Source organism: Entelurus aequoreus, linkage group LG21 (assembly GCF_033978785.1).
Source record: "Entelurus aequoreus isolate RoL-2023_Sb linkage group LG21, RoL_Eaeq_v1.1, whole genome shotgun sequence".
Taxonomy (NCBI): Eukaryota; Metazoa; Chordata; class Actinopteri; order Syngnathiformes; family Syngnathidae; genus Entelurus; species Entelurus aequoreus.
In genome coordinates, this window is record NC_084751.1 from 33,814,782 (window position 1) to 34,067,281 (window position 252,500).

A 252,500-nucleotide genomic window follows, 5' to 3' on the forward strand; every position below is an offset into this window, starting at 1 on the left:
CACAGGCAGAGCTACAAAACTGCGGTCTCTTGTGACGATGAAGATGAAGACATCCAGATGACGCCTGGAGGCCATCTTGGCTCCATCACAATAAAGCCTGTGGCCGCCTCATCACCAGAGAGACTCGTCCCAAAGATTAACGTTGAGAATGTGGAGCAGGGAAAGATGCTCCCGTCCCATCCGGGGAAGGAGCTAAGAGGTCACTTTGCGGGTCTCCCAGGGGAGGCCATGCCCAGCCGACGTAGTCTACCTGCGGAGTTGGTGGTGGAGGAAGGAAGGTTCTCGGAGCCTGGAGGTGCTCAGGTGGAACACCAACAAGAATGGAACCAACAGGAGCGGGCGTGGATGTCGAGCAGCCACAACAGCATCTTCTCCCCTTCGTCTGATACTGGCCTCTCCTGCAGTGATTGGTCGCTCTCTGGTCCTAGAGGATCGGATTGGAACTGCAGCTCTGAGAAACGGGAGGTCGCAACAGGTAAAGTAGCACTTTGAATTCAGTGTGTCTCGATCGGATATTTGTCCAATATCAACAAAAATACTAGTATCAGATTATATCGGCTTGCCACTAAACCAGTGGTCTTCAACAGGGTGTCCGTGATCCTTAGGGGTCCGCACAAGTGCTACAGTTCTTATTTCCATCCATCTATCCATCTTCAAGTGATGGGATCGGCAGTTCTTTTGACTGTACTGAATCACTAGAATCAGTTCCTTAAAATGATTCGTTCAAAAAATTCGTTCACCAAATCCCCCCCCCAAAAAATAAAAAATAGGAGGGGGGGGCGTGCGTAGTACAGTACAGTGCAGACATTCGCGGGAGAAGCAGCAAATAGGGTGAACTCGAGTCCCCACGCACTGCGTAGGGACTCGCGTTAATCTAACAACAACAACAGTTGCAGTAGAAGGGATAATAATAATAATAATATTAATCAGAATTGATCCCCAAGGAGAAATTTATTTTTGTTACAATAACTGTGTAAATAATAGCCTATGTATGTGTACATACATTAGTTATTATTTTTATTTTAAATCTTCTCAAAACAGCCTGCCCTACACTTTACCCCCCGCCAGTAGACTGCTAGTAGACTAGTAGTCTACTCTCATAACTTTGTGTGTTGAGATAATGGGGACGTGTGTTTGTTTTCATGTGGCTTGTTTTCATGGGATCGGCAGTTCTTTTGACCGTACTGAATCACTAGAATCAGTGACTGACACAGCACCACACTGTGGCCGCAGTTCAGTACGTGAACCGAATCACTTCTGCAGTTCTTTTGACTGTACTGAATCACTAGAGTCAGTGACTGACACAGCACCACACTGTGGCCGCAGTTCAGTACGTGAACCAAATCACTTCTGCAGTTGTTTTGACTGTACTGAATCACTAGAATCAGTGACTGACACAGCGCCACACTGTGGCCGCAGTTCAGTATGTGAACCAAATCACTTCTGCAGCAGCAGTACAGTTTAATTGCAAATCAGCATTATTATAATGATGATGATAGCTACTAAACAACATCAACAACAACAGTTGCAGTAGAATGTATAATAATAATAATATGAATCAGAATTGATCCCCAAGGAGAAATTTATTTTTGTTACAATAACTGTGTAAATAATAGCCTATGTATGTGTACATACATTAGTTATTATTTTTATTTTAAATCTTCTCAAAACAGCCTGCCCTACACTTTACCCCCCGCAGAGCAGAGAGCGAGAGCGTTGTCGTTCACTGAGTGATTCATGTCGTTAATCCGCGGTGAACGAATCGTTCGCTCAATCCCTCCCCCCACCCTCTCATTGGCTGCGTCGTTCGCCGACGTCGAGGGTTCAGTGAGTCACAGAATGCGCCAGTTCCACTCATACCGGCATGGTCGCGGCGGAGCTCAACTGAACTGAGAAAGGAACGAATCAGTTCATGAAGTGATTCGGTTCTGTACGTTCACTCAAAAGATTCGTTCTTTCGAACGAATCGTTCGCGAACGACACAACACTACCATCTTCCGCTTATCCGAGGTCGGGTCGCGGGGGCAGCAGCTTAAGCAGGGAAGCCCAAACTTCCCTCTCCCCAGCCACTTCGTCCAGCTCCTCCCGGGGGATCCAGAGGCACTCCCAGGCCAGCCGGGAGACATAGTCCTCCCAATGTGTCCTGGGTCTTCCCCGTGGCCTCCTGCCGGTCGGACGTGCCCTAAACACCTTCGTAGGGAGGCGTCTGGGTTGCATCCTGACCAGATGCCCGAACCACCTCATCTGGCTCCTCTCGGTGTGGAGGAGCAGCGGCTTTACTTTGAGCTCCTCCCGAATGACAGAGCTTCTCACCCTATCTCTAAGGGAGAGACCCGCCACCTGGCGGAGGAAACTAATTTCAGCCGCTTGTACCCGTGATCTTGTCCTTTCGGTCATAACCCAAAGCTCGTGACCATAGGTGAGGATGGGAACGTAGATAGTAGGGGTGTGGGAAGAAATCGATTGAAATTCAAATCGCGATTCTCACGTTGTTCGATTCAGTATCGATTCTCATTTTTCAAAAATCGATTTTTATTTTTATTTTATTTTTTTTAATTAATCAATCCAACAAAATAATACAAAGCAATACCATAACAATGCAATCCAATTCCAAAACCAAACCCGACCCAGCAACACTCAGAACTGCAATTGAGAGGAGACACAAACACGACACAGAACAAACCAAAAGTAGTGAAACAAAAATGAATATTATCAACAACAGTATCAATATTAGTTACAATTTCAACATAGCAGTGTTTAAAAATCCCTCATTGACATTATCATTAGACATTTATAAAAAAAGAACAATAGTGTCACAGTGGCTTACACTTGCATCCCATCTCATAAGCTTGACAACACACTGTGTCCAATATTTTCACAAAGATAAAATAAGTCATACTTTTAGTTCATTTAATAGTTAAAACACATTTACATTATTGCAATCAGTTGATTAAACATTGTCCTTTACAATTATAAAAGCTTTTTACAAAAATCTACTACTCTACTTGCATGTCAGCAGACTGGGGTAGATCCTGCTGAAATCCTATGTATTGAATGAATAGAGAATTGTTTTGAATCGGAAAATATCGTTTTTGAATCGAGAATCGCGTTGAATCGAAAAAATCAATTTATAATCGAATCGTGACCCCAAGAATCGATATTGAATCGAATCGTGGGACACCATAAGATTTGCAGCCCTAGTAGATAGACCGGTAAATTGAGTGCTTTGCCTTCCGGCTCAGCTCCTTCTTCACCACAACAGATCAATACAGCGTCCGCATTACTGAAGATGCCGCACCGATCCGCCTGTCGATCTCACGATCCACTCTTCCCTCACTCGTGAACAAAACTCAGAGGTACTTGAACTCCTCCACTTTCCCGCAACAATTTTTCCACAAAAATGAAATGTCTTTGAATACACAATGAATTATCTATGGCCTCCCAGGATATTTGATTAGTATTAGAAACGGCCCGCAGGCCACAGCCGCCTGCTGCTGTTTTGCATGCACCAATACTCCGTCGGTGTTGGCGCTAGGAATTTTCAAAATGGGGTCCCAGGGACCCCATCAAGTCATTAAAAATGGGGTTCCCCAGTATATTTTTGGGGTCCCACTTTTTTGTAACCGTTTTGAAAACAAATGATAGATGTATGCATTATCCTGTTATATCTCACATTCTATATTGTGTTTTGGAAAAAGGTTTATGTAAACGTTACTTAATTCATTTAAAAAAATAATACAAAAGTAAACATTTTTATGCATATGTAAATGTATTCAGTTATAAACATTCATTCACTTTCTTCTTTCCTTCATGTTTTTTTTTTTGGTATTTTTTTTCTATATTTTTATTGTAATATTTTCAGAATGTGTTTGTTCTATTTTTGGCCAAAGTAAGACAAAGAAAACAATCTGAAGTTGTCTTTACTTTTTAGTTTTAATGCCATGATTTTAATAGTCCGGCCCGCGTGTGCTCAGATTTTCCTGCATGCGGCTCCTGAGTTAAAATGAATTTGACACCCCTGACCTAGTGTATAAAGCGTTATGTAGCGATTAGTAGTGCTGTACTTGAGTATTTCAATATTTTAGTAATGACAAGCTACTAGAGGTGGTTTAAAAAATTGATTCAAAAGCCGAATCATGATTTTTTTATTTGTTACGATTCTGAATCGTCAGCAGCCAGGAAGAGCTGCTCTAACCTGTTTAGAGAATATTTTATTTTAATTTGTATATACCAAACAGTATTTTGCGAAAATTGGTTTTAATTGAGAATCATGTTGAATTAAATTAAGAATAAGAGTTAAATTGAATCATTTATTGTAATAATCAAATTTCTGCGAGTGGCCAATAGGACCAGTTTACACAATGTTATATTCATACAGTTAAGGGTGTAATGGTACGTGTATTTGTATTGAACCGTTTCGGTACGGGGGATTCGGTTCAGAGGTGTACCGAACGAGTTTCCACACGGACATATTAAGTAGCGCACCGCACGTTGTGTAAACAATGCACACTGAGGCACAACACACGGCATGCTAGCAACAACCGGGCTACTACAACATGCAAAAGCCAGAGCTGGAAGACCCTCTTTCCTCGTTAAGATCTCCCGTTTGGGAACATTTGGGCTTCGCGGTGCGATACAACAATAGATAACATCGCTTCAACGAAGAGAAAGGCGAACAAACACAGCTCCCACCGCATTCAAGCAGCTTCTCCTCGGCGAGTCAGGCAGGGCTAAAGCAGTAACAAATATCGTTGGTGTTTTTATAGCAGCAGATTTAAGACCATATTGCATTAAAAACTAGATTTTGACCCACTTCTATGGTGGAAGAACAATAAACCCATATATCCTCTTACTGCCAAATTAGCCAGGCCCTACCTCGCCATACCTGCTAGCTCCGTGCCCAGCGAAAGGGTATTTTCCACAGCTGGAGACATTTTAACTGCAAGCAGGTCTGCTCTTTCTGCAGACAATGTGGATAAACTGATTTTTCTGGCAAAAAACATGAAAATTGAGTGAAAGTCACCAGGGTTAAAGGCCTACTGAAACCCACTACTACCGACCACGCAGTCTGATAGTTTATATATCAATGATGAAATCTTAACATTATAACACATGCCAATACGGCCGGGTTAACTTATAAAGTGACATTTTAAATTTGCCGCTAAACTTCCGGTTCGAAACGCCTCTGAGGATGACGTATGCGCGTGACGTAGACCGGCGAACACGGGTATGCCTTCCACATTGAAGCCAATACGAAAAAGCTCTGTTTTCATTTCATAATTCCACAGTATTCTGGGCATCTGTGTTCGTGAATCTGTTTCAATCATGTTCATTGCATTATGAAGAAGGAAGCTGAGCAAGCAAAGAAGAAAGTTGTCGGTGCGAAATGGACGTATTTTTCGAACGTAGTCAGCCACAACAGTACACAGCCGGCGCTTCTTTGTTTACATTCCCGAAAGATGCAGTCAAGATGGAAGAACTCGGATAACAGAGACTCTAACCAGGAGGACATTTGACTTGGATACACAGACGCCTGTAGAGAACTGGGACAACACAGACTCTTACCAGGATTACTTTGATTTGGATGACAAAGACGCAGACGTGCTACTGTGAGTATGCAGCTTTGGCTTTTTTTTGCGTATGTACGTAACTTTTTTTAAATATATAAGCTTTATGAACCTTGGGTTAGGTGAACGGTCTTTTGGGCTGAGTGATTGTGTGTGTTGATCATGTGTTTGAATTGTATTGGCGTGTTCTATGGAGCTAGGAGCTAGCAGAGGAGCTAGGAGCGAGCATAACACGTACCGTACCGTACGTGCGCGTCACGTACGTAACTTTTTAAAAATATATAAGCTTTATGAACCTTGGGTTAGGTGAACGGTCTTTTGGGCTGAGTGATTGTGTGTGTTGATCAGGTGTTTGAATTGTATTGGCGTGTTCTATGGAGCTAGGAGCTAGCAGAGGAGCTAGGAGCTAGCATAACAAACACGCAGGTGTTATTATGCAGGATTAATTTGTGGCATATTAAATATAAGCCTGGTTGTGTTGTGGCTAATAGAGTATATATATGTCTTGTGTTTATTTACTGTTGTAGTCATTCCCAGCTGAATATCAGGTACCGTGAGTATGCAGCCTTGGCTGCTAAACATTCGATAACTTGACCGTATGTCCGCGTCACGTACGTAACTTTTTAAAAATATATAAGCTTTATGAACCTTGGGTTAGGTAAACGGTCTTTTGGGCTGAGTGATTGTGTGTGTTGATCAGGTGTTTGAATTGTATTGGCGTGTTCTATGGAGCTAGGAGCTAGCAGAGGAGCTAGGAGCTAGCATAACAAACACGCAGGTGTTTTTATGCAGGATTAATTTGTGGCATATTAAATATAAGCCTGGTTGTGTTGTGGCTAATAGAGTATATATATGTCTTGTGTTTATTTACTGTTGTAGTCATTCCCAGCTGAATATCAGGTCACTAAGGCTGCAGCTAACGATTATTTTTCTATCGATTAATCTATAGATTATTTTTTTCGATTAATCGGTTAATCTATAGATTATTTTTTCGATTAATCTATAGATTATTTTTCCTTTTACCGATTATTTTTTTTATTCAAAATGAAGATGAAAAAATAAATGTAGGCCCGTTTTTTCAAAAGGCATGGCTTTTATTTACAAAAAAAAAGAAGTATGGCCACTCAGTCAACATTGACAACAACATGACTAAATATTCTGTAACAATGTAAACATTTAAAACCTTTAACATTTAACAAAATTAAAAGTAGCTTATTTGCTTTTTAATGTGCAAATATAAAAGTTAACATCCAGTGCAAATCTTAATATTCTGCAATAGTATAAGCATTTCAAAAGTAAAAGTATTGCTTATTTTGCTTTAAAATGTGCAAAAATAAAGATAAACATCCAATACAAAAAAGTGCAAAACGAAATATTCTGTAACAGTGTAAACATTTCAACAAAAGTGAAAGTATTGCTTATTTGCTAAAATGTGCAAAAATAAAGATAAACATCCAATACAAAAAAGTGCCAATCTAAATATTCTGGAGCACTGTAAACATTAAATATTGCTTTTAAAATGTGCAAAATAAACATCCAGTCCAACACAGTACACAATAACCAATTCTACTCATTCCAGTGAGTGACTAACAGTTGTAATGAAGAAAGGTTAGCATGTGTACATGCTTTGGTTTTCTTGTTTATAATATTCCCAGCAGCTGAAAATAGGCGCTCAGAAGGGGTCGATGTGGCTGGAACTGAGAGCTAATTAGCCTTCACCTCAAGCCAGGATTGCGAGCGAGCTGAGCTGCAGTTTAAGTTTCTAGAAGGTCAACGGGCTCATAGTGATGTTACTAGTAGTTGACTGGGAGGTGTTTATTATCATTTGGGGAGAGTCCGCTGCCTGATGCTCACCTGCTAAACACCTATCTGCTCGACGCTGAAGCGCTGACTACATGCGCTATGAATACGCACTGCTGATTGGCTGATAATGCTTCGTGTGTACCAATCAGATGGTTGTGTGGGTGGGACAATGCTGCGTGTGTACCAATCAGATGGTTGTGTGGGTGGGACAATGCTGCGTGTGTACCAATCAGATGGTTGTGTGGGTGGGACAATGCTGCGTGCTGAGACAGAGGCAGACGGAGCAAAGCAGCTTGTTAAGACTTTAGCTTTAGCTTAGAAACTCGTTCGGTACACCCCCGTACCGAACCGAAAGCCCCGTACCGAAACGGTTCAATACAAAACACGTACCGTTACACCCCTAGCAGATACAAATGACACATTCATGTTTTTGTGTAATGATAACGTATGCTCGCGCGGACGATTGACTAGTTGATGGTTTTCTTTTCAAATGTTCGTTCATAGCCGTTGTGCTGCTATGATAGGCCATTTCCGCTCGACACAGTGTGCATACAACAACATTATTAGGCCGTTTATTGAAATACTCCCACACTTTTGGCATGCTTTTCCCCCCTCGCTCGCACCGCTCGCATCGTCTTCTTTGATCGTCTGCTTTGCGCTTCGCCATGACGGTAGTGTGACGTCATTATGCGACGCGTCGACGCACAAAAACGGCGTCGACGTATTTACGTAACCGATGACGTCGACTACGTCGACGCGTCGTTTCAGCCTTACAGGTCACCCCCGGCTCTCACAGCATCTTCCCTATCTGAATAGCTTCAACTCCCCACTAGTCCTTCACTTGCACTTTACTCATCCACAAATCTTTCATCCTCGCTCAAATTAATGGGGAAATTGTCGCTTTCTCGGTACGAATCTCTCTCACTTCATGCGGCCATCATTGTAAACAATAGGGAACTTTGCGTATATGTTCAACTGACTACGTCACGCTACTTCCGGTAGGGGCAAGCCTTTTTTTCATCAGATACCAAAAGTTGCAATCTTTATCGTCGTTGTTCTATACTAAATCCTTTCAGCAAAAATATGGCAATATCGCGAAATGATCAAGTATGACACATAGAATAGATCTGCTATCCCCGTTTAAATAAAAAAAATTCATTTCAGTAGGCCTTTAAAGGCTGGGGAGTTAATCTGAGGCTGAGTTGACTTGAAACTGTTTAATGTTGCACTTTTTATATGTAGAAGTTTTGTCATTTTATTTCATCTGACCAACAACTTGAATCAGTTTAATGTTGCACTTTATATGTGGAATTATTGCACTTTATATGTAGAAAGGTTTTGTTAAGAAACCAATTCTGAGCCTTATATTATTTTGTTTTTATTTTATATATGTTGACTGCATTAACCCTGGCAATGGACCCTGTGTGTATATGTACAGTGTGTTATTGTTATGCTTAGCATTCATGACTGCGTGCTGTTGCACTGATCAGCCTAGTGGTGGCTCACATCCATCACACACAGAGCTATTTTAAAGCAACGTTAAAAGGATAAAGCCATTGTTTACAAATTTGGTAAATAAATAACCATAAAATGTATATTTTGTTGTTTTCTTACTGTACCTAAAATGAACCGAACCGTGACCTCTAAACCGAGGTACGTCCCGAACCGAAATTTTTGTGTACCGTTACACCCTTACATACAGTATAAGTAGAGGGTCACCGCTCCATTTCACCATCAGTTCAGAGGTCTTTGACCTAGAAAAAATGATAAAGACCCCTCCCTCTATCCACCTGCTATACCGGCGCTAATCCTTGGAGCCAAGCCCTACTTCTATATGGAGTCTACTGACATATAAGTTAGAACTATACACTGCTTTTTATTAGAAAAGGCAACAGCAGAGGATACATGTAAATGTGTGCGAGCAAGTCCGCCCCACAACCTACAATGGCGGACTCGCACAAAGCACTTAAGGTAAAACTTTAAATAAATAAAAAACTACCAATGATTGACACACACACACACACACTAGGTGTGGTGAAATTATTCTCTTCATTTGACCCATCACCCTTGATTTACCATTTTATGGAGTGATCCACTGATGTCAAAATTGGAAAAATTTGGTGCAAATGGTGCAAAAACGGCTCATTTGGAGGAAGTATGAAGGAAGGCTAGATTGTTTTATATATATTGTAGCCATACCTCCATGGTTTGATTTCAAATTTTCGGGACTTGTCCAGATGCCAAATACACAAAAACAGGTACCAAAAGGTAAAACAAAGATAGTTTTGCATAATAGGGCCCCTTTAAAGACATCATATATAATAGAATACAATAGAAAGTACTTTATTAATCCCTGGGGGAAATTCAGCACCACAGTTCGCTCACAATAGACTATAATAATAATAAATAATATAATATATATATTATATAAATAATATATGAATAACATAAATATATTCTACATATATTCTACATTTAAAGGCCTACTGAAACCCACTACTACCGACCACGCAGTCTGATAGTTTATATATCAATGATGAAATCTTAACATTGCAACACATACCAATACGGCCGGGTTAACTTATAAAGTGCAATTTTAAATTTCCCGCTAAACTTCCGGTTTAAAACGTCTTTGGATGATGACGTATGCGCGTGACGTAGCCAGTGAAACAGAAGTATCGGTACCCCATTGAAAACAATACAAAATAGCTCTGTTTTCATCTCATAATTCCACAGTATTCTGGACATCTGCGTTGGTGAATCTTTTGCAATTTGTTTAATGAACAATGGAGACTGCAAAGAAGAAAGTTGTAGGTGGGATCAGTGTATTAGCGGCTGGCTGTAGCAACACAACAGGAGGACTTACTTGGATAGCAGACGCGCTAGCCGACGCTAGCCGCCAACCGCACGGATGATCGGGTGAACTCCTTCGTCGCGCCGTCGATCGCTGGAACGCAGGTGAGCACAGGTGTTGATGAGCAGATGAGGGCTGGCTGGCGTAGGTGGAGCGCTAATGTTTTTATCATAGCTCTGTGAGGTCCGGTTGCTAAGTTAGCTTCAGCGTCGTTAGCAACAGCATTGTTAAGGTCTGCCAGGCTGAGAATTATTAACTGTGTAGTTACATGTACATGGTTTAATAGTATTGTTGATCTTCTGTCTATCCTTCCAGTCAGGGATTTATTTATTTTGTTTATCTGCATTTGAGCCAGATGCTATCACGTTAGCTCAGTAGCTAAAGAGCTTCGCCGATGTATTGTCGTGGAGATAAAAGTCACTGTGAATGTCCATTTCGCGTTCTCGACTCTCATTTTCAAGAGGATATAGTATCCGAGGTGGTTTAAAATACAAATCCGTGATCCACAATAGAAAAAGGAGAGAGTGTGGAATCCAATGAGCCAGCTTGTACCTAAGTTACGGTCAGAGCGAAAAAAGATATGTCTTGCACTGCATTCTAGTCCGTCACTCTAACGTTCCTCATCCACAAATCTTTCATCCTCGCTCAAATTAATGGGGTAATCGTCGCTTTCTCTGTCCGAATCGCTCTAACTGCATTGAAAACAATAGGAAAATATGAGGAGGCGAACAACCTACTACGTCACGCTACTTCCGGTAGGGGCAAGGCTTTTTTTTTTTATCAGAGACCAAAAGTTGCAAACTTTATCGTCGTTGTTCTATACTAAATCCTTTCAGCAAAAATATGGCAAAATCGCGAAATGTCCAAGTATGACACATAGAATGGATCTGCTATCCCCGTTTAAATTTAAAAAAGTCATTTCAGTAGGCCTTTAAGTGCAGTCAAGAAGGAACATATGCATTATACAGTCTGATGGCTGTCGGTATGAAGGACCTCCTGTGTCGTTCCGTGTTGCATTTTAGGAGTCTGAGCCTTCCACTGAACGTGCTCATTCTCTCCGCAAGGTCCGAGTGTAGTGGGTGGGAGGTGTTGTTCATAATGGCTAGGAGTTTTGCTAGACTTCTCCTCTCTGACACCACCGCCAGAGAGTCTAGCTCCACTCCCACCACGTTACTGGCCTTCTTTACCAGCGTCCCCCGCTCTCAGCCCGCTGCCCCAGCAGGCCACGGCGTACAACCATCTGCGTTTGTTCACTGCAGATGTTTGTTAATTAATAGGTTAGTGTTTATCATACTGACCATTGTTCCGTTAGAGTCATTTCACTTGATCAAAACTTTTATAACATTCCACAATACAAAATAATAAAAGCATGTTTGATTTAGACCCATATTTATATCGAAAGTGAAAAAGTTGTATCAAGGCGATTTTTTTATGTTAAGATCCAACTATGTTTAGATTGTTTGTTTTCTTTTTACATTTTAACCCCCAAAAAACTACTTTACACTTAATGCCCCAGAATGTGTCCATTGCAGATTTGTGCTTGACTTTAACTCATTATGTCCCTCAAGTGACTTACAAAATAGTGATTTGGATTAAAGTCAATGGTGCACTCTAGCTTCCTAGAGGGTGAGAGTGCGTAAAAACATTATTATTTTTTTTGCTAACATTCTTTCCTCACGGCCACATCTTTGATCCCAGTGTCATGTGTTTTGGTGAAAACATAGACACACTTGTCCTCGGTCAGAAAATTACACTTTTGTAGATGTTGTGTCCCATTTCGCTTCTGTTGGCCCATTGACTCCAATGTTAAATGTCAGATCTCAAAAGCCCAAAAACACAAAAATTCACATTTTCTAACTCTCTTCAACTCGGTCATTTGTCCACTTATTGGAAATCTAAGAACATTGGAATGTCCCCAAAGCCTTGAGGCCCTCACGGTGTGTTCGAAAAGTCGATATCTCGAAGCGTTTGGACACAATCTGACTTCATTCGGCATGAAGTTTTTCAACAAATCATACAAAAAAATTCTGTGTCATTGTGTAATGGTCGCAGCTGCATTTAATTACATGAAGTATTTTGCAGTCACGTGACAACCCCTCCCCCAGGTGTCTGAGTCTGGTATTTGTACTGTGGCATACTTTAAATTCTTCAACAGCTTCAGAGCTATCCATAGATACAGTCGTGGTCAAAAGTTTACATACAGTTGTAAAGAACATAATGTCAAAAATGTGTTGAATTGGGAATCAATGGTGGCCAAAATGGGAAAAGGGGCTAAGTTTGTATTAAGTGTTTATCTCCTATTTGGAATGATAAATGATAAATGGGTTATACTTGTATAGCGCTTTTCTACCTTCAAGGTACTCAAAGCGCTATGACAGTATTTCCACATTCACCCATTCACACACACATCATTCACACACTGATGGCGGGAGCTGCCATGCAAGGCGCTAACCAGCAGCCATCAGGAGCAAGGGTGAAGTGTCTTGCCCAAGGACACAACGGACGTGACTAGGATGGTAGAAGGTGGGGATTGAACCCCAGTAACTAGCAACCCTCCGATTGCTGGCACGGCCACTCTACCAACTTCGCCACACCGTCCCTAATAACTTTGCAAAAAGTGGCATGATGCCATTATAAAGAAAAACTAGTTAAAAACTATGTGGCTAAATTTCAGCCCTCTAACCTTTGATATTTAACGGATCATTTAACGGTCCGTTTAACAATGTCCCTTTTTGCTAAAGACAGACTCAGGGGTTAAGAGTGGACTCAATCGAACAACACATCAGTGATATAAAATATTTTGAATAAAATAATTAAATCTATACAAATAATTTAAGCAAGAGTGATTAAAATTTTCGTTAGTAATAAGTAGTAGTAAGTAAGCTATAGTATTCTACCGATCCTGATACTTTTTCCTTGAGAATGTTCAAATTCTCCAAAGGGACAAATTGTTTTCATATTTTAAGGTTGCAGGCAACAAGCCAATCTAAACAATCAAAGTTTATTCATATTGCTCTTAATCACAGGTTTCTCAAAGTCCAGCTTTAAAATAAAATCACTAAAGTGCGAGATGTCTATCTCCAGTAAAGTCTTCTGTCTGATCTGTTTTGCGTGGTCAGGTGACCTGTTGAGAACCGTCAAAAGAGAAGTCCCCCAGCGAGCCAATGAAACAACAAAACTTGGATCCATTGTGCATCATGCTGACAGCTGGCACCGCTCTACAGGTAAGGATGGCTATTGTTTACAAATGACTTAATACTTGGGCCAAATCGCTACTTTTGAAAAGGCACCGGTGCTTAAACGGTGCCTGAATTGCTACTTAAATGGGTCATATTATGATTTTTTTTTGTTGCTACATTTAAAACACTTATTTTGACCTACAAGTAATGGTGGTGCATTGGTCAAAATGTTGCATAAATTATGTTTTACAGACTATCTTCAAGCTGCTTTTTAACCGTCTACTTATTTACGTTCCAAAGTTGTAGTTTTTAGCGCTTACACATCAGTCTACTGATGGATAAGATATTCACCAATATGAAACAAAAAATTTATAAAATGAAATTAACATTTACAATATCTACTAAGGTTTTTAGTTTAATTACTAGTGTACTATTGTCACTGTTGTCATAATACCGAGTTTCTGTACACATACCATTCTCTAGCTGCGCTTTTGGTGGGTATGGGTGAGCAAATCAAGTGCTCCTTTTCACTGTCTTGCTGTGAATCGCTTGTCGTAAACTTCCCCTGAGCTAATTGTAAATAAACATGGTGTCGATCGTGTGAGATTCCTTCACTGTTTCATAGGAGAAAAGGGGAGCCATTTTTTTTAGCGTTTTCTGTCAGGCATTGTTGCTTTGTTTGTATGGAACATTGCAACATTACCTCGAGGCAAGCACTGAGTGCTTGACGTCACGTGCAACAAAGGTATCGAAATATGTTAGATTTTACATTAATTGATTGTCCAGGGTGTACCCCGCCTACCGGCCGAATGCAGCTGAATTAGGCTCCAGCAACCCCCCACCCCCCGCAACCCCAAAAGGGACAAGCGGTAGAAAATTCCAGGGTGTCCCGTCTATCCTATAAAAGTACGGAATTCCATACCCATCCCTAGTTAAAGTAAAAAAAAAAATTTTTTTTAAAGTCACAAAAACTTTCAGATTCTTTGCGGTTGTGGCATGTAAGAATAGGACTTGACGATTATTGTAAACGAGATAATCACGATTAATTTGATTGATGTTAATATTACGATTTATAACATCTATCCATCCATTTTCTACCGCTTTCCCTTTCGGGGTTGCAGTGGGCATGGAGCCTATCCCAGCTGCACTCGGGTTGCACCTTATCGCAGGGTCAACATAGAAATGATTTTTTGTATCACCAAAGCTCAATTTTAAATATAATTTCAAAGAACAATGAAATATATATTAGTAACAAATAAACAGGTAAAATTATAGTCGTAACGACAATAAATTAAAATAACAATAGCAGTATGAATAAACAATAGTTTTGTTTTTCTGTAAAAAAAGGTTTTGAATGCCGCTTTTTACCTCTTAAAGTTATTTAAAAGTGTGTGCTCTTTGTGTCATACATAACATTTTATAAAATGTTTGTTGATTAATTGCAGAAATCCTCACATTTATTGGTATAATACATCTTTGGACAATTTTGACCAGTATTTTAAGTCAACACATAATCCTTTTGTAAATGTACTGTATCAGTAAGTGCTTTAAGTACTATATGCTTGTTTAAGGTACTTGCGTACTTAAAACCTTTATGTTGTTGGTACCGTCAGACTGGATGTTGCTCACAGCATTATGTTGAAGGCTGAGTGAAGAGTGCTGCTGTTCTGACATTTACGGGATTACTTGTGCTTGTTTTAAAAAAAAACAAAAAAACAGAGAGCTTCTTAAAGGCCTACTGAAACCCACTACTACCGACCACGCAGTCTGATAGTTTATATATCAATGATGAAATCTTAACATTGCAACACATGCCAATACGGCCGGGTTAACTTATAAAGTACAATTTTAAAATTCCCGCCACACTTCCGGTTGAAAAACTCCTTTGGATATGATTTATGCGCGTGACGTCACAAAAGCAACGGAAGTGGTTGGACCCCATCGGACCCGATAGAAAAGCCTCTTGTTTTCTTCGACAAAATTCCACAGTATTCTGGACATCTGTGTTGGTGAATCTTTTGCAATTTGTTTAATGAACAATGGAGACTGCAAAGAAGAACGTTGTAGGTGGGATCGATCGGTGTCTTAGCGGCTAAGTACAATACTGTAATATCTGTGATATTTGCATTAGTGTACTGTGTCTTTAAGGGTTTGGGGAACGTGCATGCGCATGAGTTGGCGGAGAACTTGAGTGTGTGTGAGCGTGAGTTGTGCCTAACAGCAGCTCGTGTATGTGTGTGCGTTACTTTTTGAACTACAACCAGTTACCGCTTGTTAATAAAGCGATTGAGCAGCGCATTCTCGTCTGTGTGACTCCTTCTCCACTCCGGGGCATTACAATACTTACAGCAACACAACAAGGACTACTTACCCTGAAAGCAGACGCCTAGCCGATGCTTGCCGCCAAACCCACGGATGAAGTCCTTCGTCGCGCCGTTGATCGCTGGAACGCAGGTGAGCACGGCTGTTGATGGGAAGATGAGGGCTGGCTGGCGTAGGTGGAGCGCTAATGTTTTATCATAGTTCTGTGAGGTCCGGTTGCTAAGTTGCTAAATTAGCCTTAGCGTCGTTAGCAACAGCATTTTTAAGCCTTACCAGGCTGAGAATTTTTAACCGTGTAGTTACATGTACATGGTTTAATAGCATTGTTGGTCTTCTGTCTATCCTTCCAGTCAGGGGTTTATTTATTTTGTTTCTATCTTCATTTGAGAACGATGCTATCACGCTAGCTCAGTAGCTAAGTGTGTCACCGATGTATTGTCTTGGAGATAAAAGTCACTTTAAATGTCCATTTCGCGTGCTCGACTCTCATTTTCAAGAGGATATAGTATCCGAGGTGGTTTAAAATACAAATCCGTGATCCACAATAGAAAAAGGAGAGAATACATAGTTCTGTGAGGTCCGATTGCTAAGTTGCTAAATTAGCCTTAGCGTCGTTAGCAACAGCATAGTTAAGCCTTACCAGGCTGAGAATTTTTAACCGTGTAGTTACATGTACATGGTTTAATAGTATTGTTGGTCTTCTGTCTATCCTTCCAGTCAGGAGTTTATTTATTTTGTTTCTATCTTCATTTGAGAACGATGCTATCACGTTAGCTCAGTAGCTAAGTGTGTCACCGATGTATTGTCTTGGAGATAAAAGTCACTTTAAATGTCCATTTCGCGTGCTCGACTCTCATTTTCAAGAGGATATAGTATCCGAGGTGGTTTAAAATACAAATCCGTGATCCACAATAGAAAAAGGAGAGTGTGGAATCCAATGAGCCAGCTTGTACCTAAGTTACGGTCAGAGCGAAAAAAGATACGTCCATCACTGCCTCTCAAGTCCTTCACTGTAACGTTCCTCATCTACGAATCTTTCATCCTCGCTCAAATTAATGGGGTAATCGTCACTTTCTCGGTCCGAATCTCTCTCGCTCCATTGTAAACAATGGGGAATTGTGAGGAATACTAGCTCCTGTGACGTCACGCTACTTCCGGTACAGGCAAGGCTTTTTGTTATCAGCGAGCAAAAGTTGCGAACTTTATCGTCGATTTTCTCTACTAAATCCTTTCAGCAAAAATATGGCAATATCGCGAAATGATCAAGTATGACACATAGAATGGATCTACTATTCCCGTTTAAATAAAAAAAAATAATTTCAGTAGGCCTTTAAGTTGCGTCTGCTATCCTGTTTGTACTTACATTGACGATGTCATTCACAACACCAACAGGTGAGATGTGTTGTGGGTGTATGGATTGTTCTTGCTAGCTTTAACTTTGTTGTTTGGTCGTTCTTTCAAGTGGCGTTGTTTAGTTCATTTAAGCGGTCCCGGACACGTTATTCACAATAAAAGCATTTCAGTCACATTTATGTCAATTTCCATTCCATGATATTCTGCGTTTAACAGCAGTTCATTTTTTATTGGCCAATTCCATGAATGCGTCCGTGATTACCTTTTTAAAGCGGAAATCGAATCGCCTTACTTTTTTTGTTGAGTTTGATGATTATTGTTAGGCATAGGAGTACTGTGTCAAAAAAGTACCAACCATTGTGATCCCAAACTTGTAGTAGATGTGCTCTTTTTTTTCACTCATTCATTTAAACATCCATTTCACGTGCATTTTAATTATAATATTTTTATGATCGTGAGAAGCCAAAATTGAAATCGAGATCAAAATTTTATTAATTATCCTGCCCTCGGCAGAACGATAAAATGTCGTAATGTTTAAAATATGAATCATAACCTGTTGCTCGAAAACATAACCTTTACTCTGGTATTTGGTTTTCACTGGTGGTACTTACATCATACTTTTCTTTGGATTAGGCTTTCCACGAAAATGTTTCCCAAAAGTTGTTCCTGGTTTAGGTATTCAGTCTGTTATTGTATGTCCAAACGTTCCACATCATTGCACTAGTCAACAGCACGACAACAATAGTGTTCAATAAAGATTAAAGTGTTAATTTATTCATATCATTTCATTCATCGTTCATTCTTTTCAGCATGTCAAACTTAATATTCACTAAAAAATGTGGCTTGTGTCCATGATTTTGGGTCTCTGGAACAGATTCATTGGATATGCTACTTACTTTATAATTTTTAATGGGAACAATTTCTTTGGTTTTCGGTCAGACAGCGCAAGACCAAAAGACCACTGGTTGAATTAAAAAAATTACCATTGTAACAATATGAACAACACAGATATTTGTGAAAATAAAACTTGGAAAGAACCGAAAGATTTACATCTTATGATGTTAGTATCGATCCAATACTAATCACGCTGGCATTTGTATTTTTTGTATTTACTTACTTATGGTATATTTATTTATTTATTATTTATTTATTCACTGTTCTGTTACAGAGAACAAGGAAATGGGACGAAATTGCTATATGAAAAGGGGTAGGATTAAATAAACTCTGCTTCTTCATACTCCTTTTCGGCCGTGTTGTAATGGAACAACTGGAAATATGTGATGCGTTACATTGTATCGTATGTATGTTCAAAATAAACCATTGACCTATAGGTTTGTTGTGATCATCATCAATCTGCTTCAGCTTTCAATGAGGTTTGAGAGATGAACCATAGAATTGAGGGAACTATACAGCTAGAAACTACTGAAATAACCCAAGTAAATATTGCTTATTGCTCCTTCCATGAGCTAATGCAACACAATTTTGTTCTTATCTGTACTGTAAAGTTCAAATTTGAATGACAATAAAAGTAAGTCTAAGTCTAATGTGTGTAGAATTAGAATAGAATAAAAAGTACTTTATTGATCACTGGGGAAAATTCAGCACCACAGTTCGCTTACAATAGACAATAAACTTTTAGGTATTTTTACATGTGAATAATATAAATAGTCTATTATACAGCATTATTCACATGTGAATAACATAAATACAGTCTATTATACATCATTATTCACCTGTGAATAATATAAATACAGTCTATTATACATTTAAGTACAGTCAAAAAGGAACATATGCATTATACCAGTGGTCCCCAACCTTTCTGTAGCTGCGAACCGGTCAACGCTTGAAAATTTGTCCCACGGACCGGGGGGGTGGTTTTTTTATTTTATTTTTTTTGTCATAACGAAATACAATCATGTGTGCCTATGGAGTGTATCCCTGCAGACTGTATTGATATATAATGTATATATTGTGTATTTTATGTTGATTTAATTAAAAAAAAAAAATTTATTTATTTTTTATTTCTTGTGCGGCCCGGTACCAATCGGTCCACGGACCTGTGCCGGGTAGCGGCCCCGTGGTTGGGGACCACTGCATTATACAGTCTAATGGCTGTCGGTATGAAGGACTTCCTGTGTCGTTCCGTGTTGCATTTTGGGAGTCTGAGCCTTCCACTGAACATGCTCATTCTCTCCGCCAGGTCCGAGTGTAGGGGGTGGAAGGTGTTGTCCATAATGGCTAGGAGCTTTGCTAGACTTCTCCTCTCTGACACTACCGCCAGAGAGTCTAGCTCCACTCCCACCACGTTACTGGCCTTCCTTACCAGCTTGTCGAACCTGTTTGCGTCCCGCGCTCTCAGTCCACGGCGTTCAAGAAGGCGCCCGCCGCTACCGACTCGTAGAACATCTATCATCGTAAAACAATGATATATTGTCTTTTTCACAGGGGATCTTTATGATGACGCAGAGTCAAGTGATGGTTCAGTCTCTTCACCAACATCCCGTCAACGGCCGACACTCTCCAAGCGTGTCCGTAAGAACCTGCAAGGCAGGATGTGCCGCAGCATGGGCGCCGACTTGGACCAGCTGATCCAGGAAGAGGCCGCTCGAGGCAGAGCGGGAGGAAATGAAGCGGCGCGACTCAACCGCCTCCATCGCATCTCGTCCTCGTTGAGCCTTCACTACAACCTGTCAACCTCGTCGCTGTCATCCTGCTCGATGCATTCTCGCTGCAACAGTCTCTCTGACTTGGCGGAGGGTGCAGAAGCGGTAATAACCAGTCCTTCAACAGCATCCAGCACTCATCGTTACAGCCCCAGCAAAAAGGTGAGTCCTCATCTGCAATTTGAACTCTTTGGTGTGTGTTGTTGTTGCAAAGGTTGTTGTTGTTGGACAAAAAGAAAAAAAGTACATTTCGGGCATATGTTTAGTATTCCACAGGCATTCAAAGGCCTACTGAAATGATTTTTTTAAATTTAAACGGGAATAGCCGATCCATTCTATGTGTCATACTTGATCATTTCGCGATATTGCCATATTTTTGCTGAAAGGATTTAGTAGAGAAAATCGACGATAAAGTTCGCTTTTGCTCGCTGATAAAAAAAAAGCCGTGCCCCTACCGGAAGTAGCGTGACGTCACAAGCGGTAGTGCTGCTCACAATTCCCCGTTGTTTACAATGGAGCGAGAGATATTTGGAGCGAGAAAGCGACGATTACCCCATTAATTTGAGCGAGGATGAAAGATTTGTGGATGCGGAACGTTAGAGTGACGGACTAGAATGCAGTTCAATAGATATCTTTTTTCGCTCTTACCGTAACTTAGGTACAAGCTGGCTCGTTGGATTCCACACTCTCTCCTTTTTCTATTGTGGATCACGAATTTGTAATTTAAACCACCTCGGATACTATATCCTCTTGAAGATGAGCGTCGAGAAGGCGAAATGGACATTCCGTGACTTTTATCTCCACGACAATACATCAACGAAGCTCTTTAGCATGAGCTAACGTGATAGCATCTGTCTCAAATGCCGATAGACACTAAATAAATAAATACCTGACTGGAAGGATAGACAGAAGTTCAACAATACTACTATCAGGAGACACCGAACCAAACACTGGACATGTAAATACACGGTTAATGTGTATTCAACGCCTGTCGAAGCCTAGCAATGCTGTTGCTAACGACGCTAACTTTGCAACGGGAGCTCGTCAGAGCTATGATAAAAACATTAGCGCTCCACCTACGCCAGCCATCCCTCCTCTGCTCATCAACACCCGTGCTCACCTGCGTTCCAGCGATCGACGATGCGGTCGGCGGCCCGGAGACGTAGGAAGTCAAGGTGAGGTCGCCGGCGCTAGTGTCTGCTATCCAACAAAGTCCTCCTTGTTGTGTTGCTACAGCCAGCCGCTAATGCACCGATCCCACCTACAACGTTCTTCTTTGCAGCCCCCATTGTTCATTAAACAAATTGCAAAAGATTCACCAACACAGATGTCCAGAATACTGTGGAATTATGGAATGAAATCAGAGCTTTGTGTATAGGATTTTTCGGGTTCCGAATACTTCCCTTGTCCTCGTGACGTCACACGCATACGTCAGCATAATAAAACGTTTTCAAGCGGAAGTGTGGCGGGAAATTTAAAATTGCACTTTATAAGTTAACCCATCCATATTGGCATGTGTTGCAATGTTAAGATTTCATCATTGATATATAAACTATCAGACTGCGTGGTCGGTAGTAGTGGGTTTCAGTAGGCCTTTAAGGGGTCAGGTTATGATTTTTTTTTTCTTAATCCATCCATCCATCTTCCTCCGCTTATCCGAGGTCGGGTCGCGGGGGCAGCAGCCTAAGCAGGGAAGCCCAGACTTCCCTCTCCCCAGCCTCTTCGTCCAGCTCTTCCCGGGGGATCCCGAGGCGTTCCCAGGCCAACCGGGAGACATAGTCTTCCCAACGTGTCCTGGGTCTTCCCCGTGGCCTCTTCCCGGTCGGATGTGCCCTAAACACCTCCCTAGGGAGGCGTTCGGGTGGCATCCTGACCAGATGCCCGAACCACCTCATCTGGCTCCTCTCGATGTGGAGGAGCAGTGGCTTTACTTTGAGCTCCTCCCGGATGACAGAGCTTCTCACCCTATCTCTAAGGGAGAGACCCGCCACCCGGCGGAAGAAACTCATTTCGGCCGCTTGTACCCGTGATCTTGTCCTTTCGGTCATAACCCAAAGCTCATGGCCATAGGTGAGGATGGGAACGTAGATCGACCGGTAGATTGAGAGCTTTGCCTTGCGGCTCAGCTCCTTCTTCACCACAACGGATCGATTTTTTCTTAATTGAATTTGCAATTTAACCGCCATTTAATCAAATGTGGGGTTTTTTAACCGCAAAGGCTGCGGTATGATTGGTAATGCAAAAAGTGAGCCGGGCAGCCAGAAAGAGCCAGAGATGTCACAGGGGATCAGTCAACGAAGCAATGTTTTGTGGTTAAATATGGGAGTTTTTCAATCAACCCTGGGAAAGGTGTCGTCAATGTGTTAAGGTTGCGTTTGACACGGCGTTAAAGATAAACCATAAAAAGTTTCAGCGGCTAGCTCTCTCTGCCACTGAGGCGCGCACAGCAGCTAGCAGGTGTGTTAATGTAAGCAAGGGTCTTATAAAGATGATTGCTGATGTTGCGAAAGCTTAAAATAAAGGAAGGAAGACAGCCATGATTTCACTTTAAAGGTGAACTGCACTATTTTTGCGATTTTGCCTATCGTTCACAATCATTATGAAAGAAATGACGCCAGATTGATTTTTTTTAATGCATTCTAAATATTAAATAAACGTAAATACAAATCTGATAACCATTCAAAAAGCACCAACAATACTCAATTTACATTTTGTGTCTTGAATATTAATTTTTAAAGGTATGTTGTAGGTCAATCGGGGAAAAATATTAATATGGCAATACTTAATCAAAATAACATCGATTTTTAATGGCCAAAATAATTTGTTCCAAATACATTTTTAATGTACTTTTTTTTTTTTTGTCAAGTTTTTGTCTGATTGCAACTGGACGACTTCCGCGCCTCTGCTCCACAGCTACCTCTCTGTGTGGGTTAGCAAGGCAAAACATGAAGTGGACGGTTAAGAGGTGCATTTTTTTTTTTTTACATTTAAGCGTCAAGGTTGTTTCACTTTCTGTATAATTACAATACATGGAATTGCATTATTTCATATATGTTAAAAAAATACAATACACAGAACAAGAAAAACATTTTCTTAACATAATATTCAAAATACAGGAAAAACACGCACTCTCCAAAAAACGTAATAAAGTAAAGAGGTGCACAACAAAAAGTGTATTTAAAGGCCTACTGAAACCCACTACTACCGACCACGCAGTCTGATAGTTTATATATCAATGATGAAATCTTAACATTGCAACACATGCCAATACGGCCGGGTTAACTTATAAAGTTCAATTTTAAATTTCCCGCTAAACTTTCGGTTCGTCAATATATGATGACGTATGCACGTGACGTCACGACGGCAACGGAAGTATTCGTACCCAATGTGTCACCATACAAACTGCTCTGTTTTCATCGAACAATTCCACAGTATTCTGGACATCTGTGTTGGTGAATCTTTTGCAGTTTGTTTAAAGGCCTACTGAAACCCACTACTACCGACCACGCAGTCTGATAGTTTATATATCAATGATGAAATCTTAACATTATAACACATGCCAATACGGCCGGGTTAACTTATAAAGTGACATTTTAAATTTGCCGCTAAACTTCCGGTTCGAAACGCCTCTGAGGATGACGTATGCGCGTGACGTAGCCCGGCGAACACGGGTATGCCTTCCACATTGAAGCCAATACGAAAAAGCTCTGTTTTCATTTCATAATTCCGCAGTATTCTGGACATCTGTGTTCGTGAATCTGTTGCAATCATGTTCATTGCATTATGGAGAAGGAAGCTGAGCAAGCAAAGAAGAAAGTTGTCGGTGCGAAATGGACGTATTTTTCGAACGTAGTCAGCAACAACAGTACACAGCCGGCGCTTCTTTGTTTACATTCCCGAAAGATGCAGTCAAGATGGAAGAACTCGGATAACAGAGACTCTAACCAGGAGGACTTTTGACTTCGATACACAGACGCCTGTAGAGAACTGGGACAACACAGACTCTTACCAGGATTACTTTGATTTGGATGACAAAGACGCAGACGTGCTACTGTGAGTATGCAGCTTTGGCTTCTAAACATTTGATCGCTTGACCGTATGTGCGCAACTTTTTTTTGCGTATGTACGTAACTTTTTTAAAATATATAAGCTTTATGAACCTTGGGTTAGGTGAACGGTCTTTTGGGCTGAGTGATTGTGTGTGTTGATCAGGTGTTTGAATTGTATTGGCGTGTTCTATGGAGCTAGGAGCTAGCATAGGAGCTAGGAGCTAGCATAACAAACACGCAGGTGTTTTTATGCAGGATTAATTTGTGGCATATTAAATATAAGCCTGGTTGTGTTGTGGCTAATAGAGTATATATATGTCTTGTGTTTATTTACTGTTGTAGTCATTCCCAGCTGAATATCAGGTACCGTGAGTATGCAGCCTTGGCTGCTAAACATTTGATAGCTTGACCGTATGTGCGCGTCACGTATGTAACTTTTTAAAAATATATAAGCTTTATGAACCTTGGGTTAGGTGAACGGTCTTTTGGGCTGAGTGATTGTGTGTGTTGATCAGGTGTTTGAATTGTATTGGCGTGTTCTATGGAGCTAGGAGCTAGCAGAGGAGCTAGGAGCTAGCGTAACAAACACGCAGGTGTTTTTATGCAGGATTAATTTGTGGCATATTAAATATAAGCCTGGTTGTGTTGTGGCTAATAGAGTATATATATGTCTTGTGTTTATTTACTGTTGTAGTCATTCCCAGCTGAATATCAGGTACCGTGAGTATGCAGCCTTGGCTGCTAAACATTTGATAGCTTGACCGTATGTGCGCGTCACGTACGTAACTTTTTAAAAATATATAAGCTTTATGAACCTTGGGTTAGGTGAACGGTCTTTTGGGCTGAGTGATTGTGTGTGTTGATCAGGTGTTTGAATTGTATTGGCGTGTTCTATGGAGCTAGGAGCTAGCAGAGGAGCTAGGAGCTAGCGTAACAAACACGCAGGTGTTTTTATGCAGGATTAATTTGTGGCATATTAAATATAAGCCTGGTTGTGTTGTGGCTAATAGAGTATATATATGTCTTGTGTTTATTTACTGTTGTAGTCATTCCCAGCTGAATATCAGGTACCGTGAGTATGCAGCCTTGGCTGCTAAACATTTGATAGCTTGACCGTATGTGCGCGTCACGTACGTAACTTTTTAAAAATATATAAGCTTTATGAACCTTGGGTTAGGTGAACGGTCTTTTGGGCTGAGTGATTGTGTGTGTTGATCAGGTGTTTGAATTGTATTGGCGTGTTCTATGGAGCTAGGAGCTAGCAGAGGAGCTAGGAGCTAGCGTAACAAACACACAGGTGTTTTTATGCAGGATTAATTTGTGGCATATTAAATATAAGCCTGGTTGTGTTGTGGCTAATAGAGTATATATATGTCTTGTGTTTATTTACTGTTGTAGTCATTCCCAGCTGAATATCAGGTCACCCCCGGCTCTCACAGCATCTTCCCTATCTGAATAGCTTCAACTCCCCACTAGTCCTTCACTTGCACTTTACTCATCCACAAATCTTTCATCCTCGCTCAAATTAATGGGGAAATTGTCGCTTTCTCGGTCCGAATCTCTCTCACTTCATGCGGCCATCATTGTAAACAATAGGGAACTTTGCGTATATGTTCAACTGACTACGTCACGCTACTTCCGGTAGGGGCAAGCCTTTTTTTTATCAGATACCAAAAGTTGCAATCTCTATCGTCGTTGTTCTATACTAAATCCTTTCAGCAAAAATATGGCAATATCGCGAAATGATCAAGTATGACACATAGAATAGATCTGCTATCCCCGTTTAAATAAAAAAAATTCATTTCAGTAGGCCTTTAATGAACAATGGAGATTGCAAAGAAGAAAGTTGTAGGTGGGATCGGTGTATTAGCGGCTGGCTGTAGCAACACAACAAAGAGGACTTACTTGGATAGCAGACATCTGTGATCGGGTGAAGTCCTTCGTCGCGCCGTCGATCGCTGGAACGCAGGTGAGCACGGGTGTTGATGAGCAGATGAGGGCTGGCTGGCGTAGGTGGAGCGCTAATGTTTTTATCATAGCTCTGTGAGGTCCGGTTGCTAAGTTAGCTTCAGCGTCGTTAGCAACAGCATTGTTAAGCTTTGCCAGGCTGAGAATTATTAACCGTGTAGTTACATGTCCATGGTTTAATAGTATTGTTGATCTTCTGTCTATCCTTCCAGTCAGGGATTTATTTATTTTGTTTCTATCTGCATTTGAGCCAGATGCTATCACGTTAGCTCAGTAGCTAAAGAGCTTCGCTGATGTATTGTCGTGGAGATAAGTCACTGTGAATGTCCATTTCGCGTTCTCGACTCTCATTTTCAAGAGGGTATAGTATCCGAGGTGGTTTAAAATACAAATCCGTGATCCACAATAGAAAAAGGAGAGTGTGTGGAATCCAATGAGACCTTGTACCTAAGTTACGGTCAGAGCGAAAAAAGATACACCCTGCACTGCCTCTCTAGTCCTTCACTCTAACGTTCCTCATCCACGAATCTTTCATCCTCGCTCAAATTAATGGGGTAATCGTCGCTTTCTCTGTCCGAATCTCTCTCGCTCCATTGTAAACAACGGGGAATTGTGGGGAATTCTTCCTCCTGTGACGTCACGCTACTTCCGGTATAGGCAAGGCTTTTTTTTTTTATCAGCGACCAAAAGTTGCGAACTTTATCGTCGTTGTTCTATACTAAATCCTTTCAGCAAAAATATGGCAATATCGCGAAATGATCAAGTATGACACATAGAATGGATCTGCTATCCCCGTTTAAATTAAAAAAAAATTCATTTCAGTAGGCCTTTAAAGAAAAAGCAAGGCCAGCAACACTCGTGTCCTTCTAATAATTTTAATACAAACTGCGGAGGCGCTAGCAAACACAGACCGGTTTCGAAAATGTCTTCAAACATTTCTGGCGAAATAATGTCATCTATTGTACATATTCTGTATATAACTTGTATCTTAAGCTTCATTTTATATTTATCACTGAGCTTAACTGTGCAGAATATTGCAATACTGTTTCGTATCGTGAGTCATATCGTATCGTGGAGTCCTTGCCAATACCCAGCGCTACTACCCACGATTTGATATTATTGATGTTTGGGTGGATCCATCCACCCCAAGTAATAGGTATTTGGTGATATATCAGGGTTTTACCTAGATTGCCAAGATACCTGTGGCGGTGGGGGCGTGGTTAGGGATGTGGTCCCCTTGACTTCATCGTATAATGTGCATAATTTGCTATATGATGTTTTTTGGGGGCAAAAATAAAAAGCTAAAAAAAATGGATACCGTACATACATTTAAAAACAAATGTTATTATTGATAATTATTATTAATTATCAACATACATTTTTATATTATATCTTGTTGTCATAATTTAACTTGTTGCTGCCTATTGTATAATGTACTTTGCGAAATTTTCAATTGTCTCGACACTTATAGTGACTTTTTTTTATTTTATTTTTATTTATTTTTAAACGACTAGCAACAACTGTAGCATCTTTTTCTGGTGTTATTACATAATGTACTCATGTTGAGACTCTACTTCTGTCCTTTGATGTCTGCGACAAAAGAGGCGAGGACTTTCTCTCCTTAAAATCCTCCATTGTCCTGTAAATATTTGAACATTTTGTAGATGGCTGTCCGCGGGTATATCTCGGATATATTAAAGTTATGTCCACATCACAGACATGCTGACTACGCTCCAAACAATCGCGCGCGTCTTGTTTGCGTCACTCTGGTTTTGGCGGCACTGTTTATAGTGATCAAAGTCTTATTTGGGCAGCTGAATTTTTTTGTATCACTAGTCAATAGTGTGCAAATAATAGGTTATATATCAATTGATACTGTAACAACCTGCAGGTGGTAATGTTTTATGTTCGTGTGGCTTTAATTTGATGATAATTTTTCCCATGATCTCGAACACACCGTTTGTGTCGGATAGCAGATTGGTGGCGAATGAGAAGGGTTTGTGTGTCTGGGGAAGAATTGGGACAGTTTTTGGTATAAGCTTGGCAATAAAAGTCAAAATAGCGTTGGACTTTGGACTTCTTCTACATTATTCATCCATTCATTTTCTACCGTTTCTCCTAACCTTATTTTCAAAGTGTGGTGGCTACGATTTTTGTCATGGCGGTGCGCCACCATCAGTTACATTAAGAGGAAACCCTGTAGAGAGAAATTCCCTATCAATCCATTTTCTACCGCTTGTCCCTCTCTGGGTCGCGGGGGGTGCTGGAGCCTATTCCAGCTGATTTGATTGAATTAGATTTTACAGGTTGTAAACAATAATGGTTATCGTGGAGATGACAGTTTCATAAATACCCTATATAAATATATTTTCTAAAATAGAGCAAAACATTGCACTACCCTCACATTTTTAATCCAGTTGACCTCAAATGAATGAATGAATGAATGAATGAATGTCATGTCAGCTCTTCCTCTGCTTGGATTTTTGAAGTGAATTGAATTTGGACTTGTTGATTTTTGTTTCTTTCAACAGTCGCAGGTTCCACTGGAGCCCAGAGAGCATGACTGGCTGGTAAAAGGGGCATCAGGATCTTGGCCGGACGTCTACTCCCTGTTCAGAGAGGACAACAACCTTCTCAACAAACGTGACTTCATTTCTGGCTTGACTGTGCTGCACTGGATCGCCAAACACGGCGACCACCGAGTCCTCAACACTCTCTGGTATCGCTTTGATTAAATTTCTTCACAGCATGCCAAACCCCCCCCCCTTAAATTCAACTTTGACAAATGACAAACACGTCTAAAGACTTTACAGCTCAATTCTCTGATTATCATTGCCAACTTAGCCAAATTGGACTGAACAGCCAGGACAGAGACATGTACACCGCTTTTGTCATATTTCATTAGGGTCCATTTATGGTCATCGGCACATTTTTTTTAAACTTTTAAATATCAGGAAAAAAAGCGCTTTTAAAGTCCATTGTGGCCAATTGTCAGGCCCCCCGAGCCTAAATTAGGTCCATAAGTAGAAATATATTTCTCTTCTCTTCCATCTCCTCCTTCATAGACACCATAGCCTGTGTTTCCTCATGCTCTTTCGGCAATTCTACAAGCATCTTAAAGAAAACATCGTGGAAGAGGACACAAAATATTATAGTAGTGGCAAGGGTTGGGCAATGTACCGAGTTTGTAAGATATATCGATATATTTTTAAACAAGATATGAATTAAGAAAATATTGTAATATCGATATAAAATATATTTCACGTTAAAATAACCAAACATCGCTTATTTGTTGTTCCTTGATTCTCCCCCGCTCCTCACTCCCTCTCATGGGCTACTAAACCCCTCCCCTTCCTCCTTCCAAGACGTGCTTGCACGTATAAGAACATCCATGATTGGTTGGTTGTTTACTATGATGAGTTACAATTGGTTGAGATTAGGCCAATCAGAGGCAAGATGGGGCGGGTCATGGAATCAGGAAGGGAAATCACAGCAGACATCCCAAATGACGACGAGAAAGAGAAGAGGGAATTTTCAAGCGATTTATATATTAAAAAAACTAATGAAAGATGAGAGAGGGATTCTCTTTTTTTAGATTTTTCTTTTAGCGATGTAGACGACGTCCAGGGAACCCACAATGTGTCTACTTGGCCACATTTAGACAAATGTATGCGTCTGGATAAAACATTCATTTGAGTTGTTTACCATGTAAGCCCAAATCAAAACTGTTCTCGAGTTGCCAAACTAGGCATATTTCGCACGAGAAATGCTGCCAAAAATGTATGCCGAAGTGAGGAAGATCATAGATAGATCATTTTATTTATGTTATGTAATTCTGTGCTACTTAAACAGTTTATTTTCTGTGCTGTTAATACTAGGGGTGTGGGAAAAATCGATTTGAATTCAAATCTCGATTCTCACGTTGTACAATTCAGTATCGATTCTCATTTTTCAAAAATCGATTTTTATTTTTATTTTTTTCTTTATTTTTATTTTATTTTTTTTATTAATCAATCCAACAAAATAATACAAAGCAATACCATAACAATGCAATCCAATTCCAAAACCAAACCCGACCCAGCAACACTCAGAACAGCAATAAACAGAGCAATTGAGAGGAGACACAAACACGACACAGAACAATCCAAAAGTAGTGAAACAAAAATGAATATTATCAACAACAGTATCAATATTAGTAACGATTTCAACATAGCAGTGATTAAAAATCCCTCATTGACATTATCATTAGACATTTATAAAAAAAAAAAAATTAAAAAAAAGAACAATAGTGTCACAGTGGCTTACACTTGCATTCCATCTCATAAGCTTGACAACACACTGTGTCCAATATTTTCACAAAGATAAAATAAGCCATATTTTTGGTTCATTTAATAGTTAAAACAAATTTACATTATTGCAATCAATTGATAAAACATTATCCTTTACAATTATAAAAGCTTTTTACAAAAATCTACTACTCTGCTTGCATGTCAGCAGACTGGGGTAGATCCTGCTAAAATCCTATGTATTGAATGAATAGAGAATTGTTTTGAATCGGAAAAATATCGTTTTTGAATCGAGAATCGCGTTGAATCGAAAAAATCGATTTATAATCGAATCGTGACCCCAAGAATCGATATCGAATCGTGGGACACCCAAAGATTTGCAGCCCTAGTTAATACCCATCTGGACTAACTGGGTAAATTTAATAGAATTGAAGGGAATAAGCGGTAGAAAATGGATGGATGTTTACAGTACAGTTGTCATTCACTTCAATTTCAGTGAATCTCGCTCAAAAATGAATATCATAATATGTATACTTTCACCGGAAAATATATCGAGATATATATCTAATATCGAGTTTAAGTAAAAATATATAGAGATATACTTTTTCGTCCATATTGCCCAGCGCTATGAGTGGCTTACCTTTTGATTGATTGATTGAGACTTTTATTTGTAGGTTGCACAGTGAAGTACATATTCCGTACAATTGACCACTAAATGGTAACACCCGAATAAGTTTTTCAACTTGTTTAAGTCGGGGTCCACTTAAATTGATTCGTGATACAGATATATATATATTATGTCACAGAGGAAGCTCCTGATTTTTCGGGATCACATTTGGCTTGATTCGTAATTTATTTCCATCTAAACGCCCACCCAAAACCCTTCTTCCTCGAAGTCAGAATCATTAAAATGATCGCTGTAAATTATACTCCTCTTGCTTGGTCCGTCCCATCTTGCTTAAGTCAATTTGACTGGAGAGGTCCATACTTTCCTCTTATTCCCATCATTTGGAAATGTATGCAGGCTGACCCCTTCTTTACTTGTATTGCTACAACCTGCAACATATTGAATCATTCCTTCAACATCTGCGCCAAAATATTGTCACTTGGTAGGAAGATGCTACCAAAACACATACTACGCAATATGAAATTGCCTCTAGTCTTCCGTAGGTGACATTCGCAGGCCTGTCCACATTTTGAAGCTGAAGTGGGCGTTCCAAAATGTGCTGAAACACATTACAAAACAAGCCTAGAATCACAACTGTCTATTTTGGGGGGAATTTTACATGTACACATCATTTTAGGTCCAGAATTAAGAAATAAGTGCCAATGTTGTCAGCAATAAAAGGGGCCCTTTAAATATCATTATCATGTATTTTATCACTAGGGGACGAGGCGAAACTTGTTACACACCAAGAGCAAGCCAGGAGCAGGCTTGCTAATAGCTAAGCTAAACGCTTAGATCGCTTGAACTGAATAAATAAGTGCTTAGTAAAGTGTAGATGAAAGCATGTTACAGCAGAAAGTAAGCAGTTATTAACAAGTGGATTAATAAGAATTACAGTGAGAATAATATAACAAATGTTGATGTGTCAGCATTGTCGCAGTCAGTAAACGGCACATAAGAGGAGGGCGTATCGATACATAAATTGGTGGTGTTGACACCATAATCAGTATCTGTATATGATCAAACCAGAATAATTAGGTCAATATTTTTCTTCCCCTCAATCTTCTTTTTTTTTTTAGTTTGTTTTTGTTAATATTTACAAACTCCGAGAGTAAATCCCTGGACACAGGAGAACTTTGAGTGCAAAAAATCAAGTATTTAATCGAGTAGTGGTAGTTATTGTGTATTATTGACTTTGTTTTGATCAAACAATTGTATGTAATAAATGAATAGTTTAAATATTGTTGATATTGTTAAACTGTCAAGAGCACTCACAATGAATACATTGAAAATGTTTGAGTTGAAACATGTGATTGGTATAGGTTTTGATATCAACTGATAAATAATGAATCAGCAGCATAAAACCCTGATTAGAAAACCCCTCGTTGTCATATTTAGACGACAGAAGGCTGAGTTACTTTTACAGTTAAACTGTACTGTTATAAGCTGTACATTGACTACTCTCAGCAAGTTTCTACTCTGAAGTCCTTTAAGGCGGTGTTTTTCAACCTTTTTTAAATCAAGGCACTTTTTTTTTCATTGAAAAAATCATAAGGCACACCACAAGCAGAAATCATTAAAAAATGAAACTCAGTAGCCGATAATGACGATAAAAAGTAGTTCTCGCAATTGTTGCATATGAATTTAACCCATAACCAACCATGCATCACTATAGCTCTTGTCTCAAAGTAGGTCTACTGTCACGACATATCACATCACGCCGGGACTTATTTTGAGTTTTTTTGGTGTTTTCCTGTGTAGTGTTTTAGTTCCTGTCTTGCGCTCCTATTTTGGTGTTTTTTTCCTGTTTTGTTGGTATTTTCCTGTTGCGGTTTCATGTCTTCCTTAGCGCTTTTCGCAATCAAGACTATATAAGTTGTGCGGACGCTATTCTTCTTTCTGGGGACACTGTTAATTGTCGTGTCATAGACGGATGTACTTTGTGTACGCCGTCTCTGCTCCACACGCTGTAAGTCTTTGCTGTCGTCCAGCATTTTGTGTTTGGTTTACTTTGCAACCAGTTCAGTTTTAGTTTTGTTTTGCATAGCCCTGCCTTTTCTTAGCATCACTCGTCTTTTGTTTATTTTTGGTTTAAGAATTAGATACGGCGTGGCGAAGTTGGTAGAGTGGCTGTGCCAGCAATCAGAGTTACTGGGGTTACTGGGGTTCAATCCCCACCTTCTACCATCCTTGTCACGTCCGTTGTGTCCTTGGGCAAGACACTTCACCCTTGCTCCTGATGGCTACTGGTTAGCGCCTTGCATGGCTGCTCCCGCCATCAGTGTGTGAATGTGTGTGTGAATGGGTGAATGTGGAAATACTGTCAAAGCGCTTTGAGTACCTTGAAGGTAGAAAAGCGCTATACAAGTATAACCCATTTATCATTTATAATTTACCTGCACGCTGCCTCCCGCTGTCGTTTGGATATTCTGATCATGACACAATGTTTTCCTGACATCTACAAAGCAATTAGCTACCTGCTGCCACCTACTGTTATGGAAGAGTATAACATGGTTAGTGTGCCGAGCTCTAGACAGTGCAGACACTCAACAACGGCACATTATTTGCTGATTATATTTACTTGTGTGCAAAAAATATTTTTAACCCAATTAGGTGAAATGACATTCTCTCCCACTGCACACCAGACTGTATTTCACGGCACACAAGTTGAAAAACACTGCTTTAAGGACATCAAATGAAATGTGACCTTAGTGACGAGATGGAAAACTCCTCTCTCCCTGCGCTTTCAGGTACGGTGTTGAAAAGGAAGGTTTGACCTTTGACATCAACGCCCGTTCATCGTGCGGCCAAACGCCGCTTCACATCGCCGCCATCCACAGCCACAAGAACATTATTCGCTTGCTGGTGAGCAAGTTCCACGCCAACGTGCAGCTGAGGGACACCGCGGGGAAGAAGCCCTGGCAGTACCTGGGCCAAAATGTGCCGACAGACATCATGCTCATGCTGGGGGCGCCCGCCACCATGCGAGGAGAAGGCGAAGCCGCCAGCGCGGACCACAGCGGTGAGCGCAGGCCTCATCCCCGCCGCCATCGACCGCATCTCCTGTCCTCTGCGTCTCCAGGTGAAAGAACCAGGACCGTTAAGGTGAAAAGGTCGTCGTCAATCGCAGCGTTCCTCAAACATAAATCACTGGGTCGCTTTCACGGTTATAAGTCAGATGGCTGACAATAGTGCTTCTTGGCAGGAAGTACTCCACAACACAGTACTTACAGCTAATATAAATACACAAACTTGGGGGTGATATTTGGATGCTTTAAAAGAAATGCAATATAACTACTTGACTATTTAGATTCAATTTGATTCTGATTATTCGGTTTAGAATCAAGTGTCTATTCAACACGATTCTCGCGATATATTTTTTGTTATAATAAAAAAATGTTTTTAAAACCGGTTACAAAATCTTCTCTCGGCTTCTGACGTGAGACGTGTACGTCAGAAGTCTTTAGAAATCAATCGAGTCAGAATCGAAATGATGTGAATCGATTTTTGTCTTCTTCGTTATAGGTGGCAAATTATTCCAATTAAAGTATTCTCGCTAACAGATGTTCTTTTCTTATCATTTTTCCTTTTCTTCAAACTAACCTAAATAACAAGCTGCGCACCCGAGCCTCGTTGTAAACAAGTTTTTGTAGTGATTCTACTGAACAGTATTGTTATTTGTTGTTTATACTTTGACTGTTTATATAAAATCACAACCATATGTGTTGCTTTTCTTACATTGCAGTGTTTCCATATATTCATTTATTAGCGGCCGACCACAACAATTTATTCTGGACCGCAACAGAGATTTGGCGTCCATTTTTTAATAGTAAGACAATCTTAAACAGACGATGGTGTCGTAACACTGCCTCTCGACACACTCGCATCATTTTTTTATTAATATTTTATGTTTACTGCTTTTTACTTATAAAACGTGAAAACCTGTCCGAACCTCAGTCTAACACAGGCAACTGAAAACTACAGATTTTGTGCTTCAGTACAACCTGACATGTTATGTTTTTCATTTTGATATAGGGAATTACCGTATTTTTCGGATTATAAATCGCAGTTTTTTTTCATAGTTTTGCCGGGGGTGCGATTTATACTCTGGAGCGATTTATGTGTGAAATTATTAACACATTACCGTAAAATATCAAATATTATTTATCTCATTCACGTAAGAGACTAGGCGTATATCAGCAATCGTCACACACACACACGTCAACCAATAAAAATTTGGCGGGGGCGGGTCATGGCAGAAGTGCATTGTGGAAAAAAAAGATGCTACATGCTACTACTTCCGATTTCATCGGATTTAGCGATTAGGAGTGACAGATTGTTGGGTAAACGTATAGCATGTTCTATATGTTATAGTTATTTGAATGACTCTTACCATAATATGTTAACATACCAGGCACGTTCTCAGTTGGTTGTTTATGCGTCATATAACGTTCACTTATTCAGCCTGTTGTTCACTATTCTTTATTTTAAATTGCCTTTCAAATGTCTATTATTGGTGTTGGATTTTATCAAATAAATGTCCCCAAAAAATGTGATTTATACTCTAGTGCGACTTAGATATGTTTTTTTCCTTCTTTATTATACATTTCCGGCCGGTGCGACGTATACTCTGGAGCGATTTATAATCCGAAAAATACGGTAATATTTTATGTTTACTGCTTTTTACTTACAAAACCTGTCCGAACCTCAAAGTCTAACACGGGCAACTGAAAACTACAGATTTTGTGCTTCAGTACAACCTGACATGTTATGTTTTTCATTTTGATATAGGGAATTAACACTTTCAGTCTAAAATCCCAGAAAATCTATTGGTGTATAGAATAGAATGCCTTTTATTGTCACTATACACAGGTACAATGAGATTAAAAGCAACTCCAGTATCAGTGCGACAGTCTACAACTATGCAAAACATAGGAAGGAAAGAAAAAGAAAAATAGTGCAAAAGGAGGTATGAATGTCCTGAATGTGTTTAAATATTATACTAATAAAGTACTATCTATACACAGAAGCATTCAGACTGTGGGTGGAAAGTAAAAATTGCACACACAGAGGTGCAAAACTATAAAATCAGTGGCTCTGAGAATTCACCGTGGTTATGGCTTTAGGGAAAAAAACTGTTCTTGAGTCTGTTTGTCTTAGACCTGATGACCCTGTCAGGTTCAAACACTGATGACATCTATTAAACAGACAAAGAAGCAAGGAATTAAACAGAGACATAATTCAATTGAGGAGAAACATCTGGGCTGTACTCTTATAAAGTCTCCCACCACGCTCTGACGAAAAATTGTACGCCTCCTCTTTTATTTGGACTTTCCCTGATTACATGGCAACAGCTGTTTTCTAAAGGAAGGGGGTCGTAAACAGCCGCTGCCTTTGGTCACAAAACAGTTCAAAGAAAAGGTGCCTGGAGGGGGTTCAGGTCCTGCTTCCTCTCCGCTTTGTAGATATCGGGTCAAGACAAAATCTTCCTGTGGATTACAATACATCAAAGAAACCTTCATGTCGCTTCCCATCCTACACAGTGGAGTTTTACAAGCCTTTTGATTGGTAAGATCAAAGACAGCTTTTGTCCTCTCGCCGGGAACTCATGGCAACACAAAGTTTTGTGATAACTTAGATACAATTATTCTGACAACCTTGTAGTGCCTTCCTGAGGGCAGCAGATCAAACAGGTCAAAGCCAGGGTGGGAGCTGTCCTTGATAATGTTGGTAGCTCTGCTGAGGCAGCGAGAGGTGTAAATGTTTATCAGGGAGGGGAGAGGGCAGCCGATGATCCGCTGTGCTGCCTTTACCACTTTCTGGAGCCTTTCCCTGTCTGCAGCGGTGCAGCTGCCGTACCATGTTGTGATGCAGTATGTTAGCAGGCTCTCAACGGATGAGCGGTAGAAGGTCAGCAGCAGGTTGGAGTCCAGGCTGTACTTCTTGAGGACTCTCAGGAAGTGCAGCCGCTGCTGGGGGGCTAGGTCAGTGCTGCGTTTCCTGAAGTCGACGAAGATCTCCCTGGTTTTCTTGGTGTTCAGAGCAAGGTTGTTCTCTGAGCACCAGTCTGCCAACTTCCGGACCTCCTCTCTGTAGGCTGCCTCGTCCCCCTTCGAGATGAGTCCGACCACCGTAGTGTCGTCCGCAAACTTCACTATGAGGTTGTTGTTGTGGGTCGGACTGCAGTCGTAGGTGTAGAGGCAGTACTGTATAGAGGCAATGTATTGAACCCTTTAGATTAGTTTAGATTCAAATGTATTGTCATTGCACAGCACAAGTACAGAAGTTTGGCATCCAAACAGAGTGCAAATAAACGGTAAGGTGCAGCACTGATATACAATGTAATATACAGTGAATATACAATGTACATGTGGTTAAATAGGGTATGTCTACATGAATAGCAGTGAACTGAGTGGTATGCTAAACAAAACTTAAGCAGGTATAATTAGTAAGAATAGTAAGAATATTCTTACTATTGGCTCAACCTTTTTTGAGCCAAGGCACATTATTTGCGTTGAAAAAATCCGGAGGCACACCACTAGCAGAAATCATTAAAAAACAAAACTCAGTTGACAGTAAAAAGTCGTTGTCGCAATTGTTGGATATGACTTTAAACCATAACCAAGCATGCATCAATATAGCTCTTGTCTCAAAGTAGGTGTACTGTCACCACCTGTCACATCACCCCCTGACTTATTTTGAGTTTTTTGCTGTTTTCCTGTGTGTAGTGTTTTAGTTCTTGTCTTGCACTCCTATTTTGGTGGCTTTTTCTCTTTTTTTGGTATTTTCCTGTAGCAGTTTCATGTCTTCCTTTGAGCGATATTTCCCGCATCTGCTTTGTTTTAGCAATTTTTATCCTTCTTTGTGGGGACATTGTCGATTGTCATGTCATGTTCAGGTGTACATTGTGGACGCCGTCTTTGCTCCACAGTAAGTCTTTGCTGTCGTCCAGCATTCTTTTTTTGTTTACTTTTTAGCTGGTTCGGTTTTAGTTTCGTTCTGCATAGCCTTCCCTAAGCTTCAATGCCTTTTCTTAGGGGCACTCACCTTTTTGTTTATTTTTGGTTTAAGCATTAGACACCCTTTTACCTGCACGCTGCCTCCTGCTGTTTCTGACATCTACAAAGCAATTAGCTACCTGCTGCCACCTACTGATATGGAAGAGTATTACACGGTTACTCTGCCGCGCTCTAGACAGCACAGACACTCAACAACACAGAATTTGCAGACTGTAATTACTGATTGGCAAAAAATATTTTTTACCCCTAATAGGTGAAATTAGATAATCTCCCACAGCACACCAGACTGTATCTCACGGCACACTAGTGTGGTTGAAAAACACTGGTATGTAGTATATACAGGTAAGCAGGTATGCTCAGACGGACGTGGCATAGTAGAAATGTATATATAGATCTGAATATATACATATACAGTATTTGCAGCATACGGTTATAGGGTTACATGCAAATGTATAAATAGGTATATCACGGATTATTGCAAGTATGTTCAGATAGTGAATCAATATAGGGCTAGTAATAAATGTATAGGTTCACACAGCAAGTATACAATGAGGGTAGGGTTATAGAGGAAGATAATGAATACAGTGTAGAACAATTGTATACAATGAGGGTAGGGGGTAAAAAAGTTGAGTATATACAGCAGAGTTCAGAGTATTCGGAGTGGCGAGAGTTCAAAGTATTCTGGGTGGCGAGAGTTCAGGTCAGGGGGGTTGTCAGCGTGGTGCAGAGTTCAGAGACATGACAGCTGGGGGGTAGAAGCTGTTCCTCAGCCTGCTGGTCCTGGAGTGGAGATTTAACACCCAAGCTGTCAGGAGGCGACAGGGTTTTGCTCTGTTGACTCCAGAATTTTCAACCACCTGTGTGGAAAAGTTATATGTCTGAACCGTTCAAGTGTATAGCGCTTTCCAGTCATGTACATGTCATTACGTTAATCCACTGGACTGCGTCACGGCCAGTGTTGGGTTAGTTACTGAAAACCAGTAACTGGTTACAGTTACTAGTTACTTTATTTCAAAAGTAACTCAGTTACTAACTCAGTTACTTACACCAAAAAGTAATGTGTTACTGTGAAAAGTAACTATTGAGTTACTTTTTTTTTTTTTAAAGCTCCCATTAATGCCCTTTTAGCCTTCATTTCAGTACTGTTATTGCACTGGAGAATAATACAATGTGTTGATCAACTTGACATGCATTTGCATCACTGAACTCTGCTAAGCAATGTGGTCTACATACAACACACAAAGACAAAGATATGTTTCAAAGGGCCAACTTATTTCAGGCCAGAACAAATTGACAAAACTATTTTAAATAGCTGCAACATAACATACATAAGTAACAAACAGCATAATAACAACATAGTTGTAAACGAAATACGTACTTTAACTTTATTTTTACATACCAAAGCCTAACCAGGCGTTTTTTCTCTCAAGGAATTCTGAAATAAAATCATGTCTGAAGCCCAGAACACTCTACACATTTCCCCAGTTTTAGTTTAGAGATAAGGAAATATTGGCCTGGCCCACTAGGATCCCTCTTTATGTTTGTGAATTTTATTTTTTATACATTTAGAGCGATGTGATAATCAAACACTCTAGAAGTCTAGAAATAAAGAGTATATAAGAGACTTGACAGAGTGTGTGTACTATAATTCATAATAACATTGATTTTGATTCAATATTATGTTTTGAGCAATGGGTTTGAAAGAAAAAAAAAACAGCTTTGTTTTATTAGTCAACATTGCAACGTTTTCTAAATTACATTTCACCTATAAGCTTTTTTATTTCACTTTTGTTATGTTTTTGTTTATTTTAATAGTATTTTTAGAAAGTGCTGTGGGCCTTTAAAACATTAGCTGTGGGCTGCAAATGGCCTCCGGGGCACACTTTTGACACCCCTGCTATAGATAATAAAAAATTAAATCTGATAAATCTATCGATAAAAAGCTGAGCCTGGCGACGCATGCGTGTTAACAACTCTCTCGCTCTCTCTGTCTCCGCCCCTCCCTCACGAATGCTGCTGCGCGCACCCCTCCCCTCCCTCCCTCTTCTTCCCGCACTCAGACACACACACAGCGCGGCAGCTCCTCCGTGTGACACAAGAGATTCAGAAGAACGACACCGTAGTGCTGCCACAAAACTCACTCAGATCTTCTGTTTCAAGCCAATACTACATAAAAAGTAACGTAAAATAACGCAGTAACGCATCATGTAGTAACGGTAACTGAGTTACTGAATATAAAAAATAACGAGTTAGATTACTAGTTACCGCCGAAACTAACGGCGTTACAGTAACGTGTTACTTTGTAACGCGTTAGTCCCAACACTGGTCACGGCGACGCCATAGCAGAGTGGGGGTTTGACAATAGTGGAGGGAAACAATGATTGACATTTTTCACCCCTTCCGGTGACATAAATGATCTATAATGGTTTAACAGTCTAACATGCCAACAAATAAACATATACAATTATTTACATAAAAAATAAAGTGGCTATTTGCAACTTTAAGCGGATGCCGAGAGGACACTTTTGGCTTTTAGCACATAAACACAATCATTCGCATTCGTTAGTGTGGTCAGCCAATGATAGCAATGTAGCAAAGTTTAGCTACTAATAGAGATGTCCGATAATGGCTTTTTTGCCGATCAACCGATACCGATACATACAGTCGTGGAATTATAACGTTATTATGCCAAATTTTGTTGTGATGCCCCGCTGGATGCATTAAACAATGTAACAAGGTTTTCCAAAATAAATCAACTCAAGTTATGGAAAAAAAAATGCCAACATGGCACTGCCATATTTATTATTGAAGTCACAAAGTGCATTATTTTTTTTAACATGCCTCAAAACAGCAGCTTGGAATTTGGGACATGCTCTCCTTGAGAGAGCATGAGGAGGTGGAGATGAGGGTGGGGGGTGTATATTGTAGCGTCCAGGAAGAGTTTGTGCTGCAAGGGGTTCTGGGTTTTTGTTCTGTTGTGTTTATGTTGTGTTGCGGTGCGGATGTTCTCCCGAAACGTGTTTGTCACTCTTGTTTGGTGTGGGTTCACAGTGTGGCGCATATTTGTAACAGTGTTAAAGTTGTTTATACGGCTACCCTCAGTGTGACCTGTACGGCTGTTGACCAAGTATGCATTGCATTCACTTGTGTGTGTGAAAAGCCATAGATATATCATGTGATTGGGCCGGCACGCAAAGGCAGTACCTTTTTAAGACACGCCCCCAATATTGTTGTCTTGGTGGAAATCGGGAGAAATTCGGGAGAATGGTTGCCCCGGGAGATTTTCGGGAGGGGTACTGAAATTCGGGAGCCTCCCGGGAAAATCGTGAGGGTTGGCAAGTCTGACTGGGAGACGCAACTGCTCTGTACTTCTCCCTACGTCCGTGTACCACTCCGTACAGAGGTGTTTTAAAAAGTCATAAATTTTACTTTTTGAAACGGATACCGATAATTTCCGATATTATATTTTAAAGCATTTATCGGCCGATAATATCGGCAGTCTGATATTATCGGACATTTCTAGCTACTAATGTTGGCTACCATTGAATGTATAGTATATTCTGTTATGACATGACTGCATATTTTTCTTCCTCTGGAACTGTTTATGTGGCTGTGCACGTGTGTAGCAGACAGCATGAATGGCAGACTTTTTCTTTGAGCCGACGAGCAATTTCTATTTAACACATTAGTTGTGAAAAATTCAAACATTAAAAATGATGTGTATATACAGTATATACAGTACATGGAAAAAGTTTGGACACACCTTCTCACTTCAATGCGTTTTCTTTATTTTCATGACTATTTACATTGTAGATTGTCACTGAAGGCATCAAAACTATGACACCTGTGAAGTGAAAACACATTTCAGGTGACTACCTCTTGAAGCTCATCGAGAGAATGCCAAGAGTGTGCAAAACAGTAATCCGAGCAAAGGGGGGCTATTTTGAAAAAACTAGAATATAAAACATGTGTTCAGTTATTTCACCTTTTTTTTGTTAAGTACATAAATCCACATGTGTTTATTCATAGTTTTGATGCCTTCAATGACAATCTACAATGTAAATAGTCATGAAAACACATTGAATGAGAAGGTGTGTCCAAACTTTTGTGTATATATATTTTCAAACCACTATTGTTAACATAAGCTATTATTACCTCTGCCATTGTATTAGTTAGCAACATAACTCAAAAAAGTTATTGGCAGATTTTGATAAAACTTTCAGGAAATGTCAGAAATGTGATTTAAAGACCTGATTATATTTTGATACTGATCCGGATCATTTCCACTATGTTACTTTAAGTTGACATTTTTGTGCGTACTAGCATCTCACAGAGACAAAGATCGTATTGGCAGACAAGAGTGTTCACTCTTTCTTTCATTCTTTATAAATAGCTCAAATGTTAAGAGCAGATTTTCATCAAACGTTTAATAAATGTTGGAAAATGGGTAAGAAACAAGTGATTACTTTTTGGGGCTGATCCGGATCACCCCCTGGATTCAGTACTTTTTTTATTATTAGGAAAACGGGCCTGGCGGAGGTCTGCTTTTTCCAAGTGATTTTGTAGTTTGCAACATTCCTAAAGTAACATTTTCAACCAAACAGTTCTTTAAGTGACTGGTTAATTTAATTTGAATTTAATAAAACTTTTCATTTGTACTAATTGAGGGGAAACCCTTAATTGGTCTGTCCACCAACCAGCAAGCTTCTGACTGCCATATGTGCATGTCCCTCCATGAGGATGAAACAAGTGATAGAATAGAATGGACTTTATTGTCGTATTTGCATGTAACGAGATTAAGGACTCCAATTTAAGGTGCGGTAGTGGGAACAAATATGGGGTAAAAATAAATTACACAAGAGGTAATAAAGAAAAAAACTAACAATTGAAATAAACAGGCTACTATCCAATAAAAATAATATGCAATCCTGTACAATGTACAAAACACTGTAGAAATACAAAATACTGTACAATACACAGAACAAGACAAGAGTACCGGAGTAATAAATAACAATCAGTGTCGGACGTATTGCACTCGAATAATAATAATAATATTGCACAACAGGGTATTAGGGTAGGATATTGTATAGGGGTGAATTATTATTATAAGTTAGAGTTCAAGATGGTGACAGCTCTGGGAAAGAAGCTGTCTCTGAGCCTGTTTGTTCTGGCTCTGATGCACCTGTAGCACCTGCCCGATGGTAGCAGGTCGAACAGGTGGAAGCCAGGGTGTGTGCTGTCCTTGGTGATGCTTTTTGCTCAGTTGAGGCAACAGGAGTTGTGTAAACCCTTCAGGAAGGGGAGGGGGCAGCCGATGATTTTTTGTGCAGACTTTATGATCCTCTGAATCGCCTTTTTGTCTGCTTCAGTGCAGCTGGCGTACCACACTGTTATGCAGTACGTCAGCAGGCTCTCGACAGCCGAGCGATAGAAGGTATGATGTCTCTTTTGTAACGTTTGCGTGGTCAGCCAATGATAGCAATGTAGCAATTGAATGTATATTCTATCATAACAACATGACTGCAAATTTTTGTTTCTCTGGAATTGTTTTAGTGGCAGTGGCACCATTGGCGTGTCTAGGGGGTGGAACGTGTCACCCCTAAAATCTGATAGGTCAGCCCACTCAGAGGCGGAACGATTTGAAGCAGTGTTTTTCAAACTCTTGTACGCGTACAACTCCGGTTCCATCAAGTGGTACACCCAAGATATGCTTAATCCAGGGGTCCCCAAAGTACAGCGTACAGATTGTCCCAACTTCACTTTTAAAACATGAATTAAAATATTGGTTTACCGGCTGATCCACAGCGATTATTATGGACCACATGCGTTACAGCAGTTCAGGTTGCACAGTCTCATTATAGAGTTACTAATTTGGACAACCATTCTAACTCATGGTCCAATTAATCAAAAAACATTACAAAAACAATTTGCCCACTGAACTATGTGGACACTAAAAATGTCTAATAGTACCATACACAATTAAAAAATACACCCATTTAACTAATTTAGTAGGCCTGATAAGTAATATGCAAATCACATCCCACACTTAGACATGTTTGACACATTGTAGTTGCTGGAGGGACATCGTTAGAAAAAGGATGGATAAATGGATATTTCTGATTGATTACAAAACTTAAAGGAGGTTGTCAGGGAAATAAACAAGGTAGGAGTGGTTGACATACTCTTAATATTCAACGTTTTATCGTGTATACTTCATATTGTAGTGGCAGGCAATCTTAATCGGCGGATTTAGTCATTTATTTGTGGTGCAAATCCTCTTAAGGTGTGTAATATTTTGAATTATTCTGTTGTAAAGAGTGGATTTGAATGAGGATCTAATCTAAATTTTTAAAAAATGTTTATGTTACAATTTGACTTTATTAAAGAGGAAATTTGACATGCTGTATTTGTATTTTGTGCCAACTGTTGCAAGTTGTCAGAAGTACTGCAACAGCTCAACACTACAATATTGTTTAATGTTACCTTAGTTGAAACTAATTACTACTCCAATCTCACCCGCCTCAATAAAAACGATCCTAAATATTTGTTTAGTACAGTAGCATCACTAAACCAACAAGGGACTCCTCCCAGTAGCTCCACCCACTCGGCAGATGACTTTATGAATTTCTTTAATAAGAAAATAGAAGTCATTAGAAAGGAGATAAGACTACGCGTGCCAGCTCCAGCTGAGTTCTATTAAGACAGATACGAATGTATGTACGACGGATACTGCCCTCCAAAAGAATCTCTCTCCTTTTTGGAAGAAATAATGTTAGAGGAACTCCTGCGGCGTGTAAATTGGACAAAACAAACATGTTTACTTGACCCACTTCCTAGGAAACTTATCAAGGAGCTGTTAGTAATATTAGGACCATCAGTGCACTGCAAAAACTGAAATCTAAGTAAGATTAAATATCTCAAATAAGGGTGATATTTGCTTATTTTCTGTCTGATAAGATCATTCTTCTCACTAAGCAGATTTTATGTTAGTGTTTTACTTGTTTTAAGGGTTTTGGTCCTAAATGATCTCAGTAAGATATTACAGCTTGTTGCTGAGATTTTATGACCTATATTGAGTAAAACATGCTTGAAACTGGAATATCAACTGTTGCAAAGCTGTGTCATCAACACTCACAAGTATAAAACTACTTTTTTAAAGTAATAATTTCTTCAAGCATGAAAAAAATGTTGTTCTATTGGCAGATAATTTTGCTTAGTTCAAATAAAATACCCCTAATTTTCTTGTTTTTCAACACTGACTTTTTGCAGTGTGCTAAATATTATTAACTTATCACTTTCCTCTGGTACTGTTCCTCTGGCATTCAAAAAAGTGGTTATTCATCCTCTGCTTAAAAGACCTAACCTCGATCCTGACCTCATGGTAAACTACCTGCCAGTGTCCCACTTTCCCTTTATTTTGAAAATCCTCGAAAAAATTGTTGCACGGCAGCTAAATGAACACTTAGCGTCTAACAATCTCTGGGAACCTTTTCAGTCTGGTTTCAAAGCAAATCACTTTACGGAGACAGCCCTCGCAAAAATGACTAATGATCTTTTGCTAACTGTGGATGCTGATGTGTCATCAGTGTTGCTGCTTCTTGATCTTAGCGCTGCTTTCGATACCGTCCATCATAACATTTTATTAGCACGTGTTGGTATGTCAGACTTAGCCTTATCTTGGTTTAACTCTTATCTTACTGACAGGATGCAGTGCGTCTCCCATAACAATGTGACCTCAATGCCCAAGCTGTTTGTTTACATGCTTTTTTATTTCTCTTTGCTATTTGGGCTTATTGGACCCTAATTAGAATTAAAAACCATGAATCATCTTTTGAAATTATGTACTTAGTCCATAAGTAACAAACGTGTACTTCATGTGTAGTGACATGCGAATTCTTATTTTTACACTTTTTTTTTTTTCCAAATTCCATTGCATGTTATACTCTTCTGACACCACCAGATGGCAGTATAAGTCTCCACATAAGCGACCATAAGACCCCAATTCAGTAGTGTACACCATTTTGGAAATAAGAGCTAAAAGGTGCTGTCCACACATGTGGCCACTAAGCCTTTAGAGGATTTATGGTAATGTGCAGAGTTCCACAGGGTTCGGTTCTTGGCCCTGCACTCTTCAGCATCTACATGCTGCCGCTAGGTTATGCCGTCCCTTCCAAGGTTTCTGATCACACCCAATGGGGTCAGTTTTTTTCTTGCCCTGATGTGGGATCTGAGCCGATGTCGTCGTGGCTTGTGCAGCCCTTTGAGACATTTGTGATTAAGGGCTATATAAGTCAACTTTGATTGATTGATTGATGTGGTGAATTGTTGTAATTCCTACTTCTACACTGCAAAAAGTCAGTGTTCAAAAACAAGAAAAAAAAATACAAAAATGAGGGGTATTTTATTTGAACTAAGCAAAATGATCTGCCAATAGAACAGGAAAATTTGGCTTGTCAAGACTTTCCAAAACAAGTCAAATTAGCTAACTTCAATGAACTCAAAAATACCTTAAAATAAGTATATTCTCACTAATAACAACTGTACTACTATATGAGTACGTATTTTCTATTGTTTCATTGAAAATAAAACCGTAAAAGTCCATTTGGCTGTCATCTGTTTTAATTATGAGACACAATTGTGTCAAAGTCATGATTTTATTTTATTTTTTACATGCTTGAAATAAGAAATTACTTTTAAAAAGTAGTTTTATACTTGTGAGTGTTGATGACACAGCTTTGCAACAGTTGATATTCTAGTTTCAAGCATGTTTTACTCAATATCGAGCCTATCTCAGCTACAATCAGGCGGAAGGCGGGGTACGACCTGGACAAGTCGCCACCTCATCGCAGGGCCAACACAGATAGACAGACAACATTCACACTCACATTCACACACTAGGGCCAATTCAGTGTTTCCAATCAACCTATCCCCAGGTGCATGTTTTTGGAGGTGGGAGGAAGCCAGAGTACCCGGAGGGAACCCACGCAGTCACAGGGAGAACATGCAAACTCCACACAGAAAGATCCCGAGCCCGGGATTGAACCCAAGACTACTCAGGACCTTCGTATTGTGAGGCAGACGCACTAACCCCTCTGCCACCGTGCTGCCCTACTTGTAACTTGTTTCCTTTTAATTCAAAACCTCTATGACCATAAGCCGATATGTAAGCTGCCGTTGAACAATGGTACAGTTCTTGCTTATCATACGTCCCACTCTCTTTAGGATTCGGTTTTCGACTCCGTATTGTACGGCCAAACACTGTGCGTAACAAACTAGTCTGTTTGCCTGCTTGTGCCGGGGAAAAAAAAAAAGTATCTCACTTGCTAATTCAGTCTGTGCTTTTCTTTTATTTAGTACAACTGCAAAATAATCCACAATGGGGTCAAAAAAAAGTTGTGAGTGGCAGCACTTTGGTAAAGGGGAGAAACATTTTCAATGTACTGGTACTTCCATCATAAATCCCCTAACCATGATTGTTCTAATCAGAAAGGTCAAACAAAACCACTCCAACACATTTTTGTTTTTCATCTCTTTATTTGTTTGTGCCACATGGTGGATTCAGGGACCAGGAGCTGCATCCAGCAGGCCCCTCCAGAAAGTAAAACAAGAGCTTTTTGCAGGAATGAAAACATCTATATCAGGATTATTGTAAGAAGTGACTATTTATCACTCGTTGCTTCATATTGTGTTTAAAGCAGACAGAAGCACACACATTTCTGTTGTGTGGTGTTAAAATGCCCTTAAAGTCCCTCTAGTTCACCACATCCCAAAGAAATCTGATTCGCTTGCTCCAACATACGTTAAACATATGTTAGTAAATATAGTTGGTGGGATACATATTTGATACCCTACAGTTTTACTGGCTTACAAAGACATATTCTAACGAGAGAATACCAACAACAAAATCCCAACTAAACAGTTCTAGATTAATTTGTACATGAGTGAGGTAAATACGTGCATGCAAATTTGGAAGGGTTTTGGGGCTGTTGCTTGGCAATTTACTTTGTACCTCTATTGTCGACAAGAAACCCAAACTAACCTATGTGGGAAGATTCATCCACAACCAATCTGAGGCCAGGAGGTTTCATTTGGTCAAATACAAATATTTTTTTTTTAACTTTTTCTCTTTTGTTTTCTTTGATATTTTTAAACTGACCATAAAGGTGTTATTTTCCTTCACTAGGTGGCGCTCCAGTGCAGAATTGCTTACTGAACTCAAGTAGTTTGTGCTTAAAGGTGCACTTGGAGGGGTTTTGCAGTGGTTCGGATTAGGAACAAACTATTTTATTTGTCCACCCTAACAGAAAAGTTCAATGAACTAAGACAGACCACATCTTTGAAGGGGAAAAAAAGCAAAAATGCATTTAAATATCCAACTTGCTATTAAGGAAGAGGAAACAAACGACAATAAATTAAGTTAACAAATAAAGGTTGACAAACATGAATCTGGATGGATCTACTTTTTTTTTTGGAGATATTTTTTATGTTTATTTACTTTTTTTGTATTTGTGTCAACTGTAACGAAGAAAGAATAGAAGGTTTTAATTATTTTTGTTGCTCTTGTTTTCTGGCTGAAGGGTCTGATGGACGCTCAGGTCTAAACACAAAACAGATGTGTGCCGACCAAAACCATCCACGTCACATTTTCTATGTCAGAGGTTACATTTGTTGAGCATGTCAACGCCGAATGTCTGACAATGTCGACTAACGTGAGCGACGAGATGGTTGAGACGAGCACGGCCGCTTTAGGAGGCACAGACTGGCTGCAGCGGCGGGCAGGGGGAGGAGCGACCTCCCTCTCTTTCACCTGCTGGTGGTGGTGTGGTTGTTGTTGTTGTTGCCCCCCTCACAAATGGCGCCCCCTCCTGGGCAAGGGTGGTGGTGTTGTCTTCGTTGTACAAGCGCTTGATGCCATCATAGAAATCATCCACCTCCATCTCCTCCACCTCAACACACAACAGTAGAAAATATCACTCAATTATGCTTATTTTTGGGACTATAAGTCGCAGTTTTTTTCATAGTTTGGTGCGACTTATACTCAGGAGCGACTTATGTGTGAAATTATTAACACATTACCGTAAAATATAAAATAATATTATTTAGCTCATTCACGTAAGAGAATAGACGTATAAGATTTCATGGGATTTAGCAATTAGGAGTGACAGATTGTTTGGTAAACGTATAGCATGTTCTATATGTTATAGTTATTTGAATGACTCTTACCATAATATGTTACGTTAACATACCAGGCACGTTCTCAGTTGGTTATTTATGCGTCATATAACGTACACTTATTCAGCCTGTTGTTCACTATTCTTTATTTATTTTAAATTGCCTTTCAAATGTCTATTCTTGGTGTTGGGTTTTATCAAATAAATTTCCCCAAAAAGATGCGACTTATATATGTTTTTTCCCTTCTTTATTATGCATTTTCGGTCGGTGCGACTTATACCCCGAAAAATACCGTAATAGTAGTTAGTTACAATCTGGAAGAATTACCATTAAAAATGTAAAGATACAGGGGGAAAGGATACTGATTTATGCATTTTTGACATTATTTAAAGAAAGATTTACCGTATTTTCCACACTATAAGGCGCACCTAAAAACCTCCAATTTTCTCAAAAGCTGACAGTGCGCCTTATAATCCGGTGCGCCTTATATAGGGACCAATATTGAGCCACAACAGGTCTCGCAACTACGGGATGCATAACGTAACCCCAGCCTCTACTGTAGCGTCTATTCTATGCGCCTTATATATGAACAAAGTTTTAAAATAGGCCGTTCATTGAAGGTGTGCCTTATAATCCGGTGCGCCTTATAGTGCGGAAAATACAGTATTATTAGTATTTCAGCCTAAAGTAATGCCCTTTGCTCAATTTTGTTTTATTTTTGCATCTACTATGCTGCTGCAGACAACTTTCATAGCAACCACAACTCCTCCACTATTCGGCTTGTAAGCTTCCTGTTGCAACATGACAACCATCAAAAATAGCAAAAAAGTGTTGTATGTACAGTTTTTATTACAAAGTTGATCCGAAATCACAGGAAAAGGTGTATGGGAACAAAAGGGTGCCGAAATCAGCGGACAGTTAACTGTTATTTTATGTCTGAGTTACAGCACCATTTTGTTTCCATACATTCTCTGACTTTAGATCAACAATTGCAATAAAAACTATTGATACAACTTTTTCACCTTTGATACAATGCTGATATTAGTGCCTGGAGTATTGGCTAATACCAAATTGCACAAACCATACATTTATTTTCTAGTTTGGCATTGTAGGAAATGTTTGATAAAGTTAAATTAGTTAGAGAACAACGACAAGAATGAAGAACACGAACCTATTTATTATTCATTGTCTAGAATGGACTGCTGTCTTTGAGATTTTTTACACCTAGTGGCCACAATCATTTATGAAGTTCAGATCTCGACGCAGTAAGTTGAATTATGTGGACACGTTTGTTACTGGATAAGTAATATTTAACTACCATTATTTGATACTTGTTAATATTGACAAATGTGCCATTTTAGAGTCGAATGTTGTCTAGTATGGATGGGAATCTTTCAACAACTCGAGATTCAATTTGATTCTGATTCTTGGGGTGACTATTGGATTTAGAATTAATTATTGATTCTCGCAATGTATTTAGTATATGTATTTTTATCTATTTATCTATGTTCTTATGTGTTATTATGAATTTGCACTAAATTAGTTTTGCATACAATTTCGTTGTACAATGTACAATGACAATAAAGATATATTCTATTCTAGTATGAAAAAGATAAAACCTTTTCCAAACATGTTACAAAAGCTCGTTCTGTTTGCAGATGCACAGCAAATAAGCCTGAAAAAGGCCTAAAAATATATTTTTTAAAAACATTCTTAAAGATTTTTCTTCTCGCAATTCAGATGAGAATGGATTTTTTTAAAGTAACCTCAATGTCGACCTTTTGTGCCATTGTGTGCTCAGCTGTTGTGTGACTGCAAGCTCCTATAACCTATGTTTACCTTTTGTAAAAGACTTGACTAAAATAGAAGAAAAGATCAGCTTTGTGCGCTTATTGGAGGACATTAAACATGTAAACAGGACTGCTTGTATCAAAGATGATATCATTTACATTTTACATGCAAACCAGTATCATCTGATCGACAGGGGACACCCCTAATAAAAACTCTACATACAAAATGATGGTGACACAGAATTAAAATACCACTCTGTTTACAAGCTCACTGTGCCTTTTGTTTTTCTAAACGTGCAGATTTGGAGACTTGGCACTCTAGAACACAGGTGTCAAACTAAGGCCCAGGGGCCAGATATGGCCCGCCACTTCATTTTATTTGGCCCTCGAAATCCTGGAAATATGTATCAAAGTACTGTAACTTTTCTTACTAAATATTTTTTCTTTCTATTTTGGCAGAAAAAATACATGTACTCCCTTCACACATTTTAACTTAAATATTGTCTAATTATGCAAAATTACATTATCAAACATTCAAACCATTTTTTAAATATAAATAAATACTAATAATGATTTCAAAGCACGTTATCCATCAAATTGTGCAATGTAAAAGTAGCAATAGATTTCATGGTAAAATTGTGAAACTTACTGTGGTTTCTACAGCATATTTCTCTAAATGAAAAAAACAGTACTTTTTTTTACTGTAATAAACTATGGTGCCGTTTTGGCATTTACAGTAATACACCGAAAAATCTACAGTTGCTGATTTGCGGTAACAAAACAAACAAAAAAAACTGGCAGATCAGGTGCCAAAATTTTATTGTAAAAATGCAGTTTTTTTTATTTACAGCAAAAAAACTAATGCAAATTTCACAGTAAAATTCTGGCAACTAAGCTGCCTTTTTTTAACCATAAAAACAGCAGTACTGTTTTTCCATTTACAGTAATATACACTAAATTTTCAGGTGAAATGATTGCAATTTACATTTTAGTTTAAAAAAAAATCTACAAATAAAATGCATCAACAAATTGTGTAATAATAGTGTTCACTGTTAAAAGTAGAGATAAATGCTTTCAATTCTAATATCGGAAATTATCGATACCGTTTTATTTTTTATTTTTATTAAATCAACATAAAAAACACAAGATACACTTACAATTAGTGCACCAACCCAAAAAACCTCCCTCCCCATTTACACTCATTCACACAAAAGGGTTGTTTCTTTCTGTTATTAATATTCTGGTTCCTACATTATATATCAATATATATCAATACAGTCTGCAAGGGATACAGTCCGTAAGCACACATGATTGTGTGTGCTGCTGGTCCACTAATAGTACTAACCTTTAACAGTTAATTTTACTCATTTATATTAATTACTAGTTTCTATGTAACTGTTTTTATATTGTTTTACTTTCTTTTCTATTCAAGAAAATGTTTTTAATTTATTTATCTTATATTATTTTATTTTTTTTAAAAAGGACCTTATCTTCACCAGACCAGGTTGTCCATGAAATTAGATTGTTTAAAGGGTTCTTAAAAACCAGGTCCAGTCCAGATTATGTCCAGGTCGGACTCAGAAACACACACCTTAATTTATGTACACTCAATATTTGGGAACTTCAACAACAGATTGCATATAATCTGTAAACAAAATTACATTTTCAAAATAAGCATTTGTATACAGTCCAGACTATGTCCAGGTCTGTATATATCGGTATCGGTTGATATCGGTATCGGTAATTAAGAGTTGGACAATATCGGAATATCGAATATCGGCAAAAAAGCAATTATCGGACATCCCTAGTTAAAATCATAACAAAACTGCAATGTGGCCCTCAGTGAAAACGACTTTGACACCTCTGTTCTAGAGGCACATTTAAAAGACAGTCCACCAACTCCCTTCCTTTCTGACGGGTCACTAAACGTCTATATAATGCCTGCCCTAAGTCCAAAAAGGGAACTAGGAGTGCAGCACGCATAGAAACGAACAATGCGAGCGCAAACACTCACTGGGTGCAGTGACACCATACATATGTCATACCAAACATCAGGTTGTGGAGTACCAGAAGTGAGGATAATCCTCATTTCTTACCCGGTCAATGAGACCCGGCGTTACCTTTCGCTTTGTGGAGCTCTTGCAGCGCAGCGTGAGCCTTTGCAGGTGGTGAAGGTGATAGAAAGGTTTGGGAGGAGCGAGGAGAGCTGGGAGGCTGCTGTGGTTGGAGGAGAGGAGAGAGCCACAGGGCTGCTGGCATCCTCCCTCCTCTCCAGCTGGGGAGGAAGACTGTGTGGAGGTGGCCACGCGCCCTGAAGAGAAGAGAATGTTCCGTTACAGACTTGGTTGATCAGATTTCACATAGAAAACAAGGAAGTAATCTAAGCTGAGCACTTATTTGTGCTGTAAAAACTCCCACATCTACAAACAGTGACTTGGTATGATTAAAAAGGTGCATTTTCATGGAAATCAAGGAGGGTATTCAATTCCCTCTTGGAGTAGTTCATTGAAGTAAAAACACAACTTCCTCCTCTCCAAAAACATGTGAAACTACATCCTCATGTAACTAGAAGTGAGTTTAAATACCCAGAGGCTCCTGGCTGCGATAGGCTTGGTAGATGTAGACGGTGTTTGGAAGCAAGGGTGCTCTCAGTGCAGAAAGACTACAAGCAACAAGCTCTCGACTCCGGATCAACTCAGAAGTGTCGATCTAGGAGGAGGGAAGAAGGGAGAACAGGTGACATCTTGCCATTTATACTTATTTACTGTATGGCTACATTTATGGATCGGCCAATACCGTTCACATGTATTAACTGTATTTAAAAAAAGAATGTTTTCATGTATTTGCAATGTAACAATATCAGCAGAATATTTAAAGGAGCCATATGTAATAATTTAAGTTAAAAAGTTAAAGTACCAATGATTGTCACACACACACTAGGTGTGGTGAAATGATCCTCTGCATTTGACCCATCACCCTTGATCACCACCTGGGAGGTGAGGGGAGCAGTGAGCAGCAGCGGTGGCCACGCCCGGGAATCATTTTTGGTGATTTAACCCCCAATTCCAACCCTTGATGCAGAGTGTCAAGCAGGGAGGTAATGGGTCCCATTTGTATAGTCTTTGGTATGACTCGGCCGGGGTTTGATCTCACGACCTACCGATCTCAGGGCGGACACTCTAACCACAAGGCCACTGAGCAGGTGTGTGTGTAATAATTTCATGTCAAGTCATCTTTAAATGGCCCTGATATGTCAAAAGGCATTAATAAATCATGTTTTTTTCGAATACCTTTATAACTGATAACAGTAGATCACATCAGATAGACATTTACATACATCGTGTACACAGTGATAAATAGTATAAACATTTTTAAAATATGTTATAATCTACATCGATTAACTACTCTATATTCAACCAGTTGCCATATTTTAGTGCATTTTGACCAATTTAAGTGTTGATGCAATATTTGTATTAATATCCAAATCCGCCAGAACTTAGATACTTTCCTTCTTTTTATTTTGATTGACATTTATGAGTCTAATGGGTTTCTAGTTAAAGGTGCCATATGTAGAAATTTCATGTCAAGTCATCATTAAATGGCCCTGATATGTCAAAAGGCATAAATAAAGCATGTTCTTTTTGAATACCTCTATAACTGATAGCGGTATAACTGATTACATTCAGTTATGCTCATTTCAAAATTATATTTACAGCCCTGAAATCTTGTTATTGTGTTCATTTCGATGCCCCGCCCTCCACCGTTTGACCAGTTAGAAAGTCTGTGAGTGTGTCACATCCAGGTTTCCAGTTACACACCGCCCTCTTCGTCGAGCTACTGCCACTGGTAAAGTTACTAAACATGGCAGACCTTAGTAAATCTAAAAGGTGTCGTTACGCTTCTCAACTTATTCATGACAAAGCCAGGAACAAAACGAGGATTTGTATCGGGGATGCCTTTGAAAGATGGAGACGATTGAAGGCGGAGAAGATTTTTTTCATCTGACGGCAAACTTGCTAATTTCCTCCTTGATAGGTAAGTAAGGCATTTACGTTTTCTTATTACTTGTTATAAATGGAAATTGACATTTTGTATGTAAACTATATTGTCCAATATTAAAAACAGCAGAAGGAGGTCGATACACAGTCCCGGCGTCATGCCTGCCCACAGAGTCAGCCGTGCCTACCCTGGGCTGAATTTTGCGCTCACATTTTTTCATTGAATACTTACTACTCAAGTAATTATTTTAGAGACTACTCTATACTTTTACTTGAGTCGTATCATTCTGAAATAACAGTACTCAATAAACAATTTTATCTATTCTACCCCCTCTGAAATTAAGTAACCACAATATAGAAAGCTAAAATTTAGCAATACAAGTTTGTAAATGGATAACATTTGATGCCGTTATAATTATAATAATATTAAATGATTAGATTTATATACTGCTTTTTTCTAGTGATACATAGCCTAATTTTCCATTCACTCCAAATTCACACATTGGTGGTGATAATCTAAATGTGTAGTTACAGCTTCCCTCGGGTAGTTATGTGTGTATATATGCAAATCGGGTAAACACATCAGAGAGCACTTGAGAAGAGTACCTGTGCCTTCTTTAGCAGCTCGATGGTGAGAGCCAGCCAGTCACGACAGCACGTCTCCAGTTCCAAAGTGAGGATGGCCAAGGCCAGCATGGATCCTCTCAGCTATACAACAAGAGAGGACAAACTTATACAGTACATGCACAAGAAGAAACATATAAAATAAGAGAGAAATACATAAGAAAAATCAATCAGGCAGAATGCTGAAGCAAGTTGAGGGTCAGAGGGATACAATAATGGTGGTATCAGTATTGGATCAATATTTTTCAGTTGTCTTCCATGTTTATTTTTACAAAGATAGTGTTTAGTTCAAACTATTACAGTTGTGATAGTTGTATTACTATATTGCTTTCAAACGTATTGAACAAATACAACAATGCAAGACAATGTAATAATATCGACAAAATAATACAGTTTATTCCCTTTTATTACCACAACCGCAGACCTGCCAACATTGACAAAAATCTATGTGTGCTACAAACTTCCATCTTTCTTCCTAGCTATTGAGAACGGTTTGTTTTCCAAACCTTTTTTGAGGCGATTGTTCAGCCATAGCACGCAACACAAGCGTACCTTTGTTTCTGGATTGGATTCAGGGAACAGTTAGCCTACTCCATACTTAACATCCCACACATCAAAAAGATGAATGGGAACTTTAACAAGAGGCAAACAACATCACAGGTAAACTCAACGTCTAATTTGACCCTTTAAATACCGTTTGCAGGCGGATAGAAGACAAAGGAGCGCTCTGATTGGTCGACAGCTTGTCACTCCGCCTACACACAGATTGTCATAGCTCAGACTAGCGATGAAACGCTTAACCAGTTTTATTGTTAAAAGTGATTTAACAAAATCAATCCTGAGTGCCACACCATGTTTTGTTATTGACAAAAATGCTGGTAATGCTGTGTGTTTTCTTCTCCTCTTTTTTTGGTGTAAAACACTTTCTGTTGCCACTTGCCTGTGCATGAAAAGTGCTATATAAATAAAGTTTGATTGACAAAAAAAAAGTAAGTTATTTAATCGCAAAGGTTCCACTACACAATGTGTTTTAGTCCTCCTCACTCCGCACAAAATGAAAACAAAGTTACACCAGTAACATGCGCTTATATGCACCTATATATGCTAGTATGCTACATTAGCTAACCTAAAAAATGGCAGCATGAGAAAGCAGAGAACTGATCCCACCCAAAACAAGCTGAGCATGGGAACATTTTGGGTACTTATAAAATGACCACGGAGTCTTTGAAAACAATGGCTCAACTATTTGCAAAACCTGCCAAAAGACAGTTGGGCAAAAGGGTCTAATACGGTTAAGCTCTGGCTTTAAACACCAAAGTAAAGGTAAGACATAATACCTAAGTTAAATTGTGTTAGTGACAAGTAACAGTTACTTAATAAAGAATTGAGTTGGTAAAGAGTTAAATATAAATGTGTTAGTGTCAATTTGTGTCATGTGTTTTAGCGTTGAGTCAGTGCAGTGTAAAAAGCCACAGGTACTCCTTTCAAGGGCTTTATTCAGTGACTTTTTACTTTCTTCCTGTCGATATTGAATAAATTATAGGCATGCGTGCAGAATACCAGCACTCATGGGATCTAATTATGTGCAATCCAGTTATTATTAACACCACATGAAATCAATGATAAAAAATGAATAAATAGACAAGGATAACAGTTGATGACAATACTACTTGAGTTTATACCCACACGATTAATGTTTTCTCCTAGGGGATAAATAAAATGAATCTTTGTTAATAAAGTTAACAGTAGACAGTGTGCAGCTTCAGTGATTATGGATCTAGGAAAAGCGTTTGACACAATTGGTCATATCTTAATCAACAAATTAGAACGTTATGGCAACAGAGGGTTGGTTTGGAACTGGATAAGAAGCTACTTAACCAACATCTACAATGCTAAATATATTTTGCGGCATACCCCAGGGATCAATACTGAGACTAAAATTGTTCAATCTCTATATAAGTGACATTTGTAAAGTTACCAAGGAAGTAAAGTTAGTATTGTTTACAGACGATACAACTGTTCTGTTCAGGAGAAAACACACACAAGCTAATACAAAAAACAGAAAAAAATTAACAAATTAAAGAGATGGTCTGACAAAAACAGAGTCTGAATCTCAATAAAACTAAAATAATGCAATTCAGCAGCAGTAAGAGAAAAAGTCAAACACAAATACGAATAGACGGAGAAGACATTAGAAGAGTAAAATAAATCACATTTTTGGATGTGATAGACGATTAACTGAAAATGTCATAAAAATATACAACATATGGTGGCAAGAAAAACCTCAATAATGCCATCCATCCATCCATTTTCTACCGCTTGTCTCTTATGGGGTGAATAAAGCAAAATATGCTCTGGACGAAAAATCATTCAAAATTACCATAATCTGAGTTATTGTGAAGAAATATGGGGAAACAACTACAAAAATAAACACATTCGCTAACCATATTGCAAAAGACATCAGTTAGAATAATACATAATGTTAGCTATAGAGAACATACAAACCCTTTATTTATTGAATTAAAAATATTGAAACGCAATGATTTGGTGTATTTGCAAACAGCTAAAGTGTATTTGCAAACTAGACAGTGCAAAAATTCTTCTCAGCAAAAAAGGAGAAATATAACCTTAGAGAAAAAAGTTACTTAAAACATTTGCATGCACGTACAACACTTAAAACTTTTAGCATATCAGTATGTGCAATTAAATTATGGAATGGATTAAGCAAATAAATCAAACAATGTACTAAAATGATCCAATTTAAGAAACTGTTCAAAAACCAAACGTTTACGAGAATCCTAAAAAACATTTTTTAAACTTTATTTTTAAAAATTAGATAATCTTACTATGTGAATTACAACTTTTTTAAATATTTATTGATGACATTACTTTTATGGATTCAAATTGTTTACAAATTGAGAACAGAAAGGGAACATATGTGCTATGACATGGAAAAGGGGTATGAATAAATAAGATCTGCTTCTTCCTACTTGTTTTCGGACATGTAATTGAGAAACTGGAAAAATGTGCTGCAATATATTGTAACTGCATGCATGTTTGAAATTAACTTAAACTATAATCTTAGTATCATATCAATAATACAATTAAACTACCGGGTAATGTTTTTTTTTTTATTTAATTAATAATATGTTGTATTTATTATATTGTACTGTTATCATAATAGTATTTGATTACTATCATAAAAAATAAGCTTACATGTTGGCAGGTCTGCAATTTTTTTGAACATAATAAAGTCAATAGTGCAAAATAAGTAAAAAAAAAAAAATAATAAATCTACTATTGGCTCTTTTGCCCCAAAAACCCTCCTGCATCCAATAACTTATTCCCTGAGTTTGTCAGCCATTATTAACGAGGTATGAATGTGAACAAAAACAAATATTTGTACAAGCAAACATAGAAGAGGACTAAAAAATATCAGTTTTGTTATGAAGTTATTGATCCAATACTAGTACCACCCTTTGTATCAATAATATTGAGATGGATCCGCCCAACCTTAGGTAATACCTTTCAATATTTGTTTTAAAATCAAACAAGTGCAACATATTTCAACGCCTACCTTGATGAGTTTGTGATCCGCCAAGCAGTGGTAGAGTCGGCGCGTGAGGAGGGCGAGGTGCTGAGATCGCTTCAGTCCCATCAAGGTGTCCAAAAGCCCAGAAGAACATGACAACACCATTGCATGGAACTATGGAAGATAAAGAGGAGTGAATAGGAAAAATAAATTTTAAAAAATAATCCTAAAGTAAACTGACAACTAAAAATGAAAGTAAACATGGAACCATGGCTATTTTGATAGCAAACACAGCTGATCTCGTCTTTGCAAAACCAGATATTTTTCCTACAAGGTGTCAATATTTGTTTTTCTCAATTCTCGCTGCATAAGTATAATCAAGTCAAATCTACCAAGTTCAGGTTGCTACAGTCCTGTGAGCCTTATAATGACGCATGTGCATCTGTACAATTACATACTATGTGCAGAAAGTGCAACGACGTGGCATTGTGCAGATCCCAGTTCAGCTTGTCAAGAATAATTCTTTCCATCCTTAGGATCTCAGATGGGGAACAGCCACAGTTGCAGGAAGAAGCCAACTTGCTCAGAGAGGGCACACACTGGGAGGCAGACAGTACCTGATCAGCATCAGTTCTGGACAGTCACTGATCATGTTCCATACATTTTGGTTGTGTGGTGTGTTTACCTCATCCTCCTCACAGGTCTTGATAGCCAGAAAAAAGGAGGCAATGGCAATGCAGCGCAGATACTTTGGACGGGCCTGAAGACAAACAAGACATCCTCAGCTTTCACAGTAGAACCAGTCCTCGGAGTGGCTAACTCACGTCGACATAAACGGTTGTCTACATCAGTGTTTTTCAACCTTTTTCGAGCCAAGGCACATTTTTAGCGTTGAAAAAATCCGGAGGCACACCACCAGCAGAAATCATTAAAAAACGAAACTCAGTTGACAGTAAAAAGTCGTTGTCGCAATTGTTGGATATGAATTTAAACCATAACCAACAATGCATCACTATAACTCTTGTCTCAAAGTAGGTGTACTGTCACCACCGGTCACATCACACCCTGACTTATTTAGAGTTGTTGGCTGTTTTCCCTTGTGTAGTCTTTTAGTTCTTGTCTTGCGCTCCTACTTTGGTGGCTTTTTCTCTTTTTTTTGGTATTTCCCTGTAGCAGTTTCATGTCTTCCTTTGAGCGATATTTCCCGCATCTACTTTGTTTTAGCAATCAAGAATATTTCATTGTTTGTATCCGTCTTTGTGGGGACATTGTTGATTGTCATGTCGTGTTCGGATGTACATTGTCTTTGCTCCACAGTAAGTCTTTGCTGTCGTCCAGCATTCTGTTTTTGTTTAATTTGTGGCCGGTTCAGTTTTAATTTCGATCTGTATAGCCTTCCCTAAGCTTCAATGCCTTTTCTTAGGGGCGCTCACCTTTTGTTTATTTTTGGTTTAAGCATTAGACACCTTTTTACCTGCACGCTGCCTCCCGCTGTTTCCGACATCTACAAAGCAATTAGCTACCGGCTGCCACCTACTGATATGGAAGAGTATTACACGGTTACTCCGCCGAGCTCTAGACAGCACCGACACTCAACAACAACACATCATTTGCAGACTATAATTACTGGTTTGCAAAAAATATTTTTAACCCAAATAGGTGAAATTAGATCATCTCCCACAGCACACCAGACTGTATCCCACGGCACAGTGTGGTTGAAAAACACTGGTCTACATAACCAAACATAGCTTTGACCAAGCATGCACAAATCTTTCTTCTAGTGGCGAACAGTCTAAACAAAAAAAAAATGTGTGAATTTACTTAGTTGCGGTGATAGATTCTAAGATAACACTTCCATGCTTTTTTTTAAAGCTTACTTCCGATTAAAAACCACTAGCCAATGGGCTAAAAGCCCAAGGCTGTCAATTCATTGTCCATCAAAGGTCTTATAACAGACCTGGGCATTCTGCGGCCCGCGGGCCACATCCAGCCCTTTGTACGTCCCTGTCCGGCCCGCGTGAGGCCAATCATAAATTACAAAATAAATTCAAAAAAGTATTTATGTCGAGTGTGCAATACAACGGTGCTTCTTTTTTTTTGAAAAGCTTTATTTGTATTACTTCTGTGTGGACAAATGTGCGTGCGTGATTGTGAGTGAATGTGAACAGCTGCAATCACAAATTACAAAATAAAGTTGAAAAAACATCTATGTCGTGCGCGCAATACAACTGCTGCTTTTATTTTGAAAAGTGTTATTTATGGGCGTATGTCCGTGTGTAACCTGTGAGTGAAGGTGCACAGCGACAAGTGATGAGACGCTAAAAAGACAAAAGTTGATGACGAATGGCGTGTTTTCAACAAGACATGGACTGCCACGCAACGTTCCCTCTAAGGTGCGCGCCTGCGCAATTGCGCACTGCTCAAGCGTCCTCTGCGCACAGCAAATATATGCCGCGCACCTAATCAAATCCCATCTGAATTCTAAACAAAAATAAACACATTTATTCTGTGTAATTTTGCAATGCAACTCTGAGTGACAGTGACAACAAGCGGCCCTAACGGTGTTCGTCAACTCCCTTCAATTGAACACCGTTCAATTATTGTAACGTCTATCGAGATGCTTCGAGGCCAGGAACTATACCGATCACTTTATTGAGCAAAACTGTTTATATTCGGCCATAACCACACCAAAAACATGAGTAAAACACTTCTATCTCGAAAAACTAGTCATTTTCTGCCGTACAAACCAGGCCAAAACCAACTTGTCATCTGTCACCAACACGCATACCACTAAACCACTGGTGCGTTTATGGCCACACAAAAAGTCGGACAACTCAAACACCACACAAAGTTACACTATGACTCCTCAGTCATACGTGTGCTTATTTTACTGTCATTTATTATTAATGTTAATTTATTGATATTAGTCATGGAATGCTGTTACTAGAGAAAGTTACAGGAATGCACACTTCATCCTATGCTTACATTTCATTGTGCAACATGAGGATGTTTAAGGGGAACTAAATGTGATCTCTGAAAGGGGTACAAATGATTTCCAAAGCAGTGCTATTGGTATGAAGTTAAGTTAGGTTAAATGAAAGTATTATTATTATTATTAATTATTATTATTATTATTATTTATCTTACGGTATATATCAAAAAATAATATTGAGCAAAATTTAATTGAAATATTGTCGATGTGGCCCTCCAGCAGTGCTCGGGTTGCTCATGCGGCCCCCGGTAAAAATTAATTGCCCACCCCTGTCTTATAACGACAGTTTCATTTCACTGACAGTAAGTCAGTCACCTTATACAATATTTCATTACCTTGATGGAAGAAAGGAAACGGTCCAGTATGCTAACAGCTAACACCAATGTTTCTGGGTACAGCTGCAGCCTACTGTGGAGCTCCGTAAGCCAGCACACAGCCTCGTCCCGCTGAGTAGGAGAGATATCTGTATCCTGAAATAACACATTAACAACTGTCAGAACCTGCACAGGGTATGATTTATTTTTAGACAAAGAGATACTTTGAGGACGAAACACCTTGTCCTGTGTTCTGGGGAATAAGAATATGTTCACAAAGATAAAAATAGCTTTTTAATTTTGGCTAATCATTATCACCAATGATACTATTCCTAATTCTTACATGTTGTCGGTGTGTCTGAAAACCATCAACTATTGGTATACAATAACAAAATATTGAGACCAAAAACACGAATGCACAGGAAAACCATGTAAATTACCCAAACACACATTCCAACCTTCTGTCTTCTGAATGTGAGGACAACATGGTAACAACTAAGACAAAGTGAGCCCTCAAATGTGATATTTTCATAGACAAACTCAATGAATTTGTGGACTACACCCATTCAAAAAAGCTAGCAAAGCAATGTTCACGCAAGTCCTCTAATACATTTTTGCCAGGCATATGTCAGGCCTGCTACTGACAGTTTGGTCATGTTTGTTTTATTATTATTATAGTTTCAAGACACTAGATGGCAGTGGTGTATAAGCTATTGAACACAACACAGAGTAGTTTGGGAAGCTGCTCATTAAACCCACACATCGGAAGTGTCCGGATGTTGCCACACCAATAAAATTAAAGACAAGTTTCTGTTATTGTGTTGATGTGTCAAGGATGTCACAGTTTCTCTCCTCACTACATGCAGAGAATACACAGTGAGACAGAAAGACTGCGCAACCAAACTTCGTAGTTGATAATGTTACCTGATTGCCGTGTCACTCCCATTGCTCAGTGACACTTCCTGTTTCCTGTTTAGCTGGGTTCCCAGAGCGCGAGTGACTTCATGCAACAAATCGTGCTTCATAATTTCTTGTTTCTTCCAACCAAAAAATATAAATATATATTGAATGTTTTATCGAACGCATTTTATGTTGATATCAATTATGTGTCTATCGCGTACATATGGATATTGTTTTATTGGCCCAGGCCCAATTTATACACATACATATATATATACACATACATATATATACATATGCACACATATACATACATATATATATATATAATACAATATAAACAATACACTCATATATACACACATATATGCATATGCACATATATACACAGACGTATATGTGTATGTATATACATACATATAAACATGTACACAAATATACATACATATACACTACCGTTCAAAAGTTTGGGGTCACATTGAAATGTCCTTATTTTTGAAGGAAAAGCACTGTACTTTTCAATGAAGATAACTTTAAACTAGTCTTAACTTTAAAGAAAAACACTCTATACATTGCTAATGTGGTAAATGACTATTCGAGCTGCAAATGTCTGTTTTTTGGTGCAATATCTACATAGGTGTATAGAGGCCCATTTCCAGCAACTATCACTCCAGTGTTCTAATGGTACAATGTGTTTGCTCATTGGCTCAGAAGGCTAATTGATGATTAGAAAACCCTTGTGCAATCATGTTCACACATCTGAAAACAGTTTAGCTCGTTACAGAAGCTACAAAACTGACCTTCCTTTGAGCAGATTGAGTTTCTGGAGCATCACATTTGTGGGGTCAATTAAACGCTCAAAATGGCCAGAAAAAGAGAACTTTCAACTGAAACTCGACAGTCTATTCTTGTTCTTAGAAATGAAGGCTATTCCACAAAATTGTTTGGGTGACCCCAAACTTTTGAACGGTAGTGTATATGTACATTTACATACATATATACACATATACAAATGTATATATAAATATACACATGTATTACACATATATAAGCACACACACAAAGACAAACAAAGGCACACAGAGACACACAGATAGAGACACACACACATTTTAAGTGGAGAGTAAAACTCTAGATACACTTCATCTTCAACTCCTCCCATCACCCTTGTATTGCACTAGTTCCTTTTTAAACTGTAAATGCTATAATCCCTGCCTTGCCTGCCTTAAGCTGCTGTGATGTAGCCCCTTATGATTGCCATAATAACCCGTATGTCACTCAAAAACGCAGATTCCAACCATTGGAATATTTTCTCAAGTTCAAAATTGACGGTAATTTGAAAACAGCGCTGCACGTCATATTGGCGGCTACAGTTTCGAAAGGTTTAATAAGATAAATTGGAAACGTCCGGCGTGACGGCTTGAGAAGCCTAACACAGCAGACCTGGGCCGTGTTACACTTACTTGAAATGAGTGACAAGAGATATTATCACAATATTGTGATCTTTGGAATGTACCAGCCTGTACATCTGATTGGACAGGGTTCCTGTCTTTCCAGTCTAATGTAAACAAACTCTAACTATGTCAGAAATGCTGCAGTTGTTTACACGGCACTGAGGTGACTCACCTGTGTCCTTGACCTCCTACATCCGTTTACGAGGCCACTGTCAGAGAAGTGTTAGACGTGCGTCATTTACAGCCTTGCAGCCTTTTATTGGCCTGTTTTGTCAGCATTAAATAGCCGTAGCAACTTGAACTTTCTGAATTGTATAATATAAATTGAACTACAGTATAAGCAGCATGAGAGCTTACAATATTTTTTTTTTTTTTTACTGTTAAATGTATTGAACCTAGATTTTTAAAAAGGTCATATTTTAAACTCTGACCATATGGGTGGCTAATAACACAAACTATGCCATAAACTGCACACTCCAGAACATCAAATACACTTGATTTAAGAAGAATGTTAGTACCACTAGAAAAAGTTGATCAGGATAACGTAGCAGAAACATTGACTGCAGTGACTCAGCAGCAGCTGTGCTCAAAACAGATTAGTCACATGACATATGACAAAAGGAATAGACCAGGAGTGTCAAACTCATTTTATCTCAGGGGACGCATGGAGAAAAATATTTTCCCACGTGGGCCGAACTGGTAAAATCATGGCATAATATTTTTAAAAATAAAGACAACTTCAAAATTGTTTTCTTTGTCTTATTTTGGCCAAAAATAGAACATGCACATTCTGAAAATGTACACATTACAAATAATCCTTATGGCAAAACACTTCAAGCTAGTTGAAAATTCTGAGTAAACAATTGGTGCAGTCTCAAACTACCATGAAGAACACAAGGAACTTAGACTTTGTTCCATTATATTCACAAAGCCATTAATCTTTAAGCACTTCCTGTTTAGCATTCCCATGTTGGCAGTTCACTATTAAAGACGTGTTTGGAAAAGCAACCGAGTACTTCCTCAAACCGCTGCATTGGTGAAATCCACATGCTGCCACAACACATTCATTTGTCATCAAATATTCAAATATTACAATTATAATATAATCAAAACAATTGGCGAAATGACACCATAATAGCCAAGTTAAAGGTAACATAAATACAAACTTAACCAATGTGAACATGGTAGATTTACGCATTAAAATAAAATAGAACAAACAACAAATACAGAAAAATAAATTTTTACAATGGAGTTCAGAGTGCACATCGTGCCGTCAACAAATTTGCCAACGCTGCACGGAATTCTAACTATGCAGATGATGGACGTGTTGACTTAAGTCTTTGTACCTTACCGTTTCATTATTTTATTCATAGAGTGGATGATTTACAATAAAAATAGGTATTGGGCGTCGCTACAGCACTAGTCTGCCGCCAGCCACGACAGGAGCAGCTGATTGCTTGCACCTGCACTGATTGGAGTAGCGGCAGCCAATCGAGAGGGCGCTTAAAGTCAGCTGAGATGTCATCTTTAAACAGTGTGAAGTGGGTTAAACTGGAATTGGTATTGCGACATGCAGTTGACACATTTAGAACAGAAGTTTCTTTCATTAAAAAATCCCAGCTCATTTTTATACTTAGTAAACCCATTTTATGGGCCACGGTCCGGATTAAGCCAGATATGGCCCGCGGGCCGTATGTTTGACACCCCCGGAATACACAATCAACAGGATGGATGGTAGTTTGTCACTATTTTCGATCACAATCATGTAATCACCCAGCCCTAGTACAAACCCCGTTCAAGAGCCAATTAAGTTCGTAAATCAAAGTTTTACTGTACCGCCCTTCTCACTACTTGGTTTTGAATTGATACTCAAATTTGTAGCATCACTCATAACTAATAATGTAAAGCAGGGGTGTCAAACGTACGGCCCGCGAGCGAACAGGTTTTATCCTGCCCACGGGATGAGTTTGCTAAGTATAAAAACGAGCCGGAATTTTTGAATGAAAGAAACTGCTGTTCTAAATGTGTCCACTAGATGTCGCAATAGCAATTATTTTCATATTTGTAGATTATGCTACATACTAAAAAAAAATAAACCACATGTTAGTGCACCAGTCGAGGAAAATGAGCAAACTACATAAATAACATCCTGTAATTTGATTTTGATATCATTTTTTTATTTTGATGGATTGAAAATCAACACCAATGAGTTCTCTGATGAACATTATCACATAATTTATTCAGAAAGTATAAATAACGACAAATAACGATAGAATACTATTAACCGCAACATGTAAGTGTAAAAAAAAAAAAAACAACATTATGATTTGTACATTTTCAGAATGTGCTTGTTCCATTTTTAAACAGAGAAATCAATATGAAGTTGTCTTTATTTTTAAATTATTGTGCCGTGATTTTACCAGAGCGGCCCACTGGGAGTAAATTTTTCTCCATGTGGCCCCCGATCTAAAATGAGTTTGACACCCGTGGTGTAAAGTATCAAACAACAGAAGAAAATGTGCTTATTACATTTGAACAGAAATGTAGATAAAAGCATGTTACAGAAAGCAACCAGATACTAACCGGAAATTATCAAACCGAATAATAGTTTTTATAAAAATAATAGTACTGGAAATGACGCAATATGTTACTGCATACGTCAGCAGCCAAATTAGGCGCCTTTTAAACCAATTTTGAAATGTTTCTATCGTCATTTATATACCAAATAATATATTGTGATACATATCGTTACGAGGTACCACTGTATGGTTCCTTTGTTTTGAGAGTTTTGCAATGCACCCTCACCTGTGAGGAGGGCTTCTTTGGCAAGTCGCCCTTCCACATCTTGGCTTCCCTCGACATGGCCTTTTCCAGAAGAAAAGCCAGCCTGTGGACTCCCCAGGGTTCGGTGAACTTCATTCTTTCTCCCCCAGGTTAAGCCTTCCTCCCCACTGGATACAGATACCTGTCCACAGGCAGACAGGCAAGGCATTAAATTTAACTGGATTAGGGGAAAAATATCAATGAACATTGTGATATATCAAGCCATTGTGGGGTGGACCATACAATATATATCAATATTATTAAAGCATTTACTTTGAACAAAGAGTCTGGAGTTGACTGGGAATTTAGCAAGTGCTCCTGTCAGTTATTACAGATTGTATACATTTGTCTTGTGAATAGGGGTGTAACGGTACGTGTATTGGAATTGAACCGTTTCAGTACGGGGGTTTTGGTTCGGTTCGGAGGTGTACCGAACGAGTACACATGCTAGCAGTGACCGGGCTAGGACAACATGTAAAATCCAGGGCTGGAAGACTCTCCTGCCTCATTAAGGTCTCCCGTTTGGGAACACTTTGGCTGCGCGATACAACAAAGGAGGACGGAGGTTTGCCGACATTGTTCAGCAGCTGCTTCTGACAACATGTCAAACATGTGTTTCACCTTTCCTGCTTCCGGCTCCCAGACTGTAGTCGAGGAGCGCAGGGGAGACACTCCTCCAGGGCCGATGTATTCTCGGGGGCAACACCCTTCCCTCTACCCGGCAGTGGGTCTCCACAGCTCCGGACTCCAGGGTAAATGACGAGTCCGGTGATTAGTTGCAAATCGTGGCTTTATTGAGGTCTTGTCTTGCACACAGCCAATCCAACAAAACACTAGGCACTCCCCGCACTCACGCTACCGCTCCCTCACCTTGCTCGCCCACACACTCACCTCACATGCTGTCACATATTAAAGGGCCACACACCCACATACGCTACTCTCATAACACATGCTAACGCATTTGAAGCGTCACCACCGCATTCAAGCAGCCTCTCCTCGGCGAGTCAGGCAGGGCTAAAGCAATAACAAATGTTTTAATAGCAGCAGATATAAGTCCATATTGCATTAAAAAGTAGATTTTGACCCACTTCTATGGTGGAAGAACAATGAGCCCATATATCCTCTTACTGCCAAGTTAGCCAGGCTTGGGGGGGGGAAGAAAAGTTAATCTGAGGCTGAGTTGACTTGAAACTGTTTTATATTGCACTTTTTATATGTAGAAGAAAAGTTTTGTATTTTTATTTAATCTGGGCAACAACTTGAGGCAGTTTAATGTTGATTAACGTGGACCCCGACTTAAACAAGTTGAAAAAATTATTGGGGTGTTACCATTTAGTGGTCAATTGTACGGAATATGTACTGTACTGTGCAATCTACTAATAAAAGTCTCAATCAATCAATCAATCAAAAAAAGCACTTTATATGTAGAAAGGTTTTGTTAAGAAACCATTCTGAGCCTTATCTTATTAGTTTTTATGTTATATATGTTGACCACATTAACCCTGGCAATGGCAATGGACCCTGTGTGTATATGTATGTTATGCCATTGTTTACAAATTTGGTAAATAAATAACCAAAAAATGTATATTTTGTTGTTTTCTTACTGTACCGAAAATGAACCGAATCGTGACCTCTAAACCGAGGTACGTACTGAACCGAAATTTTTGTGAACCGTTACACCCCTAATTGTGAAGAAATCTCTTAGGGAAATCTCCAGCAAGGGAAACTAAATTACATTTGTATGCTTGTACAACACTTAAAACCTTTAACATATCCGTATGTGGAATTAAATTATGGAACGGATTAACCAGAGAAATCAAACAAAGCATCAAAATGATTCAGTTTAAGAGACGGTTCAAACTACAAGTGTTCACAAAGTACACAGAACAAGAATTATGATGAAAATCTTGAACCCTTTTCTTTTTTTATTGAGACAAAGGTTATTTATGTATTTAATAATTGTATGCTTACTATTGTATATTATGTATTTATTATTTATTTGTTCACTGTTCTGTTACAGAGAACAAGGACATTGGATAAAATGGCTATACTATGAAAAGGGGTAGGATTAAATAAGCTCTGCTTCTTCCTACTCCTTTTCGGACGTGATGTAATGAAACAACTGGAGTTGTGTGATGCATTACATTGTATCGTGTACATGTTCGAAATAAACTGAAACTGAACTGAACTGAACTAAATGAGTTTGTGTGAAATGTACTTTAGTACCTTGGAATAGACGACACCATCTCTAACGTTCATACAGCTAGCTTGTTGACCTGACGTCGCGGTTTAACTACAACATCCCTTTGAAATAAATTCATGTTTGAGGGGTGAATTCGATAGACAAAACCACATACACAGGTTGTATTTGATAAAAAATACAAAAACATAGTTGGCTGTAACAACTATGGCAAGCGAGTCTGAATGTAGCTTGAATACAGCACATAGACGGAGCCCTGAGCCTTACCTCCCCTGCAAAGCGGAGAAAACCCCAGCTGGATTTCATCCGGTCCTCTCAGTTCATTGACAAATGAAGGGTGAAATCAGGGGGACCGCGTTCGGCTTAATCGTCCATCTTGCCTTCCATTGGGGGGTTTCGCTGCGAAATATGAAAAATTAAATAAGGGGAATGTAGACAGCGAGTGTCCACTTCCGAGGAGGGGGCGAGGGCCGGACGAAGACTCCGCCCACCTCCAGGCTGACTGGGAGCAGCAGCGTTGCCAGACGTACCCATTTGTATGATAATTTCACCCTCTAATAAAATGATAAAAACACATTTTAAAAAACAATAGCGTACATTAATTTCGCCCTTCAATACATTGCTATACACTGCCCTGATGTTGTGCGGTATCCGACGTCGTTTCTCTTTACCGCCAGGTAGGGACTGTTCTGCCTGTAACAGCAGTTACTTAATTTTTATTTTTATTTTATTATTATTTTTATTTTTTTTATTATTAAATCAACATAAAAAACACAAAATACACTTAAAGTTTGTGCACCAACCAAAAGACCCTCCCTCCCCCATTTACACTAATTCTCACTCATTCACACAAAAGTTATCGGTCGATAAATGCTTTAAAATGTAGTATCGGAAATTATCGGTATCGGTTTCAAAAAGTAAAATGAATGACTTTTTAAAACGCCTCTGTACGGAGCGGTACATATCCGGTAAAACACGGACATAGTCTAGTATACTCTGGACTGAAGCTGTGTGCCTTCATTGTTTTTGTAGCTGTTGTTTTGAGGCAAAAAAAATAAAAAATAATGCACTTTGTGAAAGTCAAAGTTTAGTATTTCCCATAGTTGTAGTGGGTATTAGGATTATCTCAGGGAGAGCATGTCCCAAATTCCAAGCTGCTGTTTTGAGGCATGTTAAAAAAAAATAATGCACTTGTGACTTCAATAATAAGTATGGCAGTGCCATGTTGGCACTTTTTTCCATAACTGGAGTTGAAGTTGTTCTCTTATTTTGGAAAACATTGTTTTTGATTGATTGATTGAAACTTGTATTAGTAGATTGCACAGTACAGTACATATTCAGTACAATTGACCACTAAATGGCAACACCCGAATAAGTTTTTCAACTTTTTTAAGTCGGGGTCCACGTTAATCAATTTATGGTAAAGTTACATTGTTTAATGCATCAAGCGGGGCATCACAACAAAATTAGGCATAATAATGTGTTAATTCCATGACTGTATATATCGGTATCGGTTGATATCGGAACAGGTAATTAAGAGTTGAACAATATCGGATATTGGCAAAAAAGCCAATATCGGACATCTCTACACAAAAGAGTTGTTTCCTTCTGTTATTAATATTCTGGTTCCTACAATACAGTCTGCAAGGGATGCAGTCCGTGAAGCACACATGATTGTGTTTGCTGCTGGTCCACTAATAGTACTAACCTTTAACAGTTAATTTTACTAATTTTCATTACTAGTTTCCATGTAACTGTTTTTATTTTATTTCAGTTTCTTTTCTTTTTGTCAAGAACATTTTATTTATGTATTTATTTATTTATTTATTTTAAATAAAGGACATTATCTTCACCAGACCAGGTTGTCAATGAAATTAGATTGTTTAAAGCAGGGGTGTCCAAAGTGCGGCCCGAGGGCCATTTGCGGCCCGCAGCTAATTGTTTACCGGCCCGCCACACATTCTGCAAAAATTGCAAAATTGATAGTATTGCAAAAATAAAAATAAACATTTAAAAAAGTGGAATGAGGTGAAATCTAACGAGAAAAAGTTGCAATGTTTACACAAAGCTGCCATGCAGGCTGTTTTTTATTCTTTTGTCTTTCTTTATTTTTTATTTTTTTTGCCATTGAAAAAAAAAAAGACCAAAAAATCTATGTTATAATGAATTATTGACCTATTCATGGCTCCAATTACTTCAAAAATTTCACTTTAAAATGTTTTATGTGGAAAAAATATTGCATATGTTGTGTGGTTGCCATATAAAAACATCAAAGTTTTCTTTCACAAAAGAGCATAAAAACAAACAAAATAATAGTTCATACGTAAAATCGACAGATATATCTGAAGTTGATCTCGTAACTTAAGTGTTAAAAGTTTTTAAAAAAAACTAATACAAATTTATCACTTTATGAGTGGGGGACCTTTTGGATCCCAAATATATTTAGTGGGATTGTATTAATATTTTCACTGATTTCTCAAAAATATTAATGAATTAAAATCAATGGTCTCGTGCATTATTGATCTTTTAGAGCTCTAATTACTAAATACTGCATATTTCCAGTTTTGCTATAAAAAAACAAATTGTCTTTGACAGAAAAGGCATAAAACCTTTTTTCTTTTTACTTTTTATCAACCTGAAGTTGATATAGAGATTTACTGTAAGCGCTAAATAAAAAAAAATAATAATAATTTGACTTATTTTTTAACGTTTTAATGACTGAGACCCTTTATGGTCCCCGGGAGCCCTAAAGGTTAAAAAAAATTCCATATATTTTGTTATGGTTTGAAAATGAAAAATATCAAAATGGCCCCCGCATCCTTAAATTTTTCCGTGTGCGGCCGTCAGTGGAAAAAGTTTGGACACCCCTGGTTTAAAGGGTTCTTAGAACCAGGTCCAGTCCAGATTATGTCCAGGTCGGGCTCAGCAACACACACCTTAATTTATGTACACTCAAATTAGGGAACACAACAACAGATTGCATACAATCTATAAACAAAATTACATTTTCAAAATAAGCATTTGACGACTTCCCATCTATGTTCATGCTTTTTGGCATCATTATCGATTTCAACCATATAACTTTCTAAAGTTAAAAAATGCTGAATAAATGTTTCAAAGAAAGTAATAGTAAATGAATATCATTTTTTTTGCCTTAAAAATAAACCTTTTACCGAGTACTATAATTATAAGTACTGATGTTACTTTATTTCGTAAAATAAATCATACGCAGTATTTTTCCACTGTAGCAGATTTGGGTATGTCCCATCATTCCCTCAAAGTATATAATGTTAAGATGCCGTTACGACATTTTGCCTTTGCACATTTGGCCAGGCAACTGACAGGAAGCGTAAAGTAGCAATAATACCCTATGTAAAAGTGAGAAATGTTTTATTCTGTGTATCTTATTTTGTTTCGTTTAATGTTTGTTAACGGTGGAAAGATACATCCGCTTTTTAACGCTTAAAATACATGCGCATGCGCGCATGCTTGAGCGAAAAACAACGGAGTCATTACGCAAAAATGGGTGTGTGTTCTCAGCGTAAAATATACGTAAAAATGTTGTATTTTGTTATTATTTTCACGTATGTATCATTCCTATATATTCCATCAACCATCCCAATTATGAACTGAAAACGTAATTACAGCGTAGAGCAGCTTTTCATTTGTGATCAAACAACACTCCTTTACGTAATGCCATATTTGCGTAAGGGAATACGTCACCGGACAAGAGCCAATCAAATAAGCCCATTTTGGGCGGACAATTTGAACCGTGCAAAATCCCTCCCGCTGATTGGTTAACAGAAACGTCCATTGAAGGAGTCGTTTTTTTTATTCCCCCAAGGTCGGTTGAATTTCAAATCCCAATGGCAGATTTCGTTACGTTTCATAATATAATATTACCTTAAAGCAGTAATACACCAGATAGGTTTGTGTACATAAATAAAACGGTAGGCATTTGGCTTGTTGAGCAGAAGCGAATTCTATTCTTACACCATATTCGTCCTCCGGTGACGTCACTAAGTGGGCGTATGTGTTAGCAACATCAACAAAAGAGCAAAAGGAGAAAGGAGAGTAGAACCTTTGAAGGAATACAAGACAGATATGTGGATCTAATTTACCCTGACAGGTAAGAATCACTTCTAGAAATTTATAGGAATGCAATGCGCGGATTTTCCCTATAATTTGACGGAGAAGGGAAACAAAACAGACAATAATGGCATGATTTTGCAAAGATTTCACGTTGGGTTTCGTTCTTTTAGCATAATAATAGTCATTTTCCATCAGTTTGCATGAATTACTACCGTCTATATGTGTTTTCTTGTCTAGTTGTTGGCACCCTGCACCGATACTAGGTAAAACAACAAACAAACAAAAAACATATTTATATATACCAAAACAAATTGCATACGATATGGTGTGTAAATTCGTTTTTGTTTCGATATTAACCGTGCAGAATAGTCCAATGTTGTGTGTTTGGGGAATAAGGTACATAACAACCCATCCCCCGCTCCTAGGAGAGGATTTAAAAACGCCACTTCGCTGGCTAGCTGCAGTCGACGCTAGTTCGCTTGTTTACCGTCATTAAAATGAAACAAATGTATGACTGAAGTGTGTTAAATGTCTTTGTGTGGCCCAAAAAAACCTTAGTGGGTCATCAAAACAAGCAGTTGTTTTCGGCCAGGGGCCACCGAAGGCGTTAACCAGGGAAATATGACACCGGAGTGGAACTGAAGGGAAGTGGGCCGGGCTGTGAGACTCCCCTTTAAAAGGTGCTATCTTGTATTAAATTACACCGTATTGGTTTAATCTCTACTTCTAATGTACGATTATACCAGGCCTGGGCAATTCTTTTGACTCGGGGGCCACATTTAGAGAGAAAAAATGTGTCTGGGGGCCGGTATATCTATTTTTAGGAACACTAATACAAAACCTCACAATAATGTCTGATTGAATGCTAAAAACGTTATGACAGACCGCCTTAAACGTAATGGAATTTTAAATTGTTCTATAAACGATAAAACACTGAATATTGACAAAATATGAATGTCGATCGACATATTTTACAATCAAGTGAAATGCAACAAAACAGTGAAATATGAACGCGAAGGGTACAAAATAAACCCACCTACAATCTGATATATCTGATATTTGCTGAATTTCCCCCAGGGATCAATAAAGTACTTTCTATTCTATATATCACTAAGCTTTAGAACTTTGTTGTGAAAACCTCCTGTTTGTGGAAACCCTTCCCACCCACACTGCTTGGTGCCTCATCTGAGCTGCTGTGACGTAGATTACCATAGTAACTAATTAGATGACCATACCGTATTTTTCGGACTATAAGTCGCTGTTTTTTTCATAGTTTGGCCGGGGGTGCGACTTATGTGTGAAATTATTAACACATTACCGTAAAATATCAAATAATATTATTTAGCTCATTCACGTAAGAGACTAGACGTATAAGATTTCATGGGATTTAGCGATTAGGAGTGGCAGATTGTTTGGTAAACGTATAGCACGTTCTATATGTTATAGTTATTTGAATGATTCTTACCATAATATGTTACGTTAACATACCAGGCATGTTCTCAGTTGGTTATTCAGCCTGTTGTTCACTATTCTTCATTTATTTTAAATTGCCTTTCAAATGTCTATTCTTGGTGTTGGGTTTTATCAAATAAATTTCCCCCAAAAATGCGACTTATACTCCAGTGCGACTTATATGTTTGTTTCCTTCTTTATTATGCATTTTTGGCCGGTGCGACTTATACGCCGGAGCGATTTATACTCCGAAAAATACGGTAATTAGATTACCATAGTAACTGGTATATCAACCATAAACGCAGATTACAACCATTGAAAAACTTTGTATAGTGGAACACTTACGGTCATTAGAAAACATCACTGCACATCATAACGGCAGCTACACTTTCCATCTTAAAGATCTAAAAAAAAATATTTGGGAATGTCCGGCAGGCCAGATTGAAAAGCTCAACGGGCCGCATGTGACCTCCGGGCCTTAATTTGCCCAGGTCTGGATTATACCATATCTGAGTTATTATGCTGAAATATAGGGAAACAACTACAAAAGTACACTTCATTCATTAAATACAAATGTGCGCTACATTCGTTAACGGTGTTACAAAAAAGATCAATTAGACCAGTGGTTCTTAACCTTGTTGGAGATACCGAACCCCACCAGTTTCATATGCGCATTCACCGAACCCTTCTTTAGTGAAAAACAACATTTTAATTTTTTTTCAAATTCAAGAAAAAGTTATATGTTTTTTTACTGGAGCACAAAATGAACCGTGCATGAACATCACCTTGTTCAAAGAACAATCTACACACCTTACACACATTACCATGAATTGGTTAACGTGGACCCCGACTTAAACAAGTTGAAAAACTTATTCGAGTGTTACCATTTAGTGGTCAATTGTACGTTATATGTACTGTACTGTTTCATATAATGTATTCTCTTCCTTTGCAATCTGCTAGTAAAAGTTTCAATCGATCAATCAAACAACCTGCAAATCAGATGGAAAATTAGAGGGAACATTGTTTGGGGGTATCCATAATACGCCGATAGGGAGAAGTTTTTATTTACACGATAAGTCGGATGTGTCTTTACCTCCGTGGTGGAGGCTCTGCCGAACCCCTAGGGTTCGATCGAACCCAGGTTAAGAACCACTGAATTAGACTGATACATAATGTTGGATATAGAGAACATACAAACCCTTTATTTATTGAGTCAAAAATATTAAAGTTTGATGATTTGGTAAAATCGCAAACAGCTAAAATGATGTACAAAGCAAACTATAACCTGCTACCAAACCGCACTAAAACAACACCTCCAGGCAACTTCAACCCTAGACTAACACCCTCCCCCCTCCACATCCCACCTCCCCGGATTGTAAATAATTCAATGTATATACTCTGATGATTAACTTGTGTGACGACTGTATTATGCTGATAGTATATATATGTACCATGAATTGATTAACGTGGACCCCGACTTAAACAAGTTGAAAAACTTATTCGGGTGTTACCATTTAGTGGTCAATTGTACGGAATATGTACTGTACTGTACTGTGCAATCTACTAATAAAAGTTTCAATCAATCAATCAAAGAATGTACAATAATTATTCTCTACTACAGAGGAGAAATATAACCTTAGAGGAAAGTCTAATTTAAAACATTTGTATGCACGTACAACACTTAGAACCTTTAGCATATCAGTATGTGGAATTAAATTATGGAATGGATTAAGTAAAGAAGTTAAACATTGTACTGATATGATCCAGTTGAAGAGGTTGTTCAAATTAATAGTGCTTACAAAGTACAAAGAAGAAGAACTATGAGAAATACTTTCAACCTTATTAAAAAATAAGATATTCTTCATCTCAGTATGTTTATAATGACTGACTTAACTAATTACATATTACAAAACTGTTGTATTGCTCATTCACGGATGTAATTTTACTATATGAAAAGGTCAGTAAATGAATGTATATATTTGTAAACGCTCTGAGGTGGGAAAGGGGTAGGATTAAATAAGCTTTGCTTCTTCCTACTCCTTTTCGGACATGATGTAAACAGAAATGATATGAAATTGTGTGATTTATTATGCTGTAAGTGTGTTTATGTTCGAAATAAACTGAAAGAAAGAAAGAACCGTGTTACAAAAAAGATCAGTTAGAATAATACACAATGATGGATATAGAGAACGTACAGTCGCGGTCAAAAGTTTATATACACTTGTAAAGAACATAATGTCATGGCTGTCTTGAGTTTCCAATAATTTCTACAACTGTTATTTTTTTGTGATAGAGTGATTGGAGCACATACTTGTTGGTCACAAATAACATTCATGAAGTTTGGTTCTTTTATGAATTTATTATGGGTCTACTAAAAATGTGACCAAATCTGCTGGGTCAAAAGTATACATACAACAATGTTAATATTTGGTAACATGTCCCTTGGCAAGTTTCACTGCAATAAGGCACTTTTTGGAATCAAATAGCCCTGTTTTCTACATCATCTTTTCAACCAAAAATGGTTACTTCACTGGAAAAAAACCCCCAGGGAACCACTGACATACAGCATAATGATTTATCTCATCAATAATTTTCTTGTTTTTGTGGTAGTAAAAAGACGTGAGTGGCAGCGGAGACATGGATGCCTTCAAACTGATGAAGGAGCTGAGGGTGAATTATGACCAGGAGGTAGACTACCTCCCTAAGGAGACTGGCCTGAGTCTTATCGAGTCCACGAACCAGGTGAGTCACTCCACATAGTCACTCGTGGATTATTTTGTTCCAGACAAGTTACATCAGTTACACAATTCAACATGTCTCAAAATGTGTAGGAAGAAACAGGTAATTGTATCCTACCCCTTAGCGATTATTTGTTCTCTTTCTGTTGAAAATGTTCACACTTAACGTGTTTCATAAAAAAAGGTCGCTTCACATTCGGTTTGTAGCCATATTTTTAAATCGGGTGATAAGAATACATTATGGATAAGATATGCTGTGCTAAAACACCAATAGTCTCAGGTTTCGGAACCATAACTCAGTTTTGTAAAGTTGGTAGTAAAGTGTGTAAAAATGATAATTGCCAGCTCGGATGTCACCTGATTTACTGCAATGACAAGGAAACGGTCAAACTAATAGGAAGAAATCTTTTGAAACCGTACATTTACCTCACGTTACAGTAGAGAAACACAGTATAGAGCAGGGGTGTCAAACTCATTTTAGATCGGGGGCCACATTGAGAAAAATCTACTCCCAAGTAGGCCGGACTGGTAAAATCACGGCACGGTAACTTAAAAATAAAGACAACTTCAGATTGTTTTCTTTGTTTGAAAACAGAACAAGCACATTCTGAAAATGTACAAATCATAATGTTGTTTTTTTTTTTGTTTTTTTTAAACTAACATGTTGCGGTTAATAGTGTTCTATCTTTATTTGTCATAAATTATATTTTCTGAATAAATGATGTGATAATGTTCATCAGTCATTGGTGTTCATTTTCAATCTATCAACATAAGAAAAGTATATCAAAATCAAATTACAGGATGTTATTTATGTAGTTTGATAATTTTCCTCAACTGATGTGGTTTATATCGTACACATGTAGCATCATCTACAAAGATACAAAGAATTGCTATTGCGACATCCAGTGGACACATTTAGAACAGCAGTTTCTTTCATTCAAAAATTTCAGCTTAATTTTTATACTTAGCAAACTCATCCCTTGGGCCGGATAAAGCCTGATCCGGCCCTTGGGCCGTATGTTTGACACCCCTAGTATAGACGAAGGGGTGTGGAATATATTTAATTTATGGGATTATGTCCTCATTGTCATACGGTAGACACATCTTCATAACAGAGAATAGAGGAACAGGGGTGGTAGAGCACAGCATATGTACTAATAATACTAGCTGAATTATTCTGGAAAAAATATAATCACAATTGTCTTGCTTAGAATTGAAATAAGTGGACAATATTTTATGTAAGGCCGCTGAATGAGAACGATGGTGTGTGGATGCTGTGATCTGTAGCAGTGAACAGTGGAGAGTTTATTTTTAGTGTTGATGATGTGCATTTGATTAGGAAAAAAGGATGATAGTTATGACAAGCAGATTTTTTGTCTTCCAACTATTTTCCTGATTGTTGTTGTGGTATTTCTTGGTCAAAATCTGGGACCTCAGGACATGTCATATCATGTTCTAGCGTGACAAGGTTCCTTGAATCCTCAAAATACACATTGAGGCTTTAAAGTGTGTTTGATGCCAATAATCAATATTAGTCGATTACAAAAATAATCGTTAGCTGCAGCCTAAATGATCAAATATATGTCCTTAAAGAAACATCCAATGGCCTTTCTGCCATGCTTAATGGGAAGTCCTGGAAGGACTGTTGACTTTCTTGATAAGACAAATTAATCAGTTCGTTATTACAATTCGCGCCCCGTGTGAGTTGATAAATGACCAGCGAGTCTTGTCATGGCCATCAGTGGATAGAACTAGGGCATCAAGTGTCGGACGTCACGCCAACGCCAAACATCTTCAGTCCTTGAGTAAAATGGCAGCTCTTGTTTTTGATTCAGTTTGTTCAGCACAATCGAAAAAGCATGTTAGTGTGACCCAGATAACACATTTTTTTGTGCAGCCCTATAGTACTAGTAACCAGTCACAATATATTTTTTTCCAAAAAAGAGGGGTCATCTTATATTCATATAATTAAATACCGTATTTTTCGGAGTATAAGTCGCACCGGCCGAAAATGCATAATAAAGAAGGAAAAAAACATATATAAGTCGCACTGGAGTATAAGTCGCATTATTTGGGGAAATGTATTTGATAAAACCCAACACCAAGAATAGACATTTGAAAGGCAATTTAAAATAAATGAAGAATAGTGAACAATAGGCTGAATAAGTGTACGTTATATGACGCATAAATAACCAACTGAGAACGTGCCTGGTATGTTAACGTAACAAATTATGGTAAGAGTCATTCAAATAACTATAACATATAGAACATGCTATACGTTTACCAAACAATCTGTCACTCCTAATGGCTAAATCCCATGAAATCTTATACGTCTAGTCTCTTACGTGAATGAGCTAAATAATATTATTTGATATTTTCTGGTAATGTGTTAATAATTTCACACATAAGTCGTTCCTGAGTATAAGTCGCACCCCCGGCCAAACTATGAAAAAAACTGCGACTTATAGTCCGAAAAATACGGTAATTGGTAGAAATGTCCGATAATATCGGACTGCCGATATTATCGGCCGATAAATGTTTTAAAATGTAATATCGGAAATTATCGGTATCGGTTTCAAAAAGAAAAATTTATTACTTTTTAAAACAGCGCTGTACGGAGTGGTACACGGACGTAGTGAGAAGTACAGAGCGACAATAAACCTTAAAGGCACTGCCTTTGCGTGCCGGCCCAATCACATAATATCTACAGCTTTTCACACACACAAGTGAATGCAATGCATACTTGGTCAACAGCCATAGGGTGTCCGTATAAACAACTTAAACACTGTTAGAAATATGCGCCACACTGTGAACCCACACCAAACAAGAATGACAAACACATTTCGGGAGAACATCCGCACCGTAACACAACATAAACACAACAGAACAAAAACCCAGAACCCCTTGCAGCACGAACTCTTCCTGGACGCTACAATATACACCCCCCACTACCCCCACACCTCAACCTCCTCATGCTCTCTCAGGGAGAGCATGTCCCAAATTCCAAGCTGCTGTTTTGAGGCATGTTAAAAAAAATAATACACTTTGTGACTTCAATAATAAATATGGCAGTGCCATGTTGGCATTTTTTCCCCATAACTTGAGTTGATTTATTTTGGAAAACCTTGTTACATTGTTTAATGCATCCAGCGGGGCATCACAACAAAATCAGGCACAATAATGTGTTAATTCCATGACTGTATATATCGGTATCGGTTGATATCGGAATCGGTAATCAAGAGTTGGACGATATCGGATATCGGCAAAAAAGCCATTATCGAACATCTCTAATAATTGGTGTTTTTTTTTTCTTCCCTAGAACGATGGACGAATCTCAGCCAAGTGCAGAGATGCCAAAGTGGAAGACCTGTGGAGCCTGACCAGCTTCTTTGGCTACACCACACATACCTTCGTCCTGGCTGTAAACCTGCTGGACAGATTCTTAGCCATGATGAGGGTACGCTAAGCTTCAATTTATATTTCTGCTGTCAAAACCCCCCCACCTTGATGTTTAATAACTGAATAAAATGTCGTCCTATTCCAGATCCAACCAAAACACTTGTCCTGCGTCAGCCTCAGCTGCCTCCACATGGCGGCAAAAGTGACGGAGGAGGAGCGCAACCTCGCGCCCACGGGCGAGCTCATCCGCATCGGACAGTGCAGGTTCACCGTGTCCGACCTCGGACGCATGGAGAAGATCATCGCCGAGAAGCTGGACTTCAAGTCCAAATCCGTTACTGCCTTAACCTTCCTGCAGTTGTACCATCAGATCACCGTGTCCCACTCCACACACCGGTGAGAATGGCCGCCACTCCGCAACACATACATTTAGCTTGTTTTTCTTGGTTAGAGAAAGCTTGAAACGGTGACACATCTGAAATAAAAGAAGCAGACACACCTTGGGAGTCACTACACACACACAAGTCATGAGGAAATATATGAAAACAACAAGCACCACCCCACACTAACCACAATGAGCTAACCCTCAATTAGCCCTAAAACAAACAGAAAGTAAACACTCATTAATGTGATTTGTAAAAATGAAACAAGGAAGCATTTACATTTTTAACATACTTTTCGGGCTTAATTGTGGCAGACATGTCATCTGCAAACTCAAGTCAGTCAATGTTTTTTTTGCAGCCAGCTTGTACACAATCTCTTTGTTTTTGTGCTCGCTGGTGCTTTTCCACCGCACTCTGGGTTTGTTTGTGTACGCCGTTTTGGGCCGGCAGCCAAACTATCAGACAGCTGCGTCTGGCTGAAGTGGGCTGATAAGATTTGTTGCTTACGGCTGCTTGAACTTGCATAACCAGTTATGATCAATGTGGGCTTTGCTGAATATTTGCGTGGGCTACTGTGTGTCAACCGCTCAAAACTGTAACATTTTCAACTATGCGGCTATCTTATCGGCCACCAATCAGTATCAGCCGATTTCCGTGGAAAAAAACAATGCAGCCAGCAGCTAAATATGTCCATACAGTATGGAGCCGCTACCCTAAGTTAATAAACCAAGTAAACACAATCAACAGCATTCTGAATGGATTAAACATTTTTTTTAAATATATTTTTAGGCCAGTTCCGCGCTTACTCTCTGTTCATATGTTGTACAGCCAAAAGGAGCTTGTTTTGAAAATGTTTTATCATCATTTCTATACCAAATCATTTTTATTGCGAGAGTCTGTTTCAATTAAGAATTGTGTTGAATCGATTCTGAATAGAAATGTCATCCCAGGAATCGGACTCGAATTGAATAATGAGTTGTTGCAAAATTATTAACATTCCTAACAGATAGTAGTTTGAACTCTTTAGTTGTTGTGTAATATTGACTTTGTTTCAATCAAACACTTGTTTGTAATTAGAGATGTCAAATATGCGCCACACAGTGAACCCACACCAAAAAAGAATGACAAACACATTTCGGGAGAACATCCGCACCGTAACACAACATAAACACAACAGAACAAATACCCAGAACCCCTTGCAGCACTAACTCTTCCGGGACGCTACAATATACACCCCCGCTACCACCAAACCACGACTGTATATATCGGTATCGGTTGATATCGGAATCGGTAATTAAGAGTTGGACAATATCGGAATATGGGCAAAAAAGCCATTATTGGACATCTCTAGTAATCTGTATGTGTGTTTGGGTCCCTTTTTTTCAGGAACACTAATACCAAAAGTCACAATGTCCGATAGAGTTCTAAAAAAGTTATGACAAAAAAACGTAATGGTGTTATACAGTTTTTTACTTAATGGGAGACCCAAAATGTACATTAAAATAAAGTGGGATTTACAATATTAACTATGAACAATAAAACACTGAATATTAACAACATATGAACGCTGCTCCTCTTTTACTTCTCAGACCAGCTCCTCGATAGTTGTCTCTTTTACAATCAAGCAAAACACAACAAAAATGTGAAAAACAGCAAAATATGAATGCAATGTGTATAAAAAAAACACCTACAATATGATATATTGTCACTTTTATGTCGAAAGAGTTAGTGCTGCAAGGGGGTTCTGGGTATTTGTTCTGTTGTGTTACGGTGCGGATGTTCTCCCGAAATGTGTTTGTCATTCTTGTTTGGTGTGGGTTCACAGTGTGGCGCATATTTGTAACAGTGTTAAAGTTGTTTATACGACCACCCTCAGTGTGACCTGTATGGCTGTTGATGAAGTATGCCTGGCATTCACTTGTGTGTGTGTTTGTGTGTGTGTGTGTGTGTGTGTGTGTGTGTGTGTGTGTGTGTGTGTGTGTGTGTGTGTGTGTGTGTGTGTGTGTGTGTGTGTGTGTGTGTGTGTGTGTGTGTGTGTGTAAAAGCCGCATGTATTACGTGACTGGGCCGGCACGCTGTTTGTATGGAGGATAAGCGGATGTGACGACAGATTGTAGAGGACGCTAAAGGCAGTGCCTTTAAGGCATGCCCCCAATAATGTTGTCAGGGTGGAAATCGGAAGAATGGTTGCCCTGGGAGATTTACGGTAATTCTGAAATTCGGGAGTCTATCGGGAGGTTAAAACCGATATCGATAATTTCCGATATTACATTTTAAAGCATTTATCGGTCGATAATATTGGCAGGCCGATATTATCGGACATCTCTAATGTGTACATATAATTTATACACACATACACATTGGCAGACAAATGTGCCAATGTGTTATAAGCTAAACTTTGCCAAATCGCTATTATAAGGGACAACAAACATAACTAATACGTGTTAGCTACGTTGTTACCTCGTGACATTAAATACAATTTCCATCAGCAATTTCACGTGGTCTGCATATACATGTAGGAAACAAAATACATTTCCTGTTGTGATCATGGCTTCAGCTTGAAAAAACTGGACTGACATTTGTGTGTCCGTGTGAACAGGAAGGAGACTCTGAGCTTGGAGAAGCTAGAAGCTCAGCTTAAAGCCTGTCTGTGTCGCATATCCTTCTCCAAAGCCAAGGTAGGAATTCATGCCAGGGTTAAATTGTCATCGTGAATACAGCACTTTGAGGACATGTTATTTGTTTTGTCCATCCAGCCCTCCGTTCTAGCATTCGCTCTCTTGAGACTGGAGATCGAGGCCTTTCACTCGGAGGACATGATGGAAATAGCTCATCACATCCAGAGACACCTGAAGGTAAACCACAACAAAGAACAGCACAATTTAACGTCACAAGTCTTTAAAAATGGGGAAAATGTATCAAGTGTAGGGTTGCAATGGGGTGTAAATGTACCACAGGGAATAAAGCTTGGGAAGTTTGGAATTATTGACCATTTTTTGATTATTCAAAGTTGGACACCGTTCATGGGAATTAATGGGAATATATGGGAATTACAATAATGATATATTATTGGGCTATTGCCTATATGCTGCTGCATCTTTGTGGCATTTTTGACGTAGCTCTTTGCACAGTATTTGCAAATGTACACAGCTTTTCCGCCTACATTGGTTGGGGTGAAATGTCTCCACACATCAGATGGTGTACGTGGCATTAATCTGTTTGTATTTATTTATTCTTGTAAAACACTAATGCAATGCCACACACAGATATAAATAGTCAGCTAAACAATTGGAGTAGTCTTTAAAAATATTTTACTGATGGACAAATGAATATAAATAGGCTAGATGAACATGTATCATTATCACTGGAGAACTAGACAAGGAACAGTCAAACATGCTACACTAGTAGGTGGATAAAAGAAGCCATGTATACCGCTAAAATAGAGCTCTTAATGTAAACGGGGGTGGGTGGATCGATACAAATATCAACAGTAACGATGCCAATAATATGATTAAGATTGATATTTTTTCATCATCATAAAATCGTTTTTTGTTATTGTTTACAAAATCTGAAAATAATTCCCCGGACACAGGAGGACATTAAGATTAAAAGCCAAAGGATTTAAATTGGAGCCAATAGTAGTTTTTGCTTATGTTTTTACATAAAAAGGGTTAAGATCACAATCGCTTTACCAGTGAAGAGTAGGGATGTCCGACAATATCGGACTGCAGATATTATCGGCCGATAAATGCTTTAAAATGTAATATCAGAAATTATGGGTATCGGTTTCAAAATTATCGGTTTCAAAAAGCAGAAATACAGAGCGCCAATAAACCTTAAAAGGCACTGCCTTTGCGTGCCGACCCAATCACATACGGCTTTTTACACACACAAGTGAATGCAACGCATACTTGGTCAACAGCCCTCACACTGAGGGTAGCCGTATAAACAACTTTAACACTGTTACAAATATGCGCCACACTGTGAACCCACACCAAACAAGAATGACAACCACATTTCCGGAGAACATCCGCACCGTAACACAACAGAACAAATACCCAGAACCCCTTGCAGCACTAACTCTTCCGGGACGCTACAATATACACCCCCCGCTACCACCTACCCCAAACCCCACCCACCTCAACCTCCTCATGCTCTCTCAGGGAGAGCATGTCCCAAATTCCAAGCTGCTGTTTTGAGGCATGTTAAAAAAAATAAGGCACTTTGTGACTTCAATAATAAATATGGCAGTGCCATGTTGGCATTTTTTTCCATAACTTGAGTTGATTTATTTTGGAAAACCTTTTTACATTGTTTAATGCATCCAGCGGGGCATCACAACAAAAATTAGGCATAATAATGTGTTATTTCCACGACTGTATATATCGGAATCGGTAATTAAGAGTTGGACAATATCGGAATATCAGCAAAAAAGCCATTATCGGACATCTCTAGTGAAGAGTATGAAATGAGGTGAAAACATCATTTAGAGGTATTGAAATTATGAATGTATTATTGTCAAATGTAACATGCAATTTTGTCCTAAAGGTTAACACAATTATCATGTTGTTTACTGTTCAGTTGCATCATCACCACCTATATAGATCTATAAGGAATTACGCAGACATTCGATCAGGTTTCCAACCTAAACAAGTGGGTTTTTTTTGTGTATCCTGGTTCCTTTTTATCTTCCAAGCCTACAAAGAAACCAGTTTGTGCACACAGTTGCTCACACAAGACAGCAATATGCATGTTTTACTGACGTCAGAACGGCCAAAGAGCTCAACGATCCGGTGTCTTTGTTTGGTTTCAGATTGCGGATGCTGAACTCCTGCTGTGGCGCACTCAAGTCGCTCAGTGTTTGTCAGCCTACGCTTCGCCAGAGTGCAGCAAACCCAATCACAGGAAACTGCAGTGGGTCGTGTCTCGCCGTACCGCCCAGAACCTCCAGAGCAGCTACCGCAGCGTACCCGAACTGCCTACCATCCCCGAGGGCTGCTGGGACGAGAGCGAAAGGTGAGAATTTTGAGTTTTGACGCTTGATCCAAGTCTCTCGTTCACGCCATGAAAATATTAAGTTATTTTAAATCTGGACATTTACATGCAGTATGGGCCAAAAGTTTGGACACACCTTCTCATTCAATGGGTTTTCCTTATTTTCATGACTATTTACATTGTAGATTGTCACTGAAGGCATCACAACTATGAATGAACACATGTGGAGTTATGTACTTAACAAAAAAAAGGTGAAATAACTGAAAACATGTTTTATATTCTAGCCACCCTTTGCTCGGATTACTGCTTTGCACACTCTTGGCATTCTCTAGATGAACTTCAAGAGGTAGTCACCTGAAATGGTTTTCACTTCACAGGTGTGCCTTATCAGGGTTGATTAGTGGAATTTCTTGCTTTATCAATGGGGTTGGGACCATCACTTGTGTTGTGAATGAGAAGGCGTGTCCAAACTTTTGGCATGTACTGTATATTATCCCAAAAAAAAAAAAACTAAATATAAATATATGCATATTTTGAAAAAATTTATATTTTTGTTTTATATTATAACAAATATATTATTTTTATTTGAATATACTAAGCATATTTTCTTAATATTGTATAACATTTTCCAGGGTCCAGAATTTTAGGGACATTGACTTCGAGAAAAAAAATGGCTTCAAATAATTCTGCAATTTGTTATTGCAAATAGTAAAATCCAACTTATGTTTGTTTGTGTTGCGTTTGTGGCGTAAAAAATAGTTTTTGCTGTTACAGTTTTTAAGTAATTCTAAAATAAATTTTTTTGACCAATGACGTCACCCAGCCACCCTTACACACACCAATGTCTCCAAACTTGTCCCAAACGTTAAAACAAACATTTTTGCCATTGATATTTCAGTATCGATCTGCACATCACTACAAGTATGAATAATTATACAACTTTAACATTAGAGATGTCTATCGGCCAATAAATGCTTTAAAATGTAATATCGGAAATTATCTGTTTCAAAAAGTAAAATTTATGACTTTTTAAAACGCCGCTGTAGGACGTAGGGAGAAGTACAGAGCGCCAATAAACCTTAAAAGGTACTGCCTTTGCGTGCCGGCCCAATCACATAATATCTACAGCTTTTCACATATACAAGTGAATGCAAGGCATACTTGGTCAACAGCCATACAGGTCACACTGAGGGTGACCGTATAAACAACTTTAACCCTGTTACAAATATGCGCCACACTGTGAACCCACACCAAACAAGAATGACAAACACATTTCGGGAGAACATCCGCACCGTAACACAACAGAACAAATACCCAGAACCCCTTGCAGCACTAACTCTTCCGGGACGCTACAATATACACCCCCCCGCTACACCCTACCCCCGCCTCCCCAACCATCGCCCACCTCAACCTCCTCATACTCTCTCAGGGAGAGCATGTCTCAAATTCCAAGCTGCTGTTTTGAGGCAAGTTAAAAAAAACAATGCACTTTGTGACTTCAATAATAAATATGGCAGTGCCATGTTGGCATTTTTTTCCATAACTTGAGTTGGTTTATTTTGGAAAACCTTGTTACATTGTTTAATGCATCCAGCGGGGCATCACAACAAAATTAGGCATGATAATGTGTTAATTCCACGACTGTATATATCGGTATCGGTTGATATTGGAATCGGTAATTAAGAGTTGGACAATATCGGATATCGGCAAAAAAGCCATTAACTGACATCTCTAGTTAACATTAAAACCAAATGTTTCTTTTGATAAAAACAAACTTTTGGGACAAAATTGTAAACACTTGAACAAGGTTCGGTGGTTGTCTGTGAATAATAAAACCTAAATAACATTAAAACTACAATGGCACAAATGTTTTCAACAGCACAAACTGATGGGAAAAGTTTAGTGAGATTTGGAGTTTCGGGGGGCTGGGCGACATCACTGATCTAAAAATATAATCTACAAAGCTTTAAAACAACATTTTGTAGCACAAATTAACAGCAATGACAAGATGGGTCAGCTTCACACAGATCATTTGCGTGACAAGATATTTTACAATAGCTATTTATGGTCTCATAATAAGTCATTTTTTGGAATCCTCTATGAAGAATAACTCCGTCAGTGTAATACAAGTGGGTGCCAAAGTGTACAGACAACACAAGAGTAGTAAAGCTGAAGTATTTAAAAGTGTCTGGCACTCTGCTTGGGTCTCTGTGACGTGTCCTGGGCAACAAGGCGCTAAACAAACACTCGCATGATATCAGTAGTCATGTAACAACATGTATTGTCTGCAGGAAAGTACCCAAAAGTCCTCATGGAAAGCGAAAGAGAAGCAGACTCAAATTGGACTTTGAGGTGTGAACTCAAACTGAACTGAAGTTTAAAGGAATAATCGTTTTTTTCCCCGCACTGTTTCGTTTTGTGGTCGTTCTCCAAGGCAAAAGGGTACGACACACACACACCCGCGTCACACACACACGTCACAGAGGCGCGCCTCACGTATCTCGCAATGTTGCGTGACAGCAGTCACGTCTCACTCAGACCAGTTTCCATGACATCACACTTGTTTTGAAATATGTTGAAAGTCAGGAGAAAACAGGAAGTTATGGAAATAATGTACACTTTGAATGACTCATTTAAAAATGACATGACCAAACTCTTTGAAACACAATCATGATGTCTGATTTAACCGTGACACATGTGCATATAATCTTGATGGATGCTCGGAGAGAGGAACAATTCATTTTCTGGTGGAGTATTACCACACCGGGGAGGGACCCACAGCAGCACCCACTGCTTTCATGTATAAATCCCACCATTTGTTTGTATTTATGTTTCATTGATAATTAGAGTTGTCCGATAATGGCTTTTTTTAAATGACCGATTCCGATATCAACCGATACCGATATATACAGTCGTGGAATTAACACATTATTATGCCTAATTTTGTTGTGAAGCCCCGCTGGATGCATTAAACAATGTAACAAGGTTTTCCAAAATAAATTAACTCAAGTTATGGAAAAAAATGCCAACATGGCACTGCCATATTTATTATTGAAGTCACAAAGTGCATTATTTTTTTTAACATGCCTCAAAACAGCAGCTTGGAATTTGGGACATGCTCTCCCTCAGAGAGCATGAGGAGGTTGACATGGGGGGGGGGCATAAGGGGTAGCGGGGGGTGTATATTGTAGCGTCCGGGGAGAGTTAGTGCTGCAAGGGGTTCTGGGTATTTGTTCTGTTGTGTTACGGTGCAGATGTTCTCCCGAAATGTGTTTGTCATTCCTGTTTGGTGTGGGTTCACAGTGTGGCGCATATTTGTAACAGTGTTAAAGTTGTTTATACGGCTACCCTCAGTGTGACCTGTATGGCTGTTGACCAAGTGTGCCTTGCATTCACTTGTGTGTGTGAAAAGCCCTCGATATTATGTGATTGGGTCGGCACGCAAAGGCAGTGCCTTTAAGGCACGCCCCCAATATTGTTGTCCGGGTGGAAATCGGGAGAATGGTTGCCCCGGGAGATTTTCGGGAGGGGCACTGAAATTCGGGAGTCTCCCGGGAAAATCGTGAGGGTTGGCAAGTATGACTGGGAGACGCAACTGCTCTGTACTTCTCCCTACGTCCGTGGACCACTCCGTACAGAGGCGTTTTAAAAAGTCATACATTTTACTTTTTGTAACCGATACCGATCATTTTAAAGCATTCCGATATTATCGGACATCTCTATTGATAATGTTTTTCGTCAAGCATTAAGATTTTGTGCTTTGTTTGGCAGTCCACGAACGCACCACAGACACAAAAGTAAAACCGCCACTTAATTTTCTCAGACGCTGAATAAATCCAACATATAGAAGACACATTTGAAGACATCACTATACGTGTCGGACTACTCGCTAATTAGTTGGCAACACAGATTTCTCCTGCTACATCTTCTTATTCTCTGGCAGACCAGGTGAATATGAGCGGTGTTATAAGTAGTCAAGTTTCAGACAGTCCCATAAATAAGTACGGACTTCCAATCTGATATCAGTAAAAAAAAAAGTATTGAATTTTATCGACTTGTGTGTAAAATCTCTAATATAAGCGCGTTAAGACAGCCAGGTAACATCTAACACGCAAATGTTATCTTTTATTGAATTTACAAAAAGGTAAACATGGTATGCTATAAGTTACTAAGAGCTAACCGCCACACAACAGCTAAGCACTAAAGCTAAACACACAGTACAGGCTAAAAGTTTGGACACACCTTCTCATTTCAATGCGTTTTCTTTATTTTCAAGACTATTTGTAGATTGTCACTGAAGGCATCAAAACTATGACACCTGTGAAGTGAAAACCTCTTGAAGCTCATTGAGAGAATGCCAAGACTGTGCAAAGCAGTAATCACAGCAAAGGGTGGCTATTTTGAAGAAACTAGAATATAAAACATGTTTTCAGTTATTTTACCTTTTTTTTCTTAAGGACATAACTCCACATGTGTTCATTCATAGTTTTGATGCCTTCAGTGACAATCTACAATGTAAATAGTCATGAAAATAAAGATAACGCAGTGAATGAGAAGGTGTGTCCAAACGGAAAACATCCGAAATTGCGATTCTTATTGTCAAGGATTCTGAATAGAAGACACATTTTCAAGAATAATTTCTGCAAATATTTGCTGCACGGTTACGTCATTTTGTCAGTTTTTTTAAATATATAACCTGTTTTAACCTGCTCGGCCACATGATCAAATATTTGCCAACATTCCACACTACAAAACAATACGAGTATGTTTGTTTCCTGCTGATGTCGTATCGGATCAATATTGGTATCGGCCAACAGTGTTTCCCCCAGAATATTTGTTAGTTAAGGTGGTGTCTCTCCAGGGGGAAGGGGCTAGGCGGGTGTAAGAAACAGTGTAATTTGGCCTGTCGCCATCACGTCTCCATCTCATCGCTGCTTGGGGAGCAATGGACTACATATAGACTGTGGTGAAGTAGGCCGGCTTCGTCGCATGAAGAAGCCTACAATTTTTGGTTGTGTTTTCCGCTCCGTATGCTGAATGGCATATATATCTCGATATTTTTTCCGTGAAGTAAAAACAAAACACAAAACAGTCTTAGTTACCTGAGATACTAAGTATGTCATTATTTTGACTTAGTAAATATTGACTTACTAAAACAAAATAATGACTAAGTCAAATTAATGACTTACTGTAAATAAGCGTTTGAGAAAAAGACTTAAAAGTGGGGCCACATGCTGACATAGGCTTCAACTCATCATGCTTAGCCTGTAGTTGATTTTTATTATGTAAATCAATCATCAATCAATCAATGTTTATTTATATAGCCCTAAATCACAAGTGTCTCAAAGGGCTGTACAAGCCACAACGACATCCTCGGTGTCGAGTGGGTCTGACATAATATTGTGAAAGTCCAACACATCAGCGAAAGTCCAGTCCATGGTGGGGCCAGTGGGAACCATCCCGAGCGGAGACGGGTCAGCAGCGTAGAGATGTCCCCATCTGATGGACAGGCTAGCGGTCCACCCCGGAGCAGAGTAGAAAAGAAAAGAAAAGAAACGGCAGATCAACTGGTCTAAAAAGGGAGTCTATTTAAAGGCTAGAGTATACAAATGAGTGAGAGTAAATATTGTAAATGTTATATTTTTATCAACATGTGATAGCAGGGACCCTGCCATTCAAAACTAGGCTGCTACATTACTAATGATGAATGTAACTATAGCTGAAAAAAATAGTACAATAGCAATAGGAGAGACTATTCATCCCTGAACACCATATGGGCATCTACATCAACTATATGACTTGCCTGAGAAGCTGGACAGGACAAAAAAATAAATAACAAATTTAAAAAAAATGTAAGACTTTAGTTTAGGCGGTGGCTCTTTGTTGTTAAGGTGGTCGTGCTGCGGGAAACCCTGGGCCAATACCCGAGGCTCCAAAAAAAGGGAAAACAAGTAGCTGCAAATCTATTCGTGGCGACCTGAACATAAATATAAGGGAAACACGAGGATGTTTGTTGGTTTTCAAACAGAAAGTCAGCTGATTACCAGACTTTCCGATATGTCACCATCAGCTGGTGGATAAAGAGGATGTTTGTTTTTGTTGATGCAATGATAATGACGGTGTACTTTTTTTGTTTTTCTACAGTGAGGACTCGTGTGAGGACATAATGAGTTCAGGCGAGGAGTCCCTCAGCAGCTCCCTGGGCAGCGACGCCGAGGGACCCTTCTTCCCGAAACACCTCCTACGCCACCACAAACGCCGCCAATACCTCAACGCCTAGATGCCTCCGCCTTTTTTTTATTTATTGTCCACTAAGCTCCTGTGCTGGAAGTGAACTGCACAACAACTTGTTTTTGTTGAATATTTTAGTTTGTAGATGTGCCGTCGCTGCATGGTGAGATGTCACATTCCAAGACCAAGAACGTGCAAACAGACCAGAGCAAAAAAAAAAAAAAAAGTTTCAGTTGAGTTTGCCAAATATGTGGCATTTATTGAAAGTTGTGTTGACTGTTATTAATCAAATATGACATTAGTTTACTAATCCACAGAAGTTGAAGGCAGCTACAGACGCCGTGATCTGGATCGAGTCTACTTTTATGTTGTCGTGGTAACCGCTATGCCCGTACGAATACACACGTAACCGCAGTGAAACCAAATTAAGAAAAACCCGGAGACGATTCAAACCGCAAGCACTTCAACGAGGCAACTGCTAGAAACGAAAAAGTGCACGACGAATCATTTCATCAAATTGAGGAAGTGATATCCAGATGTGATTGAAACTGCAGCTGCTCTCATCTTCTGACTTTGTTTATTTGCACACTTCCGAATTCAAGTGTTGAAACTGAAAGCATGACTTTGTGACTGACGTGGGGGGAAAAGTGTTGTTGTTTTTTTATCTTCTTGCTGAACATTACTCAAAGCAGGGTTAAAAAAAAAAACGACGTGAAATCATCTGGTGAGCATGTTGTTTATGGTAGTGTGTGTGTGTGTGTGTGTGTGTGTTTGACCCTGAGTTTAAAGTTGCCAATGTTAGGATGTAGCTAAAGAAATGTTTTGACTTTGTCCAAAAAGAATGTAAAAAAAAAAAAAAGTTGAAAATATTTGACAAAATGCACACAAAAATGTAAATTATGTAAAAAAAAAAAAAAAATGTTAATAGTTCTTTGTAGATATTAAGTTATTATTTTGTCACATGTACTGAAAAAAAAACCTCTTATAAAAAGATTATTTTCAAACTGTTGTCTTTCTTTCTTTTTTAAATTTAGAACAGTAACTGCAGCAAACAACCTCCTTAGATCATTGTGTGATTCTGAATACATGGAATATAAAAAAATACTAGAGATATCCGATAATGGCTTTTTTGCAGATATTGTCCAACTCTTAATTACCGATTCCGATATCAACCGATACCGATATATACAGTCGTGGAATTAACACATTATTATGCCTAATTTTGTTGTGATGCCCCGCTGGATGCGTTAAAACAATGTAACAAGGTTTTCCAAAATAAATCAACTCAAGTTAAGGAAAAAAATGCCAACATGGCACTGCCATATTTATTATTGAAGTCACAAAGTGCATTATTTTTTTTTAACATGCCTCAAAACAGCTGCTTGGAATTTGGGACATGCTCTCTCTGAGAGAGTATGAGGAGGTTGAGGTGGGGTAGGGGGTTGCGGGGGTGTATATTGTAGCGTCCCGTAGAGTTAGTGCTGCAAGGGGTTCTGGGTATTTGTTTTGTTGTGTTACGGTGTGGATGTTCTCCCGAAATGTGTTTGTCATTCTTGTTTGGTGTGGGTTCACAGTGTGGCGCATATTTGTAACAGTGTTAAAGTTGTTTATACGGCTACCCTCAGTGTGACCTGTATGGCTGTTGACCAAGTATGCCTTGCATTCACTTGTGTGTGTGAAAAGCCGTAGATATTATGTGACTGGGCTGGCACGCAAAGGCAGTGCCTTTAAGGTTTATTGGCGCTCTGTACTTCTCCCTACGTCCGTGTACACAGCGGCGTTTTAAAAAGTCATACATTTTACTTTTCGAAACCGATACCGATAATTTCCGATATTACATTTTAAAGCATTTATCGGCCGATAATATCGGCAGTCCGATATTATCGGACATCTCTAAAAAATACAGCAGATTAATGTGCTTGCAGAATTTAACATTGAGACATGTATTAAGCCGTGGGTGTCTAAAATCAAACGGGTCCATTTGTAACAAGGGTGCATGATAATTATCGGACCGAGGGAAAAGGCGTGTCTGCCAATCAGATATACTAGCAGACCTCTCAGCAGCACACCTTCTGCTTGAAAACAGGAGACATTAACATCTTTCCCTATCAAAAAAACAACATACCCCAATCTAAACTTATATAAACACATTTCTGTCTGAGCAACTAAGCTATTCAATTGTTCACACTGAACATACCAGCTGTGCTTAATGTCTCCCACAGTGATCGTTCTTTACTCAGTGGAAAAAAGACTGAGGTGATTTTACAGAACCTTCAAGGACCGCTGAACAGAGTCTGGCACAACGCACGCCAGAAATAATAAATAATATCAATAATAGATTTGATTTGTGACACACTTTTCATTTAACCTATATTTAAGTTAAAGTTAAAGTACCAATGATTGTCACACACACACTAGGTGTGGTGAAATTTGTCCTCTGCATTTGACCCATCCCCTTGTTCACCCCCTGGGAGGTGAGGGAAGCAGTGAGCAGCAGCGGTGGCCGCGCCCAGGAATAATTTTGGGTGATTTAACCCCCAATTCCAACCCTTGATGCTGAGTGCCAAGCATAGAGGTAATGGGTCCCATTTTTATAGTCTTTAGTATGACTCGGCCGGGGTTTGAACTCACAACCTACCGATCTCAGGGCGGACACTCTAACCACTAGGCCACCACTGATAAAAGCTCATCCATTAAAACATAAAATACTAAGACTCAAACACGATCAGTGATGTACAACAAACAAAACATGCAAAATAGTGGGTTTTCTTGCAATGTGTCTATTTATTTTAGTTTGTTCTAAAAACAAAATGACTTAGTTAACTATATGTGTTAAACATGCTTGCATTATCTTTAAACACCTTTAACTTATTAACAATATTAACTATATGTGTTAAACATGCTTGTATTATCATTAAACACCTTAAACTTGTTAACAATATTAACTATATGTGTTAAACATGCTTGTATTATCTTTAAACACCTTTAACTTGTTAACAATATTAACTATATGTTAAACATGCTTGTATTATCTTTAACCACCTTTAAGTTGTTAACAATATTAACTATGTGTTAAACATGCTTGTATTATCTTTAACCACCTTTAAGTTGTTAACAATATTAACTATGTGTGTTAAACATGCTTGTATTATCTTTAAACACCTTTAACTTATTACCAATATTAACTATATGTGTTAAACATGCTTGTATTATCTTTAAACACCTTTAACTTGTTAACAATATTAACTATATGTATTAAACATTCTTGTATTATCATTAAACACCTTTAATTTATTAACAATAATAACTATATGTGTTAAACATGCTTGCATTATCATTAAACACCTTTAACTTGTTAACAATATTAACTATATGTGTTAAACATGCTTGCATTATCTTTAAACACCTTTAACTTGTTAACAATATTAACTACGGTATATGTGTTAAACATGCTTGCATTATCTTTAAACACCTTTAATTTGTTAACAATATTAACTATATGTATTAAACATTCTTGTATTATCATTAAACACCTTTAATTTATTAACAATATTAACTATATGTGTTAAACATGCTTGCATTATCATTAAACACATTTAACTTGTTAACAAAAACATATATTTCATAAATAAGTAAATATAAATTATATATATGAATGAGGTAGATCCCCACGACTTGATCAATTGAAAAGTAGCTCGCCTGCAGAAAAAGTGTGAGCACACCTGGTTTAAAGAGTTCTTAAAACCAGGTCCAGTCCAGATTATGTCCAGGTCGGGCTCAGCAACACACACCTTCACTTATGTACACTCAAAATTAGGGAACTCAACAACAGATTGCATATAATCTATAAACAAAATTAAAATGTCAAAATAAGCATTTGTAGACTTCGCATCTTTTTTAATGTTTTTTGGCATCATTATCGGTTTCAACCATATAACTTTCTAAAGTTAAAAAATGCTGAATAAATGTTTTAAAGAAAGTAATACTAAGTGAATATCTATGTTTGGCCTTAAAAATAAACCTTTTACCGAGTACTATAATTAAATTGACTAAATCATGACTGTCAGTGAACTCTCCTAAAATAACAGAAACCACATCAAGCTTCATAAACAAACCAATCCTTAAACACATTTTTTCAACTTCCACCCAAAACGAAGACACAATATGACAATACCAAAACAAATGCAGGGTGGATTCAGAATCCTGACAACAAAATCGGCAATCATCAGACTCTCTCACATTCCATAGTTTTAACATGTTTCCCGTGGGTAAGAAGTTATAAATAATTTTAATTTGAAAATAACAATTTTGCACATCGATAGTAGTTTTGTAGATTCATTTGAATATTGCATCCCACGGCAATGGCAGGGTCCCTGCTATCACATGTTGATACAAATATAACATTTACATAATAAAAATCAACTACAGGCTTCCCAAATGCTGTAATAAATGAAGCATGATGAGTTGAACATATGTCAGCATGTGGCCCCACCTTTAACTCTTTTTTTTTCTCAAACGCTTACTTACAGTAAGTCATTAATTTGACTTTGTAAGTCATTATTTTAGTATCTCTGGTAACTAGGTAACCAATCTAAGTCTATGAGCATGAACTGATGAAGCCTATTCGGACGAGAGGCGAAACGTCTTCTAAGAGAAACTTAACAGTCAAGTTGCGATCGAGTGAATGCCCTGAGATTACAACGACCTGGATGAATGAGAACATTCATTGACATGCATCTTGCAAGCGTTTATCATCTTTAAAATTAAAATAAAAAATAAAAAAAGACGCATGTTCTTGTCTCTCATGATGATTTTTGAACGACAGGCATAATTCCAAAAAAAGTGCAGTTCCCCTTTAATGTTAGCGCTAATAATAACAATATCACTAAGATTTGGGGAATATTCAGGTCACAAAATGTAAGTGAAGTATTCTTGGTGCTTTTTGGATGCTTATTAATTGGGTGTTATGGTCGAAATAGACACAATCCCATCATGACTCCCTGGCTCTTATTTACGCAGACTATTATTTACCGTATTTTTCGGATTATAAATAGGGATGATGTTTGATAAAAAATGATCGAGTTCGAGCCCATTATCGAGTCCTCTTATCGAACCGATTCCTTATCGATTCTCTTATCGAATCCAGATAGGTTGTTGTATATGGAAAAAAACACAATATTTGGTTTAACAAAAGATCACTTTTGTTTTATAAGAAAAAAATAAAATAAAATAAATAAATAAATATTGACTGTTACCCACCTAAAAAAAATAAATAAATACATATTGTCTGTTGTTACCCAAAGTATATTAAGTGGGATTTTTCACAAAAACAAATATATACAGTAACGCAAAAACAACCTGTCTCTGTGATCACTATAGGTGTATAAATAATAATATAGTGTTAAATAAAATCAGTCCCTTGGGCACAAAACTGAAAATAATACAGCTCTCCAAAAAGTGCACTTCTGCTGCTTTTGGAACATACTAACTACACACACAGGCAGACAGCTAACAAACAATCCAAGACGTCTAATAAAGTTCCAAAGCAGATTAATCCATTTAAATGATAATGATAAATGGGTTATACTTGTATAGCGCTTTTCTACCTTCAAGGTACTCAAAGCGCTTTGACAGTATTTCCACATTTACCCATTCACACACACATTCACACACTGATGGCGGGAGCTGCCATGCAAGGCGCTAACCAGCAGCCATCAGAGGCAAAGGGTGAAGTGTCTTGCCCAAGGACACAACGGACGTGACTAGGAAGGTAGAAGGTGGGAATTGAACCCCAGTAACCAGCAACACTCCGATTGCTGGCACAGCCACTCTACCAACTTCGCCAGGCTCTTTATTGTTGTTGATCTTGCTTTGTCTTTTCCTATCTTTTCTTTTGTCTTGCACTGGACTGTTATTTTATTTTTTAAAAACCCTGAAAAACACACAATGACAAATGTATAAGCTATGTGATTCAATTAACATACTCAAATGTAATACACAATATGTAAATATTAGCGTCACACAAATATACAGTACTATCATCAAACAAATACTTCTGAGTGTTGAAACTATTTCGATGGTGGAAATACACGGCTGGCAGCCATTTTAAGTCCACAAATCATCCATTGAAACAGTGCACAAAAATCGTTTTTCAATAAACATCTATGATCTTACTATCAAATTTAACCACTTTCCACCTTAATATTGAGTTACATAAACAAGTTAAACAGTTTACTTACAGACTTATCTTTTCCAAGGCTTGTAAGAGCTAACAACTTGTCTACATCTCAATTGTCTCATGAACTGGACTAACATCGTCAACCCAGAAGTGCCCAAAGTATTGACGCGTAGTATTTTCATATCGCCACAAGGTGTCAGTAAGAGTCTACAATCAAATGGGCATAACATTGCCCATTTGGGATTCGAATAAAGAACCAACTCTTTTTCTTTACTATAGTGACCTCGATAACGGGAACCGGTTCTCAAAAAGGGATTCGAGTCAATGGAATCGGTTCTTTTCTTATTGAACAACCGGGAGAATCGGTTTCGAACATCATCCCTAATTATAAGTCGCAGTTTTTTTCATAGTTTGGCCGGTGCTGCTATTTATACTTTGAAGCGATTTATGTGTGATAGAAGAGGAAGCGGCTCTTTGTCTACCTTTGGAGTTGGCAGAGTTGTTTAGAAGCGACGCCGAGGAAGAAGATTTCATGGGATTTAGCGATTAGGAGTGACAGATTGTTTGGTAAACGTATAGCATGTTCTATATGTTATAGTTATTTGAATGACTCTTACCATAATATGTTACGTTAACATACCAGGCACGTTCTCAGTTGGTTATTTATGCCTCATATAACGTACACTTATTCAGCCTGTTCACTAGGGCTGGGAATCTTTGGGTGTCCCACGATTCGATTCAAAATCGATTCTTGGGATCACGATTCGATTTTTTTTTTCCAATTCAACACGATTCTCGATTCAAAAACGATTTTTTTTTTTTTAAATGAAAACAATACACAACAATACCATAATAATGCAATACAATTTCAAAACAAAACCCGACCCAGCAACATTCAGAATAGCAATAAACAGAGCAATTGAGAGCAATTGAGGACACACAAACATGACACGGAACAATCTAAAAGTAGTGAGACAAAAATGAATATTATCAACAACAGTATCAATATTAGTAACAATTTCAACATAGCAGTGATTAAAAATCCCTCATTGCAAACAATAAAAATAAAAAATTAACAATAGTGTCACAGTGGCTTACACTTGCATCGCATCTCATAAACTAAATGTCTAATGATAATGTCAATGAGGGATTTTTAATCACTGCTATGTTGAAATTTTATTTTTTTATTGTTACTGTTGTTGATAATATTCATTTTTGTTTCACTACTTTTGGTTTGCTCTGTGTTGTGTTTGTGTCTCCTCTCAATTGCTCTGTTTATTGCAGTTCTGAGTGTTGCTGGGTCGGGTTTGGTTTTGGAATTGGATTGCATGTTATGGTATTGCTGTGTATTGTTTTGTTGGATTGATTAATTTAAAAAAAAAACAAGTATATAAAAAAAAAATATATTTTTTTTTAAAAATGAGAATAGATTCTGAATCGCACAACTTGAGAATCGCGATTCGAATTCGAATCGACTTTTTCCCACACCCCTACTGTTCACTATTCTTTATTTATTTTAAATTGCCTTTCACATGTCTATTCTTGGTATTGGATTTTATCAAATAAATTTCCCCCAAAAATGCGACTTATAGTCTAGTGCAGTGGTTCTCAAATGGGGGTACGCGTACCCCTGGGGGTACTTGAAGGTATGCCAAGGGGTACGTGAGATTTTTAAAAAATATTCTAAAAATAGCAACAATTCAAAAATCCTTTATAAATATATTTATTGAATAATACTTCAACAAAATATGAATGTAAGTTCATAAACTGAACATCAAATCAAGTAGGCTATTCCATTCATTACAATGCAACAATGCAATATTCAGTGTTGACAGCTAGATTTTTTGTGGACATGTTCCATAAATATTGATGTTAAAGATTTCTTTTTTTGCGAAGAAATGTTTAGAATTAAGTTCATGAATCCAGATGGATCTCTATTACAATCCCCGAAGAGGGCACTTTAAGTTGATGATTACTTCTGTGTGTAGAAATCTTTATTTATAATTTAATCACTTGTTTATTATTCAACAAGTTTTTAGTTATTTTTATATCTTTTTTTCCAAATAGTTCAAGAAAGACCACTACAAATGAGCAATATTTTGCACTGTTATACAATTTACTAAATCAGAAACTGATGACATAGTGCTGTATTTTACTTCATCTCTTTTTTTCAACCAAAAATGCTTTGCTCTGATTAGGGGGTACTTTAATTAAAAAACATTTCACAGGGGGTACATCACTGAAAAAAGGTTGAGAACCACTGGTCTAGTGCGCCTTATATATGTTTTTTTTCCTTCTTTATTATGCATTTTCGGCCGGTGCGACTTATACTCCGGTGCGATTTATGATCCAAAAAATATGGTAGTTAGAATGCATTAAAAAAAAAAAGACGTGTTCTTGTCTTTCATAAGAATTGTGAGTTAGAGGCAAAATTCCAGAAAAAAGTGCAGTTCCCCTTTGAGCGGGTATCACTGGTGGTGTAATGGTAAACACTTCTGCCTTTCATAACAGAGAGCACGGTTCCATTCCAAGTAAGCCTGATTACATCAGAAAGGGCAGTCGGTGTGAAAACTAAGACAGAGTCTTCTCTCTGAAGGACACATTTGACACCCTGCTGTATATCATACTGTATGACATGCAGGAATGCGAGGAGACGTCAAAGCAAGGGGCCCTCGTCTAAGGTGACTGCACCTCACCTCACCTCAAGTCTGGAGACAGACTTGTATTTCTCCAACCACCAGTTGATACTGATAACATGGATTTGCCTTTAAATATACTGTATGTATACATTTGTTTGCCTTTTTTAAAAAAATAATTCATGTGTCATAGCCCCAAAATACACGCTCCGCCCCCAAAATAGATTGCTAAGCTGTGGGAAACATGGTGTAGTTCTAAACTACTAACACAGTGGTACCTCGGGATACAAGTTGAATTGGTTCAATGACACAGCTGGTACCTTGAAAACCTTGTATAGTGAAATGGCATCGCCCATTGAAATGAAATAAAGTTAATGTTATCAATGTTTAGTCCCACAAAAAAGCCGCATGTGACCATGTAACATGCCTTTTGAAAAGAAAAATGAGCTTTTATATAATAAATATTGTGTAAAAAAACAATACAGAGAATATAGTACAAACAAGTAATGTACCGTATTTTCCGGACCATAGGGCACACCGGATTATACCAGCACTGCCGATGAATGGTCTATTTTTGATTTATTTTCATATATAAAGTGCACCGGATTATAGGGCGCATTAAAGGAGTCATATTTTTTATTTTTTTTTCTAAATGGAAAACACTTTCTTGTGGTCTACATAACATGTAATGGTGGTTCTTTGGTCAAAATGTTGCATAGATTATGTTTTACAGATCATCTTCAAGCCGCTTTCTGACAGTCGCTTCCGGATGCGCCGTTTTGTGGGCGGTCTTATTTACGTGGCTCACCTTCGGCAGCGTCTTTTCTCCGTCATCTTTGTTGTAGTGTGCAAGGACGGGAGTGGAAGAAGTGTCAAAAGATGGAGCTAACTGTTTCAATGACATTCAGACTTTACTTAAATCAATAACGGAGCAGCATCTCCTCATCCGGAAACAACAAAACCGGAAATGTATCCCTTAAAAAACCGTCCGACGGGAACTCTCTAATAACTAAAGTTCCTTGGGTGAATAATATAAACTCACTACACCTGTATGTTTTAGAGCTTTCATGGCGAGTTTACTGACAGATATAAGTAAGAACTTTACACTACTTTATATTAGAAATGGCAACAGCAGAGGATGAATGCCCCATAACAAGAAGATAGAGAAAAAGAAGAAGCTTATTAACTACGGTGTCGGCACGGACTACAAAAGCGGACGCGCACAATTTTTTTAGGATTCATGCAGATCCCAAATACAGATCAGCAGGTACCAGAAGGTAAGAAAAGTTTATTTTGCATAATATTGCGACACAAAAATACAGATAACTTACCTTATACACACACCATAATAATACTCGTATGTTGAAGCACATCAAGCGGTGCGGCTTCATAGCTTACCAAAGTCGTACTAAAACGTTTTGATAGATTTTTGAGCGCCGTGTGTAATGTTCTATATTTTCATTGGAACATATAAAATGTTGGTGTTGTTTACTTGAGTCATATTGCCATCATAGTGCAGTCCACACATATTTCTTATGTTTGACTACCATCAGTACAGGCCAAAAGTTTGGACACACCTTCTCATTCAATGCGTTTTCTTTATATTCATGACTATTTACATTGTAGATTGTCACTGAAGGCATCAAAACTATGAATGAACACATGTGGAGTTATGTACTTAAAGGCCTACTGAAACCCACTACTACCGACCACGCAGTCTGATAGTTTATATATCAATGATGAAATCTTAAAGGGAAACTTCGGTTTTTTTCAACCTGGGCCCTGTTTTCATAATTTTTTCTGTATATGTGAGTGCTGGATAAAACATTTTTTGAGGTCGCGCCAGTATTGAGCAGGGCAGGCAGCCTCCAGCCCAGCTAACGCTCGTACACAGGGCAACTGGCTCTCGTCAAAATTCGGCCTATAAACATGCATTTTTTTCACACTGACAGGCTCAGATAGTTACAATGAGTGTCCGACAACATACTAGAAAGGAGAAATTAACGTATGTCTCTACCTTTAGCTGGAGATCGCTGTTTGTTGTGAGCTGTGTCCAAATCTCCCCACGCTACAAATCTCGTTCCGAAATCTCGCGATAACTCGCGACAAATCAAATCGTCCACATCAGGCAAAAATTCAGCCATGACAGACAAACAAACAAACTTTTCTATAAAACTAAAATAACAGTCTTCGGTAATCCAACAGAAAATCACTTCAGTCATCTCTCTTCACCTCAGTCAGGTAACTGTTTTTCCACCGGTGTTTTGTCGCGAGTTATCGCGAGATTTCGGAACGAGATTTGTAGCGTGGTGAGATTTGGACACAGCTCACAACAAACAGCGATCTCCAGCTAAAGGTAGAGACATACGTTAATTTCTCCTTTCTAGTATGTTGTCGGACACTCATTGTAACTATCTGAGCCTGTCAGTGTGAAAAAAATGCATGTTTATAGGCCGAATTTTGACGAGAGCCAGTTGCCCTGTGTACGAGCGTTAGCTGGGCTGGAGGCTGCCTGCCCTGCTCAATACTGGCGCGACCTCAAAAAATGTTTTATCCAGCACTCACATATACAGAAAAAATTATGAAAACAGGGCCCAGGTTGAAAAAAACCGAAGTTTCCCTTTAACATTGCAACACATGCCAATACGGCCGGGTTAACTTATAAAGTGCAATTTTAAATTTCCCGCGAAACTTCCGGTTGAAAACGTCTATGTATGACAACGTATGCGCGTGACGTCAATAGTTAAACGGAAGTATTCGGACACATTGTATCCGATACAAAAATCTCTGTTTTCATCGCAAAATTCCACAGTATTCTGGACATCTGTGTTGGTGAATCTTTTGCAATTTGTTTAATGAACAATGAAGACTGCAAAGAAGAAAGCTGTAGGTGGGATCGGTGTATTAGCGGCTGGCTGCAGCAACACAACCAGGAGGACTTTGACTTGGATAGCAGACGCGCTATCTGACGCTAGACGCCGACCGCACGGATGATCGGGTGAAGTCCTTCGTCGCTCCGTCGATCGCTGGAACGCAGGTGAGCATGTGTGTTGATGAGCAGATGAGGGCTGGCTGGCGTAGGTGGAGAGCTAATGTTTTTAGCATAGCTCTGTGAGGTCCCGTTGCTAAGTTAGCTTCAATGGCGTCGTTAGCAACAGCATTGTTAAGCTTCGCCAGGCTGGAAAGCATTAACCGTGTATTTACAGGTCCATGATTTAATAGTATTGTTGATTTTCTGTCTATTCTTCCAGTAAGGGGTTTATTTCTTTTGTTTCTATCTGCAGTTAAGCCCGATGCTATCACGTTAGCTCCGTAGCTAAAGTGCTTCGCCGATGTATTGTCGTGAAGATAAAAGTCACTGTGAAGGTCCATTTTGCGTTCTCGACTCTCATTTTCAAGAGGATATAGTATCCGAGGTGGTTTAAAATACAAATCCGTGATCCACAATAGAAAAAGGAGAGAGTGTGGAATCCAATGAGCCAGCTTGTACCTAAGTTACGGTCAGAGCGAAAAAAGACGCGTCCTGCACTGCACTCTAGTCCTTCACTCTCACGTTCCTCATCCCCGAATCTTTCATCTTGGCTCAAATGAATGGGGTAATCGTCGCTTTCTCGGTCCGAATCGCTCTCGCTGCTGGTGTAAACAATGGGGAAATGTGAGGAGCCTTTCAACCTGTGACGTCACGCTACTTCCGGTACAGGCAAGGCTTTTTTTCATCAGCGACCAAAAGTTGCAAACTTTATCGTTGATGTTCTCTACTAAATCCTTTCAGCAAAAATATGGCAATATCGCGAAATGATCAAGTATGACACATAGAATGGATCTGCTATCCCCGTTTAAATAAAAAAAAATCATTTCAGTAGGCCTTTAACAAAAAAAGGTGAAATAACTGAAAACATGGTTTACATTCTAGTTTCTTCAAAATAGCCACCCTTTGCTCTGATTACTGTTTTGCACACTCTTCTCTCGATGAGCTTCAAGAGGTAGTCACCTGAAATGGTTTTCACTTCACAGGTGTCATAGTTTTGAAGCCTTCAGTGACAATTTACAATGTAAATAGTCATAAATATGAAGAAAATGCATTGAAATGAGAAGGTGTGTCCAAACGTTTGGCCTGTACTGTACATAAATTCCTGAATGAAATGGAAAAAAACTATTACTTGGTCCTACCAAACTGCAGCACTCGGTCCTCTTCCACCATGTGATGATCTCAAGCTCAAACATGATTGATTGTTCTCCCAGAAGAAATCCACTTGTGTCATATGTTCATTTAAAAAAATAAAAAATAAAATCCTCGCTGATTGCATATTTAGATCCTTCATTGAATATTTAGAGTCGCATGTCTTGAGGTCAGCAGTCAAAATGAGCATCCATGAAGACTTGTTTGTCCTTTGTCAAACTGAACATGATCCAACTTTTTCTATTAAAACATTCCCTGAAAATGCCAGGGCTGTACTTTGATCCGTTCGGTGGACAACATCAAAATCCCATCTGCCACTTCTTCTTCTTCGGTTGTGACAACTGCGACCCCGGCCGCCGCAGTGAATTCTGTGAGATGGACATAGACTGGGAACTGTGGAGCTGAGATGAGTAGGTCATAGGTGGACGTGAGTCCTGCTCCTGGCCACTTTCATCTAGGAAGTAGTTGTCATGCTGAGAGGGACCATCCTGCACACAACCCAAGGAGGATTATAACATGCAGCATATCTAGTGGTCACATTTGTCCAGCTATTTTTTATTGTTATCAATTAATCAATCAATCAATCAATGTTTATTTATATAGCCCTAAATCACAAGTGTCATCAGATTTATCTGTATAATGTAAGGCTGGGCAATATGGCAAAACAAAGATCACAATCAATTTCAGCCAATCAATTAATATCACCAGTTTTGTATTGATTTTAACCTGCCAGTTTTGAAGTATTTGACCTAAAAACTAAAGAAACGAGAGATTGGGGTTTTTTTTTGTTTTTTTTTAATAACATACGGAGTAAATAAGGCAAATTAATCAAGGACAACATAGAAAATAGTAAAACAGTAAAACTAATATAAAAAAAAACACTATTTTACAGTTTTTAGTGTTTATGTAGTGATACAAGACCAAAAAATAAACAGATTGCATGGTTGAGGATAATGAAGACATTTTAAAATGAAAACATTACACTTTATGATGCTACATAGGCCGTTGCCATCATTGCTACTTGCAAATGTGCATCATCTTTAGTAACTATACAGACAGATAGAATAGTACAGTAGTACAATGATTCAGGGACAGTAACTCACTGGTCATTGAGGCACCAAGTCAGGAAAGAGTTGACAACGAAATTTGCGTTTTTGTGAGCCTGTTGTATTCTGTTAGGTCTACAACTTCTCTGTGTGTGGCTGGGTCAAGGAAATTGGTATCAAGACTCTCACGGATATATATGCATCGTTTTTGGTCTGGTAAGGCTGCATTTCTTGATTTAACTTAGCATCTACAGCCATGTTTGTTGCACGTGCCGTTTACAATTATGCATGTTTTTCTCCCGTCTTCATCAAAATATAACTGTGGATGTCAACCATCCACAGTCAGCCATCAGGCACATGAACAATAACAAGATCTGATAGCTCAGTTACAGCTCATTTTATTACCTATTCTGTGTTATGTGTTTTATGTTGCACCAAGAAAAATTCATACTTTGTGAACACGTTCTCAAAAAATGGCAATAAAAAGTATTCTGATTATAAAAACATTTTGTATGTGCTGAAAGTTATATTTATGATTGCTGCCTTTGGTAAAAGCTTAACTCTTTGAGGTTTCGCTTAAATTTACTTTCTTTTATTAAGAGTCCCCGAGTTGCTGCTTTACGAAACACTCGTAGCAAAAATGTGTTTTCAGTAATACAAATACAAAACCCAAAACCAGTGAAGTTGGCACGTTGTGTAATTTGTAAATAATTATTCTTGCTTGATGTACATCTTAAGTTGTTCAACAGTCCGGGGTCTCCATTGTGGTATTCTAGGCTTCATATGGCGCCACACATTTTCAATGGGAGACAGGTCTGGACTACAGGCAGGCCAGTCTAGTACCCGCACTCTTTTACTCTGTGTTACAACAGCGTGGCTTGGCATTGTCTTGCTGAAATAAGCAGGGGCGTCTATGGTAACGTTGCTTGGATGGCAACATATGTTGCTGCAAAACCTGTATGTACCTTTCAACATTAATGGTTCCTTCACAGATGTGTAAGTTACCCATGTCTTGGGCACTAATACACCCCCATACCATCACAGATGCTGGCTTTTGAACTTTGCGCCTATAACAATCCGGATGGTTCTTTTCCTCTTTGTTCCGGAGGACAAGACATCCACAGTTTAAAAAAACAATTTGAAATGTGGACTCGTCAGACCACAGAACACTTTTCCATCAGTCCATCTTTGATGAGCCCGGGCCCAGCGAAGCCGGCGGCGTTTCTGGGTGTTGTTGATAAATGGCTTTAACTTGCACTTACAGATGTAGCGACCAACTGTAGTTACTAACAGTGGTTTTCTGAAGTGTTCCTGAGCCCATGTGGTGATATCCTTTACCCACTGATGTCGCTTTTTGATGGACTACCGCCTGAGGGATCGAAGGTCCGTAATATCATCGCTTACGTGCAATGATTTCTCCACATTCTCTGGACCTTTTGATGATATTATAGACCGTAGATTGTGAAATCCCTAAATTCCTTGCAATAGCTCGTTGAGAAATGCTGTTCTTGTTGGACAATTTGCTCAGGCATTTGTTCACAAAGTGGTGACCCTCACCCCATCCTTGTTTGTTAATGACTGAGCATTTCATGGAAGCTGCTTTTATACCCAATTATGGCACCCACCTGTTGCCAATTAGCCTGTTCACCTAAGGGATGTTCCAAATAAGTGTTTGATGAGCATTCCTTTTTTGACACTTGTGCCAGCTTTTTTGAAACATGTTGCAGCCATCAAATTCCAAATGAGCTAATATTTGCAAAAAATTAAGTTTTCCAGTTTGAACGTTAAGTATCTTGTCTTTGCAGTCTATTCAATTGAATATAGGTTGAAAAGGATTTGCAAATCATTATATTCTGTTTTTATTTGCGATTTTTACAATGTGCCAACTTCACTGGTTTTGGATTTTGTAATATCAAGCCAATACTTAAATGGGAAGCACTAAACGTTAAAAGTATATCAAACAAGCCTTTAACAAAGTGATCTCTGCAAACTAGTGCGTTCTTCGACTCTACTCACTTGGACTGGAGTGTGTGCTACTTTTCTCGTCGTCATTTTGGAAAATCATTCAGCCTTATGTCCTTCTTGATTACCCCTAAAGGAACTCTGAAGAAAAGCTTATCCTTTTCGCGATGTGAACGGTTCTTATAGCCGAAAACAACGCAATCATAGGGTATTTGTCTTCTAAATGGCGCCTAGTACCCATTGAGAACAGACGCTGGCTTGACCACCGTATTCAATGAGCTGGATGTGACATCATACGCAACCCAGCAATAGATACTTGTATTTATCCCACAATGGTGATATAGCAATCTTATTAAACTTGCACTAATATTATTGGTACCTGCACGGCAGAGAGACATGAGTGGTTGGCAAAAACTTCCAACACCGTTAACTGTTGCCACTGTGGATATAATTGAATAAACGCTGCAGTTTTTCCGAATAAAGTGAACTTATTGTTAACTTTTATCACAATTGTAGACTAAATACTGTTACTTCTAAATTTATGCAGCATTAACTTTTGCAGGTGTTATTAAATGTGACCACTTAAAGGCCTACTGAAACCCACTACTACCGACCACGCAGTCTGATAGTTTATATATCAATGATGAAATCTTAACATTATAACACATGCCAATACGGCCGGGTTAACTTATAAAGTGACATTTTAAATTTGCCGCTAAACTTCCGGTTCGAAACGCCTCTGAGGATGACGTATGCGTGTGACGTGGCCCGGCGAACACGGGTATGCCTTCCACATTGAAGCCGATACGAAAATGCTCTGTTTTCATTTCATAATTCCACAGTATTCTGGACATCTGTGTTCGTGAATCTGTTTCAATCATGTTCATTGCATTATGGAGAAGGAAGCCGAGCAAGCAAAGAAGAAAGTTGTCGGTGCGAAATGGACGTATTTTTCGAACGTAGTCAGCCACAACAGTACACAGCCGGCGCTTCTTTGTTTACATTCCCGAAAGATGCAGTCAAGATGGAAGAACTCGGATAACAGAGACTCTAACCAGGAGGACTTTTGATTTGGATACACAGACGCCTGTAGAGAACTGGGACAACACAGACTCTTACCAGGATTACTTTGATTTGGATGACAAAGACGCAGACGTGCTACTGTGAGTATGCAGCTTTGGCTTTTTTTTGCGTATGTACGTAACTTTTTTAAAATATATAAGCTTTATGAACCTTGGGTTAGGTGAACGGTCTTTTGGGCTGAGTGATTGTGTGTGTTGATCATGTGTTTGAATTGTATTGGCGTGTTCTATGGAGCTAGGAGCTAGCAGAGGAGCTAGGAGCTAGCATAACACGTACCGTACCTTACGTGCGCGTCACGTACGTAACTTTTTAAAAATATATAAGCTTTATGAACCTTGGGTTAGGTGAACGGTCTTTTGGGCTGAGTGATTGTGTGTGTTGATCAGGTGTTTGAATTGTATTGGCGTGTTCTATGGAGCTAGGAGCTAGCAGAGGAGCTAGGAGCTAGCATAACGAACACGCAGGTGTTATTATGCAGGATTAATTTGTAGCATATTAAATATAAGCCTGGTTGTGTTGTGGCTAATAGAGTAAATATATGTCTTGTGTTTATTTACTGTTGTAGTCATTCCCAGCTGAATATCAGGTACCGTGAGTATGCAGCCTTGGCTGCTAAACATTCGATAACTTGACCGTATGTGCGCGTCACGTACGTAACTTTTTAAAAATATATAAGCTTTATGAACCTTGGGTTAGGTAAACGGTCTTTTGGGCTGAGTGATTGTGTGTGTTGATCAGGTGTTTGAATTGTATTGGCGTGTTCTATGGAGCTAGGAGCTAGCAGAGGAGCTAGGAGCTAGCGTAACAAACACGCATGTGTTTTTATGCAGGATTAATTTGTGGCATATTAAATATAAGCCTGGTTGTGTTGTGGCTTATAGAGTATATATATGTCTTGTGTTTATTTACTGTTGTAGTCATTCCCAGCTGAATATCAGGTCACCCCCGGCTCTCACAGCATCTTCCCTATCTGAATAGCTTCAACTCCCCACTAGTCCTTCACTTGCACTTTACTCATCCACAAATCTTTCATCCTCGCTCAAATTAATGGGGAAATTGTCGCTTTCTCGGTCCGAATCTCTCTCACTTCATGCGGCCATCATTGTAAACAATAGGGAACTTTGCGTATATGTTCAACTGACTACGTCACGCTACTTCCGGTAGGGGCAAGCCTTTTTTTTATCAGATACCAAAAGTTGCAATCTTTATCGTCGTTGTTCTATACTAAATCCTTTCAGCAAAAATATGGCAATATCGCGAAATGATCAAGTATGACACATAGAATAGATCTGCTATCCCCGTTTAAATAAAAAAAATTCATTTCAGTAGGCCTTTAATACATATGTGAGAGTCCCAATGCATGCACCTCGTGACGGTTGATGGTGAGACTTGTGCAGTCGCCAATCACGTGCAACGTTCTACACATGCGCTCTGTGCTGAGTGAATCAAGTGAATCCTGTGTGACGTTCTACTCATGCGCCCTGTGCTGAGTGAATCAAGTGAATCCTGTGTGACGTTCTACTCATACGCGCTGTGCTGAGTGAATCGTGTGTGGGGTTCTGCACACGGGCTCTGTGCTGAGTAAATCAAGTGAGTTGAGAGGGGCAGAGTCTTAGCATGCTGTAATGAGTGACTCAAGTGAATTGATTCATTATGGTGTTTGAGTCACAGAAAACCAAGTCAGTAAAAATAATCAGATTTACCATCATTAATGAGCACCATATTACCTGTGATCCAAACAGAGAGGCGAGGTAGTCATCTGCACGGCGTTTTCTCCTCCTCTGACTGGATGGTGTGGACTCAAGTTGGGTAGTTTTTGACTGGGTGAGGACTTCTGAGTTGCTAAACGTGGTTGGTGTAGGAAATCCAGATTGCGTGAACTCAGTGGCGAGTGTCTTGGCTTTGATTGTGCTGGACACACACATACCATCTTGAGTATCTTTTTCATATCGAGGAGTGGTGGTTGGCGTAGAGAACGTGGATCCTGTGAGCATAGTGGTCTGAGCTCTTGGCCTTCCGCTCTCCACCAAGTCCCCCGACTGCGATAACGACTCAACCCTTTCTGTATCCGACCACGCCCCCTGGCTCGCTGCAGAAGACCAGCCCGTGAAGTCAGAGAAACTGTCCATCCCTGACTGGTAGCTGACGGATGAAGTGAAACTTCCGGTGAGGCTGAGTGGTCGTCCAGCTGACCTTCTTACATCTCTCTCCCTCCTCCTCTTTCTCCTGAGAGCATCCATCTTCTCGTCCTTGTTCAGGCCCAACCGATCATGCCACCAAGCTCGCCATAGTTCCTCGCCCTGCCAGGAGGCTGTCAGACGTTGACTAAGTGGATCCATCCAAGATGATGTGTCTACCTGGTCTGGAATTGGCACTATATCCGCAGAGTCATCACTTCTCACTAACAGTGAATGGTTTGACATGCAAACTCTCATTTGGTTTCTCATGCTCTTGACATGCTCCTCTTCTGATAACCCTTTCATTTTGTCACGAGACAGGCAGAGGAGGCCACCTGAGTTCAATGTGAGATGATGCAAGCGCGGCTTCTTTTTGAGGCTAAGGTGCGTTAGTTTTTGGAGCCAGTGTTTCCACACGGAGACAGCAGACTCACTGAGCTTTACTGCAGTCTGCTGTGTAGGTGAAAAAGTAGAAGTCAAGGTACTGGTTCTCTCTTGACTCCCGTCTGGCTGCTGTGGATCATCAGCTTTATTGTTTGTCTCCTTCCCATCCTCACCATCTGTATCTAGTCCATGATCCTGCACTGGGTCATCATTGACAAGCACCTGGAGGTTCAACTTCTTTAGGTTTGGTCCTTTCCCTCGTGTCTGAAACTCCTCTGAACCAGTTTCAGAAGAAGCATAATCTTGTAATTTCCACTGTGGTATTTCATCAATGAATGTATGAAGAGGTGTACCCTGAGTTGGCCCAATCATGTCCTCATCACTGGATGTTTCAGGCACAAACAACTGAGAGTCAGTCTGTGCCAAACATTGAGGTAAGATTTTGGCAGTTTGTTGAGGCTGGGGTTCATCTTCCTTAGCTGGGGGTGAAGAGGTCTCTGACCCCTCAGGTTCAAGGGTCTGGTAGAAAATATCCCCTGCCACCGTCAGCTGAAGCACACAGAAGCAATCCTTTCTACGTCCACCAATGCAGTTAATCTTCTGGATACATGTCAGACCTAAAAACAAATGTGAAATTAGAAAATCAGCACAGGAAATGTATCTACAGTGCTGCTCAAGTCCTGGTCCAACATTTTCTTTTTAATTAAAAAGTGTCCATCTAGCAGGGAACTGCACTTTTTTTTTTGAATTTTGCCTATCATTCACAATCAAGACACACATGATGGATGTACTTTTTACTTTATGCATTGTAACTATTAAATACATTTGTTCAAAAGTCCACTTACAGAGGAGCCCAAGGGAGCCGCTGTAATCGGCCTATAAATCCCCTAAAAAAAACATATAAACAACTCCATTAAGGTTCTATATACACAATGTAAATATGTAATGTAGTAATGGCCGCATTCATAACAATGAATTTTTATGCATTTTGATCATTTTAGGCCAAGCGTCTTTTTGTGTCGTTCTCGCCATTTCTGTGTCTGCATTGAATGTCAAAGAGTACGAATTTGTCGGAATACCTACTCAGACGTCATTTCTGATCTACAATAAACTTCCAAAGAGCAGGGAAGCAAGGAAACAGCAGACCACTCGATGATGTAAACATAGGGACACACAGTAGTCATCACGTCGCCGCTATAAATAGTTTGTCTGCATTAGCGTTTATAATAACAATATCACTAATACTTGGTTAATATTGAAATCACAAAATGTAAATGGAGTATTGTTGGCGGTTTTTGGATGTTTTTTTATTGGATTTATGGGCGTAATAAAGGACCTCCATTGGCTCCGCTGTAAGCGGACTTGCATGTAGCGTTTACATGTGTTGAAGAAAGCTTATTTCAAAACAACAAATTATTTTAAAAATCAGACTAATTTAGCGTATGGAGATGTACTGTGGTGTATGGAGATGCCTGTGGTCCATACCTGCTGCAGGTGAAGACAGCCTGTTAGTTGTTGTGTCCAGGCGGTGCGGGATCTGGACAGGAAGGTGTTTGAGGCTATCACAAGGCCTTAGTAGAGCTTGAGGAGGGCCAAGACTTACGCATGGATCTGCTCTTCCTCCTGCAGATATAAACAAAGGCACACAGATTATTGAGCAGGAAAATTCGTACCTAATAAATACATACCCTTGAAAGCTCCAGCTAAATTATATGCCAATAAGTTTAAGATAAAAATAATATAATAGTCTACTAACTTCATATTGTAAACAAACCTGAGTACTGTAGCATTGTGATTTCCTGAGAACTTTGGGAGGACAGAAGGATCTTTGTGGTTCCGGTTGGAGCAGATGAGGATACACAAGGAAGGATATGACAAAACATGGGTGGAAACTCCATCATGTGATCCATCTTTAGCATGGGCAGGCTAGGGAACCGCTCATCCATGATATAGGCCGAGTACTAGAAGAAAAAAGGGGTGAATGGGCTTTTACTAACGCATGCACAAACACAGCTTTCCTGCATTGCAGAGTACTACCTCCCTGGGTCGGGTGGGACTGGGGGCATTTTGTTTCCTTACAGTTCGGGAAAAAATTAACTTAACACGTAATGTAACAGGTAAAGTATGTAACTTACAGTTGTTATGTCAGGGAGAGGTAATTATAGGGCCATCTTTGACTACAGATTTTCATTGTCGAATCTGATGCGTCATATTTGGCTCATAAGCAAAAAAAAAATTTTTTTGTATGCTAGCATGTATGCTAATGAGGATAACCACAAATAAACAGATCTTATTTATCAAATCAAACTTTATTTATATAGCACTTTTCATTCACAGGCAAGGGGCAGACAAAGTGCAGTACGGAAAAAGATTAAATAAAACATACATACACATTCACACACACACACACGCATTCACACGGGCCCGCAAACACAGATAACACAAAACAACACAATTAAATTATTTAAAAAAAACATAAGAGTTTAAGACTAAAAAGGTGTATCATTAGCCTTTTATTTTTTAAATATCAACGCTCTCTGCAGTCCTGAGGCTCTCTGGCAGGCTGTTCCACAAGTGGGGGCCATAGTGGCTAAATGGTGCCTATTCCGTTTTCCCCATGGAAAGGGTTGACGGTGTGTATGGGAATTACTCAGCTCACAATTTTCCACCTTTTTCCCTTTATTTGACTCTTGGCATTCAGGGGTACAAGTGCAGTAGATGCAGTAGTGAAGTAACATTGAGCAGTAGATGATGAGTGGATAATATAAATTACACATAATTGCATCTGAGTATGAATGAATATATGTATGCAATGAGTAGACCATAAATGAATCCATAAATTATCACTATTATCACCAATGTTAACATTAATACACATCACCAACATCAATGTACCAATATCAATGATCAATACTAATAATATACAATCTGCACTCATGAGTCTTATGTTTAGGTTTCAGTTGTACAAACGTATTCACAGATCTCATACAAACAAACACGTACTATCAAATCAATTAACCAGACCGTTGACAAGTTTGTACAAACACTATGCAGTTCGCCATAATTCAACTATATTTCCCATAATGCTCGCGGTATTAGGAAGTCACTCGCCAGCTGATTTAAAATCCACCCTTAAACAACATACACTTAACCAAACAAATGTAACGTTCAAAGCACACGGTACACCCGCAAACCAACTAACACAATAGCAAAGGCACAGTTTTAATCTGCATGTTATTTTGCCACTTTTGTAACATTGCAGGCAATCCCTAAGAAGTTTAGGACAGCAGTTTAGAACCGCAGGCAAGATAGCGTTTACCAGTAAACCCTGACAATATGGAATACAAACTTTGCAAACGCAACACAGTTAAAGCAGACAACATAAAACGCTTTACCAGTTGGCTGTACACCGGGTCAAGATGTTGCGACGTGAATACGCTGCATAGGCGGAATTTGCTTTTCAAACAAATTCCGGTCACCAAGCCTACGTGCTGACCTGACATTTAGAAGGACCGTTTCGCTAAGAAGTACTACCTGTCAAACGAAATCTCAGAAAACACAACAGTGCCTCACAGTGGGTCTCTGTTCTGGTATTTGGTAAAGCCAAAAGGACATTGCCAGAAGAAGGGTTGATACGGTTAAGAGCAGGTCAGATAGATAAGAAGGCGCAAGGTCATTAAGACATTTAAAAACTGATTATAGACCTTTAAAATCGACCCTGAAGCGGACAGGGAGCCAATGCAGCGACTTTAAAACTGGTGTAATGTGCTCCCGCCCTCTGGTCCTCGTCAGCACGCGTGCAGCTGAGTTTTGTAATAGTGGTAGGCTTCTGATTTTTTGGGGGGAAGGCCAGAAAGCAGGGGCATAACTAACATAACAGAACATAACATAACTAGGGCTGCAACAACTAATCGATTAAATCGATTATAAAAATAGTTGGCGATTAATTTAGTCATCAATTCGTTGGATCTATGCTATGCGCATGCGCAGAGGCAACTTTTTTTTCTTTTTTTTTAATAAACCTTTATTTATGAACTGCAACATTTACAAACAGCTGAGAAACAATAATCAAAATAAGTATGGTGCCAGTATGCTGGTTTTTTTTCAATAAAATACTGAAAGGGATAGAAATGTAGTTTGTCTCTTTTGTCCGATTATTAATCGAAGTAATAATCGACAGATTAATCGATTATCAAATTAGTTGTTAGTTGCAGCCCTAAACATAACATAACATAACATAACATAACATAACATAACATAACATAACAGGCATACATTAGCACCTCTGTGTTGGCCCGAGAGACAAACGAGCGGACTCTGGCTATGTTCTTAAGATGATAAAAAACTATTTTTGTAATATTTTTAATATGTGGGATTAAAAATCAGCTCAGCGTCACAAATCCCGCCCGGATTTTTGTATAGACTGTTGGTTTAAAATCTTGTAATTCTGGTAAAAGTGTAATTTTTATGACTTTTTCAACCTTAAAAAGCTAAAACACGAAGATTAACAAACAAACAGCAGTGTTTGGATAGTTAAGTGAGGTCGTCGGATCGGCCCCGCAGTGAGGGAGACTTCCTGCCTGAGCAAACTGGTTAAAGCTACACCCCTGGGCCCAAATTCTGTGTCCCCGAATCTGCGTTCCCCCATCACTCAACCTCCCTCCCACACAGTCTGTACACGGGGGGCCTCGAGTCCTCAACTCGCCTGCCTCCCACGGAGGAAGTTTTGAATGTCTGACGATTCGACTGCGAGGTTGATAGTTGACAATAATGTGTCAACATTTTGCTTGTTTGTATCTTCTAGCACAGACCTGGGCATCCGGCCCTTTGTAAGTCCCTGTCCGGCCCGCGTGAGGCCAATTATAAATTACAAAATACATTTAAAAAAGTATCTATTTCGAGTGTGCAATACAACAGTGCTGCTTTTGTTTTGAAAAGCGTTATTTGTATTACTTCCGTGTGGACGTATGCTCGTGCGCGCAGCGGCAATCACAAATACAAAATACATTTAAAAAAACATATTTGTCGTGCGTGCAATACAACTGTGCTGCTTTTATTTTGAAAAGTGTTATATGTGCGTATGTCCTGTGAGGGAAGGCGCACAGCGGTTATCCCCGAGACGCTAAAAAGAGAAAAGTTGATGACGAATGGCGTGTTTTAAAAAAGACATGGACTGCCAAGTAAAGGTAAAGCCGTGTGCTTATTTGTGGTACACACGTTGCTGTGTTTAAAGAATATAGTGTAACGACCTGCTGAAGTAGATGTTGTCTTCTTGAGTTGTGTAAATGAGAAGTGAGGAGACGTGCGTGTGGAAGGAACGAGATATGTTGAGCTGTGTTAGTATAGCTTGCTCAATAAAAGTTTAAAAATTGCGTCAGACTTGCTGTGCACTTCTTCTGGACGCTACAATTGGTGTCAGAAGTAAAACTTTGCGCATACTGCGCTGCTTGTGTGCTACGTCATCGGGAGGTACGTGCCACGTGAGGAGCTCGCCGCAAAGAGAGAGAGAGAGACACAGACAGAGAGAGAGAGAGCGTTTACAGGTGCAGCCACGCTGCTTGCCACGGGGGGAATTCCGCCTTCAATGAAGACTCCCAGGTTTGATGGCAAGGCGAACTGGGAGGCATTTCATCCCACTTGTGACATCAATTGTAGCGTCCAGAAGAAGTGCACACCAAGTCTGACGTTCTTTTTAAACTTTTATTGAGCATGCTATACTAACACAGCTCAACTTATCTCGTTCTTTCCAAAAGGAAAACCAATCCTCACTCCTCATTTCCGCAACAGCAACGCTTCTTCCTTCTTCGCCAATCACCTTACAGACGTGCTACGTTCTCAACAAAGAGGATGCAGGATGAAGTGACAGAAATTGAAATTTTTGTATTGTAATATACATCAGGAAGTGTTGTGTAAGAAAGTGTTAAAAATAAAACCATCAAAAGCCATCTGCTTTTGCATAAAGATAAGTTAGGTTAAATGAAAATATTATTATTATTATTATTATCTATCTTACGGTATATAAAAAATAATTTGTGCAAAACTTAATTGAAATATTGTCGGTGTGGCCCTCCAGCAGTGCTCGGGTTGCTCATGCGGCCCCCGGTAAAAATTAATTGCCCACCCCTGTTCTAGCAGATGTTTGAGGATCAAACTTATGATACATTGGATATCCTAGTGATACTTTGAAGTCCATGTGACTTTAGATGAAAGATTTAAATTTTTCATCCTTTTGGCTTTGACATGTCAATTATCCATTCATCCATCCATCTGCTACCCCATGTCCCTCTTTGGGTCAGAGGGGGGCTGGAGCCTATTCCAGCTGCACTCGGGCAGAAGGCAGGGTACACCCTAGACAAGTCTCCACCTCATCGCAGGGCTAACACAGATAGACAAACAACCATTCATGCTCACATTCTCACACTAGGGCCAGTTTAGTGTTGCCAAATGCATCATAAATACTATGAATTGAAAAAAGAGCTTCATTTGTCATTATGGAAATCTGAAATGCTGGAAACTTTTTGGATCTGCTACCATTGCCTGATGTACCGGTACCTGGGTTGTGAAGAGATGGTGAAAGGAGTGGGTGTCTCCCAGGTATTTACTTAAGATGAGCCTCTCCCCACTGCGACATTCTGTGGTTTTGCCGATGCGAAACAGAGTATGATTGGAGGCTGGGCTCACCTGTGGGGACAAAACAACAGTAATGAGAGTAACAATACATTTTCTTTAAGATACATTTAAGGATGGCGGAAGCCGGGGAATAAACCAGGAACCTTCAGGTTGCTGGTACAGCCGCTCTACCAACCGAGCCACGCTGCCCCAATACACGACTCTGACTCATCGAGGTGTTATTTACCCATCGCTAGCAATTACTAATTACTAAGTGGCCTAGTGGTTAGAGTGTCCGCCCTGAGATCGGTAGGTCGTGAGTTCAAACCCTGGCCGAGTCATACCAAAGACTATAAAAATGGGACCCATTACCTCGCTGCTTGGCACTCAGCATCAAGGGTTGGAATTGGGGATTAAATCACCAAAAATGATTCCCGGGCGCGGCCACCGCTGCTGCTCCGCTCTCCTCAAAGAGGATGAGGGTGATGGGTCAAATGCAGAGGATAATCTCACCACACCTAGTGTGTGTGACAAGCATTGGTACTTTAACTTTTAAGTATAGACAGTATATCAGAAAAAAAAAAATCAAATTATTTTACTCCATCCATCCATTTTCTACCGCTTGTCCCATTGAAAAGCGCTATACAAGTATAACCGTTTTTAAAAAAAATATTTTATATTATTAATTTGGTCTCACCCTGATATCGCAGAGTTCAGCACCAGTCCTGTCAGCGTACAACATGACTCGAGGGTGAGCAGAGAACTCACACCATCGCCATGACGATTTGGCATTGAAGTAAAGGTTGCTGTCATCTTCACGAACTTTCTGGATCCTGACAGAGCGGAGAAACTTTTTTTTTATCAGATGAATTAAAACATTATAACCCAACTACCGGTAATCTTTTTGTTAATGAAGACTAACTGTAAACGTTTCCTCACCCTTTCCCAACAGTCCACAAACTTGCTGTTCCACTTTCACTCGCTACCAGAACTTCACCTAAAACGTGAGGACTGATGACAAAGCAAAAATGAATTTTTCTAACAGCCCTAAGTCTTTCTGGCGTCACGATCTTACCTGACACTGACACAGGTAGCAGCCTCTCTGCTCTTAATGACTTGCAGCAAACGCGGTTCCTCTTGCTCGCTGCATTTCCAAACGCCATACAGGTGATCAGACCTCACCGCCACACAACCTGCAGACCGAGACGAATCCAAGCAAATATACAGCCATGCCGTGTGTCCTGATGATATTTTTGGCAATAATGTATATTACTTACAATCGTTGAACAAAGATGCAGAGCTGATCTGTCTGATTGGTCCTTTCAGTTGGAAGCTGAATGGTTTGCTAATGCTGGAGTTCATAGAGACACCTTTGTCTCCATGGTGCTCCAGGGCCACCGTGTGGAAGTCTGATGTACTGCATTAAGGATCCTCTAAGATGCCATCAACATACGATTTTGCTTTAGTTTTCATTGGATTACTACTGTACTTAAGAATACTGAGGCACCACTAAACTATAATATAATACTAAAGGTAGGATACTGAGGCGGTCTAGTCCTTGGTTTCCAGGGTAGATGAGACAGCCCCGCTGAGAGTTTCCGCTCTCACAAAAGGGAATAAAGTCAAGAGCGCCCCCTGTGGCCTCTTCGGAAAAAAGCAGACTGTCCCTCTGCTTGGTCAGCTCCTCATACAACAGAGAGCCCAGTAGCTCTGATGGCACATTTGGCAAGACGTCTGACAGCAGGGCACTGTACGCCTGCACTGCTGTGGAGGAATACGTCTGGTGGCATCTGAAAGAGTGACGTCATTAACCCGTCAGATGTTTGTTTTTATTCCAAAACACTTTGTGCATGCAGACACTCACATTGGAAAATCCAGCATGTCGATGAAGCGCTTTATCTTCCCTGTGTTTACGGCATGTCTTGGTTGACACTGCACATGAACAACACAACTTTGTGTAAATTCTTAACCTCCAACACACATTTGGCTTAGCCTCCCATAATATGTTCTGTGGAATCATCATGTACTGTACAGTCTACATTACATGACACAGTACATGTACATTGACGTACCGTATTTTTCGGACTATAAGTCGCAGTTTTTTTCATAGTTTGGCCGGGGGTGCGACTTATACTCAGGACCGACTTACGTGTGAAATTATTAACACATTACCCTAAAATATCAAATAATATTATTTAGCTCATTCACGTAAGAGAATAGACGTATAAGATTTCATGGGATTTAGCGATTAGGAGTGACAGATTGTTTGGTAAACGTATAGCATGTTCTATATGTTATAGTTATTTGAATGACTCTTACCATAATATGTTACGTTAACATACCAGGCACGTTCTCAGTTGGTTATTTATGCCTCATATAACGTACACTTATTCAGCCTGTTGTTCACTATTCTTTATTTATTTTAAATTGCCTTTCAAATGTCTATTCTTGGTGTTGGGTTTTATCAAATAAATTTCCCCCAAAAATGCGACTTATACTCCAGTGCGACTTATATATGTTTTTTCCCTTCTTTATTATGCATTTTCGGCCGGTGCGACTTATACTCAGGAGCGACTTATACTCCGAAAAATACGGTAATCAGAATGTTTACTAGTCACCATAAATGTGTGGCTTAAAGAAGTGTGTTGTCTATCTGCGTCATCATATTTTAACCTTCCAAGGAATGATGGCTCAAGCAGATTTCCAGTGTATCTTATTCACAAAAAGCAGCGCGCCCCAACAGCAAGCTCAATCTACGTGTCTTGCTATCCCCGCATAAACTCCCACAACCTTTCACCCCCACAACCCACATCACTTCCCATCCTTGTACCGGAAGTTCCGCCCCCCAGGCCAAACTAGAAGCTGAAAGGCCTACTGAAATGATTTTTTTTTTTTTAAACGGGAATAGCAGATCCATTCTATGTGTCATACTTGATCATTTCGCGATATTGCCATATTTTTGCTGAAAGGATTTAGTAGAGAAAATCGACGATAAAGTTTGCAACCTTTCCTCGCTGATAAAAAAGCCTTGCCTGTAGCGGAAGTAGCGTGACGTCACAGGAGCTAGTATTCCTCACAATTCCCCATTGTTTACAATGGAGCGAGAGAGATTCGGACCGAGAAAGTGACGATTACCCCATTAATTTGAGCGAGGATGAAAGATTCGTAGATGAGGAACGTTACAGTGAAGGACTTGAGAGGCAGTGATGGATGTATCTTTTTTCGCTCTGACCGTAACTTAGGTACAAGCTGGCTCATTGGATTCCACACTCTCTCCTTTTTCTATTGTAGATCACAGATTTGTATTTTAAACCACCTCAGATACTATATCCTCTTGAAAATGAGAGTCGAGAACGCGAAATGGACATTCACAGTGACTGAACATGTAAATACACAATTAATAATATTCAGCTTTGCGAAGCTAAAAAAATAGAAGCTAACCTAGCAACGTAGCCAACGTGATAGCATAGCAGTCTCAAATGCAGATAGAAACTAAATTAAAAAAAACCTGACTGGATGGATAGACAGAAGATCAAAAATACTATTAAACCATGAACATGTAAATACACGATTAATAATATTCAGCTTTGCGAAGCTAAAAAAATAGAAGCTAACCTAGCTACGTAGCCAATTTGATAGCATAGCAGTCTCAAATGCAGATAGAAACTAAATTTTAAAAAACCCTGACTGGATGGATAGACGGAAGATCAAAAATACTATTAAACCATGAACATGTAAATACACGATTAATAATATTCAGCTTTTCGAAGCTAAAAAAATAGAAGCTAACCTAGCTATGTAGCCAACTTGATAGCATAGCAGTCTCAAATGCAGATAGAAACTAAATTTAAAAAAACCCTGACTGGATGGATAGACGGAAGATCAAAAATACTATTAAACCATGAACATGTAAATACACGATTAATAATATTCAGCTTTTCGAAGCTAAAAAAATAGAAGCTAACCTAGCTACGTAGCCAACTTGATAGCATAGCAGTCTCAAATGCAGATAGAAACTAAATTTAAAAAAACCCTGACTGGATGGATAGACAGAAGATCAAAAATACTATTAAACCATGAACATGTAATTACACGATTAATAATATTCAGCTTGGCGAAGCTAAAAAAATAGAAGCTAACTTAGATGCGGCGGTGGGCTTACTCACTGTAGTGCGTCTGCTATCCTGCTCAAAACACAACACAACCTCCTGGTGTTGGTGTTGCTGTAGTCCGCCGCTCCACCGATCGCACCTACAACTTTCTTATTTGCTGTCTCCATTGTCCATTAAAAATGCTGTTGCTAACGACGCTAAGGCTAATTTAGCAACTTAGCAACCGGACCTCACAGAACTATGATAAAACATTAGCGCTCCACCTACGCCAGCCAGCCCTCATCTTCCCATCAACAGCCGTGCTCACCTGCGTTCCAGCGATCAACGGCACGACGAAGGACTTCATCCGTGGGTTTGGCGGCAAGCATCGGCTAGGCGTAGTAAGTAGTCCTTGTTGTGTTGCTGTAAGTATTGTACTTAGCCGCTAATACACCGATCGATCCCACCTACAACGTTCTTCTTTGCAGCCTCCATTGTTCATTAAACAAATTGCAAAAGATTCACCAACACAGATGTCCAGAATACTGTGGAATTTTGTCGAAGAAAACAAGAGGCTTTTCTATCGGGTCCGATGGGGTCCAACCACTTCCGTTGCTTTTGTGACGTCACGCGCATAAATCATATCCAAAGGAGTTTTTCAACCGGATGTATGGCGGGAATTTTAAAATTGCACTTTATAAGTTAACCCGGCCGTATTGGCATGTGTTTCAATGTTAAGATTTCATCATTGATATATAAACTATCAGACTGCGTGGTTGGTAGTAGTGGGTTTCAGTAGGCCTTGAAGCCAGCTGTACGTACTGTGTGGATAATATTGTATCTCTGATTTTTTTATCTACCATATTTTCCGGACCACAGGTCGCACTGGAATATAAGGCCCAATGCCAATGAGCGGGTCTAGTCAGGTCTATTTTCATACAAAAGGCGCATTAAAGAGGTCATATTAATATTTTTTTCTAAATTGAAAACACTTCCTTTTGGTCTACATAACATGTAATGGTGGTTCTTTGGTCAAAATGTTGCTAAGATTATGTTTTACAGATCATCTTCAAGCCGCTTTCTGACCGTCGCTACAGGATGCGCCGTTTTGTGGGCGGTCTTACTTACGTGGCTCACCTTCAGCAGCGTCTTTTCTCTGTCATCTTTGTTGTAGCGTGCAAGGACGGGGGTGGAAGAAGTGTCAAAGGATGGAGCTAACTGTTTTAATGACATTCAGACTTTACTTAAATCAATAACGGAGCAGCATCTCCTCATCCGTGGCTCACCAGTGCAATAACAACGCCGGAAATGGTATCCCATGAAAAAACGTCCGACCGGAACTCTCTAATAACTAAAGTTCCTTGGGTGAATAATAAAAACTCACTACACCGGTATGTTTTAGCGCTTTCATGGCGAGTTTACTGACAGATATAAGTAAGAACTTTACACTGCTTTATATTAGAAATGGCAACAGCGGAGGATGAATGTCCCATAACAAGAAGATAGAGAAAAAGAAGAAGCTTATAGACTACAGTGTCGGCACGGACTTGCACAAATTTTCAGGACTTATGCAGATCTCAAATACAGATCAGCAGGTACCAAAAGGTAAAAATACTTGCTTTTGCATAATATTGCGAAACATAACGCCAGATAATGTTTTACCTTATACACACACCATAATAATACTAGTATGTTGAAGCACAGTACAATCCATCAAGCGGTGCGGCTTCATAGCTTACCAAAGTCGTACTAAAACATCTTGTTAGATTTTTGACTGCTGTGTGTAATGTTCTATATTTTCAATGGAACATATAAAATGTTGGTGTTGTTTACTTGAGTCATATTGCCATCATAGTGCACTCTACACGTATCTCTTATGTTTGACTGCCATCTACTGGTAACACTTATCATTACACCAAGTATCAAATAAAATAGCTTCAAGGTCGGTGAGCAAAACCAGAATTATTCCGTACATTAGGCGCATCGGGTTATAAGGCACACTGTCGAGTTTTGAGAGAAAAAAAGGATTTTAAGTGCGCCTTATAGTCCGGAAAATATGGTAATCATAATGCATCGGAGAATCTATCATTTTTTCCCACCTCTATTAAACTTGACCAAAACTGTAATTAGTTATTTTTATCTGAGTACCGGTAGTGTTAAATCCAACTAACGCGGAGGAAAAACTTACCTTTTGCATTCCCTTCTTGGAATACAAATCTTTCCCCAGAATTTCACTCATGCACCCAAAAGCGTCTTGGCAATGATCAAAGAAGAAGTTCTGCATCTGCACACACACCAGGTTGTTAGAGACGCTCAAAGAAGAAAAATATTGGCGCAAAGTAGCGCAGCTGGATCTAGGAACGGACTGACATGCTCCGTGAAGTCCAGCGGATCCGGAGGATATGAAGACCAAAGGAAGGCTGAAAGTTTAAAATGGAAAATAGAAATTAAACTCTTTGAAAACTATAATCGAGAGAAAATAATATAATACATTAAGCACAATGCAGTTATGAATTTAAGAAAAAATAAAGAAAACCAACATATTAAATCTCATTTGTTTGAATATTAAACCTTAAAAAAGCCGATCCCCTCTGACCAACGCTGTTAGCAGCTAAATGTGTTTGTTCATACACAGTGTGGAGCGCTTTCCATAAGTTAATAATTATCACCTCCATTGCAGCAAATAAATACAATTTCTGAGAAGTATTATTACTAGAGAAATAAAAATATAATGTATTGTAGCTTCCAGAAAGACATACAAAGTCCGACTAACAACTGGCCCTATCCCAACAAGTATTTCCTTTGTGCCCGCCGTGTTTCACTCCTAAACACACACTTCCTCATTCTCTGCTGACACTGTGTGTTCACAGACCATGGGGAAAAATTTACATCATAACACACTAACATACACATTAACATCAGCAGGTAGTTACAGTGTAATAACAGATTTTTTTTAAAATATTTAAGTAAGTTTGTCTTTTCTGTGGATAGATTCACCTCTGCTCTTTGTATCGCAGAGAGAGAAGTAATCACATGAATTCAATGACACCTCTTTCAGCTGCTTACATTTTTTGGGGTTGAAGAGCGGAACTGGTATTGGCTCTGTGTGACACCATACCTCCCCTCGAACCTGATGTCTGGATGTGAAAGTCCAGTTGCTGGGAGTTGCAGAACTGCCCTGCAACCCAGAAAGGAAACAAAGACATTCTTACGAACACAACCAACAAAACAGTACACAAAGTAGACTTTTTGTATGGCTCTCTCTCCCAACATTTGAGAAGCATTCATCTGTCAATGTATGATGCAATACATGTACACAACATACACCGTATTTTACGGACTATAAGGCGCACCTAAAATCCTTTTTTCTTCTCAAAACTCGACTGCACCTTTTAACCCGGTGCGCCTAATGTAAGGAATAAGTTTTGTTGAGCTTACCCACCTCGAAGCAATTTTATTTGGTACATGGTGTAATAAGTGCGACCAGTAGATGGCAGTTTGATGTGCTTCAACATACGAGTATTATTATGGTGTGTATAAGGTAAGACATTATCTGGCGTTTTGTTTTGTAATATTATGCAAAATAAACTTTTCTTACCTTCTAGTACCAGCTGATCTGTATTTGGGATCTGCATAAATCCTGAAAATGTTTGCGCGAATCCGCCTTTGTAGTCGATAAATTTCTTCTTTTTCTCTATCTTCTTGTTATGGGACATTCATCCTCCGCTGTTGCCATTTCTAACATAAAGTAGTGTAAAGTTCTTACTTATTTCTGTCAGTAAACTCGCCATGAAAGCGCTAAAACATACCGGTGTAGTGAGTTTACATTATTCACCCAAGGAACTTCAGTTATTAGAGTTCCAGTCGGACGGTTTTTCACAGGACACATTTCCGGTGTTGTTGCTTCCGGATGAGGAGATGCTGCTCCGTTATTGATTGAAGTAAAGTCTGAATGTCATTGAAACAGTTAGCTCCATCTTTTGACACTTCTTCCACTCCCGTCCTTGCACGCTACACCGCTACAACAAAGATGATGGGGAGAAGACGCTGCTGAAGGTGAGCCACATAAATAAGACCGCCCACAAAACGGCGCATCCAGAAGCGACTGTCAGAAAGCGGCTTGAAGATGATCTGTAAAACATAATCTATGCAACATTTTGATCAAAGAACCACCATTACATGTTATATAGACCACAAGGAAGTGTTTTACATTTAGAAAAAATTAATATGACTCCTTTAATGCGCCTTATAATCCTGTGCGCCTTATATATGAAAAAATATTAAAAAATAGACCATTCATCTGCAGTTTGCCTTATAATCCGATTTATTGTATTTGTTTTACTTCCATTATAAATAACCTTATTGGTGTGTCTAGTGGGACAGGCGAAAGTTGAGCCAGCAAAAATGCAAACCATTATAAATTATTTAATGTTACTCTGCGGCCTAGTAGCAAATGCGTCACGGACTGGTACTGGTCCCCGGACAGGTGGTTGGGGACCACTGCATTAGGGATTACCGTATTTTCCGCACCATAAGCCGCACCTAAAAACCACAAATTTTCTCAAAAGCTGACAGTGCGGCTAATAACCCGGTGCGCCTTATATATGGATTAATATTAATATTTATTTTCATAAAGTTTAGGTCTCGCAACTACGGTAAACAGCCGCCATCTTTTTTCCCCGTAGAAGAGGAAGCGCTTCTTCTTCTACGGTAAGCAACCGCCCCCATAGAAGAGGAAGCGCTTCTTCTTCTACTGTAAGCAACCGCCAAGGTGAGCGCCCGCCCCCGTAGAAGAAGAAGCGTGCGGATATTACCTTTCATTTCATTTGTGTGTTTCTGTAAAGACCACAAAATGGCTCCTACTAAGAGACACGCGTACAAGGTTCCACTGACTTTTGATATTCCTGTGAACCGCACTGTGGATACAACGGGAGCACGTACAGTGAATATTCGCACTACAGGGAATGAGAAGTCGTCCTTCACTGTGGTTCTAGCTTGCCATGCTAACGGCCAGAAACTTCCACCCATGGTGATATTCAAAAGGAAGACCTTGCCAAAAGAGAACTTTCCAGCCGGCGTCATCATAAAAGCTAACTCGAAGGGATGGATGGATGAAGAAAAGATGAGCGAGTGGTTGATAGACGTTTACGCGAAGAGACCGGGTGACTTTTTTCACGCAGCGCCGTCCCTGTTGATCTACGACTGCACGCGCGTCCACATCACAGATGTTGTCAAAAAACAAGTGAAGCACACCGGAGAAGAAGAATTTGAGGGATTTGTGGATGAGTAATAACTTCAGAAAGTGAGCTTTAAATGTTTATTTTGTGTGTCGTGTGACATTAACGTTCTAGCAACGTTGAGTTATTGATGTTGCTATTGCTCTGCACTATTTTGAGTGTTACTATTTTTGTGATTGCACATTTGCACATTACATTTTGGGAGTGAACAGAGTTGTTAGAACCCTGGTTTGTAATATATTATTAAAGTTTGACTGACCTATCTGACTGTTTTTTTGACATTCCCTTTAGCGCAGCGTAGGTGCGGCTAATAACACGGGGCGGCTAATAGGTAAACAAAGTTTTGAAACATGCCATTCATTGAATGTGCGGCTTATAACACAGGGTGGCTTTTGGTGCGGAAAATACGGTAGTACTAGCGTTTTAAATTAAAATGATTGAAAAACTGTGAAAGGTAACTCCCCTTTAATAAACTCACGGACCGACTGCCATTAAAGTATATATTGGGTTTTATATAGTTATCTTTAAAAAAACTGGGTTTAAATATTTTAGTTTGTGTAAAAATGCGTTATAATCATTTGTGCGTGTAATACAATCTGCGCGTGCGTATCGGAGGTGTGCCTACATTTAACCAACCACAGAAAACACAGACTTCCCTCTCCCCAGACACTTCGTCCAGCTCCTCCCGGGGGATCCCAAGGCATTCCCAGGCCAGTCGGAAGACGGTCTTCCCAACGTGTTCTGGATCTTCCCTGTGGCCTCCTGCCGGTCGGACGGCAGGTGAGGAGGTTGAGGTGGGTGGGGTTGAGATAGCGGGGGGTGTATATCGTAGCGTCCCGGAAGAGTTAGTGCTGCAAAGGGTTCTGGGTACTTGTTCTGTTGTGTTCATGTTGTGTTACGGTGCGGATGTTCTCCCGAAATGTGTTTGTCATTCTTGTTTGTTTGGTGTGGGTTCACAGTGTGGCGCATATTTGTAACAGTGTTCAAGTTGTTTATACGTCCACCCTCAGTGTGACCTGTATGGCTGTTGACCAAGTATGCCTTGCATTCACTTGTGTGTGTGAAAAGCCGTAGATATTATATGACTGGGCCGGCATGCAAAGGAAGTGCCTTTAAGGTTTATTGGCGCTCTGTACTTCTCCCTACGACCGTGTACACAGCGGCGTTTTAAAAAGTCATAAAATTTACTTTTTGAAACAGATACCGATAATTTCTGATATTACATTTTAAAACATTTATCGGCCGATAATATCAGACTGCCGATATTATCGGACATCTCTACCCCAAACACACGTCAAAAGTGATAAAGGAATGTCTAAATCAGGCTAGAATTAAGGGTTTTAGAATGGTTATTGTCGTAGAATTTCTGACCTTTGACCTATAGTTCATGTCTGTCAAAAATGTATGCTCATTTTGATTTCTCTTCCTCTTCTGTGGGACAAAAGTGAACTTTAAGTCGTGCCAACCTGTCTAACTGAATGTGTTGACTGTCTGAAAGATTCGAGTTGTTATGGAACAGATAGGGAAAACAAAATAAGACATTGACGCACTAACAAGAGAGATAAGAAAGGGATAAAGCCAAACGAAGACAGTGTTTTGGGCACCACCATCTTTTTCATGGTGACGGGCGCGCCCGGGGGGAAACTTTCTGTGTGCTAGACAACTCAACCCAACCATTGTACCATTTGATTATGAGTAAAATAAAACTCTTGTGTTAAATCTACTTTGGTTCTCATTGACAACCTGGACTTTCCACTACATTATCCCAAAGTCCTGACTTAAACGTGTGGACAATGCTGAAGAAACAAGTCCATGTCAGAAAACCAACACATTTAGCTGAACTGCACCAATTTTGTCAAGAGGAGTGGTCAAAAATTCAACCAGAAGCTTGTGGATGGCTACCAAAAGCGCCTTATTGCAGTGAAACTTACCAAGGGACATGTAACCAAATATTAACATTGCTGTATGTATACTTTTGACGAAGCAGATTTGGTCACATTTTCAGTAGACCCATAATAAATTCATAAAAGAACCAAACTTCATGAATGTTTTTTGTAACCAACAAGTATGTGCTCCAATCACTCTATCACAAAAAAAAATAAGAGTTGTAGAAATGATTGGAAACTCCAGACAGCCATGACATTATGCTCTTTACAAGTGTATGTCAACTTTTGACCACGACTGTATGTCAGTAACCAACCTGAAGTCTGACACGATCGTAGCTGCCCCAATTTCCAGCACAATGTTTCAGCGTCAAGTCCGGTGGTCCACAGTTGTAGTATGAAGAAAAAAGCTGCTGGGGAAACTGGTAATCCATTTTTTTTAAATAAAAAAAAGTTCAACACAAAACATATGGAGGATTGTCCCATAGATTGTGCATGTTGCTGATCAGACTTAACAAAAACTATATCCTATAAACGGGTTTTCTTTTCTTCATATTATCGTGACATTTTATCAACTCCGAAATGGCACACAAATAACAAAAACGTCCAGTTTGTTGTTGTTTTCCACCAAAATCCGTAAGGCATGGCCAGCACGTGTACGAGTACGATGTCAAAGCCTTACTTCTTCTTTTTCTTCTTCTTGAGTAATGGCGGCGGCACTCAAGCTTAGAGGTGCACTTGCGCCACCTACTGTATGAGAGTGTGAACTAAAGTTCTCTCCCGACTCCCTCGATCATTAACACTAGATTACAAAACACGCACACAAAATAAAAAACAAATATATAGTAAAAAAACAACTTACTGTATACTCGGGTCACAGGACAATACCGGAATTATTGTAAGGGGAACTTAAAGGAGGGGGACACAGGATATGAGGACAAGTGTTGTGTGTTGGACACCAGGAAGTTGAAGAAGTAAGAGCGGGAATAAAAGGCAGAAAAAGACAACACGCTTTATTGGTAGAGATATTATCGGCCGTTAAATGCTTTAAAATGTAATATCGGAAATTATCGGTATCGTTTTTTTTTATCGTGTCGGTTTTTGTTTTTGTTTTGTTTTTATTAAATCAACATAATAAACACAAGATACACTTACAATTAGTGCACCAATCCAAAAAAAACTCCCTCCCCCATTTACACTCATTCACCCAAAAGGGTTGTTTCTTTCTGTTGTTAATATTCTGGCCCCTACATTATATATCAATATATTTCAATACAGTCTGCAAGAGATACAGTCCGTAAGCACACATGATTGTGCGGGCTGCTGGTCCACTAATAGTACTAACCTTTAACAGTTAATTTTACTCATTTTCATTAATTACTAGTTTCTATGTAACTCTTTTGATATTGTTTTACTTTTTTTTTATTCAAGAAAATGTTTTTAATTTATTTATCTTATTTTTAAAATTTTTTAAAAGGACCTTATCTTCGCCATACCTGGTTGTCCAAATTAGGCATAATAATGTGTTAATTCCATGACTGTATACATCGGTATCGGTTGATATCGGTATCGGTAATTAAGAGTTGGACAATATCGGAATATCGGATATCTGCAAAAAGCCATTATCGGACATTGATTGATTGATTGATTGATTGAGACTTTTATTAGTAGGTTGCACAGTGAAGTACATATTCCGTACAATTGACCACTAAATGGTAACACCCGAATAAGTTTTTCAACTTGTTTAATTGATTCATGATACAGATATATACTATCATCATAATACAGTCATCACACAAGATAATCACATTGAATTATTTACAATCAGGGGTGTGGAGGGGAGGGGAGGTAGGATATGGACAGCAAGTAGTGGACATAGAGAGAGAGAGAGAGGTCAGAAGGCATAAGAAAAAGTATCTGCATTTGATTGTTTACATTTGATTATTAGCATTTGATTATTAGCAATCCGGGGAGGGTGTTAGTTTAGGGTTGTAGCTGCCTGGAGGTGAACTTTTATTGCGGTTTTGAAGGAGGATAGAGATGCCCTTTCTTTTATACCTGTTGGGAGCGCATTCCACATTGATGTGGCATAGAAAGAGAATGAGTTAAGACCTTTGTTAGTTCGGAATCTGGGTTTAACGTGGTTAGTGGAGCTCCCCCTGGTGTTGTGGTTATGGCGGTCATTTACGTTAAGGAAGTAGTTTGACATGTACTTCGGTATCAGGGAAGTGTAGTGGATTTTATAGACTAGGCTCAGTGCAAGTTGTTTAACTCTGTCTTCCACCTTGAGCCAGCCCACTTTAGAGAAGTGGGTAGGAGTGAGGTGGGATCTGGGGTGGAGGTCTAGAAGTAACCTGACTAGCTTGTTCTGAGATGTTTGGAGTTTAGATTTGAGGGTTTTGGAGGTGCTAGGGTACCAGGAGGTGCATGGGTAATCGAAAAAGGGTTGAACGAGAGTTCCTGCCAGAATCCTCATGGTGCTTTTGTTGACCAGAGAGGAGATTCTGTAGAGAAATCTCGTTCGTTGGTTAACCTTTCTGATTACCTTGGTTGCCATTTTATCACAGGAAAGGTTAGCCTCTAGAATGGAACCTAGGACATCCCTATTTATTGGTGTATTATTAAGCTTGGAGTGCACTAACTAATTAGTGACAAGTTGGGCACACAACACAAACTAGACAAAATTGTCTACCACAACCCAGTTTTAAAAACATTTACATCTCAATTCACGCGCTTCCATAGAGAGCGTGTATTTTGACAGAGAAGTGCTGTCCCAAATCGACTTCCTGTTGTTGCGCACTTGCCGGAAGTGACCAGACAAATAATAGTTGTAAACACCCCATAAATGTCGATTTATGAAAGTAAGGCCTGCACTTTCTAATAAGCTTAATGGGTTACAATTATCTTGGAGAATGATTAAGAGTTCAAAAGCCCTTAAATTGATATCCTTGTTAAAAACTAGGGATGTCCGATAATGGCTTTTTGCCGATATTCGATATTGTCCAACTCTTTAATTACCGATACCGATATCAACCGATACCGATATATACAGTCGTGGAATTAACACATTATTATGCCTAATTTGGACAACCAGGTATGGTGAAGATAAGGTACTTTTAAAAAAAATTTATAAAATAAAATAAGATAAATAAATTAAAAACATTTTCTTCAATAAAAAAGAAAGTAAAACAATATAAAAAGAGTTACATAGAAACTAGTAATTAATGAAAATGAGTAAAATTAACTGTTAAAGGTTAGTACTATTAGTGGACCAGCAGCACGCACAATCATGTGTGCTTACGGACTGTATCCCTTGCAGACTGTATTGAAATATATTGATATATAATAGAAACAACCCTTTTGTGTGAATGAGTGTAAATGGGGGAGGGAGGTTTTTTGGGTTAGTGCACTAATTGTAAGTGTATCTTGTGTTTTTTATGTTGATTTAATAAAATAAAATAAAAAATACAAATAAAAACAATACCGATAATAAAAAAAACGATACCGATAATTTCCGATATTACATTTTAACGCATTTATCGGCCGATAATATCGGACATCTCTATTAAAAACATTTAAAGTGACTTAGGTAGCCCATTTTGTATTTTTTTGTATTATTACTCTCTGTATTTGCTTTTGTTTTCTTTCCTTGATGTTGAAAGTGCCTTGACTTTTGTGTGAATTATAAATGTATGTTTGTTGTTCAATAAAAAAAAAAAAAAGAAAAAAAAAGTTGTAAACACCCCCCCCCCCCCCAACCTGTTTTTCCACGGTCCGACGATTTGAGCAAGAATATGCAGAACAATGATTTGTTTACGTTCCCCCCGTTGTTTCTGCTGCTGAAATACGAGTAGATGCCCCTTTCAAGATGGCTGCTGAATTTCCTGCCGCCCCAGCAGCCATTGCGGTGTCTACCGAATGTGACGTCTATCGTATAGTACTGACGGCGTCGGTGTGTAAATGCTTTTTTTTTTTTCAAAACTTTATTTTAAAAATAACATGACACTTAACAAAAGCGATACATTAAAAACACATGTACGGTACTCCATCCATACATTGTCTAATACAGTGGTCCCCAACCACCGGGCCGTGGCCCGGTACCGGTCCGTGGATCGATTGGTACCGGGCCGCACAAGAAAAAAAAAAATTAAAAAAAAAAATTTTTTTTATTTATTTATTAAATCAACATAAAAAACACAAGATACACTTACAATTAGTGCACCAACCCAACCCAAAAAAACTCCCTCCCCCATTTACACTCATTCACACAAAAGGGTTGTTTCTTTCTGTTATTAATATTTCTGGTTCCTACATTATATATCAATATAGATCAATACAGTCTGCAGGGATACAGTCCGTAAGCACACATGATTGTATTTTTTTATGACAAAAAAAACAAAACAAAAAAAAAAACCCTCGGTCCTTGGGACAAATTTTCAAGCGTTGACCGGTCCGCAGCTACAAAAAGGTTGGGGACCACTGGTCTAACACGTGTCCATCTTGGAGAGCTGGAGCCTATCCCAGCAGCACTATCCTATTAAGTAAGAATTCGAGTATAGAGTTTCCCTTGACAAAGATGTAATATACATGTAGAGGAAGCAAGTTGTACGGCATTACATTTATTCAAAGATGTCAACGACACCTTCAATAATGCATGACCAAAGCCCCGACTAAATGCTAATGTTAATTTGGACAAAATTGCATTAGTGAATGAAGTGCCTATTTAGTCAACAGCCATACATGTCACACTAAGGGTGACCGTATAAAAAACACCAACACCGTCATAAATCTGTGCCATATAGTGAAACCACACTAAACAACAATGACCAACACATTTCGGGAGAATATTTGCACCGCAACACAACATAAACACAACACAAATTCCCAGAAATCCCTGTAGCACCGACTCTTCCGGGACGCTACACTATGTAATAAAGTGTGCAATTTGAAACAAACTTTGGTGGCGCAATACCGCCACCTTCTGGGCTGAAGTGTGACTCAAGCTGGTTGTACTATGTGCGTAACTTGAAATTTTCCGAACAATAATTCAGTGTCAAACATACTGGATTGAAAGTGACTTTTTTTGTTTTGTATATTCAGTTGTCCAATAAAGAAAAATCCTCTGGTGCTGGGACGCTTTAAAGGATTTCCATGTTTTTTTCTTTACCTATCTTCACAGATACTGTTATTTCCATATTGTTGCTTTCATTTGACACAACAAGTGATAAAGGGCATACTTGCATAATTTAGTACTCTACTTCTTGCATTTTTAAAAATAAAAAGTATCGATATGAGCATCAGCTATACCCTCCAATATCCGTATTTACTTGATATCACTCTGATACCAAAATATGCAGTATTAAATGAACAATACTGCAGTCTAAAACAGCACATTTGTCAATATAAACAAGTATCAAATCATCATAGATACATATTACTTACATATACAAAGTCTCCAAGGCAGAAGCGTATTAGGAAGTATCCAGTAACTAACGTGTCCGCATCATTCAATTTACTGCGCCATGAGCTTAAAAAATTTAATGAATTCTGGTGACCACTAGGTGTTGGCAAAAAAAATTACTACTCGACTTCTTACATTTTTTTAAATAAGCATCAGCTATACCCTCCAATACCGTATTTACTTGATATCACTCTGATACCAAAATATGCAGTATTATATGAGCAATACTGAAGTCTATAACAGCACATTTGTCAATATAAATAAGTATCAAATCATCATAGATACATATTACTTACACATACAAAGTCTCCAAGGCAGAAGCGTATTAGGAAGTATCCAGTAACAAACGTGTCCGCATCATTCAATTTACTGCGTCATGAGCTTACAATTTAATGAATTATGGTAACCACTAGGTGTCACCCAAAAAAATTATCACTTTACTTATTACATTTTAAAAAATAAAAAGTATCGATATGAGCATCAACTATACTCGTATTTACTTGATAGCCCTCCGATACCAAAATATGCAGTATTAAATGAACAATACCGCAGTCTAAAACAGCACATTTGTCAATATAAACACGTATCAAATCATTATAGTTGCATATTACTTACATATACAAAGTCTCCAAGGCAGAAACGTATTAGAAAGTGTCCAGTAACAAACGTGTCTGCATCATTCAATTTACTGCGTCATGAGCTTAAAATGTAATGAATTATGGTAACTAGGTGTCGGCAAAAAAATTATCATTCTACTTCTTATATTTTTTTTAAATAAAAAGTATCGATATGGGCATCAGCTATACCCTCCAATACCCATATTTACTTGATATCACTCTGATACCAAAATATGCAGTATTATATGAGCAATACCGCAGTCTAAAACAGCACATTTGTCACTATAAAGAAGTATAAACTCATTATAGTTGCATATTACTTACATATACAAAGTCTCCAAGGCAGAAGCGTATTAGAAAGCATCCAGTAACAAACGTGTCCGCATCACTCAATTTACTGTGTCATAAGCTTTAATTTTATGAACTATGGTGACCACTAGGTGTCACCAAAAAACAATTCCCACTCTACTCCAACGTAATGACAGCATAAGTCCATTCACGATTGTTAGTGACAGTTTTGCTTGATCAAACCTTTTCTAACATTCCACACTGCAAAATAATACAAGTAATTATGATCCTTGCTCATACTGTATCGGACTACTTAAGGTTGCAATAGTGAAGTGAATTATATTTAATGGTATCGTATCAGAAATGAAAAAGTTGCATCGGCCCCCTTGGAATGAAAACAAAGGAAAAAACGCGATGAAACTATGCAGCACTGATGATGAAATAACTTTATTAATCAATAAATGTTCCATACATATATCGAGATGACATGTCTGTGAAGCACAACCAGGCAGATATTCAGAATAAATAAAACAGTGAGTGCCTAAAACTGTACGATATTTAGGATAGGATTAAAAAGGCGGTAAAAGTTGAGAAAAGTAGCCGATTTCAAAACTAATCAAACTTTTCATTTTCAACGTGAAGGATTTGCATATGTCTTCCCCAAAATTGAAGAAAAAATGACTACAGAAATGGAATATTGGCTCTTCATTGCAATTTTTAAGAGGACAGACCCTTTTTATTTCTTATTTTTCTTCTTAAAGTTGATAAAAATATCCTCACTTTTTCTGGCGTAAAATATGTCCCTCAATAACCTGATGTGTGTATCACTTTATAAGGAAAAAAAACAAAACATGTGTGCGATACAACTGCTGTGTCATTTTACTGTGAAACATCAAACTGTGTTCACCAGAACATTCCGCTCATGCGTGACAGCTCATATTGAAAGAAGTCGGAGTGCATCAGTTTTTTGTGGCTCATTGACTAGTTGTATAAAACTTACATTTGCCATTAATATCATTTTTAGGTTAAATGTGACGTTTTTAATCCAGCAGATGGCGTCATTATGAAACAGCAACAGTGTCAATACAGCCAGTGAGTGTGCCACACACTCCCAGAGACCTTATTTAACCACCAGACACGCCTGTCATAAGTTAATTAAACATGAGGCTTTTTCTTCAGCCAATCATTGTAAGTTCTGCAAATATTATGGCTCACCGGAACAATTTGAGCGAAGAAAATAATTTCCCCCATAATAAGGAACGTGAAAATACGACAAATATAAAAAGTGACATTTCAACACTATCTGGAGGCCACTAATCTTCACGTTTATGTCGCCTACTTGCGACGATAGGTACACCGATAACTTGTTAAACACACTTAACGTATAAATACAAAGAAACACTTAGAAAAATATATAATCATTTGAAAAAGTGTAGTAGTTAAAAGACATGGATTATATTGTGGCCCCTGTTGATGGACTAAAAGTAAACCATTCAGTGATACCTCGGTTTTTCCTGCAATTAGGTTTTGGAGGAAAACGTCAAACCCGAGGTACGGCTGGAACTTCCTGGCTTGTTGTTGTGTTTGGAAGAACCCCAGAGAAAGTCCAGATGGTTGTATAAAAGTGTGAGTATAAAAGTGTGGTGCGTTCTGTGTCGTGCCGTAAAATAGGAAGGAAGCTTGCATGGCGAGTATTGAAGAGAGCAAAAAGGAGAGAATTGGTCTTCAAGTGTGCAACATCAACAAAGCAATAACAATAAAGTCAACACATTTCCCTCACGTGGTAGTCTTTTTACGCTACGACCACCTCCACCTCCACCTCCACCTCCGCCGTGTCGACGACCGTGTCCTCCCCGTTGGGGATGTTTTTGACCGCCTCCACGCCGGAGCTTGTGTCTGTCGCTAATGGCAGCTGGGGTGACGACTCAGAAGCGGACTTCGCAGTTTGTTCGCCGCCGCCTTCCTCTGCTGCAAACTCCACCACCTTGATGCCGCCTTTATCGGCCACCTTATCGGCTTCCTAGTTCTTGGCATCGGCGTCGGGTCGCGCCACATCTAACCGTATCAAGTGATCGAGAAGATCTTTGATTTTCTCCAGATCGTCCTTGCTCAGGTGCCGATGAGCGTCCTCCTTCTTTGCGGTTTCCACAGCGCCCTCCTGCTGGATGAGCTCCACTCCTGGAACTGCCACCTTATCGGCTTCCTGGTTCTTGGCATCGGCGTCAGGTAGCGCCACTTCCAAATTTATCAAGTGATCGAGGAGATCTTTGATTTTCTTCAGATCGTCCTTGCTCAGGTGCCGATGAGCGTCCTCCTCCTTTGTGGTTGCCACAGCGCCGTCCTGCAGGATGAGCTCCACCCCTGGAACTGCCAAATTATCGGCTTCCTGGTTCTTGGCATTGGCGTCAGGTAGCGCCACTTCCAAATTTATCAAGTGATCGAGGAGTTTTTTGATTTCCTCCAGATCGTCCTTGCTCAAGTGCCGATGAGCGTCCTCCTCCTTTGCGGTTGCCACGGCGCCCTCCTGCAGGATGAGCTCCACCCCTGGAACTGCCACCTTATCGGCTTCCTGGTTCTTGGCATCGGCGTCAGGTAACGCCACTTCCAAATTTATCAAGTGATCGAAGAGATCTTTGATTTTCTCCAGATCGTCCTTGCTCAGGTGCCGATGAGCGTCCTCCTCCTTTGCGGTTGCCACAGCGCCCTCCTCCGGGATGAGCTCCACCCCTGGAACTACCACCTTATCGACTTTCTGGTTCTTGTTTTCTACCAGCTGCTGGAGGATCGAGCGCGGAGACCTATTGTCTTGCGGGCTAGAGACGTCCTCCACAACGGAGGTGACCCGGCTCACTTCCTCCTGCAGGCCGTCCTCCAGGGTGATCGTCCCGTTGGCGGTGGTGTCGGGTAGCGCCACATCCAACTCTACCACGCGATCGAGGAGATCTTTGATTTCATCCAGATCATCCTTGCTCAGGTGAGCGTCCTCCTCCTCTGCGGTTGCCACGGCGTCCTCCTCCGGGATGAGCTCCACCCCTGGAACTTCCAAACACGACTCGTAGGGCAGAGGTACTCCGTCCAGCTGAATCATGGACACCACCTGCTTGCGTCTGTTGCCAGAACATCCGTCCTCGCCGCCACTGTTCACAGCTTCCGGATCCTCGCTAGGAAATTTGGTGGCCCAGTCCACAGGGGAGCTTTCTCCAAGCAGGTGGAGGTTGGGGTCACTGTTGGTCATCACAATGCTGTCCCTGTAGAGATTGTGCCTCCTCTGAACGGCAGCCTCCTTCACAGCTACACTCACTCACACACACACACACACACACACACACACACACACACACACACACACACACACACACACACACACACACACACACACACACACACACACACACACACACACACACACACACACACACACACATTTTAGTCATGTGATAATCGGTTGCTTCAATGTCTCAGTGCATCTTGACCCTCACCCATCATGATGTCCTTGGTGACGGACTGCAGCACCACCTCTTCAAACATATTTTCCACAAGCAGGAAGCGAGAAAAGTCCTCAAAGATGAGCTCTTTAAAATGTGGCAGCTCCTGGGGGGGAGAGAAGAACGTCAAAAAATATCATCTTTCAGTAATACATCACATATTTTCCCCTTCATTCTGCATCACTTTTGTAACTAAGCAAAGTTGAATGGAATTCAAAACAAGGATAGGAGTAACTACTGCTATGGGAATAAAATATATAAATGAACTGAAAATATACCGTACAGGCCAAAAGGCAGTGGGCAGGTCTACATGGACCTGCACGGGCAGAGAGACGTCCCCGCACTCCACGAGTCTCCCGCTGCCTCGCGGGCAGGTTTTGGATAACCAAAGGCTAAGGGAAGTCAACCCTGACATCAAATCCGGAGCCGGAGTCCCTAAGGCGGTCTGACCTTGTCTTCATAGTCATTCCGGCAACTCCTGCGATGCCGCTGGTGCCAAGATGTATCGGTTTTACCTTTCCCTTGGATCCATCAGCTGCGTGGAGAGGGGGGATCTGCCTAATGGGCAACAGCTTATTCTTTATACCACCTTGCCCAGGCTAGCGCCCTGGAGAGGACACTAGCTTCGCTGCAAAGTGTCGAAACAACACGGGAAGCAAGTTACCGGTTATAAGCCATCTGCTTGATTGACGTAGAGCTGGCGCCAGGGGTTGCTTTCGTCGGTGGGAGAGAACACCACGTCTCATTGGACAACTAACGCCCGCCTCAAGCTGGGCAGCCCCCAGCCAAATAGGTGCTGTCCCGCCACAGTCCGCCTGCCTTACGGGCTTAGGGTACGAGTATCCGGGAATGATAGAACCCTGTCAACAAGGCACAGAAAGACTGCTATCACTCCGTCTCCACACCACCACTGGGCCCGTCAACCTGATCAGTGTATATGCACCAACACTCAGCGCCACCAGGGATACCAAGGACGAGTTTTACAGCCAGCTAGACTCTCTTATCTACAGGATCCCAAAAGAAGAGCACCTGATACTGCTGGGTGACTTCAACGCCAGAGTGGGCGCTGACCACGACTCTTGGCCCTCCTGTCTTGGAAAGTTTGGTGTTGGAAAGATGAAAAAATGGGCAACGACTCCTGGAGTTGTGCTCATACCATGACCTCAGCATCACCAACTCCTTCTTCCAGACAAAGCCTCAGCACAAAGTGTCTTGGAGACACCCTCGCTCCAAACACTGGCACCAGCTAGACCTGATCATCACCAGGCGATCTCCGTTGAAGTGCGTCCTCCTTACCCGCACCTTTCACAGCCTTGACTGCGATACTGATCACTCGCTGGTGTAGTCCAAGATGAGACTTCTGCCTAAGAAGATCCATTGCTCCAGGCCCCAGGGCAAACCCCGCATAAATGTGAGCAAGACCGCACATCCTGACAAGATAGCGGAATTCACCCAATCTCTCTCCGAGGTGCTTGACTCAGAGCCTCCTGGTGGCTCAGCCACAGAGAGATGGGACCGCATTAGAGTGTCAGTACACAGCACTGCCATGATGGTCTTTGGAAAGAAGCAGACAAAGAACAACGACTGGTTTGAGGCCAACTCCTCTATACTCACTCCAGCCGTAGAAGAACGCCACAGAGCTCACCTGGAATACAAACGATCCCCCAGCCAGAGGACACTGCAGGTGTACAGATCTGCCAAGAGCAAAGTACAGAGACTAGCAAGGCAATGTGCTAACGAATACTGGCTCCAGCTCTGCCAGAGCATCCAGTTAGCGGCTGATACTGGAAACATCAGGGGCATGTACGAAGGCATCAAGAAAGCCATGGGCCCCACCAAGAAGGTTACAGCACCACTGAAGTCTGCCACGGGCGAGACCATCCAGGACAAAGGCAAGCAGATGGGTGGAACACTATTCCGAACTGTACTCCAGACAGAATCAAGTCACATACGATGCCCTTGCAGTCATTGAAAGCCTCCCTCTCATGGTTGAACTGGAAGAGAAACCTACTGTGGCTGAACTGAAGAAGGCCATTGACAGCCTGTCCTCAGGGAAAGCGCCTGGGAAGGATGGCATACCACCAGAAGTCATCAAGTGTGGCGACAGCACACTGAGGGAACATCTTTACGACCTCCTCTGTCAGTGCTGGGAGGAAGGAGCAGTACCTCAGGACATGAGACGCCAACATCGTTACCCTGTACAAGAACAAGGGTGATAGAAGCGATTGTAACAACTACAGAGGAATATCTCTCCTAAGCATCGTAGGCAAAGTCTTCACACGCGTCCTCCTGAACAGACTGCAGAAGCTTGCTGATAGAGTATACCCAGAGTCACAGTGCGGGTTCCGCTCGGAAAGATCAACCATTGACATGGTCTTCACCATCAGGCAACTGCAAGAAAAGTGCAGAGAGCAGCACAAGCCCCTCTTTCTGGCCTTCATAGACCTGACCAAAGTGTTCGACCTTGTCAGCAGGGATGGGCTCTTCACAGTCCTAGCGAAGATTGGCTGCCCACCGAGACTCCTGAGCATGATCAAGTCGTTCCATGACGGCATGAAAGGCACAGTTCAATATGACGGCTCAACGTCAGATGCCTTCTAAATCCGCAGTGGCGTCAAGCAGAGCTGTGTCCTCGCTCCCACTCTCTTCGGTATCTTCTTTGCCGTTCTACTGAAGCACGCCTTCGGATTGTCGACCGAGGGTGTTTACCTCCACACTCGGTCAGACGGCCGACTGTTCAACCTGGCTCGCCTAAAAGCAAAGAGCAATATCCGGGAGGTAACCATCAGCGACATGCTGTTTGCAAATGACGCTGCTCTGGCCACCCACACCCAGAAGAGCTACAGAGCCTGATGGACTGCTTTGCAAAGGCATGCGACGAGTTCAGCCTGACTATCAGTCTGAAGAAGACAAATGTGATGGCCCAAGATGCTGAACCACCCTGTATCACCATCAACGACTATGAACTAGAGGTCGTAAGCCAGTTCACATACCTTGGCTCCACCATCACTGACAACCTCTCACTGGAAGCGGAGATCAACAAGAGGATCGGCAAGGCATCCACAACCTTGGCCAGGTTGTCGCAAAGAGTGTGGAACAACAGCATGCTGACAATAAACACCAAGATCGCTGTGTATCGTGCCTGCGTGCTAAGCACTCTCTTGTACGCCAGCGAATCCTGGACTCTGTATTCCTCGCAGGAGAAGAGGCTACGTGCCTTTCACATGCGCTGCCTCCGTCGCATACTCAGGATTATATGGAGCGATCGTGTGACAAACAACGAGGTGCTGATGCAAGCCAAGATTCCCAGTATGGTCACTCTCCTCCGTCAGCGTCGCCTTTGGTGGCTGGGCCATGTGCGTTGAATGGACGATGGCCGGATCCCCAAAGACATCCTCTGCGCAGAGCTTGCCTCTGGCAAGAGGACAACGGGACGGCCAATTCTCCGCTTCAAGGATGTCTGCAAGCGTGACCTGAAAGCGCTTGACATGGACCTGAACACCTGGGAAGAGCTTGCTCAGGACAGATCTAGCTGGAGACACACCGTGAACACTGGACTGAAAGCTGGCGAGGCAAAACTCCGCCAGCTTGCAGATGAGAAGCAAGCTCAGAGAAAGAGCAAGCAACTACATCCTGTAGCTGACTCGACCTAAAAATGCACCAATTGCAACAGAGACTGTCACTCCCATGTGGGTCTGTACAGCCACAGCAGACGCTGCATGACCAACTAAATCATATCCAAGGGGCGCCAATCCATTGTCTTCCGAGACTTACGGATGACAACAACAGGCCAAAAGTTTGGACACACCTTCTCATTCAATGGGTTTTCTTTATTTTCATGACTATTTACATTGTAGATTGTCACTGAAGGCATCAAAACTATGAATGAACACATGTGGAAATATGTACTTAACAAAAAAAGGTGAAATAACTGAAAACATGGTTTATATTCTAGTTTCTTCAAAATAGCCACCCTTTGCGCTGATTACTGCTTTGCACACTCTTGGCATTCTCTCGATGAGCTTCAAGAGGTAGTCACCTGAAATGGTTTTCACTTCACAATGTACTGCTGCAGTGTTTATGGATTTAACAAAGGCATGACGCTACCTTCAAGAACGTATCGGGTCGGATGCAATGAAAGACTGGCGGAAGAGTTTTTTCTAAGGAATTTTCGGACGGAAATCATGGAAACAAAACTTTTGAAAGTCTTAAAGCAGGGGTCCCCAAACTTTTTAACTCGGGGGCCGCATTGGGTTAAAAAATATTGGCCCGGGCTGTGTGTGTGTGTGTCTATATATATATATATATATATATATATATATATATTTCTCATGCACTAATTGATTAAAAGAGTGTGCACTTGCCGCACGCTTGTCCAACACCGCAGCGCAAGCGCGACGATGTCACGTTAGCGATGGGAAAATGCATTTTTAGACAATATGATTGGCCTGAGCGGCTAGGAGACCCCGAGAGTAACAAGCGGTGGAAAATAGATTAGAAAGGACAAATTAAAAAACAACAACTTGAGATTTCCCGCGGGCCTGATTTTGGACGCTGGCGGGCCGTATTTGGCCCGCGTGCCATAGTTTGGGGACCACTGATCTAAACTTTACCGCTGCCGGGTGTTTTTTTCTATCCTTATATTGTAATATTTTCAGAATGTGTTTGTTCTATTTTTGGCCAAAGTAAGACAAATAAAACAATCTAAAGTTATTTTTATTTTTTTGTTTTAATGCCATGATTTTAATAGTTCGGCCCGCGTGTGCGCAGATTTCCCTCCACGCGGCCCCTGAGCTAAAATGATTTGGACATCCCTGGTGTACAATATTACAGTGTATGTAACAGCTGCAGCAAAAAAAAAAGGGCAGCATAAAATAGAGGTTGGATCTAGAAGAAAATAGACATTATAAACAAAGAGAGGTTGCTAACATGGAAGCGGTGGGACACATTTAAAAAAAATGTGAGACTTCTCGCGGGCCGGATTTTGGACGCTGACAGGCCGTATATGGTCCGCGGGCTGTAGTTTGGGGCCCCCTGTCTTAAAGTTTAACCCAAAAGGCTCTGTGGATTAATGGAAGGAGTTTTAAATCCAAAAGAAAAGACTATTTGTGCCCTGACTTATATCCAGTTTCAGTTCAGTTCAGTTTATTTATTTATATAGCACATTTAAAAACAACCCTAGTTGGCCAAAGTGCTGTACAGACATAAGAAAAGGGGCAGATAGTGTCACATTTACATCGTAACACAGAAGGATGAATAAAATACAGTAGTAAAATATACCTTCAAAGAAGTGCAGATTATATCACCTAAAATACTAAAATGTAATAAATAAATACACAGGATAAAACAAGAAATAAAAACAACCAAGATATCCTGTCTAACTGGATTTGAATGCCAGGGAGTAAAAATATGTTTTAAGCCTAGATTTAAATTGGCTCAGAGACTGGGGGGACTTAATAGGTTGTTCCCTGCCACTGAAAAGGCTCTATCTCCTCACGTTTTTTCTCCTCTCGAGGAAGGTTGCTATTGTTCTGGCCTATCTTTCCAGTTGTGCGGAAAGTGAATCAGTTGTCTTGCACAAAAGCAGCGCAAATAGGTTTGTGCTGCATTATTGGCCTTTAATACACCAGATTAATTCTATTTAATCTCATTCGCATTTTGTTTGAGAGTCCAAATTAAGCCGGCATTCCACAGGCTATAGGAAGTTCATTTAGAGACGAACTATTTGAGAAGTCAAACTAATTTAGTTCATGGTACAATTTAGTACTGACTGGTGATTGTGTTGGGCAATTGCTCTCCAACTCCACAAGGGGGAAACAAAGCGACACAACTTATTTACATAAAACAAAGTCTTACAGCTCATTTGTTAACAGGCCTGAAACGTATTTAAAAAAATGTCACTTGGTAAGAATTCAAATATCAGTTATCAGTAAAGTTACGGCCCCAGTATGGTCCTCCTTTCCATGTTATTGTTTGTGCTATGCTGCAATCTTTTGGACGAATTTGCTCACTGCAGGTGCTACAGGTGTAAAGTGTATTTCCTTAAATTGGGTGCGATACCGCTGATTTTCTTTCTGATCCGTGTGAAATTGAGGCTGGTATCGGAAATACCGATCCGATACCATAGGGCGCATTAAAGGGGTCATATTTTTTTTCTAAATGGAAAACACTTCCTTATGGTCTACATAACGTGTAATGGTGGTTCTTTGATCAAAATGTTGCATAGATTATGTTTTACAGACCGTCTTAAAGCCGCTTTCTGACAGTCGCTTCAGGATGCGCCGTTTTGTGGGCGGTCTTATTTACGTGGCTCACTTTCGGCAGCGTCTTCTCCCCGTCATCTTTGTTTTAGCGGTGTAGCGTGCAAGGACGGGAGTGGAAGAAGTGTCAAAAGATGGAGCTCACTGTTTTAATGACATTCAGACTCTACTTAAATCAATAACAGAGCAGCATCTCCTCATCTGTGGCTTACTAGTGCAATAACAAAGCCGGAAATGTGTCCCGTGAAAAACCGTCTGACCGGAACTCTCTAATAACTAAAGTTCCTAGGATGAATAATGTAAACTCACTACACCGTTTTAGCGCTTTCATGGCGAATTTACTGACGGATACGACAAGAAGATAGAGAAAAAGAAGAAGCCTATCGACTACAGTGTCGGCACGCACTACAATGGCGGATACGCGCACATTTTCAGGACTTATGCAGATCCCAAATACAGATCAGCAGGTACCAGAAGGTAAGAAAAGTTGCTTTTGCATAATAACGCCAGATAATATGTCTTACCTTATACACACACAATAATACTCGTATGTTGAAGCACAGTACAATCCATCAAGCGGTGCGGCTTCATAGCTTACCAAAGTCGTACTAAAACATTTTGATACATTTTTGAGCGCCGTGTGTAATGTTCTATATTTTCAATGTTAAATATAACATTTTGGTGTTGTTTACTTGACTCATATTGCAGTCTACACATATCTCTTATGTGTGACTGCCATCTACTGGTTAAACTTATCATTTCACCATGTACCAAATAAAATAGCTTCGAGGTCGGTAAGCACAACCAAAATTATTCCGTACATTAGGTGCACCGGGTTATAAGGCGCACTGTCGAGTTTTGAGAAAATGAAATTATTTTAAGTGGGCCTTATAGTCCGAAAAGTACTCTAAGTGTATTTTAGTGTAAATACAGCAAAACACACATAACAATGGAGTTACTCACAGGTGTGCAAGAAGGTGAAAGCTGCTGCAGCATGTACGGGATGATAATCTGCAGCAGAGCCTCTCTGAAGAACTTCTTGCGTATTGTGCTGCTGTCATAATCATATTTCTGAAGCAAGAGAGACAGTAACACAGAGAGACCAGATTACTGACGCATGATGGCATTTTCTTATGCAAACATGACAACATTGTTATGGTTTGAATGTTGTGTTTACCTTGAGAACTCTGTCCTGACATCCTTGAATGGTTTTGCACAAGTCATTGTCTCCCTGTGCAGTCATAGACTGCTGCAGTAGCTGCTCAAAGGTGTGTACTGCGTTGTCCATTTGCTGCCAAAATAACAATAACAACACTTTTACATGTTATTGAAAATGTACATTAGGCTTAGGGGGGGTCCCAGCCACTTAGCAATGCTATCAAGACCAAAACACATTACACATATTTTCTTTTGTTAAATTTTAAAAATTTCAATGTCCAATTCTTTCACAGGTGTAAGACACACTGGGAGTTAGTCGACAACCCACCAAAGCCAAACAGGACATATAAGTCATTTTTTTCAAAGGGCATAAAAATACATATTGTTTTCCTCAATTCTCTCAATCAACCTTGTGCTGCATTTCTTGTATATTTCTATTCTGATTATAATCATGATATAAATGGTTTTAAAGCAAAATGAAAAAATTTGTAACAAATAATTATTGTTTAACATTCAGAGGACAAAGACTGACTTTTTTGTCCTTTCAATAAATCTTTGCTGTATTTTGGCGATAATTGTTGTTGTATTACGCCATTACACATAATATTTCCCAACATGGTTTTTTTCATGTTAAATTTTAAAGTTTCAATGTCAAATTATTTCACAATTGTACAATTCACTGGCAGTTATTCAACAATACCCCAAAGACAGTTTTTTCTCAAAAAACAAAAAACATGTTGAATAATTTTTTTATTTATCAAATTTTTTTCAATCAATTTCAGACCTAAACAAAAAACAAACAGGTATTTTTGTTATTCATTTTAATTTTAACCATTTAAAGGCCCTTTGTTAAAGTATGTCACAGTTTTCAATGTATCCATCCATCCATTTTCTACTGCTGCACTCGGGCGGAAGGCAGGGTACCCCCTGGACAAATCCCCACCTCATCGCACGGCCAACACAGACAGACAACAATCACACTCGCATTCACACTCTCGGCCAATTTAGTGTTGCCAATCAAACTATCCCCAGGTGCATGTCTTTGGAGGTGGAAGGAAGCCTGGAGGAAGCCCGGGGGAACCCATGCAGTAACGGGGAGAATATGCAAACTCCACACAGAAAGACTCTGAGCCCAGGAATCGAACCCAGGACCTTCTTGCTATGAAGCACCAGCGCTAACCACATCCCCAACATGCTGCCCGTCAGACTTTTCAATTAGTATAAACTAGCATACAATGAGTTATTTGACTAATTTAAACCTGTGACATAATCTGATATTTTTTGTTTTTTAATAAACCTGAGCAAAAAAAGGAAAAAAATAATATTTTTTAGGCCCTTCAAAACCTTAAGGATCTTTATATGCTGTTTGTCTTTGAATATGATTAAAATTGAAAAGTAGTAAAACATGTTAATATCAACTGTACTGGTCCTGTGTCTACATGGTATTGGATCCATTGCAGTATCGCACACCTCTATTGCACAGTGCTGGTGATATGTTTAATACTGACATGATGACTCAAAATGAAGTGCTTTGGGACAGACAGCAGGTTTACTGTCTGCTACACTGGCACTGCTTTCTGACTCTGAGGATGGTGTGTAAACATTCCAGCGACCTCTCACCTCCCTCATGAGGATCTGAGCCCTGCTGACAAACACACAGGGGCTGGACACGTCGAACCTTTGCTGTAGCCCCTCCAGATTCAGCTCCTCCACCTTTTCGTAGCAACTCTGCATTTTGACAGGGTGGAAGGCCAGCATAGAGAGCCTCTCCATGTGCTGAAAGAAAACAAACGTGACATGACTGTGAGCACGGCGAAACAACAAATAAACACAATATGACTTACTTCTCCCATTTTGTCTTTGCCTCCTCCGTTTATCAAGTTTTTGCTAATCTCCACCACCTCCCTGAAGAAAACATCTCTGACTTCGGCGAAACCTCGGCTGGTGGGCTCCATCAAGGCCTCTAAGATAGAACTGATGTAAGTTTGGATGCTCCTCCTCAGGAGAGCCTCTGCTTTGGGCAACACCAGGGCTGCAAACACATATATAAATAGAGAACAATATTAACACATATTATAAAAATGAAAACATCTTTTCAAGGACTCAAGTGAGAACTTTTTTTTTTATGGAAGGTATTATGTAAAAGAAGAAGGCAGAACCAACGACCCGAAAACGAGAGAATCGGTTGCCCCTCAAACGTTGAGTATTTTAAAGCAACCTATGCACTGCCACGAAGGAGCGGTTTTAGAAAAAGCATATTCAAATCCTGCAGGGGCCTAACGTTGACTCGATCGGAATTAGTCCACAAAAAACTGTGAAAGGAGCTGCAACTTCATGAGACAGCCCCAAAACCAGAAGGTTTTGGAGAGTATCTGTGAAAAGGACTGCAACCAAAATTCCGGCTAACCAACAAGGAGAAACATATGACATCTGTCCTCAGAGCGTTGAAATAATCACAACTGGACAGATTGTCTTAGGAGATGTTTAACTTCTCAACCGAGCAAGGCTTCATCACTTACCGGTAATTGCTTTCAGACTTAGATAGGATAGATCTAATAGAGCTCGCCAGCAAGGTTTTGTCCATCAATTACGAACCCATGTTTTGTTTGGGGATCAAATACTGATATCACTCAGTCAAATGCAATTTAATTTATTACTAAGGCTCTCAAACTATTGAAATATAATTGAGATTAATCTTATTTTCCTCATAGTTAACTCCAAATTAATCATGATTTTTTTGTAAATAGATAACATTTTTATCATTAATAAGCGTACCATCGACCGATAATTTAAAAAAAAGTTTTTACAACTGTGACTAGGCGATTTTTTGCTTTAATTACATATTTATTGAACACTATGCTTTTATAAACAGCGCAAAACAAAATGGACATAAAAACGCTTTTAATGACATGAATAAAATTACCTGCAAGGCTTTGGTGTATCCTCCACATACAGTCATGGTCAAAAGTTTACATACACTTGTAAAGAACATAATGTCATGGCTGTCTTGAGTTTCCAATAATTTCTACAACTCTTATTTTTTTGTGATAGAGTGATTGGAGCACATACCGTAATTTCCGGACTATAAGCCGCTACTTTTTCCCCTCTTTCTGGTCCCTGCGGCTTATTTACGGCCTGTTCTTCTCCGACACCGACGAAGAGGATTTCGGTGGTTTTAGTACGCAGGAGGAAGACGATGACACAATGATTAAAGACTGACTTTTCATATACCGGTAGGCTGGTTATTTTGATAACGTACAGGCGAGCACTTTGTATTACTTTGCACCGTTGTATTATTTGTACTCTGCACGAATGCTGTTCGCCATGTCAAAGATGTGAAAGTTTGATTGAATGATTGAAAGATTTTTTGTTAATAAATGGGACGCTTTGCGTTCCCAAACAGTCATCTCTGTCCCGACAATCCCCTCCGTGGTAGCAGGAACCCCTATATACTACGGTAATTACACATCAAAACCCTGCGGCTTATAGTCGGGTGCGGCTTATATATGGAGCAATCTGTATTTTCCCCTAAATTTAGCTGGTGCGGCTTATAGTCAGGTGCGGCTGATAGTACGGAAATTACGGTACTTGTTGGTTTCAAAAAACATTCATGAAGTTTGGTTCTTTTATGAATTTATTATGGGTCTACTGAAAATGTGACCAAATCTGCTGGGTCAAAAGTATACATACAGCAATGTTAATATTTGGTTACATGTCCCTTGGCAATTTTCACTGCAATAAGGCGCTTTTGGTAACCATCCACAAGCTTCTGGCAAGCTTCTGGTTGAATTTTTGACCACTCCTCTCGACAAAATTGGTGCAGTTCAGCTAAATTTGTTGGTTTTCTGAGATGGACTTGTTTCTTCAGTATTGTCCGCACGTTTAAGTCAGGCCTTTGGGAAGGCCATTCTAAAACCTTAATTCTAGCCTGATTTAGACATTCCTTTACCACTTTTGACTTGTGTTTGAGGTCATTGTCTTGTTGGAACACCCAACTGCGCCCAAAACACAATCTCCGGGCTGATGATTTTAGGTTGTCCTGAAGAATTTGGAGGTAATGTACATGTAACCACATATTAACATTGCTGTATGTATACTTTTGACCCAGCAGATTTGGTCACATTTTCAGTAGACCCATAATAAATTCATAAAAGAACCACACTTCATGAATGTTTTTTTTGACCAACAAGTATGTGCTCCTATCACTCTATCACAATAAAATAAGAGTTGTAGAAATGATTGGAAACTCAAGACAGCCATGACATTATGTTCTTTACAAGTATGTAAATACCTCAAAAACTGATGTTTGGCTTAAAATATATTTTCTGGATGACATTTTATGAGAAGGAGACTTGTCCAGGTGTACGCTGCCTTCCGCCCGAGTACAGCTGGACAGACTCCAGGACGCCCCCCCCCCCCCCCCCCCCCCGCGACATCGAAAGAAACAAGCAGTGTAAAATTAGGTGGATGGGTTCGATCCTGCGCTCGGGATCTTTCTGTGTGGAGTTCGCATGTTCTCCCCGTGACTTTGTGGGTTCCCTCCGGGTACTCCGGCTTCCTCCCACCTCCAAAAACATGCACCTGGGGATAGGTTGATTGGCAACACTAAATTGGCCCTAGTGTGTGAATGTGAGTGTGAATGTTGTCTGTCTATCTGTGTTGGCCCTGTGATGAGGTGGCGACTTGTCCAGGGTGTACCCCGTCTTACGCCCAAATGCAGCTGAGATAGGCTCTAGCACCCCCCGCGACCCCAAAAGGGACAAACGGTAGAAAATGGATGGATGGATGGATTGAGGATTCATCAAGTAGTTTTTCAGTTTCCTTATATTTACTTCGCCCTGCGTTGTGCAGATGATTTGAGGAAATGTAGTTTACTTTCAGACCCGGCCAACGCTAAAGCGCCGGAAAAAACTACACACCAAGTTTTTGTTTGGTACCATTAAGCGCCACGGTGTTATTGTGAAGACTGAAACCGAAATACCACGGTATCTACAATACTATTACACCCCTGATATATACAGATGATTAAGTGATAACTTTTTGTGATTAATCGCATGAGTTAATATATTAACTTTACCTATTATCTACATTTGTTCACAACATCTTTGAAATAATTCCCTGAGAGTTGTACACAAAAGCTTAACTAAAAACAACAAACTTGTGTCACTTATCAATACAATTCATAACCACAAATTGTGCCTTTTATGATGTAACTGCAAAGTAATCAAATATATTTTAGCTGACGAAGAGTTTGTTTTTCAGTGAACAAGATTACCTCGAATCTTGCTGCTGACATGCTCTTTGGATGCAATGATTTGGTCCATGTTGGTTCTTAGCCGAGAATCCAGTTCAATCTTCTGCGTCTCACAGGCTTCAAGGAGAGCATCATACTGACTGCTGGTCTGGGCCAAAACCTGCCTGTACACAGCATCCGATATCTAGAAAAAAGCCAAGCATAAATGTCACTATCATTGCAGTGTGTTAACACAACATTGAATATAACACGTGGTCCAGTCCCACGGAAACTCACAAACATCCAATTCCTCTGCCTCTGCTGCGTCTTCCCCTTTAGACGAGGCCCAATCATATTCCTCAGCTCAGGATGGAGGCTCTCCATCACCAGGTTTGTCAGAATCTGGACACATATGCAAGTAAGTAAGTAAGCAAATTAATTTTATTTACAATGCGCTTTCACAGATAGAAATCACAAAGTTGAGTTGAGTTTGTGTTTATTTTGAACATGCATGCATACAACATGATACATCACAATTTCCAGTTTCTCTATTCAACATGTTCGAAAAGGAGAAGGAAGAACCAGAGTTTATTTAATCCTACCCCTTTTCCTTTACATACACTACCGTTCAAAAGTTTGGGGTCACATTGAAATGTTCTTATTTTTGAAGGAAAAGCACTGTACTTTTCAATGAAGATAACTTTAAACTAGTCTTAACTTTAAAGAAATACACTCTATACATTGCTAATGTGGTAAATTACTATTCTAGCGGCAAATGTCTGGTTTTTGGTGCAATATTTACATAGGTGTATAGAGGCCCATTTCCAGCAACTATCACTCCAGTGTTCTAATGGTACAATGTGTTTGCTCATTGGCTCAGAAGGCTAATTGATGATTAGAAAACCCTTGTGCAATCATGTTCACACATCTGAAAACAGTTTAGCTCGTTACAGAAGCTACAAAACTGACCTTCCTTTGAGCAGATTGACTTTCTGGAGCATCACATTTGTGGGCTCAATTAAACGCTCAAAATGGCCAGAAAAAGAGAACTTTCATCTGAAACTCGACAGTCTATTCTTGTTCTTAGAAATGAAGGCTATTCTACAAAATTGTTTGGGTGACCCCAAACATTTGAACGGTAGTGTAGCAGTTGCTAAAACTTTTGTTCACTTCCTGTTCTCAATGTATTCACAATATACTCCATAAGTAATAACAATACAAATAAATAAATAATAATGAGTGAAGTAAATTATATTTCATATGGTGAGATAAGTAAGATTATCTAGAAAATGAACGGATGGATGAAATAAATTCAGAATGCTTATCATGGCTCTTCTTCTTTGTACTTTGTAAACACTTTAAGTTTGAAGAGTTTCTTGAAGTGGATCATATTAGTACATAGTTTGATTTCTTTGCTTAATCCATTCCATAATTTTTAATTCCACATATTCCAAGGTCTTAAGAGTTGTAGGTGCATACAAAATTACATTTTTCTCTAAGATTATATTTCTCCTCTTTTGTCGAGAAGAATTGTTGTGTATTATTGGGTAGGAGATTGTAATGTGCTCTGTGTATAATTTTAGCTGTTTGCAAATTCACTATGTCGTGGAATTTCAGTATTTTAGATTCAATGAATAAGGGGTTTGTATGTTCTCTATATCCAACATTATGTATGATTCTAACAAAGTGGTGTACAAAACATAGGTGAATTAAAACAACAATAAAATTTAATCAACAGGGAAACATCATAAATACAATACAAAAGGATAAAAAAGTGGATTAAAAACAAAAGTTAAGTCCATTAACTAAAAGCTTTACTAAAAAGCAAAGTCTTCAAATGTTTTTAAAAAAGGCAACACAGTCTCAAGCTCACAAAGGGACTGGTGCAAGTCATTCCAGAGCCTGGGGGCTACAGTCTGGAATGCCAGGTATCCACAAGTTTTAAAATGAGTTTTTGGGATCATTAGGGAGACCCTGGCCTGAAGACCGAAAGCTGCGCCCTGAAGTGTAAGGGCACAACAAATCAGTGATATACATAGGGGCCCCACCATGCAACGAACGGAAAATCAGGACTAAAATCTTAAAACTCTATGCAGCATTTGACTGGAAGCCAATGAAGACTGGATAGAATGGGGGTAATGTAGGCTGTTCTGCGTGCACCGGTCATAAGTCTGGCAGCCGGATACTGTGCAGTCTGAAGTCTCTTTAAAGTTGACTTGTTGAAACAAGTTAAAACAGAATTACAATAGTCAATGCGAGAAGAGATGAAAGCATAAAAATGGAACTCACGCCAGACTTTTATTTGTAGACGTTTCATTAGCTTTTAACACGATCCAGCCGCATATTCTGATTAGCAGAATGACTGAGCACTTTAGCCTGACTAATAACTTGATGGGCTGGATCCTTAACTTTTTAACGAACAGAACCCAGAAAGTCAGGATCAATGGTACTTTGTCTGTCAGGAAAGGTACTTCTACCGGCTCACCACAAGGTTGTGTGTTGTCTCCCCTGTTATTTATTTTGTACACAAACATGTGTCGGAGTAAATATGACAACAGAACAATAATCAATTATGTTGATGATTCAGTCATTGTTAGTTTGCTAAATGGAGATGAAAGCAGCCCATTATTGATGACTTTGTACACTGGTGTGATGAGTCTTACCTCCAGGTCAACTTATCAAAAACAAAAGACATGCTGATCGACTTTAGGAAGACACCCATGTGAACCAGCCAACTGTGATTAAAAACCAGGGCATTGAATATGTGCACAGGTATAAATACCTTGGAACTATAATTGACCAACAACTGAAATTTGATGCTAACTGTGATGCGGTGTGTAATTAGGCTCACCGACGTTTGTACTGTCTGAGAAAACTCTCATTTTAATGTTGACAAGACAATCATGATCATGTTTTATCATGCTTTATATCATCTGTTTTGTCCTTCTCCCTGGTCTCATGGTTCAGTCACCTGTCACTAAAGAACAATAATTCCCTAAACCAAATTGTTAAAGAGTCAGGTAAATTAATTGATGAGTCTCAGTTGTCTCCAGCCACCCTCTACAACAGTGTTTTTCAACCACTGTGCAACTATGCAACTTCACCTAATTGGTCCAAAAAATATTTTTTGCAAATCAGTAATTAAAATATGCAAATAATGTGCCGTTGCTTAGTGTCTGTGCTGTGTAAAACTCGGCAGGGTAACTACATAATACTCCATGTCAGTAGGTGGCAACAGGTAGTTAATTGCTGTGTAAAAGTCGGAATGTGTCGGGTGAGACGAGAATGATTTGTTGTGATCCCAATATGCAGACCACAGCAGCATGCAGGTAAAAAGGTATATAATGCTTAAACCAAAAATGAACAAAAGGGAAAGGGAAAGGCTAAGAGAAAGGCAATGGCTATGCAAAACGAAAGTAAAACTGAACTGGCTACAAAGTAAACGGAAACAGAATGCTGGATGACAGCAAAAACTTACGGTGTCCACAAAGTACATCCGTACATGACATGGCAATTAACAATGTTCACACAAAGAAGGATAGCAACAACCCACATATGCGGTCCTCTCCAAGGTTTCTCATAGTCATTCACATTGACGTCCCACTGGGGTGAGTTTTCCTTGCCCGAATGTGGACTCTGTACCGAGGATGTCGTTGTGGCTTGTACAGCCCTTTGAGACACTTGTGATTTAGGGCTATATAAATAAACATTGATTGATTGATTGATTGATCTCACTACCTACACAGTTATTTTTAGCTTCTCCCATCTGGAAGTTTTTAGTCCCAAGAGGCAAAACAAAATGGCACAGATGTAGTTTTGTCCCAGCTGCCATCACAGAACTAGATAAGCTGTAGTATCTATTTGTTTTTCTATATTTATTTTAGTGCAATTTATTATTTTATTATTCTGTTATTATGGTGGTTTATTCTGGCTTGTCTCAAATTTTATCTGATTGGAATTTTATATGTGAGGGGGGGCGTGGCCTGCGGGCCTGCGGCAAAACGGGGTGTGCCAGGACCGGCTTCGAGATCAGTGGCAGGTGCGTAGATAACACAGCTGTGAGTTTATGTCTGACCACCTGTCGCTCTGTTAAAGGCAGCAGTCGGGAAGGAGAAAGGGTTGTTGTTGTTGGGGATGGCGGTTGGTGACACGCTGGGAGAAACCATTCATGTGCTCGAGCGAGAAGGAGACGGACAGAAAATGACTGAAAAAGGTCCCAACGAACATTTATTGCAACATAAATTATTGTTCGCCAAGATGAATACAGCTGTCATGTCCGTCATTGGTGGTCCAAGGAACCCGGAGGAGCGAGACCTCCCCAATATGTTTTATCTTTTTTATGGGGAACTTTGAGTACATGTACTATTTAGTGATCTTGGCAATGTTTGTGATGCTTGTTATGTGGTAGGTCTTTGTATTGCATATCTAAGATGTTACTTTCTCTGTATGTTTAAATGGATGTCCTGATCTTGCTGACTGCAAAACAACTTTACCTTCGGGTACTAATAACGTAACCTAACCTATTTTGTTTAGCTGGAGCCTATCCCACGTGGCGGCTGTGCCAGCAACCTGAGGGTTCCTGGTTCAATCCCCGGCTTATGCCGTCCTAGTCACGTCCGTTGTGTCATTGAGCAAACCACTTCACCCTTGCGTTCCAGATGGGTCATGGTTACGGCTTTACATGGCAGCTCCCGCCATCAGTGTGTGAATGGGTGAATGTGGAAATAGTATCACAGCGCTTTGAGTACCTTGAAAGTAGAAAAGCGCTATACATGTTAGTGCTGTCTTACTTTTCATTTTCTTCTGTGTGTATTTTATTGTATTGTTTATGTCTGATGTTGGTGCTGCCTTACTTTGCTGTTCTTTACAGACTTTGTGTATTCAACCTGCCGGGGCCTACAGATGGAAAATAGCTTTTGGCTACAATCTGGCACGTTTACATTTTATATGTTCATTAATGTGCATTGTCCCATGTAACAAAGTATCAGTTTCAGATGTAACTAAAGTAAAATATGTCATTAAAGTTTCAAATTCCAAACTGCTCGTTTGGAGCAAGTTTGGTAGAAGGCAAGAATGTTTTATAAATATCTCCGCCATGGTTTGAATTCACATTGTGAGGATCCTAAAAACAGGTACCAACAGGTAGCAAAAGTTGATTTGGGGTAATAGGACCCCTTTAAGAGCCAATGTGTTAATGCACTACGTCAAAATGAACAAAATAATTGTCCAGTCACACATGTGCGCAGCAGAGGCATGAGATACAGTAGAGGTAAGCACAAACGTCTGTAAAAGCGCTAAAACTAAATTAGACTCCCAACAGGTTAAAGCTGTTTGGACTGGTTGAAGTGTATTAAACATCAGAATTAGGATGGATAAAGTTGTTTCCTGTAATTCAATACATTGGGACCTACGGCATAAGAGTTTAATTAGTTCAGTCACGCGGCTCGTAACTCGAAAAACTTGTATTGTGCAACTGCATCAGCCCTTGAAATACATTTGTATCAATATATGCTTGTACCCCCAAAAACGTAAACTTTTAAAAATACAAACAAGCCTTAAGATTATATTGCATGACAAATAATACATTAGAATGTACTACAAAAAACTGCAGTAACTTTATGAAGACAAACAGCTTCTCTAGTGTTATAAAGTGATGTAATAATAATATACAGCTTTTGCCTTGGAGAGTGGACAGTAGCTTCTCCATATTTTTATTGATCTGCCAATTAGATACTACTTTAAAGGGGAACTGCGCTTGTTTTGCCTATCGTTCACAATCATTATAAAAGACATGACTACGGGTGGATTTTTTTTTTAATCCATTCCAAATATTACATAAACGCAAATTAAAGTCCACTTACAGCGGAGCCAATTGATGATCCATTATTTCGCCCATAAAATCCGATAAATAAACATTCAAAAAGCGCAAACAATAATCAATTTACATTTTGTGACTTGAATATTACCCAAGTATTAGTGATATTGTTATTATAAAGGCTAACACAGCAAATTATTTATAGTGGCGCCGTGATCACTACTATGTGTCCCCATGTTTACATCATCGAGTGGTGTTTGGATGTTTTTTTAAGGCTCGATAGGCAGAATTGAACGGCTCCCATGGGCTCCATTGTAAGCGGACTTTTGATCTAATTTATTTAATATTTAGAATGCATAAAAAAAAAAAAATCCATCCGCCGTCTTGTCTTTTATAATGATTGTGAACAAGAGGCAAAATTCCCCCAAAAAGTGCAGTTCCCCTTTAACATCCTTTGCTGGAGTTATTGACTCATTATGCTTTGGTATGGTCAAGACTAGCAGTGCTACACTCCAACTGCTTCACTAAGATAGCTGCTAGCTACACGCTCTGTCATGTTTCTGATGATTTATTTCTTTAATTCAATAATTACAATATATTGCCAAAAGTATTTGGCCACCTGCCTTGACTCACATATGAACTTAAAGTGCCATTCCATTCCTAACCCACAGGGTTCAATATGATGTCGGTCCACTTTTTGCAGCTATTACAGGTTCAACTCTTCTGGGAAGGCTGTCCACAAGGTTGTGCGGAGTGTGTTTATAGGAATTTAAGACCATTCTTCCAAAAGTGCATTGGTGAGGTCACACACTGATGTTGGTCGAGAAGGCCTGGCTTTCAGTCTCCGTTCTAATTCATCCCAAAGGTGTTCTATCGGGTTCAGGTCAGGACTCTGTGCAGGCCAGTCAAGTTCATCCACACCAGACTCTTGTCATCCATGTCTTTATGGACCTTGTTTTGTGCACTGGTGCACAGTCATGTTGGAAGAGGAAGGGAGCTCCAAACTGTTCCCAAAAACTACCCCACACCATAATTCCTCCTCCACCAAATTTCACACTCTGCACAATGCAGTCCGAAATGTACCGTGCTCCTGGCAACCTCCAAACCCAGACTCGTCCATCAGATTGCCAGATGAAAAAGCGTGATTCATCACTCCAGAAAACACGTCTCCACTGCTCTAGAGTCCAGTGGCGACGTGCTTTACACCACTGCATCCCACGCTTTGCATTGGACTTGGTGATGTATGGCTTAGATGCAGCTGCTCGGCCATGGAAACCCATTCCATGAAGCTCTCTGGGTACTGTACGTGGGCTAATTGGAAGGTCACATGAAGTTTGGAGCTCTCTAGCAACTGACTGTGCAGAAAGTCTGCGACCTTTTTGCAGGTTTACGTGGCCTACCACTTTGTGGCTAAGTTGCTGTTGTTCCCAAACACAGTTGACTTTCGAATATTTAGGAGCGAGGACATTTCACGACTGGATTTGTTCCACGTTGGAAATCACTGAGCTACTGAGAGCGGCCAATTCTTTCACAAATGTTTGTAGAAACCGTCTCCATGCCTAAGTGCTTGATTTTATACACCTGTGGCCGGTGATTAGGACACTTGATTCTGATCATTTAGATGGGTGCCCAAATACTTTTGGCAATATGGTGTATATCATCCACTTCATCTTCTCAGCAATGTTCTTTGCACTCATCCTTTTCACACTTGGCAAAATACAAAGTTGTATCAGTCTCTAGATATAAGCTAATGCTAGCTAGTAAGACCCGATGTTTTGGGAGGATCATAAGGGGTTCACTTTGACATTTGCTACGCCAACTAGCAGTATTCCTGAGGTATCTCTGTACTTTGAAAACGCTTTTTTTTTTTTTTTTAAATATCTCACATTGTTACTTAACATAATCTAATTTGAAACTGTTTAATGTTGCACTTTTTATATGTAGCAGAAAAGTTTTGTCATTTTATTTAATCTGAGCAACAACCTGAGGCAGTTTAATGTTGATTAACGTGGACCCCAACTTAAACAAGTTGAAAAACTTATTCGGGTGTTACCATTCCGTGGTCAATTGTCCGGAATATATACTGTACTGTGCAATCTACTAATGAAAGTCTCAATCAATCAATCAAAAAAAGCACTTTATATGTAGAAAGGTTTTGTTAAGAAACCATTCTGAGCCTTATCTTATTTAGTTTTTATTTTATATATGTTGACCACATTAACCCTGGCAATGGACCCTGTGTGTACATGTATGTTATGCCATTGTTTACAAATTTGTAAACAAATAACCAAAACATTTTTATTTTGTTGTTTTCTTACTGTACCGAAAATGAACCGAATCGTAGCCTCTAAACCGAGGTACGTACCGAACCGAAATGTTTGTGTACCGTTACACCCCTATTAAATACTAATACTGTCATCTGGAAGGAATGGATTCATGCGATACATTTTTGACACATTACATCCAAACTGCTACATAGACATAAGTACAAAAATTTCACTGTGAATAGCACATTTTGTCAAACAAATGGGGATATATGTTTTATGAGTGAGGTGAAGCGTGCAGACAAAACACATAAAAATCAGCACTAAGCAGTGCGAATGCAAGTGATTTAAGATTAAAGATTAAAGATTAAAGTACCAATGATTGTCACACACACACTTAGATGTGGTGAAATTTGTCCTCTGCATTTGTCCCATCCCCTTGGGGAGCAGTGGGCAGGAGCGCAAAATAATGAAAGTGACTCATTCAGAGGAGAGAGCTAAATGGTATGTGTTTATGTGACCTACTGCATGCCGTTAATGCTGAAGGTGGAGCAGCACTGGCATTTTTGACAGGCAGGTTTACATGTGTTGATGCATTCTTCTTTGTTGTGTGTGAACTACGTGTGTTCAGCTAATTGGTCTCCTAACATAGGTTTATTGAGGAGAACACCTTGTTTCTTGTTGTTTCCCCCCTACCAATTCATCGGTCACGTGGCATCTTAAGAGGGAAACCTAACAAGTACACAAGCCAAGACTTTGGTTCGTACTGTTAAGACTTGGTACATGGAAGTTTGCTACAAAATACTACATTCTTTATGAAGTACTTGGGCGGCACTTTTACAACTTACAAGGCCCTAAATGAAAGAAACCATTGAAATCGGTCTCCTATTTGCTCACACTTTTTTGAGAGGACTTTATACAGCACAGGTGTTAAACTCTCGACCCACGGACCATGACCTTCCCAGGAATGTATGTCCACTGGACCATTTAAAAATCAAAATACAACCGGCCCGCATGGTGAACTTCTACAGATAAGGAGACTGATCTAACATCAACAGTACCCAGTACCCACGTATATGTCATATACAGTACAGGTAAAAAATTTGGACACACCTTCTCATTCAATGCGTTTTCTTTATTTTCATGACTATTTACATTGTAGATTGTCACTGAAGGCCTCAAAACTATGAATGAACACATGTGGAGTTATGTACTTAACGAAAAAAGGTGAAATAACTGAAAACATGTTTTGTATTCTAGATTCTTCAAAATAGCCACCCTTTGCTTTGATTACTTTTTTGCACATTCTTGGCATTCTCTCGATGAGCTTCAAGAGGTAGTCACCTGAAATGGTTTTCACTTCGCAGGTGTCATAGTTTTGATGCCTTCAGTGACAATCTACAATGTAAATTGTCATTAAAACAAAGAAAACCCATTGAAATGAGAAGGTGTGTCCAAACTTTTGGCCTGTACTGTATATACTGTACATTGTTGGCGTACGATTGATACGTGAGCTCAGAGTGGTATTAATACGATGCATTGCACTGACCATTCTTACTAAGGGTGTCAGGTTACCACCAAAAGCCCCAATATTTTAACTGTAGAAACACACAACACCACCAATTTACCTAGTAAACCCCGTCTGTCCACTGGCAGCCATTTTGTGCTTGCTCGTATTGAAGAGAATAAGGAAGCTGGCTTTGTACCAGAGCACGTTTTTAATTGTGATAAGAACAGACATTTCTGAAAAAATATGCCAAAGCGGACTTATTCGACAGCGGAGGAAGAGACACTACTTCTTGTTCAGCAGGGTCTCTTCCAAGAGCACACAAACACACACGCGAACCCACTCCCACACACGCATGCACACACACTTACCCCTCCTTTATCTCCTCTCATCAGCTGCTCATTTGCGGATATTATTGTGCATATGCCCTAAAAACTGAAATCTCTGATTTTTATTTTATTTTTTACCAAAAAACGTATCTCTGATTTTTTTAGATTTTTCCCCCCTACTTTTTAAAGAAACTAATGAATACAAATGACCAATGAATACAAATGATGAAATGATACTGCATAAACGGCATCTTACTTACACTTAGCAAAATAATTTTCTTATAAAGTGGGTTGTTTTTAGAACAAATATAAATTGGACTTCGTAGAAAATTATTTTCAAAAACATAAACAGATGAAACAGATTAATTTAGCTGTTGTAGCTAAATAGCATATTTACAGTGAGGTTTTTGCTCATATGTGGATGAATTGCAATATCCTAATCTAATTAAATGATCCAATATAGAGTTAATGGTAAGGATTTTTGTCATTTATGTGTTGGCAGAACAGCAGCTTGTTGTTGTTTTGGCTTTTTAATAAAGAGATAGTTGATCCATCAGCCCCTTGTTATGTTTGTTTGATATACAGTACTTTATAGCACTTGCGTTTAAAGTGTACAAACCTTCAGTAAAATATGGACTTGTGTTGAGGTTAGAATCTATTATTCATATTTACATTGTTTATGGAAATATTTGCTTCACTATACAAAAGTTATTTTTCAAACCCTGCTCAAGAAATAATTAAGTTCGTAAATTAAATGGTAAATCTGCTTCACTATACAAACTTTATGTTTCGTAACTTTGCTCAAGAAATAATTAAGTTCGTAAATCAAATGGAAAATCCGCTTCACTATACAAACTTTATTTTTTTTTTAAGCCATGTTCAAGAAATAATTAAGTTCGTAAATCAAATGGAAAATGTGCTTCATTATACAAACTTTATATTTTGAACACAGTTCAAGAAATAATTAAGTTCGTAAATCAAGGTTCTACTGTAACACATTAAAGATGCATGATAACACAGTCAAAAGTAAATATTATAACTACAACAAAGTATGCTGGGAAACGCCTAGACAACTTTTCCGGATTCTGCAGAAAATGTTTTTTTAATTGTGCATGCTTCAGTGCAAATCCTTCAAATAATATGGCTAACGTGAAGTATTGTAAGACATTGCCTGTTGATCCTGATTCTGTCCTCTTGTGCTTGTCCGGTGGTTTTTTGTGCTATGGCGCCATCTTTTGGACGAGTTGCGGGTTGAAAATGTAAATACTGTATTAATGCCTTGAACCGGAAGTAAAACAGTCCATAGTGTTTCTGCTCGAAAGGATTATCACTCCAAGCAACGTTAGTAAGTTTTACAATCCAACTAAAACAATTCATACTAACTAAACCATCCCATGTGTGATGTCTGTAGGAGTGTTTTCATGAATATTTGTACGTGCTATCGTAATGTAATCAAGCTAGTGTCATTAGCATTACCAAATATGCTAACACGTTTAAAAGTGTCTGTATTATTAACTTACAATGGCATTCTTTTTGTATTGTTACAGTTTCATAAATTCAGCAAAACTTACTACCATGGAGTTATTGAGTCTGTTTAGCTGATTGGAGAGCTAGCTTCCACAGCTAGTGGGTCTATGACAATGACTTCGGTTTTGTTTGATCAGTCGTTTTACTGCCGCGTGAAATCTTTCGTACTGGTATAAATCTGTGGCTTATGTTTCGGTGTGGCTAATACATGTAAAAATATTTATTTTTATTAATTTTATTTATGCTTTTTATTGCTCCGTGGAAACCCTGTGCAAATCATGCAGACTTTGTGAAAGCCAACAATGGTTACTTTGGGAAAAATGATGATCCAGAACCGTATAGTTTTTAGCCTGAATATAAGGGTAATGAGTTACAGGTTTTAGAAGCTGTGTTCTAAACAGATCCATCTTAAGCGGAACACTAAGAATCATGTAGTGGTATTACTAAATGCTAAATAAGAAATACAAACAACGAACAAAATAAAACGATCGCTTACTGTGCAATGTCTGCTCTCACTGCTACGATGACTGATAGGATGTTTATATCGTCACGTTTAGATCAAGATTGAATCATAATCCACATGAAGGGTTGCAGACACCGTCTTCGGTTGTCTTGTCTTTGTCTCCATTACATCTCCGAGTATAGATTGAATGTCACAGATGAAAAACTTCAAGATTTATTGCTAAAATCCTCCTAGTTTTCAGATGAGGCATGATTTATAATCTAAAATAACTTTGACGAGCTGAGATGCAACGCAGCAGCAGGACACCGGTCGGCTCACAGTACATTAGCATAAGCTTAAGCACTTAACTCGCCGCTATAAAATAGTTTGGCTGCATGAACGTAACAATAACATAACAATATCCCTAATATTTGGTTAATATTCAGGTCATGATATGTGAATAGAGTATTGTTGGCGGGTAGTGGATAGTTATTTAGAGGGTTTTGAAGGCGGAATAGAGAGTCCCCATTGACTCAATTGTTAACAGACTTTTTATTCATTTATTTACGACTTAGAATGCATCAAAAAAAGAAAAACATATGTGTTCATGTCTTACATAGGGATTTTGAATGATAGACAGCACATCTCGTTCTAATGTTTGCATATTTCCAGTATGAATGATCTGATGATATGGTCATAGTGCAGAAGCGTTCCCATTGTGATGTCATCCGACCCCGAATCAAAGGAAATTTCCGCAGACATTTGAAGCGGAATATTCAATAATTGCGGTATTTTGTGATGTTAAGACATTATTTTCACATACTTTATGGATTGGAAATACAATTGGATATGGTTTAATGGATACAATGAAACACAAGCATATAAAGTCAACTTGTTTTTCCATTGTACTGATTTTCCGTTCTTCTATTTTCCTAAAAAACAGTTTAGGTTTAGCGTTGAGAAGACTATTTGAAAAAGACTAATATAGACAATGTGCACGACACAACCCAGCACAACACTGAGGTTTTAAAATGTCAGTAAGACTTAAGAATGTCCAACCTGTGGGGGAGTTCCACACATCATATCCCAGGTTCCATAGTGTCCCTTGGCTTGTCTGTACAGTCTCACAGTATCAGTGAATGCTGGTGTCTGAACAGTACAGTCCTCTGGCAGACCTGAAGGGAAGAGGATGGTCATGTTAGTGAAGTATTTATGGATGGATACACAAGAAGACAGAATTAATAAAACAATCTCTGCAACAAGATGTTGACATTAATTTTTGGGGAATTAGAGGTGGTTTGATCCAAATACTGATAGCGATACCGATAGTAGACTCAGTATCGAATTAGGGTTGCACGATATACATACATTTGGCTGACAATTGAGGTTTTAATACTATTATTATATCCTAGGCATGTTGATGACACATTCTAGATGTATCCCGCAAATTTGTCAGTGACAAGCGAACAACCGCGTCCTCAATGCAATGTCGTGTGCTCGCTGGTAGCGAACGCTCCTTCATTGTGCAAAATCACTTTTATGGCAGTAATCTTTGCCTCCATGACGACAAATGAGCTGTGTTTCCTATAAGTAGTATTAAAGTATTTCTGATTCTGATCAATGAATGATAGCTAAACATGCTAAACTATACACTGTAGAGGATATGTTAACTGCTAAGATAGAGCTCTAGAACATAAACAGGAGTGGGCGGATCGATATGTCAACAGTATTGATACCATAGTTGCCAACTATGGTATCAGTTTATGGTCAATACCACAGTGATAAAATATATTTTTTTGTCATCATCACAAAAATGTTTTTGTTATTGTTTAAACTTTTAGGAAATAAGTCACTGGATTAAGAAGGACTTAAAGGGCCAAAACCTTTGATTGATTGATTGAAACTTTTATTAGTAGATTGCACAGTACAGTACATATTCCGTACAATTGACCACTAAATGGTAACACCCGAATAAGTTTTTCAACTTGTTTAAGTCGGGGGTCCATGTTAATCAATTCATGGTATAAATATATACTATCAGCATAATACAGTCATCACAAAAGTTAATCTGAGTATATATATTGAATTATTTACATTATTTACAATCCGGGAGGTGGGATGTGGAGGGGGTTTGGGCAGGGGGGTTAGGTTTGGTTGCTATCAGCACTTCAGTCATCAACAATTATATCATCTGAGAAATGGACATTGTAACAGTGTAGGTCTGACTTCGTAGGATATGTACAGCGAGCAGTGACAAAAATTTAAATCAGTTGCTTTTGCTTCTGTTAACTTATTTTGCATTTTGCTCAAAATATTGTATTGAATAAAAGGGAATTACGGAACAATTGAATTATTCACTTGATTTTGTTCAACCCCATTCTGTGTTTTTATCTGATTACATTTTAAGTATCAGCATTGGTATGTAATGTAAAGTATTAGAATACATGATTATTACATTTTAACCGAAGTGTAGATAGAAACATATTGCAGCAGAAAGTAACCAGATATTAACAGTAAATTAACAAGTACATTAATAATAGTTTTGCCAAAATTCTACAACTGGAAATGACGCAATATGTTACGGCATACGTCTAGAGCCAAATTAGGATCTTTTGTAACCCGTTATGAAATAGTTCTATTATCATTTGTATGCCAAATAATATATTGTGATATGTATTGTTAAAGAAAAATGGATGGATGGATGGATTACAGGAGGCTGCATTATAGATGTTAGGTCATATTGCCCATCATATATCGGATCCATATTAGGGTAGCGAGATTAATATTTTCCAGTTCTCTTCTATGTTAATTCTGGGGTTACATTTCAGAATGAAGCTAAAATACACTAACAACTAAAATTCTAGCACTGTAATTGATTTAGATCTGGTCTGTACTCAAATGTACTGGATTTATTTTGGGACATTTTTGAGAATTTATGTTTTGTAAGAACTGAACTAAATGTAAAGCACAACTGATGACAAAGATGAGCGAGTGCCAGTCCTGAGTCTAAATCATAGCAGCGTAACTCAACAGTCACAAAATAGCAACGTGTGTAATCCCTTAAAAGAGGAAGATGTTTTTGTTGGTAGACAAAATTCATACGGTTGCTATAGTTACTGACACACCCGAGTGACAGGAAACTCCAATCTGCTCTTAAAAGCAACTTTGTGTTTTTAGGAAGTGACTGTCATGTGGTTGTATTGATATATAAAAAGTGCACTTTAAAAATTCAGCACACAAGACACTGAATAATAATCTATACTGTATATGCAAGATACTAATATGATACTATACCGTAAGTGAAAAATACTGATATGACACTGTATACTGTATGTAGAAGATACTGATATGAGACTGTACTGTATGTGAAATATACTGAAACTATAAAGTACTTATGGGATACTATACTGCACATAAAATATACTGATAAGATACTGTACGTAAAATATACTAAATTCTAGGACACCGTACTGTATGTGAAATAGATTTTACTGTACGTAAAAGATACTGATAGGATACTGTACTGTATGTGAAAGATACTGATAGGATACTGTACTGTCTGTAAAATATACTGATAGAATACTGTACTGCATGTGAAAGATACTGATAGGACACTGTACTGTCTGAAAAAGAGACTGATAGGAAACTGCACTGTATATACAATAAGACATCACAGTTATTAGTTCGCTTAGTTTGAGAACTTTATCCTTTTCTATCAAATTACCTTCAGCTACATTTACACAAATAAAATCATAATGCTTCAGCCCTGATTGATTATATTATTTAATCTTCATTTATCAGTAATTCAACGCTATTGTATATTACAACTCCACAAAATGAATGTTTTAATAGATCAACTTGTATTTTTATTTCACAGGGGTATAATAAATATTCAACTCATGCATTTATAGTTGTTATTTTTATATTTATTTTACAGCTTCTTAACAAAAAGTTACTGGGCTTACTACTGTCGACACTATTACTCAGCAGTGTTAAAATTTCTCCCTAATCTCCAAATGTGATTCCAGGTCAGTGACTCAGAGTACGCTGTCAAAGTCAGGAAGTGAGCAAAGGAATTGTGGATGGGAGGGTGCAGGGTGAGCCAGACAGGAAGCCGCCACTCCCCACTAACTTTTGCAGTGATGGGTGTAAGAGGCCGGTGGGAAAGTGTACATTAAAGTAGCATGGATATCAGCACATGCAAATCAGGTGAACAGTCGTTTACTGTCTCATACATGTGAAAACATTAGCATTATCCATCTCCATTTGCTTATGAATATACTTCGTTATCCTGAATCAACATCACTAATTAGCCTGCCTTTCAGATACATGAGGAAAAAACAAGTGTCTAATGTTGCACTACCTGTCCATCCACCCTAGAATCCTCCAAATCAAGTACAGTGCAACATTCCCAACATCTGAACTGCCACCCAGTGTACTTTGAAACAAACTTTCCCTTACCTGGCATACGGAACTTGGGTGTGCATAATGTGGGAAGATAAGGCAGGGAGAGGGCTTGCAGCAACCATTAAAGGCTATTTAAAAGGGCCCCTCTAAGGCTTACAACATTGGCACTTACACTATAATGCCAAAAGTATTTGGCCACCCATCCCAAATGATCAGAATCAGGTGTCCTAATCACATGGCCCGGCCACAGGTGTATAAAGTCAAGCACTTAGGCATGGAGACTGTTTCTACAAACATTTGTGAACGAATGGGCCGCTCTCAGGAGCTCAGTGATTTCCAGCGTGGGACTGTCATAGGATGCCCACCTGTGCAACAAATCCAGTCGTGAAATTTCCTCGCTCCTAAATATTCCAAAGTCAACTGTCTGCTTTATTATAAGAAAATGGAAGAGTTTGGGAACAACAGCAAGTCAGCCACAAAGTGGTAGGCCTCGTAAACTGACAGAGAGGGGTCAGCGGATGCTAAATGATAAATGATAAATGGGTTATACTTGTATAGCGCTTTTCTACCTTCAAGGTACTCAAAGCGCTTTGACAGTATTTCCACATTTACCCATTCACACACACATTCACACACTGATGGCGGGAGCTGCCATGCAAGGCGCTAACCAGCAGCCATCACAGGCAAAGGGTGAAGTGTCTTGCCCAAGGACACAACGGACGTGACTAGGAAGGTAGAAGGCGGGAATTGAACCCCAGTAACCAGCAACACTCCGATTGCTGGCACAGCCACTCTACCAACTTCGCCACGCCGTCCCTTGATGCTGAAGCGCATAGTGCAAAGAGGTCGCCGACTTTCTGCACAGTCAGTTGCTACAGAGCTCCAAACTTCCCGTGACCTTCCAATTAGCCCACGTACAGTATGCAAAGAGCTTCATGGAATGGGTTTCCATGGCCGAGCAGCTGCATCTAAGCCATGCAAAGTCCTATGCAAAGCGTCGGATGCAGTGGTGTAAATCACATCACCACTGGACTCTAGAGCAGTGGAGACGTGTTCTCTAGAGTGATTAATCACGCTTCTCCATCTGGCAATTTGATGGACGAGTCTGGGTTTGGAGGTTGCCAAGAGAACGGTACATTTCGGACTGCATTGTGCCGAGTATGAAATTTGGTGGAGGAGGAATTATGGTGTGGGGTTGTTTTTCAGTAGTTGGGCTTTGCCCCTTAGTTCCAGTGAAAGGATTTTGAATGCTCCATGATACCAAAACATTTTGGACAATTCCATGCTCCCAACCTTGTGGGAACAGTTTGGAGCGGACCCCTTTCTCTTCCAATATGACTGTGCACCAGTGCACAAAGCAAGGTCCATAAAGACATGGATGAAAGAGTCTAGTGTGGATGAACTTGATTGGCCTGCACAGAGTCCTGACCTGAACCCGATAGAACACCTTTGGGATGAACCAGAACAGAGACTGAGAGCCAGGTCTTCTCGGCCAACATCAGTGTGTGACCTCACTAATGCGCTTTTAGAAGAATGGTCGAAAATTCCTATAAACACACTCCGCAACCTTGTGGACAGCCTTCCCAGAGAAGTTGAAGCTGTAATAGCTGCAAAAGGTGGACCGAAATCATATTGAACCATATGGGTTAGGAATGGGATGGCACTTCAAGTTTATATGTGAGTCAAGGCAGGTGGCCAAATACTTTTGGCAATATAGTGTATTTCATAGTTCTTGATCTAAAAATTATGTCCCAACGTAAAATTCCCCCCCCCCCCCCCCCCAAATAGACACAGTAGTCATGATTTTTAGGCTTGTTTTTTAACGAGTTCAGCACATTTGAAAACACACACTTTTAGCTCCAAAACATGGAAGACAGGACAGGCCTCCATATTGCGTAGCATGTGTTTTGGTAGCATCTTCATCCAAAATCCCAAAATTTTGGCAAAGAATTTGAGAAATTATTAAATATGTTGCAGTTTGTAGCAATACAACTAAAGAAGAGGTCCAAATGATGGTAATAAGAGTATATAGAATTAAGTATTGACCGCTCCAGTCAAATTGACTCACAAAAAATAGGACGGACTAAGGGAGAGGAGTGTAACTTGCAGCCATCATTTTATTGATTCTGACTTCAAAGAAGAAGGGTTTTGGTTGGAAACAAATGTTAAAGACTCAAGCCAAATGTGATCCCAAAAATCAGGAGCACCCTCGAGCGGAGAAAGAAGAAGAGAAGCGGCGCTCAAAGACGAGAGATTTTAAAAGAAGGTAAGTTAAAATTATTCTACTGATATTTTCCTCAAAATGCTTTAGGAAATGCTAGAAGACCATGAAGAAACACAAACTACAGTGTCTATGGGAGAGGAGATGGAAGAGCATGGAAGATTAGTAATGGTCTTTATTTTTTTTTTCTTCTTCATTATATTAACCATATCAGTTTTTGAAGTAATCATGGGCCAGGGCAGCAAAAACATACAATTAAGAAGAGATGTCCGATAATATCGGACTGCCGATATTATCGGCGGATAAATGCGTTAAAATGTGGTATCGGAAATGATCAGTATCGGTTTCAAAAAGTAAAATGTATGACTTTTTAAACGCCGCTGTATGGAGTGGTACACGGACGTAGGGAGAAGTACAGAGCGCCAATAAACCTTAAAGGCACTGCCTTCACGTGCCGGCCCATTTACATAATATCTACGGCTTTTCACACACACAAGTGAATGCAACCCATACTTGGTCAACAGCCATACAGGTCACACTGAGGGTAGCTGTATAAACAACTTTAACACTGTTACAAATATGCGCCAAGAATGACAAACACATTTCGGGAGAACATCCGCACCGTAACACAACATAAACACAACAGAACAAATACCCAGAACCCCTTGCAGCATTAACTGTTCCGGGACGCTACAACATACACCCCGCGCTACCCTCTACACCACCCAACTCAACCCCGCCCCCCCCAACCCCGCCCACCTCAACCTCCTCATGCTCTCTCAGGGAGATCATGCCCCAAATTCCAAGCTGCTGTTTTGAGGCATGTTAGAAAAAATAATGCACTTTGTGACTTCAATAATAAATATGGCAGTGCCATGTTGGCATTTTTTTCCATAACTTGAGTTGATTTAGTTTTGGAAAACCTTGTTACATTGTTTAATGCATCCTGCGGGGCATCACAACAAAATTAGGCATAATAATGTGTAAATTCCACGACTGTATATATCGGTATCGGTTGATATCGGAATCTGTAATTAGAAGTTGGACAATATCGGAATATCGGATATCGGCAAAAAAGCCATTATCGGACATCTCTACAATTAAGTGAACAAAAAAATTGTTTTACAGTGCACCTGGAAAATATTCACAGCGCTTCACTTTTTCCACATTTTGTCACGTTTCATATTTTGTTACAGCCTTATTCCAAAATGGAATGAGTTTAATGTTGTCCTCAAAATTCTATACCCCATAATGACAATGTAAAAACATTTTTTTAAAGCTTTTTGCAAATGTATAAAAAAATAACTAAGAGGTAACATGTACATAAGTATTCACAGCCTTTTCTCAATACATTGTTGATGCACCTTTGGCAGCCTCATGTCTTTTTGAATACGGTGCCACAAGCTTGGGACACCTATCTTTGGGCAGTTTTAGCCTATTCCTCTTTGCAACACCTCTCCAGCTCCATCAAGTTGGATGGAGCATACACATAGCACCAGAAGAAAACATTGTATAACGTGTAAAGGCCCAATTATCTGGAATGAACTTGACAGTCCAATAATACAGTCTACTTCATTGAGAACATTTTTAAAAACTCTTAAAACACAAATTATTGCTAAATTATGCAACACCATGAACTCTAAAGGTTGAAAAACAATACCAATCATACAAAGCAAGATATGTATTATTGTTTGTTTTTGTAACATTAATTATAGAACATTTATTATTGCAATATGCATACTGAAACAGATATGCATAATATTGGCAAATTACACCGTGCAATACTACCATACTAGGAAAATAATTCAAGAGTACAAATTGAAACTGTAAGGATGTGTGAATGTGTGAAATGCTTTAGGAATTGATTGAGGGTGTAAGCATGTAAAAATGGTATTAATGTTGCACCTTATTACATGTACTGTATTGAGGCCTCGCTTATAAGCTATCACAGGTTCCTGGGAGTTTGCCTTTTACAAAGCACATACAAATCATATCAAATTGTTAAGTGTATGGATTTTTTAATATATTTTTGTAAACAAACGAAAGCATTGGTAAGCAGCCTTTTTCAGATCTCTCTAGAGATGTTTAATCTGATTTAAGTCTGGGCTCTGGCTGGGCCACTCAATGACATTTACAGAGTTGTCTTGAAGCCATTACTTTAATCTTGGCTGTGTGCTTAGGGTCGTTGTCCTCCTGAAAGATGAACCGTCGCCCCAGTCAAGAGCGCACTGGAGCAGGTTTTTATCCAGGATGTTTCTGTATTTATTTTTCCCTCCATCCTGACTAGTCTCCCAAAAAAACATCGACACAGCATGATGCTGCCACCACTATGCTTCACTGTAGGGAAGGTATTGGCTTGGTGATGAGCGGTGCCTGGTTTCCTCCAAACATGACGCCTGGCAATCACACCAAAGAGTTCAATCCTTGTCTTATCAGACCAGAGAATTAATTTTATTTCTCAGAGTCTGAGAGTTTTTCTGGTGCATTTTAGCAAACTTTTTTTTTACTAAGGAATGGCTTCTGTCTGACCACTCTACCATTGGTTGATTGCTGCAGAGATGGTTGTCCTTCTGAAAGGCTCTCCCCTCTCTCCACAGAGGAAAGCTGTAGCTCTGACCGAGTGACCATCGGGTTCTTGGTCACCTCCCTTCTACTCCGTTCGCTCACTTTAGAAGCCCGGCCAGCTCTAGGAAGAGTCCTGGTGGTTCCAAACTTCTTCCATTTATGGATGATGGGGGCCACTGTGCTCATGGGGCCCTTTAAGGCAGCAGATATTTTTCTGTACCCTTTCCCAGATTTGTAACTCCAGACAATTTTGTCTCGGATGTCTACAAATTATTCCGAATTCATGCTTGGTTTGTGCTCTGCCATGCACTGTCAAGTTTGGGACCTTAAACCCTGGTGGTTCCAAACGTCTTCCATTTACGGATGATGGGGGCCACTGTGCTCATGGGGCCCTTTAAGGCAGCAGATATTTTTCTGTACCCTTTCCCAGATTTGTACCTCCAGACAATTTTGTCTCAGATGTCTACAAATTATTCCGAATTCATGCTTGGTTTGTGCTCTGCCATGCACTGTCAAGTTTGGGACCTTAAATAAAGACACCTGAGTGCCTTTTCAAATCATATCTAATCAACTGAATTTACCACAGATTAACTCCAATTATGCCGTAGGAACATCTCAAGAATAATCAGTTGAAAGAGGATACACCGGAGCTCACTTTTGAGCTTCGTGGCAAAGGCTATGAATATTTATGAACATAATTTTTAATACATTTGCAACAAGCTCTAACAAAAACCTTTTCACATTGTCATTATGGGGTATTGTGTGTAGAATTTTGAGGACAAAAATGACTTTGTTCCATTTAGGAATAAGGCTCTAACATAATGTGGGGAAAAAGTAGTAGTTATCTACCAATCTCTCACAAACTCATTGATATTATCGGAAATGACTGCAAGATTCATTTTCAGCAGCAAAAAATACATGAGAACTTTTTAGTGAAATGTTGGTCATCGGGACGCCATAAGTCCATTAAGGACATTTGCATATTTGGTTCATTGGGCTACAGTATCTGTTAATGGTGACTGGATGTTGGTCTGTATTTAACTTTCTTCTTTCGGAGAATATTAATTCTTTGTTTTCATCATGTCATTTCAACTTTGTTCTAAGAATTATATATTCTAGGTCTGTCTGTCAGGCAGTTGAACCACGAGGCTAAAGTCCCTTTGCTGTGTTTATAAATAGAACATGTGGCAGCACTTACCACGGTCTCTCTTTTTTTGAGGAATTTCCCTTCTTTTCAGGCTCACTGCACACTGTTTGGTGGGAATTTTCGCAACAATCCCAAATAAAAAAAATAAAAAAGTTATCAAGCTTTCAAGGCCAACATTTTGCACTGTGCTTATCAGTTGAGGCTTCAAGCTATTGCTAAACCAAATTGACAATTGCCTTTAAAACTGTTGCTTTTTCTATTGACACTTTGGAGACGATTTACCATACTCTAAAGCAGTGCTCCTCAGTTATTTTCTGTCACCCTTCCCCTTGGAAGAAGATTACATTTCGCACCCTCCTCCCATTCTGCACCACGACTACAAATAGTATCATTTGTCTATAAATTATTTTAAGTACACCTCTGCAGAACGTTGTAACCTTTTTAACATTATAGAAAAAATAAAGAAATATAGCGACTTTATTAACACTGTTTTTTAGTCTGTAACATTAAACATTTTAAAAAAATGTTTTAATCTTATTTAAACTGAAAACATTTTTGGACCGACTTGAACCATTTATTACTGAAAAATACAGTTAAATAAACTCAAATAATACATTCAAATTGATCAGCAACATTAACTCGAGAGCACAATATGTAAAACACTTTAACCTACAAAACACTAATGAATAAAAAAAATATGTGCTGACTTGTTTTTTTAATCAAAATGAGGAAGTAAGGATTCATGGCTGCAATACGATGAGCATGTTTTGCAGTGCACAGCTTTTCAAAGCGTGGTTTAAAGCATGACTCTGCATGATACTGATAAATGAATGATGGGTTCTAGCTTCTCTGTGAAGTGCTTTGAGTGTCTAGAAAAGTAAATTTAATCCATTATTATTATTATTATTATTATTATTATCATTATTATTAACTATATCCACTCTGCATCCACTGCACCGGTCACCCAAGAGAGGGTCCCCACATCTGCTGTCCCTTCCAAGGTTTCCCTATGTCCCCATTGGTTTGAGTTTTTTTCTTGCCCTGATTTGGGATCTGAGCCGAGGATGTCGTTGTGGCTTGTGCAGCCCTTTGAGACATTTGTGATTAAGGGCTATATAAGTAAACACTGATTGATTGATGAACTAAGGAACTAGTTTAAAATACCCGGTAGTGCTGATATTGTTAAACTGCCAAAAGCACTTAGAATAAATATACTTTGAAAAATATACAGTTGATACATGTGATCATATCGGTATTGGCCGATCTCACTCATGGATGGTCGTTATGGGAATCGGCAGCACAAATCCTTGATTAAGAATAAGAACCCGTGTATGTCCATGCCCCTTGGACTAGTTATGCCACTGCTTGGCAATAATAATGAAGTTAACAATACTACAACACGTAGTACATGTCAACACAAAACTGTCGACCATGTATGTCAACGTGTTGGACCAGGACTTGGTGGGTTGTTGATGAAAGCGCTACCATAAATAGTTGTTTTTTTCATTCTTTTTAGGAGACAGAGACAAATCAAACTTTCTCTATTTGCTTCGGTGTCGTGTAAATTAGGAGGAGCTACAACTAAGTTCAATGTACTGTACTTTTATGGCACTTGAATGTTCTTTTATTTATAGGCGACATGAAGTGTGCACATTTAGGTCAGCCAGTGAATTTCCTTTTCAGCGGGATAAATGCCTGCTTTTGTTTAATTTTTGTGGGACACACTCACACTGACAGGTTGACAAATTGTATACAGTAGGCTCCAGCTTCCTGGTTGATGAGGTCATTGTTTACCAGCAATGATTAACAGTGCAAAGCCATACTTAAGTCCAAAGGTTTTGGTAGAGCCGTTTTTAGCAGATTGCCTGTTTTGGTCATATCCATCTTCTTCTTCACCTTCTTCCTAATGTAGTACAACTTATTTCTTATTTGTTTGTGTGCTGTTCTCCGACTTCATAGCATTGATAGCCTCGCAAACTTTATCCTACTCAACCCTCTTTTGTTCACTGGAAACATGCCAAGGAGTCTATTTTGGCGCTCTTTCACTTCAGCAAGAAGCACCCCCAGCTACTCGTTGGTGAATTCCTTAATTTTTGCCATCTTGCGAGCGCATTATCTATGTTTTCTTCTGATAGTGTAGAGTGTGGGATCTCAGGCGCATGGCTAACTCAAATATGATTTGCGTATTCAAATAAGGGCGTAGACAGGGAGCGGCCAGCCACTCCAACATGTGGGCTCAATTGCACGTTGATTTGGATGTCATAAAAAATGTGCTTAAGACAAAGTGCTGGAGAGTTCTGAAGTGGCCATCAATGAGTCCAGATCTAAATCCTATAAAACATCTGTGGCGAGATCTAAAAACAGCAGTTGGGAGAAGGCACCCTTCAAATTTTAGAGACCTGAAGCAGTTTGCAAAAGAAGAGTGGTCCAAAATTCCAGTAGCAAAGGAAACGATTGATTTCAGTTATTTTTTCCGAGGGGTGTGCTACCAAATATTAAGTTGAGGGTGCCAATAATTTTGTCCAGTCCATTTTTGGAGTTCTGTGTAAAATAATATCAGACTAGGCTTTTTTTGTGTGTGTGTTGTTCCAATGCAAACAAAAGAAAATAAACATGTGAATAGCAAAGCATTTGTAATTTCAACAATTTTCTGGGAGAAGTGGTGCATTATCTGACAGAAATGCAGGGGTGCCAATATTTTTGGCCATGACTATGTATCTGACCGCTGGATTTAAACATAAGAAATCCACACAATTTGTAATACATGAGGCCCCCGCTCTCTCCAGTCCAGTTTGGATCAGTAAACCCTGATTGGTTTGTGTGCTAATAGAACTGAGGAAGAACGGTTGTACGTGAGCTGTACATGAGCTGTGCTGCTGTAAACGACCATACTCATTTGCTACTTTTGTGTTTTTTAAAAATGTTTTAAGTGGTATTTAGTAGAGATGTCCGATAATGGCTTTTTTTGCCAATATCCGATATTCCGATATTGTCCAACTCTTAATTACCGATTCCGATAGCAACCGATACTGATATATACAGTCGTGGAATTAACACATTATTATGCCTAATTTTGTTCTGATGCCCCGCTGGATGCATTAAACAATGTAACAAGGTTTTCCAAAATAAATCAACTCAAGTTATGGAAAAAAATGCCAACATGGCACTGCCATATTTATTATTGAAGTCACAAAGTGCATCATTTTTTTTAACATGCCTCAAAACAGCAGCTTGGAATTTGGGACATGCTCTCCCTGAGAGAGCATGAGGAGGTTGAGGTGGGCGGGGTTTTATGAGTAGGGAGTAGTGGGGGGTGTATATTGTAGCGTCCTGGAAGAGTTAGTGCTGCAAGGGGTTCTGGGTATTTGTTCTGTTGTGTTTATGTTGTGTTACGGTGCGAATGTTCTCCCGAAATGTGTTTGTCATTCTTGTTTGGTGTGGGTTCACAGTGTGGCGCATATTTGTAACAGTGTTAAAGTTGTTTATACGGCTATCCTCAGTGTGACCTGTATGGCTGTTGACCAAGTATGCGTGGCATTCTCTTGTGTGTGTGAAAAGCCGTAGATATTATGTGATTGGGCCGGCACGCAAAGGCAGTGCCTTTAAGGTTTATTGGCACTCTGTAATTCTCCCTACGTCCGTGTACCAATCCGTACAGCGGTGTTTTAAAAAGTCATACATTTTACTTTTTGAAACCGATACCGATAATTTCCGATATCACATTTTAAAGCTTTTATCGGCCGATAATATCGGCAGTCCGATATTATCGGACATCCCTCGTTTTTAGTCTTTATAAACCGTTTCAGTCTTTTTGCGCCATTAATTTATGTTTTTATTGTTTCATTCTGAGTCCATAGCACAAAGTAAGCTCACGTCCCTCACAATGCTAAGCTAACGATCAGCTTACGGCGAGTGATGAGGGTCATGCCTCCACTCAACTCCACATCCAGATGCAAAAACTCTTTATGTCTCAGCCAGAAAGGGATCGAGCTCAAGGGGATAATTTTGGCGCTATATACCTTTCACAAAGCCGAAAAGCAACAGAACACGATTATCCTCGGCATAATGCAGGCCATTGCCACCAGTGCCCAGCGAGCAGACACACCGATCCCACAAGATGAGGCTGCAGCTGCATCCTGGGCCTCTTCTCCTACTGCAGCAGGCGCTGCCTGTGTTCCGTGCGCTCCCGCCGCTGGCGGCAGTCCCTGGCTTCACCTCGGGGCTAGGCCGAAAGCACCGGTCAGCTCCAATCCATCGCAGCCGGAGAAGTGGACCTTGGTCGGCCGACATATACCGCCCTCCCGTGTCAACGTCGGAAAGCGGATCTAATCCCCTGCTGAGTTTCCTCCTCTTACTGGCGGGTGTGATCACCCTACAGTGTCGCTGGGCCCCACACAGTCCACACCACAATCCTCTACCGTCACGCATCATCGTCCTGCTAAATCATACCCAGGGAAGATTAACTCCACGGAAGAACAAACCTGCAGTGCAGGCCTCCCCTCGCTTGAGCAACCCTCAAGGTCTGGATCACTACCCCCGTACCGCTGGAGCCATGATGTGGGAACCACTGCTCACCATCTACACCGGGGGGCCCCCCTAACCCCTCCAACCACCCTCCACCCTATTCATCTGGGACTCTATAGTGAGGAACGTGCCTGTGAGAGAAGTTCTCACGCTGTCATTCCCAGGTGCCACTTTTCCTGACATAACAGGACAAATCCAAGACATCCTCAACTCACACCCAGAGGTCAGCAAGATACCGTATTTTCCGGACTACAAGGCGCACTTAAAATATTTTTTTCCCCTTAAAACTCGACAGTGCGCCTTATAACCCGGTGCCCCTAATGTACGGAATAATTCTGGTTTTGCTTACCGACCTCGAAGCAATTTTATTTGGTGCATGGTGTAATGATAAGTGTGACCAGTTGTCAGTCAAACATAAGAGATACGTGTCGACTGCAATATGATGGCAATAGGACTCAAGTAAACAACACCAACATTTTATATGTTCCATTGAAAATATAGAAAATTACATACGGCGCTCAAAAATCTATCAAAATATTTTAGTACGACTTTGGTAAGCTATGAAACCGCACAGCTTGATGGATTGTACTGTGCTTCAACATATGAGTATTATTATGGTGTGTGTAGAAGGTAAGACATTATCTGGCATTTTGTTTCGCAATATTATGCAAAATCAACTTTTCTTAACTTCTGGTACCTGCTGATCTGTATTTGGGATCTGCATGAATCTTGAAAAATTGCGCAGTAGTCTTTGTAGTCCGTGCCGACACCGTAGTCGATAAGCTTCTTCTTTTTCTCTATCTTCTTGTTATGGGACATTCATCCTCCGCTGTTCCCATTTCTATTATAAAGTAGTATAAAGTTCTTACTTATATCTGTCAGTAAACTCGCCATGAAAGCGCTAAAATATACGGTCTAGTGAATTTATATTATTCACTCAAGGAACTTTAGTTATTAGAGAGTTCCGGTCGGACTGTTTTTCACGGGACACATTTGTTGTTGTTTCCGGATGAGGAGATGCTGCTACGTTATTGATTTAAGTAAAGTCTGAATGTCATTAAAACAGTTAGCTTCATCTTTTGATACTTCTTCCACTCTCGTCCTTGCACGCTACACCGCTACAACAAAGATGACGGGGAGCTACGTAAATAAGACCGCCCACAAAATGGCGCATCCGTAAGCGACTGTCAGAAAGCGTCTTGAAGAAGATCTGTAAAACATACCGTAATCTATGCAACATTTTGACAAAAGAACCACCAATAAATGTTATGTAGACCACAAGAAAGTGTTTTCAATTTAGAAAGAAAAAAAAAAAGACTCCTTTAAAGGTTTCTGAAACCCACTACTACCGACCACGCAGTCTGATAGTTTATATATCAATGATGAAATCTTAACATTGCAACACATGCCAATACGGGTTAGATTAGTAAAGTGCAATTTTAAATTTCCCGCTAAATATCCTGCTGAAAACGTCTCGGTATGATGACGTTTGCGCGTGACGTCACGGATTGTGCGGACATATTGGGACACCATTGTGGCCAGCTATTAAGTCGTCTGTTTTCATCGCAAAATTCCACAGTATTCTGGACATCCGTGTTGGTGAATCTTTTGCAATTTGTTTAATGAACAATGAAGACAGCAAAGAAGAAAGCTGTAGGTGGGATCGGTGTATTAGCGGCTGGCTACAGCAACACAACCAGGAGGATTTTGAGTTGGATAGCAGACACGCTACCGTGAGTACAGCTTTGGCTTCCAAACATTTAACCGCTTGCCCGTACGTGCGTGCCGCTATGTGCATGTCACGTACGTAACTTTGGGGAAATATATGTGCTGTATGAACTTTACGGAGGTGAACGGTACTTTGAGCTGTGGGATTGAGTGTACTGTGCGGGTGTTTGAGTTGTATTGGTGGGTTACATGGACGGGAGGGGGGAGGTGTTTGTTATGCGGATTAATTTGTGGCATATTAAATATAAGCCTGGTTGTGTTGTGGCTAACAGAGTATATATATGTCTTGTGTTTATTTACTGTTTTAGTCATTCCCAGCTGAATATCAGGTCCCACCCGCCTCTCACAGCATCTTCCCTATCTGAATCGCTTCCACTGCCCTCTAATCCTTCACTCTCACTTTCCTCATCCACGAATCTTTCATCCTCGCTCAAATTAATGGGGTAATCGTCGCTTTCTCTGTCCGAATTGCTCTCGCTGCTGCTGGCCATGATTGTAAACAATGTGCAGATGTGAGGCGCTCCACAACCTGTGACGTCACGCTACTTCCGGTACAGGCAAGGCTTTTTTATCAGCGACCAAAAGTTGCGAACTTTATCGTCGATGTTCTCTACTAAATCCTTTCAGCAAAAATATGGCAATATCGCGAAATGATCAAGTATGACACATAGAATGAACCTGTTATCCCCGTTTAAATAAGAAAATTTCATTTCAGTAGGCCTTTAATGCGCCTTATAATCCGGTGCACCTAATATATGAAAAAAGATCGAAAATAGACCATTTATCGGCAGGTCGCTTTATAATCCGGTGCGCCGTATGGTCCGGAAAATACAGTAATCAACCACGCAGGTACCAATGACACTCGCAACTGTCGGAGCTGCTCAAGCGTGATATTATTGCTCTTTTTAACTCTTTTATACATACAGGTTTGAGTGTTTCTATCTCTGGCCCCACCCTTACTTGCAGCAGAGGAATAGGTCGCTTCACTAGACTATTTAGCCTCAATACTTAGCTTGCATCCACCTGTGCCTCCCACAACAAGGCTTTTATTGACAATTTTGATGCATTCTGAGAGAGGAGACATCTTTTTGGGAATGATGTGCTTCACCTTCACATGCAGGGCAGCCGACTCTTACCTGCCAACCTGGCGTATGGCTTGCAGCATGCCCCTATACCCTGATGTCCCGCTAGTCCTAGCTCCTATGGTTTTATTTTTAACAGCAATATACACAATAATGGACTTGGACTCTTATTTTTCAACAAACAATTGATTCATTCCCACCATCATCACTAGTAGAGAACAATACAGATCACATTCACACAACAATGTTAATATCAATAACCTTAAACAACTTCCAAAACATCACTACCCATCAGTTACAGTCACAAATACACCGATCACTATTAACATGGCACTTTTAAATATTCGTTCTCTGGTCAACAAGTCCGTCCATCCATCCATTTTCTACCGCTTGTACCTCTCAAGAGTCACGGGGGGTTTTAGAACCTATCTCGGCTACATTCGGATGGAAGGTGTTGCATTTATTTTACGTATGAAAAACGCTTTAAAAATAAAGATTGATTGATTGATTCACCTAGAGCAGGGGTTGGCAACCCAAAATGTTGAAAGAGCCATATTGGACCAAAAATACAAAAAACTAATCTATCTGGAGCCGCAAAAAATTAAAAGCCGTACATAAGGGTTATAATGAAGGCAACACATGACGTAAGTGTCTATATTAGCTGTATTAGCCTACTATCAAAATGACTATGTGTCGCAGGCTGAAGCAAATCTTCGTTGGCAGAAATGTTGAAACTTTATATTTATTCTATACATTTTCACAACATTGGAAACCATTAGTAACTGTTAGATAACTCCTGTAAATTACTGGCTTTTAATGGCCAAAGGTATAGATGTGTGTGTCCAAGTTAAAGGAAACGGCAGGCTGTCTTCTTTTAATAGATTTATTACAATCTTTGGCAAGCTAGGTAATGTTTGCTGTGGTCTGGAACAACATGGCACACAAAATGCCAGGCCAATCAGAAATACAGCTAATAATACATACAGATAATGTGTCATGAGACATGCAAATATAAATTATATACAAAGAGGATAAAAGTAAAGGATATTAAATGAGCTCAAATATACCTACAAACGAGGCATATTGATGCAATATGTACATACAGCTAGGCTAAATAGCATGTTAGCATTGATTAGCTTGCTGTCATGCACTGATCAAATATGCCTGATTAGCACTCCAACAAGTCAATAACATCAACAAAGCACACCTTTGTGCATTCATGCACAGCATAAAACTTTTGGTGGACAAAATGAGACAAAGAAGGAGTGGAAAATTTTACATGTAAACAAACTGTTGCGTCACAGTCCACACTATGGTGAGTTCAAGAACCCTCGAAATTAGTAGGACAAAACGATGTTCACCAAATACTGTCATCAGTGAAGCATACACACAAAACATATTAAACAGTGGGCTTTCTAACAATTGGGAAGGTATGTGTCCTGTTTGTCCTCAAACAAAAAACATACTAAAACAAAAACAAAAATTTGTCCTCCATCTTTTTCCATTTCCAATCCTTCTTTAAAAATGCTCCAGGGAGCCACTAGGGCGACACTTAAGCCGGGGGTTGCTGACCCCCGACCTAAAGTGATAGATAAGGTTATGTTCACACTGCAGGTTGATTCCGATTTTTTTGCCCATATGTGACATGTCAATGTGACCAGTACAATACAGATTTTTTTCAGATCCGACCCACTCCTCTTTTATATGTGGATATAAATCCGCAGTCTGAACTACCGGGTCACGTTCATCAGACTAATACTTCGTTATAATTATTTGCCAATATAGACGGTCGCAAAATAAAATTTACTATACATGGTGCCATTTTTACTTCCATAAACACTGCAGCAGGTGTGATGTCCTGACATAATTTTGCGCATGCGGTACCTATTCCGTTCACATTAGGAATAAAAATGCTTTGGTAATGTAAACAGCTATATAAAATGTATCAAAAAATCCGAATTAGGCATCATACCCTGCAGTGTGTATGTAGCCTAAGTAAAACTAAGCTTACAAATCTGTTTAAAGATGGATTTACTTTGGAATTGGGTCTATGTCAAGTTGTGTCAGGTGTCATAAGTTATGCAGCATGCACAAAGAGGAATGACAAAATTGTCAGCTTCGAAGAAGTTACTGGAATGTCAGAAATGTGGTTTGCCATGACAATGATCTCAAACAGTTGACGTTATGAACACATTTGCTAAACTCAGTATTTCCTCTCATACAGAATGAGCAAAGTAGAGCACAACTCATGTTAAGTGGAACCCTGTTTCTGGTGACAACCAGTCAATGTCGAACCACTCATCCAGTTTTTTCTTGCCCTGATGTGGGATCTGATGTCGTTGTGGCTTGTGTAGCCCTTTGAGACACTCGTGATTTAGGGCTATATAAGTAAACATTGATTGATTGTTTCACTACGTTTTTTAATTATTTTAAAGTACCAACATCAGCACACTTTTGTCAACCTAAATCTGACACCTAAAGGGACCATTTTATAAAAAATGTGTCTGTTTATGAGTTGTAGTATTGCTAACTACTGTCTAATTATGCAGCATTTAAACGTGCACACATTGACTTTCTGGTCAGTGCAAAGTAAGCTTTAAAATTAATTCAAAATAAAAGGCTCCTTGTTAACCTGTATTGCAGCACTGCAACTAAAAAAATTCACCCATTCCCTTTTTTATTTTCTTCAGATTGTTAGGCACCGGAAGAAAGATGTGCGCATGTAAGGAAACTTTATCGTCATTGTAGTCAAAACATGTAATGAAAGTATCCGAGTACTTGGAGAAAACCCACGCAGTCAAGGGGAGAACATGCAAACTCCACACAGAAAAACCCAGAACCCGGGAATCGAAGCAAATACCTTCTCGTTTTGAGGCATGAGCGCTAACCACTGCACTTTTTTATGTTAGCTGCCTATGTCGCAAAATATGTCTTTAGATTTTCTGTGGATTATGACATAACAATGCCACCACTTTACAGGAGAACGCCCTCACATGATGTTATGCTGTCATGTCTAGTTCCTTGGCTGACGATTCACCATTGCCCTCAGTCACTCGCTGGATTCAAGGGCCTGCACATCATGTCTGACAATAGGTTGTATTCAATCAAGTGACTTTTGAGCGGAAGAGAGGAAGTGGTAGGCCACCAAACCAACATTGCTGGCCACTGTGCCGCAAACTATCTGGGAACGCAAGGGGCCTAGATCTTACCACTAAAAGCAGATACAAGCAAAAAATGCGAACTATGCAATGAAATCTAACGCTATTTCTTATTTAAAAAATGAGTTGTCAAGTGATCTCAAGGATTATCCGTTGGTCGCGTTCCCAGACATGTCAAACTATCTGGTGCTCTAGATGTCATTCAGCACGAGAAAGAACAGCTTTTTAAACAAGCTTTTTCTACGAACCATGTTCAAGAACCAATTAAGTCAGTAAATCCAGATTCCACTGTACATTTTATTAAGCTCATTCAAAAAGTTTTAATCTGTGAAATACTCTTATAATGTCTCCTTTAAAAGGACTGCACTTTGTGCATGTGTGGTGTCAGTCAAGCCATGTAATGACCCTCGGATGTAAGCATTCGCTGGGTCTGGTTTTACTCAAAAAGCCACAGGACAGAGGTGACACTGGGCGTGTTCGACAAAAGCCAAAAGCATGAATGTCATCAGTGCACCATGATGCAATTAACCTCTGCATGCCAGTTGCAGCAAAACACAAACACAGCCTCAATTCCTTGTAACATGTACTTGAAGCCCAACCTTGAAGATGGAATGTACAGCATGGACTAACTAAGCGTGCCCAAACAGGTCATGTTAAGAAGTAAAAGGCAAACAAAGCTGGATACAAGCAGGAGCTGGTTTTGTTTTATAGCCAAAATGTAAGCCTGACTTGTTCTTCCAACTGATTTACCCCCTGGGTCTGGTCTTGGCAAATGATATGCACCTACAGGGGAAACTTGTTTTGTAATGCTTTCGGACGAATTTTAAACATAAACACTTTAAACACTGCAGCTTTACTAGATCACAGATTTAAAACATATTTCTCAAAGCATATGCTATGCATTTTTGGCCTAAATTAAGCATTTTCAAGCACGAAAATGGCTAAATAAACTAAAAATATCAACAGTAGTATAGGCCAGCAGATGAGATCACACCAATCAGACCTCTTCAGTATCATGGCCAATGATTGGCTCAGCTTCAGGCAACATTACTATATTGGAATAAAGGATTGTAAAGGTGACTTAATGCATGTTATTTCATGTCAAGAGGGCTCTCATAATACTAAAAACAGTATTTAGAACGTCATAAGCAGTTTTTTTTGCTCCAGCTGTGAAAATATTAGATTTATAGTGAATAATTCCTACTTCGCGGGTATTCATTTACCCGGTCAGGCCGAGAACCAATTAATGACGATAAACAAGGGGCTACTTAACATATGTTGAAAAGTTTGGGATCACTTGCAGAGTTTGTCCCTCCCATAGTCACAAACCAATACAATTAATCGGATTATTATAAAGAACTGATCCACAGATTTTAAATGACCTATATTTTTTGCTTATTAGGACTGCAGCTATCGATTTGTTTTAGTAATCGAATAACGTGATCATTTGATGAATCGAGGAATCGGATAAAACGCACTTTATCGCCTCAATGCGTATTTTAGGGAAAATAGTTTAAATAAACAACACATTTTCTGCTTGCCATAACCTTGATTATTATACTTCAATTACATGCGCATCAACTTTTAACATGTGTGCATAAAAAAAAAAAAAGTTTGTTGTCACACAGATCACTGTACCCACACACCACTGCTCTCATGTGTACTCTATTGCAGCAGCCGTGCCGAAACTATGTCCACATATTTAAAGTTGTGGACACTCTGCGGCCCAAATTTGATACATTTTTATTAACAACACTAATGAAACAATTAATCGAAGCAAAATAATATAGACTGAAGCTTTAATCGACTTATTAGTTGCAGCCCTAATATCAGCAACTTTTGGCTTTCTAAATGAATCTCATGGTTATTACCGACATGTGTACTGTCTTTACTGACATGCTGCTAATTCAAATCAATGATTTTATGAATTAGTAATTAAAACATTTTGTGTGTTCGTTCAGGAATAATTTGTTGTTGTGTTTCGACAGGATGGCTTATCAAAGCGACAAAAATTGCAAAGTAGTGTATGTACAGTTGTTTAAAAGTTGACATATTTCATCCTGGGCTCAAATGTCAAGTAATTTGGGGATTTTTTGAAGACCTCTTTGAATGATCATACAACTTGAATCTACAGTGATTTACAAAACCCAAAACCAGTGAAGTTGGCATGTTGAGTAAACCATAAATAAAAACAAAATACAATGATTTGCAAATCCTTTTCAACTTATTTTCAATTGAATACACTGCAAAGACAAGATATTGAATGTTCAAACTGAGAAACACATTTTTTTTTTTTGCAAATAATCATTAACCTAAAATTTAATGGCAGCAACACATTGCAAAAAAGTTGTCACAAGGGCATTTTTACCACTGTGTTACGTCGCCTTTCCTTTTAACAACACTCAGTAAATGTTTGGGAACTGAGACCAATTTTTGAAGCTTTTCAGGGCCCAGGGAAGCGGCGGCGTTTCTGGGTGTTGTTGATAAATGGCTTTTGCTTTTGCTTTGCATAGTAGAGTTTTAACTTGCACTTACAGATGTAGAGACAAACTGTAGTTACTGACAATGGTTTTCTGAAGTGTTCCTGAGTCCATGTGGTGATATCCTTTACACACCGATGTCGGTTTTTGATGTAGTACCGCCTGAGGGATCGTATTGCCGCTTACGTGCAGTGATTTTTCCAGATTCTCTGAACCTTTTGATGATATTACAGACCGTAGAGGGTGAAATCCCTAAATTCCTTGCAATAGCTGGTTGAGAAATGTTGTTCTTAAACTGTTCGACAATTTGCTCACGCATTTGTTCACAAAGTGGTGACCCTCGCCCCATGCTTGTTTGTGAATGACTGAGCGTTTCATGGAAGCTGCTTTTATACCCAATCATGGCACCCACCTGTTCCCAATTAGCCTGTTCACCTGTGGGATGTTCCAAATAAGTGTTCGATGAGCATTCCTCAACTTTTTCAGTCTTGTTTGCCATTTGTGCCAGCTTTTTTGAAACATGTTGCAGGCATCAATTTCCAAATGAGCTAACATTTGCAAAAAATACCAAAGTTTACCAGTTCCAACGTTAAGTATCTTGTCTTTGCAGTGTATTAGATTGAATATAGGTTGAAAAGGATTTGCAAATCATTGTATTTTGTTTTTATGTACGATTTACACAACGTGCCAACTTCACTGATTTTGGGTTTTGTAAAACGTAATACTAATTTATTTTGGATTTTCTCTAACTCACACGATCACAATGATGCCTTCATGGTAAATCTCATATTAAATGGTGCGGGAGGTTATAGAATGTCTTAACTTGACAAGCCCTATTAACTTCTTGTTAATGATGACTGACTGCAACTGATACTGTCTCTTAAGTATATTTGATATCACTCATTTGATCGACCAATACTCAGAATAATAAGTTACACAAGTTGGGAGCCGCTATTTAACAAATGCGAATTCCAAGATCATCTGTTCAATCAATTGTCTGTCAGATGTGGTGGTGGTAAAACCAGACTGAGATTGAGCTATAATAATGACAAAGAAGAATGTTGGAGGAGTCAGTTGTACAGTTTCCAACCGAAGAACACTGTAGAAATGTGGTAAATTGTAGCATTATGCTCAGGGGCTTTTTTGTCCAGCCATGCATCCTCTAGGATTTGTGCATCCCCTTCTACTGCACATGAATGCTGATAAAGAGCCCAACTCACATCAAAACTGGTTTTGGGACAGATAAAATGTATCAATTTGAGCTTTGAAATGATTTCCCCAAATTCCTGACTTTAACCATTTTGAACATTTGTGGACTAAAACCCAAGTAAGTTGTTTTAATGATTGGTATGCAGTTGCCAAAATTAGCTAAAAAATTGGGAGTGTGAAAAAGTTGGGTCTTCAAAATAAAAGGACTAACAGCATTTTGATTTATTTTAACATATACAGTTACAGCTTACGGGTTTTTCAGGTTACGAGCTGGAAGGCAGGGTACACACTGGACAAGTCGCCACCTCATCGCAGGGCCAACACAGATAGACAGACAAACATTCACACGCTGGGGCCATTATTTCACTAAATAAAAACAAATAATTTTGACTAAATTTTCAACAAGGGTATGAATAAAAAGACAAGTGTGCTTGATATAAACATAATTAAACACGTTTCAAAAGCCATTACAATTTGGTCATATAACAGCTCCAATTAAGGAAGTCATGAACAATTAAAGTGTTTCTGCACAGCCTTTACAGTTGCACTCAAAATTATTCAACCCTCATTGTACACTTAATTTGCCAAGTTGATAAAAGTGCAGCAGTTGCAATAAACCAACAAAAAAAACACAATGTCAATAGCTAAACACATCTAACATATTACAGAACAGTAACATATTATAGTAATTTATAATGTAGACTAATGAACGATGTTCCTGGATATGTTTATGTAGGCGGCAATAAACACAGACTAACCAGACTGAAGAAGTTTATGTTAACATCATTGTAACATCACTAACCCAAATAAACTAAGTAATAACTGCAGTAAAACATGCAGATGCCTGATCATAATCTCATTACAGCATTTTCACACTTTGTAAGGCAGAACATATGGCTGTCCCTTTGCGACACGTTTCCCATTTTTCATTACTGATTTGTTGTTAACCGAATACTTGAAAAGGATGACAAAAAAAAAAAAGAACTTAAGACTTTTCAGATGGCCTAAGATTTGAACCAGAGACAAGGAGAAAGGGCAATAATCAAAGCATTTTTGAAGTGACGTAAAATGCTACTGCAATGTAGGATTGTTGTTACATTAGCTGCAGCCCAGATGTTAAAATTACTATCTGAACCAGTGTTTTTCAACCTTTTCTGAGCCAAGGCACATTTTTTTCATAGAAAAAATTCTGAGGCACACCACCAGCAGCAAACATAAAAAAATGAAACTCAGTAGCCGATATTGACAATAAAAAGTCGTTCTCGCAATTGTTGGATATGAATTCAAACCATAACCAACTATCACAATAGCTCTTGTCTCAAAGTAGGTGTACTGTCACGACCTATCACATCACGCTGTGACTTTAGTTTTTTTTGGTGTTTTCCTGTGTGTAGTGTTTTAGTTATTGTCTTGTGCTCCTATTTTGGTGGCTTTTCCTCTTTTGTTGGTATTTTCCTGTAGCAGTTTCATGTCTTCCTTGAGCGCTATTCCCCGCACCGGCTTTGTTTTCGCAATCAAGACTATTTAAGTTGTGCGGGGGCTATCCTTCTTTGTGGGGACATTGTTGATTGTCATGTCATGTATGGCTGTACTTGCTCTACACGCTGTAAGTCTTTGCTGTCGTCCAGCATTCTGTTTTTGTTTATTTTGCAGCCAGTTCAGTTTTAGTTTCGTTTTGCATAGCCGTCCCTAAGCTTCAATCACTTTTCTTAGGGGCACTAGCCTTGTGGTTATTTTTGGTTTAAGTGTTAGATACCTTTTTACCTGCACGCTGCCTCCCGCATATTGTGATCACGACAAACCATGCAAACCAATTAGCTAACTGCTGCCACCTACTGATATGGAAGAGTATTACACGGTTACTCTGCAGAGCTCTAGACAGCACCGACACTCAGCAACGGCACATTTGCGGATTATAATTACTGGTTTGCAAAAAATATTTTTAACCCAATTAGGTGAAATTACATAATCTCCCACGGCACACCAGACTGTATCTCACGGCACAGTGGTTGAAAAACACTGATCTAAACAATAGAGAGTTATATAGTAATATAGATTTATTTATGTCTTACTACGATATATATTGTTCAATCGCAAAGCAATAGTTTTTTTCTTTCTCAAAATTGCTCTTTATATGAGCCAGCAGCTATAGCTAAAGTAAACTATGGCGTCCGACTAGCAGCAAACAGACTTCACTACAATTTTCTACATGAATGACTAGACAGCTAATCTACTTTCAAAATGTACTTTAACCATGTTTAGAATGTTTTTTATTGTTATTTATTTTGAAATCGCATCATGTCGACCTAGCAAACTACATATTGTAGCTTCTGAACACTGTAACGCTAGCTTTTTATAGCGTATTATCTGTAATAATTGTAACGAAGTGCATTGTAGTATAATGACTTAGCTTGAAACGAGTTAGGTCCTGAATTCTACCTTTACCTCTTGGCCTTCTGTTTCAAGGGATGAGGGCTAATGGTAAAGGGGGAAGGGGAAAGTCAAGGTTGCAAATTGGAATTCATTTTAACACTATTTGTTGAATATGGGAAAAAAAAAATTCTACAGTTTAGATAAATGCCACAACACAATGTAGAACGGAATCAATTCCACAGTTAGCCATTGTCAAAATTTCCTGGTTTCCATTTTGCCAGAAAAAGTGTGTTTTACTTTAAAAAGGTGTTTTATGTCATTATTAGAGAGTTTAATTACACCATGGCAATATTTTGGCAATATTTTGGTAAATGCTAACTAACATGTTCATATACACTAACTTTGAACTGGCTCTTACTCCATAAAATTAACATTTCATTGAACTTATTGAACTACTGTAATAAACCGTCAACACTTTGCGCAGGGTATGAAGTTCTGGAAGCAAGCCAACAATGCACGCCACAATGGATCATTCAGCAGACAGCTTTGGGTGCCACCCAAATTTAATTTGCTCAGCAAAAATGACAGCGTGACGTTAAAAACACAGTAGTATTCTTTGAAACTTGATCCAGTCAGTATGATTTATATGAAGCAAATTAACAAAAGTTCAATTAACAAAAGTTACAGAATCTCAAGACACTTTTGAAATTAATTAAAAATCATAATTGTGAATCACAATTGAAGCACTAATTTTTAAATTGCGATATACATTTTGCAACCTCTTTCAATAATGATATAGATCACGATATATTATTTGGTATATAAACGATAATAGAACCATTTCGAAACGGGTAATAAAGGCTTCTAATTTGGCATAATTTTCGGTTGCATTATTTTCTCAAAACTATTATTAATCTACTTGTTAATAGTTGGTTACTTTCTGTTGTAAAACGGTTCTATCGGTATGGTATCTTCAATTCTGTAAAATGTAATAAACGCTTCTTCTGTTTTTTTCAAAAAGTTACATTAGTTTTGGGTAATATACATTGGTAAATTGGGTAACGATTCAATAAAAAGTTGCTACAGTGGCAATACCAATGCTATTACTAATACTTCAAATTTCACTAAATATTACAAAAAAAAATTCTTAATTATAATTACACCAAAACACAAGATGACGTAACAATATCAATTAAATTGAGTCATATCCAAATAGTGATTACAATTCTAAATAGATTCAAAAAAATAAAGTTTTAAAAATAAAATTTTCAGGCCATCTCCACGTCAAAGGTCAGCAGCTAAAAGGAGCCCTTAGAACCTTTATTTAACCAGATAAGAAACCCATTGAGATCAAAATCTCTTTCACAAGGGTGACCTGGCCAAGAGGTCAACAGCACATGTCACAGAGCAGTTTCAAAAAAGTAATACGTTAAGACATACATTTAAAATACATAAAAGAGAACTGTAAAACAATAAAGATGTACACCTTTTAAAAACACAGGCACTGTAACTTGCAACCTTTAACCTGTTTTGAAAAGGTTATAATTTACACACCAAATAATACATATATTGCGAGAATCCAGAATTGTGTTAAATTGAAACGTCATCCCAAGAATTGGAATCAATTTGAATTCTGAGTTGTAGGATTCACATCCCTTTTATTACATTCAATATTTTGAGCAAAATAAAGTCAGTACTAGAGTGCAAAATAAATACATAAGCAAAAACCACTTGGCTCTAAATTAACCCCAGCCCTTAGCTCTAGCTTAGCGGTTAGCATAGCTGTTACCCTCCTACGGTACCCCCTACGGTGTATAGTGTAGCATGTTAAGCTATTCATTGAGTCCTCCAGTGACTTGTGAGAAACTTACTTTATTTGTCGCAATGCATTCGCGAATTAATGACTTAGAAGTAGCTTTGCAATGTGGAGGGACATGAGCCGCACTCAATAGCAAGTTAGTGAGGATGTTACACTCCATTGAGGACCCTTAATGCTTTTTGCTAAAAAAAAATATGCGTGACACAGCCAGAATGTGTCATCAACATGCATTATAATGAGAAATCCCTGGTGGTCTAGTGGTTAGGATTCGGCGCTCTCACCGCCGCGGCCCGGCTTCGATTCTTGATCAGGGAACTAAGCCCTGAGATCGGTAGGTCGTTAGTTCAAACCCCGGCCGAGTCATACCAAAGACTATAAAAATGGGACCCGTTACCTCCCTGCTTGGCACTAAGCATCAAGGGTTGGAATTAGGGGTTAAATTACAGAAATTATTCCTGAGCGTGGCCACCGCTACTGCTCACTGCTCCCCTCACCTCCCAGGGGGTGGAACAAGGGTGCGGGTCAAATGCTGAGGGTAATTTCACCACACCTAGTGTGTGTGTGACTATCAGTGGTACTTTAACTTTAACTTTAAATAACATCTCTATCGTCGGCCATATTTATAACATATCTATGCCGCACAGCCTAAAATAAAGCACAACTTTAAACTAGAATGGCACACAGCAGCATAGGTAGAATTATATCAATAAAAATCTAAATTCTGTGTATTCGGTTTCTGAAGTGGTCTTTTTCATATTGATGCACTAATGTTAGATCACGTTAAACGATCACAGCACACTTCTTAGAACTAATGAAATGCTGTCTATCAAGAATTCTGAACTTGAGTTGACCCGACTCTACGCTCTGCTGATGTCCAGCTGATGATTCACGACATTACCTAATTACCAAACATCTCAGTACCCCCATTGTGCGCTTTCTTTCCACTCTTTTTTTTTCTACAGAAGTTATAGCTCTGAGTCTAGACCCCGCCATTGAAACCTTCTTTACGACAACAATGTGACAGGCAGCTTGAGATTCTTTCTTGGCCAAGAATGCACCAGAAACTGATTGTAAACTATTGTATTCAATCCAAGCAGCCCAAACAAAAACAAGCTACTTATAATATGGTTCAGCAGAGACATCGGCTAACTTTGTTATCTAGTTAGCAGACAAAGTTACAATTATAATGTCACAGTAGGGACGTTCTGTCCAAAACAAATGGCTTCTTTTACACATAGTGGCCAAAGAAGGAGCCACAGACTCAAATCTTTCAAATCACCCAAGTCACGTGTTGTGTTCACACAAGCATGGCACAAGCACACAACATGAAGAAAGATCAAAGACATTCTTTCTGCCGAGCACCTCAACCTACACACTCTTCTCACACTACACACCCTTTCTTGTGTTCATTAGTTCAGCTTACAACACGTTTGCTTATTACTGCACTTGCTTATATACAGTAAGTATTCCACGGTGAGCATTTCTTTTGTTGTTTTAATAGGTGTATTTATTATACAGGACTTTTGGGCAAGTACAGTATAGTACCAATTTTTCACGTTGTACACTTTAAAAGCGAGGGACAGGAAGTGTGCCTCGCCGTTACCTGGCTACTAAGTAAACAAAGACACTCCAGCCCGGCCTTTGGCTAGCAGGAGTCATAGCTGGCGATTGTGCCAAAGAGAATTCAAAGCCCGGGGACACTCTCAAAAGTCTCCTATTTGGGAATACTTTCTCTTCTCTGTGAAATATACAGAACAAAAATATTAAACTTTTGTTTTTGCTCCCATTTTTCATGAGTTGAACTCAAAGATCTAAAACTTTTACTACATCCACAAAATACCTATTTCTCTTCACAAATCTGTCTAAATCTATGATAGTGAGCATTTCTTTTTTGCCAACATAATCCATCCCACATAATCCCATAATCCATCTTCAGCTCTCACTGGATCGGTTTGCAGCCGTGTGTGAAGCGACTGTGCTCTGAGAATCAGCACCTCCAAGTCCGAGTCCATGGTTCTCGCCTGGAAAAGGGTGGAGTGCCATCTCTGGGTTGGGGAAGAGATCTTGCCCCATGTGAAGGAGTTCAAGTACCTCGGAGTCTTGTTCACGAGCGGGGGAAGAGTGGATCGTGAGATCGACAGCCGGATCGGTGCGGCGTCTCTAGTAATGCGGGCGCTGTATCAATCCGTTGTGGTGAAGAAGGAGCTGAGCCGGAAGGCAAAGCTCTCAATTTACCGGTCGATCTACGTTCCCATCCTCACCTATGGTCATGAGCTTTGGGTTATCACCGAAAGGACAAGATCACGGGTACAAGCGGTCGAAATGAGTTTCCTCCGCCGGGTGGCGGGGCTTTCCCTTAGAGATAGGGTGAGAAGCTCGGTCATCCGGGAAGAGCTCAAAGTAAAGCCGCTGCTCCTCCACATCGAGAGAAGCCAGATGAGGTGGTTTGGGCATCTGGTCAGGATGCAACCCAAGCGACTCCCTAGGGAGGTGTTTAGGGCACGTCCGACCGGTAGGAGGCCACGGGGAAGACCCAGGACACGTTGGGAAGACTATGTTTCCCGGCTGGCCTGGGAACGCCTCGGGATCCCCAGGGAGGAGCTGGACAAAGGGGCTGGGGAGAGGGAAGTCTGGGCTTCTCTGCTCAACCTCGGATAAGCGGAGGAAAATGGATGGATGAAATCCATCCCACCTCACAGGTGTGGCATATCAAGAGGGAGATTAAACAGCATGATTATGGCACAGTTGTGCACAATAAGTTGCTACTGTGAAATGTGCAGCTTAGTTTTATTGGGGTTTGGAGGGTCAGAAAAGCAGTCAGTATCTGGTGTGACCACCATTGCCTCACGCAGTGCAACACATCTCCTTCGCATAGAGTTGACCAGGTTCTTGATTGTGACCTGTGGAATGTTGGTCCACTCCTCTTCAATGGCTGTGCAAAGTTGTTGGATATTGGCAAGAACTGGAACGCGCTGTCGTATATGCCGTTCCACAGCATCTCAAACATGCTCAATGTCTGGTGAATATGCTGGCCATGCAAGAACTGGGAGGTTTTCATCTTATAGGAATTGTGTACAGATCCTTGCAACATGAGGCCGTGCATTGTCATGCTGCAACATGAGGTGATGGTCTCGGGTGAATGGCACAACAATGGGAATCAGGATCTCGTCACGGTATCTCTGTGCATTCAAAATGCCATCAATAAAATGCACTAGCGCTCGTTGTCCATAAGATACACCTGCCCATACCATAACCCTATCCTCAACTTTGGCGACCCGATTCACAACGTTGACATCAGTAAACCGCTCTCCCACATGACAGCACCCATGCTGTCTGCCATCTGCCCTGAACAGTAAAAACCAGAATTCACCCGTGAAGAGAACACCTCTTCAGCGTGCCAGACGCCATGGAATGTGAGCATTTACCCACTCAAGTCAGTTACGACGACGGAGACCCTGATGAAAATGACGAGCATGCAGATGAGCTTCCCTGAGACGGTTTCTCAGATTTTGTGCAGAAATGATTTGGTTATGCAAACCAATTGCTGCAGCAGCTGTCCGGGTGGATGGTCTCAGACGCTCATGGAGGTACACCTGCTGGATGTGGAGGTCCTGGGCTGGTGTGGTTACACGTGGTCTGCGGTTTTGAGGGCGATTGGATGTACTGCCAAATTCTCTGAAACGCCTTTGGAAGCGGCTTATGGTAGAGAAATTAACATTCAGTTCACGAGCCACAGCTCTGGTGGACATTCCTCTCGTCAGCATGCCAACTGCACGCTCCCTCAAAACTTGCGACATCTGTGGAATTGTGCTGTGTAATAAAACTGCACATTTCAGAGTGGCCTTTTATTGTGGGCAGCCGAAGGCATACCAGTGCAATAATCATGCTGTTTAATCAGCATCTTGATATGCCACACCTGTGAGGTGGGATGGATTATCTTGGCAAAAAAGAAATGCTCACTAACACAGATTTAGACAGATTTGTGAACAATATTTAAGAGGAATATGCCCAAGAGCTAGCGGGCTAAGACCGATGAGAAAGGTGGATTGTTCCATGCATATTTATACCAACCATCGTTGCTTCCCTACTATTTACTACTGTGGTAACTTCGAATAGACTTTTCCACCATGTTTGATCAAGGTAAAAATGCTAACAGCTGATCTCCGTGATCGAACTCAAATTAACCGCGATAAACTATCACGATCATGTAAGCGCCCAGCCCAAGAATATCAATACACTATAAGACTAGTCGAACCAGACTACTCCGAATTGAATCGTCGACTCCAACTATTTGAAGAAAGCCCTGCTGGTAAGGAATTACATTTATGAAAGAGTATGTTTGTTTAGAAATAAATCACTCTTTTGGGAAAGTAACTAGTAAATGCAACTTATTAATTATTTTTTTAATACTTTGCTCAACACTGTTACATTTTTAAACCTCCCCCTATGGGAGGAAAAAATCTTTCTGCCACTTCCCATAATAAAACAAAAAGGGTGGATTTATTTGTGGGTTTTTGCGTACACTGTAATTACTGACAAATACAAGAGAGAAAACAGTGGAAAAAGTAGCTAGAGAAAGTTTGTTTTGTTTGGCAAAGTGACGATAAAAATAAAGTAAGTTGTTGTTCAAGTATGGACTGCAGCTTGACAACACCTAGAAGTCTTCAAAGCAAAGATGTTGAACATTTTGATCCCAACAACTGTGCTTATGTTGACAGTCCCTTCGGGAACAGGACAACTTTCTAGTTGACTTGCTCCGAGTCTCCCGAGCCGATGCAGTCCGACTACTTCTAAGACAAGAGATCTCAAACACCAGAAATGACAAGAAACGGCTCAGACAATAACTTGTCCAATCATTAAACCTTACAAGTCTAACACTTCCAATACATGCATAGGAGTTTAAGGCATGCATTCCAACAGGGCAAAAATGGACCATAATTAGAGGGAAATTCCCTTTACCAGGCTAAGTTCTTACGAGCATAACTTACACCCATGCATGATAAACACTGCTCTGAAACACATTTGGTCCCTACAGATCAGATCCATTTGGAACTGGCAATCTGCCATACAGATAATTATACTTTAAAAGGGTAAAGTTTGAATTTGGACGATTCCGTTTCAGCATCTGGTTCCTCGTTTCGATTCCAGTTCCCACCAATACTCGATTTAGATTATATTAAGAGACAGGGTGAAAAATGTCATCATGTCTTTCATAATGACTGTGAACTATAGGCAAAATTCCCAAAAAAAGTGCAGTTCCCCTTTAAGGAGCTGCTAGCAGGTCATTCTACAATAAATATAATTATCAAATTAAAAAAAACTCAGTTTTCAAACGTTTCTGACCGTTTTTTTCTTATATTTGTAATTTCTGCACTAGCTTTGCTATAATTTCAACAATACCCTGTAACTTTGATCCATTTAGGTAACGTTCGATTGTGCGCAGCAATGGCGCTCTTTCAAAAAAAGTTTTTAGAAGCAAGTAAAAATAGCAGTTTCTAAAAATAACCAATGCATAAACCAGCTGACAGCGTTAGGTTTTGGAACATCTGAGTTTTGTCACGTGGAGTAAGTTCTGAAAGCTGCCCAATCATGCCCTTAATTTATCAACTGTTCCATGGAACTTTGCTCTGTGACTACTGCGCCTCGTGTAGTGTGCATTGTACAAAAAAAGTATACTTCATATTCTTACCATTGTTACAGTGTCGGACACAGTCCTGCAAAACAGCATGCCATTTCTGCTGCTCCTTCTCAGTCAGCACACAGAAGTAATGATGACGAGCATACGGGTGCCACAGGATAAGAGGGAACTGAGTCGCACACTTGATGAAGGGACTGCTTCCCACATTTGATTTGATACCTAAAACAAGAGCAGATAAGATTTTAAAAAACTATGCGTTAAAGATTTGCAGGAACAAAGTACATGAAAATGTTAATGAATATATAGGTCAGAGAAAAAATATAGCTATAAAAAAACAGGTATAGTATGTATGTAACAAAAAAAATTACTATACTTAACACAAAAAAAATGTACTAAACAAGAACGTGCACATATGCAACTTAATTTATCTTTATAGTTTACTGGAGTTCACTTCAATTATCCACTACAAAATACCTTCATCATCATAAGGGTTGTATAATGTACACTACCGTTCAAAAGTTTGGGGTCACATTGAAATGTCCTTATTTTTGAAGGAAAAGCACTGTACTTTTCAATGAAGATAACTTTAAACAAGTCTTAACTTTAAAGAAATACACTCTATACATTGCTAATGTGGTAAATGACTATTCTAGCTGCAAATGTCTGGTTTTTGGTGCAATATCTACATAGGTGTATAGAGGCCCATTTCCAGCAACTATCACTCCAGTGTTCTAGTGGTACAATGTGTTTTCTCATTGGCTCAGAAGGCTAATTGATGATTAGAAAACCCTTGTGCAATCATGTTCACACATCTGAAAACAGTTTAGCTCGTTACAGAAGCTACAAAACTGACCTTCCTTTGAGCAGATTGAGTTTCTGGAGCATCACATTTGTGGGGTCAATTAAACGCTCAAAATGGCCAGAAAAAGAGAACTTTCATCTTAAACTCGACAGTATATTCTTGTTCTTAGAAATGAAGGCTTTTCCACAAAATTGTTTGGGTGACCCCAAACTTTTGAACGGTAGTGTATGATTACTTGGATTCAATTTTTGTGCATTTATTTTAATCTAAGCTGATTTAGGGTTGTCAGTATACCAGAATTTCAGAAGTCAATATCGATACCTATGAATTTCCATGATTCAGGATACTTATTGGATACCACGATAAAAATTTAAAAAATTAAACCTGAACTTTTAAATGTACTACTTATTGAAAAGTGTTTCAAAGTGTCAAGTACTTAAGATCACTGTGCTTTAACATCTTTTTGCACGGAATTTAAATTGCTGTATCAGCTGCCAAACGGTAACTATACATTGAAATTAATCATTAGTGTTCTTTGTATATCAAAAACAAAGAATACTGTGCTTATACTGTAAATATGGAAATTAATTAACAACAATAGTCAGCTATTTTTACATTCTAAAAAGAAGAGCAAAGAGGCTTCACGTGAAGACTTCAAGTATATAAAGCAAACAGTATTGTTAATAATATTCTTTCAATATAGTGGTAGTTTGACATTATCATGTCATTTGTAATGAAATAGGCTTATAAGAAGACAAAAATATTTTCAAGGACAAATCTTAGTGTTTTTATTAATTATCAATGTCAACATTTTAGCCTTTTCACTCTATTATTTGACAGTTTTTCTTTATTTTATTTCCACAATGTACCAAAAAAAAAGCTGAGTTCAACAACAGCACGTTGCCTTTCTGGGGAAAGAAGTAAACCAGTGGTATTCAACTTGTTGCCAAGTGTGATAAAGGTTGGCTTGCACACTTCTGGAGGTTTTCTGCATGAGGATTACTATTGCAACAACACATCATCAGTAGGGTAAAACTAACCTGTCTAACCACGGGGCTTGTGGTGGCGGATCTCTGCTCGTACTCGAGCGATATATTGTAACATTATTTGGTATAAAAATGATAATAAAATATTTTCAAAACAGGCTACAGGCTACAGAGCTATAAGCTATTTTGGCTGCTGACACAAGTAAGTACAGCTATGGCCTGAAAATCTATTCTTAAATTTTTTTTTACACATTCAGAGTTTTAATAACAATCACATTTCACTTTTGAATAATTTTTTTCTGCACCCCTGGTATTTAACCTAGCAGACATAATTTTTTTGGCTTATATTTGAGTTGTGTAATATATCATGAACGCTGCAGTGTCCTTAATTTATGCACATGTTTTTATTAAGGGTTTTATGCTGCCGATTCCGTTCATTTCTGACTGAGACATCTTAATTTCTTGCTAGTATCTGCTCAATTTCTGCTGTAACACGCTACCATCCTCTCCACAGGTGTCAAAATCAAGGCCTGTGGGCCAGATCTGGCCTGCAACATAATTTTATCTTGCCCGCAAACACCTGGAAATGATATGTGTCAATAAAGTACTTAATATTTTCTCACTAAATGTAATGGATTTTTAAAATTTTGACAGAAAAAATATATGTACTTCTTGAAATTGCATACCTTTTACACTTTAATAGTATCCCATAATGCAACAAATATTACAGGATATTATCATACTTTCCAAACATGTTTTTGTCTAAAAATAAATAAAAAATACTTAACTTTACAGCAAACTACCCATCAAATTAATAAAAATGACAATACATTTTACGTTGTTCTTTGCAGCATATTGCTGTAAATTGAAAAAAACTACTACTGTTTTTTGCGTAAAAATTCTGTTGACTGAGCTGCCAATTTTTGACTGTAAAATCTACGGTTGTTGTTTTAACGGTGTATTACTGTAAAAAAAGACATTTGTTTTTGCGGTAGAAAACTTGGCAGCTAAGTTGCTAGAATAAAAAAATAACTTGTACTGTTTTTCCATTAACAATATAATGTTGTAAAAACCAATGTAAATTTAACACAAAAGTTCTGACAACTAAGCTGCCAGCTTTTTCCGTAAAATCCCCCCCCAAAAACAGTGGTACTTTTTATATTTACTGTAAAATGTTGTAAAAAAACCCAAACAAAACACTATGTTTAACAGTAAAATGTTGTAAATGTAAAATTTTTACTGTAAAATCGACAGTCTATTTAAAACAATTCATATAATTAATAATGAAATCCAGAGGCAAATGCATACATTATTCGCTGTTACAAGCGGCCCTCTGATGCCAGCCATAACTGCCATGTGGCCCTCAATGAAAACGAGTTTGACATCCCTGATCTACACTTCTTAAACTTTACTCAGCACTTGTTTCTTGTGTTATTTCAAGCTAGATCAGCAGCTAGCTTAGCAATTAGCAAGCCTTCTTGTCTGCTCCTGCTTGTTTTTACTTGGTGTGTAACATGTTTATCTTCGTCCTCCAGTGATAATGTATTTGTAAGAAATGTCGTTTATTCTCCGCAATGTAGGCGATGATGATTAACTTAGGGGAGCGGCTTCACATTGTCATTTCCCGCCTCTGTCAGTCGGGGGACAAAAAATAAATCAAGTATTAGCCAGAGGGGATTGATTTTTGTGATCCTAACATGCTTTTTCACAGAAATGGTCCAATATTGATTGGTAGCGGATCGATAGGCGCATGTCTAGTTTTTACTGCACTGCTTTTGGTCCAATGTCACAAATACCAGTGTGAATGATAAGCTGACTGCACAACATAATGTACCAAGTATTATTTTCAGAATTGTAGTCTGGACCAGCGAACCAAGAGTGTGAGCACAGCTTTAGCAACTACACAAACACACACACTGTGCTTTTAATCAATAGTCTGAAAATATTATGCGGATATTACAATTTTGAGTATATGGCTTATTGTGCTACCTGGAAGGCTGCTGTTAATCAGTTCCATGTACTCTTCCATAGAGGTCAAGGCTTTGTAGCCAGCACAGTTGATGGTTACTTTAGGATGCAGTCCTCGCTCCTGTGCCTGTTCGATAAAAAAAAAAAAACAGGTTTCAGTATTCAAGGTGAACAGAGCTGAAAACAAAGTTTACCCACTGTTTTACTCTCATGGAGGTTGATGGCGTAGTTGTTTGGCACAAAAACGAAGCGATTTCTCCACTTGCGATTCTCCTCTAGGTACTGAAACAAACATCCTGAAAAGATTGATCGGCCATCCAAAGGGTCCTGGAAATAAGCACATATAAAACATTCACTGATTTCATCCATTTACTTTGTACTCGAGATTTTCAGAGTTGCATTAGTTTTCTTTCAAACAGAACAAAAATCACAGTCCATTCTATGCGTTATCTCAGAGGGGCATGCACAAACATGCAGCTGTCCTCATATGTTGTGAAGACTGATGAGCTGACATTGTGAATTCATAGAACAACAACTCTGTTCATGTGTGAAATGTGCTCCACTTTCCTTCCAGTGATTGAGAAACAGACCTAGCGACATCGTAATGGGCATAGAAGACAGCTTGTTATTTAGGTATGACTGACAGATACACAGAAGAAAAATGGTGACAACTTCCAATTTGCTTACCTTCAGAATCATTGCCAATTGTATTAAAACAGTTCAACATCTGTTGTTAAAGCTGTGGCTAATAACGTGGCTAATAAAGTTGGCATGTTGTGTAAACCGTAAATAAAAACAGAATACAATGATTTCCAAATCCTTTTCAACTTATATTCAATCGAATAGACTGCAAAGACAAGATATTCAATGTTTGAACTGAGAAACTTAATTTTTTTGGTGAATAATCAGTAACTTTTAGAATTTAATGGCAGCAACACATTGCAAAAAAGTTGGCACAATGGCATTTTTACCACTGTGTTACATGGCCTTTCCTTTTAACAACACTCAGTAAACGTTTGGGAACTGAGGAGACCAATTTTTCAAGCTTTTCAGGTGGAATTCTTTCCCATTCTTGTTTGATGTACAGCTTAAGTTGTTCAACTGTCCGGTGTCTCCGTTGTGGTATTTTAGACTTCATAATGTGCCACACATTTTCAATGGGAGACAGGTCTGGACTACAGGCAGGCCAGTCTAGTACCCACACTCTTTTACTACAAAGCCACGCTGTTGTAACACATGGCTTGGCATTGTCTTGCTGAAATAAGCAGGGGCGTCCATGATAACATGGCTTGGATGGCAACACATTTTGCTCCAAAACCTGTATGTACCTTTCAGCATTAATGGTGCCTTCACAGATGTTAAGTTACCCATGCCTTGGGCACTAATACACCCCCATACCATCACAGATGCTGGCTTTTGAACGTTGCGCCTATAACAATCCGGATGGTTCTTTTCCATTTTGTTACAGAGGACACAAATTGTTTCCAAAAACAATTTGAAATGTGGACTCGTCAGACGTTTGATGAGCATTCCTCGACTTTCTCAGTCTTTTCTGCCACTTGTGCCAGCTTTTTTGAAACATGTTAAAGGCATCAAATTCCAAATGAGCTAATATTTGCAAAAAATAACAAATTTTACCAGTTTGAACATTAATACATCTTATATCTTATATCATTAATACATCTTGTCTTTGCAATGTATTCAATTCAATATAGGTTTAAAACGGAGTTCCAAATTATTGTATTTGCAATGTATTCAATTCAATGTAGGTTTAAAACGGAGTTGCAAATTATTGTATTATGTTTTTAGTTACGACTTACACAACGTGCCAACTTCACTGGTTTTGGGTTTTGTATTTGTGGTGTTCTAACTTGCACTGCTCGCTGTACATATCCTACGAAGTCAGACTTACACGGTTTCTATGTCCATTTCTCAGATGACATTATTGTTGATGACTGAAGTGTTGATATCAACCAAACCTAATTCCCCCCCCCCCCCTCCACATTCCACCCCCCGGATTGTAAATAATGTAAATAAGTCAATGTATATACTCTGATGATTAACTTGTGTGATGACTGTATTATGCAGATAGTATATATTTATACCATGAATTGATTAACGTGGACCCCGACTTAAACAAGTTGAAAAAGTTATTCGGGTTTTACCATTTAGTGGTCAATTGTACGGATTATGTACTGTGCAATCCACTAATAAAAGTCTCAATCAATCAATCAAAGGCTGTGACACATGTGTATGGAATCTTTTAAAAAGACTAAAACAAATGTTTATACATACGTTTAAAGGCAAATCTTTGTGTTATTATTGTATCAACATTTCAGCTTTTTTCCTCAATTTATTTCTATATTTTATATTCAATTTTATTTTTGCCATTTACTTTAAAAAATAGTTATATTTCTTCAATGTGTCACGATCAATAAAAGCCTGCGTGGGCTCTACCAGTTCTTGATTTGATATGCAACATATCCTACTTTTTAAATGTTAATATCGCAGACGATAACTTTCATTTAATCGTGGCAGCCAAAATTGTGATCGTGATTAAAATGTAATTAATTGTGCAGCCCTACTCCAGGCTTTGGCAACGTAGCATTATCGCTAGTCATGACTTTAGCCTGTCAAACATAGGCTGGACTGCAGACGGGAGTTGTTCCTCACCGCGCCTTTCCCACCGATAGTAATACATACTCCACAGGCTTGTGGAGGTGCCATGCATGTCCTGCAGCGAATACTTCACCATTGTGACTGCATGTATTTGATTACAGTATAACTGAATGATGCAAGAAACTCTTACAGTCTTTCACTTTTAATGCGTGGGAATTCGGAGCAGAGTTATGGCGTGCTACCTAACTAGTCTACTGTGGTGGTCCAAATGTATTTGTGGCGACCAATACATGTATGGTAAACACTGCGTATGAACTTAGCTTAACTTTTTGACTTCCGGGGAGAGGAGCAATTTTTTTGTGAATAAAATTAGTAATTGAGAAAAACACAGACATTTTTGTTTTAAATGTGATCTGTTAAACCACTAAAACAGACTATCGTTGAATCTCAGTAAAACTAAAATAATGCTATTTGGTAACAGTAGAAGAGAAAGTCAAACACAAATACAAATAGACGGAATAGAAATTGAAAGAGTAAATGAAACCAAATTTCTAGGTATAATGATTGACGATAAATTGAACTGGAAATCTCACGTAAAAAATATACAACATAAAGTTGCAAGAAACACGTCAATAATGAATAAAGCAAAACATGTTCTAGACAAGAAATCCCTTCATATTCTCTACTGCTCACTAGTGTTACCATATCTGAGCTACTGTGTAGAAATATGGGGAAATAATTACAAAAGTACACTTCATTCATTAACGGTGTTACAAAAAAGATCAGTTAGAATAATACATAATGTTGGATATAGAGAACATACAAACCCTTTATTTATTGAATCAAAAATACTGAAATTCCACGACATAGTGAATTTGCAAACAGCTAAAATTATGCACAAAGCAAACTATAACCTGCTACCCAAGAATATACAACAATTCTTCTCAAAAAAAGAGGAGAAATACAATCTTAGAGAAAAACGTAATTTAAAACATTTGTTTGCACGTACAACACTTAAAACCTTCAGTATATGGAATTAAATTATGGAATGGATTAAGCAAAGCAATCAAACAATGTACTAATATGATCCACTTCAAGAAACTCTTCAAACTTAAAGTGTTTACAAAGTACAAAGAAGAAGAACCATGACAAACATTCTCAATTTATTTCATCCATCCATTCATTCATTCTTAAAGTAATCTTACTTATCTCATCATATGAAATATGACTTACTTCACCAATTATTATTATTAAATTCTTACTATTGTTTATTTATTTATTTTTATTGTGATTACTTATGGAGTTTATTGTGAATAAATTGTGAACAGGAAGTGAACAAAAAGTATTGGAACTGTTATGTAAAGAAAAGGGGTAGGATTAAATAAGCTCTGCTTCTTCCTACTCCTTTTCGAACATGTTGAAAAGAGAAACTGGAAATTGTGATGTATCATGTTGTATGCTTGCATGTTCGAAATAAACTCCAACTCAACTCAACTCAACTAATGGCGACATAAACTAGCCAGGGGAGATCTTGTTATATTTTCTGGTTTGAAAAATGTAACTTTGAGCAAGTTGCTAAAAGTTCAGTTGTATTTCCTTTATCTAAATTGAATACATAGTTTTGAATTGGCTTGTAGAAATAACATGTTACTTTACTTTACTTGCCTGTAAAGAGTTAATTATCTCTGCAGTGAAGGTATAATAAATGAACTTTGGCTAATTTGGCCCTGATGTATAATTTGATGCGTACGTGCCTGTGTATGATTATGGTCCACGTGTTGAAAAATGGCTCTGATCAAAGAGGTTAAATTTGTATTCCCATTGTCTGACATAAAAAAATATTTTACAGGTTGACTGAGGTTAAAAGTACAAGGGTGAACTCGCCTTTCTGTGCAGCATCTGTGACTGTGGCCCAGTGCCTCCTTCAATCTCGTAACGGACGCTGTTGAAGAGAGCAACCGCGTACTGCTGTTCGTACACGTCACTGAAGTTTCGCATCACATCTTTGGTCTTCACTGCAAAAGGGAACAAAGGGACACACTTAAAATTGGGCGTCAAAATGATACAATACAGCAACGTTTGAGATGCCCCAAAGCAATATTGTTTATGACTAAGGAGTGAAATGATACAACATTTATTTTTACCCGGCATTCAGTATTGGGAATGCAGCAATTATTTACAGGGTGAAATCAATCTTTTACATGTATTTTGTTTGTGCTTTGTACTTAAATTTTTTGCCAGACATACAATAGCTGGCAAAAATGAGTACAGCTCTTAAATTTCAGCAACTCTTTTCATTACAGTATATTGTCAAGGGACAATATTTTAGCAATGAAACCTGGATATACAAAACCCAAAACCAGTGAAGTTGGCACGTTGTGTAAATGTTAAATAAAAACCGAATACAATGATTTGCTTATCCTTTTCAATTTATATTCAATTGAATAGACTGCAAAGACAAGATACTTAATGTTCGAACTGAAAAACAACTTTTTTTTGTGCAAATAATCATTAACTCAGAATTTAATGGCAGCAACACATTGCAAAAAAGTTTGCACACGGGCATTTTTACCACTGTGTTACATGGCCTTTTAACAACATCAGATAACATTTGGGAACTGAGGAGACCAATTTTTGAAGCTTTTCTGGTGGAATTATTTCCCATTCTTGCTTGATGTACAGCTTAAGTTGTTCAACAGTCCGGGGTCTCCGTTGTCAAATTTTACGCTTAATAATGAGCCACATATTTTCAATGGGAGACAGGTCTGGACTACAGGCAGGCCAGGCCCCTGTTGAAATAAGCAGGGGCGTCCATAATAATGTTGCTTGGATGGCAACATATGTTGCTCCAAAACCTGTATGTACCTTTCAGCATTAATGGTGCCTTCACAGATGTGTAAGTTACCCATGCCTTGGGCACTAATACACCCCCATACCATCACAGATGCTGGCTTTTGAACTTTGCGCCTATAACAATCCGGATGGTTCTTTTCCTCTTTGTTACAGAGGACACGACGTCCACAGTTTCCAAAAACAATTTGAAATGTGGACTCGTCAGACCACAGAAAATTTTTCCACTTTGCATCAGTCCATCTTAGATGAGCTCGGGCCAAGCGAAGTCGACGGCGTTTCTGGGTGTTGTTGATAAATGGCTTTGGCTTTGCATAGTAGAGTTTTAACTTGCACTTACAGATGTAGGGACCAACTGTAGTTACTGACAGTGTTTTTCTGAAGTGTTCCTGAGCCCATGTGGTGAGATCCTTTACATACTGATGTTGCTTTTTGATGCAGTATCGCCTGAGGGATCCAAGGTCACGGGCATTCAATGTTACGTGCAGTGATTTATCCAGATTCTCTGAATCTTTTGATGATATTACGGACTGTAGATAGTGAAATCCCAAAATTCTTTGCAATAGCTCGTTGAAAAATTTTGTTCTTAAGCTGTTCGACAATTTGCTCAAGCATTTGTTCACAAAGTGGTGACCCTCGCTCCATCCTTGTTTGTGAATCACTGAGCATATCATGGAAGCTGCTTTTATACTCAATCATGGCACCCACCTGTTCCCAATTAGCCTGTTCACCTGTGGGATGTTCCAATTAAGTGTTTGATGAGCATTCCTCAACTTTCTCAGTCTTTTTTGCCACTAGTGCCAGCTTTTTTTAAACATGTTGCAGGCATCAAATTCCAAATGAGCTAATATTTGCAAAAAATAACAACATTTTCCAGTTCGAACGTTGAGTATCTTGTCTTTGCAGTCTATTCAATTGAATATAGGTTGAAAAGGATTTGCAAATCATTGTATTCTGTTTTTATTTACGATTTACACAGCGTGCCAACTTCACTGGTTTTGGGGTTTGTACTTTTTTAAGAATCATCAGCTTGTGCAGCCTTATACAGCTTAATGAATGTATGCTATCCAATGGATAGAACATTTAGCAGATTTACTAAAAAAATCTTAACACAGCTCGTTGATCGACCACATCCTCGTCATCCTTTTAACCAAAGCTACAATATTTACATACACAAAAACAGCTGGGTGTTTTTAACTTTAGTCCGGACTCATCTCTCTCATACGGAGGAAGGAGGGGGTTCAATGTTTGATTATCTAACTGTGGTTGATAGTCAAATCGGCCTACTATTCTAAGACAACCCTTACAATTAGAGGGCCATTATTATGCTTCATTGCAGGAGGTAGCGGGGCATCAAAAGTAAGAGTCCCATGCTGACCAAAAAATCTCGCAAAACATTGCCTCTCATATTTTTTACCCAGACGGGGAGGCAAGGCTATGAAATTCTTCCTCACAACCTTGACTCTCCCAGCCTTGCACCCTCCGACTTTGACAGCTTTCCAACCATAAAATGAAACACGAAATGCAAGAAATAACTGGAAAACATGTGTCAGCATTGGTGGGACCAAGAGTGTGTGGACTAATAGTATGTGGAGAAAGGTTAATAACTTAAATGTAATTTCTTTTAACTGATCAATTAATCAGAGTTTCCATTCTCCCACGACGCGTCGCCAGTGCTTGACCCAGTTTTACAGCTGCATCATCCCTCAACAGTCTGCCCAAAGAACCAATGGAGGCGAACTGTGTCTTTCCCACGTTCCAGCCGTGGAAAAAAGAGCCAATCAATGTGTTTGGCGCAGTCAGCTGCAGACAGCGTAGACTGTGATCCGTTTATGGAAGGGACAACAGGAAATAGGGAGGCAGGCAAAGTGGGAAAGCAGGAAGAATAGCGCTGACAAAGCAGGACTGAGTAAAAAGAATGCAGTGACAACTAAACTAAATGAAAACACACACTCTACTAGAAAGAGTGTACAATTTAAATAAGGAAGATAATTGACAAATGTACAAAAATATATTTTCATGCAATTTTATTTTTGTTCTGGGTCTGTCTGGGAGAATATTGCAAGATACACTGAAAAGAAAATCTTTGTTTCGAAACATTTACTGTGGTTACGCTTGATCTAATTTCCACATTTAATCCATCATCCATTTTCTATAACCACTTGGCAATTACAGAGAGCATACTAAGAAAAATTCTACTAAGGGATGTTGCAATGGACTCAGATCTTCAGACTGCAAGGCAGACATCCCAACCACCGCCTCACTGTGATGCCACGTTTCATCAATCTAATAAAAGTTGACAAACACAGACACACACATAAACATACACAAGCTTGCAGAGTAGATTGCTTCTCGGCAGCTATGCTTAACAACCGCCTCCTTCTGTAGTACAAATTACAGTATATCGGAAGTAACAAATCAATAGAAAGACTCCAAAATAATCCATAAAGTCAAAACTAATGTTACACCTGCTGCTTCAACGATAACAAATAATCCACCCTGTTGCTGGTCCAGCCAATCAAGATACAAAACACTTCTCTAAAACAAAAAAATGGAAGCTTAACAGCTTACGAACTACCAGTGCTGACATATGACCACTATGTGACTCAACATTCCCAAATCTGACCATGCGATGAACAAAACTACAGGGGCCGCAAAGAGCTGGCCTCTACACTGAGGCACTGCAGAAAAAACTGAAAACAGGTTTTATATTCTAGCTTCTTCAAAATAGCCACCCTTTGCTCTGATTACTGCTTTGCACACTTGGCATTCTCTCTATGAGCTTCAAGCACACCTGTGAAGTAGGGCTGCAACTAACGATTAATTTGATAATCGATTAATCTGTCGATTATTACTTCGATTAATAATCGGATAAAATAGACAAACTACATTTCTATCCTTTCCAGTATTTTATTGAAAAAAAACAGCATACTGGCACCATGTTGTGGACATTGGGGGTGCAGCATACACCAATAATAACACAGAAATGTAACTCATCAGATCAGAACTGAATCAGATATTGTACACGTTTCTGTTGTGAATAACAAAGGGTTCATTTTAGGCTGCCTCTGAATAATAACATGAAATATTCCAGCACCTGCATAACGTTTAGTTATACTAAAGCGTCACTCAAATGTAAATATATTTATATAGCTTTATCGGCCCGGCTACATTGATCCATTATGAAACCAACCTGAGATATTTCTGTCCGTTACGTTTATTTCCAAATTGGTAACCGTGCGTTTTCTCTCTCAAAACGGAGTCAAATGTGCCGGAGACACATTATCAGCCCCGCGTTGCAACAAAGGCATAACGTTAAAGTTACTTACAAAAAAGCTGAACTCATGAATGCTTGTTGCCACTATGGACTTAAAAAGTTAAGTACTGTGAGTTCCCTTCATCCATGGCTCCAACATGTTTCCTTTTCAGGTGCTCCTGTAGCAATGTTGTACTTCCGTGCCATTTTGCAGGAAACGCTCTTCTTTGAAGTCTTTAAAGTAAAGTGTTCCCACACTTTTGACGACTTAGGTTGTACAATTTTCTCCATTGAAGCAATAACCTCAAGATGTTTCTCCGCTAAACTATCGGTACTGTTTTCCTGCGCCATTTTTCGAATGTTTCCAGACGGCGTGGTCACGTGAGCTGCACATGACACATCATTGGCTAGCTTACCTCCACCTCATGAGACGTAGCCTCAGCGCCGTTCTGGCGCTGTTTTGTACTGTTTTTTTGTACTTATATTGATTATTGTTTCCCTGCTGTTTGTAAATGTTGCAGTTTATAAATAAAGGTTTATAAAAAAAAAAAAAAAAAAAAAAAGTTTTTAAAATAAAATTTAAAAAAGCCTCCGCGCATGCGCATAGCATAGTTCCAACGAATCGATGACTAAATTAATCGCCAACTATTTTTATAATCGATTTTAATCGATTTAATCGATTAGTTGTTGCAGCCCTACTGTGAAGTGAAAACCATTTCAGGTGACTACCTCTGGAAGCTCATCGAGAAAATGCCAAGAGTGTGCGAAAAAGTAATCAGAGCAAAGGGTGGCTAATTTGAAGAAAATAGAATATAAAACATGTCCCAACGACAGTCTCGCACACACTAGGTGTTGTGAAATTATCCTCTGCATTTGACCCATCCCCATGTTCACCCCCTGGGAGGTGAGAGGAGCAGTGAGCAGCAGTGGTGGCCACGCTCGGGAATAATTTTGATGATTTAACCCCCAATTCCAGCCCTGGATGCTGAGTGCCAAGCAGGGAGGCAATGGGTCCCATTTTTATAGTCTTTGGTATGACTCTGGTCATTTGACCAGAGTCATATGACCATATAATTTTTTTGCAGCTTTTAACACTCTAATAGACTCAATGTGTAAAATTGTATCTTTGATTGATTCTTAAAATGTTGGCTATTTAATAGATTGTATGTTTAATCTTATTATACGTCCGCATTGGGGCATATCTGTCTGTGTGTGTGTGTGTGTGTGTGTGTGTGTGTGTGTGTGTGTGTACGCGTGCGGTTCACGTTTGTTATTGTGCCCTTTTTTTAAAGGCATTGTAAATTGACGCTGCTTTAATACATACTTGAATTGATGTCGACCAAGTTTAGCTGGCTGACTTTGGCTGAAATGATAGTTATTTTTTTTTACCGTCACACCTTAAACATACATTTTTTTTAACTTGAAAACAAATGAAATATAATGTATATTGTAGACCCCAGAAGAAATCACACAAAGTCTGATGCTATTTACTTTTATTGCCAATTTATGATAACAAACGGCCCAATTCCAACAGGTTTTACCTGCCGTACAAAGACTTTCAACACACACAACAACACTTCCTCATTCTCTGCCAATTAGCTTTCAGGCACGGACGGTGTGTTTGTAAACATCGGAAAAACTAACATCAAATTCAAACCAAACAAACATAAAACATTAACATTAGTTGGTCATTACAGTACAAATTGATACATAATCGATAATAATAATCGATTTTTAGATTAGTCGCAATTTGGACATGGACGATGATAAAATCGATTAACGATCAATTAACATCAATTAACGATAATAGATTTAATTTATTGTAAATAATGTAATGTAGATCATTTTGGAAATTATCTGCATTACCTCAGGGAGCGATCCGACCAGCTCCTTTATTATAGTGCACTTATGTTGTAGTTAATATAACATAATTAATGTAATGGTAATTAATTTAACTGTTTCTTATTACAAATGCACTGTTTTTTTAAATGTTGCAAGTGATAAACACTTATTTAGTGTTAACGAAAATAAATGTAAAACTGCATCTATATATAAATTATAGATGCATTAATAATGGATTTTTAATCGAATCGTAGCTCCCGAATAGTAAATCGTAAGTTGTCAGCATGTCTGTGATGTGGATGTGATTTTTTATATATATACAGTACAGGCTAAAAGTTTTGACACACCTTCTCATTCAATGCATTTTCTTTATTTTCATGACTATTTACATTTGAGATCGTCACTGAAGGCATCAAAACTATGAATGAACACATGTGGAGTTATGTACTTAACAAAAAAAGGTGAAATAACTGAAAACATCTTTTATATTTTAGTTTCTTCAAAATAGCCATCCTTTGCTCTGATTACTGTTTTGCACATTCTTGGCATTCTCTCGATGAGCTTCAAGAGGTAGTTACCTGAAAGGGTTTTCACTTCCCAGGTGTCAGTTTTGATGCATTTAGTGACAATCTACAATGTAAATAGTCATGAAAATAAAGAAAACGCATTGAAATGAGAAGGTGTGTCCAAACTTTGGGCCTGTACTGTATATATTGCAGATATACCTACAAAATGTGCCAATATTGAGAGGACAGTGGCGACTTTTAAGAAGAGAAAATCCAATTCGAGCAACAGCGTGAAGTAAGTGTGACGTCATGCTCGCTGCAGCTAATAAGGAACGTGAACTTTGTTTAGACCGTCGTGAGACATGTTAGTTTTACCCTACTGATGATGTGTTGTTGCAATAGTAGAGTCTCTAAACAGAAGTAGAGTCTATAAACACGACTACATCCTATAATAACACCAGAAGAAGATGCTAGATTTGTTGCTCGTTGTTTTTAATTTTAATAAAGTCATTAAAAGTCTGTTAACACTTGAAAACATCTCAACAAAGTACACAGTACGAAAAGGAGCAACAATTGAAAATATGGCAAAACAATAAAACATTTTTTAGGACTAATTAATAACAAATTTGTTTTAAATGTATGTATACATTTTTTAGCATTTTTTAAGAAAAAAATATCCATCCATCCATTTTTTACCGCTTGTCCCGTTCGGGGTTGTAGGGGGTGCTGGACCCTATCATTATAGCAAATTATGCAAATGATCCAATGTCATTCTGACCCCGCTAATAACCCCCCCCCCACCGCCACAGGTATCTTGGCAGTTTCGGGGGAAACCCGGGCTTGTGTATCACAGATGTACTGCCATAAAATCAAAGTCCCCTTTGCAAAGTGAGCAAGGTATTCATGTTTTTAACAAGACTAAGAGGAAATGTCCTCACACATTACATGTTATCACTGCCGATGTTTTAGTGCGTGGCGGTGCGGACCTGCTTCCGCCTGGAAAAACTGCAATGATGGCGTCACAACCATTGTCGACAAATATAATTGTGGGACACAAATTTTATTGTCGAAATTTGTCGACAATATCAACTAATCGTTTTACCCTATCGTTCACAATCATTATGAAAGACATGACAACGGACGTTTAAAAAAAAAATTGTATTATAAATAGTAAATAAATGCGATCAAAAGTGCGCTGACAATGGAGCCTATGGGAAACGCTCTATTCTGCCTATAAAGCCCTTCAAAAATGTCCAAAAACTTCCATTAAGGTTTTAGATATATAATGTAAGTATATATGCAATGTAGTAACAACATTTATTATTTTAGTACCTTTTTTTTTTACAGACTATAAGGCGCACTTAAAATCCTTTTTTCCCCCTCAAAACTCGACAGTGCACCTAATGTACAGAATAATTCTGGTTTTGCTTACTGACCTCGAAGCAATTTTGTTTGGTACAGGGTGTAATGATAAGTGTGACCAGTAGATGGCAGTCACACATAATAGATACGTGTAGACTGCAATATGACTCAAGTAAACAACAACATTTTATATGTTCCATTGAAAATACAGACCATTACACACTGCGCTCAAAAATCTATCAAAATTTTTTAGTAGGACTTTGGTAAGCCAAGAAGCCGCACCGCTTGATGGATTGTACTGTGCATCAACATACGAGTATTATTATGGTGTGTGTATAAGGTGAGACATATTATCTGGCGTTTTGTTTCGCAAAATTTAGCAAAACCAACTTTTCTTACCTTCTGGTACCTGCTGATCTGTATTTGGGATCTGCATAAGTCCTGAAAATTTGCACATGTCCGCCTTTGTAGTCAGTGCCGACACCGTAGTCAATAAGCTTCTTGTTTTTCTCTATATTCTTGTTTTGTGACATTCATCCTCCGCTGTTGCCATTTCTAATATAAAGTAGTGTAAAGTTCTTACTTATATCTGTCAGTAAACTCGCCATGTAAGCGCTAAAACATACCGGTGTAGTGAGTTTACATTATTCACCCAAGGAACTTTAGTTATTAGAGAGTTCCGGTCGGACGTTTTTTCACGGGACACATTTCCGGCGTTGTTATTGCACTGGTGAGCCACGGATGAGGAGATGCTGCTCCGTTATTGATTTAAGTAAAGTCTGAATGTCATTAAAACAGTTAGATTCAGCTTTTGACACTTCTTCGACTCCCGTCGTTGCACGCTACACCGCGACAACAAAGATGACGGGGAGAAGACGCTGCCGAAGGTGAGCCACGTAAATAAGACCGCCAGCAAAACGGCGGATCCTAAAGCGACTGTCAGAAAGCGGCTTTAAGATGATCTGTAAAACACAATTTATGCAACATTTTGACCAAAGAACCACTATTTCATGTTATGTAGACCACAGGGAAGTGTTTTAAATTTAGAAAAATAAAAAAGACTCCTTTAATGCGCCCTATAATCCGGTGCGCCTTGTATATGAAAAAAGATCGAAAATAGACCATTCATTGGCAATGCGCCTTACAATTCGGTGAACCCTATAGTCCGGAAAATACGCTATTTTGATTATTTTAAGCATATGAGGCGCATTAAATAAAAAAATGCATCACAACGTTCATTTCCCCCACTATATCTACGACATCAACAACATAAATTAAATCAGCTCTTTTTAGGATAACGACTCAGCTCATAAATCCCATTAACTCAGAAATAAAGGTATTGTGTAGACAAGGTCACAAAAACTAAGTCTCTGATGAGATAACTAAACAGAAACGTATTCGATCCACCTGAGAAAAGCATCATCCAACGTTTTTTGAGACGACACCATTGTCATAGACAACAACAACAAACATCAAGTGAGGTCACCAGACAGATCATTTCACCAGTAGGAATGCAAATGAAAGCTGAGAGAAGACAAGTGGAGCTACAACATTTTAACGACATTAAGACATCTCAGACCTCCCAAAGTCAAGATTGAGCTTTCACCATCTGAAACTGTTTGGATCAGTGTAAATAAAAGAGGCTGTGATTTTTCAAGAAGACCTCCTTAAAAAACAGGGGCTGTGGAATGGATGACGTCAAATGCTGCAAAAGCAGTACACCGCGTAACTATTTAATATTGAATATAGTGTGTATAACTGTATAAGGGACTTGTTCCTGACATCTCTTTGTCCAGGGGTGCAGCACAGAAAGCCCTATCCGCCCATTTACCACTTATCCTCATAAGTGTTGCTGTTGATGTTTAAGTTCATCTACTTGCAAAAGCAGGTATGCCCATGTACAACTTCTAGTACTGTGGGTAACAGGCCTTCCAAGCGTGCCCAGCAAACAGGGCCTGGCACAAACACTCTATACGGTTGTTTTGGGCCAAAATCACTGGGGGGGAATTTGGGCACATGATCAGGTCAGATTAAAATTTTATTTAAAAGCTCATGATCAGACCAGATTCAAATTGAATTTAAAAGCTTATGTTTTATATCTTCAAAATCAAATTTAGATGTGCACGGCTTATAATTTAAAAAATTAATTTAGATGCACATGTTTTATATTCTTAAAATTAAATTTAGATGCGCACAGTTTAGATTTTCAAAATGAATTTAGATTTGCACAGATTATTCAAGATTCAAGAGTCTTTATTGTAAATTTGCCATGTGTCCAAGGCGCAGAGAGCATTTTCAGATTTGAAAATAAATTAAAATGTTTCTAAATTAAATTTACATGCACACAGTGTATATCATGGGTCCACAAACTTTTTGACTCGTGGGCCGCACCGCATTAGGTTAAAACAATTTGGCAAGAGAGTAACAAGTGGTAGAAAATGTATTAGAAAGGACAGATTTAAAAGAATTATAGTAATAAAAAATATATATATATATTTTTTTTTTAACTTGGGACTTCCAGCGGGCCGGATTTTGGACGCTGGCGGCACAAGATATATATTTTTAGAATGACATTTAGATGCATTTATATTTTTTAAGTTAAATTTGGATTTCCACAGTTTATATTTTCTACTGTATTTTTCGGACTATAAGTCACAGTTTTTTTCCATAGTTTGGCCGGGGGTGCGACTTATACTCAGGAGCGACTTATGTGTGAAATTATGAACACATTACCGTAAAATATCAAATAATATTATTTAGCTCATTCACGTAAGAGACTAGACGTATAAGATTTCATCAGATTTAGCGATTAGGAGTGACAGATTGTTTGGTAAACGTAAAGCATGTTCTATATGTCATAGTTATTTGAATGACTCTTACCATAATATGTTACGTTAACATACCAGGCACGTTCTCAGTTGGTTATTTATGCATTATATAACGTACACTTATTCAGCCTGTTGTTCACTATTCTTTATTTATTTTAAATTGCCTTTCAAATGTCTATTCTTGGTGTTGGGTTTTATCAAATAAATTTCCCCAAAAAATGCGACTTATATATGTTTTTTTCCTTCTTTATTATGCATTTTCGGCCGGTGCGACTTATACTCCGGAGCGACTTATACTCCGAAAAATACAGTAAATACAATTTTAATGCGCACCATATTTTCTAAATGGAAATTTACATGCGCCTGTTTTCTATTTTCAAAATTGAATTGCATTTCAATTCAGGACTGTTTGTATCTGAGTTTGTATCACACATTTTACATTCAAGTGCCTTAATCCAATACTTGTAATTTTAACTGATATCAGACTGATATCCAATATGAATAGAGCAGAGGGAGCCAAGAACACGGTGAACCAAAAAGACAACTCAATCCAACAGTTTAAAAGCATGAGTCAACATCATATTTTTATGTCGTTCCGCCTTTATGTCCAAGCTGTAAACTTCTACCACAATCCTAAAAGATTTGGCTTACTTATTTTAATGTTTTTACAGCCAACCTCCCTCTTGCATGCATGGAAGAGTGTCATGGCATGGGTCAAGACTAAAAGCGCTCCACACTGCTCCTCGCTTTCACTCTGCTTCCAGGCCTGCTTGGAATAAATCCCACCACAGAATTTACAATCCACAGTGAGAGGTCGGAGCAATCTGAGACTTAAATAGCAGCCACTACCAATTTATAAAAACATGCTCTTCTTTGGGAAACCTACTTATTATGTCTGGGAAGAAGGCCCACAGTGGACTAGGGAAGCAGTGAAATAGTCTTGGATAAGAGTCAAATACGCTAATATAACATGTGACTCTTTTGTGTACTGAAACGACCGGGGCAAAGTTGGCGGATTGCGTGTTCAAAGTGTGGCCCAGGTGAGATCTTTGGCCGGCTGCTATTTTATTAACTGTCCTTCAGCATGTTCTAGAAAATAAAACTACACCGGTACCTCGGTTTTTGGACAACATTTTGCCACTTTTTTTTTTACTTTGACTGTCTATAAGATTATAAATTAAACCATGGGGCCCAGATGTGGCTAGTATTGATCTACATTTACAAAACCCAAAACCAGTGAAGTTGGCATGTTGTGTAAATTGTAACTACAAAAAACCCCAGAATACAATGATTTGCAAATCCTTTTCAACCTATATTCAATTGAATAGACTGCAAAGACAAGATACTTAACGTTCGAACTGGAAAGCTTTGTTATTTTTTGCAAATATTTTAAATACTTTATGAACAAATGCGTGAGCAAATTTGTCGAACGGCTTAAGAACAACATTTGTCATCGAGCTATTGCAAGCAATTTAGGGATTTCACCATCTAAGGTCTGTTATATAATCAAAAGGTTCAGAGAATCTGGAAAAATCACTGCACGTAACATTGAATGCCTGTGACCTTGGATCCCTCAGGCGGTACTGCATCAAAAAGTGACATCAGTGTGTAAAGGATATCACCACATGGGCTCACGAACACTTCAGAAAACCACTGTCAGGAACTACAGTTCGTTGCTACATCTGTAAGTGCAAGTTTCTCTACTATGCAAAGCGAAAGCCATTTATCAACAACACCCAGAAACGCTGCCGGCTTCGCTGGGCCCGAGCTCATCTAAAATGGACTGATGCAAAGCGGAAAAGTGTTCTGTGGTCTGACGAGTCCACATTTCAAATTGTTTTTGGAAACTGTGGACGTCGTTTCCTCCGGACCAAAGAGGAAAAGAACCATCCGGATTGTTCTATGTGCAAAGTTCAAAAGCCAGCATCTGTGATGGTATGGGGGTGTATTAGTGCCCAAGGCATGGGTAACTTACACATCAGTGAAGGCATCATTAATGCTGAAAGGTACATACAGGTTTTGGAGCAACATATGTTGCCATCCAAGCAACGTTATCATGGACGCCCCCTGCTTATTTCAGCAAGACAATGCCAAGCCACGTGTTATAACAGCGTGGCTTCAAAGTAAAAGAGTGAGGGTACTAGACTGGCCTGCCTGTAGTCCAGACCTGTCTCCCATTGAAAATGTGTGGTGCATTATAAAGCGTAAAATTTGACAACGGAGACCCCGGACTGTTGAACAACTTAAGCTGTACATCAAGCAAGAATGGGAAAGAATTCCACCTGAAAAGCTTCAAAAATTGGTCTCCTCAGTTCCCAAAAGTTTACAGAGTGTTGTTAAAAGGAAAGGCCATGTAACACAGTGGTAAAAATGCCTCTGTGCCAACTTTTTTGCAATCTGTTGCTGCCATTAAATTCTAAGTTAAGTCGGGACGGCGTGGCGAAGTTGGTAGAGTGGCTGTGCCAGCAATCAGAGTGTTGCTGGTTACTGGGGTTCAATTCCCACCTTCTACCTTCCTAGTCACATCCGTTGTGTCCTTGGACAAGACACTTCACCCTTTGCCTCTGATGGCTGCTGGTTAGCGCCTTGCATGGCAGCTCCCGCCATCAGTGTGTGAATGTGTGTGTGAATGGGTAAATGTGGAAATACTGTCAAAGCGCTTTGAGTACCTTGAAGGTAGAAAAGCGCTATACAAGTATAACCCATTTATCATTATTCATCATAATGATTATTTGCCAAAAAAAAATGTAATTTCTCAGTTCAGACATTAAATATCTTGTCTTTGCGGTCTATTCATTTGAATATAAGTTGAAAAGGATTAGCAAATCATTGTATTCTGTTTTAATTTACGATTTACACAATGTGCCAACTTCATTGGTTTTGGGTTTTGTATTTTTTAAATAACTTGGTTATTTCAGTGTGTATAAGTACTTTTTGAGCACATTCAACAATACTGCGATAATAATGCTGAACGTTATAATTTTAGTAACAAGAATAAATGATAAATGATAAATGGGTTGTACTTGTATAGCGCTTTTCTACCTTCAAGGTACTCAAAGCGCTTTGACAGTATTTCCACATTTACCCATTCACACACACATTCACACACTGATGGCGGGAGCTGCCATGCAAGGCGCTAACCAGCAGCCATCAGAGGCAAAGGGTGAAGTGTCTTGCCCAAGGACACAACGGACGTGACTAGGAAGGTAGAAGGTGGGAATTGAACCCCAGTAACCAGCAACACTCCGATTGCTGGCACAGCCACTCTACCAACTTCGCCGTGATAAGAAATTTTCCCGAGTGGTGAGCAAGGCAGTACAGGAACTGGACAGTTAAGAATTAATATATATATGTTTTTTTTACATTTAAAAACTTGATCCACCTTTTGTGAAATTGCAATAAATTAAAATTTATCATTTGAAGGAAATTTGTTTTTTAACTCAGTTCGTCCAATTAAATATTACTGTCACATAGTGTACATATATACAACTTTTACATGAGTGAACTATGTCGAATATCATAATATACAGTACAGGCCAAAAGTTTGGACACACCTTCTCATTCAATGCGTTTTCTTTATTTTCATGACTATTTACATTGTAGATTGTCACTGAAGGCATCAAAACTATGAATGAACACATGTCGAGTTATGTACTTAAAAAAAGGTAAACTAACTGAAAACATGTTTTATATTCTAGTTTCTTCAAAATAACAACCCTTTGCTCTGATTACTGTTTTGCACACTCTTGGCATTCTCTCGATGAGCTTCAAGAGGTAGTCACCGTAAATGGTTTTCACTTCACTGGTGTCATAGTTTTGATGCCTTCAGTGACAATCTACAAAGTAAATATTCATGAAAATGAAAACACATTGAAATGAGAAGGTGTGTCCAAACCTTTGGGCCTGTACTGTATCGCAATACTGTATTGTATTGTGACTCAATTATCGTGATATGTGTCATATCTGAAGTCCTTGCCAAAACCCAGTCTAAAACATTGATTTCTGCTTGCAAGTATGTATGTTTTTTTATACTTGTCACATTTCTTTCACCAATCCAACCTATACACTAGTGAAGTTTGACTCAATTTGACAAATGTAAACCGAGCCTGGCAGTCACATGACTGCACAAAAAACTATTGGTGTGTAAAGTGATATATTACACCATCGTGGGTCTGCAGTAATGAGGAAAACGACAGCGACTCGCAGTCAAACGAGGCAGCACAATTCTTCAATGTTTACTTGCAAACTATAGAAAAGAGCAGTTGAATCAGGCGCTCTCATCTGTGTTAGTAAATGTTCACATTTCAGCCTACAATAATTCCACTTCTAAAAGGGAAAACATGTTGCAGTAAGTTATAGATGTTTTGTATGTTTTAGCTGCACATATGCTAACATTAGCCCTGTTATAATGTCATAAGATACTGTAAAATGTGCATATTTTGCAGTTTTCTCACTGTCTCTCACACAGACACACGCCAACTAGCGAGTAGCATGCCATTTGCCAGTTAGTGATTGGCACACTATTTGCCAACTTGCCAGCTCGGGAGTCTGCAACCCGCGGCTCTAGAGCCGCATGAGCTCGCGTAGTGGCTCTGAGCTTTTTCAAAAATGTATGAAAAATGGAAAAAAATTAGAGAAAAATATATTTTTTGTTTTAATATGGTTTCTGTAGGAGGAAAAACATGACACAAACCTCCCTAATTGTTAGAAATCACACTGTTTATATTAAACATGCTTCAGTGATTATAGACTATTTGGCGAGCGCCGTTTTGTCCTGCTAATTTTGGCGGTCCTTGAACTCACCGTAGTTTGTTTACATGTACAACTTTTTCTGACTTTCTAAGACGCGTTTTATTTCACTCCTTCTTTGTCTCATTTTGTCCACCAAACTTTTTATGCTGTGCGTGAATGCACAAAGGTGAGTTTTGTTGATGTTATTGACTTGTTGGAGTGCTAACCAGGATATTTGGTCACTGCATTACTGCAAGCTAATCGATGATAACATGCTATTTAGGCTAGCTGTATGTACATATTTCATCATTATGCCTTGTTTGTAGGTATATTTGTGCTAATTTAATTTCCTTTAAATCCTCTTAATTAAATTTATATTTGCAGGTCTCATAACACATAATCTGTATGTAATATTGGCTGCATTTCTGATAGTTCTTCGTGTGCCGTTATAGACCATGGCAAACGTTACCCACCTTGCAAAGATTGTAATAAATCCATTAGAAGAAGACAGCCTGCCGTTTCCTTTAACTTGGACACACACATCTATACCTTTGGCATTTCTAAGCCAGTAATTTCCACAAATTATCTCACCCTCTAAGAAGCCTCCATTTTACTAATAAATTTGAATGTTGTAAAAATGTGTAGAATAAATACTAAATTTCTATATTTCTGTCAACAAAGATTTGCGTCATCCTGCGACACATAGTCATTTTGATAGTAGGCTAATATAGACACTTACATCATGTGTTGCCTCGCTATAACACTTATACAAGGCTTTTAATTTTTCGCGGCTCCAAACAGATTTTCTTTTTGTATTTTCGGTCCAATATGGCTCTTTCAACATTTTGGGTTGCCAACCGCTGAACTAGCTAGTTCAGAACAAAAACTTGTGAAACTCAAGTTTTTTTCAGCAGATTATTAAAAGCACTAGATCAGGGGTCGGCAACCCAAAACGTTGAAAGAGCCTACTATCAAAATGACTATTAGTCGCAGGCTGACGCAAATCTTTGTTGACAGAAATGTTGAATTGTAATATTTATTATACACATTTTTACAACATTGGAAAACATTAGTAAAACTTCTCAGTGGGTGAGATAACTCCTGGAAATGACTGTCTTAGAATGGCCAAAGGTATAACGTGTGTGTCCAGGTTTAAGGAAACGGCAGGCTGTCTTCTTTTAATAGATTTATTACAATCTTTGCAAGCTGGCTAACGTTTGCTGTGGCCTTGAACAACATGGCACACAAACAACTACTGTATCTGAAATGCAGCCAATATTACAAACAGATAATGTGTCATGAGACACATTCTAAATCTAAATTAACATAAGCAAATGAAAATAAATTAGCTCAAATGTACCTACAAACAAGGCATAATGATGCAATATGTACAAACAGCTAGCCTAAGTAGCATGTTAGCATCGATTAACTTGCGACCAGTCATGCAGTAACCAAATATGCCTGATTAGCACGCCACACAAATCAATAACATCAACAAAGCCCACCTTTGTGCATTCACACACAGTATAAAGCATTTGGTGGACAAAATGAGACAAAGAAGGAGTGGCATGAAACACGTCTTCCTGTGGCAGCGTCTGAGAAAGTTATACATATAAACAAACGGTTGAGTCACAGTCCACACAACGGTGAGTTCAAGGCCGGCTGAAATTAGTAGGACAAAACGGCGCTCGCCAAATACTCTCATCAGTGAAGCATAAACACGAACATATTACACAGTGGGCTTGTGTTTGTCCTCCTACAGAAACCATATTACAACAAAAAATATATTTTCACCCCATTTTTTTTTGCCATTTCCATACATTTTTGAAAAAGCTCCAAGGAGCCACCACGGCGCCGCTCATGAGCCGCATGTGGCTCTAGAGCTGTGGGTTACTGACCCCCGCACTAGAGTATTGTCTGTCATTAAATATATTTGACTATTTTTTTGCGTTGTTGTTGCAGAAGGTCCTTAAAAAACAACAGAGCACTACTCTGCTCTGTTGTGGTTAGAGTGTTCGCCCTGAGACTAGAAGGTTGTGGGTTCAAACCCCGGCAGAGTCATACTAAAGACTATAAAAATGGGACCTATTACCTCCCTGCTTGGCATTAAGCATCAAGGGTTGGAATTGGGGGTTAAATCACCAAATGATTCCCGAGCGCGGCCAGTGCTGCTGCTCACTGCTCCCCTTTTACCTCCCAGGGGGTGAACATGGGGATGGGACAAATGCAGAGGATAATCTCACCACACCTAGTGTGTGTGTGTGACTATCAGTGGGGACGGCGTGGCGAAGTTGGGAGAGTGGCCGTGCCAGCAATCTGAGGGTTACTGGTTCAATCCCCACCTTCTACCATCCTAGTCACGTCCGTTGTGTCCTTGAGCAAGACACTTCACCCTTGCTCCTGATGGGCCTGGTTAGCGCCGTGCATGGCAGCTCCCACCATCAGTGTGTGAATGTGTGTCTGTGAATGGGTGAATGTGGAAAATAGTGTCAAAGCGCTTTGAGTTCCTTAAAAAGGTAGTAAAGCGCTATACAAGTACAACCCATTTACCATTTACTTTAACTTTATAAAACACGTCTTTCTGTGGCAGCGTCGGAGAAAGTCATACATGTAAACAAACTGCTGAGTCACAGTCCACACAACGGTGAGTTCAAAGGCCGTTGAAATTAGTAGGACAAAACGGCGCTCGCCAAATACTCTCATCATCCATCCATCCATTTTCAACCGCTTGTCCCTTTTGGGGTCGCAGGGGTGCTGGAGCCTATCTCAGCTGCATTTGGGCGGAAGGCGGTGTACACCCTGGACAAGTCGCCACCTCATCACAGGGCCAACTCAAACATATTGCAGTGGGCTTTCTAACAGTTTGTGTTGTGTTTGTCCTCCTACAGAAACCATAATACAACGAAAAACATATTTTTAACCCCATTTTTTTCTCCATTTCCATACATTTTTGAAAAAGCTTTCATGAAAACCACCACGGCGCCGCTCAAGACCCCCCCAGCAGCGCACTAAATATATTTGACTATTTTTTGTTGTTGTTGCAGAAAGTCCTTAAAAAACTAACTCCTCTAATAAAATAATATAAAATACAAATGTATTTCAGTTTTAGGAGATAAATGGTGGAACAAGCTCATTGATGAGTTGAAGACATGTAGTTCCTTGTTAAGGTTTAAGAAAGCCTTGAAAGGTGAAATAATGGAAAAGTATCAAATACAGCAACGATTACTTTCATACCATTGATTTTTTTTAACGTTGATGTTCCAGGCAATCTAATTTTTAGTGAATGTATAGGATAGGCAAATATAAGCATTGGCTTCAGCCTATTCCTTTTTGGGTTGTTATTTTTCTTTTTTTGTGTGTATGTGTATGATTGTTAATAAGTATAATCTGTGCTGTTAAATTGATCACACAAAATGGTTGATTATACCAGTGCTTTTCAACCTTTTTTGAGCCAAGGCATATTTTTTGCGTTGAAAAAATCTGGAGGCACACCACCAGCCGAAATCATAAACTCAGTTGACAGTAAAAAGTTGTTGTCGCAATTGTTGGATATGACTTTAAACCATTACCAAGCATGCATCAATATAGCTCTTGTCTCAAAGTAGGTGTACTGTCACCACCTGTCACATCACCCCCTGACTTAGTTTGATTTTTTTGCTGTTTTCCTGTGTGTAGTGTTTTAGTTCTTGTCTTGCCCTCCTATTTTGGTGGCTTTTTCTCTTTTGAGTTTCATGTCTTATATCAAGAATATTTCAGTTGTTTTTACCCTTCTTTGTGGGGACATTGTTGCTTGTCATGTCATGTTCGGAAGTACATTGTGGACGCCGTCTTTGCTCCACAGTAAGATTTTCTGTCGTCCAGCATTCTGTTTTTGTTTATTTTGTAGCCAGTTCAGTTTTACTTTCGTTCTGCATAGCCTTCCCTAAGCTTCAATGCCTTTTCTTAAGGGCACTCACCTTTTGTTTATTTTTGGTTTAAGCATAAGACACCTTTTTACCTGCATTTACAAAGCAATTAGCTACCACCTACTGATATGGAAGAGTACTACACGGTTACTCTGCCGAGCTCTAGACAGTACCGACACTCAACAACAACACATCATTTGCAGACTATATTTACTGGTTTGCAAAAAATGTTTTTAACCCAAATATGTGATATTAGTGGGGGTGTAACGGTACGTGTATTTAAGTTAAGTTAAAAGTTAAAGTACCAATGATTGTCACACACACAGTAGGTGTGGTGAAATTTGTCCTCTGCATTTGACCCATCCCCTTGTTCACCCCCTGGGAGGTGAGGGGAGCAGTGGGGAGCAGTGGGCAGCAGCGGTGCCGCGCCCGGGTATCATTTTTGGTGATTTAACCCCCAATTCCAACCCTTGATGCTGAGTGCCAAGCAGGGAGGTATTTTGTATTGTATTGTATTATTTGTATTGAACCGTTTCGGTACGGGGGTTCCGGTTCGGTTCGTAGGTGTACTGAACGAGTTTCCACACAGACATATTAAGTAGCGTAACGCACGTTGTGTAAACAATGCACACCGAGGCACAACACACGGCATGCTAGCAGCTAACGGGCTACGATAGACTGACCATACGTCTTCTTTTCACCGGACATGTCCTCTTTTGCAGAGCTGTCAGGGCAGAGTTTCTTAAATGCCTCAAATGTCCGGCATTTTGAGTTAGAGTTGTGTGTATTTTCAATGTACGTTCAGGGTTAAGAAGGGGTTAAAAACAAAACAAATTGTGCTCGCAGCAGCATTTGTGAGGGAGGGGCAGAGACAGAGAGAGCGAGAGAGTTATGATAAACGCGCATGCCTTGCCAGGCTCTGCTTTTTATCCATAGATTTATCAGATTTAATTTTTTATTATCTATAGCAGGGGTGTCAAAAGTGTGCCCCGGAGGCCATTTGCGGCCCACAGCTAATGTTTTAAAGGCCCACGGCACATTCTAAAAATACTATTAAAATAAACAAAAACATAACAAATGTGAAATAAAAAAGCGTTATGGTTAAATGTAATTTAGAAAAAGTTGCAATGTTGACTAATAAAATAAAGCTGTTTTTTTTCTTTCAAACTGTCACTGCTCAAAACATAATATTGAATCAAAATCAATGTTATTATTGACCTATCCAAGGTTCCGATTACTTCACATCAAATATTCCATTTAGAAAAATGAACCGAACCGTGACCTCTAAACCGAGGTACGTACCGAACTGAAATTTTTGTGTACCGTTACACCCCTAGAAATTAGATAATCTCCCACGGCACACCAGACTGTATCTCACAGCACTGAACAACACTGGATTATACTACCGAAATAAAGTAATTTCATTCATTCATAATAAAATAAATAGACCGAAAGCAAACGTCCCCTGTAGAAGACACTGGTTCTCTGGAATCTGCAAAATAAGACTAATAGTGAAGGGAGCCGGAAATGTGGCCCCTAAAACAATTGAGTTGAATATCTGATGTATGTTATCAAATATTGCTCTGCTTTGTCGCCTATAAACACACAGCTATGATGTCCATGTTTGGTTAAACCAGCTTACATAACATGGGATTGGATCTTTAATGGACAAAAATGTATCAAAGTGACCCTCACGACCTTTCATTTTTGTGGAAAAGTTTGGGCTTCCCTGAGTTATGAATGATGGCATCATTCTTGCATACATGTTAGCGATATCATTCATCATATTTAGATAACCGCAGTAACGAAACGGTAGCATGGTTGATTCAGCCAAGCGAAAATAACACAAAGGCGTGTTGGATATAAACAATATTAATCATTTACCTGTAATCATCTCCCGCTTGCTTTCATCCAGGTGAGATGACACAACGTCCCCCATGGCTGCTACAGAACCTCCGACGTCTCGGGTCAGGATCCGGAAGGGTTTCGGGAGAGTATTTCCACTCGGAAATTCGCAATTCGAGCTAAAAAAATAAAAATAAAAAACTACCGGCGACGAGCGAGGGAATGAATGGTTCGTGTCACCCCCGGAGAGTTGCGAGGTCTCGGCGCTGAAGTGTCGTCTCTGCTCGGGGTTTTGTTCCTCCGTGACAACACCCTGGTGGGGAGGAGGAGGAGGAGGTGAACACACTCGCTGGTTCTGCTTCAGAGAGGCGGGGCACACCTTGTGGACGCCATCACTGGTCCAACGTGTTAAGGCGGCCCTGCGTAGGGTGTGTCCTCTTTCTTCCCCGCTGCTCGGTTTCACTACTTTTGGTATTTTCACCCCGCTGTTGTTGCTGGAAGGACACACGCGTTGACATCTTGTTGAAAAATACTATATGACGTTCAACGTACGTCACATAGTATGTCGTGTCTGACTCGACAAACGCTTTACGTTAAGTGATTTACACATATTCATTATTATTTGCGGGATTTAATTTGAATAATATTAATATTATTCCTAATTTTCGGTTTTGCTGTGAAATATCTCGGTGATCTTTCTTCTTTTATTCTTTCTGATGCCGTTCTACTGACTGGCGATAGATGCCGCCCTCAAGTGGACTTTTTTATATTACATCCACACGTCAGCAGTTTTATTTATAAACTGCAACATTTACAAATTAAATGACAAACAATCGAGAAATAATATTAATCAAAATAAGTACAAAAACAGTAAAAAAAAAAAAAAAAACAGCGCCAGGGGGTTGTAAACTTAATATTGATTGATTGATTGAAACTTCTATTAGTAGATTGCACAGTACAGTACATATTCCGTACAGTTGACCACTAAATGGTAACACCCATCCATCCATCCATTTTCTACCGCTTGTCCCTTTTGGGGTCGCGGGGGGTCGCTGGAGCCTATTTCAGCTGCATTCGGGCGAAAGGCGGGGTACACCCTGGACAAGTCGCCGCCTCATCGCAGGGCCAACACATATAGACAGACAACATTCACACTCACATTCACACACTAGGGCCAATTTAGTGTTGCCAATCAACTTATCCCCAGGTGCATGTCTTTGGAGGTGGGAGGAACCCGGAGTACCCGGAGGGAACCCACGCAGTCACAGGGAGAACATGCAAACTCCACACAGAAAGATCCCAAGCCCGGGATTGAACCCAGGACTGCTCAGGGCCTTCGTATTGTGAGGCAGATGCACTAACCCCTCTTTCACCGTGCTGCCCTAAATGGTAATACCCAAAAAAGTTTTTCAACTTGTTTAAATCGGGGTCCACATAAATTGATTCATGATACAGATATATACTATCATAATACAGTCATCACACAAGATAATCATCAGAGTATATACATTGAATTATTTACATTATTTACAATCCGGGGTGTGTGGGGGGGGTTAGGTTCGGTTGATATCAACACTTCAATCATCAACAATTGCATCATCAGAGAAATGGACATTGGAACAGTGTAGGACTGACTTGGTAGGAGCAAGTAGTGGACATAGAGAGAGAGAGAGATCAGAAAGCACAAGAATAAGTATCTGCATTTGATTATTTACATTTGATTATTTACAATCCGGGGAGGTGGGATGTGGAAGGGAGGGTGTTAGTTTAGGGTGGAAGTTGCCTGGAGGTGTTCTTTTAGTGCGGTTTTTAAGGAGGATAGAGATGCCCTTTCTTTTACACCTGTTGGGAGTTCATTCCACATTGATGTGGCATAGAAGGAGAATGAGTTAAGACCTTTGTTAGATCGGAATCTGAGTTTAACGTGGTTAGTGGAGCTCCCCCTGGTGTTGTGGTTATGGCGGTCATTTACGTTAAGGAAGTAGTTTGACATGTACTTCGGTATCAGGGAGGTGTAGCGGATTTTATAGACTAGGCTCAGTACAAGTTGTTTTACTCTGTCCTCCACCCTGAGCCAGCCCACTTTGGAGAATTGGGTAGGAGTGAGGTGGGATCTGGGGTGGAGGTCTAGAAGTAATCTGACTAGCTTGTTCTGGGATGTTTGGAGTCTAGATTCGAGGGTTTTGGAGGTGCTAGGGTGCAAGGAGGAGTAAAGTAAAGTAACTCAAATAGAATGCAAAAAAAAATATATATATATATATATATATATATATATATATATATATATATATATATATATATATATATATATATATATATATATATATATATATATATATATATACATATATATATATATATATATATATATATATATATATATATATATATATATATATATATATATATATATATATATATATATATATATATATATATATATATATATATATACTACCGTTCAAAAGTTTGGGGTCACATTGAAATGTCCTTATTTTTGAAGGAAAAGCACTGTACTTTTCAATGAAGATAACTTTAAACTAGTCTTAACTTTAAAGAAATACACTCTATACATTGCTAATGTGGTAAATGACTATTCTAGCTGCAAATGCCTGGTTTTTGGTGCAATATCTACATAGGTGTATAGAAGCCCATTTCCAGCAACTATCACTCCAGTGTTCTAATGGTACAATGTGTTTGCTCATTGGCTCAGAAGGCTAATTGATGATTAGAAAACCCTTGTGCAATCATGTTCACACATCTGAAAACAGTCTAGCTCGTTACAGAAGCTACAAAACTGACCTTCCTTTGAGCAGATTGAGTTTCTGGAGCATCACATTTGTGGGGTCAATTAAATGCTCAAAATGGCCAGAAAAAGAGAACTTTCATCTGAAACTCGACAGTCTAGTGTTGTTCTTAGAAATGAAGGCTATGCCACAAAATTGTTTGGGTGACCCCAAACTTTTGAACGGTAGTGTATATATATATATAACAAAGTGCAAAGCCATAGCCTCACACAAGTTCAGTAAATTATTTAAATTTGGAACACAGCATCATCGTTTTCACAGCTTTTTGGTTGTTAGAGGTAGAGAGCACGTCAGCACTGTTGTTGTCATTTATTCATTCATTATGCCAGTGTTTTTCAGCCTTTTTTGGGCCAAGGCACATTTTTTGCCTTGAAAAAATCCAGAGGCACACCACCAGCAGAAATCATTAAAAAACGAAACTCAGTTAACAGTAAAAAGTCGTTGTCGCAATTGTTGGATATGACTTTAAACCATAACCAAGCATCACTATAGCTCTTGTCTCAAAGTAGGTGTACTGTCACCCCCTGTCACATCACACCCTGTCTTATTTGGAGTTTTTTGCTGTTTTCCTGTGTGTAGTGTTTTAGTTCTTGTCTTGCGCTCCTATTTTGGTGGCTTTTTCTCTTTTTTTGATATTTTCCTGTAGCAGTTTCATGTCTTCCTTTGAGCGATATTTCCCGCATCTACTTTGTTTTTATCCTTCTTCGTGGGGACATTGTCGATTGTCATGTCATGTTCGGATGTACATTGTGGACGCCATCTTTGCTCCACAGTAAGTCTTTGCTGTCGTCCAGCATTCTGTTTTGTTGACTTTGTAGCCAGTTCAGTTTAAGTTTTGTTCTGCATAGCCTTCCCTAAACTTCAATGCCTTTTCTTAGGGGCACTTCCTTTTTGTTTTTTTTGTTTTTAAGCATGAAATACCTTTTTACCTGCCAGCCTCTTGCTGTTTCCGACATATACAAAGCAATTAGCTACCGGCTGCCACCCACTGATATAGAAGAGTATTACACGGTTACTCTGCCGAGCTCTAGACAACACAGACACTCAACAACAACACATCATTTGCAGACTAGAATTACTGGTTTGCAAAAAATATTTTTTACCCCAAATAGGTGAAATTAGATCATCTAAAAAAAAAAAGGCAGTAAAATTACAATTTAAAAGAAAAAAAGCACACAATACATATACAATATGATAAAAAACAAAAACAACAACATCACATTATAACATTTATCTATTATTTTCTCAAAACTTGTATCAATCTATTTGTCAATTTATTGTTAATGTCTGGTTACTTTCTGTGGTAACATGGTTCAATCTACACTTCTGTTGAAATATGAATAAGCACGTTATTCTTCTGTTGTTTGATACAATACATTACATTAGTTTTGGCTTTTGGGTGATACTGCATGTGGGTATCGATCCAATACCAAGTCGTTACAGCGGCAGTATCGGTCATACCAATCCTGATACTGATACTTCAAATTGTCAACATCATTGAATGATTAAAAAAGTGTTTGATCGCAGTTTGTATCAGACAAAACAGGATGGCGTTGTGATGATATATAAATTATTTTCTTGTTCCATTTTAACACTTACAATATTTTGATCAGAATAAAGTCAATAGTGAAAAATAAGTAAACTTAGGCAAAATATACCATTGGCTCTGATTCAAATAATTTGGTTTTTGCCCTGAAGTATAAAGTAATTTATTTCCTGAGTTTGTAAACAATAACAAATGACAAACCGTTTTGGTGCTTTTTTTGTGGTTTGTGCTATTTTCATGTACAGGTATTTTATGTCCTTTGATGTTTCCCTCTTGTTCTCGTGTGTTTTTTACCCTTTTTTGTAGACTTTTTGTATCTGCACTACAACCACATCATTTTCCCATTGTGGAATAAATAAAGTCTATCTCATCCTATCCTATTACAGGCCTCGAATTTTAACTTTTTAAGGTGAAGGCAAGTGTTGCCGTAAAGGAGGGCTCATATTTTAGGGCACCAAGGCAAACATTATAAACATTTTCTTTTGAGGCAGGGGGCTCCAATATATATATACATATATGCAAACCCCGTTTCCATATGAGTTGGGAAATTGTGTTAGATGTAAATATAAACGGAATACAATGATTTGCAAATCCTTTTCAACCCATATTCAATTGAATGCACAACAAAGACAAGATATTTGATGTTCAAACTCATAAACTTTTTTTTTTTTTGCAAATAATAATTAACTTAGACTTTCATGGCTGCAACACGTGCCAATGTAGTTGGGAAAGGGCATGTTCACCACTGTGTTACATGGCCTTTCCTTTTAACAACACTCAGTAAACGTTTGGGAACTGAGGAGACACATTTTTGAAGCTTTTCAGGTGGAATTCTTTCCCATTCTTGCTTGATGTACAGCTTAAGTTGTTCAACAGTCCGGGGGTCTCTGTTGTGGTATTTTAGGCTTCATTATGCGCCACACATTTTCAATGGGAGACAGGTCTGGACTACAGGCAGGCCAGTCTAGTACCCGCACTCTTTTACTATGAAGCCACGTTGATGTAACACGTGGCTTGGCATTGTCTTGCTGAAATAAGTAGGGGCGTCCATGGTTACGTTGCTTGGATGGCAACATATGTTGCTCCAAAACCTGTATGTACCTTTCAGAATTAATGGCACCATCACAGATGTGTAAGTTACCCATGTCTTGGGCACTAATACACCCCCATACCATCACAGATGCTGGCTTTTCAACTTTGCGCCTATAATGATAATGTCAATGAGGGATTTTTAATCACTGCTATGTTGAAATTGTAACTAATATTGATACTGTTGTTGATAATATTCATTTTTGTTTCACTGCTTTTGGTTTGTTCTGTGTCGTGTTTGTGTCTCCTCTCAATTGCTCTGTTTATTGCAGTTCTGAGTGTTGCTGGGTCGGGTTTGGTTTTGGAATTGGATTGCATTGTTATGGTATTGCTGTGTATTGTTTTGTTGTTTTGATTAATTAAAAAAATAAAAAATATTTTTTTTTTTTTAAATAAATAAAAAAATAAAAAAATAGATTTTTGAAAAATGAGAATCGATACTGAATCGCACAACGTGAGAATCGCAATTCGAATTCGAATCGATTTTTTCCCACACACCTAATATATATATCTTTATATATATATATATATATATATATATATATATATATATATATATATATATATATATATATATATATATATATATATATATATATATATATATATATATATATATATATATATAATAATATATATAATATAAATATATATATATATATATATATATATATACATATATATATACATATATACATATAATATAAATATATATATATATATATATATATATATATATATATATATATATATATATATATATATATATATATATATATATATATATATATATATATATATATATATATATATATATATATATATATATATATATATACTGTATATAATTTTGAAAGATGGCACCTGATGGCCATAAGACTTAATTGCACTTTTTGTCCATATAGATAAAAACAGTGTTCATGTATGAGATTTAGGGCTGCTAATTATGGCCAAAGTAATAATTAAGATTATTGTTATCAATATTGAAATCATGATTACTGATTGTTAGGTAAAGCAGTGTTGGTTATGTGAACGTAATACCATCATATAATTTGTAATGTCTAATAAAAAGGCTATAGATAAACATTATCCATATATCTAAAGACAAATATTAGTTTTTTAAATTCTTTAATCATATTAATTTGTTAGCTTTTTGTCATTACATGATGCCTTTATCTCTATTTCTACATTTTGATAGAGGGAGGTATTTTATTATTATTATTTTTTTAAAGTTATGTACATCTACATGTAGATGCTGTATCGGGACAGATCCATTAAGAGTTTGAGCAGAAATATGTTGTATAGGAATTAACTATGCACAATAAAACATTAAAAACATGCTGTGTAACATGAATGGTTTTTGAAGTAATACCTTTGTGACTTGAAAAAAACACAAGTAATGTAAAAAAAACCATTGTGTTTACTTTTTGATATCAATATAAAACTCAAAGCAGTTTGGCTAATGAAGATGAAGTCTTATAAACAAGCTTTGTTCTTCTCCAACGCCTCCTTGTAGTTCAGTACAACAGTTTGGCCTACAAAAAAAAAACAGGAGGGACACCTCGCACATGGAATACACAATCTTCACTGCCTTTGTTCAGTTCGTTTGAGATGACAAAGCATTTGAGCTAGTACCAATGTTATTTGAACACTGGTACAGTTTGCAGTTAAATAAAGGAGGAGTGAACATACCAGTAAACAAGTAAAGACTTTATAAACAAGTTGTGACAACGTTCACGACACATCACCTGCTGCATGTTTCCTCACATTAACTCCCAGTCACAGCAGCTGACGAACGCTGTATTGAGAAAATAAAAGCAACATCAAATAGTTTTTCTCCTTTGCTGTGTACTTTTAGTGTGGGGACAAGTGTGTCTGTCTCCAATATTGTCCACACCTGTCTCCATCTAAACACAGCAGTGCGCTCCTAAACGCATGTCGAGAAGAGAGGGAAAAATGACGTTAAACTAAGCGCTTGGCTCCGTTTACTCCGAGGGGGAAATCTCGTTCGCCATGATTATCAAGCCAAACGACACTAGTGCGCAAGCGCCTGACTTCGTGTTGCCTAAAATGCATTAATAAATGACGGTTTCTCGGTCATTAAAAAATTAGACGGTATTACTAACCGTCAGGAATTTGATCGCAAATTATCATTATAACGTTTATTGTTTCATCCCTCGTCCATTAACAAGTAAAAAGTCTAGGGCGGTCACGGCATGTTCTTGCCGCAGATGCTGGTAAATTTTTTGGGGCATTACTGCAAATGACGAGGTCAGTCGCAGCACGTGCCGTGGTTGCCGTGGTTAAATCCGAGCCTTGCTATTACTGTTGATATTTGTATCGATCCGCTCACCCGTGTTTACGTTAAAGGGCCCCATCTTAGCGGTTAGCACGGCTTATTGTATTCTGCTATGGTGTGTGATTTTCAGTGTTGGATTAGTTACTGTAAACCGGTAACTAGTTACAGTTACTAGTTACTTTATTTAAAAAGTAACTCAGTTACTAACTCAGTTACTTACACCAAAAAGTAATGCGTTACTATGAAAAGTAACTATTTAGATACTTCTTTAAAAAAAATGTTTAAGGCTCCCATTAATGCCATTTTAGCCTTCATTTCAGTACTGTTACTGCACTGGAGAATAATACAATCTGTTGATCAACTTGACATGCATTTGCATCACTGAACTCTGCTAAGCAATGTGGTCTACATACAACACACAATGACAAAGATATGTTTCAAAGGGCCAATTTATTTTGGGCCAGAACAAATTGACAAAACTATTTTAAATAGCTGCAACATAACATACATAAGTAACAAACCTGGCTTCACCCAAGGAAGGCACACATGACATGATTATATGTCATGTCACTACATACAGCAAACATTCTGCTATACACACGCCTAACCAGGCCTTTTTTTCTCTCAAGGAATTGTGAAATAAAATCATGTCTTCAGTGAAGCCCAGAACCCTCTACGCATTTCCCCAGTTTTAGTTTAGAGGTAAGGAAAGATTGGCCTGGCCCACTAGGATCTCTCTTTATGTTTGTGAACTTTATAGTCTATACATTTAGAGTGATGTGATAATCAAACACTCTAGAAGTCTAGAATGAAAGAGTGTATAAGAGAATTTACAAAGTGTGTGTACATTCAGTGATGAATGATGAGTAGAGGCAGAGTTTGGAGTGTTTTCTTTAACTCGCGTTCCATGTTTATGTACTCACTGTCCACTGTCCACAACTTACATTTAACTAAAATGCTCTTTTCATTGTGCTCGACAAAAGAAAAGTAGTGAGGATATCTCCATGTTAGGAAACTCGGCTTCGGCTCCGCGATGATGTCTTATTGTTAGTAAACACAGACACGCCCCCCTCTATTGTCGGCCAGATCTTTTGTCAGTTATGTATAGGGCAACCCTAATTAAATCCTATCAAATCAGAGGTTCTTAACATTCTTTTTTTTTTTTTTTTTTACCTCGGGGCTCATTCAAGTATTAACACTGAATTAGTTAGCAAACACTCATTCAATAGTTATATCTAGCCTATATCATCCTTACAGTTTAATTCAAAAATTAAATAACTGTACCCACTTGGCATTCATTGCAGCCATCCCAGGAGCGGGGTCCACACATATGCGGGCCCCTTCCCAAGGTTTTTTCTTTTTCCCATTTCGGGCTTTTGGAGTTTTTTCTTGCCTTGGGTTTCAAATCAGGGGATGTCATTTAGCTTTGTGCAACCATTTGAGGCACTTGTGATTAAGGACTATATGAACTTTGATTAATACAGTTTAACAGTTTTAACCATTGTCAAATGATATAAAACCCTGTGGTAAAGCTGCTGTATGTCATAGTTAGGTCCATACTCGCGTTCGATTGCACAAGTGTTTCACAAAGTTGAACTTCCAATTGTGACGAATATAGACATGAGTTTATTAAATACGTTCTGTTAAACTACTAATGGTAGGATAAAGTATCCGGTGGTGTCCTGTTCTACAAAACCCAAAACCAGTGAAAGTTGGCACGTTGTGTAATTCGTAAATAAAATTAGAATACATCCATCCATCCATCCATTTTCTACTGCTTGTCCCTTTCGGGGTCGCGGGGGGTCGCTGGAGCCTATCTCAGCTGCATTCGGGCGGAAGGCGGGGTACACCCTGGACAAGTCGCCGGCTACAATGATTTTCAAATTCTTTTCAGCTTATATTCAATTGAATAGACTGCAAAGACAAGATATTTTAATGTTCAAACTGAGAAACTTAATATTTTTTTGCAAATAATCATTAACTTAGAATTTAATGGCAGCAACACATTGCAAAAAAGTTGGCACAGGGGCATTTTTACCACTGTATTACATGGCCTTTCCTTTTAACAACACTCAGTAAACATTTGGGAACTGAGGAGACCAATTTTTGAAACTTTTCTGGTGGAATTCTTTCCCATTCTTGCTTGATGTACAGCTTAAGTTGTTTAACAGTCCGGGGTCTCCGTTGTGGTATTTTAGGCTTCATATTGCACCACACGGCAGCCTGGTGGGACAGGGGTTAGTGCGTCTCCGCCTCACAATACGAAGGTCCTGGGTTCAATCCTGCGCTCGGAATCTTTCTGTGTGGAGTTTGCATGTTCTCCCCGTGACTGCGTGGGTTCCCTCCGGGCACTTCGGCTTCCTCCCACCTCCAAAGACATGCACCTGGGGAAAGGTTGATTGGCAACACTAAATTGGCCCTAGTGTGTGAATGTGAGTGTGAATGTTGTCTGTCTATCTGTGTTGGCCCTGCGATGAGGTGGCGACTTGTCCAGGGTGTAGCCCTCCTTCCACCCGAATGCAGCTAAGATAGGCTCCAGCACCCCCGCGACCCCGAACGGGACAAGCGGTAAAAAATGGTGGATGGATGGATTGCGCCACACATTTTCAATGGGAGACAGGTCTGGACTACAGGCAGGCCAGTCTAGTACCCGCACTCTTTTACTACGACGCCACGCTGTTGTAACACGTGCAGAATGTGGCTTGGCATTGTCTTGCTGAAATAAGCAGGGGCGTCCATGATAACGTTGCTTGGATGGCAACATGTGTTGCTCCAAAACCTGTATGTACCTTTCAGCATTAATGATGCCTTCACAGATGTGTATGTTACCCATGCCTTGCCTCCAGGTGAGGAACAACTCAAAAGACCTCAGCTGAGGGAAAAGAAGAAACCTTGAGAAAGGATTGCAGAGTTAGGGATGCCATTTCTTCCTATATTCTGTTTAATACATTTTTTATTCCTACTATTTTTGTACATAAAACAACACATTCTTCCCCCCTTTTCTTGTACACAGCAAAATATGGGGTGTTATTTCAACTCAAATCGAGTTAAAATCAACACTTTTCCTGAGTTTATATAATTCTCACGAATTTTGAGTTAAAATAACACTTTGAATAGTGTTATTTTTTAACTCATTAATTGTGTTAATATTTGACTCTTTCTGTGTTGTTTTATGGCACACACAAGTGTATTTTTAACACTGAATTGTGTTATTCCTTTTCACTATTAAGTGTTCATTTTTAACACCAATTCATTTTGTTTAATGACACCAGAGTCTATTTAACACTAATTTGTGTTATTCCTTTTCACTCTTAAGTGTTAATTTTTAACACCAACTTATTTTGTTGATTGACACACATGTTTATTTAACACTGAATTGTGTTATTCCTTTTCACTATTAAGTGTTTTAATTTTTAACACCAATTCATTTTGTTTAATGACACAAGTGTCTATTTAACACTAATTTGTGTTATTCCTTTTCACTATTAAGTGTTCATTTTTAACGCCTATTGTTTTTCTTTAATGACACAAAAGTGTCTTTTTAGCACTAAATTCTGTGAATGTCACAAATTGACTCTACTAGTGGGAAGGAATAACAGTGTAAAAACACACTTTAATGTATCGCAGAACATTAAAAGTGGTATTTGACATCTGAATAAAAGTATAAAAAGGATTTTACTAAATATGAAAATACTAAAATTGGGTACAACTGTGTTGACACATTTACATTGTAAATAATGGTACACTATAGAGAGTCTCAGAATAATAATGTATTTAATAAGAATAATGTATACATTATTCTTCCTCTATCATGTTTTCCACTGTTTAGAATCCCCCTTACATCTGCAAATATGCCCAAAATAAAGCAAATAAAATACAAGCATTCAAGTTTTATTAAAAATGTATTAAAATTGTTTCATATTAATAAAAAAAAGTGTGGAATTTGTTTTTAATGACTCAAAATAAAATTCTGCTCAGGGCCCTATTTTAGCCAGGGACCACCCCTACTTCCCAGTCTATATGTGCCATCATATAAAACACAAAGTGAACATCAGCACATGTCATATTATATAAATATCGTTATTATATTACATTTATCTCTCCTGGCTGGCCTGGGAACGCCTCGGGATCCCCCGGGAGGAGCTGGACGAAGTGGCTGGGGAGAGGGAAGTCTGGGTTTCCCTGCTTAGGCTGCTGCCCCCGCGACCCGACCTCGGATAAGCGGAAGAATAGATGTATGGATATTACATTTATGGACTATTCCAAGAAAGTTAAGCGTGGCTAAAAAAAAACACCGATCCAGTGGGTGTTTCGGGGCCGAGCACCCACGGAAAATGCAGAGCACCCACGTGGGATTGATGGCAACTTTCAACTTTTAAAGTCATTTTTGAAAAATCAATCTTGTTGTAGTTAATTTTGTGGCGAGTTTGGTCCGTTTTAGAAAATAATAAAGCCACAAATCATATGGGATATTAACTTCGCTGAATGTTCTTTTTTTTTTTTTTGCCCCCACTGGTAGAAATGTAGATCGGCGCCTATGACACACCAATGGCGGTGCGCACGGCGCGGAAGGATACATGTGGACATCGCCTTCCTGAGACTCCTCCGCGGTGCTGAGAGGCGAACAGGAGCAGGAAGAAAGCAGTCCAGCATACACTCCCCACCATCATGGCACCTATCGGATTAAAGGCGGTGGTCGGCGAAAGTAAGAATCTTTTATTATCCTCACTTGTAATTAGCTTTAATGGTCGGAGTGCGAATACGCGTGTGGCGTGTTATAGTGGTTCATGTGTTAGTGGAAGTGATGGAGGGAACCTGCAGAGGCTCCTGCGGCGCCAATGCGCAAATGTAAATTTATAGGGTCAGGAATATAAACATCCCTCCACGCCATTTTAGCTTCAAATCTGCTTTAATCAGCAGTTTATAAGAATATACGAATATAGTGGAATGGCCTCACCTTAAATACTGAGCAAATTGGTTGATTAGCTAATTATTATTTTTTTCATCGATTCCATTGCTATTGATGATGATGATGATGACGTAATTTGAGGTTACTGCTGGATGCTTAGATTTTGCAGTTTTCTGCAGAGCCTCACCCCTCTGGTGGATGCGTAAAACGCACGTTAGCCTCTCTTGTGCAGCACGTTAATGGCGGATCGTATCAGGAGCATTAAATTGGCTTTAAAGGCCGCAGTGCGAAACATCCACAACAGCATCCACACCTTTTGTGCGTGCACGTCATCTATGTTTACTGCACCATCAGCACAGTGACGTTTAAGTGTTTGATTCGATCAGTGATGGTGTCCACCTGGCTATGAAGATGCAGATTTATTCAATCAATCAATCAATCATAAACTTAATTTATAAAGCGCTTTTCATAAATCAATCATTAATCAATCAAAGTTTATTTATATAGCCCTAAATCACGAGTGTCTCAAAGGGCTGCACAAGCCACCACGACATCCTCGGCAAGGAAAAACTCAACCCAATGGGCTACAATGAGAAACCTTGGAGGGGACCGCAGATGTGGGGACTCCTCCCAACCCCCCACGGGAACCGGTGCGATGGACGTCGAGTGGATCTAGTTAATAGTGTGAGAGTCCGGTCCATAGCGGGGATCATCTTGAGTGGAGGCAAGTCAGCAGCGCAGAGACGTCCCCAACTGATGCACAGATGAGTGGTCCACCCCGGGTCCCGACTTTGAACAGCTCGCGCGTCATCTGTGGTCACCTAATCTGTGCCCCCCCTCTCCACGAAGGAGAGGGGGGGCAGAGCAGAAAAGAGACGGCAGATCAACTGGTCTAAAGGGCGGTCTATTTAAAGGCTAGAGTATACAAATGAGTTTTAAGATGGGACTTCAATCATTCAATCAATCAATCAATCAAACAATCAATCAATCAATCAATCAATGTTTATTTTTATAGCCCTAAATCACAAGTGTCTCAAAGGGCTGCACAACCCACAACAACACCCTCGGTTCAGAGCCCACATAAGGGCAAGGCAAAACTCACAACACAGTGGGATATCAATGTGAATGACTATGAGAAACCTTGGAGAGGACCGCAGATGTGGGTGATTCCTCGCCCCTCAAGGGAGACCGGATGCAATGGACGTCGAGTGGGTCTAGTATAATATTGTGAAAGTCCAGTCCATAGTGGATCTAACATAATAGTGAGAGTCCAGTCCATAGTCGGGCCAGCAGGAGACCATCCCGAGCGGAGACGGGTCAGCAGCGCAGAGATGTCCCCAACCGATGCACAGGTGAGCGGTCCACCCTGGGTCCCGACTCTGGACAGCCAGCACTTCATCCATGGCCACCGGACCTGTGCAGAGGAGAAAAGAAAAGAAACGGCAGATCAACTGGTCTAAAAAGGGGGTCTATTTAAAGGCTAGAGTATACAAATTAGTTTTAAGATGGGACTTAAATGCTTTTACTGAGGTAGCATCTCTAACTGTTACCGGGAGGACATTCCAGAGTACTAGAGCCCGAATAGAAAACGCTCTATAGCCCGTAGACTTTTTTGGGTCTCTGGGATTCACTAATAAGCCGGAGTTCTTTGAACGCAGATTTCTTGCCAGGACATATGGTACAATACAATCGGCAAGATAGGATGAAGCTAGACCGTGTAGTATTTTATACGTAAGTAGTAAAACCTTAAAGTCGCATCTTAAGTGCACAGGAAGCCAGTGCAGGTGAGCCAGTACAGGCGTAATATGATCAAACTTTCTTCTTCTTGTCAAGAGTCTAGCAGCTGCATTTTGTACCAACTGTAATCTTTTAATGCTAGACATAGGGAGGCCCGAAAATAATACGTTACAGTAATCGAGACCATGAATTGATTAACGTGGACCCCGACTTAAACAAGTTGAAAAACTTATTCGGGTGTTACCATTTAGTGGTCAATTATACGGAATATGTACTGTACTGTGCAATCTACTAATACAAGTTTCAATCAATCAATCAAAAACAAGGTTTTCCAAAATAAGAGAACAACTTCAACTCCAGTTATGGAAAAAAGTGCCAACATAGTACTGCCATATTTATTATTGAAGTCACAAAGTGCATAATTTTTTTTAACATGCCTCAAAACAGCAGCTTGGAATTTGGGACATGCTCTCCCTGAGATAAACCTGATACCTACTACAACTATGGGAAATACTATACTTTGACTTTCACAAAGTGCATTATTTTTTATTTTTTTTAAACATGCCTCAAAACAACAGCTACAAAAACAATGAAGGCACACAGCTTCAGTCCAGAGTATACTAGAGCATACTTGCCAACCTTGAGACCTCCGAATTCGGGAGATTGGAGGGGGGGGGGGGTTGTTGAGGTGGGCGGGGTTGGGGGGGCGGGGTTTGGTGGTAGCAGGTGGTGTATATTGTAGCGTCCCGGAAGAGTTAGTGCTGCAAGGGGTTCTGGGTATTTGTTCTGTTGTGTTTATGTTGTGTTACGGTGCGGATGTTCTCCCGAAATGTGTTTGTCATTCTTGTTTGGTGTGGGTTCACAGTGTGGCGCATATTTGTAACAGTGTTAAAGTTGTTTATACGGCTACCCTCAGGAGGTCATTGCTCGGGATGGTCTCCTGCTGGCCCCACTATGGACTGCACTCTCACTATTATGTTAGATCCACTATGGACTGGACTTTCACAATATTATGCTGGACCCACTCGACGTCCATTGCACTGGTCTCCCCTAGAGGGGAGGGGGTGTCACCCACATCTGCGGTCCTCTCCAAGGTTTCTCATTGTCATCCCACTCGGTTGAGTTTTTCCTTGCCCTGATGTGGGCTCTGAACCGAGGATGTCGTTGTGGCTTGTGCAGCCCTTTGAGACACTTGTGATTCAGGGCTATATAAATAAACATTGATTGATTGATTGATTGATTGATTGATTGATTGATCAAACCATGGCCACCAGGAGGCTGACACAAAAGCACCCCCACAAGCACGGCCGATAACCCCTGAGGCAGATGGCTCATCTGAGGAACGTTGGAAAATAAAAATAATAAAACTTGTAAAATAGTAAGAACCATGTGTAGGGATAAAGAATAAAATACAAGTGAGACATATGAAGATTAATAGAAACAAAAAACAAACAAACAAGAAAAAAATAAATAAATAAATAAATAAATATATATATATATATATATATATATACAGTAGATAAATAATAAATAAATAGAACTAAATAAAATCTTGCATAACTAATAGGATAGATTACTTCAATACAATAATTATTTTCAGGTAAAAGCAAAATCAAAAAGGTGGGTCTTAAGTCTGCTCTTAAAAACATGAACGTTCTCTGCAGCCCTGAGGTCCTCCGGCAAGCTGTTCCATAATGGTGGAAAGATGCCATCCCGTGACTTTGTGTCCTGACTTTTGGAATAATTAGGAGATGATGGAGAATCTCAGTGCCTGGGAAGATTCATTGGGTAAAAGAAAATCTGAAAGATAAGAAGGCCCAATACCATAAAAAACCATAAAAACATTTATAAACCTAAAGCAGAACCTTAAAATGGATCCTGAAACACACGGGGAGTCAATACAGAGATTTTAAAACTGGTGTAATGTGAGCCCGCCTTCTGGTCTTCATCAGGACATGTGCCGCTGAATTTTGGAGGCTTCCTCCCACCTCCAAAGACATGCACCTGGGGATAGGCTGACTGGCAACACTAAATTGGCCCTAGTGTGTGAATGTGAGTGTGAATGTTGTCTGTCTATCTGTGTTGGCCCTGTAATGAGGTGGCGACTTGTCCAGGGTGTACCCCGCCTACCGCCCAAATGCAGCTGAGATAGGCTCCAGCACCCCACGCGACCCCTAAAGGGACAAGCGGTAGAAAATGAATGGATGGATGTAAAGGTGCAATAACCTTTTAGGAAGACCAGAAAGCAGGGCGTTACAATCATCTAAACGACTTGTAATAAAAGCATGCATTAGCGTCTCCGTGTTGCCCTGAGAGAGAATTGGGCGATTATTCTCAGCGACTAACTTCTGCATGCCCTGTGTTAAGTAACCAGCATGATATAAAAATAAAATATGTTAAGTAGTAGGGTTGTGATATATCAATGATATCAATTTAGAGGTTTTAATAGTATTGCAGTGTTGTCCCGATACCAATATTTTGGTACCGGTACCAAAATGTATTTCGATACTTTTCGAGACTTTTCTAAATAAAGGGGACCACAAATTTTTTTATTTTATTATTGTAACAAAAAATCTTAGGGTACACACTAAAAAATGTTGGGTTAAAAAATAACCCAATTTGAACCCAACTGCTGGTTCAGAAAAGGACGAATCCCTTATTTGAGTTATTTTAACTCAACATTTTGGGTTAATTTTTAAATTGTTCATATGTTGTCAATATTCAGTGTTTTATCGTTTATAGTTAATATTGTAAATCCCACATTCTTTATTTTCATGTACATTCTGGGTGTCTCAATCAGCAAAAAAAAAAAAAAAATCCATTCCGTTTTTTAAGGCGGTCTGTCCATAAAGTTTTTAGTAAAGATGTCCGATAATGGCTTTTTTTGCCGATATCAGATATTCTGATATTGTCCAACTCTTAATTACCGATTCCGATATCAACCGATACCGATATATACAGTCGTGGAATTAACACATTATTATGCCTAATTTTGTTGTGATGCCCCGCTGGATGCATTTAACAATGTAACAAGGTTTTCCAAAATAAATCAGCTCAAGTTATGGAAAAAAATGCCAACATGGCACTGCCATATTTATTATTGAAGTCACAAAGTGCATAATTTTTTTTAACATGCCTCAAAACAGCAGCTTGGAATTTGGGACATGCTCTCCCTGAGAGAGCATGAGGAGGTTGAGGTGGGCGGGGTTGGGGGGTGGGGGAGGGGCCCGGGTTGAGGTGGGGGGGCGGGGGGGGCTGTGGGGGGTAGCGGGGGGTGTATATTGTAGCGTCCCGTAAGAGTTAGCGCTGCAAGGGGTTCTGGGTATTTGTTCTGTTGTGTTTATGTTGTGTTACGGTGTGGATGTTCTCCCGAAATGTGTTTGTCATTCTTGTTTGGTGTGGGTTCACAGTGTGGCGCATATTTGTAACAGTGTTAAAGTTGTTTATACGGCTACCCTCAGTGTGACCTGTATGGCTGTTGACCAAGTATGCCTTGCATTCACTTGTGTGTGTGAAAAGCCTTTAAGTGCCTTTAAGGTTTATTGGCGCTCTGTACTTCTCCCTATGTCTGTGTACCACTCCGTACAGCGGCGTTTTAAAAAGTCATACATTTTACTTTTTGAAACCGATACCGATAATTTACGATATTACATTTTAAAGCATTTATCGGCCGATAATATCGGCAGTCCGATATTATCGGACATCTCTAGAATTAACTCAAATGTTGTTTTGACAACAGCGGTTTACTGTGTATGTGGGTGTCAACTGAAGCGGGCACTTTTTAGTAATAAGAAAAACTTGTTACCCAGCCTTATAAGTTGATCGGAATAGATGGGTTGTTGATAGGGATGTCCGATAATGGCTTTTTGCTGATATCCGATATTCCGATATTGTCCAACTCTTTAATTACCGATACCGATATCAACCGATACCGATATCAACCGATATATGCAGTCGTGGAATTAACACATTATTATGCCTAATTTAGACAACCATGTATGGTGAAGATAAGGTACTTTTTAAAAATAATAATAAAATAAGATAACTAAATTAAAAACATTTTCTTGAATAAAAAAGAAAGTAAAACAATATAAAAACAGTTACATAGAAACTAGTAATTAATGAAAATGAGTAAAATTAACTGTTAAAGGTTAGTACTATTAGTGGACCAGCAGCACGCACAATCATGTGTGCTTACAGACTGTATCCCTTGCAGACTGTATTGATATATATTGATATATAATGTAGGAACCAGAATATTGATAACAGAAAGAAATGGGGGGAGGGAGGTTTTTTGGGTTGGTGCACTAATTGTAAGTGTATCTTGGGTTTTTTATGTTGATTTAATAAAAAAACAAAAACAAAAAAAAAAACCCGATACAGATAATAAAAAAAACGATACCGATAATTTCCGATATTACATTTTAACGCATTTATCGGCCGATAATATCGGCAGGACATCCCTAGTTGTTGACATAAACGGACTAGAGCTGGGTATTGGCAAAGACTTTACGATACTTATAACAACACCTGAGTCACGATAAGTTAAAGTATTGCTATATAATGCGCTATTCTACATAGTTTACAGAGTAGAAAGAGTTGAGGGCATAAGTCGTCCTTAAGTTACAATTGGGCCAAACATTTACTTAAAAAGATCCATCCATCCATCTTCTTCCACTTATCCGAGGTTGGGTCTCAAGGGCAGCAGCCTCAGTAGAGAAGCCCAGACTTCCCTTTCCCCAGGGAATTGTTTTGTGTTTGTCTATCTTCACGTACTGCTTCCTGTTGGTTAAGTATCTTATAATTTGTTTATTAAGATGCTGTGATTAATTGTGTCAAATGCTTTTATTAAATCCATAAACACTGCAGCCGCACATTTTTTGCTATCCATTGCATTGGTTGTCTCCTCTGTTATTTTGATTAATGCCATTGATGTTGAGATGTTGGCTCTGTATCCACATTGGTTGTCTGTGAGTGTTTAATTTTTATTTATGAATTTGTCTAATCTGTTGTTAAACAGTTTTTCAATAATTTTTGAGAATTGTGGAAGTAGAGAAACAATTCTGTAGTTTATAAACCGGTGTTTGTCCCCAGTCTAATAACATGGTACGACTTTTGCTTTTTTCGTTTTGTTTGGAATTTGCCTGTTTGAAATGAAAGGTTGCTGATATATGTTAAAGGTTCTGAAATCTGTTCAATAACCTTCTTTATCGTTTCCATATCAAATCTGTTACAATCAGTTGAGGTCTTGGATTGACCTTTTTTCACAATATTGATTATTTCCTCTTTTGTCACTCTTTCGAGGAACATAGAGTTGGGGTTTCTATCTCTGGTGTCATTCAAGTTAAAATCTGGAATCTTTTCCTCCAGATTTGGTCCAATGTTCACAAAGTACTTATTGAAGCTTTAAACTACTTTGTTCACATTGTCATTTTTTACATTTCCATCTGAGAAGTATTTAGGATAGTCCTTCTTAGCACCATTTTTAATAATGCTATTTAGGATGCCCCTAATTGACTGTAACACAGTGTTTGTATTGTGTTTAGCTTTGACCCATTTCTACGGCATTTTAGGAATTTCTTTCACTAATACTGAACAACCTACACATGTTTAAAGTGTTCTCAGATTTCCAATATTGTTCCGGCAACAAAGGCGAGTGTTCCTACTTCGGGCAACAAACTTGCGTTTGCTAATCTTTTATACAAGTGAGGACTCACAACCTTATCTTTTTGAAGCTGAATATATGGAGGACGAACTCCCGATGCTAGCATGTCTTGCGAAGCAATATGAGCAAAATGTAATTTACAGTAATGACTGTATGTCATTTCAAGGATTGACTGCCAACAGGTGTGCACTTCAGGCTTCTGCAAAGTTCCTAATCGAATTGAGAATTTCTCCCTTGCTGGAGACAAGTTTGTCGATAGCGCTCTCTTCGTTATTTCGTAGTATTGACCGACAACGCGTAAGGCCCCAATTTTGATTTTATTTGAAATAATATGTATTATGTATACGTATTGTTAATCCTTGATTATCACTAAACTGAAGTCTCTTAACAGTAGCAGTAATGTTTAAAGTCATATTTGAATGTTTTTAAGTGTCATGCAAATGTAAAACATTTAAAAAAATTTAGTTGGACAAAAATGAAAGAAGACATCAAATTAAGTACATAACACCTAAATAATCCATTTATCCATTTTTCTACCGCTTGTCCCTTTTGGGGTCGCGGGGGATGCTGGAGCCTATCTCAGCTGCATTCGGGCGGAAGGCGGGGTACACCCTGGATAAGTCGCCACCTCATCGCAGGGCCAACACAGATAGACAGACAACATTCACACTCACATTCACACACTAGGGCCAATTTAGTGTTGCCAATCAACCTATCCCCAGGTGCATGTCTTTGGAGGTGGGAGGAAGCCGGAGTACCCGGAGGGAACCCACACAGTCACGGGGAGAACATGCAAACTCCACGCAGAAAGATCCCGAACGCAGGATCGAACCCAGGACTACTCAGGACCTTCGTATTGTGAGGCACGTGCACTAACCCCTGTTCCACCGTGCTGCCCCTTCAGTGACAATCTACAATGTAAATAGTCATGAAAATATAGAAAACACACTGAATGAAAAGGTCTGTCCAAACTTTTGGCCTGTACTGAATATATTAAAAATATATACAGTATATAGATGTAAAAAGTATATTTTATATATATACTGTATATATAAATGATTCATTCAGTAGTCAAATAAATAAATGAATATATATATATATATATATATATATATATATATATATATATATATATATATATATATATATATATATATATATATATATATATATATATATATATATATATATATATATATATATATATATATATATATATATATATATATATATATATATATATCTCAGTGTTTCCCACACATTCATTTATTTGTGGCGGCCCGCCACGAAAGAATTACGTCCGCCACAAATAAAAAAAATAAAAATACTTTTTTTTTGTTGTTGTTGTTGTCCTGTCCAGCTTCACAGGAAAATCATATAGTTGATGTAGATGCCCATATAGGCTGTTCAGATTTACTTTACAAAAGAGAAGTGTAGGATACTTCTCCTGTTGCCTTATTTGTATTTGACCACTACTGTTTTCTGTTTATTTGGCAGGACACCTCTGCCTCTGTTTTATTTTATGTTGCTGGTAAATAATATGGTTGTAGTAGTAGGCTAAAGTTAAATTATTTAGTATGCACTAATTAAAGGGGCAGAGCTTTAAGAGACATTTTAGCTTTTATATTTTATAAGATATATTTTTTGTAAGAACCACAATTAAGGCCACAGGTATCTTGGCAGTTTATGGGAAACACTGTATATATATATATACATATATATGTATATATATATATATATATATATATATATATATATATATATATATATATATATATATATATATATATATATATATATATATATATATATATATATATATATATATATATATATATATAATTTTACATTAGATAGGCTCAAGCACCCCCTGCGACCCGAAAGGGATACGTGGAAGAAAATGGATGGATGGATGGAATTTTACATTAAATTGACACATCTACAGTAAGTAATTATTTTAAGAATTATCAATTAGTTCATTCTGTCCAATTTGACCCTCCCAAACTATGTAGGTGTTTGTGTTTTGCTGAGATCTAAACTAGCAAAATATTGCACGTTGGAAATATCCTGCATGCAATCAATAATGTATTGTTACTTGGTACTTACATAACGGATAAATACAAGTACTGTACATTCACGCTCTTATTGTGTTTTCCAGAACACACTTGGTACGAAGTAGTGCCGGGATGCAACACCTGCGCTCTGTTTGGCTGAGGTGAAGCTGGGTTGGGATTGGTAGAGGTGTAGAAAGGCAGAGAGGAGGAAGGACCCGTGGTGAAGCATCATGGGTCCTCTCTCCGGTAGGCGTGGAAGGAAAATTGAGGGGGATGGGCGTGCAGTGCTTCAACCTCAATTTTCAAAACCATCACATATGAGAGAGCAGAAGGAAAATGAGGCCAAAGAAGACAATGTCCTTACACGACATGTGCTGTAAGATACACAAATACATTATCTATACAGTAATTTCATATTTGCATTTTTAGTTTAACAATCTAAGGACTTACTGCAGCTCTCACTGTTGCTGAACAGCATCCACACACTCATTATATTTGTTATTACATTTTCACCCGATTAAAACCATTCCAACATCAACATTTTCTGCCCACTCTTGATCTGATTCAGCCCCTCCAGGATTTTGCGGGCCTGTTTTGTGATTGTTGTGGTCTAAAATGCCTGAGGCCCCTTCACACAATGGTCGTTTAAGATCCCCTCCGTCAGCCGGCGCAAAGCGACCTAATACGCATGTGCGGAAAATGCGCACGTCATAGTCACCTCCAGTGTTGCTTTGTGTGCGAGTTGTTAAATTTAACTTATCTGAACAATATCCAGTGTTGTGGTATTATTCAATTAACTGGAATCCAGTGCGCTGTGGGACCCTATTGTAGTGAATCACACCTGAGCCATCATAAATTAATCACATCTTTATTGTATACGTGAAAGTACACAATGTAATAAAGAACATTTTACAACAATCAATCTCGGGATCTAGATATCTGGTCAGGACACTCCTCACTCTTTAGCCTTCACCTTCATTGTCCATTAGTTTTTGGTGACTTTATATACTCTGGACCTAGACGTTGAGTCCGCGACATACATGGCGGACAATAACTGACACAGTCTACTTTGCCAGTCCAAAAGCATTCGCCGTTTTCCGTAGTCTTCCCTCGACGGCCAGGTAATACAAAGCACACGCTACATTTTTTTTTATCACATCCACGGTAGCCCGCATTCTTGTTGACCCCCCTTCGACGAAATGGACAAAGTTTTTCGGTAAGTAGAATCACAGCTGACCTCGACATTCGAAAGTTCTCTTGCCGTCTGAGAAGTGTTGTATCCCAAATAGCTGCAATCTCTTTCTCTTAAGGTATTCATGTGTGATTTCCACAAGCGTCTGTACAGACGGAAGGAGAAACACGGGCATGTCTGGATGACTCGCCTCCATATTTCCAGTGGTTAGCTCCAAGTTACGGAACCGCTTTATTATAAAGCTGGCTGTGGCGCGTTCTTTCTGACCTCACTTCCTGTGTGGGGCGCGGTCTTTATGGCGTTACTTCCTTTGATCGTTTGTAAACGATCAATGAGTCCATACAAAGCTAAGAGCTGGAGATTCAAGAAATACACGGCGCACTTACCCGTGTAAAAAATTGTCCGAGGAGGGGAACCTTAAACGATAGTTTAGTGTGGTTGAAACGGGGCTTAGGCTCAATAATCATTCATTTAAGGGGTTATCCGGCTTAGTGTAGACAGCCTGAGACAGCACATAATATGCGGAGATAAGTTGAATTTGCGTGAATTTCCGCAGTCGTAACATCCCAGCAGGCGCAAGACATTGGTACAACGTTGATTATACATACATGCCCTTTAAAACTGACTGAAACAATGTTGCAAAATTATTGTAAATTGAGACAACGTTAATGTTCAACGTT

General features: G+C 39.1%; 6 protein-coding genes across 11 annotated transcripts in view; 3 read left to right on the forward strand and 3 right to left on the reverse strand.

Annotated features, from left to right (window-relative positions):
- Positions 1-34,448, forward strand: part of LOC133638686 (uncharacterized) — a 35,252-nt gene extending 804 nt beyond the window's left edge. Inside the window, exons 1-5 of the mRNA XM_062031532.1 lie at positions 1-475; positions 13,344-13,448; positions 19,524-19,903; positions 28,290-28,477; positions 33,462-34,448. The exon at positions 1-475 is cut by the window's left edge and continues 804 nt beyond it. Coding sequence (XP_061887516.1) covers positions 1-475; positions 13,344-13,448; positions 19,524-19,903; positions 28,290-28,477; positions 33,462-33,897 — 1,584 coding nt within the window. The 3' untranslated portion in view covers positions 33,898-34,448. The remainder of the gene's footprint in view (positions 476-13,343; positions 13,449-19,523; positions 19,904-28,289; positions 28,478-33,461) is intronic.
- A 13,756-nt stretch (positions 34,449-48,204) lies between these two features.
- ccni (cyclin I) lies at positions 48,205-70,023 on the reverse strand. Its single transcript, XM_062031533.1, has 10 exons — positions 69,797-70,023; positions 67,312-67,471; positions 62,174-62,308; positions 59,532-59,606; positions 59,305-59,445; positions 58,892-59,020; positions 55,297-55,398; positions 53,278-53,401; positions 52,813-53,003; positions 48,205-48,676 (listed from the first exon to the last, which is right to left on the reverse strand). Exons 2-10 carry the CDS (start codon positions 67,423-67,425, stop codon positions 48,476-48,478), a joined length of 1,212 nt encoding a protein of 403 aa, XP_061887517.1. The 5' UTR covers positions 67,426-67,471; positions 69,797-70,023; the 3' UTR covers positions 48,205-48,475.
- Positions 70,024-73,396: 3,373 nt separating this feature from the next.
- On the forward strand, positions 73,397-93,944 carry ccng2 (cyclin G2). The gene is made up of 8 exons (XM_062031543.1): positions 73,397-73,658; positions 77,684-77,815; positions 81,131-81,268; positions 81,356-81,606; positions 84,193-84,271; positions 84,350-84,448; positions 86,407-86,609; positions 92,733-93,944. Exons 2-8 carry the CDS (start codon positions 77,711-77,713, stop codon positions 92,866-92,868), a joined length of 1,011 nt encoding a protein of 336 aa, XP_061887527.1. The 5' UTR covers positions 73,397-73,658; positions 77,684-77,710; the 3' UTR covers positions 92,869-93,944.
- taf1c (TATA-box binding protein associated factor, RNA polymerase I subunit C) lies at positions 80,825-131,021 on the reverse strand. Of its 5 annotated transcripts, none has more exons than XM_062031536.1 (17): positions 130,603-131,019; positions 126,232-126,343; positions 125,536-125,585; positions 125,354-125,449; positions 120,939-121,006; positions 120,617-120,864; positions 120,352-120,483; positions 120,150-120,267; positions 120,014-120,085; positions 119,772-119,907; positions 119,018-119,146; positions 114,240-114,426; positions 113,951-114,088; positions 111,632-113,082; positions 105,804-106,301; positions 84,171-84,442; positions 80,827-81,685 (listed from the first exon to the last, which is right to left on the reverse strand). In XM_062031536.1, exons 1-15 carry the CDS (start codon positions 130,717-130,719, stop codon positions 106,113-106,115), a joined length of 3,243 nt encoding a protein of 1,080 aa, XP_061887520.1. In that variant the 5' UTR covers positions 130,720-131,019; the 3' UTR covers positions 80,827-81,685; positions 84,171-84,442; positions 105,804-106,112. The 5 variants fall into 5 exon arrangements, with proteins under 5 accessions (XP_061887519.1, XP_061887520.1, XP_061887521.1 ...); XM_062031537.1 differs by having other exon boundaries at positions 84,054-84,442; XM_062031538.1 differs by having other exon boundaries at positions 80,828-81,685; positions 84,317-84,442.
- A 6,058-nt stretch (positions 131,022-137,079) lies between these two features.
- Positions 137,080-229,219, reverse strand: niban2a (niban apoptosis regulator 2a). The gene is made up of 14 exons (XM_062031534.1): positions 228,562-229,219; positions 207,282-207,412; positions 202,977-203,105; positions 202,800-202,905; positions 199,074-199,241; positions 165,731-165,846; positions 153,085-153,189; positions 152,830-152,992; positions 149,399-149,586; positions 149,175-149,330; positions 147,574-147,687; positions 147,360-147,467; positions 140,131-140,242; positions 137,080-139,942 (listed from the first exon to the last, which is right to left on the reverse strand). Exons 1-14 carry the CDS (start codon positions 228,614-228,616, stop codon positions 138,672-138,674), a joined length of 2,922 nt encoding a protein of 973 aa, XP_061887518.1. The 5' UTR covers positions 228,617-229,219; the 3' UTR covers positions 137,080-138,671.
- An 11,616-nt stretch (positions 229,220-240,835) lies between these two features.
- Positions 240,836-252,500, forward strand: part of LOC133638690 (syntaxin-binding protein 1) — a 99,610-nt gene continuing 87,945 nt past the window's right edge. The window contains exon 1 of one of the 2 annotated variants that reach the window (XM_062031541.1): positions 240,836-240,968. In XM_062031541.1, coding sequence (XP_061887525.1) covers positions 240,932-240,968 — 37 coding nt within the window. In that variant the 5' untranslated portion in view covers positions 240,836-240,931. The remainder of the gene's footprint in view (positions 240,969-252,500) is intronic. The other variant, XM_062031542.1, reaches the window with a different exon arrangement.

Excerpts from the sequence above, each read along its gene's own strand:
- ccni (XM_062031533.1), bottom strand. The coding sequence starts at position 67,425 with ATGAAGTTCACCGAACCCTGGGGAGTCCACAGGCTGGCTTTTCTTCTG. Across the intron at positions 55,399-58,891 it reads CGGATCACAAACTCATCAAG|CTGAGAGGATCCATGCTGGC; the intron begins GTAGGCGTTGAA and ends CTTGTTGTATAG. Across the intron at positions 53,004-53,277 it reads TCGCAGCCAGGAGCCTCTGG|GGCGCGTGGCCACCTCCACA; the intron begins GTATTTAAACTC and ends TCTTCTCTTCAG.
- ccng2 (XM_062031543.1), top strand. The coding sequence starts at position 77,711 with ATGGATGCCTTCAAACTGATGAAGGAGCTGAGGGTGAATTATGACCAG. Across the intron at positions 84,449-86,406 it reads ACATCCAGAGACACCTGAAG|ATTGCGGATGCTGAACTCCT; the intron begins GTAAACCACAAC and ends GTTTGGTTTCAG. Across the intron at positions 86,610-92,732 it reads TGCTGGGACGAGAGCGAAAG|TGAGGACTCGTGTGAGGACA; the intron begins GTGAGAATTTTG and ends GTTTTTCTACAG.
- taf1c (XM_062031535.1), bottom strand. The coding sequence starts at position 130,719 with ATGGATTACCAGTTTCCCCAGCAGCTTTTTTCTTCATACTACAACTGT. Across the intron at positions 126,344-130,602 it reads ACGATCGTGTCAGACTTCAG|GGCAGTTCTGCAACTCCCAG; the intron begins GTTGGTTACTGA and ends TCTGGGTTGCAG. Across the intron at positions 121,007-125,353 it reads CCAAGAAGGGAATGCAAAAG|TGTCAACCAAGACATGCCGT; the intron begins GTAAGTTTTTCC and ends GTTCATGTGCAG.
- niban2a (XM_062031534.1), bottom strand. The coding sequence starts at position 228,616 with ATGGGGGACGTTGTGTCATCTCACCTGGATGAAAGCAAGCGGGAGATG. Across the intron at positions 207,413-228,561 it reads CAAGCGGGAGATGATTACAG|TGAAGACCAAAGATGTGATG; the intron begins GTAAATGATTAA and ends TCCCTTTTGCAG. Across the intron at positions 147,688-149,174 it reads CTCAGATCCTCATGAGGGAG|CAAATGGACAACGCAGTACA; the intron begins GTGAGAGGTCGC and ends TTATTTTGGCAG.